This window comes from Pyrgilauda ruficollis, unplaced genomic scaffold (assembly GCF_017590135.1).
Source record: "Pyrgilauda ruficollis isolate IOZ18807 unplaced genomic scaffold, ASM1759013v1 scaffold3, whole genome shotgun sequence".
Lineage (NCBI taxonomy): Eukaryota > Metazoa > Chordata > Aves > Passeriformes > Passeridae > Pyrgilauda > Pyrgilauda ruficollis.
The window spans coordinates 4,243,743-4,502,686 of NW_024524377.1; the positions used below are offsets into that span (position 1 = coordinate 4,243,743).

The 258,944-nt window shown below is 39.9% G+C and overlaps 9 protein-coding genes across 26 annotated transcripts in view; 5 read left to right on the top strand and 4 right to left on the bottom strand.

Moving 5' to 3' along the window:
• Positions 1-5,952: 5,952 nt before the first annotated feature.
• Positions 5,953-43,025, top strand: DARS1 (aspartyl-tRNA synthetase 1). The gene is made up of 16 exons (XM_041473021.1): positions 5,953-6,114; positions 7,103-7,160; positions 12,044-12,136; positions 17,125-17,227; positions 24,990-25,092; positions 26,358-26,438; positions 26,911-26,970; positions 34,754-34,865; positions 36,620-36,754; positions 37,591-37,738; positions 38,659-38,805; positions 39,777-39,819; positions 40,443-40,523; positions 41,015-41,126; positions 41,519-41,590; positions 42,396-43,025. Exons 1-16 carry the CDS (start codon positions 6,043-6,045, stop codon positions 42,485-42,487), a joined length of 1,512 nt encoding a protein of 503 aa, XP_041328955.1. The 5' UTR covers positions 5,953-6,042; the 3' UTR covers positions 42,488-43,025.
• Positions 43,026-47,061: 4,036 nt separating this feature from the next.
• MCM6 (minichromosome maintenance complex component 6) lies at positions 47,062-59,952 on the top strand. The gene is made up of 17 exons (XM_041473020.1): positions 47,062-47,188; positions 47,936-48,082; positions 48,655-48,765; positions 49,248-49,497; positions 50,147-50,312; positions 50,392-50,537; positions 51,441-51,591; positions 51,992-52,133; positions 52,406-52,547; positions 52,676-52,783; positions 53,334-53,489; positions 54,523-54,651; positions 55,496-55,657; positions 56,787-56,922; positions 57,198-57,365; positions 58,236-58,375; positions 59,003-59,952. The coding sequence occupies exons 1-17, from the start codon at positions 47,076-47,078 to the stop codon at positions 59,114-59,116; spliced, it is 2,481 nt and encodes an 826-aa protein (XP_041328954.1). The 5' UTR covers positions 47,062-47,075; the 3' UTR covers positions 59,117-59,952.
• A 1,496-nt stretch (positions 59,953-61,448) lies between these two features.
• Positions 61,449-77,843, top strand: LCT (lactase). Its single transcript, XM_041473253.1, has 17 exons — positions 61,449-62,112; positions 63,007-63,086; positions 64,343-64,426; positions 65,121-65,223; positions 65,572-65,647; positions 66,368-67,055; positions 67,441-68,086; positions 69,364-70,920; positions 71,256-71,524; positions 71,671-71,961; positions 72,776-72,974; positions 73,614-73,816; positions 74,179-74,288; positions 74,805-74,939; positions 75,826-76,049; positions 76,806-77,042; positions 77,632-77,843. Exons 1-17 carry the CDS (start codon positions 61,449-61,451, stop codon positions 77,841-77,843), a joined length of 5,778 nt encoding a protein of 1,925 aa, XP_041329187.1.
• Positions 77,844-78,413: 570 nt separating this feature from the next.
• UBXN4 (UBX domain protein 4) lies at positions 78,414-93,020 on the bottom strand. The gene is made up of 13 exons (XM_041473140.1): positions 92,865-93,020; positions 87,347-87,449; positions 86,468-86,496; positions 85,521-85,639; positions 84,761-84,926; positions 84,212-84,314; positions 82,617-82,671; positions 82,289-82,453; positions 81,377-81,504; positions 80,571-80,673; positions 80,104-80,235; positions 79,575-79,783; positions 78,414-79,030 (listed from the first exon to the last, which is right to left on the bottom strand). The coding sequence occupies exons 1-13, from the start codon at positions 92,941-92,943 to the stop codon at positions 78,892-78,894; spliced, it is 1,530 nt and encodes a 509-aa protein (XP_041329074.1). The 5' UTR covers positions 92,944-93,020; the 3' UTR covers positions 78,414-78,891.
• A 6,905-nt stretch (positions 93,021-99,925) lies between these two features.
• R3HDM1 (R3H domain containing 1) lies at positions 99,926-179,096 on the bottom strand. Of its 14 annotated transcripts, none has more exons than XM_041473072.1 (27): positions 178,967-179,096; positions 150,310-150,518; positions 149,244-149,436; positions 141,518-141,607; positions 136,104-136,218; positions 133,917-133,995; positions 132,346-132,405; positions 132,124-132,264; positions 129,554-129,662; positions 129,362-129,457; positions 127,909-127,946; positions 127,776-127,826; positions 127,386-127,597; positions 124,561-124,818; positions 121,876-122,030; positions 120,389-120,490; positions 116,981-117,235; positions 116,482-116,602; positions 111,667-111,821; positions 110,965-111,113; positions 108,793-108,896; positions 108,014-108,181; positions 104,892-105,061; positions 104,533-104,683; positions 103,176-103,255; positions 102,333-102,417; positions 99,926-101,361 (listed from the first exon to the last, which is right to left on the bottom strand). In XM_041473072.1, exons 3-27 carry the CDS (start codon positions 149,412-149,414, stop codon positions 101,009-101,011), a joined length of 3,468 nt encoding a protein of 1,155 aa, XP_041329006.1. In that variant the 5' UTR covers positions 149,415-149,436; positions 150,310-150,518; positions 178,967-179,096; the 3' UTR covers positions 99,926-101,008. The 14 variants fall into 14 exon arrangements, with proteins under 14 accessions (XP_041329006.1, XP_041329007.1, XP_041329004.1 ...); XM_041473073.1 differs by having other exon boundaries at positions 103,176-103,252; positions 149,244-149,454; XM_041473070.1 differs by having other exon boundaries at positions 149,244-149,454.
• Positions 179,097-179,956: 860 nt separating this feature from the next.
• Positions 179,957-222,609, top strand: ZRANB3 (zinc finger RANBP2-type containing 3). Of its 3 annotated transcripts, none has more exons than XM_041472917.1 (22): positions 179,957-180,155; positions 184,401-184,553; positions 197,168-197,186; positions 199,860-200,038; positions 202,490-202,721; positions 204,473-204,558; positions 206,516-206,687; positions 207,059-207,187; positions 208,021-208,140; positions 208,883-209,002; positions 209,496-209,675; positions 210,470-210,622; positions 211,221-211,686; positions 212,625-212,828; positions 213,302-213,384; positions 214,815-214,916; positions 215,766-215,908; positions 217,855-217,986; positions 218,842-219,229; positions 219,639-219,770; positions 220,093-220,208; positions 222,481-222,609. In XM_041472917.1, the coding sequence occupies exons 2-21, from the start codon at positions 184,402-184,404 to the stop codon at positions 220,189-220,191; spliced, it is 3,291 nt and encodes a 1,096-aa protein (XP_041328851.1). In that variant the 5' UTR covers positions 179,957-180,155; position 184,401; the 3' UTR covers positions 220,192-220,208; positions 222,481-222,609. The 3 variants fall into 3 exon arrangements, with proteins under 3 accessions (XP_041328851.1, XP_041328850.1, XP_041328848.1); XM_041472916.1 differs by lacking the exon at positions 222,481-222,609 and adding an exon at positions 220,296-221,011; XM_041472914.1 differs by lacking the exons at positions 220,093-220,208; positions 222,481-222,609 and having other exon boundaries at positions 219,639-220,074.
• On the bottom strand, positions 221,831-243,491 carry RAB3GAP1 (RAB3 GTPase activating protein catalytic subunit 1). 2 transcript variants are annotated; one of them, XM_041472918.1, is made up of 24 exons: positions 243,456-243,491; positions 243,296-243,351; positions 242,325-242,400; positions 240,913-241,045; positions 240,600-240,678; positions 239,835-239,954; positions 239,093-239,258; positions 238,906-239,005; positions 236,478-236,559; positions 235,941-236,009; positions 235,272-235,345; positions 234,433-234,525; positions 232,838-233,007; positions 232,432-232,530; positions 231,939-232,111; positions 230,984-231,038; positions 230,340-230,693; positions 229,155-229,292; positions 227,690-227,917; positions 227,158-227,254; positions 226,965-227,068; positions 226,740-226,855; positions 225,729-225,831; positions 221,831-222,938 (listed from the first exon to the last, which is right to left on the bottom strand). In XM_041472918.1, exons 1-24 carry the CDS (start codon positions 243,471-243,473, stop codon positions 222,702-222,704), a joined length of 2,940 nt encoding a protein of 979 aa, XP_041328852.1. In that variant the 5' UTR covers positions 243,474-243,491; the 3' UTR covers positions 221,831-222,701. The 2 variants fall into 2 exon arrangements, with proteins under 2 accessions (XP_041328852.1, XP_041328853.1); XM_041472919.1 differs by lacking the exons at positions 221,831-222,938; positions 225,729-225,831; positions 226,740-226,855 and having other exon boundaries at positions 227,171-227,254; positions 243,456-243,487.
• A 2,079-nt stretch (positions 243,492-245,570) lies between these two features.
• MAP3K19 (mitogen-activated protein kinase kinase kinase 19) lies at positions 245,571-255,747 on the top strand. The gene is made up of 8 exons (XM_041473371.1): positions 245,571-245,613; positions 246,122-246,206; positions 246,989-247,227; positions 247,814-247,857; positions 249,980-252,418; positions 253,638-253,787; positions 254,003-254,700; positions 255,681-255,747. The coding sequence occupies exons 1-8, from the start codon at positions 245,574-245,576 to the stop codon at positions 255,745-255,747; spliced, it is 3,762 nt and encodes a 1,253-aa protein (XP_041329305.1). The 5' UTR covers positions 245,571-245,573.
• A 1,409-nt stretch (positions 255,748-257,156) lies between these two features.
• CCNT2 (cyclin T2) overlaps positions 257,157-258,944 on the bottom strand; it is a 25,897-nt gene continuing 24,109 nt past the window's right edge. For both annotated transcript variants that reach the window (XM_041473059.1, XM_041473061.1), the window contains exon 10: positions 257,157-257,451. Coding sequence is in view for 1 of the 2 variants with exons in the window: in XM_041473061.1 (XP_041328995.1) it covers positions 257,429-257,451 (23 nt within the window). In the remaining variant the exon portion in view is untranslated. The remainder of the gene's footprint in view (positions 257,452-258,944) is intronic.

Genomic DNA, 258,944 nt, shown 5'->3' on the forward strand with positions numbered 1-258,944 from the left:
TTAAAATCTGCCCAAATGAAATGTCTGCAATTAAAAGAAATGTAGAAGACAGAGTAGGACCTTTATAATTATTCAGAATTATTCAGTATATAAATTATATAATATATACTAGATACTCAGAATTTGCTGAATATCTTTGTCAAAATCTTTGTCAAAATAAAATTTCATTTTTCTTATGATGGTGAATGCAAAAGCTGAAGTCATACCTAATTCAAATCACAGCACTCTAATCTATGAAATTAGCTCACAGAAGGAGAGGTCTGTCATGTTTGCCTGGTAGGTCTGAGAGAGAAAACTTCCAGTTCAAAAAATTCATTTCTAATGACAGAGTGTGCAGAATGACCCACATTACCTTCTGGCTAAGTACAACTTTTAGAAAGCTTTAGCAGTTTATCATCACTATATGGTAATGATGACTTTTCTCAGACACAAAGAATTATGGTTTTTATCAATGGCTCATGCCAAAACCAAGTCTTGAAAGAAATCAGCTCAAAGCAGGTGCACTGAGCTGTCAGACCTTGAAATTTGTTTTGAAACCAACCACCTGTTAGTGTAATTGTGTAGCTGTTCTTCCTGGCTTATGGGATTTCAGTTCAGCTGTTGTTCTCATGCTAACGCTTATTTCCTCCAGGAATCAGTCTGTCCATTTCCACCAACCTACAAACTTCTGAGTGACTGCCTTCACAGGCTGAGCCAATGGAGAAATGCAGAATGTCTGACGGAGCACCCTTGACCAATAACACACATTGTTTACAAAATACTTCACAATTGCTGTAAGAAAATGGCTCAAAAATAGCCTTTAACATCCTCTGTGACACATTTAATAACTTAGATGACTCGTCTCTGCTTCTTGTTTGTTTCAGACAGCAACAAAGAACACTTGTAATGGGCAATCTCAAAGATCAGACTTAGTGCTGGTGCCTGACTCACATCTACTGATAACAGAGCACTGTTCCTGCTGCTGAAACCAAGTCTGAGTCAGCATTCCCATCACAACTTTCTGTTTCTAAAGGTTTATAACTTCACCAGAAGTTGACTCTGGGTTAGAGGTTAGCAAGGATATGGAACACTTAGCTGACAAAACCCAGAAGAAAAAAAATCTCTACATGTGAGATAAAAGTGTGAAAATTTTCAGAAGGACAATGGCTTCAGATGGTTTCTGTAAATGAGAAATGTCATGTAAGAAAGAACAATGTCCTTGCACTTAAGGGCCAAGCCAGAACTGCAGTCCCTTTATGCTCCACTTTGCTGTTTTCAGCACCCTTTGGACATCAGCCACCCCAGAAAAAGAACTGGACACTTGGGTGAGAACAATAGCTGAGCTGTTCATTAAACATCTCCCGTGCCAGCCAGTCCCACTCCTCTGGCAGCTCCACACTGCCCTCCAGGGAGGGCCATCATCAAACTTACCGTGTTTCCCTCAGTTTCCCACTGGCAGGAGAGAATTCCTTGGGAGTAAACACATAAAATACAGCTGAAAAATGTGTATATTTAATGACATAAAAAGAGTAAAATATAAATTATAAAGATTAAATATTCTGTGTGTTCTTATTCATGCATGGATAACTGGTATCCAAATGCCTTCTTCAAGCACCATATTAAAGGAAACAATGAACAATTTATGGAAAACAGCTCATAAAAATATGCAGCACTGTATGTCCAATGCACACAGATATTTCATCACGGAAGACATCACTACTGGGTTTATGCATGATATGAAAAGTGAGCTTTTTGCAGTTATTTCAAATAATTTTGGTACACAAAAACTGTTGACAAGATATCTCCTATTTAAATGTATTGCCCATCCCTGGCTGCAGAGCATGATGTCTTTGTGTTTATCAGAAGGAACACTTCCAAAATGCTTTGAGAAACTCAATTGTTATCATTGTCTGAACTTAAAAAGACTACACCTTTGTATAGAGTTCTGTCAAAAGAAATCCTGCTGCTTATCATAAGCACGTACTTCCCCGAAGTTCCTGTTTTTTTAGGAGTTTTATTAATTGCAAGTGTTGTTTACTAGAGGAAAACCATGACTGAAGCTCTAAAACAAAGAGAATAGTTGCAACTTTAATCCTTTCAATAAGCCTTTGTTTCCCATTGACTAAAAACTTCCTAAAGGAAGTAGAGCTGCGAAAATCCAGGAAGGAATTGGATTTGCCAAATTTTGTTCCTGCTTGGATCTAGATGCAAAGGCTTTGTTATTCATTGTACAAATGTTTTAGCAAAAAGAGAATGATCAATTACAAAAATACACTTTTGCCAAGGTTGAAATTATTAATAGAAGAGCTTTCCCTATCACAGAAGGCACACTATGAACTTATATAACCTACAAAAGAAATAATATATTAATACTTTAGCTGCTCCTGCATTTTTTTTTTCTACAGCAGCATGTTTTTTTCTTTTTGTTATCTAAGGCAAATTTGGATACTGGCCTGATAATCATACAAGAACCTAGATAAGTAAACAAATATGGAAAGGACAAAATCAAAGGCAACCTCTTAATTAAATTAAGCATGCTTTGCAGCATCCAAAATAGGAGAAATCTTCAAAATCCATTTCCATGACAACAAGTAATTGCACACGAAAAAGTGTGCTATTGTGGCAATAAAGCTGAATTCCCCGAAGACCTTTCAGAGACACTACCAATTTGTTTTGTATTTTTCCCCACATGCTCTTTTTATCTCTGTACCACTTCATGCTCTCTAGGTTTTAACTTGCCAAACAAGTAGAGACTAGGTAAATATGTTCTGATTTATCCCATAGGGCAGAGATTGTTTTAATTTTATCTCCTAAAATAATTTGAAGGTGATTCCTATCTCCTCCCCAACAACACTGTGCATATTGCAACTTCTGATTTCCTGGCCAATAGTATACTGGAAGATTAAAGAATGTTTGAGCCATTTTTACCATTTCACCATTTTTTTTAAGATGCTGTATAAGGACAGGTTATGGAAAGAGCTGACTACTTTAACTTCTTGTGGTTTCAGTTGTTGTTTAGCATGTTTTAGTAAAGTCAGCTAAATATTTTAACAAATGTCAAAGGTTTGGCCAAGCTTAGCTGCACAGCTAAGTTGGAAAGGCTTCAGTTTCAGCAGGCATCAGCTGTAGTTTAACATCACACCCACCTCTGTGTGCTGCTGGCTCCAGCATCCTGACACAGGCTGGGCCTGAGCTTCAGCCTGAGCAGCAGCAATTGCCTCTGGATTCCTAACAAGACTAATTTATGGCTCTGCTATGGAAACGCCCACATACCATTTGTAACTTGAAACACATATAACTAAATCTTGGAATAGCTTTGGTTTATGATATTACAGGTGCTAAAGCCTAAGTTTCAAGGATATATCAAAAATAATTATTCACAACATCTTAAAGCTTCCTCTGTGAATTTCCTTCATATAATAGAGAATATGTGGGATACAACTCCAAAATCACTGAAAAGTGTTTTTATAAGATCAAATTGTAACAGGGGAAAAAAGTGAAGCAAAGAGAAAAGATATTTTCTACATTCCCCTTTTCATCACAACAGTTGACAACCCCCTCCCTGCCTTGAAGATGGGAAAGCCAATTTTAATTTAAACTACAAACTGTTGACCAGGCCTCAGCTTGGCTTTGCAATTCACTATATGCCTGAGGGATAAATTATTTAGCATTAGCACATGGTATGTCATGTCTTGTTACTTAAGTGGAGGATGGCCTGCATCCAGCTGCACCCCCGGGGCCCCCCGATTGGCTGTGGGTGATGTCATTTCCATGTGCTAATCCTGGGCCAGGCCCCTGGGGACAGCTCTGGCCGCTCTCCCCCAGCCCCTCCGCCTCCCAGGCGGGCTCGGCTCGGGCTCTGCGGGCACTTATCGCGCCCAGGTTCAGCGCAGGTGCTGCCCCCTCGCACGGCTGGCAGTGCCCGCGCAGCGGAACAGGAGGTGCCGCCTGCACCTGATGGTTTGCGTTCTTCACAGAGCATTCGTAATCAATTCAGTGAGGTGGAAAACACCTTTTTGCTGCGGATCCAAGCTGAGTGGAGAATGTTGAGGGGTTTGTTTAGCCACATATTGAATTATTCTTAATTTCATTTTTCTGTTTTCAGTGTATTACAGATTTTTGCTAAAAAAAACCAATTTCCACGCTGCAAGACAAAAGGACCCTGGACAAATGACCTGAGAGCATGAACTCTGCAAAATGCTTTTTCTGGAAGTTTGGCAATTGAATAATTAGCCACAGTGCCCTTTAAAAGGCCATATTTTGTTTTCAGTTAACACCCTCATTATATTTAAAGGGGTTTTTCCTTCAGAACCACCTTCAGGTTATTTGCCCCAGAGGAAATACTCATGCTAGTCACCATTGGAAGGCTCCCAGCACAGAAATAAGGGTTACAGGGCTGGTTTCTTTTGACTGAATTTCACAGCAAAGTCGGTGAAATGCCAAGAATTACAGAGCACTGCGTCCTGCAGGTGGTACCGTCTGCTCCGTGCTGAGGCACAAGATTTGCATCTGTCTGTTAGTTCAGGTTCAGGTTGAGCAGTGGTTCTACGTGACAGGTAACAAGAGACACAACTGACACAGAGAAATCCACGTGCTTTGTTACTGTTACACTAGCATTTAAGCACAATACACAATACCCCACCATCAGACCTTCGTTTCATGTGGTGAGGAATGAAAACTGACAGTGATTTGCCTTCTCTGTCATTGAATCTTAATTCTTTTCAACGGTGCATGAGAAGAAAGGATTTTGTGAAAGCTGTGCGGTCTCATGGTGAAGTGATAACTCTCTGAGACAGAGGCATAAGGGGAACTTTGCAAGGGGATTCCCACGAGAAGAGATGTTGAACCAGTACAGTACAAAATGCTGCAAAATAAACAACTGTAGGACAGGAAATGAAGAACTCTAATCGATACCGCAAAAGGGATTAGTTAGTCAAATGTGAAAATTCAAAACTAGAATTTAAATCAGGATGCCTAACTCTTTCTTGCCCTGCACAAAATAAACAATCTATAGATTCGCCAGCTGCATCCAGCTTTGATTTCTGTCATTTCAAAGCTGGCACCTGCAGCCAGCCCTGGCTCAGAACTGTAGCATTGCTTCAAGCAAGCACCCAGCTGGAGGGAAACACCTGCATTTGCACTATTGCTCATCCTCTCAAAACTACCAGACCTACTTGTAGCTCACTAATAAACAGCTATTTATAAACAGGGTCATTGGGCAAGAGCTTGGAACTGCTGCTACCAGGATAAGCACTGGGAAGCCACGTTTGCTGGCCTAGTAAAACAAAAGTGCATTTTGATTTGGTTCCACACTCATTAGCTGGCCACCTCACAGTCCAACATGTGTATTTATATGCATATAAATATCTTCAAGGCGGGTGCCAAGAGAATGGTGCCAGACTCTTTCCGGTGGTGCCCAGCAGCAGGAGGAGGAGCACTGGCCATGAGGTAAAAAAGAAACTTTAACGTTTAATAAAGAACTTTACATTGAGGGTGCCAGAACACTGGAACAGCTACCCAGGGGGGTTGTGGAGTCTCCCTCTCTGGAGACATCCCAAACCCACCTGGACACGCTCCTGGTAACCCAGGGGGGGGGTAGGCTGAGTGATATCCAGAGGTCCCTTTCAACCCAAACAATTCTGTGATTCTCTGATGTTACCTCCGGCCACAATGTGATGGACTGTGCAGCAGGGCGAACGAGGACCAAACCCATCCTGCCTCAGCCCTGCCCAGCCCAGCAGCATTCGCCTCAGCATCATCAGCGCGTTGGAAGCACCGACACCCGCCTGGACGGCGGCCGCTCCCTGAAGGGACGGCTCTGAGGGGAGCAGAACCCCTGCCAGGGCGCCCAGGCGGCCCCGCCCTCAGCCCCGCCCTGAGGGCAGCGCGCGCCGCGGGAGGCGGGCAGCGCGTGCCGGGGGCAGCTCTCGCGATACGCTCGGCCGGCGCCGGGCGGGGCAGGGGCAGGTGCGGTGCTCTCGCGAGAGCCGGGCGCGCGGAAGCGGCGTGGCGTGTGCGGGGCTGTGTCGTGAGGGACCGTGAGGGCCGCGCCGCCGCCGCAGGATGCCGAGCGCCGCCGGCCGCGGGCAGGGCCAGGACCGCCGCCCGGAGAACGAGGACTCGTCGGCGGCTGATGTGGGTCTCCGCAGGGAACGCGGCGGGCGCGCTGTTGAGGCTCCCCGGGGTGGAAGGGCTGGGCCCAGGCGGGGTTTGGCCGAGCCCGGGGTACAGCTGCCTTCGGCTTCACCCTGCCTGTCCCCCCACTCCCCCTTCGCCGTGCCCAGCCTGTGATTCCCTGAAGAGCTCTGCTCACCCCAGAAACACCTGGGCTGCTCCTCCCCAGCAGGAGGTTTCTGCAGAGTCTCCTGCTGGCCTGGCAGGTGCTTCTGCCTTGTCAGTGAACATCACAGAGCAGTGCTGAAAAACTGTAGGCCCGTGCTTCTTCAGGAATAAGAAAGTACTAACAATCAGCATCAGTTCATTTTGTTATGAAGTAATTTTTGCTTATTGTTGCATCAGCAATAAGGAATTCCAAGTATTGGTGGTTCTCCTAAAGTTACAAATACGCCACAGTTAATCAAAAGTGGACAAGCAAAGACCCTCACCAAATAAAGTGTTTAGCAGGAACTTTGGTTCATGTATTGAATAGAATAAAATAAATAAACCAAGGGATTTTATTTGGAAATGAATGGGAAATCAGAATTGAGATATTTTGATGAAAATTGCCTTCCTCTGTGCCTTACCTGGCAGATTTTGTTAATTGTTCAGTTCCTCTGGCCTGTGACAATTCATTGTGCCTGAATATGGGAAGGAAATATTAAATCTATCAACTTATGTAGGACTCAAATATTTTTTGGGGAGTAGGCTCTTTGTAGAGATAATCACACTGGCTTTCTGTGTAACAAGTAATGATCATCATGCATGGTTGCTGTTGCTGGAATTATTTTTTTTCATCCAGGCCACAATTGTCTTCTCTCCCTTGTGTATCTCTTATGAGTCCAAAATGCATTTTTAAAATATTATTGCTAATTATTTTGTGTTCCCTCAGTTAACTCTGTGATGATGTTGTTCAGTTTTTTTTTGTGTGTGCTTCTTTGATATATGTTTCTCAACTCCATTTTAGGACTATGCTAAGGAAAGATATGGAGTGTCATCAATGATACAATCCCAAGACAAACCAGGTCAGTTGAAAAAGAAAAAAAAGTTTTTGCAAGAGAGGGGGAGGGAAAGAAGAAAAAAAAAAAAGTTACCTACCAAATATCTTCAGTCCTTCCTTGAGAAATCATTTACCAAACCTTTTCATTCAAATTGCACTGGCATTTTCCCCCTTTGTTGGGATACATTTGGCACTTGTGAGACACTTGCATTTGCAGTGCCATGTCCAGTTTTGGGCTCTCCAGTGCAAGGAAGGAATTAACATTTTGGAGCCAGTCCAGTGGAGAGCTACCAGGGGGCTGGACTACAGCATCTGAGGGAGCTGGGCTTCTTCAGCCTGGAAGCAGGAAGCTGTGGGATGATCTTACAGTTTAAGTCTACTTAATGGGAGGGTGTAGGAAAGATAAGGCCAGGCTTTGAAGGTGTGTGGTAATTGAACTGGAGGTCATGGACACAAGTTGGAACAGGAAATTGAGATTGGAGGGAAGAAAAAAAAAAAAACATGAGTGTGGTTGAATATTGGAACTCAGTTCTAGATTGAGAGGAATCTCAGTTTTTTCCCTTGCCTGGACTGTGCCTTAAACAGTTTGTCAGTTTTGTGTCTGTTCATCACTGCAGACTATTTAAAAAATTATTAAATTATTGTTAATTGTAATGTTCTGAGTCCTGAGATGTCAGTTTTTTTTCTGTGTTTCAAGTAAGTTCTGCTGTGACTTACTACAGCAGTGCTCTCTGTCTGAGTATGATCTGTCTGCTTATGCAGCCTTCCATTTCTCCTGTATATGGGCACCAAATCCATTAATATTGGATATTAATATTTATGGGTTTTATCAGTCATACCACTCTGAATTCCGAAAATCCTGATTTTCTCCTGATAGGGAATTGGGATTCAGGAAAACTTAGCAGCTGGAGAACAATCTCCCAGGCCAGTATCTCAAGGAATATTAACCTTTGTATTAAATTCAGTGCATGAAACGGTAATGAGGGAAAGTAACAGACTGGCTTCTTGTAGCTTCTTCATAGTAAAATGTAAAACATCATCTGTGATTAGGTGATTTTTTTTTCCCCCTTTGAGTGGTTGTTTTGGTTGGTGCCCCTTTAGGAAGGGAAATGCAGAATGTAGGGAAGAGTAGCAGTCACAAGAACACTCAAAAGTTGAACAAACAACTGAAGGGGAGCTTTATATCGTGAATGTAACGGGACAAGCAAATCAGCAGACTGCAGTGATTGTTGAATAAAATCCATTTTGGCTGCCAGAGAAAGGGAACTGGAGTTGAAATCACATTGGAAGCAGCCCAGCTCTGTGTTTGCTCTCCTGGATTTGCATCCCAGAGCAAATAACCGTGTGGGGGACCTGAGCTGGCAGATTGAGATGGCAAATCAAGTCCTGCTTTCATGGAGAAAGGCCAACTGTCTCATATTCAAAAGAAGCACTCAAAAGTGCTGGAGAAAAAAAAGTATGTTGAGAAGGAAAATGGTGAAAGCTACAGGAAATTATGTGAAAAAGGCTGAGTGTCATATTTAGTTGTGTTGTCCCCTTGACCTTTCATCCTTGTTTAAAAAAACTTCTCAGTGTATGGACAATGTTGAGTGAGTTTTCCATTTGGCTTAAAATGCAATCTATGGCACTCCTGCTGTTCTGTATTTTTTAGAAAGTGATTATCCAGAGCACCAAAATTAGGTAAAAATAAAGAACAAAATGCATATAACAAAAAAGCTAAAGATCAGCCTAGTCCCTTCTTTGAGAGTAAGGCACTTTTATTTACAGATTCAGTAGTTCCTACCAGGGAGAGCTCTTGCCAACGGGTTCACAAGAGGGTGAGGTATGATTTGTCATCAGTAGCTCCCCAAAGTGTTCTACTTGCCTTGGGTGTCTTGGAGGAGCTACTGCCTGGGACAGGGAGTGGTGGAGAAGCACAGATAGGTGTGTTCCCATCTATCTAAAGTGTATTCATTTTGTTCCTGAAGTCTGTGTGAAGTCTTTGAAGCCTGCCTGCCATTTCCAAATCAGAGTAGCCCACGGTGGTATGAGGTGTGCAGCCCACACAGCGTCTGGTGAGCAGAGCCAGCACAGCACAGCCCTGGCTGGCAGCTCAGAGGGGGCAGCAGGAGTGGTGCTGTTCTCTGTTCTGCTTATTCCAGTTGCTGCACTGTCCTGGAATCACTGGCTGGACAGGCTACTCACACAGCTTACAGTGATCAGAACAAGTTATTCTTCCTTTCCGAGGAGTAAGCTTATTGTCCTTTTGCCATGCTGATAGATTCTTGTTCCTCTGCAGGCAAATTGAAACTTTTCTCAGGTTCACAACTTTGTCTCTCCACCTTGCTCTGTTGAGCTTACACACACACACACACACACCTACACCTGTGCCTTCTTTCTTGGCCCACTTGAGTCTTTCCTCTACTTATGTTATCTGATGTTCATGCCTCCTGTCATGTCAGGTCTTTAAGTCCTTCCTGCTAGCTTGAGGCTATGATTGCTAGTAAAACGCCATTTTTGGCCATTCCTTTTTTTTTCCCTTCAGACCCATTATCTCACATCCCTTCCCTGGAAGCTGCTTTCATCTAATATTGCTTTTGATTTTCAGGTTTTTATGTCAAACTTGCCTTCTCTTTTTCAAATTTTTCCAGTACTTTGAAGATGCTGGCACTACACAGAGACAGCACAAATATTGATCATAGTGTTCTAAATTCCATGATGCAAGATAAATTATCTTGGTAAACAGGTTGATGTGACAGGCAGGGAATGGGGTCTGGAGGTGAAAAAGTGTTGTTTCATGTATCCCACACAGGTTTTTTTTACTTTTATTCTCTCCTCCTGTGTTTAGAAGAGGTTGGATTTCTGAGAGAAAAAAGAACAGATTGGGCTATACATTAAGGGAAAAAAGAACTGGATTTGTGAAGTGTCAGAGGAGGGAAGCAAAGTGGCATAGTTGCTACATCCAGCTCATTGCAGTGGAGCTCAGTGACAGGAACAGAGGCAATGGGCACAATGAACATCAGGAATTTTTTTTTTCCCCTGTGAGGGTGACCAAGGATTGGTACAGGTTTCCCAGGAAGAGTTTCCCTTCTTGAGAATACTAAAAAACCACCAGAGCATGATCTCAGAAGCTGGCTCTATGCTACCCTACTTGTGCATGGCATTGGGTGGGATGACTTCCAGAGATTCCTGCCAGCCTCATCTATCCTGTGATTTTGTGATCTGTTGTTGGATGTCACCTTGTGGATATTATTTATTACCCTTTTTATGAAAGGTGAAATAGTTTCTAATAATTAATACCATATAACAATTTTAGTGCTAAATATGTCTTGTTTACCATTGGTGAAACATGAACTGTTAGGTGTCCAAAATACTTTAAAAATATTTATTTGATGCAGAAGGCTCATGAAATACTGAGGATCTATGAAAGCTGTAACACCTCCTTCTGTCTTTATTCTTCCACCTAGAAAATGTTTTGACTTTATACCAATACAGTTTCAAGTTGACTGAGGTAATTTTAACTGTCTGAATATCAACTCTTAGAAATGCTGAAGGTTGTGGATTGTGATGGTTGAATGTTTCCTATAGTACTACACAGAGTTTGTATATCAGAAATTGCTGGCAAAGGATAACATCCTAATTCCCATTTCTCCCTTCCCTAGCAGACCCACACACACACACACTTAATGAATACATTTGAGTCAACTTCCTGTCACATTTCTCTGTGCACTTCCATTCTGTTCTGGATTTGATGTGTATCTGTGAAGAAAGAACTGCATTGCCCTGACATCAGCTAATAAAAGTTTTCAATCCACTAAAATCCCCAGTGCAGAATAATAGGCTTGCAGGGCAAGCTGTGACTGGTATTCAGAGACAGAAGGAAGGAGTCCAGAGCAGCAGATGGTAATCTGGAGCAGGCAAAAGTTGTCATTTTTTTTTTCCTAAAACTTTAGAAAAGTTCTGTCCGGAAAAGACTACAGTGTAAGTGTCTTGGCAAATTTAATGTTTGAAACGAGGGAGAAATTTTTGAGGAAAGAATCACGCAAGGAATACCAGCATGCACCTAGCATGTTATTAGGATGTAATGGTTGTATAAAATTTTTAAAGTCCTGATTTATTTAAAAATATTTTCCTTGATAACTTTTTCTTCCCTTTGCTATCCAGAATCTGTGCTTTCCAAGCCATGCAATTCCTGTTGTTATCTAGCTTTGCAGCTACATTGGATTTGAAGGATTCTTCTGATCAGTCTTGGCTCTGACAGTGGTGGTAGTGCTTGATCAGGTTGTCAAAGAGACTTTGTTAAAATGGATGTTATCCATTCAATACAGTAATACTGTCATTGCTCCAAAATGCTGTTGTTTTAATCAAAATAAATATTTTAAAATTTATAGTGTGCATTTATTTGTAGTTTCTTTCTGTTCTTTATTTTAAATAATAGTTATTTTACAGTTATATTCCTCCTACTTGTGTAAGATAGATACAGAGAGTAGTCATGTCCCCTCTGAGCCTTTGTTTTGCTGGGTTCAGCACGGCAGCTTTGACCCTGCACAGTGCAGCAGGGCACACATCCCTTAGGCAGCAGAAGTTCAGACTAATAAGTGCAGGTAGTGCAGTGAAGTCCTATCAAAGCCAGTTTAGTCATGCTGGGTTCTGCCATCCGTGAGCTACAGTGAGTCTTGCTGTTGGTAAAGTGCAGTTTGACCCTGCTGTATGAGTCAAAAATGAACAATTTAAAGCTACTGCATCAAGTACAAGTCACTAAGAAGGGAAATGGGATTTTGTATGTTTTCAGTAAGTCAGTTATGCCGTTGATACAAAAAACAATGTTTTGGATTTATTATCAATTTTATCAATAGCAATGATAGAAAGTGCATTTGGAGTTTGAAGTGAAAAACTGTTACAAGATGTGTGTTTTTTTCTGTAATTCAGATCGAGTTTTGGTTCGCATAAAAGACTTGACAGTGGAGAAGGCTGATCAAGAGGTTTGGGTTCGTGGCAGAATTCACACCAGCAGAGCTAAAGGTGAGAGGCCTCCAGGGTTTTTGGTTTTATTTCCTCGTTTCATTAGTACAACCTTAATGTTTATTTTGGTTTCATGACCTGTTGCTTATGGCTTGCATTCAAGAAAACTTTGCCACCTGGTTACTCAGGGTTGCCTCAGTGTTACTTTGACTGGTTCTTTTCTCTTTTTCCACCTCTCTTTTTCCCAAAAGGGAAAAGAAGATTTTGGTTTTAGCTGTGTGGAAATCACATATTGTAGTTAAAGTGAATGTTTTTTTACTGTATTGCCAAATAATATATGGACAACTGTAAATAATAGTAATTTTAAAATGTCATCATTCTCTTTAAGGTGTTAATAGTTGTAGATAGATAAATAGATAAACACTTCCAAGCTTCTACAGTAAAACATACTTGTATTATAAATGTATCTGTTGTCAGACAGGTCATATTTCTTTTGCTGCACATGTATATTTTCACCACACCTTTTCTTTGACAGGAAACAAAAATCTGTTAAAATTTCAAAATTTACTTTTGATTACCTGTATCTAATTATATTGATTTGGACTTCAAATAAGAAGCATCATCTTTCTTTAGCAAGACAAAAGGGAAATCCTTTTGTGGATTCTCAGCAGTGTGGGCTGTTACCCTTGGCTGTCTGACAGCCATATTTCTTCCCTGGAATCAGAAGTTCCCTCTGGAGACCAGGTTGCCATATGCAAACTTCAATAGGCTTTGGCCTTTGCAGTTGACATCAGATGCTGACAACTGTTGTGCTGGTTTCAGTTATGTTTGGCAGCTCTGTAGATATAAATAACTTGTATTTCCAAGAATTGGAAAGAGAAAAAAAAAGCATGAAGAAATTATCTTCACAAATGAAACTTAACGGTAGTCTTAAAATTGGGAATGATGCAAATTAGGGGCGAGAATCCAGTACAGACTATCATCAGAGATACCAGATTCATTTCTCTTTTTGAGAATTCATTTCCTTAAAACATGTCCCTCTTAATGAGTGTCTGTGCTGCAGTCTGTTAAAATAAGGAACTGCATTAAAATACATATATATGATGCACATTTTAATTTGTATTAGAATCTTTAAACTTAAGGAGTCCTCTGTGATTTCCCCAGGAATTTTGTAATGGAAATCTCTCAGTTAATTAAAGAAATTGTCAGCTCCAAAAGCTGTGAAAGCCTTGGTCATTACATCATGAAGTTGTTCAGACCGAAGACACTCCATCTGCTTTAAATGTTACTGTTGTTACTATCACTATATAAATGAGAGTATCCTTATGGGTTTGTTTTTTTTTGTTTTTGTTTTTTTTTTTTTTTGCAATTAGGAAGAGTTCAGGCTATTAACAGAATTCAGGATATTAGAAGCAGGTACCTATGCAGAAAGCATATGAAAAGCAATGTAAAGTTCTGTGGTTTTTGATTGTTCTCTGTGATATATTGATATGTGGGATCTTGTATGATATATAACATTGATGTCAAAAACACTAAAACATCTCTGTAACAAGGCAATATGAACTTGAAAGAAGCTGTTGTAATCCTTCAGTTTTGTTTTTGATGGAACAACAGTGCTTATTTTCAAAACTCTTTAACACAACCTGAAGAATGAAAGCAAAAGGAATTGATCATGGCCATGAATGATCTGAATTTATTGATAGTATCTCTTGTTTCCTCTTGTTCTGACAGCACAGAACAATTCTGACATTCAGGGAGTGCTGCTAGGGAATGCCATATGCTTGTTTACTTAAGCTTTGGGGAAAGAATCTTACAAGAAAAGCAAATGTTTAAGAGTAAAAAGTAATATTAGCCTTTCCCACACAAAACATGGCACTATTCCTACCACTGTGGAAAGGAAAGCCTTGCAGGAAACAGGAAAATCATTCACAAAAACAATCTTTAGTTTTTCTCAGAAACTTGAATTTGACTCCTAAATAACCAGTGTTGCCTTTTTTTAACCCTGTCTGGTTCTGACCAATAAACAAAAAAAATCAGTGGGAACAACTGCAGATTCCAGCTGTCTCCTATAGACACTCACTCATAGAGTTTGATGGAAATTAACTGAAGGATGTGTAAAGAATGGGGTGTTGGGAATTTCTGTGGGTTGTACTAAAATTAAAGTGCACAGGGCCCTGTGAATTGTATCATAGATTGAATAAATGTTATTTCTGGCCTTATTTTAAAGTCAGCCTAATCTACTACGTTTATCATTGAAAAGCCCTTGGGATATTGGTCTGGGTTTGGCCAGGCAGCTGGGGCTTGTGCAGAATGTTAGACCTGAAAATAGATTTTGGGTTATTAATCCAAAGGTCTAGGAAACATCTGAAAATAAGAATTCCACCAAGAGCAATGTAAATATTGGGCCAAATTTAATTAATAAACCATGTAAAATGGTCTCTTTGCTGGCAAATGTATGTAACCATCATTTAATTTGTATAACCAACATTTTCTTACTCTATACATGTTACTTCCTTATATCCTTTTCTTTCATAAGGTCTTGTGTGATTTGGTACTTTCATCCAACACAGATGATGGATTACTGGTTGGTTGATGTGCTTATTTTTTATGGAATCCTCTTAATTGTTCAGTGCCTGAACATTCTGTGCATTTTACCATGTCAGATGTTTTTAACCAAATCTTTTTTTTAACTTTTTTGTCTTTTAAGCATTCTTGTGGGACATAGTATGGATTTTTTTAATAGGAACTTAGAGTAGTTTACTGTTGAAACTGAGTAAATTTCGTGCTGTACTTTTTACCTAAACCCTGCATAAGTATTTTGAAACACATAGAGAAGATCCCATTGTCCAAATCTTTACTTACTCACATGCTTCCTTTTCGCATCTCTTGATCTGGAAAGGCTTCTAAGCATGAGCTAGATTTGATTATGGCTGGTCTTTTTGATACTTTATTTTGAATGCCTTCATCTCTCTCAGGAAAAGTTTTCTTCCCTCTTGTAATCTTTGCGGCTGGGGCATTTTAACCAGCCCTGTGAGTGAGGTCCGTTTGATCACTTATCTTCTGTGTGATTAGAAGTGGTTGCGTTCTGCAAAACATCCTCTTCCTTCATGGAAACTGCTACTGTTACTCATGGCAAAGACATTTGAGTCCTTTTATAATGCAGATATTCATCAGACTTCCAGTGTTTGGGATTAAGTACAACCACCACACTTTTGGATGAGGATCTGAGCAAGCCGGTCTTGGTGAAGATGTCCCTGCTTGTTGCAGGGGATTGGACTGGATGGCTCCTAAAGTTCCCTTCCAACCCAAGCTATTCTGTGGTAGCAGGTCGTTTCATTATTTCCCTGTCTTATAGTTGAGTTACATTGTCGCTGTATTCAACTGTGCATTTTTTTCTTGAACAGCTCGAACATCAGTGCTGAATCTTTGATCATATTTTGCTAAATTGTTTGTTACTAAAATCATGGAGACAAATATTATCTCCTAGGAAATACTGTATCCAACCACACTGTGAGAAACACTGAGATGTCAGAGATGTAAGATATGACTCCCTTATCTAAAGAAACTCAGAATATCGAATTGTGCTTTCTTTGTTGACTTGCTGGATCTGAAACACTGCCTGTATTTTTCTAATTTAAATCTGTTATTTAATGTTTGCCTGCAAGAAATGCAGTGCATCTGTATCATATTGGGTCTTGCAGCCTCTGGAATACAGAAATAGTTGTACTCTGTTTTCTGAAAATACGTAATTAATCTTGTTGCATTTTTGTCATAGGACAAGATTAGTTATTTCCAATAAATATAATTCATATTTAATAATATTTTGTACTAGTTTTGTATGTTTGCTTTTATTTCCATGAGATTGTGTTCAAGGGTTCTGCTGTTATTTTTTGATACTCTTAAATTATCTGTAGCTATATGTCAGGAATGGTAATCTTCATAATTACAAATGAAAACTGCAACAGGTTTTTTAGTGTCATCTTTCATGTTAGGTATGTGTTGGTTTATTGGTTTAGAGTTTAAGTCAGCAATAACAGGGAAATAGCTGTCTATAACAAAACTTCTGGCTTCTTCCTATTCTCACCATTTCAATGGAAGTGTTATGACTGAGTCAGAACTTGGGGTTAAAGTGATTGCTGCTTTCCTCAGATACTGGTACAACAGTGAAACATTTGTTGTTAATTTCTCTCTAGGAAGAACCATTTAAAATCATCATATTTCCTTAAAACTAAGTTAAGGAATAAATGATTATTAGAGATGTGAGAAGAAGTATGAAATGATTGTAACTGTCAGCTAAACAGATTAGAAAGGTCTTTGTTGACTTGGAAATACTCATTTTAAAAGTCAACAAAATGCACTATCTTCTTTGTACATTATTATTAATTCCTATTAACTTCTTTTTCCCTAAGCTGTTCATGAATAAATTGCTCTTACAGGAATTTTTAATTGGGTCTTTTAGGTTCTTGTCATTCACTAGAATCAATACTCCTTTTGTTCCCCTTCATTCTGAATGTGTGGTGTATCATAGAATGAACATTGTTGGTTTAGTCCTTGTGGTGCAAACTCAAGCCCAGTTCTCTCAGAGCAGCTTTGTAAACTCTACAGCTTTGATTTGAGAAGATGAGAAAGAACTTCTTTAAAAACAGTTTAGACTTGATGTAGTTGTGAGCAAAGAAACAAGGAAAAGTATGATGTATTTCTTGCAGTTGAAGGAAAAGTTACTTTAAAAGTTAGGATTTGTTGTTTTTCTTTTGTCTCAATATTCTTTATCTTGGAAGGCTTACTGTTATTTTTAGAAAGTGACCATTCAAATGTTTATAGATGTAAGGCACAATTATTTAATTTATCTCAGCGTTTGTGTGTGTGTGTGTGTACATGCACAGCTGAGGAGTTTGAAGCATCTTTTTGGAGAGGGGGCAGTGATGAATGAGACACGCACAGTCTTAAAAGCTCAGTTTATATTTAAGCAGTGAAGAGTTTTTTCTCATTCACAAAGACCCCGAGTAACTTGTCCTTAATACACCTGTGTTGTTTCTCTTTGTATTCAGGGAAGCAGTGTTTCTTAGTCCTGCGTCAGCAGCAGTTTAATATCCAGGCTCTTGTGGCTGTGGGACAGCATGCAAGCAAGCAGATGGTAAAGTTTGCTGCCAAGTAAGTAAGCAATTATATCCTGTTGTCAGAGTAAACAATGGTGGGAACCAGGACTCCCAGGGGTTGGGACCATTTTCACACATTAACATCAATGCTTCGTTTGTTTTAAAATGTAGTTATTTAAATTGTCAGCTCTCTATTGCTTTGAATACATTATACTGACAAAAGATAAAATAGAGAACAGGCTTGAAATTCATTCTGAACTGCTGAAGCAGCATTCTCTTGCCATAGGCAACCTACATTTTCTTCCAAGCTGGCTAACAAAAAGTCTGGCAAGCTGAGCTTAGTGGGACACTTCATTTGGTGTGCGGTGGTGCTGTGTGTCTGCACATGTTCAGTGTTTTTCTTCTACTGGACGTGCAGTGTAGTAATACATTTTACACTTAGAACTGATGTGAAGAAGTCTCATGTTGCAAGTGGCTTACTGAGTTGAAGAAATTAAAAGTAGCTTCTGTGCACTGGGTTCATCTTATCTACACCTTATTTTTGGCACTAAAATATTAATTAAAAAAAATTTGGTGGTGTAATAGTTAGACTTGCCAGTTGAAAAAATGTTTGTTGCAGCAATTTGAATTCAGTTATTTGGTTTGTTTCGTTCCTAAAGATAAAAATTACTACCTTTCCCTTCTGTTTGCCTCAAGATTTTGCTGTCAGGTTGTTCTGTAATAAATATGCTTGTGTGACAAATGTGTTTTGTAGTAGAGCTTTAATCATGTCTGTCTACTTGTTCACAAATAGAAATGTGGATTAATTCTGCAGAATATGTTTAGCATGTGGCACTTGAGTTGCTTCTGTGTAGTTCTTGGCACTACTCTCATGCCTGGGAAGGGAGCCCCCACTAATTAGCTGCAAAAGTGCTACAGCCTTCAACCTTCAATATGTCAGGGAGGGGAAAGATTCATTATAGTGGAGACTTCCAGAAGCCAAGTTAAGAAGGTTGGGATAATGCTTCTGCTGATGGGGTTCAAGGCAACAGGAAAACAGAACCAGCAGTGTTTTTTGTTTGGCGGTGCTCAGTGCTGGCAGTGCCAGTGTGAAACATGCTGTTCACAGGTGTTTAGGAGCCAAAGTGAAGTGTTCTGTTTCTTCATGAAATGATTTGTTCTCTCCAGCGCTTGGAATCTCTGAAAAGAATTAAGTGTATAATGTACTTGTTCCCTAATTCATCTCCCTCAAAACTCCCAACAGTCTGCCTGTACTCCCTCGAGAAACTTGTGCTACAGAACAGTGGAACAACTCTTAAGGGTTGTGATGCACACTCTTCTCTTCTCCAGTTCTCTCCAATATGATTCTTTTTCAGTTTTCTTCATGGTTCTTCCCTTCACAGCTGAATTTCTTACACTTCATGATTAGTAGATCTTTGTGGTTAGGAACTCATGAGAGGAAACTGGTCTTTACTCTATTTTTCCATATGCTGATTGCCACTTACAAACCTTCTATGGTGGTTTTTTGTGATTCACTGATGTTTTTTTACTCAATTAGTTTTCTGCCAGATTAGTGATTTAAATTAGGTGATTGAGGTCAACAGCTAACAAGGAATGATAAGCAGTGGAAGAGGGTATTTGGAAACAGTAGAGGGTAAAGGTCCTTTCTCTTCTGGCAGCAGTGAGCTGTTAAATCAGGCAGAACCTCATTCTTAGGTTCTTCCCAACTCCCTGTCACCTTCCCTCTTGATGAGACAGACTTGAATTCTCAGAGTAGCCAGACTGATGATGTTTGTACTGTGTTTTGACTTCACCTTCTGCTCCTTTTTTGGGATAACATTTGCTAGCCAAATCCTGGTACTTCAGCCTCACTTACTTTGTAGCATTAATGTTTCCCTTTTTATTTGTGCTTCTGAATGATTACATGCTCATCATCATGTTCTCTGAGTGGTATAACTCTGGTACAGCCTTCTGGATTTTCTTCTGGGGGTTTGCTTTAGGTTTTTTTAACACCATTAGTGCAGTCATCTTTTCAGGATTCCTTCCCACCAACAAACCTATTTTATTAATATCCTGCCATGCTCTCACTTTTTCCAGTGTTTCATCTCCTCCAATTCTGCCTGCTGTTGGCACTGCAGCTGCCTCTTGTCCTTCGGAGGCTGCTGCTGTTCCCTGCTGGTGAGTGCACGTGGGGTCACTGTGTCAGCAGCACCTGAAGCAGAGCCCCAGTACGTGCCTGTCCTCAGTCACTTCCCTGCCTCCTTTCACCTGCTCTGGAGGGGTCCCATTATTTCTAGCAGATGAGGCTGGGCTTAGATGTCTAAAAATAACTATCCTGTTTCCCTGCCTTTCTCAGTGTCTTTTTTTATCATCTCATTTCCTACATGTTAAATGAGGAAATACACATTTTTTGAAGAAAACATTTAACTCAAATATCTTCAATGTCAATTACATTTTTTAATATTTTCACTGTATATTTATAGTATATAAACTATATTTCCCATGGGCTATTTTTACATACTTTCATACTGTGTCCACAACTTTGTTTAAAATAGTTTGTAAAATTCTGGATATTGAATTTTTAATTTTAGTTCATTAAATAATGATCTTTTTTTGAAAAAATTTTTATAAATTATAAACAAACCAGTTCCTCTTTCAGATATTGGCACATGGAAACCAAGAACTTTCATAATGTTCTGTGGTCAGCAGCATTCATACAGTAATTACCACAGTTATCATTAGAATGTGAGTTTTTAGTGAAAGATACTTTATAGTGGTTCAGCTCAGGTTTACAAAGAAATTTCTGTGAGTTTAACCATGAAAAGTTTCAAGTTGAACTTCCAAAACAAACATAGCACAGAGCCAGTTGAGATTCTGGATTGGCAGCTGTGGAATTGTTCTTCTGTCTTTTATCAGAAAAAACAATTTAGCCCGGTCCTGTAAGGGATGCTGTACAAGAGAAACAGTTAATTGTCTGTTTTAGACAGCAGAGGTGCCAGTTAGTAATTTATCTTAGTAATTCATCAACCTGCTTTTTTCCATCAAGCATGGGGTGTGGCTGGTTTTGGTTTTCTTTCTCCTTTTCTATCTCAGCATTGAGCCTTTCCCGCCACCCCTCTGCCAGAGCCACGTGAGCTGATAGAGCAGTTGGGAGAGGTGGTTAACAGATTCTAATTTAGCTGCTCAAAAAATTTGCCCTTCTACAAGAAGTAACTTGATGGCTCTTCGTAGTAGACTAGAGAGTAAAAAGGCAGGAAAGAGATTAAAATGAAGGCGGGGGGGAAATTATTAACTTGTATGAAAATAATTCACAATGTAGAAAAATACATGTAAGTTCTTTATCTAGATAAATTGATAATACCAGGAAGACTGCTGCATATTGCAGAATGTTTTCTTTATCCATTTATGTATAATTTTTATATCAGAAGACTGGAGGAAAATGTCAAATTGCAGCTAAATTTGCTGGTGACACAAAAATTGGACTGGTAAATAGGGACTCAGGAGTGTGTAGTAACCAGAGTTCATTTAGAATAATCACTTCAGTGCTCTTCATTGTGAATTTGTACATTTGTGATTGTTTGGTCAGATTTTGTGGGTGTTCAGGATTAATAAATAGAAAAGTGCAGAGAGAAATGTGAGCTTGTGATAGATAACTTGACTTAACAGGGGCCCATGCAGTTTTTTGACTTCTAGAAAATAGCATTAATGTAATATGTGCCTGGTTTTAGGCAATTCTGCAATATTTTGTCCACTTCTGTTGTCTTTGTATCTGAATACATGTTAGATTGAAAAAGGTTGATGGTGAAGTTGCAAGAAGAAATGATACATGGTCAGGCAAATCTGCCTTCTGTGAGACTAAAGAAAACTGTTCTATCCTGGAGAAATTAGTGAGTGATTTAAATCCCAGTCTGGTGGTGCTATGCAAGGTTTTCTGCCAGAGGGGGTTCTTTACATTGCAGATACAAAGGTATGACAGGATGCAATGAAGAGAGGATGAAATTAGGGGAATTTAGAAAGGAAATAAAGTGTAGGTTTTTAGTGAAATATATTAAAAATTCATTATGAATTTTGTTACTTAAAATCTTTAAAAGCAGATTGGCTTCTTTTTTCCCCAGAAGATATCCAGGTTCAACCAAGTGTTAGAATGTTGGTAATAAGAAACCAATCATTACATTTTTAGAATGAACATAATGAGAACAGGTGTTTACCTGGCCTTTTTGTATAAAAGGTCAGATAATTTTCTTTCAGGGAGTGTCATGTGTACTTGCTGTATTTGTGCAGACAGGATTACAGTTGTTCTTGCTGAGTACAAAATCTTTATACTCTTTACTACTTAAAAATGCACTCCTTTTATGAAAATAAATCAGTACCTTCACTTTCACTGGTATTCAGGTAAAGGGTCATTGATTATTACGTATTAAGACAATTATTTAATCTTTTGAATTTAATAATGTATTAATATAAATCATGCAGTCTTCTTACAGAAAGGTGTTGAAGAAAAAACAACAAAATGCCAGAATAAGTGTAGGTAGTATAGAAGAAGTAAACATTTTCTATTTAAAATCTGTAAATAACCAAATTTCTTCCTATTCTTTGGGCTTTTGACCAAGAAAATGTTGATTGTCATTCACTTTGGGAGGCCAGCAGAGGGTTCAGCTTGCAACATGAAGCTGTTGATGAAAGATGTTGTTATAAAGACTGCAAGAATGCAATCCTGTGGTTAAAAGAGAAAGTCTTGGCTAATAGACATGCAGCTAATTAAAAGGGACATAAGGCATCTAGTGGACACTTTAGAAATTATAATCTTGATTTTTTTGAACATTACAAAATACAAAATAATTTCCTATAAAGAGAAATTTTTTATTGTTAGACTTCATGAGTCTGTATACTTAAATATTAAATTAAGACAATGTAAAGATGTCATCTGTCTTTTCTTAATGCCTTGTGCATCCTACTTTAGTTTCCCTGGTAATATTAATTAGAGGTATAAATGTTGTTGTCCTTAATGGAAATGGTGATGCTTTTGCATGTTTTTCTGCTACTTGTTCACTTTTTTTGGTATTAGGGGGTTTTTTGTTACCCAGGGGAATTTTATCAAACATCACCTAGATGACTTATTCCTGCTGCTATAGAGAATTCTTTGCTGTAGTTACTGGCATTTTATTAAAACACCTTGTTCCTTGTTGTAACTTGAACTGAAAATGCTATTTCAGTCACGTCCTTGGAATTAACTGTTGGGATCAAAGCAGGTTTCTGTAGTTTATGTTTGATGCAGTATTATGGACTTCAGACACTTCCAGCTCTAGGTCTTGCTGAGCATGGTTCAAACAGAACTCAAAACACAAGCTTTTATTTTCATGCTGGATTAAATGTGGAATTTAAATGAGGAAAAGCATGTTTTTTAATTATCAAATGAAAGTTTAGAGGAGACGATGGATGTTTATAAATACAAGGATGGTCACATGCGGTAGGACCCTTCCTAGTGCTTTTGTGTGCCCAGGCAATTACTTGAATATTTGGTTACAGGGACCTACACAGTTAGAAACTCAGTTGAAATGCATCTTAAAATTGTGGCAAGTGTAATGACTAAGGAATGCTACAGTTTTAAATATGTTCCAGATCAAGAAACCTGTTGTAATTGCAAGTCCAGTGTAGAAATGGAGAGAAAGCTCAATTTATCCTATGTGCAAAGTTTTAAAGTTATGCAAGTTTGCAAAGCAGCATTGCAGTTACAGTGATGTAAAAGTCAGTTTCTTCCTGTATTTTTAACCTGATACCATTTTGCATGTCTTGAATTCCTTGCATGTTCTGATCAGAGTTCTGTACAGACTTCACTAACAGTTCTCACCCATGGGATCACCAATCTAATTATGAGTCCTTACAGCACATTTATATTTAACTATTGTTTTCCCACGGCATGGAGAATTTCCTTCAATACGTTTAAAACATTATTTGCTGTTATTACTAAGAAGGCTTTTATTCAGCAGATTAGAAACTGCTATTTTCAGTGAAGACAGTGCTATTCATGTCATTCGTAGTGTTTTCTGGACATTTGCCAAAATGTTGACATGGAAAAGGAAGCAGGAAAAATAGAAAACCTTTTAGGGAAAAAAAGTTCACATAAGAGTGAAAATTTAATTCTTTTAAACATTCACGCATTTGAAAAGCAAAGGGAATTTATGGTTGCACTTAATATTGGTTTAGCATCATATATTGTCAGAGATGATCACGCTCTCTTGCATCCAAAGCAAGACTGTATTGGTTCCACAGTCTGTGTGAGGAGTTTCAAACAGAATCATTTGTCATAGAAGGTACTTGGAAGCACTTAGTGTCATTTCAATTATCCTTTCTCATATTTGTTGCCTCTGCTAAACTAATGGAAATGGAGGCTCACCCATAACTAAATGGATTCTTATTCAAAGCCTGCTCTTAGCCTCTGCTTTGTACAAATTTAGTCGTGATTTGAGCAGCTGTAGCTCTTCTAAAGTGTAAATGTGCCAGAAGAACACACTGTTCATTAATTTAATGCAGTACATGGAATTACCTAATGGTTAAGCAAGTCAAGCATATGAAGCACCCTTGTCTGTATTAACTTTAGAGCAGCTAATAAGTTCTATCACCTGAAAGTATTACCATAAAAAAAAGTGTAATCAGCTAAAATACTCAAATTTTGGCTTTTTATTTTTTAGTCAATTAGAATTTACTTATAGTGCCACTGGTAGGTTTTGAGAATTTGATGCTTGAATTTTCCATTGTTACCTTAATATCATCAGATTTTTCAAGATTTTTATTCAAAGTAAAAGAAGTGCCAGCCTTGCAAAGTTGAGGGTTGTTAATGGCTCTTTCCTTTGCTGCTTTTATCAGTGGCCAGCTTGTCTGATGACATCCTCACTGAATCTTACTGTTTGCAGTTAAATTGTGGGGTCTGATGCTTTCCTGCTGTCTAAGGGCTTAGGTGGTCAAGTGATGTACATAAAGTACCTTGCAGCTTTTCAAGAAGGACTCACAAGTGAAAGATTGATTGTAATATTAGTTTTCCTAAAAAGGAAAGTAATATTTTTAGGTATTTGGCCTCTTGTGAGCTAACAGAGAGACAGAGTGAAAATATATTTCCAGTGGGGCTGAGATGATCTGTAGAAAAGTGCTGGTTTGAACTCCAGTACCTTAAATGTGTAAATAAAAACTGCTCATACAAATTCTTTTTTCACTTCTGACTCCTGAGGCTTCTTTTATTGTTTGCTTATAGCACACATTCTTTATATCCTATATTTGGAAGACTTTCAGGATGGTGTGTGGTGTTCAAATGTACTGTTAGTGACTGTTAGTGGGGAGCAGTTAGGATGTCCCCTGTCACAGAGAAATGACTTTGGAGCATCTTGCATCTTTCAGTAACAAGTCATGTAGTTTAAACAAGCTGAACTAGTTTCGATTTTCCCCTTCAGTCCTAGGACTTCCCTTCAGTTTGTTGTTCTGCTGGTGAAGACACATCTTGCAGATAATTGCATCAGCTGACACATGGAAGTGTGTCTGTGGCCTAGAAAAAGAGCTCTGCCACTTGTCAGTTTATGTATAAACAACACACAGAGAAAGGGCGAGCCGTGAACTCAGTCATAATTCTTTCCCTCTCAAGTCTTCCATCCCAGTTTGAATTCATTGTGGCTGGGGAAATTTCAGCAAACTCCTTTATTAATCAGTTATTAGATGTAAAAGTAACTTCAGATCCTTGACTCTATTCTGTTGTTCAACAGTCCATACAGTGCATGAATGGTGCTCAGTGCTGAGGCTGCTGCAGTGTGCTGTGGAACTTACTGAGCCTTCTGTCCTCTCTTTATTGCCAGCATCACCAAAGAGAGCATTGTGGACATCGAAGGCGTTGTGAGGAAGGCATATCAGAAAGTCGGAGGGTGTACTCAGCAAGACGTTGAGCTTCACGTTCAAAGGGTACATTTTTGAGCAAATGGAGCACTGGTTAATTGTTTGATAGATTATCTGTTGAGACTGCCTGCCTACATACATAAACTTTGTCAGTAAGGAATCCCATGTCAGAGAAATAAGCTGCTTCAAACTACAAATTTTAGTGTTTTATATGTAAAAATGAAACACTTCTGGTTTTAAGGTACTTAGAGTTTATATTTCCCTGTTTTTATCTGCCATTTGAATTATAGTATTAAGTAAAATAAAGTATCTCTCTAGAACAATTTGGCTAGAAAAGCTTGTAATTCTAGTTTTTGATTCTTAACTGCAGTAGATTCTGGAATAAAAAGTCTGCTTCTTTTTAAGTACATGTTAGGAGTTTCTTCTTTATCGGAGTTACAATCTTCCCCTCAGTACAATGGACTGCAATACATAATTCTCACAGAAATAAACTCTCAGTGGCTTAACAGTATGGAAACTTTTGAAATCTAAAGTTCCTGGAGCTTGTGCTGTAGGGCTGGAGGAAGTGTAACTTTATAATTTGTTTAAATAGAAAGCATATTTAAACCTTTATGTAATATCCTTTTCTTCTAAAGGTTTTAAACTAAACTGTATGCCTACAATACAGCTGAAACCCAGTCGCCTCAGGACTAGAGCACAATGGCTATTATAGCAGTGAGGTAAATCTTAGCTAACAGCACTGGGAAAAACCTGCAGATTTTTAAGAACATGTTTTAATATATGTGCAGATTATCCTATGCTTGATTTTTCTGAAAGAACATAAAATTCACTGCTCCTCTAGGAGCAATACTAGACCATAAGGCACAGCAAGGTGGTTTTCATTCTCTGATTGTATTTTAGTTATCTCATAAATTTTTGAATCTGAAATAGCTCTTTCAGCTGTATTCTGATAAGTAAATGATACATTAACAAGGAGAACAACAGGATGATCTTGCTGGAATCAGAAACTAAAACTCAGTGAAATCTTGTGTATTCAGAGCTGGCATTCATGCCACAAGGCTTGTCCCTCAGGCTGTATGAACTTGCTCAGTCTGGTGCTTCCCAGAAGAAAAAAAAAGATACTTCAAATCTTTCAAAGGGAAAGCAAGAACTAAGCACTTCAGTATTGTCATGAGAATGCACAATGTATCTCAAGTACTGGAATAAAATCACAGCCTTAGAGCCAGTAGCCTATGCAAACACTGTTTCAATTCTCTGCTAGAAATATCCTTTTGTAAATCACACCTCCTTTTGAGCAGAGCCTCATGCTATTTCTGTTCTCTCAATTTCAGATCTATGTGATCAGTTCAGCTGAACCCCGGCTGCCCTTACAGCTGGATGATGCTGTTCGACCAGAAGTGGAAGGAGAGGAGGTGAAAACTTTGCATCCTCAAATTCTTTTTATTGTCTTTGTAGCTGAACAAAAGCACAAAAGTCAGGCAACTTCCTTGATGTGGTGATTCTGGGGCTTTGTTAGGTTTGCATTTTACTTCCTTTATGCTATCCAGAACTGTGTTCAACATCTCTATAGCTTTGATGTCTGCTGAACTGCAGTCGAAGGTCAAAACCAGAGAGTTTCCAATCGTGTATGTGTGTCTGATGCATCCTCATAGTTGGGTTCTGCCTGTGACCTCTGGGAGAAGTTACACCTTGAACTTTTCTATGCTGCCAGTTTGCTCTGTGTTCTTTCTAGAATGATCTAGATGTTCAGCTTAACATAGAAATAACCCTTTGCTTTTGGCCAGAGCGTGTTTTTCTCCGTTGATTTTGGTTTTTTGAAGTTCTGGTTTTGTTTATTTTTTGGATGTGTGTGTATTCACTATGTGCTTTTGTGCAACTGTTTAGGATGGAAGAGCTACTGTAAACCAAGATACAAGACTGGACAACAGAATCATTGATCTAAGGGTAAGGAACATGCATTGCTTCAGGCTTGCATGCACATGTTTGTTAATCCACAAAGCAATAAAAGTAATGGATTTGATGGAATTGTATTGTTAGCCAGAAGAAAAAAGAACATTGTGTTTTTGTGGTTTTGTGTGGTATTATAAAAGCACAGGATTCTTTTCTTGAATCCTAAATGTTCGCCTTCACTGACATTAATTAAAGAATATATATTGGTAGTTCAAAGGAAAACATTGATGATTTGACATGTGGCTGTGTACATCTGGGCTGTTTAGCTGCAAAAGTCAAAGGTGACTGAATAAGGACAATTTAGAAACAACACTTTTTCTCAGATGCAGTTTTTGTTTTCCAAAACCTGTAAAGAGCTTGATTTTGAAGTATAAGATGGAAGTTCTGAGTTTTAACAGGCTGTTGAGGTGCTGCAATGCATGCCTTGCCAGAGAAATTTTACCAGGCCACAATACCAATCTCATTCTCTTTGTTGTTTCCACAGCATTCAAGTATTTTCCTTTTTTTCCTGAAACTTTATCCAGGTCATAAAGACCCAACCTTCTGTGAATTCATAGACCTCCGAAATATTTACCATTTGTAATCGGCAGCAAGATACTCTTTACTAAATTACTTGCAGAACTTTGATTCTTTTTTTATGAAACAGCAGCTAGCACTTAAGTGTGTAACTAACTAAACATTACTGACTTGAGGCATCTTGACCTTTTCCTAGGCTTTTTAGCCATTTTAGGCTCTGCACAATAAAATTTTAATCAACACTGAATGAAGACTATGCTTAGCTCTTTTTTTTTTTTTGATACCTAGTACTGCCTTCAGAGTTCTTGATAATGGCAGTTTCTCAGTAAATCAGCTTTGCACCTGAGAAATGAAACAAAAAAGTAATTTATTGGAAGATTTGGAAAAGTTCGGGCGCTGAGAGACTTAGAGCTTTTCAACATCTGATCTCCTTATTTCAGCAACTAAAACTACTTGTGTCAATTGTTTTACTTGTACCAAAGTTAATTGCCTTTCACTTCACTGAGTAACTTCAGTCTGTGGTTACTTTTCAGGGTACTCAGTATCTCATCATATTGGTCTCTTAGTGTCTTACATTAAGCCTTTAATGAAAAGAATTCCATACTAATGATTGAAAGTGAAAATCATTTGAAGGATCATCAGCTTATGATAGTGCTAAGACTGTACTGAATTGAAGGGGAGAAATCTGGGATGCTTGAACTGCAGGCTTTACTTGAACATCTGGTGATGAATAAAAATAACGAACAGCACTCCAGAGAAACCTAAAAAAATCCATTATATTGAAGAAACACCTGTATAATAAACTGAAAGGAGCCATGAGGCCCAAAGAGAATAGAGAAATTATACAAAAGGAATGGCATTTAAGAACGCTGGGTGAAAATGGCTTGGAGGTATCCTTGGCTGTAGTGCAGTTGAGAGCGTCTGCAGAGCAAAGCTGATGAAGGTAAATAGTAATGGAAAAAGATGGAAGACTCATGCCAGAATAAAAGATGGAGATGGAATGGAGAGGGCTGGACTAAAGTTCTGCCCCTATACACATGTAGTAGTTCAGCATGACCATCCCAATACTTCTGAAATATCTTTGTCAGTACAGCAGTAGGGCATTAATTGTCAGTATTCTGCCTGGAAGGTGCAACTGCTGACCTAAGTGGATGTTGCTGTAACCTCTTCTGTGTCCCAACCACTGTTGGGACACCCTTTTTTTCAGCAATGTCTGGCACCTTGTTTGGAGCTCTGAACCTCAACTCTGTGTTAAGAAGCTGTTTATCTCCTTAGCTCCAGCAGCTGCTGCAGTGTGGTGCTAAGCAGCTGTTTCATGCTGAACAGCAATGCAGGTTAGCTTTTCACAGAACTGGTGGCATGATGAAATGCCAGATCTCAGTACTGCAGTGTCTGTGTCCCATCCTCTGCATATGCCTGTGGCTGGGTGTGATCTGGCCATAGCTTGCTCATGATTAGGCTTGGGTGTCTGTCTTGCTTTCCTCCTCTGCATAGGAAAATATTCTGTCTCAGACTGTGTCACATTTCTGTGTGTCTTTTCTGTTGCACCTTTCATTATGTGTTTCAGAACAAAAGCAGATTCTAAATATGGTATTTTAATCTGTTTTTTAAAGAGAGTGCTGAATAAGCAGAAAATATATTTAATGAAGAAAGAGGAAATTTCAGTGAGAACACATGCATTTATGTAGATATGTGCATCCTAAGCACTGTATGTAGTGGAATCACAAGAGTAGGAATACGAAGAAACCCAGAAAGTAGTAATTGGTTTTCAGTGATTTGATTCCATAGATTGGAGCTACTGGAGTACAAGTGGGGCTTCTAAGAGCCTTTAGTGTTTCAAATGCAGTGCATAAGTAGGCACGTCCTAAGGAGGATTGCAAACATGATGTGTTATCTGAAACCATTGTTCCCACAGCTGTTCCTTCTAGGAAAACCATATCATGGGCAGCAGGGAAAAATTTTAACAGAATAGTTCTAATGGAGATGCTGTGATGGTCTGTTCCTACAAGTGTGGGAGGAAGTCCAGCCACAGCTAAATGTATCATCTATTTCTGGTTTCCTCAGTGCCCCAGTTTTTTAAGGAAGATGGAAGTCACTGAACATCAAAAATAGGGACGCTGTTATTTTGAGAAAGATTTACCAAACTAAATGCATAGATCTCTGTTAGGCTCAGACTAAAATAAAGTCGTTTGTATGCAGCTAAAATAATTTGTGTCCATTTAAACACAGTATTTAAAGCTGTTAAGTAATTAGCTAATTTTAAATAGTGATTGACAGAGGAGTTAACTGGATAGGGCCAAGTTTGGTGGAGCTGGGAAACTGAGTTATTACATGAATGAAAAAAATAGATTTCTGAAAATAGCATCACTCCATCCAGCTATGATGTATACCAAGGAAGGTTTTATTATGATGCAATACAAGGAGTGTAATTAATAATAAGGAAATTACATTAATGGAGATGAAGGATGCAAAGTATGTTGCAAAGATTGCAAGACTTCCACTCTTGTGTACATGTGGAAGTAGACTGAGTATTGCATTTTGTAGACCAATCTTGCATTTTGTTTGCTGACAAAGATCTCTCAAAAGTGTCTCATAATTCAGTTTTTTTCAAGGTTGGGGACAGGAAATACTTAAATGCTAAAATGCCAAGCTACTGCTGTAGTTGTTATTTTGAGGTATGGAGAGAAAATGGTGATTACTTAGGGCTAAGGGATTTTGAAAATAATTTCAAAAGAATGATTACTGGAGAAGAATGAATCTGTTCCTGGTGGGTTAACTCATAAAATACAGATCACACCCTTGGAGAAAAAAAGTTGGGATTTTAGAGAAAAGAGAGCTGGTAAGAAGAAAGGCAAGTCCTTCTATGGACTAGATTTTCTTTCACATAACATTTCACAGATGACTGTGAGGAAACCACTGTTGACCTAAGTATCTATTTTTCACAATAGCTTAATGAAAGTCAAACCACTTGATCATAGGGATGTTTAATTTACCATTCACTTACAGCAACAGTTAAAAAGGGCAAAGTAGAGAGAGCACTGACTGTTTTTTAAAATCTTTACTTTTCTGCTGCTCTGAAGTTTCACTGAAGTATTTGGTGGTGTGTAGACTTCCCATGTCTGTAAAAAGACCTGCAAAGCTGTATTTAATGAAGTTCTGTGATGCATGAAAAGTAATGAAGAAAAGACCAGTGAAACACTGGGTCTTGTAGTTTGCTTCTTAAAAATACCAATTCAGATTCCTCCAGTTTTGCATTTTTTTTTTAAAAATAAGGAAGAAAATACCAGTGAAAGAAACACTAGTTCTTGGGGTTTACTTCTCAGTTTGTCTGTGAAAAAGTCTGAAGAAACAATTCAGATTCACCCGGGTTTACAATGCACCTGACTGATGTCCTTGCACTGGTTTATTTTTTGTGTTCAGCAGGACTTTTATCTCAACAGGATCTGTCCAAATGTGACTTGAATTATATGCCTTTTTGCAGTCCTGTTGCTACAATTTTATCTGTGATAGCCCAGCTCATTGAGACCAAAGCAAAACCTTTTTAGGGTCAGTATTAGTCTGTTTATATTGCTCAGGGTAGAGCACTAACATTATTAAACTGTGTCTTTAGTAGTTTATGGATATCAGACTGTGATAGTCCAGCTGTACACTGATCTTAATGCACTTTCTTTCCAAATGCTAGATTGCTTCAAGCTTGATTTCATTGTGTTGGATTCAATCTCCTCATTGCAAAAGCTGTGTTTTTCCTGACTGGATCCAAGCTGTAATGAACAAGCAAATGTACAGTTCATTTTCTTGTGGGTAGTGATTTGGCAGTGTGTACATACACAGTCCCAGTCATTTAGACTACAAATTCCATGTTCATATATTCTTGTACTGTAAGTAATACTGAAATTTGAATAAAAGTTGACTTCAGTCACCTTGGGGTTAAAAAAAATGTTATTTAAGATAAATTCTGTTTCCTAGCAAAGCCTTCACTTGTCCTATATATAGTGGTGGAATTGCAAAATTAGTTACATTATTTAAAATAATCTATATTACTTAAAAGAATATAGATTACATTATTTAGCCAATTATGTATTTATGGTTGTTCATAAATGTGGAAGATTGGTAGCTACAGCAGGCAAACAGAAAAGCAAAAATGAGGGGAGAGCAGAGTAAATTCTGCAGCTGATGTGAGAGTAAAAAGAAAGTTCACAACTTTTCATGTCTCTGCGTGGGTCTCACCTCTCTGAGATACGATTGCGTTGGTGTGAACTGCCCTCAATTCCACTGAAAAACGTTTGGCAGCACACGTGGCTGTTCTGACACTGCAGCTTGTGCCAAATAAAAGTGATAATTGTTTTTATAAGCTTAGAGTGCTCAGTTTTATCATTAAAATCTTCCTTCATGGCATCTGAATAATAAACACACAGGTGAAATTAAAGTGAGGTTATGACTGAAACTCATTCTTCAGCATTGTTCCCTAAACTTTTCTTCTGTCTGTAACAAAGGTGATTATTGAAAATAGTGAGTTTTTCTGTAAAATTAACTTTGCAGACCAAGTTAAAACATTAACATTGTTAACTGCCACAGCATTTAGTTGTCATAAATTCGTTTGTTTCTGATTAATTCTTGAAGCAATATTGACTGTCTTTGCCATAGTCTCAGATAAGATAGTTTGTCAGTATGTATGTGAAAGGGTTCCTATCGGAGTAAACACTACACAAGAAGAATGCCACGGCAAAATCTGATTTTAAGGCAACGGTAAAAATTAATTAATTTTGATAGTTGTCTCTGTCTTTAGTTTGTTGTATTGTACCCAAGTGTGGAAGTTCAAATTGTGACTGTGTTACTTATCATTGTACAAACATTGCTATATATACCAGCATCTCAGCTACTGAATTATTTTCTTCAAATGTATTTGTTCTCTTTATGTTCTGAACATCACACCAGTGCAAAGAATGTTATTAAATCTGAAAAGTTTTTTCTTAATTTTTAAAATACTTGGAAATTGTAGTGGCACATAAAACTTCTGGTCATTGATTTGACTCTACTGCAGATTGTCAGATGCAGTTCTTTAGGAGCTTATCTCAGATGTCTTGTGGGTCTGTTTAGTTCTTAAAAAGAGGCTGTAGTATCACAAATTCTCAACAGTCATCCATGTTGGCAGTCTCTGAATGAGTGGTCAGTGAAACTCAGCCACCTTTCGTGAAAGAAGAGTGGTCTTGTCAGATCTAATTTGAGGTATGGAGAATTGCTGCTTGTTCTTGGTCTGCAGTTAAATAAAAGCTTCAGTGTCCAGTTCTGTGAATTTGGCTGCTTTCATAAATGCTGTTTCTAAGCCTTACTTACCATTATAGATGGTTTAGGAAGACAAAATCCTTGTCCTGCATCCTCACAAAGGACAGGAGGAGTTAACCACCTAACCAGCCTTTGTTACTGGAGAGCTGTGTTGGGTATTGGCTGGCTCTGGTTTTGTGCACAGTTTTAGGTCAGACCATGTAACTGCTTTCAGACTGGGTTTAGCAACCAGTTTTCTTTTTTTTCCTGGGGCAGTTTGACTTATGCATTCTCACCTGCACTGGCATGAAACTGCTGTTGGTTCACACCAAGGGTAGAAGAGGCATTGTTTCTATCCTGCTTTATGTTAATGTTAAAAATCTCTCTTAGCAATTTTAGATGTGTCTAATCCTTCAAAAACTTTATTGGGAAACTCAAATGTGACTTCAAGTTTTCAGCTCTTTCACTTTTCAAGTAAGAGATGGTTAAGAAGAAAAAGTCCCTTTGAATCATCCTGGTACTTGGATGTAACACTACCAAATTATGCCCATAACTCAGGAAGAGTCTTACCATATGTCTTGTTCTGGGAGACCAGTGTGAAAAAGGTGAAAAACTTTTAGGGTACTTTTGTAACTGTTGCTCAAAACCTCATTTCCTTAATTCTGAACATTTGAGTAGTGGCTGTGGTCTATCAGACGTGTGGTTTATCAGACAGTGAGAACTGCTATTATTTACTAGTCTCAACCACATACCCGCCTGAACTATTTCATTGGTCAGCTAAAATGACAAATAACTCTAAACAGCTCCAGATCTGCAGTATTGCTGCAGTTTTCTCTTTGGGTTTCGTGGTAAAGGGATGTCTTTATCTTGCAAAGATGATGGCTGTAGCTTTATTTCAGCGTTTCTACTGACTGTCTGTCTAAATTTGGCTGCTTATACAATTTGTTTTGGCTGGGGGTTTTTTGTTTTGTGGTTTGGTAGAGGAGTCATGTGAAAAAGCCCACAAGGCCTTTCTTACCCTGACTGAAGAGCTGGGTGCTGTTCAGAAAGAGAAGTAAACAGTGCTGTGACGCAGGTTGTCCTAAAGAACCGTTCACTTGCTCGTTTGCAGGAACTTGTTGGTCTTTTTGTACCCTTTTAGGTTGCTCACTGTCACGTTTGAGATGCTGAAAGCACAAAATCAGATATGGCTTCAGTGCTTTGCACAGACGCCTTGCAGTCTTTGCAACAGCCACTAAGGTGGTTGTTTTATTCTTCATGCCAAAAGTGTCCCAGGAATGTTCAGTGTAGGTATTTGCTAACCCACATAAGCAGCTCAGTTGTGTCACATGCATAAACAAAAAAAAAATTATCAATTCAGTTAAATCTACTTCTGTTTTCAGCTAGATTTACTTTTAAAGTAAGGTGAAAAAAAGAACTGCCGCTCATATCAACAGGTGTTGTGTGAGCTGCTTAAATGTTGGCAGTGTAGACCCTGGGTTTTGGTTGTTTTTGTGGCAGTGTTGTACATGGTTAACATGTGGCTGGTTTTTGCATGAAAAATATTGTACTTGGTAGCCTTTAACAGACAGACATTTCTACCTTATGTAAGATATTAATGACTTTGCTTTTGTCGTGCACTGTGTTCTGCAGCTGTTCTAGTTCATTGTGCTGAAGCTTTTTAATAGATTTAGTACTTTTATTCAGTTTCTTACTATAAAACCTTTATTTGCAGAAGCACATCTTATAAATCAGGGTTTTTTTTTTTTAATGTAGAATTGACCATAGTGCCTTGTTTATCACTGAATATGCTATAAATTGAAATTAATAATTTCTCTGGTTTTCTTTCCTGTTTCCTTGTGTGTAACAGACAATTATGGATTCGCACTTTTCATTGTTTAGGCAGCTACAATAATCAGGTATTCCTGAGGGAAGGAATTCATCCTTCCAGCTGACCAGAAGAAGTAATAGAGTCAGGAAAAACTAACATAGGATTCATTATTTTATCTTCTTCTTGTAGACCTCCACTAGTCAGGCAATCTTCTGCCTTCAGTCTGGTATTTGTCAGCTTTTCCGAGAAACTCTTATTCGCAAGGGATTTGTGGAAATTCAGACTCCCAAAATCATTTCAGGTATTGTATATGTGATCCAGCAGCTACAGGTGTGCTTCTTTTGTAGTTGCTCAGTGTACCTATCTGACAAATTTTAGTAAGTTTTTATTTAAAAAACATACATTTTCTTTCTAGCTTAGATGCAGCATAGCAAACTTCTGGCAGGTGTCAGAGATGGTCTTTACTTTTCTCCCGACTTAGGCTATTAAAAGAATTGCAAGAAAAATTATATATATATACATGATTTATATAGTTTGCTATGCATATGAATGTTTAATTATGATCATATGCATTATTTTTCAAATCAGTGTTCTCAGTGTTGAGCGCTGTCTGTTCCGTTCTCAGTATTAAAAAAGAACCAGTCTAATTTAGATTAAAAGCGTATTCCATCATAAAGATATTGCAACAAACATATGGTATAAAATACGATGCCATTATATGACACAGTTTGTCACTTCTTTAGCAATGAGAATGTGGCAGAATAGAAGGTGGTAGACCTTTTTGGAAATCTGGAATGACAGCTTCAGCCTTAAAGTGTGAAATGTAGATTTTCCTTCTAGTTCTTTGATTTGCTGTATTGTTTTCAAAAGTCCAATGGCTTGATTTAGGATTTTGATGGAAGTTTTTCTTCCATCTTACTGGTGCTCTTTGAGGTTTTGTTGATGCCACTAAGATACATGGTATGGAAAATCAGAGCAGAACATTTGTGTTACTGTGTTATTGTGTGTGACATGAAGTGTATGTCTTGCTTACAGAATTTTATGCTTCTGTATTAATATTTTGGAAGACATCTCTTTATTGAGATAAAAAGTGAACATTTTAACAAAATACATGTAAGCAGCTGTTCTTTCAACATGAAAAGTGTCATTGAACTAGAAGATTGGATGACTTTTTCCTATAGAGATAGTTATATAGTATGAAGTGCTAAAAGTCTCCCAAGTGGTTTGTTTATGTAGGACCTTTGAGGAAGTGTGCTGTGTCCCATTGGAAGCAAGCAAGCATCCCATTGTTTGGATGAAACCATATTTTGTAAAATTAACTAAGTTAAGTCAATGCAATCCTTACTGAACTTCCAATTTAAACATCATAACTATTTTAAGATTTAAGGTTTTTAAAAGTTAGGCCACTGCACCTCTCATGTCACAGACTGGGAATTGGCAAGGTGAAGTGATGCAGTTTTGGCTGGTGCTTTGCAGTAAGGGAAATGCATGTGATCCTTGTTCCTGTAGCTGTCTATGAAAATTGCCTCAAACTGAGAAAAAGCTTTATAGCTTTGGCTGATGCCCTCTGGTAAATCTGGGATTGGCTGTGAGAGATATTTATGACTTCAGTTAGAGAGGATGGTCCTGGCAAAACAGGATATGCACTTGGATCTCAGGCTCTGCAGTGAACCCCAGGCAGCCTGAGGCACTGGCAGAGAATGGTTTCCACAAAATGTGGGGTGCAGGTAGATGTGTTAGTACAGATATGTATTCTCTGCTGTTCTCACTCTAAGGTGAATGTCAGCTGAAACAGGAACATTTTAAGCTACCCCAGCTAAATTTGCAGAAATTCAAGACAATTGAAGTCCTGAGCTGCAAAAAAATTTACCTTGGCATGAATGGATGGATGCAAATACATCTTTTCCCTCTAGTATGTTTTGAAGAAAAATCTCTTTTTGATCTTTAAAAGACCAATAATCTATCATTCTACCTCTAATTGATATTTTACATTTTTATTTTAATAACTGCTTAATTTTATTTCAATAATTCCTTATAAAAGCACTTGCTTTCCAGCTGCCAGTGAAGGAGGAGCCAATGTGTTTACTGTATCCTACTTCAAAACCAGTGCCTACCTGGCTCAGTCCCCGCAGCTGTACAAGCAGATGTGTATATGTGCTGACTTTGAAAAGGTTTTCTGCATCGGGCCAGGTAAGAAAAGCTTTGCTTTATGCAATGTGTGAAGTGTGCCTTGGTTTTAGCAGCTGTGGTACAAGTAAGATAACACACACACACATGCAAAGTCTTTGAATAGTTTCACTTGGTATAGTTTCACTTGCCAAACCAAATTTCAGTTGAGGCAACTGATGACAGTAAACTTGACAGAGAAGTTGCTGTACATGTACCGAACACATTACTGAGAACAAGCTTACTTTTAACTGTCAGTAAATACTAAAAAATGAATGATTTCCAGTCCCATACTCTCTTTCTTAAATGCTTATAGGACATGGCCTCTTTAAGTGGCAATACAATAGTTTTCTTTGAACACCTCAAATGGTTTAAAGATACCTAATCTCTAAATGCTGAAAACAAGTCAATAACAGTGTATAAAACAAAAAAAAAAATCCAGGTAATTCAGAAGATCTTAAATTTCTTGTTAATCACTAACAGATGAGTCATGGTTTATGGGAAGATGTGTTTATATTAGACTCATGTACCTATCCCAGAAGACGCACACGTGTACAAGTCCATTTCCTCTGAAAAAGGCGGTTTTCAAATCTGAAAGTTCTTGTGTGCTTGAAAGCATGTCTTTCTTTTCCACTTGTGTTTGTTGGTCAAAGCAGAGATCCTGCCTCTCTGTGGGTTGTGTCTGTACCACAGCTGCAGTAATGCTGTCACTGTTACAAATGATGCTCTGAGGCTGCTAGTTATATTTGTGTCTTTCAGTGAGATTTTCCATGTCTGTCTAATCCAAATGATGATTGTTATGTTTCCAACAGGAATGATAATTTCAGGTCAATTAGAATTTCTGTTGTTTAATTTTACAGTTTTTAGAGCTGAGGACTCCAATACACACAGACACCTTACTGAGTTTGTTGGTCTGGATATTGAAATGGCTTTTAATTATCACTATCATGAAGTGGTAGATGAGATTGCAGATACCTTGGTGCAGATATTCAAGGGGCTTCAGGAGAGGTAATAAAAGCATTTCCTTCTTTTAATGAGCAACTTTGTTTGCTTGACATCTCTTACACTGTGGAATGAAGCAGACCAGCCTTTTATCCTCAGTTGGTCAGATAATCACTGGTAATCTGATTTACAACACAACTTTGAAACATATTTTTGCTTTGCTCTTAACTATTTCTTTGTGCCTGACTTCTAAGGTTCACTCAAGCCATAGGCCAGTAAACTACTTTTAGCATCTGCTGGAGTATGCTGGCTTGCACTAAGAAACCTGCTGTCTGCTGTTGAAAGGGCTTCCTAAGATAATTGATCAATCCTTAATTTAAAATCTCATTCTTTTTTTGCCACTACTGGTAGATTGTTCTGTTTCGAAAATTATTTTAATATTTACTATATAAGAAAGTTTTCTTGAATAAAAGTTACTAGACCAGCCTGCATTTTTTCCATGATAACAGCAAGGATTATTTTCCATTATTCACAGTCTAACTCATTTAAAAGCCAGGCTAGAAGTTTAGGAAGTGGTGTCCATTTGCTTACAAATTAGACTGTTTTGCCAGCAGATATGCAAATCTTCATCTGTCCAGAAGAAAATTTCTTGTTTATATTTGAATATTACTCAAATCAAAAAAGAACCCAGGTAAATACTACACATCTAAGGGGTGATTTCAGTGTCTTTACTGTGAAAATTTGACCGAGTCAATTCTTTCTTACAAAAGGGATTAAACAGAAGTAGTAGTAAAATATTAACATCAGTGAAATAGATGCATTCACTTTGTTGAAACAATTCATTACAGAATTTCTCTAGAAGTGGTTTTAATACAGTTTTTATGTTGCAAGAGGGACCTCTTGTGGCAAAATCACAAAATCCTTATTTAGGTGCAAGGTCATGACTATTTTGTATTTGGCTTCTGTTCTTGTTTCTTTGTTTGTAGATTCCAAACTGAAATTCAGACAGTGAGCAAACAGTTCCCGTGTGAGCCATTTAAGTTTTTGGAGCCAACTTTGAGGCTGGAATACCGTGAAGGTGTGGCCATGCTTCGAGAGGCTGGTGTGGAGATGGGTGATGAAGAGGATCTCAGGTACTTGGCAGGATGTAACTGTCTTGGGAAAGTGGTAGTGAAGTGTCAGTTTTGTAGTGAGCACCTGGCAGCCCTCAATAAGGAGCCACAGCTTTTAGAGGAATAAACAGCACTTCTGTGCAGATCTCTTGACAAGTAAATGAATGGATGTGAAAATAATTCTTTCTTTTAACATAGACTATAGCTACAAACTCTGAAATCTGACAGGAAATAACTGACAACATAAAGTGAGAGTAACTTGAACATTCTAAGGAAGAAAAGTGTTTGTTTGTCCAGCAATTGCAGTCCTTCACGTGAATTGTCACGTCTTTGAATAGGGTTAAGCAAAAAGATTCTGCTTCCTTAAGGTCTTTCTTTTAAGGAACACTTTTCCATTTCTTCTTTCCACCTCTCAGGAGAATGATTAAACATTCTTGATGAATTCCCATTGATTTACTGAGAGATACAAACTTTACTAAAGATATTAAATGAATTAAAACATTTTTGTTCTTCTCCATAATATATCCAGGACCATTAGGGTATACTGTGTGATGTTAAATTAAATAATCTGTGCATCAAATAAAGTTTCCATCATAAGAGTTGGATGGAGAAAAATCATTTCCTCATAAGTGTTCATGTGGTTCTCACTTAGTGTGTCATACACAAGATGTATGGCAATGGGAAATAGAGTACACAGTTCTTTAGTAATCAGAATATGGTAGCTAGGAAGAAGTTACATTGAGAGCAAGACTATTTTTAGATACCAGTTAATTTATGGGATTTCTAGGACCAATACGAAGTATTTAGAAACAAATAAATATACTTTATTTTGCAATTTCTGTGTGCACAACCCAAAACAGTCAGAAACAAGTACTAGCTTTTCTGAGAGTCAGGGTGCAGCAGCTCTGTAGCTGTAATCTTTTGGGCTTTGTGAAGTATATCATCAGTACAAGTTCAAATGACTTCATTTTAATGATAATAATCTTTTTCAGCACACCTAATGAAAAGCTCCTGGGACGCCTGGTAAAGGAAAAGGTAACAATTATTTTAGAGTAAATAAATTTGTCACTGAATCTGAAACCTGATACTGTGGAGTCATAGGGTTGGTGTAAATACCTACATGTAAACAGTATCTCAGAACATACAGAAGTTGTGAAGAGTTGGTGATTACCATTTTTTAATTGACTGCATTTCCATTTTGGTGCTGTGTATTTCATCTATTGTCAGTTTTGTCTTTGTCATTAATAAGCAGTTTCAAACCATTTTCAGTCTTTAATATTTATTTCTTTCATATGTTGTACTGAGGATACCAAACAGGCTAGTGTGTCCCAAAGCCACTTCTTAGTTTGCTTCAAAAAAAGCAAACCAGATTCTAAAATCTGTAGGAGAAGATGAGGTCTTTTGAGGGGGAAAAAAAAGTACATGTTACAGCAACACATTTTACTGCTGTAAAGCATTTGTGAGTTTACACTAGAAATAGTATTGAAAAACTGAGAAAGAATGCACCACTTGTATTGATAAGTTAGACTATATTGTGGGAAGCTATTGGGAAATATGTTTTAATTTTATTTCAAAGATTCATTGGTTCTGTCTTTCTCTTGTAATTTGTTTTTTATGGAGTTTTCTTTTCTACTAACTGTTCTAAATTACTTTTTCAGTACGACACAGACTTCTATATTCTTGACAAATATCCTCTTGCTGTGAGGCCTTTTTATACAATGCCAGACCCAGCCAACCCTGTAAGTAAAATTCCTTGTTATTCTCAATTTTTTTTCTTTTTTTTTTTTAGTTTAAATTATTCCATATAGGTATAACTTGACAATACAGATAAAGTGTATGAATATGACCACAGAATCATTGAATGGTTTAGGTTGGAAGGGCCCTGGTTAAAGATCATTTAGTTCCAGCCTTGCTGTAATTGAAATTATGATAACAGGATCAGGTCAGTGTTTCATGACTTGTATGATGTTTTCAGTTACTCTTCACTGGTGAAAACATACCAGAAGGAAATGTGCAAAAACTAGGAGAGCTTTTTGAAGAGATCTCCATGGTCAAACACTGGTACCATCACTGAAAAGTGGCAAAAACATTCTTCCAGGGCAGCAGACACTTTAGGCAAAAATCAGTCTTTTTTACAGCTTCGGATATCAGAAAATTAGGTTATTGAGAGGTAAATATTCGCAAACTATGGAACTGTAGGTAGGAAATAAACTCCTTTTTGTGTTTCCAGAAAACCTCTAACTCATATGACATGTTCATGAGAGGGGAAGAGATCTTGTCTGGAGCTCAGAGAATTCACGACCCCCAGCTGCTGACAGAAAGAGCCAAGCATCATGGCATTGGTAACAAGGCAGTTTAAAAGAGCATAAGTCCTGACTTGATTTGTGTCCTTTAGAGGAAGAATTTGGGCCAGAATTTGTTATATGAGTGTAAAATCAGAGTTCTGTTTCATTCTTACTGTTAATCCATCTAATTCTGTTTAACCATCTAGAGTGAGGTATTAAGAAACTAGTGGGTCTTGCACAAACACCTTGTTGAATAGTTACTAATAAAATTATGTAACAGAATGTTACATAATTACAGTCATAAATTCTAGATAGCTCTGGACAATTTACATGTTCAATGAGTAAAACCTCACTATTAGTCATTTTTTTATATGCTTGTAGTCCTGCAGTCACTTGTCTGTTTGGCTTGGGGTTCATTAAGCTGAGAAACCAATATTTTTCTTTCCTAGATTTGGAGAAAATAAAGGCTTATATTGACTCCTTTCGGTTTGGTGCACCTCCACACGCAGGTGGTGGAATAGGTAAGTATCTGGTTTTTGTTTAGTCTGAGCTTAACTTAAATTGCTCAGTCCCAAGCAGAGTTCAGTATAAAATTCTGAGTAGTGACCTTGTTAGGTCACTATTTGTGGGGCTGTTTATTCTGGAGAATATAAGAAGAGAAGTTCAAATTTAAAGATCATCATAAAATAAACAGGCAGAATACTGATGCCACAGTCTGGTGAGTTTAAAAAGAAAGTGACCACAAGAAAAAGTGATCACTAGCCAGGCACATCACTTTCAAATTTGACCACTGAGGGAAATTTAAGGAAGCAAGAAAAGAGTGTATTATGTGCGGATTTATCAAAGTCATAATCATACCAGCAGCCACTGGTCTCTGTGTATTTGATGAACGTGTTTTGCAGTGAGGAGAAATAAGTGATTGCTTCTTCATCTGTTTGGGAGCATGCAACATTTGCAGGTAATCCAAAATAATTTAGGGCTGTCAGAATGACATCAAGGAAGCTGAAGCTGCATCTTTTCTTCACAGTAGATGGTCCTTGTGGCAAAGTACCAGCCAAACAGGAGATGCCACGAGAATTATCACTGGGTTCATGCTGTTCCAGGTGGAAACCTTAACCTAGGAGCTGTGTGGAAAAACAAGTGTGCATCTGGGTTCCACCCATCATGGCTGGGGTGCTTATAGCCCCAAGGATTAGGAAGTGCCTGCCTTATGGGCTGTGCTCACACTGCTGTGTGAGGCTGGCTCCAGCTGGGAAGGACCTGCAGCTCCTTTGGGGTTTTGAACAAAGACTGTTGGTGCTGATGGGTTGTTTTCATCTGCTGCAGGGCTGGAGAGAGTAACCATGCTGTACCTGGGGCTGCACAACGTCCGTCAGACTTCCATGTTCCCGAGGGATCCCAAACGCCTGACGCCCTGACAGGAGCTGCTCTGAGAGTTGGAATGCTCTGCCCTGCAAATAGGATCTGAGTGCTGGCATAGCCCCTGCTGCTGATGAACGTGTATTGATTGATTTGAGCATTATGATATGAAATTAAAAACAAAATTCTCCTTTATTAAGTGCCACAGTAATTTTTTTTATCCTTAGTTGTTTATTTAAAGGGAAATATTTCAACAGATCAAGACTTTGTATTGGCAACTGCACGTTTTTAATGAAAATGGGATACTTGGAATTAGTATTTTAGTGCCACATTAAATTGTATCATTTTTCTAAACATTTTAATAAATTATGCAATAACCATTTTGCATTTTTCACTTATGTCAGCAAGATTCAATATTCTGAAGTACTGGCTCCAAGACAGAGTGACTGGATGCTTGCAATTTAAAAATCTGGAGAGACCAGCCAGTTGATAATTTACATGAGTGTCAGGTAGGGAAGCAGGTGAGAACGTTCTTAACAAGAAATCTTAGTAAGAAGTTGTTAAAATAGGTTGAAATAAAGCTCTCAAAGTAAATTAGATACAAATCTGGTTTTTTGCTTGATCCTCACAAGATAATGAATCAACAAGGCTTTTTTTAGTTTGTTTTTCTTACTGATATAATAACTGTCTAAAGTTTAAATTTATTTTCTCTCTTCTCCCCATTCTTTTGAAAGTTGTATAAAAGCCATAGACCTGGTCTTTATTTTATGTAACTATTTCAGAATGGCTGTAAGTTTACATTCTCATGGAATGCACAAGGGATATATAATCACAGAAAAGAAATGGATAGTGAGTTTGAGAGTGTTTTCCTTCCTGTGTTTTCCTACCTGACCCAGCCTCTGATAAAACAAACAAAACAAGGATTTCATGCATCTTTTACCAAGGGAAAAAAACCCCGAATTTATGTAAGCCAATCTGTTTCAGGGTGCTTTTTTATTTTTAAATGCTGTGAACAGCCCAACTTTGTACACTTAGAGAAATTGAGTGTTTCTGTAAGTCAGAGTACTTCTGAAATTCTTTCTAGACATACTTTTTCTCAGATTATTCACTTACTTGAACTCCTCAATTTGCAGCAGTGCACAAAGCTACTTCTCATCGTCATCCTCCTCCTCCCAAGCCAGAGAATGTTCCCTGCATTTGAAGAGGCACCAGTGAATCTGAAATCTCCTTTTGTAGACTGCATCTGAGAGCTGGTTTTCAAATTTAAAACATTTTGTAAGTGTTGCTGCCAAAGAGCAAAGAATTAAATTCCTGACTTGGGTACTGCAGTAGTTGCTCTAATATTCGTACATATTTGTAATTCCTGACTTAATTTTTGTTTAACATTTTACATGATCAAGCTTTCAGTAGGAGGTATGGTGTGGATGGTCTGTGTTATTGTTGCTACCTTGATTTTTAAATGTCAGAGAAGTCACATATTGGTTATGCTACAGAAAGGTCAGTGAGGCTGTGTATAAATTGTGTAGAGTTTCACAAAAGGGCAAATCATCTTTGCAGCTGCCATTGAACAAGACTTAATTTTAGTGTCTTATGACAAGAGTTCTCCATTAGAAAACAATCATACTAAAGGTCAGTCAGGTAAAGACTGGAAATGTAGAAATTAAACTTTGTTTAGAAGTCACACAATTCAAGGAATAACACATAGCAGCTTCGCTTATGAGTCTGTTGTAATTAATTTACTGTGGAATCTTCCCCAAATTATTAACTTGAAAATCTCATACTGTAACCAGATGGACTTTGCAAAGATAAGTAGATTATAAACACAGCTTATTGTCACAGACTTACTACTGATGAATCCAAGTTTCAAAACAGTTGTTTATTTAGCTAAGCCAACTGGAATTAATTCCATTTAATTACCTTTGTTCATACAGAACTGCTAATATATTCCACTTTGGATGTGCATTCTTCTAACCAGGAGCAAAATTATAGACTTCAATTTCCTGTATAAAAAAGTATCCCTGTTTCTTGCTCTAGATTTGGCAGCAAGTTTTGTGTATACATGCCTGTAACAACTGTGCTTATACCAATTCTTGTAGGAGTTACTCAAACTCATGCTGTACCTTCATTTATTCACAGTAACTGCACAAGAACAAGAATTCGGATGGAGGCCCTGATTCCTTTGTCTGCTCAATCCATTCATGCAGCCTTTCTTAGCTAACAGAAAATAATTATGATCATAAATCAAAATACAAAATGCATTTGTCCTGAATGTCATCTTAACAGATACTTTAGTGGCAGCTGCACAGTGCTAGAACTTAGTTTGAAACCCTGCAAATAATAAAGGTCTAGAAGACCTTTATGGTGTTTTGATAGGAAGCAAGTCTGTTGTAATAGTTCTGGAAAAGTAAAACCTGTACTATCCTTCATTTCCAGTAACTTGCAGGAAGTTTACCAGTTTACAAGGAGTCCACATTGCTGCTGCCTCTCCACCAGGTAAAATGGGTTTGTTCATTATATATAGATGGTAATTGCAGTAGTGCAGTTTTTTTAAACTAAGGAACTATAAAGCATATTGTTTAGGGTAGCCAGGGAGTCTGCTCAGAGCAAACACAAAGCTTCAGTTTGCTTCTGAAATTTAACTGCCCTGTTTTCCTGTGAAAACCCATCTGTGTTCACTGAGCTGTCTGATTCTGCCCAGTGGGAAAGGGGACTCAGGCTGTTCTTTTGGCAGCCAAGTGCAGGCCTGGCTCCCCACGGCTGCCCACACCTGCTGGGATAACCCTGGTGGGCAGCACCTCACAGCTGCTTGCTCCCTGCCCAGTGGGCCAGGGCAGGAGGAAGGGAAGGAAAAAAGCAGAAAAACTTTGTGCTTTCACGTGGTGCCTGTCAATTCCAGGCATATTGGACAGCACTCCATGTGAAAGTAAGGGGTGGAGGAGAATGCCTTGACAGTATCCATTGTGGAACACCATATGGCTGCCTTGGATTCATACTGGGGTTCCAGAAACTTCCCCAAACAGATTTTAATTATTTACTGTTTCTTCTTTGGGTAATTGTAGATTCTTTTTTTGAGAGAGAGAAATAATCTAGGATGGATTATTTCTTTTAAAACAAACCTCACAACCAACTTGTGTGCATTTTTCTTAGTATTACCTCACAAAAAACGGATTTACTCAGAAGTGTTTTAAAAATTACCAATTTAGTTCTACAGTCTCTTACTTTCTTTACTATTTTGCAGTTAAGTCTCTGTTCACTATATGGCAAGTGCACTGTGATATGAACAAACACTGCTGCAGGAGCCTGCTGCTGCTGGCACTTCTGAAAGGGTTTCAAAACTGAAAAAGAGCCCTTAGCTGCTCTAATTACAGCAAAATTCCCAGTTTAGGCAGAGATTAATGACTTTGCAGGTGGCAGAGCAACTCTAAGCAATTTTTCATAGATGTTGAAGCGGTTCCTGCTGGCAGGTGCTGTGTGCCAGCAGCTGCCATTCGGGAATGGCTGTCAGCCATGGCACCGCTTGGCAAATGTTGCCTTCAGCCATCCTGCAATGGAGCCAATGAGGAATCAAGTGTCCAGACTGTGGCCTGACCCTCACCTGGTGTAGTTTGCACCCTTTCCACCTGGGCTGGTTCTTCAGAAGCTGGAAACGCTCCTTGGCGCGTCTCCTCCGCAAGCAGCTGCCCAAGTGCCTTCTGCTCACATTGTGGGGATTCCCTGGCTTGGGGATTCCTCAGTGGTGCCCTGGTCACACCACATTAATTTTAACTCCAGCTACCATAGCTGATTTCTTCGTGGAGAAAGCAACAAAGCAATGTCGTGTGGAAGCTTCACTGCAGCTGCTGTGCTGAAGCTGCCCACAGCTGACACCTCCATGCCTATTGTTCTGGCATCTCCAGTGTAAGAAGGACATGAAACTGTTGGAGCAAGTCTACAAGAGGGCCGTAAAGTTGATAAAAGGAGTGGAGCTCCTCACCTGAAAAGACAGGCTGGGGATGTTGAGCCTGGAGAGGAGTAGCTTGTGTGGAGAACTCAAAGCAACCTTCCAGTATTTGAAGGGGCTACAGGGAAGACTCTTTGTCAAGAACTGTAGTGACAGGACAAGGGGAATGGAGACACATTGAAAAAGAGGAATTGAAGTGAGATATTAGGAAGAAATTCTTCACCGTGAGCATGGTGAGACAGTAGAACAGGTTGCTCAGGGAGGTTGTGGATTCCCCATCCCTGACAGGGTGCAAGACCAGGTTGGATATAAAGCCCTGAGCTCCACGGTCAAGTGGGAGGTGTTCCTCACATGGCAGGTGGGTTGGGACTAGATGATCTTTAAGGTCCCTTACAACCTCTTAGCATTCTATGCCTCTGTTTCTCAATGGGAAACGTGCTGCTGTGGCACAGCTCTAGGCCGTCCGCAGCACTGAGCAGCTCGCTGCCAAGCCCACGGCGGGCCCCGTTCGTTGTCCCGGCCGCCGCCTCAGAGCCCGCCCTCAGCCCCGCCCGCCCCTCAACTTTGGCGCGAAAACGGCCGCGAGGGGCGGGGCTTTGCGGCACAGCGGCCGCCGATTGGCCGCCGCAGCGGGCGCGCTGCCCACGTGGTACGCGGCGTGGCGCGAACCGCTGTGGGGCCGGTCTGGGGCAGCGGCAGCGATCGGGATGGATCTGGCAGTGGCGGCGGCGGGGGGCGCGGGCGCGGCGCCGCAGCACCAGCAGATCCGCGATGAAGTGGCCGAGAAGTGCCAGAAGTTGTTTTTGGACTTCCTAGAGGAGTGAGTGCCGGGGGCCGGGCCTGGCCGCGGGCGGACAGGGTCGGCAGCGGGTGGCGGGCCGGCAGCGCCTCACGGAGGGGCCGCCATTTGGCGAGATCCTGTCAGGGCCTGGTGCCTCCTGCCCTTGGCGTTCAGCTGGAAAAGTTCTGCTGTGGTCTCAGGCTCTGCCGGGAGGAGCCTGATAAGAGAGAACTTAGGATGTCCTGGAAGTGTCCAAGGCCAGGTTGGATGTGGCTTTGCGCAGCCTTGTCTAGTGGAAGGTGTCCCTGCCGCAGGGGATTGAAACAAGATTCTAAACCAAACCGTTCTATAACAAAGTTTTGTCACAGCTGTGTTGCAAACCCTTTCCAGGGCTTGGGTGTTAGACATTAATACATCTGGCTCGCTGTGTTTTGCCTCCTGAGGGGCCCATCCGCATCAAATAAGGAAACCATTAACATCAGCCAGAGAAAACAAAACGTTTTTTGCTGATGCAGAGTCATTGTTAAACCTTAAATAAAATTTTGTCTGGCACTGGGACAAATTTACTGCTGTATGAAATGTTAATCCCGTGTGTCTGTGCTAGGGTGTGAATAGAGCAGATGTAGCAACAGGGTGGAAAAAGAAATATTGTTGGAATAGGGCTTTGCAAGGGACTGTGGGATGCCTTAATGTGAGTGATCCTTTTCTCTGTCTTTTCTCCTGAACTTGGAAGTATTCAGTTGCTGTCTGTTGTGTGACTGAAACGTTTTCCTGAATCACTTTCAGGTTCCAGAACAGCGATGGGGAGGTCAAGTACCTGCGAGACGCTGAAGAACTGATCCGGCCAGAGCGGAACACGCTGATCGTCAGCTTTGCGGATTTGGAGCAGTTCAATCAGCAGCTCTCTACCACTATTCAGGAGGAATTTTATAGGTAAAATGTAGAGTGGGGTTTTTTCAGGTAAAGCTGAGCCGTGCTGGAGCCTCAGGTGCATAATGTCTTGCTTGTATGTAAAAAAATAACAGACTTATCTTCTTTCTGCATCCTAAAAACACTTATATATATATATAAGATTTTGGTTTTTTATTGGCTAAAAATGTTTCTCAGTGGATGCCTCTCTGGAAACCACGAGTTAACCAGATAATTGCATTTATTGTGGTAAAGAAGTAGGTGGTCGGTATGAGAATACAGAATAAACTCTAAAATTTCATGCTCTGGCAATATTTTATTGAGTTGGTCACTTATTTTGAAGATATACTTCTTAACATAAGGATAAAAGTGTCATAAAATGAGACTTTGAAAAGTTTATTTTTAAACAATAGTACAAGTAACATTATTATGTAGTGATCTCACAGTTAGCATATTTGCAGTGTGTTTTTTGGGTTATACAACATAGGATTAAAAGCCAGAACCTGGAAATCTGTTACAAGCTTTGATGTAATCTAAAGCAGAGAAGGCATTTTGATAGCTTCTCTAAAATTTGAACTTTTTTCCCCATATTTCAGGGTTTATCCATACCTGTGTCGAGCAACAAAGACTTTTGCCAGAGATCACGGAAATGTTCCTGCAAACAAAGATTTTTATGTTGCATTCCAGGACCTGCCTACCAGACACAAGTAAGATGATTAATTCCAGAAACTTGTGCTGTTTTACTACCAGGGAAAAATGTGTCAAAGCATGCTGAAAATATTTTGGTTATGTAGTGAAATGTGCAGTTGGCCAGTACAGTTGTGACAAAGTTTCCTGATCTTGTGCAGGAGATTTTTTGACACAGTTTTTCATTTGTAAATCACACTCAGATACTGAAATTCATTATGTTTCACAAACAAGTGTAACCTCTCTAGTTAAAAAAAAAAATAAAATTGGTGTGTGTTGTTTTTGAAGTACCAGTGATGTAACTTTTGCATTAGTTTGACCTTTAGTATTAGTGTAGAAATTTATGTAAAATCATAAAATGAGCATATATTGCAGTAAGTTTGTTTCTTTTGTTTGTTACAGCAGTTTTTTAGTCAGAGTGACACTACACTGTATCTTAGTATCCTGGGCCTAAAACTGTCAGCTCAATAATTTAATCCTTGTGAATTTCTGTTTTAAACAGAATTCGAGAACTGACTTCAGCAAAAATTGGCTCCCTGCTGCGCATCAGTGGGCAGGTGGTTCGTACCCACCCCGTCCACCCAGAGCTGGTCAGTGGAACCTTCCTGTGCCTCGACTGCCAGACAGTGATCAAAGATGTGGAGCAGCAATTCAAATACACCCAGCCAAACATCTGCAGAAACCCAGTCTGTGCCAACAGAAGGAGATTCCTGCTGGACACAAACAAATCAAGATTTGTTGATTTCCAAAAGGTACAGGGGTGATGTTGGGGAGTGATGACAACCAGTAATGTTCCTGTGGTAGCTGGAAGGTGTTGTTTTTACTTCTGCATGTTGAAGATGGGTAATTTTTGTTCTGTCAATGTCAAGAAAAGACCTCAAGAAAAGGCATTGCAATTTATGCAAAAAGTTTCTTCCTGTCTCTGGAAGACTTACGTTTAAGAATGGGAAATTATTCATTTTGTTGTGTGACATTTATTGTCTAAGTAAGTCACCGAAACCCCAATATTCGAGTCAGAGTTAGTGTCATGTTGCCAGTACATCAGATCTAGCTACTTTATACAAGTATGAGAAGAGGTGCTTATGGGTATCTGCAGTCTTGCTCTTCCAGGTTGATTTACTCTCACAAATCCTCAGCACTTCACATCCCACAACAGTATTTTATGTCAGCCACATTAACTGAAATGTTCAGGTTACCGCTCAGAATTGTCACCGTGGCCCTTGTACATCCTCTAAACTGCTCCAAGACTCCTTAGATGCTGATTGGTGAGGGGATTTTTGTGTGTTGTATTGTGAGAGGGATTGACATGGATAGCAGCAGTCAGATCTGTCAGCAGTGTAGCTTTGGAAGCAGTTTCAGACCTGGTGGCATGCTCAGTGTTGAAGCTTCTCTCCGTGCCAGGTGCGCATCCAGGAGACGCAGGGCGAGCTGCCGCGGGGCAGCATTCCGCGCAGCCTGGAGGTGATCGTGCGCGCAGAGGCCGTGGAATCTGCCCAGGCGGGTGACAAATGTGACTTCACCGGCTCGCTGATTGTCGTGCCTGACGTGTCCCAGCTCTCCACACCAGGTTTGCTGCTGCTCATGATCTCTGTGAGGTGTCCTTCCCGTGCTGGGAGCTGCTGTCCTGACTCCCGTTTCCCTGGCAGGGTTACGTGCAGAAACCGGCTCGCGGGTGACTGGGACAGAGGGCTACGAAACCGAAGGCATCCGAGGGCTGCGTGCCCTCGGGGTCCGGGAGCTCTCCTATAAGCTCGTCTTTCTGGCTTGTTATGTTGCACCAACAAATCCACGGGTGAGTCTGCAGAGAAAGGAGATTTAAAGGTGTTGGTGATTTCTGTTCTGTATGGTTTTCCCTCAAATTAGCGAGCAGGAATGGGTAAAGCTTTAAGTGTGCATGTGTGCCACCTTTCTGTGTTGGTTTGACTGTCTTTATATTCTCATTGAATTTACATAGCAAAGTTATTTTCTTGTCTTTGTTGCTTGTAGCATTTTTCACAGATGTGATTATTTGCCAGTGTTACAGTTTGTTCTAAGCAGCTAACTGGCACATGTATTTCCATTCAGCTTTCATCCATTTCTGCAGCATTTTCTTTTCTTCCAGGAAATCCTTTTGCTGCATTTTGTCACAGGAAAAACAGGGATCCTTTTTGTTCCCTCTGGTTTATCAAGTGACATCTTGGGATGTTACTACAATATGAGTAATACTAACTACATCTGGGTTTTGGCATGGTGTGATACTGTAATCTGTCATTCTGCTAAGTGCATCACCATCACATAGGATAAAAAGAGCATGTTCTGAGAGTAGAAGTTTCTGGCCCCCATTTCAGAGCATCAAAAGACCTTGGAAGTTCCAGTTAATGTAAGAATGCTTACAAAGACAATTTTAGTCAAAGGAAGTCATATTGGTTTTACTCTTTTTTAAATCTCTGTACAAGCAACTCACTTGGGATTTTCTCACTAACTAAAGTTACACCATTGATTTTGCCTGCTAGGAAATTGGGTATTGGTTTTTAAAGATATAAGGCGATGAGGTTACTTAGCCTAAGGGTGGCTTTTCAGAATGTGTTCCTCCCATTTAGATTTCAGAGCAAGTTTTTGTGACCTGTCTGCAGTTTTTGTGAACTGTCTGCTCACATTCATTAGTGATTCTGTTACTACTTTTATTGCTGTTTTATTTCCTGTTTGTTTGTTTTAGTTTGGTGGAAAAGAGCTCCGAGATGAAGAACAGACTGCAGAAAGCATTAAAAACCAAATGTCTGTGAAAGAGTGGGAAAAGGTTTTTGAAATGAGCCAAGATAAGAACCTTTACCATAATCTGTGCACCAGCCTCTTCCCCACTATCCACGGTAAGACTCCATTTGTGGCCTTAGAGAGGGAAGATTTCACTTGTGTAAATATTAATTCATTCCTTTTGCTGTCTCTGTAGTTTTTGGAAAGGTTGAAAGCTCTGTTCCAGCTGCCACAGACTTTCCCCTTCAGCACTGGTTGTGCTAGAAGAGGAAAATCTTACTTTTTGAGTATTTATGGTGTTTAATCATTAAGGCCTGCATCCCAGTCTGAAGAGTTGGGTTTGATGTCAGGTGTTCTGCTACTGAACCCTACAGGTTTTAGTGGATGCTTAGCAAATAGGTGGATTCCAAGCAGAAGTGTCCAAGTGCTCTAAAATTCTAGTGGGATGAAGGTTTTTTAAATAGGAGAATTGTGGTGGTTTTCTGGATGTTTAGTTTAATGTCTTTTCTGGGGCAGGTAATGATGAAGTAAAACGTGGGGTCCTGCTGATGCTCTTTGGAGGAGTTCCCAAAACCACTTCAGAAGGCACTTCATTGCGTGGGGACATCAATGTTTGTGTTGTTGGTGATCCAAGTACAGCCAAGAGTCAGTTTCTAAAGTAAGACCAAGATCTAGCCTTTAAATATTGTCCAATGTGCACTGTGCCTTTTTCTGTGTTAACTGTAGGAAAGGGAGGTAAAATATTTGAAAGTGTTTCCCATACGTTGTGTGGATGTGATTGAAGTATTTGAACAGGGCTAAAGCAAACTCAGCATACAAATTTCCAAACATTTTCAAGGGATGTTGACTACTAAAAATGCAAATTAATTGCACATTTACAAATACCAGAGGTAGGTGCAATACTGGAGGTTTTATTCCTCTTTTCCACAGGCACGTGGATGAGTTCAGTCCCCGTGCTGTGTACACCAGTGGCAAAGCCTCCAGCGCCGCGGGTCTGACGGCGGCTGTGGTGAAAGATGAGGAGTCCCACGAATTTGTCATTGAGGCTGGAGCACTCATGCTGGCAGATAACGTGAGTCTAGGAAGGGGAGAGGTTCCTGCATCCCTAGAATGAGTTTGATTAATGACAGAGAGCCCTAAATTGTCTTAGTGATGATTTTTTTCATAAGTGGTTGAATTATTTTTGTTCTTCTCCTGCAGGGTGTTTGTTGCATTGATGAATTTGACAAGATGGAGGTGCGGGATCAAGTAGCCATTCATGAGGCAATGGAACAGCAGACAATATCCATTACTAAAGCTGGAGTGAAGGTAGCTTGCACTACTCCTCTGTGTAGTCTGTAGCATCACCTGACTGTTTGTTACGTGTGCTGATGTGGCTTCACCTGCCAGATCTTCATGTTACCTCTGCGACTGCCTCACTGTGGAAGGGCAGAGATCACTTGTTGCAAAGTTTTTGTGGGCACATTCCCAAAGAAGGTCAGAAATGGTACTGAGAGTTAAACAGTAGTGAACAAGAAACAGAAAATGGGAAAAGCCTAACCTTGAAGTAACCCCAAGAAAGGTTACAGAATGGTGTGTGTTTGTAGAAAAACAGGATCTTGTGAAAAGCAGTTTTAAGGGCTTGTTCCATATTATTGTCAAGAGTGTGGCAATGTTTCAGTATTGATCATCAAACTGTGTCTCGCGGCAGAGACCTGGTTAGAAAGGGCTTGTTGGTGGAGTTTGGGTGCTTTTGAGGAGTGATTGTTGTAATACCTGCATTGAACTCCACCTAAAAGGTGAATTTGAGTCGCAATGAGTTGGTTTAGGAAGTGGTCACAGATACAGATGTTTTTTATTTATTTTTTCCCTCTGTCAGGCTACTCTGAATGCCAGGACCTCCATTTTGGCTGCAGCAAACCCAGTTGGTGGCCGCTATGACAGATCCAAGTCACTGAAACAAAATATCAACCTGTCAGCTCCCATCATGTCTCGCTTTGATCTCTTCTTCATCCTTGTGGATGAGTGTAATGAGGTAATTTTAAGGAATTATAGAATAGTTTGTGTCAGAAGAGATCCCTGGAGGTCTCTGATCTAACCTTGCATTCAAGCAGATCATTGAGAACACTTTGCCAAGACTTGACCTGGTGAATTTTGAGTATCTCCAAGGATGGAGATTCTGCAACGTCTCCAGGCCCCTGCAATATGTGACAACTCTCATGTGTTCAAAAATAATAACTTTTATATCTAATCAGAATTTCTCATGGTTCAGTTCATGTGGGTTGCCTCTAATCCAAGGACTGTTTGGCTTCATCATGTCTATGCTGGCCAGTAAAGCAGTTGCTTTCCTTTCAAGCTGAACAGACCTTGCTCTTCTAGCTTCTCACGCATCATGTTCTCCTGCCCTCTGACCGTCTTGTTGGCCCTCTGCAATTTTGACTGAAGCAAATCTCATGAGAGGGTCTTGCTCCTGCTTTTCTGCTTTGTCTGTGCAGCTAAAAGCTGGCAGTACAAATGTGAACATACTCTGCTGAATACAAGGATACTGCCTTTTCATCCTGTAGTGGTTTGACCTGCAAACTTAACACCATTAGTCATTTTTACAAATGGCTGGTCACTAAAGCTGAGACTGCTGCCACCTGTCTGTGTAGCATTTGCCTTGGGAATGCATGAGATCCAGAGATTAATGTTGGTTCAGCCACTGTTCTGCTCAGTGATTATCTAATTGAGAAGGGACTGGTGAGAGAGACAGAGCAGGCTGAAAAGGAAGTTCCCACACTGCAAAGTGCTACTTTCTGCCTGTTCTCTGGCTAACTTGTAACCCAGGAGAGTTCCAAGGTTATAAATCCTAAAACTGCCTTTTATCCCTCCTCTGCTGTGTTTCTTTGTATTGAAAACCCCCAGAGCATTCTCCTGGACCTCGTGGCAGAGAGTTTGGCTACTGGAAAGTGTAGCTGTGCCATGAGGATTACAAGTAAACAGGGGGAATGGGAAGGAAGAATAGAAGTGTTGTTTTGCTCTTTGGCTGGTGCTGTGCAAGTGATGCTGACACAGCCCCCATATTGCAGGTGGTAGATTACGCCATTGCCCGGCGCATTGTGGATCTGCATTCCAGAGTGGAGGAGTCTGTTGACCGTGTCTACTCCTTGGATGATATCCGAAGGTATCTGCTGTTTGCAAGACAGTTTAAACCAAAGGTAATTTTACTTTTTAAGTGAACTGTGGAACAGTTGTTTTGTCTGAGGAGGTCCGAAGGAACAGTCGCTCTGCAGTAGGCTTTTCTCCAGCAAACACCAAGACACTTGGGGTAGTGTTTTGTCAAGGAAAGAGCCATAAACTCAGGTTATTACCTAGAAACAGAGTGTATTTTGGAACCTGGTGCTCCTAAACTCCAGAAACCCAGTCAGCCCAGCTGAGACTGTTACAGTCCATGACAGTTCTTAGCCTTTGTCTAGAACAATTGAGGGATCACTTCATGGCCTTCTCATACCTCACAGGCATGGGTTATTCAGCATGGCTGCTGCAGAGGTTCTTGTATTTTATTGATTACTGCTCAATCAGTTTGTGTGTCTTTATTTTAAAAGGGTATTGTGCCTCTATGCTTCTTGGTAAAATACAGAACATGGGAAAGTGGTCTAACTGCAGATTTTTTTGGGGTCTATCCAAGTAGCAGCTTGGAAGGGCTGTGTGTTGGATTTTCCATAAGTCTATAAACAGAACAGTCTAGTAGGGACAGACATGAATTATGTCTGGAAACAAGTCAGTGGAAGAGAAAAATGGAAATTATAAAACAATCTACTGTAAAATAACTAATGCAGCTATGTACTTACTGTAATGTCATTGTCATTGAAAAGTGTAATCATTATTACAACATAATTTCAACATAATGTGATTGCCATTATACTTCCATAGAGTTTGTGTATAACATAGAATATTTCAGATAAAAGCAGCAGCCAGTATAGCAAAGGCTGTACACTGCCAATCTAATGCAAGAAGAAAAAGCTTTAATACTCTGACCACTGGAACTCTGATGCCACACAGATATCCAAGGAGTCCGAGGACTTCATAGTGGAGCAGTACAAGCGGCTGCGGCAGCGCGATGGCTCTGGGGTGACCAAGTCATCCTGGAGGATCACAGTGAGGCAGCTGGAGAGCATGATCCGCCTGTCTGAGGCCATGGCCCGCATGCACTGCTGTGATGAGGTATCAGGGGTGGAATGGAGGTTTGGGTAAATGTTCATGGAAATGTGTGGGAGTTGTGCATTTGCTGTTTGACTCTGACATTGAACATAGTCCAGTGGGTGAAGAGAGCTTGAGTCGTGGTCATACTCAGTCTGAGTCTGTATGCCAGAAACACTGCTTTTAAGGGATGACTTGTAAAACTGATGTCAGCTGGTCCAGAGAGCTTGCATGATTTTGTATCACAGCTGTGTCAGCACGCAGCCTTGATGTCAGCTGGTCCAAACAGAGAGCTTGCATGATTTTGTATCACAGCTGTGTCAGCACGCAGCCTCCTACCTGTCAAATCATGACAGTCACCAACTACTGTCAGCCAGGGCTGTTGGCAGTTTCTTTCCTGATCTTTTCACAGTTTGTAATATCTTGGCTCTCTTCCATTTGCAATCTAAAAGGCCAAAGTTCATCCAAGTACCTGGACCTCCCCAAGAGTATGTGTGATCTGAGCTCCTGCTCCCATCAGCCACTGCTGAAAAGCACATTGTGTTCTGGCTGTTAACTGTAGTGTGATTACTGTCCCTCTAGTCCTTGCTTTCAAACCCAGCAGGCCTTTTGAAATGTTGATTAGAGGCTATGTGACGCATGCAGGGATGGAACCTTGCTCACTGGTTGTATAAGGACACCCTTTGGGTTCCTTTAAATTAAATTGGGCTTATAAAGAAACAGATAGCTTTTAGGTTATGGCTCAGCTACAGATGATTTTTCCAGTTTTTGCTTTTGAGTTCTGGAGGAAAGTATCATTAATTACATCTCTCTCTCTTTCATATTGTCTCTGTTCAGACCCATTTCTTTCATGTTTCTTTCTCTACTGATTTCTCCCAAATGTTCTTGGCTTAGTAAAAATTTTATCAACTCCACATGATTACTAAATCCTGAAAGATTAATGAGGCTGCTTTTCCCTCCATAACTTTACATGACCTTGGAGTACCTCTAGTGGGATATAATTTAACTTGCAGAGTATTTACTGCTTAGGATTAATCAGCTGAGATGTGTAGAAGATCTCTTTGTCAGAGTCAGAGATCAGTTTCTGGAGCTGTTTGAAAACTAGAAGCGCCCCTGTGCCTGTTTAATATATGTTTCTTCAAATCTTCCTCAGGTTCACCCAAAACATGTGAAGGAAGCTTTCAGGCTTTTAAATAAGTCCATCATTAGAGTTGAGACTCCTGATGTCAATTTAGACCAAGATGATGGACAGCAAATGGAGGATCAAGAAGACCAAGATGGAGTCAATGGTAAATTACTTACAGAAATTTTTTTTCAAAGGGAAAAGTCCTTCCACTCTTTACAGCTTACCTTGACTGAGCATGTGCTTCTCTTCAGTTTCTCGCCTGTTTCTCATCTAATGAGCTCTAGAAATCTGGGCTCCTGTTCTTAACTCTCTTGCTTCTTCAGCCTCCTTCAGCACCTCACCTGGATGGTCAGCACAAGGCTTTTCAGCACAAGTGGCTCAGAGTATTAAATAACTAAAAGATGTTGAAGCTTTAAACGTGGGTATGTGTCCACACAGGTGAGGCAGAAGCTCCAGCTGGGGTCAATGGTCTTGTGAATGGGATCAATGGCCATTCTGAGGATGTGAGCAAGGATGCTGCACCCAAGGCTTCTCTCAGGCTGGGCTTCTCTGAGTACCGACGCATTTCCAATCTCCTGGTGCTGCACCTCAGGAAAGCAGAGGAAGGTAAGAATTTCTTTACTGCAAAGAAGGCAGACCCTGAATTCAGTGAATTAGTGTATATCTTGCTGTTGTACATGGGATTTTCACTCCTGTTGAGACAACAAACTTGTCAGGTCAGGTGTAGACCTATGGTCATATGACATAGTAGTAGTACATCTGGTGATGGAAATGGGACTTCCTGGAATTTCTAGCTCTGTTACCTTAGTCATTTATCAAAACCCATTAAGCTGAGCAGCATGCCCTCAGAGTAGAACCAGAAGAGGATTTGTAGCACACAGTGGTGTAACCCAGCTAGAAGAATCTGCAGCAGTGATAACTGGAGCAGGAGCTTTAATGCATTCCAGCAACCACAGCCTGTCTTAAGCAAATGGCTGGATTAGTTCTTCAGAAGCTAAAATATTTCAGTTGCAATGAGACTACTCCTGCAGTGAAATGCAGCAGTTGTCTCATAGCAGTTACTAAAGCTACAAAGCTTTTGGAAGGGTGTGGAGATGACAGTGTCTGTTCAAATGCTGAGTACATGTAGAAGAGTGACTCCTCTGGCTTTGTGGGACTGATTTTTCTTTAGCCCTTACTTAGAGTAAAGGTGCGATTGGTTTTTCTTGAAGCTGAAGAGATTTGGAAGCCACTTGAAAGCACAGAACTGAAAGCTTCCATTCTCAATCTAATTATCTCCAATTAAACCATGACACAGCACTCTCCTGTGCAAAATATGGTGCTTTAAGAAAGAACCCTTAAGTCTGACCTTTCCTAAACATCTTTAAAAGCATGTTTCTCTCTTCACCATTGTGGATGTTAATGTAAATCCTTTTCTCCTATGGTTTGAGTGGTAGTTTACTGCTGCTGTGTTTATGCAAATTATTTTATCTGCAGAAGAGGATGATGCAGCACTGAAGAGGAGTGAACTTATTAATTGGTATCTAAAGGAAATTGAATCTGAAATCGATTCTGAAGAAGAACTAATAAATAAAAAGAAGATCATAGAGAGAGTCATTCACCGACTTACACATTATGTATGTATGGAGATGTGTGGATAGTGAAAAAGGGTTTTTTGACTTGTATACGGTATAACGTATATTAAAATGTTTCATTTTTAATAGAATACATTCCTGTTTGGAGAAATCTGTTTTGTTCTTCCACTGATTGATACAGTATAAATACCTTCTTTATTTAACACCGATTACAGCACAACCCGCTGAAATAAATTAGAGATGTGTATAAGTAAAAGTTTCAAGTGCTATACTCAGTCACTATAGAAGTGTGATATTTTTCTGTATTTCTATAGTATTGTTAGACATTAGGATACAAAAATACAATTAACTCTTGTATTCAATGGATAACCTTAGGTCAGAGGGGTATGAGGGTATTTTGGAGAAAAAAAGTATGACAAAATAAACTACTTTTCACTTTTAAGGCACAAAACCATTACATTGGAAAGCACTAGGCTGGAAAGTTCCCAGAAAGGATACAACATAGAAGTGATTGCCCCTGAATGATGTTTTTAAGAATCTCTTAGAGGGAGTTCACAATTAAAAGGGTTAAGTAATTAAAAAGAGGTCCTACCAATATAAAAATGCTTTTCAAAGAGTACAAACAAACCTCTCTGCCCTTGTTTTAACACAGCTCTTTGTGTGTTGCAGGACCACATTCTGATTGAACTGTCCCAGTCAGGACTGAAAGGATCCAGAGAAGAGGAGACTTTTGATGATGATCCATACCTGGTTGTCAATCCAAACTATCTGCTGGAGGACTGAGGGCTGAGAATGGCATTGTAGAGCTGACTGGTTACAAGTTGGAAAATGCTTTCTTTTCTTGCAGGGGTTGCTATGTGGCTAATTCCTTAAATTCCTATGACTGTGCCAGAGTGTGGTCAGTAATATGTGATTTCTCATTTACACAGAGCATACCTTGAAAGCTTTTAAAGACATGACACACATGTATTAGTTCCACTGTTAGCTCTGAATTTCAGTGCCATCATCTGGATGCAGAGGAGAATCATCCAATAGCTTTTTTCATCATCAAGCTATGTAGATGTTTCTGTTTTAAATAAGATTAATTTTACATTGTTATTCTTTTGCAGACATTTTATGCTATAGGTTTTTACTGGCTTTCTTATTAACATAAATAAAAACTCATTAAATGTTTGAGGGTGGGTTTCTTGTTACTCACATGTGAGATTGCTGTTTTCTATGCCTGTCATTTGAGGCTGAAAAAAATAGTGATCTAAATGTTTAATGTCTTAAGGAAGACCAAATTTCCTGGATGACTGATGCTCTTTTTTAAGAAATTTTTTTATCTTCCTGTAATAGACAATGAGAAATTGATTGCTTCTCTTTCTTTTTAGATGGACTAAAGATGTGCAGGCTCCTGTTGCATATATCAAGTAGAAAATAGCAAATAGCCAAGCCCAAAGCAAGGCTTTAAGTCAGCAGGGCAGAATCCCCTACCTTGATGAATGTCTTGACTTGTAAGTGAATTAAAAACTGCCACCATTTGTGAGGGATTTTTAAGACTATATTTGTAAACCTGTTTGAAGATCTTTCTATAAGAAAACTTTGCTTGAATTTCTGCTCTCAATTTTTTAACTGTAAACTAGAGGGTTATTAAATTATCTATTAAGAATTTAAAATACCTGAATATTTGTCTTGTTTCCTGGATCAGCACTACCCCATCACAGGGCACTAACTCCAACTGCAGTAACTTCTCCACTCATTTATTTCATAAGCCACATTTTGGCAAACTCTACATTTCATTAAAAATAGCCACCCACCTGCAATAATACTTTCATGTTATTCTATATTGTTCCTTTACTTTCAAAATAACAATAGGAAGATGTTTGGCCTTCATTATGTTTCTCCTTCTCCTCCTCTGAATCTTAGTTTGAAAATAAATACTCTTCATGTAGGAGAAAGTATTTTTTTCCTGCTTCTTTCCGCAGTTCTGTAGGCTGAGGGGTTTTCTCTGTGTTAATGCAGCTCTACTGAAAAGTAAGCACCAGGTGGTGCTGTAAAGTTAATTTTTAAACGTGCTATTCAGACATCAGAGTGGAGGGAACTTGTTCAGAACACTCAGGACAAAGTTATAGTGAGCTCTTTAGGGCTTCCTGCGAAAAAATCATCTGGGAGTCAAATAGAGTCAAAGTACATAAATTACACTCCCTGTATAAGGTTTGAGTAACAGCAAATGTTGAGGAATGTCTTCAGCTGTAACCTAAAGAAAATACTGCTTGACAGCAATAACTTGCCCAGATGATTGCAGATCAGCTTTAAACAAAATTTTGGTTGTTATAGGAAATGAACTCTGAGATAGAACCAACATTTCATAGGTGTGTAGAATTTTGTGTTTAGTTGGTTTAAAAATGTTCTCAGCCCTTCAGTTTTGCTGTACTGGAATGCAGAAGAGCTGAGTTAGCTGTGCCCTTCAGCAGTTCAGGTGGGTGACCTGAACGTGTCCACCCTGCTGGGAGAGCAGTGTTTTAGGGCTGAAGGAGGGAGAGCTTCGGAAAGCAAAAAAATTGAGACTCAAATTCCTGGATGTTACTCTTGCTGCTGCCTGAATTCACATCAGGGTCACTTTTCCAGCTGGGTGAGGTGCCACATCTCAGATTTCCTTTATTCACCCAGGATTAGAGCTCACATGTGCCTCCTGCTGCCCTGCACGCCCTGAGCTGTGGTTGACCCAGCCCCAGCCATGCAGATAACAAACACTGCTTTTGTTGGTTTTGCATCCAGAGCTGTGCTGGGATTCTTCTAAAGCTGAAAAAGGCCAAAAAGAGAGGGAAGGTTTATCTACTTATTTCATCTTCCTCTAAATGGGAGGCAATATTAGCAAATGTCAACTGGTATTTAAACATAAAGGGAAACAAACATCTGAGAAAATGTTTTCACATGAGCTTTCTCCAGCTGATTGAACGTGGTTTTTGTGTTCATCTATGTCTTTTTATCTACAGTGAAAGTCCTGGTCTGTTATTCCAGTGTCAGCTAATTCAGAGAACGTTTATCTATGGAAGAGATAATTTCAGTTAAATATTACTTCTACTGCTGTATAAGTAGTGTGGAGTAGTTGTTTCTGAAGCAAGGTTCAGAAATGGACCTGAGTTGTAAGACAGTCATCCTTTTTCTGTTGGTTTCTCTCAGCCTTGGCATAGATGGGGAATTGGCTCAGAATTTTATCACCATTGCTGGGCCCCTACCCAGTGAGCTGGCAAAGAGATTGGGCCTGCAGGACCAGATCCTGCCCCAGGACCAGCAGAGCCCTGCCGTGGCTGAAGCCCCGGGTTACCTGTGCCAGCCAGATCTCATGGCTTCCGAGCTGCCCCGCTACTTCTCGCAGCTCCGTGAGCTGGGGGTGACGCACTACAGCCTGCTCCTGCCGTGGGCCCGCGTCCTTCCCGAGGGGAACGCCATGGAGGCGGATGGAGCCCAGGTGCGGTGCTACCGGCAGCTGCTGGAGGCGCTGGCTGCCGCGGGGCTCAGGGCCGTGCTGCTGCTGCACCGCGGCCCTGTCCCCGGCGCCGTGGCCGCGCAGGCCGGTGGGAGGAGAGCCAGGGCTTTTTCTGAGCTTTTTGTGGAGTATGTAGATTTCAGCTTCCGTGCCTTTGGGGACCTGGTGGATGTGTGGCTCTCCTTCAGTGACCTGCCGGAGGTCCTTCAAAGCCTGCCCTACGCTGAGCCCCAGGAACGGGTCCAGGCTGTGGCTGCTGCTCATGAAGGATTTTACGCAATGCTCCATGAGAAAATCTCAGCAGCAGGTAAGGAGAGCAGGGTTTTTCAGTATGACTCACAAATATTTTGTGATAGGATTAAATGGCAACTGCTACATTCAGTCTCTGTGTAGATATTTTTGTATGCCTCTTCCTGACTCAGAGGAAAGACTAAAACCTCTCTGAAGTGCATCTGAAACTCTGAAAAAAAAGGCACAGGAAATCTCCTACATAGCAATAACTGTGAGGAAGTCTGCCATGCCCTTTGTTTGACTTTCCTTATTGCAGACACCGGGGTTTACAGTAATTAAATCCCAAATCTACCTGTGTTACACAGAATTTCACCTCTTCCGTGATGGGTAGCTGGGATTTTCCAAGCAGATATCTCCTTGGGTCTGCCTTCTTTGGTCTTGGAACTTTTCTGTCCCAGACAGACGACCCACAGAACTGGCTGAGTCACTATTTCTTTTCCCAAATTTTTAATTAGTTAATTAATTTTTAATTCTTGCATTTGTCAGGAATACTTTGTTGTACAGTTCACACTATCTGGTAATAGCCCTTAGAAGTTGCCCAGATTCCCTCCTGCATCTCCTGCCCCTCCAAGTTCCTGCCACTCCAACATCTCAAAAACATTCAGTATAAAATGCATTAAAAAAATTGTAGAACCATCACAAAGGCGTGAAAATTAATAAAGCTATTATTTATGCAGGGAGTGGGAGGGCATTTTATTTACAAAGGCTCCTTGAATGATGCCTTCGAATTATTACCTTCTGCAGTTCTCCATTGAAATCACAAAGGGTATCCTGAGATCAACTGCCTGGAGCAGTGCCTGGTGTTCCACAGATTCAACAATTTAAAACTGGTTTTAAAATTACTGCAGTAAACTGAAATATTTATTTGTCCTTAATATGTGATCAACAGACTGCCTCTTTCTTTCTCAAGGTGGAAAGCTGTCCATTGCTTTGGAAATGGATCATGTCTTGGATAGTGCTTCATCAGAATTGCTTTCAGTTTCTCTTCAGGTAGCTCATAATATTTCCTCATTAAGGAAATATTTCCAAAATTATATAAATTTGCCTTGATTTAGCTTTGGTTTTATGTATGGGATCAAATGACTTGTTGCAAGTTAAATAAGATTTTAGCAGGTTGACCAGTTTACGAGCTTTAATTATTTGATTAGTCTGATTATGTGAAACCACTGATTTAAAAATTATTTCAGCATCTTTTCTTGGCTGGTAGGCACTGATTTAAGCTACATGGAGACAAATTTGCTCTCATAATTGGCAATGTTAGCAATATACTTGATTTAGCTTTGCTAAATGATAAAGGTGTGTCCAGAAAATGTACCTGTTAACATTTTCTCTGCAGGTGTACTTAGTGCACCATCAAAGATATGGATACGTTATCCTGACTAGCTGCTATTTCAAATATCTGCTAACTATGTTAAAACCCAGACTGAGCTGTGCTAAAAGTGATGTAGTTGCACAGGGATGGCACAATACAAGGAGAATGTAATCTCTACAAAGGCAATGAGATTTTTTCTTAAAGATCCAGTTCCCTGTTCATAGCTGTCCTCACCCAGCAGATGTTGATGTAGGTTGTAATGTACACATGACAGTGCAGGGTTTTTTTCTGTATTCATAATCCTTCAAAACTTAGAACCAGGTCAAGCAATATTGTAGGATTTAAGCAAGGTGTGGTTTGTAGGGAGAGCAAAGAAGTTTGAGACAAACTGACTGAATAGAAGAGAACCTTGGACTGACAAACAAACTGAAAAGCTTATCAGTTTTCTTTCAACTTCATCAACTGGTTTGACAAGAGAGTGCAATCTGTTCCCTTGAGGTTGATGACTTCTAGTGGCATAACACTTGTGGTATGGAATGATTAAAGTTTTCTGAAGTGGACTTTCAACCAAGGGTTATATTATGTTATATACCTGAACCAGTAGTTCAGTTCAGTTCAGTTATAAAGGTTTCTCTGATAAATCATAAACAGACATTAAGAAATTACCTGTAAATCATTAATATTAAATTCATAAAATAGAATTTAATTTAGTTAAGTTGTACTTTGTTTGGAAGGAGACATACAAAGCCCATCTTCCCATACAGTATCCAGTTTGTGCTCTCTGTATTGTCCAGTGCTCCATACAGCTGTATGGCTTCTTACTCCAGTAGTATATCTTTATCAAACCTTACACAGTTTTATGTATTTTTAAAGTAATACTTTAAAAAAATCCCATTTTTCTCCAGCATGATTATTTTCCTTTTCTTTTTTTCAGGATTCAGTAGACTTTGTGTCTCTTAACCTTCAGTACCATTGTGGAAATGAAACAGATTTTGACAAGAAGTGGAGTGAATTCCGGGTAAGGTTATGCACAGGGTTAAAATAGTAGCATCAAACAACAGACCATAAATAGGAGCAGAATTTCATGTGCTGTGATGCATGTCTAAAGAGTTCTGATTTTCTGTGAAAGCTCAGGCAGCAGCTACATTAGGAAGCAGCTGCAAAATGCTCATTTCTCTGTTGTTATTCTGACTTAAAAACTTATTGGAAAATGCTGGAAAGGATCATCTTGGTCAATGCTTATGATTGATGCCTTAACAGCTGGAATGGCAAAATTCTTTTGTCTGGGGCTGAAAAACCTTCTCTCTCACATGCTAAGTGTTTGGTAGCTAAGCTGTTAGACCAATACCTAAGTACTGAAAGATATTAAAGTCCAGCATGAGCTCTACAGCAGTGCTACCAAACTTCACATTCCTCATCAGCAGGGGTAGAAATCATCATCAGGTGCTAGAAATGTTACTGAGGGTGAGTTTGTTAAAGGATTAGATCTGGCAGCACCAACATCAGTAATGCTGTAGGCTGGTACCTATTATAACCTATATTAAATCTCTGGTAGTGAACTGCATTTTTAAAATTCTTAAGCAAAGAGTCATCCAGTGTCTGGGGAGCAGGATAAGGAGCTGCCCATGTAAAATGCGAAAAATGCCAAGAGTATGGTTTTAGTATCTGGCTGATGCTTCTTTTCATACTGCTCCCTGATTTCTATTTTGCAGAGTGTGTGGAAGGACAAAGACATCTTGGTTTTTAGTTTAAAGGTCTTTGACTGTGCCTCCATGGAAGAGCATCCTTTCATACCAGTAGCTGCCATTGTCACAGGTGAGTGATGTTCAAAGAAGAGTTTTTTGGTTAAGATCTGCATGATAACTTGTAGAGGAAATTCCAAATCATCCAATCTAGGCTGCTGCTATTAGGGGAAATAACTTCACAGTTTTTTATACTATTCTTGGAAAATTAAGGATGGATGGTGAGTGTTGAGGGAGGGGAAACAGGATATCTTCCCCAGATCTTTTCATACCTTTCGTCAGCCTCAAATTGCAGAAGGGGAAGTTTAGGTTGGATACTAGGAAAAATTTCTTTCAAGATATAATTTTTTGTTACAAGTAGTGTCATGCAGTCCATGGCATCTAAGACTATGTCCATCACTTACCATTTGTTTGTTTGCAGCTATTAATAAAGAAGAAGCACATATGATTGGGTATGACATTAATGAGTTCTTGGACTACTTACCTCATGTTTTAAGGTACTAAAAAAATACTGTAACACCATACAATAGTATAAGATACAGTAATAAAACAGCTTCCTCTAGAAACATATGTGCAGGGAGAGACAAGACATTTTAGTGGTAAAGTCTGCTGTTAGTTGCTGAAAGGGCTGCAAAGGGCTGTTTTTCTGCTGAGCCCAGTCTCTTCCAATTACTTGCAATCCTCTATCCTGCTACTAATCCTATAATGTAATCCTCTTCCAGTCTCTCATCCTTGGTTACCCAAATTGCACCTTCAAGCCAATAGTAACAAGTACATTTTTCAAGCCTTCTGCCTTTTTCAAGAGCAAAATGGTTATAAATAAACAAATCCAATAGAGGTTTTCTTAGGGGAGAAGCCAGTTGAGCTTATGAAAACGTGGGAGATGTCATGGTGAAGGGAGATGCTAAGGATTACAATGGAAGAAACTCATGAAGTAGCATGGGAAATTGCTTCTCACTGCAAAGATTTTGTTTGCACCCCTGACCTAACTAATGGATTATGAGACTCTACATGCAAAGAACTGTTCTGCAGTTACCCACTGCCTTCCATGTCCCAGGTGGGAGACAGCAGGGTTAGACTGATCAGATGTCAGAGGAACTATACATGGCTTATGTGACCTGAATTGGAGGCAAACTTCCTTTATACTCTGTATTTGCAAGTTTTGTGGCACTGGCATTCACCTTGGAGATTTTAACTTCTATTTATTATATTTACAGTGAAACAAATAATCTACAGGAAAACCCAGTTGCTGTTCTTGCCCCTCGGTCCTCCTATCAAACAGTCTGGGAAATGTTTTCTGAATGGTCTGAATCAGAGAGGGATTCTTTCCTGCAAGATGTGTTCCCAAGTGGGTTCCTCTGGGGCATATCCACAGGTGCCTTTAACGTCGAAGGAGCTTGGGCAGAGGATGGGAGAGGAGAGAGCATCTGGGACCAGTTTGGGCATGGGGGCCATGTCCACATGAACCAAACAGCAGACGTGGCATGTGACAGCTACTATAAAACCAGCTATGACATTTACCTGCTTAGAGGTCTTCACCCCCAGCTGTACAAATTCTCTGTATCCTGGTCTAGAATTTTCCCTACTGGCACCAACAAGACCATCAATTCCAAGGGTATTGATTATTACAACCACTTAATTGACCGCTTGTTAGACTCTAAAATTGAGCCCATGGTGACTCTCTTCCACTGGGACCTGCCCCAAGCTCTGCAGGCTCTTGGTGGCTGGCAGAATGAAAGCATCATAGATGCTTTTGTGAACTATGCAGACTTCTGCTTTTCCAAGTTTGGGGATCGGGTCAAGCTCTGGGTTACGTTCCATGAGCCCTGGGTTATCAGCTACGCTGGCTATGGCACCGGAGAGCATCCTCCAGGAATCACTGACCCAGGAGCAGCATCTTACAAGGTAGGGACACAGGAATAATTAGGATCCTGCAGCTACTCTTGTTGGGTTGCTTTCCATGCTGGTTCTGTGCTTCAACTACGTTCAAACCTAATGTGGCCTCTGAGACAACTATTTAGTTGCTGGATTTATGAAACCTGTTAAAAATGAGTTTGTTAATAAAGTCCAGATGTTATTTTATTTTTCTATTCTGAAAGCTGACGTGGATGGGTAGTCAGATGCTTTTGCTTATTCCAAAACCTGCTACACTCCTTGTCCATAATTATTTGTTTTGTCAAGGTGTTTTCTTTTGGATGGAGAGGGCATTTTCACATGGCAATAAACCCAGTGCTTAAGAGTTTTTGTGCAATGCAGTGTGACACATTTTCCTCTGCTTTCTGCTTCCCAGGTTGCTCACACAATTCTCAAGGCTCATGCCAAGGTCTGGCACTTGTATAATGACAAATACCGTTCTCAGCAACTGGGAAAGGTGGGGCTGGTGCTGAACTCGGACTGGGCTGAACCCAAGACTCCAAGCAGCTCCGAGGACGTGAGGGCATCTGAGAGGTACCTGCAGTTCATGCTTGGCTGGTTTGCTCACCCCATATTTGTTAATGGTGATTATCCGGATGTCCTGAAGGCTCAGATCCAGGAAGTCAACCAGCAGTGCTCCACGACAGTTGCACAGCTGCCTGTGTTTACAGAGGAGGAGAAGTCCTTGGTGAGAGGGACTGCAGATTTCTTTGGCCTTTCCCATTACACTTCCCGCCTGGTCAGTGCCGGGGCTGACAGGGTGTGCACACCGGGCTACGAGAGCATTGGGAACTTCTCCTTGCATGTAGATCCTTCCTGGCCACAGGCTGCCTCTTCTTGGGTCCATGTGGTCCCTTGGGGATTAAGAAGGCTGCTGAAGTTTGTATCCCAGGAATACACAGGGTCAAAGATCCCAATATACATAGCAGGGAATGGTGTGCCGACAGGAGACGCCGGGGATCTTCTCAATGACACTATGCGAGTGGATTATTTCCGCCAGTACATCAATGAGGCCCTGAAAGGTATGGAGAAATCAAATTATTTTATTTTCTCTTAATCATGGCAAGTGGTTACTCTTAGCCCTTCCATGGTGGTTAACTTTAAAACATCACCACTTGCACAGTGATGTAAGGTCAGCCTCCTGTGGTGTAGGTATTGAGTATGACTTTATATACTTAAGTCTATCTGGTGTCCAGATATAGAGCTCTCCATTCTCTTTAGATATTGGAATGCATTTTTTTAAAATATGGATTAATGTAGCCTGGACCCTAAGGTCAGTCCCTCTGTGAGAACACTGTTCATACACTCCAGTTCTCCTGGAGATGACTGGCCTGCAGGCTTCTCATAAATTGGGGCTGAACTGCCTTTACCAGTTAATCAGATCTACATGGCAGTAACCACTTCAGACTGGAAATATCTTCCTGAAATTTCTACCTCAGCCATTTTGAGAATGTTTAGGTTATGCCTCTATCTTTGCAAGCTGTGTATCTTTTAACATAAAAATAGCATCTGTGGCAACTTCTGGACAAACACAGAGAGCTGAGATTTCAAATAGAGATTTGACTGATGCTCTCTAGATAGACTAAACAGTACTGTCAGGGAAACATTAAATATGCTGTATTAAATATGTTGGTGATCAGTGTATACAGCATTTGATCTGCTTGACCTAGATCTCAACATACTGCTAGAAGTGTTGAAAGAGCTACAGAAAACACAATTTAGCGTTGCTGTTATGCCTCAGCAGAAGTAAAGAGGATGGACTGCACATGGGAGTGAACTTTTTTTTGAATTAGAGACATTTAGTGCTTTTTTGTAAGCAATGTGAGGAGGGATGCTGGACTTGCCTGTGCTGGTATTGGGTACACAGTTCAGCTAAAAGAAGCTCTCCTGTGCTCAGGGAAAATAGGCAAGCACTAAATTACCGGCAATATTTCAGTTTAATTATAATGTTAAATCTAAAAGTGAACCATACACCTAAGTTGATGAAATCTGCTTGAAAACAAGAACACAGGAGAAGGGATATCAGTGGCACAAGTGTCCTGTACTCAGATACCTCTTGACAAATACTTATTTTCTCACACATTTCTATCACTAAGCATTTCACCAGCTCCTATTACCATGCTGACTGCTTTTCCTACCAGATACTCCTAATTGTTTGGGAAGTTTTTTTAGTCTTTAAAACCATTTGTAAATGCTTGGCTTGTCACACTTATCCTTGGCTGTGTTGCTTCTGTTGTGCAGAGCTGTGTTCAGGAAATGTTCAGGTGGGTGATTAACAAATGTCTCATTTCTGTGACAGCGGTGAAACTGGACGCCGTTGATGTCCGGTCCTACATTGCTCGATCCCTGATAGATGGCTTTGAAGGCCCAGCGGGATACAGCCTAAAATTTGGGCTGCATCATGTGGACTTTGAAGATAGCAACAGACCAAGGACTCCCAAGGCATCTGCTTACTTCTATTCCAGTGTTATTGAAAAAAATGGTTTTCCATCCCAAGCCTTGAGCAGATTTGCACCAGTGGTGTTTGACCGACCTGTGCCATCAAAGCTGCCAAATTTACCAGCATCAGAAGTTCCCTCCAAGGCAAAGGTTGTCTGGCAGAAGTTTTCATCCCAGACTGCCTTTGAAAGAGACATGTATTTTTATGGGACATTCCCAGATGATTTTACATGGGGTGTGTCTTCCTCTGCCTACCAGATAGAGGGAGGTTGGGATGCTGATGGCAAAGGACCCAGCATTTGGGATAACTTCACCCATGTCCCAGGAAATGTAAACAATAACAATACTGGAGATATAGCTTGTGATAGCTACAACAGGGTGGAGGAAGATATTTACATGCTGAGAGCCTTAGGGGTAAAGAACTATCGTTTTTCCCTGTCCTGGCCTCGAATTTTCCCCACTGGAAGGAACAACTCAATCAACAGCCATGGAGTTGCATACTACAACCGTCTCATTGATGGACTGATTGCAAACAACATCACTCCAATTGTCACTCTCTACCACTGGGACCTACCACAAGCTCTCCAGGACATTGGTGGCTGGGAGAGCAATGAACTGATTGACCTGTTTGACAGCTTTGCAGACTTCTGTTTCCAGACCTTTGGGGACAGGGTGAAGTTCTGGATTACTATCAATGAACCCAACATCATTGCTTGGCTGGGCTACGGCAAAGGGTTGTTCCCACCCAATGTCAAGGAGCCTGGCAGCGCTCCCTACAGGGTTGCCCACATCTTACTGAAAGCTCATGCCAGGGTCTACCACACCTACGATGACAAATACAGAGCGAGTCAGGGAGGGGTCATTGCCCTGTGCCCCTTCATTAGCTGGGCTGAGCCAAAGACACCAAGTGACCCCAGGGACATTGAAGCTGCTGACAGGTACCTGCAGTTTTTGGTGGGTTGGTTCACACACCCGATTTTCAAAAACGGGGACTACCCCGAGGTCATGAAGTGGAAAGTTGGGAACAGGAGTGAGCTCCAGAACCTGCCGTCATCGCGCCTGCCGGTTTTCACAGCGGAGGAGCGTGAATACATCCGGGGCACGGCGGATGTCTTCTGCTTCAACACATACTCCTCCAAAATTGTAAGCCATTCAACAACACGTCTGAGGCCCTTCTCTTATGAGTATGACCAGGAAGTTTCAGTAACAGTTGACAGCTCCTGGCCTACCTCAGCTCTCACTGACCATCGGCCTGTGGCCTGGGGTCTGAGGAGGGTACTGAACTGGATCAAAGAGGAATATGGAAACCCCCCAATATATATCATTGAGAACGGCGTGGGGAAAAAGGCCAAATCTGATGTTGATGACAATGCCAGGATATTTTACTACAAAACATACATTGATGAAGCTTTAAAAGGTACCAGAATTTGCTTTTGTTCTGTTTTGTTCTGGTGTTGTGTGTCTCCTCTCTAGATTTCTGGTTACTCAACTCCTCTGCAAAGTACTTTAAAAGTGATTGATATCAGTCTTTAAATAGTTTGAACACAATATAACATAATGTTTGATTTTATGTTCTCCTTTGCATGGCTGTACTTGGTTTCCTAGAGCTATGAAGATTCTCTCAATGTTAGTTGACCAGTGCCACCTGTATGAACCCAGGAGCCTGTATGTGCTTGCATGTGAATTCCTTAGGGTTCATTTAATGTGTGATTATGCCACTGATGCTCCTCCATTTTTTTTCTGGTCTTTCAGCTTACAAGGTAGATGGTGTTAATCTGAAAGGATACAACGCTTGGTCTCTGATGGATAACTTTGAATGGGTGGATGGTTATGATCCAAGATTTGGATTGCACCAGATTGATTTTGACAACCCCAACAGGCCGAGGACGCCAAAACGCTCTGCTGTGTACTATGCTGAAATCATCCACAATAATGGCATCCCACTGCCCAAGGAAGATGAATTCCTATATGGAGAGTTTCCAGAGAACTTCTTGTGGAGTGTAGCAACTGCAGCTTACCAGGTCAGGAAACCGAGGTGGACTCCTGAAGTATCTGTGGACAGTTAATTCATTGTGTGGCACCACAAAGAATAACAGGCTGAATTCTTTGCTAGGCTGAGACCTAAATTTGGGTTTGCTAATAATTTTTCCCCCATTTTCAATTACAGATTGAGGGAGGATGGAGAGCAGATGGGAAAGGACTTAGCATTTGGGACAAATATTCCCACACTCCCTTGAGAATCAGCAACGATGCGACTGGAGATGTAGCTTGTGACAGCTACCACAGGATTGAGGAGGATGTGGAAATGCTGAAAAGCCTCAAGGTGTCTCACTATCGCTTTTCAATCTCCTGGTCCCGCGTTCTCCCAGATGGGACCACCAGATACATCAATGAAAAGGGACTGAACTACTATGAAAGGCTGATTGATGCCCTTCTGGCAGCCAACATCACGCCTCAGGTAACTACACCCAGTAACTTTAAGGTTACTAAAAAATAGCAAACCCCAAATCTGATGCTCAGAGCAATGTGTGTGTTCCAATCCGTACCCTCCTTCACAGAGAAATTGTTTTTCATGGTTTTTCATTTCATTTTGTGAAGAAACATGGGGTATTGCATAAGCAAATGAACTGGGAATGTAGGGATGTGTTGAAATTACTACCTGGAAAGACCACAGTAAACTTACTGTTTGCTGTTTCCAGTTTTGTCCCATTACCTTGGAAATAGATTCCACAGGGACTTGTGCAGGAATCTTTCAGACACTGAGGTGAGACTGGCTAATGTAGTTCCCAGGATCTTTCTTCTTGCCTTTCTTAGAGATGGACATAGCTTTATTCTTTTCCCGGGAGTCAGGAAGCTCCACTGGTCAGTGTTGTTTGTCACATACAATGGACAGTGACCTCACCCCTGCATCAATCAGCTCTTCCAACACTGTTGAGTGCCTTTGAGCTGTCCTCATACCCCTGTACCAGCCCAGACAGGTGTTCTAGTGGATTGTATTTCACCTGAGTCAGTGCAGGTGCAGCAGTTCTTCACTGGTGAGTTCTGGCTGTCACAAGGTGGTTTTTGGTAAAAGCTTCATCTTCACCATTAGGCAGTCCCTAAAGAAACTGGCAAAAATGTATTTTATTGAGTGCATGAGTGATCACTACAACATCAAACTACATTAGGAACAGGTAACTGCAGATCAAAGCACAGTTTATTTGTGATAAATGATTCTGAGTTACTGTGAGAGTGACTGGTTGAGTCCTTTGTCCTCCTGTCTTTCCCTACAGGTAACTCTCTATCACTGGGACCTCCCACAGGCACTGCAGGATGTTGGTGGGTGGGAGAATGATGCTATAGTTCAGAGGTTTAAGGAATATGCTGAGGTCCTTTTCCAGAGGCTGGGGGATAAAGTGAAATTTTGGATAACCCTCAATGAACCCTACAACACCGCCTATCTTGGCTATGGCGTTGGCACAGCTGCTCCAGGTAAGACTGCTGGGCATAGACTCAGAGCCCTCATGGCACTGTCAGCACAATTGTTTTATGCTGCAGCAGAGCAGTTCCTTGTGGCTTGAAAAGGTAGAACAAGAAAACTGGTGTGCTGTGGATATATGGGTTTGGATAGCTGTGGTGTGGTGAACAGGTCCTTCTTTTACTCTGCCTGTCACCTCCAAGTCTGGATTACATTTGCTGCCTGGAGCAGTCCTTATTTCCAGACCAGCTTCAGGGACTGTGGAGAAGATTTAGGGCTGAAGGATGACCCAGCTCAGCAGCAGAGTAGAACCAAAAGAGGGGATGTGAGCTGACCTGAACACACAGCTTTCTGCTTTCCAAACTGGCAGCAGCAGCCTGTAGCCAGGGCTGGCAGTCCATGTCCCACTCCAGAGGGGAGGACGGGGCAATGCAGGGTCCTCCTCGCACAGCCTTCCCATGGAAGCTGCTCCTTCAGCTGCCTCTGCCTAGCACTGATTCCAGCCCACGGCTGGGCTTGGGGCACCAGGTGTTGCACATTCATTCCTTTACCAGGGGCAGTTCTGGGTGCCCTGAGATTGTGTTAACCTGGGAAGCAGCCATGAGAGGGCTGGGGAGTGCTGCTCCCTGCCCATGCTGTCCCTGTCCCTGCAGGCATCTCAGTTCGGCCAGGGCGCGCTCCCTACGTGGTGGGACACAACCTGATCAGAGCACACGCGGAGGTCTGGCACCTCTACAACGAGACCTTCAGGGCCAAGCAGGGAGGGCTCATCTCCATCACCATCAACTCTGACTGGGCAGAGCCATGCAACCCACACAGCCAGGAGGACGTTGAAGCTGCCAGACGATTCATGCAGGTACAGAGACCCCTGGTCACAGCTCTCCCTGCTGCTCCAGGTGACACCCCCTCTTTGGGTGCTGGATGTGCCCAGAACCCAGGTCAGCATCTCACTGAAATAAAATGGTGAGGCAGAGGCATCACTGCAAGGAATTGTATCCCCCTCTTATGGGGACTGACCAAGAATGCAACAGAAATTAGACAAAATATGGTTGCAGTGACAAAAGCTTATTGAATTTACTGCTGTTATATGGGCATCTCTTTGTATCTCCGTGTGCCTGTTGTAAATTCAATTATCACCTACAAAGCAGCACATGACAGAGGAATGGCTAAATTCCAAGTTTTGATATATGATTTATCCTCCCTTATTTCCTGGTTTAGTTTTTTCTAGGTTGGTTTGCTCACCCCATTTTCAAAAATGGTGATTACAGTGAAGTGATGAAAAGAAGGATTCGGGAACGAAGTCTGGCCCAGGGCCTGAGCAAGTCCCGGTAAGAGCCCAGGCACACACCTGCTTTTGTTTCACTGGCTGTGCTGAATCATGCTTTTCTTACAGAAATGATACATTTCACTGATTCTATTCCAGTGTTACTGTAACAAAGCTTACTGTATCCTCACAGAAAAATTCTAGTGTATATTTTCAGAGAATCACAGAATGGTTTGTGTTGGAAGGGACCTTCCTTAAAGATCATTTAGTTCCAATCTAGGCAAGGGGGGCTTTGCCTATTCCCTGTCTTTACCTCTCTTGCAAACTAAATTGACGAATATATCTTTGGGGTAATAAATTCTCAGCTCAGTGACACAGTAACCACAGTACTTTACCTGATGCCTGTGGTAAATTGGTTTAACTTTTCTTAAAACTATGTACTGAACTCACTGGTCCCTCTCAGTTACATTTATTATTTTCCGTTCCCAGTTTCTCTCCTTCTGCTTGTGGTGCTGGTACTAGGGATCCCAGCATTACCCATGGAGTGTGTGCAAAGTGTATTCTCTGTTTTCTCTTGCAGACTTCCAGAATTTACTGAAAGTGAAAAACAAAGAATTAAAGGCACATATGACTACTTTGGTCTAAATCATTATACCACGGTTTTAACATACAACCTAAACTATTCTAAGGGTGTTATGTCATATGACTCTGATAGGTAAGAGATGAATGTAAATTATTGGTCAAGTAAAATCTGCACAGCTGGAGCCTGGGTTAACTGACAAGTGTAAATTTATAGCAAATAAAGCTGTGAGATAGGTGTTTTAAGCTGTTATAAACCAATACTAGGGATAATATAACCAAGCAGTACCTGAGGTGCTGTTATTTTCTCAAAAGTCCAGCAACAGCCTTTTTCTTACAGACATGAGGTGATAAACAGTATTTATCATATTTCCTGCTTCCAGTCTGCAGTTTAAACTGTGAGGTGTTATTCTGGTTTATGGATACTGATCCACTTGCTGTTAAACAGGTTTAGGTCCCTCACTGCATTGGATATATGTAATTTCAAAGCCTAAACAGCCACATCACTTCATGATTAAGTATAGATTAAGTCAGGATTTTTTATTTAGATACTAATTTCATTCCTCAACTTCAAAAAGTAACAATAGGAGCTTACTAGTTTTTCTAATGAGAATTCAGGTAATGGTGGGACCACACATGGGGGTGAAATTGTGTCCTTTCCAAAATGTTTCCACAGGGAATAGATGAAATTGGAAATAACTACCCTTTGATGCTACATCCCAGCCCCTTATAGTTTAACCCTGTAGAACAGGGAGCTCATTTCATTCCTGCATGAAATGTAAAGGGCAATTTTGTGTGCTCAAGTGCTGCATTATGCCTTGAAAAGTAGAAATGGCGTGGTAGTATACAAAGATTTGGAACCAACACCACATTGTCAGCCACAGCTGATTTACAGAGTGTAATTGTAAATTGAAACATGCGAAGGGTTTTTTAGGCTTGTGAGCACACCAGCAGCAGCTCAGCCCTGGGCGTGGAGCTGCCTGGCACGTGGGACTGGCCCTGAGCAGTGTCCTCCTCCACAGGGGCGTAGCCACAGTGACCGACCGCAGCTGGCTGAGCTCTGGCTCCCTCTGGCTGAAGGTGACACCCTTTGGGTTCAGGAAGATCCTCAGGTGGATAAAGGAAGAGTACAACAACCCTCCCATTTATGTGACTGAAAATGGGGTCTCAGAAAGGGGAGCCTTTGAATTCAATGACACTTGGAGAATGCATTACTATCGGACCTACATTAATGAGGCACTGAAAGGTAAGAGTGATTACTGACATCTGGTCATCCAAAGCTCTGGAGAGCAGCACTGGCTTTGCCACAAGACTGATGTGTATAAAGCAAATAGTAAAGAGCTGGAAGACCACTGCCATCCCACTTGCAAGTTACAGTCACATGGGCTTACTGAAACCACTCCAAGGAGCCTTTGGGTTTACCAAAAATGGTTCATGGATAGTCACCAATGTGCCAGGAAAGATGATCTAAAGGAAGAACAAACCCTGGGTTTAGTGGTGTAACCTGCAGATTCCTTGGTTTGGTGCACCTGGTGAGAGAGGTACTACTAACTGAGAAACTCCTTAACTCCTAGTCTTACTACTGCTGTGTCTAAAAACTGCATATTTAAAAAAAAAAAAAAACAGTAAAAACCCAACTCCCAAACTGGTTTCAGTTACAGCAGTGGTCAAACAACTTCAGGAAATGGTTTTTCCAATTTGCTTTTCTGATGTACTGGGAGCAGTCAGACGTTCAGACATTTACTGTCTTTTAAGGGCCCCACAAACTCTTGTTTGGGTTGCATTTTAGTGGGTTTTCTTCTCTATTCCTAAACTTTTGTTTCTTGCACAAAAGCTTTGATTTTTGGAGCAGAGAAAAGCAGCGTCCAGTCCTGGGCACTGAGTGAACCTGCTTGTTGGCAATAATCTCCCTGTGTGCCATGTGTGGATGTTCTGGAGCACCTTCGTGCCCTGGCTGGCCGAGGGGTGACCAGTGACCTGTTCTCTCTGCTCCTCCCTGCAGCTGTTGTGCTCGATGGTGTCGACCTACGGGGCTACACTGCGTGGACACTGATGGACAACCTTGAGTGGGCAGCGGGTTATGAGGAAAAGTTTGGGCTCTACCATGTGAATTTCTCAGACCCTGCCTTGCCACGGCGCCCCAAGGCCTCAGCCAAGTATTACTCACAGATCATAAACTGCAATGGCTTTCCAGACCCAGCCACGGGCCCACATCCCTGTCTGGAACAGGAGCCAGAAGGTAAGTGACACAGCAGAAATGGTGCTTCTGTGTATTTGCATCTAACCCTAATCCCAAAGGAGTTCCATAATCCTAAGGTTTTTAGAGACACCACCATTTCCTGCAATCTTTTTTTTAAACACTCGAGTCAATGTCACTTTCTTACACAAAACCAGACTTAACAACCAAACCTTGTGCAAGAGCACCTCAACATATACCTGTCTTAAGAATGTAGCAAAAGTTATTCCATTAGACTTTTCTCCAACACAACTGCCCAAGATGTTTTCCAAACCACACACATGCAGTATTCCCACAAGATTGTTTAGAAAAAAGTTTGAATACTTTATACAAATCCTTGTTTTGGGTGAGGCTTTGAAAATACCAATTCTTTTGTCATTTGTGTCTTCTCCACTGGAGTAGTACAACGAAAAGCAACCAGTGTGGGTGTTTGGGAATGAACACTCACCTGTACCATCAGGCATTGCACTATCAGCCTCAGCTGTGCCTTTACTCAGAGCTAGAATTCCTGGTGGAGGCAGGGAGCAGCAGTGCCCACACCTGCATGGAACTGGCTCTGCACTAACCCTTTGTCATTGTTTTTTCCATTCAGTGACACCAACAGACCCCACTCCAGGAGCAGCTGACAGCGTGCGCTTTTTGGGATTGGATTTGACGTCCCAAGGTGCAGAAATAGCACTCTATGTGCTTTTTGCTCTTTCTGTAGTTGGAGCACTGGGCTTGGCTCTTTTTGCATTCAAATATGGAAAATTGTCCAAAAGATCCCATAAACAATCACACATGGAACTTAGTAGTAAACTGTAATATTTCCATCTCATACAATATTTGTTTGGTTTGTTTGTTCTTAAAAAAAAAAAACAAAACAGTCTATACCACCAGAAAAAGGAACTACTGCTTGCAGTATTGCAGCTTTCTGTCTTGCCTCAGAGATGGCTCCCCAGCATTTTGTTGTTTGTTTTCCAATTTAAAAAGGGGGAGGAAAATTATTTTTCTATGTTAACTGTCTCTTTTGTCCATGGCCATTACTGATTTGATTTCTCAAAGACCAGAGTAAAATTGGTTGTTCCAATCTGCATATAAAGATTCTGAACATCAGCTGGCATCTGTCCTTGCATCATCATCATCAAGAGTTCTGAAAGGACCCCTGGAAGTTCTGCTTCTTAGAATTTTAAGACAAATTAGTGTCTCTCCTGGTGAAAACTGTTATACTGCAGCTACTGTACACATTGGGTTTTCACCCCCCTTTTCCTTTATTCCATGTACAGTAAGGTCATTTCAACTGGAACAAAATGTTAGTCTGCTGTATTTTAAATTTCAGTGCATGATCCTGCTTCCTTGTGATACCAGCACATCAGAGGAACTTTACAAGACATGTTTTCTGGAAAATAGTTTATTGAGTGCTTAGGGAATTAAAAACTACAAGGTTTTGCTTGCAGTTGCAGAAGCAAGAAAAAAGTTAAACATAAATTAGTTACCTGATTTGCTACTTATAGTGCTTCTGAAACCCTCATTTTAATCAGTCATTGTCTACCATGACCTTTATATGAATATATCTGGCCCTTAAATTTATATAGCAGAATATTTATAGATTAAAAAGTGCCTTTCTATGGCATAGGGCAATATTTATGAAAGCTGATGGAGATTTTCAGTCTTTTTACTAGATTTCACCTACACCCACTTGACTTTTTTGACATAGGTGACTTTATTCCATAATCCACCAGGAATAAGAATTAGGTAATTCAGTCAGTGTAAAATAAGCCCCACTTGTCCAGAAGCTTTAGTTGACTTAGATCAAATAAGAGAAGGAAAAAAAAAAACAAAGCAGCCAGATAGTAACTGCAGTTACTCAAAACTACATTTGTTGTGTAGAATTTCCATTCCAAGTATTGTTTTCATCTTCTCCATCATCTTGAGTCCTCAGTCTATATATTTTGCCTTCTTTTTTGAAGTCTTCTCCCCGCTTTTCCACTACTCGTTTCCTGACTGCTTGCCTAGGGCACAAAGAACAGTGAGGTTTGACAGTTTCCTCAGTAATAATTACACAAGAGAAGCAGCAAATGCAATAAACACAAATCATCCATCCTTCTCTTATCCTCAATAATAGTTTTCTTCAACCCTTTGTTTCCTTGGGAAGCAATACCCAGGTGAAAATTTGTCAGACAGAGTGGCAGACTCTCATTTTCCCTGTCATTGAAGCAATATGTGGCTTTTTCACCAGCAACAGCTGAGCAGCTCTCCTGGTACACGGGAGATCTCATTCTCCAGGCAATACAAAACCTGTCAAAACCAGACTTCATCTGCTTCTGTTTCTTGAACAACCATCCCCGAACAGTTTGATATCTCATTTTTATCTTCCAAACAGTATCAGCTCAAGTGAAGCTCACCTTTGTAGTTACAGCTGAATTCCCTATTCATAAATGACTGCAAGACAATGTTTTTCCTACTGTGTAATTGGAAGTTCAGTTTCCCACTACAAGATTAAAGCAATTGCAGCAAGAGGCTGGAGAAACAGCTGCCTTAAACACTTTGCCTTACCTGCTTTGCTCGATGCTGCCCGACGCTGAGGGAGCTGAGTGGTCTTGCTGATGAGCTGATCTCACAGAGGGCTGCGAGGGGGGTGGGCTGGTAAACAGGAAGTTGCTAATGAATCTCCAAACCGCTAAGAGGGGGTAAAGGATTGTGCCCAAGAACTTCCACAGATCACTGCCCGAAGCCTGAACAACAGACGTCGCAGGTCTTCCCGCCTGTCATGAACACACCAAGCAAACCTGTCAGGTATTAAAGTCCTGCTCTTGTAGAGTATTTCACACATTCTTTTGAAGCAGCTCAGCAGACACAAAGGAACAACCTTGGTTACACCTTAGACAAGGATCTATGTCACCATTTATCTGCTTCAGAGAAATTTCTCCAAATCAGTCCTGACAAAAACTAGAGTAATTTTGCAATCTTTAGACGAAGAAAATCCCCAGATTCAAGTGAAATACTATCATGGTTGACTAACAGGAAATATCCAGCTACTGTATTGCTGTTTCAAAAATCAAACGCACCAAAACCCAACACCTACCGGCAGCAACACTACTGAAGCACTGGGTGCCAACTCGAGTTCCAGTAACTTCTTTCCATAATCTTCTTTGGTAAACTCCCTCCTGGGAAACATTGTTGCCAGTGAAAAATTGCCGTAAGTGTTACCAACCGTCTGTGAAGCACATAAAGACAACATTTTGTTTGTAACTGCTCATTTTCAAACAACTGCACACTTGCCAGCTGAGTATACCTTAGCAAGAGTTTTGTATCAAACTATCAATGATCCTCAGAGTAGGATATGAAATATCGTTCATTTTTCTCTCTATCTTACTAATGACAACTGCAGCAATCCAAAGGCAGTTGGTGGCACTGGAGAAGGCTGCTACCAAAACTCCCTTCAAATACCCAATAAGGAAAGGAGTTGATGACAACTCCACCACCATCAATTACTTGATGCTCACCAAATCATAATCAACACATAGCTGAGAAACAAAATGCCCATATTACCTGTGCAGCAAACTGCCTGGCTTCTTCTAGCCGTGCTTCAGATGGGAACTGGTTGGTGAAGGAAGATCCATCGGGGAGGCGGAACTGAATCCTGGCTATTGCACTGCGGGACAGGAATCGGGGTCAGTCAGGACATGAACACTTACAGACAAAGGCTCCTGGGCCTGTAGCTTGGTAGTACTGAAATGTGGCAGAGAGGGACAGTCATGCTGCCCAGGGTAGTGCAGAAGGCTTGTAAGATTGAATTCACAGTGGAAAACCACCTGCTGATCTCTCACAATGCATCTCTTCCACAACTCCATATAAGGTCCCCATAGGTTTGGATAATTCTTAAATCAGCAGTGCTGGGCAAAGGAGGAGACAGCTCTGAAGTGGGCAACTTATGGCCCCAACCAGCCTTGCTGAATCCAAGCCATCCACACACAGCCCCTGGATCTGCACCAAGCTCCCCAGCAGTGCTGACATTATCCAGTCATTCTGTCCAGGCAAAATCTTTGGCATTCTCACCTTATCTAGTATCCCACCAAGCTCCATTATACTGGTATTTAAATCAAAGCTCAGACACAAAACAGCTCTTATTTAACTAAAATAACACAGGAGTAAAGGTGGTTAGTGTTTCATGATCATCAATGTCAAAAAGATAAAAGCTTTCAAAGAGCATAATGTTCATGTAAACAGCTACCTTTAATGTCACTATTTAAAGCTCAACACGGCAACATGTTATCAGGAGATATATTAACTGTCTTAAAAAAGTTTATTTACTTCTTTCCCCCAAAATACACACTTGTGTCTCTACTGCAACTCACCTTCTCTCCCTCTGAGCTGCCTCTTTTCTGGCCTCTATTTCAGCCTGTTTAGCCTGAAGAGCTGCAGCTTTTGCAGCTTCTGCTTCTTCCTTCGATTTTGCAAAGCGAGCTGCCCTCTCAGCACGATCCTGTGGAAGGATCAAAGGGAGACCTTAACTGTAACATAACTTGTTGCTTAAGTTCATTAAAACAGATAGCTATGATCTGTACTCATGAACCAACTGCACAGATACAAACAGACCATATGGAGAAGACAGTGGAACTGCAAAGAATTATTCAGTGCCAAACTGCACAATCTGTGTCATTAGCCAAGGTGACATTTCTCACTGAGTCACTTCCCACAACCAGTTGTTAATAGATGATCTTCCCATGCAAGCTCAACACTCCAGAGAAGATAAAGGCAAAAACCTTAGGACAAGTTACACGACTGCAACTCTGAGTGTTCTATACCAAAACCTAATAATCAGGAAGAATTCAGTTGTTATCAACTGTTTACATCCATATATGCACACACACACATATACTAACTTGGAAAATAATCCTCCTTACCATTTTAGAGCAGTGTTCTTGTGTCTGTTCTGCAATTAAATACTCCCTGTGCTTCTCTTTTAGCATCATGCCTAAATTGGAATTATTTTTATGTTTATATGATAATTCTCCACTAGGCTCAAGCAATATGACAGAAATGTTTGTTCATATAGAAAAGAATTGTAAAGATGAAAGCAGAAGTTTCATTTATCCACAGGAAATGCTACCAAAACCCCAAACACAAAAATTATTACTATACAAGGCTACAGGATTCCAAATGGAAAAACGAACAATCTTTCAAAGCGTCAGCAAATGAGAAAATTTATCATTTTAGTACACTGTGGGAGAGAGAAGCAGCAAACTCTCTTCCAAAAAAAAATTTACCATTGCAATCTGTTGCCTTATGCGCTCTCTAGCAGCCCTCTCTTCTGCCTTTTCTCTGTTCCTTTCCTCCAACATACGTTTGGTCAATTCTTCTTCCTGACGTCTTTTGTACTCCAACATTTCTTTACCAGTTTTCCTTCTTTCAATTTCTTTCTTGATTTCTTTCTAAATAGAAAGATATAAAAATTGGACCACAAAATTGCCTTGGGCAAGAGAAAAGACTGAAGTATGTTTGGGTAAGAAGGAATTAATGATTTATTATTTATTCAAATAAGGGTTAAAAGAACCCAAACCTGCAACTGCGAGGGGTTTTACATTTTTGTGTTACCTGTTCTTCTTCTTTCCTTTTCTCTTCTCGTCTTTCTTCAAGCTTTTTTGTTAACCTAAATTTAAGAATAGAGTGAAAATTCTTATCACTGCAGTATTTTCAAATATTAATGAAGCATTTGCAAACCCAGGAGAACACATGAAAATGAGCTGTAGCACAGTGCTAATACCTCGTGCACCAGCAGTGATTCATTCCCATGCGGGTGCACCATCCGTGCAAAGGGCAGTGGTGATCTGACCACCTCCTTCCTCACTTCAGAGTTGTTCTAACATAACAAACGTGTTCATAACATGTTCATCTTTTGTCCTTTTTCCACTCATTAAATGAAGAATCCTACATATTCTTACTGTGGAACCAACTTATGAAGAGATACAATAAGCAAATACTATTTATGATCTGTGGTAACAGAAACACTAAATCTCAATCTCTTTTTAGCTATTTAAGCCATCTGGTTTCTCCTGCACATCACCTCCTAAAATGGAACACAAGTAATATATAGCCCTGACATAGATGCATATGCATCTGTCTCAGCTATCCAGAAAAATCCCTCAGAATAAAGACTGACTTAAAAGAACAAAGTAAATTTCTCAATACAGATTAACAATAAAATTCCAACATATTTGAAGTCTGGGGAAAGGGCAGGCATGACCCAATGTGAAAAGTTGTATAATCAGAAAAATGGATGGTAGCTGTTCAAAAGAAAGTGGTAATTACCACAGTGCTTGGCCTCTTTCTCCCCCTTGCAAAAAATGCTGTAGATAAATTATACATTATTTTAAAAGGAACACTGATAATTTTATTAAAATATTGACTGCATTGTCTTATCAGTGGTAAGTAGAAAACACCTCTTGGTCAATAACTAAAATAAGCATGAAAAATATTTAAGGTATGTTTTAGGATTATAAACATTCCTATTTGCTAAACATGTGTTATGGTTTTAGACAGGATATTTCAAGTATCAATTACTTACTAAAAACAAGTTTATAAACAATATCCCATATTTTAAAACAATTTATAATGAATTAGTCATGTTTTGAGCCATGTGTTTCTGATCATCATACTTCAAAAAACTGAACTCAAGTCGTCACTGTTTAATGATCAAAACACAAGTCTCAGAATAGGATTCCACTGACTTTTTCAATATCCCTAAACTACAAACAGTCATCAAACCAACAAGAAGAAATAAGATGACATCTCTATACAAAACCTAGGTTGGCATTTAATTGCACCAGTTTCCAGTGCTTTGAGTTCAATGTTTCAATTAATTCAAGAACCTGCAGTAAACATATCATCTCTATGGAAGCTATATCAAAGGTGCACTTGTAGTTTTCCAGCTTACCTCTTTCTTTCAAAGTACATGAGAAATTATATTACTTAAAAACCTGGTTTTGGTATCAGTCCTATCAGCCCATTGTCAGAGATGTGTAATAGAAAGTAAGACCACATAAATATTTGCCAGATGACAACAAATGAAGGACCAAAATCCTGTAATCAAACATGTTTGTTAAAAAACCCCAAATTAACCCAAAACCCAACAAAACTGCCTCCTGAGAAACAAATACAACACATTAAGAAGTCTACAAAAAAAGACTTGCCTTTCTACTTTGAGTGTAAGATCATTCACAGGCTGAGCATCATTTGCTTGCTCATCTGCAGAATTAGTTGCTTCTTGGCTTGTTTGACCTGAATTTGCTTCATCTTCAAGGGATTTACAAGAAAGCAATGCATAAGAAAAAAAAATAAAAGGTGCATTTCTTATCATAACTATTATTAGGCTCATTGCTAGCCACAATTTGCAGCTACTGGGGTATCTCATACAAGGTTCTGCTACTTCGACTCCCCCCGTCAACACTTTGGTTGCGGGTTACTAGGCCAAAACAACTCTTTAATTGAATCCTTTTTCAGGAAAGCATACACAATTTTATTGATTTATAAACCATAGATTCCTCACTTATTAAAACTAAGCAGGAATGACAAGTTATCCTTCCCTCTAGACTTGCACAAAGCATTCTGGGATATCCCAAGTTTTTCCTCAGTGAGTCTGCTCAATATGTGAGTCTGCCTTTTATACCGTCATGTAACAACTTAAGAAAAACCATTTCCAAAGCAAATGAGGTGGCATTTGAGGTGGCAAGGACACTAACCATTACCAGCAGAAGATGCTATTGTCTCAGGCATAAGAGCCTCAGCAGAGTCACAAAGCCCTGCTCTGGATTCTGCACTTTCTGGAGCACCGTCAGACTGAGAGGAGGGACAGGGCGCAGATGCCTGACTGCCGTTTTCCACAGGCCGCCCTTTCCCTGTGTGCATCTGAGAAGTTGGGAAAAGAGAGAATAGAGCCTATGAAAGTTCAAATATTTTTCACAGGTTAAAAAATGGTCAAGACTGAATTATTATTGAAGAATCAGCCCTATTGAAAATATAAATCTAGAATTATCACATATTGTTCAGTATGGTACGATCATGCATTTCATTTTTTTTTTCTAATTTTAGTCTTGCACTTGAAATCAAAGTGATAAAGCAATCCACACTTGTATATAACTTTATAAATCCACATTACAGAACAATATTACATAACCACATTATAAGCTGAAGAGTAATCCCCTTAAAGGTGAGTTGTCACCTTCTGTCATTCCAGTTTAGAGCTCCTGACACATTTCTTCAGTACTGTGGGTTTGTTTATACAGGTGATCTAAACCAAACAAAAATTAATGCAGCACATGTCCACAGTACTTCCAACCTGTGTACTGAACTCAGGGTTGCAGATTTTATTGTTGGAAGGACAGAAACAGTAATTCACTGGTTTTACTTCCACCATTAATTTCCCAAAGGCACAAGCTAAGGGCCAGGGCCATCACCGAGCATTACCAGCTCCATCTGGAAGGTCCATCCTGTCAGCATTACCTGTTTGACTTTATGGATTCTGGTAACAAGCTCTTCCACAGAAACGCTGCCAGCAATAACTTCCAAAGGGATTCCATTGTCTCCTATGAAAAAACTGGATGGCACACACACTACGGGGTCTGCACAGGACAGTTAAGGGCGGTGAATGGCACAAATTGACACAGAGTAACTTTACAGGGCAAAGTAGAACTCCTTCCTACAGGAGCTTCCAGCCCAATGCTCTCATCTCCAACTGCTCACCAGCAGCCAGGGTCAAGGGAGGAAGAAAGAAAAAGATGCTGGCAGACACTACATGCAGCTGGTAAGCATTTCTTCTTTTCTTTTTACTGGTTTAGGCCAAAGTATTTTTCTCCAACTTTTCAGGCAACTGATTATGCATTGACTTGAGAATACTTTGTTTTAGTGTCAGACAACATCTTAAGTGGACAGTAATGAAATCTCTGGAATGAAGGATATCCAAGTTAAGGTACAGAATTCCCAGCATCACACAGAATCAATGAGCTGTAAGCAGTGACCTCCTTGAGGTGGGCAGGGGCTTACCTGACTTCACACCTGTGTATGTGACAGAACCCAGGCTACTGCTTGTTCCTCCTCCTCTGCACCTCTGAGCCCCAGCTCACAATTTAAAGCATTTTTTGTTTGTTTTCTAATGCTGATTAGTAGGACCAACAGGTTATTTAGATTACATAAAGCTTTAGATAATTTTCTATTTAGAGAATTATATAGGATTAACATAAAAAACCCAATTTGCTCACTTTCTCTAATAACTGACAGCTAGTTGAATACACAGATGGTATCTATTAACACAGTTTATTGCATAGTTTTGTGCCAAAATAAGTATTTTCAATAGCATTGCTTGTAAGTATTTGTCTTAAGAAGGGTATTAACTTGTAAAGAGCAATTATCTGTAATCATAATGTAGCATCTAAATGGATCTCAAAGGATACAAATTTGAGAAAACTGCAGGCATGCTTCACTGTTTAAAAGAAAAGATTCATTTAGGAGGAGCAATCATTTTGCAACAACTTCAGATTAAGTCTTTCATCATAAAAATAACTGTCCTACAAAACTATTTAAATACTTGAGAGAACACTAAAAGCAAATTTGCATTGCATCTTATCATTAACATTCTGCAAAAGTGTTGACATGGTGACAATCCTTGGTTATCACAGTTGACTACGTAAAAATTAGGAAAGCAGTGCTAAAAGGCAAGTCAGGAAAAAGAAATCTAGTCTATTGAGCACAAATAATGTAGTAAATCTAATAAAATGTCTATAGAGCATTTCAAAATAATACCATTTGGGGAAATGTCAGTGCACTTTGTGTACATGGACTGGAACACAAACATAACAAAAACAGCCGAGTAATTTACCCAGGAGTTTAAATGCTTCTCCATTCCATGTGTTACAATGGAGGCAAACACATTTTCTCTGGGGCTTTACAGATTTTTATCTTTCTGAATTCATATAAGGTTTTAAACTCATTATGTAACTTGGCAAACAAAGAACTGCCTCTAGCACTTGCATTTTTATTCCAGCATTTTTAATAGCATTTTTGTGTCTCTTCCAGTTGAAAAAGGGCAACCTCAAGCATCCTATTACTAGTACTGGCATACAGTCTGAAATACTCAATGAGTATGTGCAGAACACAACAATAAATTTTGACATTTTCTCAGGTTTTAGGGACTCCAGGAGTAATGAATTCACTTCTGCTCTGGAACCCTGTATTTACACTATCTCCTGATCAGGGCGAGGACTTCAAAAGCCTCTTACTCTCATCACCATCAATGAAAGATTGTGTAAAAGACAGAATTAGAACAGGCTCACCTTTTGGTGTCAATTTTAATAGCAACAAAACCATCTGATGCAGCTTCTGTCACCTTCTCATCTTCCCACCTTGCAGCCATCTCAGTAGATTGTTCATCTTCACCTGCAAGACACAGCACACACAAGTTAAACCCACCACAAATTGCTGTTTCTGCCCTGACTTTTGCTTTGCTTCAATCCATTGGAATCACCTTTGTAAAATACTCTATGGCTTATTTTCAAGTCAGTTTATAATTATTTTTTTAATAATCTGGAGACAATTCACTCCAGCTGGTTCAATTTAATAACATATCAAACCACGTTCTGCTTGCCCCTCATTATAAATTTAATTATATATTAATACATCAGCTGCTAGTAGGTAAACCTATGTTCTTCACTCCCTGTAAATACATAATTAAGCAGGTAAGGTTTCAGTTTGACAGTGTAAAAAAAAAATCCCCATACCAAGAAACATTTATTTGCAGATTATTTATAACTTAGTTTTGTATTCCACTTCCTGACATTAACAGTAACAGTAGGATGGGAGGAAAAGGTGTGAGGAGCACAGAACAAAAATAACAAATGCAGAGGAGCTACTTGGATAAGAGAAACTGAAAAGGTGTTCAGGGGCCAAAGATTCAGAGGTGTTATTTTAATCAGACGAAACAGATCAACCATACATTTATGTCCTAAAACATGAGTTTAGTGGGGCTGTGGGTTAATAAATAGATTCTGATGAGTATTAACCATCTTTCAACAAGTACACTGGCCTGCAACCATTTCTTTATCTTCAGTCTGTGTTACTTCATAGCAGCTTGGAATGGACTGCAGTCTTGATGAAGAATCCGAGTCACAAGTATACAAGTATAGTAGTCCATTATTCAGTGACAACAACAAACCACTTGTTTGTTTCATCCCAGTTGCCATTCCATGCAATATTTTTGACTTGTTAAAGATCAGGAGTTGCATGTGGAATCTCCCAGTGAAGTGCTGCTATCTGGTCACAAGGCCTCTCACAGGGGCATGTATCAAAAATATAATTTTGGAAAAGTGGCTTTCAACCACTTGTCTCAATTTTTCCCTGGAATTACTGGAGCAAGTAAGAAAGTATCTACCTCTATTATTATTCTTCTGCATAAGCAAGCAAATATTTAGGCTATTTTACGTGGGAACCTTTCCTCTTGCTTTAAGTGCAGTGCTTCCAAGTGTGGTCAATGCAGCTGTTGTGCCCAGAGCGGCTCGGCCTCCTCTCCTGTTTCCAAATGCTCACAGGCAGGCAGCTGCTTCACCACACACTGTTTCAAAAGGACATGTGCTCATCTGATTAGGCTACTAAAAATATCTAAATACTTGCCTAACACTAACTTTTCCACACAGCCAACTGCTGGAGAAAAAAGAATGCTGAAAGACACAAACAGGGCAGAGGCTGCTCACAGTAGAGTCTGAGAGATGTTTGAATGGAAATGCTGATAGCTCACATTTTATAAAGCTCTGTGCCATGATGCACTGATTAATATTGTGACTACCCACTGAACAGTTGCTTATTCTCATACATCTTTTTGTTTTGATAACCCTTTCTCATTTAGGGGTTAGGGTTCATTTATTACAGTTTGTAGCAGTAATTATATCCTGAAATCAAAACTGCCAGGTCACAGGAAAAACATCAGAAAAGTCAAGAGGTCAAGTGCAACAGAACTTGACATAATTCATAATTCTGCTAAACACTGAGCCAGCACAACAGCCTCATAATTCTAGACCCCAAAACTCTCAGATTTCTTGTTTCTCAAACAAAAACATCACTCTATTTCACTTAGTGGAATGATCTGTAAACAACTGACAGTCACACCTCATCCCTTAAATCTGGCCAGGTGGAATACCCTACATAGGGAAAACATCAATCATTTCTCAAATTATTCACATACTGGACAAGACTTTTTTCTGCAATAATTTACTTCCTGTATGGGGAACTTACCCAAAACCATCACAGGTTGTCAGAAGATTTTAATTCCCCTCAGCACACAGTCACCAGGGAAGTGTTTTCCTTTCAGAAGGAGAGAGTTAAGCCCAACTTACTTTTCCATGTCCAACATTTCATAACTGCTCAGTAAGAGAGGATTGCCATTCTGGAAATGCCAGGAAGCCAGGACATTAAACCATTCACCTCCTCCCCTGCATAATTTCACTTATTTAACTTTCAGAGTGCCTTGATACATCTTGGCTACAAATAACTAACAAACAGCTTATGTGTGCAAACCACCATTTTGTAAAAAAATTACTAAAATAGTAAAGTAATGAACAAAGGGAGGAAGGAAGGTTTCTACAAACATCACTAAAAAGAAACAATCATTTTAATTTAAGGCTTTTTATTGTCACACACATACCCTTTTATTTTTTCACTCTGAAAAGCACATTTTATGAGTGGCCTGGTATTTTAATGATGAGAACATGTCTAACCTTTGGAAAGATATAAAATAATCTGCAACACCTCAGTCAGAGAAGAGGAGGTTTTGCATCAAATGAATTATCAACTAGTGACTCAAAGGATCAAAGGCTTTTTAACTCTGTAGGCTACAAAATCATCTGTAGAACAGCTACCAACAAGATACCAGGAATGTTCATAAAACCATCACATATTCTGGGTTGGGAGGGACCCACAAGGATCATCAAGTCCAACTCCTGGCCCTGTACAGGACACCCTAAAAATCCTCCCATGTACCTGAGAGCGTTTTCCAAATTCTCCCTGAACTCTTCCCCGAGGAGCCTGTTCCACTGCCCAACACCCTCTGGGGACAGAAGCTTTTCCTGAGACCCAGCCTGCACCTCCCCTGACACAACTTCTCACCATCCCCTGGGGCACCTGCATTGCCAGACCTGTTTCACTGTCAGGAATCCTCTCCCTGTGCAGCAACACAGGGAAGCTGCTGCTGGCAATTACTTGATGCCACAAAGTAACTCCTGTGTTCCCCAAACACAACCCCCTTACCTGGTGTGTCCAGAGGCCTCTAACATCTCACCTTAATATTTCAAACCAGTTTCCTAAGGCAGACCTGCTTCACCTCATACTCTCTGGGGAGAATGGAGCAATCCCTTTTATTGCAACTTCCCATGAGTTCAATGGCATCTTTAATACCCTTACACCATCCTGCCACCAGAATGTGCCAGGAAGGTTTTAAACACAGCTCAAAAATGCTGGATTATGGCTGCAAGCAAAAACGCTTTAAGAGAAACCTGCTCGAACAATATACACTTACAATCACAAATGCCACCTCATTTTTAAGATAAATAACCACATTATTCCTTGCTTGACTAGAAAATATTCTGGAAGCAGACAGAATAATCAATTTCTTAATTTTCTAGAGAAAATGTAAGTGAAGTGCAGAGGAGAGGGAGAAAGGGACAGGCATATGCTGGCAGAAACCAAAAGCAGATGGACACATCTGTCCAATCAGAAGTTCCTAATTTTTGTCAACTGTACCTAATAGCTATCCTCCACAATGGCTGCCCAAAAATGATAGTTAACTTATATTTTCAATTTATATCTTTTTTTTCCTTTATTTTTTTTTTCCATATATATTATTGGATGAAGTGTACAGAACCAAACACTGCTAAAAGCCTGTTCTCCAGGTGCTTTCAAATGCCTGTCTCCAGCAGGAAGTGTGGGGTGTAAAGGCTCAAAGTTACCATCACTGTGCAGTTTGAAACATGTTTCTACCCAAACAACAAACCCGATCTGTGCTAACACAAAACCAGACTATTCTTCCAGCACTCCACATCCTTCAAACACAGCTGCTTGCACACACAGTGAGAAAGTTCTTGGGCTTCCCAGCTCCCTTTCTCAGCACATGTAACAGAACAGTTTCATGATCAGCTCTGCCACGGGTCAGCTGCCCGATCCCACGGTGCCCAGGGTGTCAGCAGAACTCTCCAACTCTTCCCTTTCAGAGATGTGCCTGGCTGAAGTCATGCTCTGCCTTTTCCAGGGCTCATAAGAACAAACAAAACAAATCCTCACAGCACACACAGTGACAAAACTAGGTTACATCCCTGCAACCATAAATTTATCTCCCCTGTATACCTATATATTCCTACATCCACCTAGTCAACATCACAATCTAACTGGCCCCATTTTGTGCAGAACTTTTGTTTCATACTGGACATAAGTCACAACATGCATTTCCCCCTGATTTATGTATCAAGTCGAAACTACTCAGAGGCCTGCCAAAGTCCCTGCCCTCCTCAGCTGGGCAGGGGAGAGAATGTAATGGAAGGCTCATGGGAAGAGATAAGGGCAGGGGGAGATCACTTACCTGTAATCTTTGCAGGCAAAACAGATTTGACTTGGGGAAAAATTTATTTAACTTATTAATAATCAAAAATCAGAGTGGGATCATGGGAAATAAAAACAAATCTCCTCCCAACCCTTCCTGCAGTCAGTTCCTCACACCTTGTCTCTGCTGCTCCTTCCTCCTCAGGGGCTGGCCTCCTCATACTCTTCCAGCATGGGGTCCCTCCCAAATTGTGCAATGTGACTCCTTCCCAAGGGCTGAGGTTCTTCATGAACTGCTCCACCCCATCCCTTATTCCAACACCAATGCAGCCCAATCTGCAGTCTGACAAGACCTCGATTTCTATCAGTATATTTACTATCCAGCAGAAAATGCTGTTCTCCAAGTACATGGAGAGTTGTGTCAGCAAAGGAATTTAACTGCACTTTTCTATTCACATTCCCTTTGGGAGTGAACTTCTTGAAGCCACGTGAGTCCCACAGTTCAACTGTTCTTAAGGAACACCAAGTCACACATTCAACATTGCTGTTGTTTCATGAAGCACCTGAAAATCTTCAAGCCACGAGCACGTAAGGCAACAGTAAAATCTTAAGAAATAACCCACACAGAGATACGCAAAAGCTCAAAAATAAGTTAAAGATACTCTGTCTAAGCACAGAGTATCACAGCTTCAATCGTGTTGGAAAAGACCTTTGAGACTATCGAGTCCAGCCTATGACCAAACGCCACCTTGTCAAGCAGACCACGGCACTGAGTGCCACGTCCAGTCTTTGCTCAGCACCTCCTGGGCAGCCCGCTCCGATGTCCAACCACCCGTTCTGGGAAGGAATTCCTCCCAATACCCAACCTAAACCTCCCCTGGCGCAGCTCAAGACTGTGTCCCTCTTCCCCATCTTTTTTCATAGAGAAAGGCAGCGTACACAAGGCGATGTGAATTCCCACAGGTTCCAGTTACAGTGTTATGAAACGCGCACCGTCGGTACCAGGAAAGGAAACAAAACACAACGAGCAGCCGGAGAGCTGCACCGGCCGGAATCCAGTGCAGAAGCGCACAACGGAGGGAAGCCGACACACCGGACGGGCGATTCCGCTCCGCAGGGCGGACGGGCGGGGGCCGGACACCGACACCGCGGGCTGGGGCTGACACAGCACAAATCCCGCTCGGCGGGAGGGGCGGCGGGCGGGACACAGCTGGGAAGGCGCTGCTGGGCCCTGCCGGTGAGGGCGGCGGGCGGCCCCGGGACGTACCGTACCTGCCACGAACACGACGAAGACGGAGCTGCGCTCCTTGGCGGCGGCGATGGCGGCGGGGACGGAGCCGCCGAACCACATCGTGGCACCGCCGGGACCCGCCGCCCTCAGCGACACCGGCACCGCGCCTGCGCCGCCGCCGCGCCTACCGACCCCCGCGCGCCTGCGCGCGCGGCCCCGTGCCGCCAACCCCTGATTGGCGGCCGCGCGCGGCACGCGCCCCGCCCGCCCGCCCCCTCCCCGATCGCGCGCGGGGGGCGGTGGCGGGTCCCGCCCCCCTCAGCCGGGCGCCATCTTGGCGCTTTGGCAAGGGCTGGCAGTGTTTCCGCAGGCCGGCGTCGCCCCGTGCGCTGTCCCGCTGCGGAACGGGCTCGGGGCGTCAGGGGAGGCGCTGGGAGCCGCCCGTGTTTAGCCTAGGGAAGGGAAGGCTGAGAGGGGATCTCGTTTATACGCGTCCTGTGAGGAGCGGCCGGGGGTGCGTCTCAGCCTGGCGAAAAAGAGGCTGAGGGGACCTTGCTGCTGTGTACAGCTACAGGAGGGTGGAGCCAGGTGTGGGTCGGGCTCTTGTCCCACGGAACCAGCGACAGAACGATGGGGCATGGCCTTAAGCTGCGCCAGGGCAGATTTAGGTTGGACATCAGGAAAAATCTCTTCTCAGAAGGGATGTCTGGACATTGGGACAGGCGCGGTTCCTCTCAGTTTTTGAAGAAAAACTGGATGTGGCACTCGGTGCCATGGTCTGGTTAATGTGGTGTTTGGTCTGTTTGAACTCTTATGATTTCCAAGGTCTTTTATAAACTGTGTAATTCTGTAATGCAGAATAAATACCTCAAATAGAATATAAGCATCTCAAAGCCAGGTACCAAGAGGACTGTGCCAGACTCTTTGCAGTTGTGCCCCATGACAGGATGAGGAGCAATGGGCATAGACCAAAGTACAAGGAATTTCACTTCAGCGTGAGGAAGAGCTTTACATTGGGGGTAGAACAGGGAGGGTGTGGGGTCACCTGCTCTGAAGACTTTCCAGATGCACCTGGACACATTCCTGTGTCACTGCTCCAGGTGACCCTGCCTTGGCAGGGGGTTGGACAGGTGATGTCCAGAGCTCCTTCCAGCCCTGACAATTCCATGATTCTGTGAGGCAGCTGCCAGAGGAAGGGGCACCTCCTGCACCCGGGGCTGGAGAACCGATGGTCACAGCCATCCCTGCCCCAGCACCCACCCTGGGGGAGGCAAGGGTTTGACTGGGGGGAAAAGTGATGGAGGAAATGACAGAAATCCATGTTAAATAGAACAAAAATAAGGTATGGTGTGCAGAGATCCTGCACGAGAGGCATGAGGTAAAGCCAGGACATCCTCCATGCTCCCAGGCTTTGTGAGGGACTGGCACAGCACAGCCAGCAAGGCAGGAGGACTCCTTGGTAGACATTTCACAGCAACGAGGACAGGACAGTTGATGTCAAGTGCTCTGATGGTAGCATTTTGGACAGAACACTGCACTTGAGCTTTTCTAAAACATCATTAGGACTGTGACTGTGTACTGGGTAACTTGCTGAGGCAGGTACTCAGATATTGAAAAGCCAAAAAACACACAGTCTCTCAGTCTGGAAATCTTTCACTGCCATACCTTGTGTAACTGGATAATAACAACTAAAAAATCCTTCAGACTTAACAGCGAAAAGGAAGCAAATCAGTGTTGACAACAGTGTACAAAATCTGTTTTACCTCTCCCAAGGTGCAGCATGTGGAAATTGTGTCACAATAATCCTCACTGGGTAAGCTTTGCATGTGTGTCATGCCTATGAAGTTTCTTAAAGAAATACCATCAGAACATGGTTCTGAGATGGATTTAAAAAAAAAATCAGATATTTTTGTATTTTCTTTATGATACAAAACAGATTTAAGGGCAATGAGAAATGTTGGATTGTCTCAAACTAAATTTGTTTTTGGAGATGAGCAAAGAGACATCTCTGTTACACAAGTGCTTTTAGAGGAGGAGGTTAGGTTGTAAGATGTATCTTGAATTCTCTAATAAATTTGGATGTGTTGCACTAATTCTCTTGGCATTTCCAGCAACTGTAGTTTGCATTTACTGTATCGGATTTGGAACCCTGAGTTGGAAGCCAAATTTCACGAGAGGGGTGAGTGAAATGTTGAACACTGTATGTTTTGAAGATTGTTTTGCAAATCTGATTTTCAGACTCTTCCATAACACTTGAATCAAGGAAGAAAAAGAAGGGCTTATTATTGACTGGACATGTAATTTTTGCGAAGGTGTACAATCTCTTAGGAATTATTTATGTTACATTATTCTCAAATAACCACAATTTTAGAAGTGGAATTCTCCAACTGTAGGCTCACTGTTGGATATGCCTTTGCTGTTCATCTGAGAGCCTTTAGCACAGGTGTGTCTGGGAACAACAGAGGTCTGCAGTTTGTAGGCCTAGAAAAAGACCAGATTAGTAAGCAGAAAATTTTATTGAGAAAAAATAGTTTGACAGCTGTAGCATTACCTGGGATTCAGTTCTTTGAAGGGGGGTGTCTTGTGTGTTTTCAGTGTTTGGAATGGGAAACAATGCAAGGCAGTAATTTGCATTCTAAGAGAGTATTTTTTTCTCCCCAAAACTAGAACACATCCATCTGGATCAAAATGGAAAATATCTTTATTAGGGAATTCCTATTTTAAATTGCACGGTTGCTTCACCCTAAATCAGCAGTTAATTAACAAATCAAAGGTATCAGTTTAAGCCAAGTAAAAAGTCAGCAAATTTGAGCAACTGTGGACTCCAGGTCTGGTATATTTCCCAGATTGTATAAATCAGTGTGGTAGACTATCAGAAAACACTTAATAATGATGTTTCTTATTAACTACATTGGAAAACCAAAGAAGGGCAGAGCTAATTAACCCTACAACTAGGGCAAAAGTTAGGATATGAGAAAAAAGCAGAATGCCAGCTTCTCCCTCTCAAGTTCAAACTGAGACCACTGTAGTTGAAGTATGATGCGCAATATTGCTTGTAAATATTCTTTTTAAACTGCCAGGTAATTTTGGGAGATGAAGTGTAACAGATCCCTTGGTGTTGGAGCCAGTCCATGCCCAGCCAGTGCCGAGCGTGCCTTCCACCTCTGCTCACCTGGTCTGAAACATTGCACTGCTGTCAGCACCGTGGATTGTCATCAATCCCCAGCTAATTCAGACTCCCAGTTAACTGGGACACGGGAGCTGAATTAAGAATAAACCTCACCGTTAAGCATTATCCACAGCAACACAGTTTATTTTTATAACTTATTCCAGTTTTAAAAGCATACAGCTGCCAGTGACACACAGGTTGTCCTCTACAGCTCTTTGGTTTACAGCACCAGGCTCATCTGACATTCTGGTTTCTCTTCCCAAGTGCAGGCACAGTCCATTACAGGTGCAAGCATCCCATATAATGACTCAGTGCATGAGCTTTACCAGTGAGAATGCAAAATGAAAAAAATAGCAGCAAGAAACACTGAAGTGTTTGTGCCCTGGACCAAATTTTAATGCTTAATCATGTCTTCAGCAGGTTCCACTTTCAACCCGACAGATTTTGACAGACATCACGGAACATCACGTAGTTGCAAGCAGGATAAAAGCTAAACCCTGTAGTGAGGGCTGCTGAACTGAGTCAGGGCCAAACCCCAGCCCTGCGAGTCTGAGGACACAAGGCAGACACTGAAGTAAGAGGAGGCTCATACACGTCATGGTAAGAACATAATTGCACACATTTTCAAGTAATCCAAGAGGCAACTTAATTTACACTGAAGGTTTTGGATGTGGATGGAGACTTTGCTCTTAGGTTCCAGAATAAGATAACTCACAGGGGCTTAATTTTCAGATTGCCCTGGAAATCAGGTCCTTTTAAGGGTTCTGGTCTACACCCAAGAAATGAAGCTTCCAAAATGAAGTCACATTAACATTGTGCACTTTAATTTTATACTTACTGACATAAATAGCCAAAAAACACAAAATGTTTTAAATGTGAATAGGAGTAGGACATTGAGAAGAGGCAGTGCATCAACCTTCATGAAAATCAACCTGTAGAAAGATTGAAGGGATTGAAATAATTCCTTTCATAGTTAGAAATATATAAAAATTCCAGCTACAATAATTTTTCATGACCTGTTACTTAAAAGTGTTTTGGTCAGTTTTCTCCAAAGCTTCATCTAAACATTCTCTGCTTCAGGGCTGAATACAGGAACTCGAAGCCTGCACCAATTTTATGTGGAAAAAATATATCATGGAGCTAAATAGTACTTATAAAAAGTTGTAATTTTGACTCCCTTCCAGGCATCCAAGCTAGCACAAGGTTAACTCAAAACAACAAACAAATCAAGTGTGAAGTTTTAAGGCACAAATGAGTGTCATAGGATGAGAATACAACTATTCATTCCACCTTGAGAGGGAACTGGCTTGCAAGAAGATAGGAAATAGGTAAAAACTTCTCCCTGGGAAAGGCGTGTTGTGTACCCAGGCACCTTTTTGGATTCACTGAGCTACACAGTCCTTCTGGGTCTTTGATAAAACCCCATCTGCAAACAGCTGCCCTGTACCGCCCGGATCTTCAAGCATCACGTCCTACAAAAGGGTCAGGGGTGGTTGCAGGTGGAGACACCCGAGCACTACAGCCTGTGTATGCCACAGCACAGTTTGTCTTCATAGACACCGTGCTCCTTTTCATGCCATTTTTCTAAGTGTATGTGAGTGAAAGAAAAACATTTCATATTAGAACAGGTGTCATTTGCTCAGGGAGGAATGTCAGGGAAGATGCAAGATGCATGTTCCCAACCCTGCCTTACCAAAATGCAGCAGCCACAGCCTGGCAGGCACATGTGAGCTGTGAGGATGTTTTGGGGTGTGCTGGAATGAGCCACGCAATTCCAGCATCAGGCCCATGTGGTTAGGGGAGCCCTCAAAGTATGGGGCTTAAATTTATATTCTTAAGTTTTAATTATCTTTTTTGACCGTAGTATCAGAAATTATATGAAGTATTCACAGGGAAATTCAGGGAGAAATTTTACAATATAAGTGTGTTAATTAAAAATTAAAATCACAAAATAGTAACTTTTAGTGGAGTAGGTTGTGGCTGCATTTGTTCAGCTTTTCTGCTTATTCTTCTAGTGCTTTTCCTTAGTTTTAAAAGTTAAGACATGCTCTCAGTAAAACAAAACATATTATATTGTTGCAATGGAAGTTCCCACTTAATTCTTTTTGCCACTATTTGCTTTAAAAATAGCTTTAATGGTAAATGAGAGGAAGCTCAAATGCACTGGAGTACTAAAAGATTTGTTTAGAACATAAAAATGCCTTTTACACGCATAAAGCGCTTTTATTTGCTTTCTAGACCATGATCCAAATCCATGGAACAAATGCAGTTCCAGGGGTTTTGCACATAGTGCTTATGTGGTTTAAGGAACCAAAAGGGGCAGAAGGGTATAAAGGCCAGGAAGGTATAAAGTGTCTTGGTTAGATGAGTTTGGATCCTGTTTGCTTACTAGAGAAAGTATGAAATAGCACAAACCCAGGAATAAACACAACTGTGAAGTGGAAATAATTTAATTCTTTGCCCACTGTGGACATCCGAAGCCTCTGGCAGTGCTGAAGTCCTGTGAATTGTACCCGTGTGGCTCATAGCAACACTTCCAGGTAAAATAATGTAACCATCCCTGTTTAACACAGAGTGAAACATACTCAGAAAGGAGGGCAGACCTAACTGGAAAGGGTCAGTTTCTGGATTAGAATACAACTGGCTTCTTATATGTTTTCATTTTTTATTCTAGGGCAACTGGCATTCACGTTTATAACTTCTTTGATAAAAATTAAATATTTTCTGTGCCTTATTCCTAACCAGTGTATCCCTCCCTTGCTGTTGTTTGGGCTGCATTCTCCATGCTTACCTCACATTGCCTTTTCTTCTCTGTTTATTGGGAGGACAGTTTGTGAAATGCAGCAAGCCATGCAACATGCTTTGGAAAGGGTTTGATTTGATGCAGATTTAGTGCTGGGGTAATTCAGAATAGATGGAAGCTCTCAGCTACTGCCTGCCCTTCTACATCTTGGAAGAATCTTCTTGTGGAATGAGTTAATGATGGGAGGCAGCTGCCTTGCTGGGCTGAGACACCTGTCCCTACAGCCCTTTAATCTCTTAGCTGCTTCTACAGGATTAAACCATAATCCTAAACTAGCATGGCAATCAGCAGGAGGCAGTGACCCAATGCAGGCAGTAGTCCTGCTGTCTGTGCTGTTCAGAGGAGGGGGTCATTGATAAACTGGGGCTTTGGGTGCAGAGAACTGCAGCAGTCCAGCCCAAGGAGCAGCGAGAAATACATCCTCAGTCAAGCACAACTTCCATTCCCAGTACCGTCCTTTTAGAAAAGCAGGCTGGAATGGTAGATTTGTCTTTTATCTGGGGACTTGAAGGTGAACATCCTCCCCTTTGTTTTAGGGAAGCATCTAAGCTGACATTTAGTAAATACCTGTTACTACAGCATTTCACAGAAACAAGTCCCATAAAACTAATTTATTAGGCTACATTATTCCCAGACAGATCAGTTTTCTAAGTTTTCCTCCAAGAACTTCATCACTGTTTGGGTGTTCAGGGATAGAATAATTTGTATGAACAATGAATGATGATTTAGGCACCTTAATTCTTCACCTTTATCCCCTTGTAAAATGTTTTTAAACACAAAGTTTACCTTGAGTTTCCTCTTTCAGAAGTCACAAATGCACAAAATGATAGCCTTATGAAGTGACCAAGCAGTTGCTTGTCTACACAGCAAATCAGTTCCTGAGCCAAAAATAGAAAATCAGGATCAGTCCCTTACAGCATCTGATTATTTTCTCTTTTTCACTTATACAGAGAAAACATTTAAATATTATGAAGGGCTGGATAGCATAAATGCTAGAGGAGGAACAGCAGGTGGTTTTTATGAGGTTCTAATAAGGTCTTTTCTCACATTTGAAAGGATTCCAGCCATTAATATGAGTTCATCCAGGTTTCAGAAGACTCCTAGAAGCTTAAACAAGTGCACTGAAAAAGTTTGTGTTTGTAAACATTTATTCTTTTGAACTGAAAAAGGCTTGCATCAGCACACATTGTACAGACTTGCAAATTACACAAGTTGAAAAAAGTTTTGTTTCATTTATGTGCAATGAATCTTAATGTCCAGTGAGCATCTGCAAATGATGAAAACTTAAACTATTAAAAAGGTTTCCAGCACTTACCAAACACAATTATCTTAGCGTGAAAAGGAAGAGAAAGAGACCCATACTGGTGGGAACACAATTAAAGTGCAAACATTTTGTCACTTGTATGAAGATACATAAAGTTTCTTCACACTTTTGTTAAAAAGAAATATTAAAATGTGATTCAGTGAACATTCTTTGTAACCTATTCATAATCCCCTTCTAGTAACTATTAAACTTGCTGGATCAAAAGCAAATTCTTCAAGGGTACAAACTTGTAATTTCTTTTGACATTGTTTGAATATATTGCAAAAGACAAGGACCACCTAAGGAGTTAGTTACTAAAATGATATTCTTTTTTTCTTAAAGAAAAACAGAAAAAGAAGAAAGAAAAGAGGAAAAAGGAAAAAAGAAAAAACACACAAGGGGCAAAGAACAGGTTAACTTGAAGATCTTGGGTAGTTTGCTAGAAAATGAATATAATTCCTTGAGAATGGTTCTCTTTTCCCCTCCACCAATCCTCAGGTTCCTGCCTTGGAATGGACTGCTGTGTGCTGGCTGTGAAAAGGGATTATAAAATACAAATCTGCATATGGATTTTTATGAACATCTGCTGTACAATAGAACTTTGGATCTGATACAAGATTTCAAAAATATAAAACAAAACTACTATAAAAGTAGGGGGCATTTCAGCAGCATTCCTTACAGAAAGCTGCCTGTCGCAAAGATGATTCCTTGCTATTGTCTGGGAGTAACTCGGTAAATTTTTTTCTTCATCTTGCTGGATTCACTGGGTTATTTATTCTTCAATGGCAAATGTCATGTGACAAAACATCCCAGGAGTCTCTATGAAGAGAACAGAAACCCCATGACATCAAACCAATCGAGGCGGGAGGACATGGAAGTAGTAAAGGCCGAGTGTCCAGCGGTGTCTCTGCTACTGCGAGCTGGCCCTCTCCAGGACGTGGAAGTCGTAGTGCTTCTTGCTGGTCCTCAGGCGGAACTTGCCGACCGCGGTGCTGCTCTGTCTCTTGAGCGCGCTCTGCGCGGCCGCCATGCTGGGGAAGGTGGCCAGAACCGTGTAGGTGGACGCCAAGTCCCCGGCGCGCTCCGGGCCCCCGCTGCCGTCCCCGCAGAGCCGCCGCTGCTGCTGCTGCGCCTGCAGGCACTGGGAATCCCTCAGCCACCGGATCTTGGCACCCACTTTCAACAGTTCTCCAAAGAGTTTCTCTGCTTCCATACGAGTTATGCCTTCTGGCAGCTCAGTAATTTCTAGAACTTTCCCCACAACTGAAAGAAGAAAAACAATGACTCTAAATTGGTTATTGCACTTAATGATACAGCATCCTAAATGAAAAATTACTTATTTCATCCTTGTATCTGCAGTTGGCTGATACCAAATCCACAGGATTCGCCTTCCTGATATTCTAGAGACCCTTTGGTCTGACATTTAGTGCTGCTTACAAATACAATTTGCTTGCTTGTACAAGTGTGCAAATAAAAGAGGGTCCTCAGAACGAAGAGAGAAAAAAAAATAAAATCATCAACAGCATATTTTGCAGCAGGTTTCAGAACTCACTACAGCATCTCACTGGCCTTGTCTGGTAACGCTTCACACATCACTGTGCCAAAAAACTAGTTGGTCTTACCTCAAAAAAAAACCTTTCCACTAAATTGTTAGAAAAACTGATTATTCTGTAACTTTCTGTGAAGAGTTGCCAGTAGGTAGCAAAAATTCTCAGTAAAGGTATTAAGATAGATGCCATCAGATTTTATTTGGATGACATCTTTACCAATTCCAGTGAGCTAATTTGTAGAACTCCTAGAATTTCTCCCACACCCATGTGCTTAAATATACTAGAACAGGAAACACTAAAAACAACCAAAGAGCACAAATTACTTTGTGGTTTTTGTCTGTTGTCACTTGTTAGTCCAGTAAAAGGAAGCAGGGGTGTGTATAATTAATATTTAATGTAACAATGTCATAGAACCACTAAACTGATATACTTGCTCTTTCTTTTAGTACTCTCCGGTCCTGAACTTCTCTGGTCTTTTCTCCAGCCTTCAAAACTACACTTTTCCCATTTTACTTCCCTTTTCCCCTCTCTCCATGTCTTCTTCTCCATCCTTACATTTCCAATGTTTGCTATGTCCAATTTCTCTTCGCTCTGGCCCTTCTCACCTGTGCTTTTCTTGTACATACCCAGCCCATCACCATAATTCATTTTTCTGGAGGACTGTGTCAGTCAGCAATTCTATACCTGGTTCTCCTGCACCAAGATCTGCTGAAGCAGCCTTCTTTGCTGGTTTCTTTCCCCTGTTTCCATGTCGGTTTCCAGGCTGACACTGGAAATATTGACATAAAGAGAGTACTTAACAACAATCCATCAGTATCTTAAAATTCCTAGTCAGCTCAGTGACTGAGCAGTGCAGAGCAGTGTCTGGAAAATAACCTGCACTACCACGGGTCAGAGAAGATTTTCACATTCAATTTAATTACTGAGTTTGATAATCCTACAGACAGGCACATTCAATCCTTCACTGTAGAAGAAAGGGAGGCAATGATGGGGGGAAAAAAATCACCTTAAATCATCTTGGAAGAACATCCCCCTGACCCATCACATCCTCTAGCTGGCATTGGGTGGAATTGAGCAAGGCAGAGGCAGGGGGTTTGTGTGTCCCAAAAATTAAAGAGAGGGAAAGAATTTTCAACTTTGCTAACACCAATATTTTGGGTTTGTTTTTCTCAAAAGGAACAAACACGCTCTTGGTTTAAAAATTACCGCGTGTATTTTTTTTTAGAAATGGTTACTTGAATAAAAGAAAATAGTTTTCGCAAAGGGTCCCCTTTAGATTTTGGAATTAGCTAGTGAGTTGCTTAAAACCAAAAGCCATAGTTCAGATAAATGTTTCTCACTTTTTAATACAACGAACAAGAACAGCGGGGAGTATTGACATGGAATAAAACTTACTGCAAAGCAAGCACCTTCCACTCAATTACTCTCCAAGTGCAATAACACATTCCCCTATTTTAGGTGGTTGTAATGGTAGTCCTGGATTGGTTTTTTTTTTCATTGTTTCATGAGATTGTTCTCTTTTAATACCTGTTGGCTTGTTACTTGTCCACGTAACAAAGATGGATTGTATTGCAGGGGTTGGCCAAGCAATGGGTATCTGGCATCTCCTTAAAGAGAAAGGTAATTAGAAGGGTTTTTCTGTTACAGGATATCTTCCTCCAAGTCCCTCTCACACTGAAAATGTTACACAGAAGAGCAAGCAGAACTGCTGTGCACAAAGCTGAGTGTCTGGCTGGGCTAACAAACTCAGAGCTGCCCTGGTCCATCACTGTCAGCCACGTCCTGATCCCAAGGTGAAAAGGTACAAACTTGCTATTTATTTATGTATTTAGGGATTACACTCAAGGTTTTCTTCACTGCAGTCTTAGATAAGTCCTTTTGTTTCAAAATGAGCTTAATAAGTCTAAAGCTTCTCTCAGAATGCTAATTTAGTCATTTCATGGTTATAGCCCTGATTAGAGCCAGGTCCATCTTTAGATTCCTATTTGTTGCAAGGATGCACAAAGACAATGCACTAGAAATTTTCAGTAATCACAGCAGATGAAGGGAGCTAAGAGGTGTGCTTCAAACAGCCCACCTGGAATTTTTACAACATCAGAATACAAAGCAATGACAAAGATTATACAACAAATAAGACAAAGACAAGAAAATAAGGTTCTCTTTATCAATAACAGAGACATACAGACTTTTCTGTTAGTTTTGCTTTAAAGTAAATCTTTCTGTAAAATGGACCTGTTTATTTTGAGTTTGAGAATGTCTGAGTTTGAGAACCAGGATACTTTTGCTCACTGACAAAAGGGGTTTATATAATTGTATTATCAACTATCCCAACTCAGTGAAAACTCCCTATTTTCTGTTTTCCCGTTGACATGGCAGCAGAAGATTGAAATTCTTCTACAAGGCATTTTTTGTGTCCTTGGGTGGGTCCTATCTGAAATACTAACTGAGGTACAGTGCTGGCTAGAGGCTCCATCCCATCATGCTTGTTGTTCTACAGAGGAATGAAGAATACATGCTTAGGCAGTGATGCAGTTCAGTGCATTATCAACTAATGATTTATGGTTAAGACTTGAAGCTAAATTCTAGCAAACATTTTATTAATATTTTCAATGCTGAAATGGGAAATGTCAAAATATGAGAAAGGCAGTGTGCTAGAGAAACATATTAATGAAGAGATGAGAAGCCTTTGAAGATGTGGGGGACAGTACACAGTGCTGTGTGAAAGATGAAATTTTAAATGTTTGAGTGAGTAATTTTGGTGATTCTGCTTTAACAGCAACACTACTAAAGTGAGCCATAACTCATGAGAAAATCCTCATATAACTTGTGCTTTAAAATATTCAAATAGAAATCACACACACATTTTAGTTAACTAAAAATATACCTTGTCCAGGGACAAAAGGTCTAGAAAACTGGGAGACGATAGAAAGAGGTGTCAGTGTGGGACGGATGTTCTTCATGTTTGACAGCTGGGCTGGTGCTGGTGATTGGGCCGGTGAGGTGGCAGGGCTGCCCAGTTGAGGACTATGCTGCAGCTGGAATAAACAACACCACAGTGTTTCAGAAAGTACTACTTGAACAAACCAAACAGCACCCACAGCCTTCAAAGATTTTTAAAAGTTAAAATAGCTCTAGTGAGTATAATCAGAGCAAGATTTTTATTCCCCAAAAACAACTTCTGAAAAAAAGACAGAATTTACGCGTATTTCAGCCATGCTGGAGAAGCAAACCAGCACCTCCTACCTGTGCAGCACCGTCTAAAGTGCTGAGTTCCGTGGCCTTGTGCCCGCGGGGGTGATCACAGTAGTACTTGCCGGGTTTCCTCTGCGTTGGTGACGGGTTCCGCGGCGCGGCGCTGCCGGGCACGTTGAGCTGCATCATCAGCACCCCCCCGGCGGGCGGCGGCGCCGCGGCTGCAACACAGGAGCCACAGGCACGGTCAGCACGGCACCGGGAAAAGGGAAATAACATACGGAACACCTTTGGCTAAAGAAGCTGCTGATTCTAGAAAACTGGAGCAGTATCTTCTGTATAATTACGTTTCCACTATCAGCTACACCTGCAATAGCTAACTTAGAGAGGGCTTCCCAGAAAAGGAGATAGGGGAGCCACTGAAAGTCATTGCTGAGAATATTTTTGAAAGAAATCACTCTATTTATTAGTAGTTGACAGTATTCAACATTCACTGCAGTTTCTATCAGAGCACTGTGTTGCAGAATGTGATATTAAGTGAAAATATGCTTCATTGAAAAACAGAAGGTTCCTAGTTTTACATGTACGGCAATGCAGACTCAAAATGTTTTCTCTGATACGATGGCATAGATCAGAAAGACGTGGGATCAACCTTTAGTCTAGGCAGACTTACCCTCACTTACAAGTCCTCCCAGGAATGCTTTTCTGGGCAGATACTGCAAACTGATCCCCACACCCTGTCCCACTTGTGTCCTGTGGTAGCCACAGAAACTCCAGAGTCAGGGGAGAACACCTCAGCATCCAGCACTGCTGCACAAGGTTTCACACCAGGAGCTGTAAGGAGAGGCTGCCCAAGAGACAAACCATCTCCCCCCTCTGCCCCAAGTAATTTAAGTAATGCCCTTTTTATTTGTAAATGGTTGTTTGCAATTTCCTTCTCTGCTCTACCCACTTTTTATAACATTTCTCAGAAACCACGATTAAAACACACAGTTTAAACATCATTTAATCATCCAGAAAGCAGGATTCTGCATCTTCTGAATTTACTGTCACGTCACAGCATCAAGGTACAGATTATAAAATGCATTCATCTGGTGTATTTTATAATGGGCTGTTGTTTTCACTACCCCTGGGCTCCACAAAAATAAAGAGGCTTCTTCAAAAATCAAACCAAACTATGCAGAATAAGAAACACATAAAATTAAAACTACACTAGCTTTTGTAAATTGTATTTGGAAATATTTATTACGTGGCTAACTGAATTAACAATGTTTTTACATCTATACTTTCTTTTTAATGGCAAGAAGTTTTACCCAGGTGTTACAGATGGCAATTGAACCATCAGGTATCTGGCCGGCTTTAGCAGAGGATATAAATTAAGGAGTCCCTGCAAGAGCCACATTGTGAATATTTCTATTTTGTTGCACAGCAGAATAAAATACAACTCCATTTATGACTGCTACACAATCAGAATAATATACAACACAAAAGTTTTCCACTGGTAAAGCCATAAACTTATCTAGTCCCTATACGTAAACCTGAGATATACCAAACACCTATATACACACTATGTCTAACACACAAAAATGGGTTTAATTTTAATATTATATGCATATATTTATATCTTTTATAAATTATAATAATTTACAGCTTACTGGTTTATATACAGTATTTCACTCTGCAACACTAGCATACTCTTTCTGATTTATATCTCTGTTCTCTGAGAATGGAACACCCAACAAAAACATGTTTGTCTTTCAGAAACATCTACAGCACCATCTCTAAAAGAGTGTCAATCTAAAATGCAATTTAAACTGCAAAAGAAAACTTTATACATTCAGAAAATCGTGTTTTTTCTTTTGCTTCTAATTCCCCAGCATTTCAGGAAATGAAAATAAATGGAATTCTTTTCCTAACAAAGTATCCTGACACAATGAAGTGTCATACAGTGCATAAGTCAGTTTGCAGACACTTTATGACCTGTCAAATTCCATGAGAAGGGAAACCCAGGAATCCTTCAAAGCCTCCCCAGATTTACAGTCTGGTCCCCTGTAACACTACTCTGCTGTTTGTCTGTGGACCTGCTCATTGGCCCTGCCTCAGAGGCCTTCATTCAGCATTTCAATGTCTTCACTTGCTGAAAAGCACAAGTTTTGATTTATTCCCCAGAATTTGCTCCCCCATAGAGGGCTCCCTCCTTCCTGAACCTTCCTTAACCCCCAGTTTACAGGTCTGAACTAGGCCATCAAAACTGCACAAAACCAGCACTTCCCGGAGAGATAGGAGGGCAGAAAAACAAACCGGTGCAAGGCCCCCTTTAGACATTCTGAAATGACAGTCTTCCAGAATTAAAGCCAAACAAACTTGAAGCAAAATGGAAACCAAACCAAACCTGCCCATGAACTGCTAATCCAGCTATCTTGCCACTTAACTGCATGTTATCTATTTACTAATAAACAGCTTCAAAAAACACTTCAAAGATAAATGTTTGTGAGAAACACCACATCTGTAGCAGAATCTAGGTCATTGATCTAGGGTTGTTTAATCTAGTGCTTGCTTGCAAAATACTGAGATAGTAGAATTTGAGATTATCCCTTTTTTTACCAAACAAGCCTCTAATGTATCAAATTCCCTAATAGTAAATAAAGCCTGTGCCACGGTGGTCACGGGATTGTTCTGTAATCTCTTGCTTGGTGGTTAACCCCAGTGCTCTTACTTTCCTGACCAGTCCATTATCAATTCTGTGGCTGGAACTTCAGAGTTTTAAGTGTTTGGATATTAATATTTATAAAGGTTTCATGGATTGACAAGGTTGATGTTAACACTGCTTTCAAACACACTGAGGCTTCTGTTTACACACCTTCTAAAAATTACCCAAGTATTTTGTAGATCAAAACCTTCTGAACCTGACTTAAATGTTTCTGCTGAGTAACATTTACCTGCTGAGGGTGGCCTCCAGGCTGCCCCCATGAGCCACTGCTTCACTTAAATTCCAATTTATCATTTTAAAAGATACAATAATAGCAATACAGATGAAGAATTAAAAAAAAGAAAAATAATCAGAGATGGCACTCAAGTTGCAGTTGTTCTAGCAGTTAGCCATGAAACCAATCTGAAAATTTACAGCATGTTCTAGACAGAATGGCTTAGATGAAAATCCCAATAAAATATACCTTTTTTTGTCTGCATGATGGAAAGACCAGTGGGTGAACTTTTACATGATGAGGGTGGAGACACTATGCTGTAGTGCACAATGGAAGCAGCCTGCTGTGGCTTTGACTTGGATGAAGGTGGCAATAATGTAGGAGGTGATGGCTTCTGACTTGAATGGTTGCTATAAGCTATGAAAGTAAAAGCAGTGAATAAGGCTGCCATAAAAACAAAACACCCCACACAGCTTTGAAGTACTTTCAGCTTTCCAGCAGGTCAAAAAGCTACCCCACAATGCTCAGTTTTCAAACTCCTCTCAAGAAAATCACTGCTCCTACTCTGTTAACTGAAATCTAGAATGGTTCTTGAGTAGAAGAGCCAATTATGCTGATTCCAAAATGTACCTCACTCCTTCTGTCAAACAGAAACCCAAATCTCAAAGTCTTCAGACCCACCTGGCTATTCAGACAAGGATGGAAGTGATTCTGCTGCCAATGTATGGTTCCCATATCTGTCTTAAACCACCAGTACATGTGCAAGGTATTATGATGTATGGCATTGGATTTTAAGAAAGTAACTTGAGATATTTCAAAGATAAAAAAAAAAACTGAGATTTCAAATTAATCTGCTTCAGCAGATTATTCCATTAAAAATGGAAAATAAATTCAAAAATGGAACAAAAGAGGAAATAGAATACAGCAGTTAATTCTAAATCAAACCCTTGATAGCAAATATCCAATCACCCAGCATAATAATAGCTAGACATTTTTAAAGCTTATCAATAAAAACTTTGTTCTCCAACCTGCACACTGCTGTCCTTGAAGCTGCTGTGAGTTGCATGGTGATGATGTTCTAGGAAACTGTATCTGCTCTGATCCAGGAGGCTGCAAATATCCCACAGATGAACTGTAATAACAAAAAAAGAGCATGACTAACAGGCATTTATGCTGCACTTATTTAATCACGACTTCTGCATTTGCTGTGTACATGTACTGCAAATCACTGAGCTTTTGTTCATTTTAAATCAGTAATATTCCTACCTACCCTGAATTCATTCATTCTTCAGAAGACTGAAGCTTCCCACCTCTTCCTTAGCAAAAACACGTGCCCTGCCTACACTGAGAAACTGTATTAATTCACCTATTTTGATATTCTATTTTTGTGTCCACAGCTCTATATCAGCATAAAGATATGCAGCACAATAATAATAAAAAGACAGTTTGTTGTCTTGCTCACTGCAGCAGAATTAGGTCTCGGTTACGAGATCCCCAGAGCCCCTGTCATGAGGATTTGGGATGCAATCCCTCAGCTGGGGGCTGGCCCTGGGCAGCTGGGGCAGCGCAGCAAAGACAGCTCTGCCCCAGCCCAGAGAGGAGATGGCTTTTCCAGAGGGGCATGGGAGAGGGAACAGGACTCCAGGGGATAAACAACCATTCAGCTGTTTGCAAAATGTAGGAAAAGGATAACTTGAAATGTTTATTTATGCCAGGTAGCTTCTGAGGGTAATCAGGAAAAAACAAGTTAACAGGCGTAGTTAGATTCTGTTTTACAACTAATGCTCAGCCAGAACATCAGGTTGGTGGACCATAATCAGAACAGTGCCTGTAGAATCCTGTACTAACAGATAACCATTATGGGAGTAAAACAATTCCTTCAGATTGTGGAAAAAAAAAAGTAGGTTTAATCCTCTTGGAACTACTATTTTTACCTATGTTATCGAAAGTTTGTTCCATCCTTTGTCTCACAGGTCACTTATATAATTTTAATTTAGAGATTCCTTCCATTAAAGCAGACAAAATCAAGTGAAAACTAACAAAGATGCTTTCACACAGCTTCTGATCTGTCTACTGACTCTAGTTTTCAGCAGTGACCTGAAGGCTTGACACTCAGCTCCGAACAGCACTCTGCTTTCCTTGTTCAAGTGCTGCAGCATAACTATTCCAATGAAAGCAAATGCTGCCATTGGCTGCTAGTTTGCTCTGAATTCCTAATAAAGGAGAGGGACATTCTAAATTACACAAAAGATCAAGCAACCAAACTTAATTCAAGAAAAGTCTGGAATTATGCCTACCTGTGACTTCACTGAATCTCAAATATAAAATAGATACAAAGAACAGATACAAAGAACAGGAATCCAGATTATGTAGACAAAACCATGCAGCGATGACACAAATACTACTGAGGTCTGCACTCTCAAAAGGATGAACAAGCTTCAAACTGTTGCTGCTTGTTTAAAAGTTCCCAGGTAATTTTAAATGCTGCACATTTGAAAGTTCAAAAAAACTTGAGAAAGAAAAATTTGTAAGAAGCATGAATCCTATTGAATTCTCCTAGGCACTTGCCTATCTGTTCTCAAATAGACTGCTTTGGGGACACAGATTCAGGGAGGGCTGTACATGCAGACCAATTTGCTGCTACCAAGGTAGGTAAAAAAAAAAAAGAAGAAGAAAAAAGGTTATTTATCAAACAAAAGCCAAGTTTCTATACTTGTTTCACACCCAGCTTGGTGCCAGTAGGCCTCATCAACAATACAAAGTAAGCTAAACCTTTTCCATGCAAAGTTCCAAAAAAGAAGTCAGTCTTTTTCTGGGATTCAAATTATTTTTCCTCTACACATTACTAATGTAGTATCTTTGTCAAAACCAGTGAATATGGATAGTCATCTTCAATATTACTGCAGAAAGACTGAACTGCTGAGCACACTGGTGTCTCCTGGGTAAGACATGGAATGCAGAAAATTTAAGAGGTGGAACTGCAGTAAAGTATTGCTGAAAGTGCTATGGAGACAATGTTTTCCAGTCCAACAAGTATGTCACAGTTAAAGCAGTACTGCTTGTGTCACTTAATTGCATAAGAGCAAAAAATAAATAGAATGCCTGTAAAGTAATATTTTTAATATTTGCAGTATTAAAACCAGATCCTGTCAGTTCTAACAAAGCCAGCTGCTAAGAAATCAAGTATCAGTTAAACTTACTTTAGATTGTTCTGTTGACCTGATGGAATGACACTGTAGTAGACTGGCATTCCTGTGGTGGGCAGTCCTTGGCTGGACTGACTGGGAATTATAACAGGCTGCTGATATGTCTGCTGGGGCACTGCTTGGGAACCTTGAGGCACCGAAACCTGCAATGGGCCACACAGTAAGATTTTCTCCTGCAGACTATGCTTCTGCCTCTTGACCATCATCCAGTTGATATTAGAATTTAAAAATAACCCCAGAAACTGAAATATCTTCTGGAATTCTCTAAATCCAGAATAATGGTGGTAACAGTAGCTAAAGTAACAACAGCATATTAAAAAAAAGTAATCTTTAAATCTTCTTCCTTCCAAATGGAAATGTTGGCTCCAATGGACTCCATGAATTAACAAGATATTTTCTCTACAATAGGAAGTGGGGTGGGAAGGAAACCTTCCAAGCTTTTCTTCCCCACCCTCTGAACTGCAACTGATGCAGCACTTGGCTTTTAACAGCACTAGAACTTGTGCACTTCTGACAAGTTCTTGTTTATTCTCACTTCAGTTATGGGTTTGTATCTTTAGCTTCTGTCCCCAAAGTCACATTTGGCACCTGCTTGCAGCTTTCTACCATTTCTACCATAAAGCAAAGGACTTAAAGAAAACCCCAACACTCAAACCCACAGAAGAGTCATTGGAAAGTTATGAATACATCACCCACCTGATAAGATGGCACTGAGGGATATGGAACAATCACACCTTGAATTTGATTCCCAATGTTGTTGTGTTGGCCACTGACTAGATTTTGATTCTGAGACTGCTGAACTCCAACTAAACCCTGGTAGTTTTGCTGCTGGTTGGGCAAAATCTGGTAACCTGAAATTATACATTTAAATCTTACTTTGAAATAATGAACACATTTTAAGCATAGTTGCCTATTCAAAAATACACGTGTAGCATTTTCTAATGGCTTGTTTAATCTGGCAGCTTCACAACAGTTGAACTTATCATGCATATAAAAAGAAGCCAACATTAAAATTAATAGATGTACTCATTTGGATTCAGCATGAAATATTATCCATACTGTTTGCAATGCTGCTCCCACATGCGTGCACTATTCATTTACACTCTGGCTTACATGCATTAACACCTTGATTTGGCAGGTGAAAGCAGGAAGCACTTGAACAAAGCATGCTAGGCAGGATCAAACCCAGTTCATTGTCTGGTATTGTGAACAAGGCCATTCCAGGTACTTCCATTTGAAAATTCTACATATGCAAAATTCAGCTTGGACCTCAGGTGCCCCAGAGGTCAGAGCACCTTAACTGCAATTCAAAACTAAATCAGACTTCAGGAAAATTTGTGTAAGGCCTGTGTGCAAATACTTTCCAAGGAGGCAATTTCTTCTGCAATCTGTAATGCTAAAACCAACTGGGGACTGAGAAAAATCTTCCAAGTTCGAGCCATATTGGTACATAGAGGAAGACATTTTATATTCAAAGTTATCTTAGGGATACAGCACAAAGATTTTAATATTCAACCCTCTATAGTGTCTCTAAAACAATTTATTATTGCTTAAAATGGTATCCTTTCCTATCTTTCAAAAATTGCCTAAAAATTGCCCCACCCAGCCCCAAAACCCAAACCAGAACACCCCAAGCATGAATGCCAAACAGGAAATTTGTGCATTTATAAAGTCCAACCTAAACTCCCCCTTTCCTCTTTTTTTAAAAAGCATTTCACAGGTAACTGCTACCATGATCCAAACACATGCAGAACACAAGTTCTTTTTCTCTCATGTTCCATCATACAGGTGTGCACTACTTACCCCATCAGCAAAACCCCAACACAGTCAGTGTTTCTGAGACAAAGCCAGTTATCCCTCCAGAATAACAAAACTGGGCTTGTCAAGATGCACTGACGGCAAGAAGAGTCTGTGTTTGAGTTGGACACATTCACAGCCCACTGACCTTGACATTCCCCATGCTCCCTACCTTGGCAAGGAACTATAATAGAGCAAATTTAGCTGCAAAAACTCCCTTGGGTTTTCTTTAAACTGTGCTAAAAAAAAGGCTCAGTCTATTCTGAAAGTAATCCAGTTAACATAAAACACCTTTTTGTGAGCAGCACCCTCCGATGTTCATTGATTTCGTCCACACAGTACAATGAACATTGTGCACTAACAGCCTCAGCAGGCTCTCTATAGAAATTGCAACAATGAACACCAAAAGAAGACTGTTCATAATATCATATATTGCTTTGGAAAATTAAAGGGAAGAAGATTCAGTTTGTTAAAACCAAGACAGCTATTCATTAGAAACACACAACACTATAAATATTTTCAGAGGACTAGACAAAACTTCAGAACAATACATGCTTGAAGTAGGATTAGTAGTTAGAATTTTTAATAACTTAAGTTTGAACTGTGCACAAAATGCCCTTCATATCTATAATACACAAAATGCTTTAACTACTTTGTTATAAAGTGGTCTGTGGCCCCTAAAAAGCAGCAGAATGGGATATTGTGCTGTGACAGTGCACCTGCAGCCTGAACCCCTCATGTCCCAGAAATTGCAATGGACCCGTGAGTAGCTCTGCAGCCTTTTCTGGCACTTGCAGAGACAGATACAATCAATTCTGCAAGCAGAGGGAACTGGAACAATACAAATTGGCTGCCACGAAGGTTCCCCAGAGCGTTCCAAAGAATACTCTATTTTTAGCTGCAGTTTCACCTCTGCATAGAGTGGGCTGACAGAAATGCAGCACTCAGCACAAACCCCACACCTGCCACAGCAGATTGCCCCATTACACAGAAAGACTCTGAAACTGGAGGTAAAAATAGGAGCAGATTTCTTAATATTTACATAATTAAAAATAAATCACAGTTAAGAAAAGTTAACTCACAGAATACAGAAATACATTTTTTGAATAATGCATTAGGAGTGAGAAACAGTGTTTATTGAAGAACAGAAAAGCAAGTACAAGCACTTGGTTAATGAGCTGGGAGTTGATGAGCTTGGTTATGACTATTGCAGCTACAGCTACTGTTGCAACTGGAGTAGTTTTATCCCTGGTTTGTGAAGCAGAAGCCAGTTGAACTGCAGCTGATGTTCCTACAGGAACTGTAGTTCAGACTTGATTTTTAAACAACCTGGAGTTAGGTCTCATGGTAACTGGGCTCACATTAACATGGCAATTGGAAGTGCTTTTTTTCTTAAGGAGAGTTTTCTTCTCCCAACATCTTTTGGGCAACGAAAGTATTTGTATTAGAAGTGAACCCCCCAAAATATTTCACCTGAAACCCCTTTAAAAAGGAAGCCAGGAAGCAGCTGAAAAAGAGACCGGTTCACTGTGAGAAATGTAAACCTCTCAGACAGTGTTACGGCCCCGAATCCAACAGCTCATCAATAAAGTCAGGCCACTCCTCAGCATTAGACCAGAAGTGGCTGCAGTTGCCATGCTCTCAGAAGCTGTCATCTTTTATCTGAATTTGTGTTTGCAAAGTTATTTCATAGTTAGTAACCACTTCCTGAGATGAACAACCCCCAGGGCTTTTATGTAATGCAAGATTTGTAACTCTCGTTTTTGCCCAGCCACTTTGCTGTGCGAGCCAAGTAATGTGGTGACTTCGTCTGAAAACCACACATTGCTAATAAGCATCAACCACTTCAGATGTAGCTTTATGTCAAATTAATACAAATATCAATGATTTTAAATAAATTACAAGGGAGAGAATTTTCAAATGCACCATCTTATGAGGTATTTCCAGAACACATAACAAGACATGGAATAATCGGTTTCTAAAATGCTGATTCAAATTTGCCTATAAAGCATTAAATGAGAACCAGCAATGGCTGGAGAGCAATTTGGAGATTTTCAGTCAACACTAATTATGCAGTTTCTGGTAAGATCCTTCATTCTCCCATTGGTGCTGGTAAACACCAAGTAACCCAGCTCTGAATAAAATTATTGGCTGGACCATCCCCATGCTACCTAAACATGATCCCTTGATGTCAGAGTTCAGGTACAGGGCACGTGATCAAAGCAGGAGAGCAGCTGTCTGCACAGCTTGCTTATTTTATTTCTTCCATGACAGAGAGGGAGTTTATCTGCTGACACTTTTCACACACAGGCAGTGAAATTCAGTTAAAATATAAAGAGCTAAAAACATACAAGAAAGGAACTTACCTAATAGCAACCAGTTCATCCCTTTGCACCTTATCACCCCATGCTTTCCAATTCAGACTGGTTTGTTTGGGTACAAATGTACACTGAGCTCTCTGAGTTGGGGAGTTTGTGTGCTACTCACACAGGGTGTCCCCCACAGTGGGACGTAATCCCCCTTGAGTCTCAGACTTTTTGCTATTAAGTAGTCTAGGTATTAAAAATTCTGAGGAAGGAAAGCAGGTTGTGTAATACAGTTGGGTAACACATCTCTAACACCAGTGGATAACACAAGTTGCAAAACCAAGTAATTAATTTTCCTTTGAAAAAAAATCTTTATGAACTGAACCCTGAATAACTCCATCAAGTGTTGCTACTATTGGAGCACTTCCTAGAAGTGCAGAAGAGGAGTTATCCCTTTTACATGCTGCTTCACAGCTGACAAATAAATCCAGTTAATATTTGTAAAAGTCGATCTTCCATCCTCTTTCTGTAGAGCAACACATAGAGGGGGCAGGGGAAGGAATTAAAAAGACCCTCCTGAAGGAAACTCCAAGGATGTTATGTATTCAACTGAGAGCTGGTATAAAAGCCTGGTCTTTAAGGATCTCTGCCTCCAAACATCACTAGTTACTTCTGAAAGTTTTGACCATTAGTTAAGATATTACTGAGAAGTAAATTTGTTTCAGGAATACAAATCTTACTGAAGAAGTCATAACAGTATTTAGAAGTACAGATTGTGAGAATAATGGTAGCCTACAGTTAAAATCTGTAAGGAAAAAAAAAAGACAAGAAGAAAGGAAGGAGATGGAAATGAAGCTTGCTAACATTCATGGAAGGGTAAGTCAGTTGAAAAGTCTTTACTAAACAGGTAATCACATTATATATTCCATCCAAAACCCTGATACCTTTAATCATAGGACAGAAAGACAGAGTCAAACAGTATCACCAATATATTCTGCACAGCACCCTTTTCATGCCACAGCATCTAAGATTAGGATCTTTAGCTCAGAACTTTCAGTTAAGGTACATCTCTTTAATGCTACATCATTTAAAGGTACTAATTTATCTTACTTTGCAAGTTAATCAAGTTATTAGTTATTAAATTACAAATGTTTAAAATTATTAACTTTTACATTTAAAAAACCCTGTAATTAAAGTTACAGCATGAACCACTCAAAGGAATGGCTTGAATCCCAAGTTTCATGCACAAGTGCCAGAAATTTTTCTACCTTAGGTTAGTTACACTTTGTATTCTACATTTGTCCCTCTACTTTATTTGAAATTTTACAGCAAAGTAAGTTTAAAATGAAAAAGTGGGAGAAAAGCCACCCCAAGTGCTCTAAAGAAGTGCTGAAAGAGTTGAACAAACCTGTCTGCTGGCCAGGCTGGGGCAGGGCCTGGCTCTGCTGCGTGCTGTAGTGGACAGAAACAGGGCGGTACTGCTGGCTGGAGTGCGGGTACTGGCTGGGGGTGCAGTAACAGGGTGCCATCTGCAAAGCAACAATCACAGCGTCACCACCTGCATGCAGCTTTAGGGAAGGCAGGCATCTAAATGCAAAATCCATAAAAGAAAGAAGCAGAATTTATTAAAAAGGTGCAACAGATGTTAAATAATTCAGCGATTCAAAAATCCCTTATACTACATAAATTCCGTCTTTAACAGCCAATTTCTCTACTTTCCTTGTTGAACATTTACTTTCCTCAAGTAACCTCAAGTCATTCATTACAAAACACATACCCAGAAAAGACCCCAACCCCAGAACAAAAGCAGAGCTGCAGCTCCGCAGGCAGCCCCAGACAGCGTGAACAGGCCAGGAGCAGAAGAGCAGGGTCAGTTTTCCCCCAGCTTTCGGGAGGCCGTAGGGTACCTGTGGCACGGGCTGCTGCACGTATCCCTGCTGCGGGAGCACGGGCTGGCCCACGGCGTGCCCGGGGCCCGAGTACGCGGGGGCGGGCGGCGCTGCGGGCGGCGCTGCGGGCGCGGCCGTGAGGATGAAGCCCGGCTGCTGCGGGGGCTGCAGCACCACGCCGGGCTGGAACAGCGCCGGGCCGGCGTCGGCGCCTTCGGCCGGGGGCTGCCGCGCCAGGCTCAGGTGGCTGAACTGCGATCCCAGGTTGTCTTGCTGCAGGCGTGGGGAAAACGGGAAAAGCTACGTTTGCAAATGCACGTTCAAGGAAAAAGAAACAAAATAGCCAAACACTTCAGTAAGTTTCGGACAGCACGTCTCACATTACTGGGCAGTAGCAACAACAGCAGCCAGAGAACAACAGCAAAGATGGAACAGTAGCAAATTATCTTCAGGGCTGACAGCAGGAGAGAACATCCATGTTCAGACTTCACTCTTTTCACTGCAAATATTTTGCCTTTTGGATTACATCTGCCTCTACTTATTGTGAGAATTCATTTGTCAAAAAGAAAGTTCAGAATTTGTGTCACTAGCACTGGACTCCAAAACTTGAGTGAAAACATCTAACCCCAGTTAAAATAGCAGGATGCATTAGGATTGCTGAAGTAAATGTTTACTTTTAAGAGTTTAAGATAATGAGGTACTAATCCTGAGTTAAAAGGTACATTCCTCGAATGTAATTATTATCCTACATGCAGAGATTAATTATCTTTTAGTCTGAAATCAAGTAACAACATCGAGAAATGAGTTCCAGCGGCTACCCTCTATCTGTGTTTCATTAACATCTGAAAGGACGCCACTGAAGGCACTCTGCACTGCAGGGGTCCTGTGGAACCTGAAACTTGTTACAGTAACCCCAAGCTCCTTTTCTTAGCAAGCAATTCAGCATCAAATTAGCAACATCCTGAAAATTAGAAGCGATCACTAACTAGTATTGCGTGTTTTTGCTAAACAGGAAGATTTGGTTCATACTTTGGACTCTCCAAACATGCAGGTACATTAAAACTATTTCAAGACCACTTGGTCTTAGGAATTAATCAAGAGAAAGTAAGTGCAACCTCCATCTTTTACTGATTAGCTACATTCACATTTTATGATGTTATGATTTTTTTAGTTTGCAGGCGAAAGATATTATTAATTACTGTCGGAAATATGAATTTGCACCTAAAACTTAATTTAGTATACCTTTCGTATGTATTTAGTACATCTTAAAAAGCCTTATTTTCATTAGGTAGTAATCTGACTTTGGTATTTCATTCCTTAATGGTGCCCATTAAATGCAACTATAATGCTGTTCTACATTGCACTTTACATTCTGCTTTTCCAAATCCTGACTTTGAAGAAGAGATACTGCATATCTAGCTCTAAATAAGTCTGAAGGATAAACCCAAGCCACACCACACTGATTTCTGTTACATTACCAGTGTAAGTAAAATCTGACCTCGTCACTTTGTCCTGCAGTGACAGGTATGGTACAAGCAGGATTCAGCCCTGGAACATGGTATTCCCAATAAAAGGAGAAAGCATTCTCCTGGTGCCAACTACAGAGGTGTTATACTTGGAATACAATCCAAGACCATCAATCCTTTTCATTATGTTACATAAGTTACCATCAGCAGGAATAAATTTTTGAAATTGCCAGGGCACTTAGTATTGAAACCAATTTCCTGAATGTGAAATGCTTTGAAATTACTACAAACAGGAAGGAGTTTCATTTTCTGCTTTAGCACCCGTTCAAACTCACTATTAACTTCAGAAGCAACATCCCTTTTGAATTCAGCTTAAACTGTATTTATTATAAGACATTTCTGATTAATTTTGAAAATTAGCTGCTGTACAACACTGTGATGAGTTAACCTTGGCTGGCTCCTAAGTGCCCCCCAAGTCACTCCATCCTTCGTCTCATCCTGAGCAACATGGGGGGAGAAAATATGATGAAAGGCTTATGGGTCAAGAAAAAGACAGGAAAATCATTCATCAGTGACCACCACAGGAAGATTAATTTATTTATGCTAATTAACAGCAGAGTAGGATAGTAAGAAGTAAAAACAAAACTAAAACCAGCTTCCCTCAACACCACTGCTTCTTCCCAGACTCAGCTTCACTCCCAAATCTTCTACCTCCTCCTCCAAGTATCACAAGGGATGGAGAATGGGGCTTGTGATTGGCTCTCAGTCATCTATCTACTGCTTCTTCCTCCTCACTCTTCTGCTCCAGCATGGGGTCCCACCCACGGGATACCATCCTTCACAGACCTCTTCAATGTGGGTTCTTCCCAAAGCCTGAAGTCCTTCAGGAATGAAGTGCTCTAGTGTAGGTCATACCAGAAAATCTGATCCTGAAGGCTCCAGCTTCCTTCAGAGCACCTGTGGGATGCTCCAAGGGCTGCAGGGTGGATATCTACTCCACCAGAGTCCTTCATGGGCTTCAAGGGGAGAATCTGCTTCACAAGAGTCTCCTCCCCAGGCAGCAGGCTCTGCTCCAGCACCTGGAGCACCTCCTTGCTTTTCTCCCTCTGGCCTCAATATCTGTGGAGTTGTTTTTCCCTCACACCCTTTTCCAAGCACACTCAGAGGTGCCACCAGCGTGAATGACTGACTCAGCTTGGGCTGTGCAGGGTCAGCCCTGGAGCTGCCTGACACGGGCTCTGTCCAACATGGGGCAGCTCCCAGAAGCCATCCCTGCAGCTCCCTGTCCAAAACCTTGCCACATAAACTCAACTCAAACATGCACTCAGTAGAGTATCAGAGCAGACTTGACCTGTTCACATCTCCCTAGTTCAATCTAACCTAGTTCAGATTCTCCCTTGGATAACAACTCTCCTTTACTAAGTTTCAGTTTCACCTTGTGTGGCTTTTCTTCTTTTTTCCTGGTCTTTGATAGACTAAGATATTTTATTTCCAGGTTCTACTTATTAAACAATGGATACTAGAGAAGTGGGAGTGTTGAAAGTTCTACCAAAGAAGTTACAAAAAGGTAACCAGAAAAAAAATCAGAGCAGCTGATCCCTCAGAATGTATTAAGGTTCAGCAGAAGAGTGAGCAGACAAGGAAACAATAAGAAGCAATGGAAAGAGGTTAATCCAGAGACATAAAAAGGTACTGACTGGCTAATGAAACAGCACTGAAAAACTTTCTTTACAAAGGGAAAGAGAAATAATGTATCTCAAAATATAGATATATATAGATATAGCCTTAATTGCAGATATTCCTGCTGAACATGAAATGTTCCCATCTTGGGCTCTCGGGTGCTGTGACACTGAGAGCCAGTCACTACCCCGGTACCACACAGCACTCAAAGAGCCAAGCAAAGGCCAGCAGCCAGCAGAGAGGAGGCTGTGCAAGGAGCAGAGAAGAGAAGGTGAAATACCACAGAGTATTGCTGTGCAGAGGAGGCTGGCAGGAGCGGGGGTGGGTACGACACTGCAGAGTACTGGACAGGCTGGGAGGAAGGCTGCAGAGCCCGCAGAGGCTGCAGAAATAACAGGGTTATGAACAAGGTTAACACCAGAGTAAGAGAAGTGAAAACAAATCTTTTGTAACAGAGAAAAGCAATTGTGCTCCAGAAGAGCAACTCACTCCAATCTCAGAAACAGAATGGATACTTCTTTTTTTCTTAAGCCTAAGACTGCATAGAATGAAAACAAAAGTAACTCTGAATATCTCTGTCTCCCAAAAGACATCCATTGCTTTATTTGTTATACACTATATTAGCTATGTCAGCAAATTGCTTCTATTTAACATTTACTGTTTCCTTCAGAGAGACTAAAAACTCCACATGCATTTTAAACACAAGTTCTTTCAAAGCATCTAAAGGCAGAATGAATTTACTACCAACCATGGATTCAAACATACTACTTTCATTTATTCAACAGTACTAAAATATTTTCTCTAGATAGTTATCATTGCTCATAATATTTCAGGCAGGTTTAATTCCAGCATCCGTTGAGAAGGTAATCAGAGAATTAGTACAGAAGTTGTGAAGAAAATAGCAAATATTACATACACACTTCTGTGAACTAGAAAGAGTACAAATGTGACTGTTTTCAAAACAGACCAGCTCTACTGTGGCATACCCAGCTATCTGAACAGGTTTAAACAGGGAAAACAAACAAACAAAGGTAAAAGGTTTAGAGGAAGTTCTATAAATAACTTTTCGATAAAATTTAAGAACCATCTGAAAATACCACAGGAGACTACAGCCAGTACCTTGGTGCCTGAAATAGCTGCTGTGGAGAGGGAGAACCCTCCCTTCTCCTGCCCATGCATTTTGCTTTTCTTCTTCTAGGACTGGGGCAGTCTTTAATCTGGCCTATTTTACTAAACTCTTGTACAGGACAAGGATAAAATACATTCTGTACTCCTGTGTGTGGTTTTGTGAGCAGAATATGCTGAAGTGTTACTCATGAGATGTTCATGCTGTACCAGTCCTGAGCTACTCCTACTGTGCCACGACTCCTGCTTGTGCTGTACAGCCCAGGAATTTATCTGGCTGAGAAACAACCCTAAGACAAGAAGCCCAAGGTTCCAGTTGGATTAATTCTTCCCAGCTGCCAACTATATTGCTTTTAATGCCTGGGTGACTCCACAGTGCAATTAGGGATGAAGGCAGAATCTCTTGGTCTTGGTTACAGAACACTTTCATACTAAAATTCCTCTGTATTTTTAAGAAGAGGCTGCCTACCATGCTCAGGTGTGAGCAGAGCTGATAGTTGTGAGGACTGGGAGGGAAAAAGCCCAGTTACCCTTACTGGTGTGACTGTTCTTCACATCCAGTGCAGAACAAACAACCCCCGCCCCGTTCCCAGCGCTGCGCCCGAGCCCCGCTGTCCCTGAGCACGTGTTTGACAAGTGCACCTGTGAGAGGACGGGGTTTGCTCCGGGCTGGTGCTGGCTGGGGCTGGGCAGGGCTGGCTGAGGTGCAGCTCCAGGCACTTGGGTCCTAACAGGCTGCTGAGGCAGGGGAGGGTTGTACACAACCGGAGTGCCATCGGGATTGAGGAACGGCTGACCTGCCCAGGGAAAGACAACAAACACAGCCAGCTGCACCATCTCAGCTGGCACAAAACAGACAAGCATACTTACAGCAGGCAAAATGAAAAAATGAATACAACAATAACATCGAAAAATAAGGGAAGGCATACTGGTTTATATGACAGATCCATGCCAAATGCCCACAACTAACAGCAATGACTACATGCAGCTAAAACCCAAAACTTTGAAGCTAAACAAAGATACCCCAGTCTTTATGTAGTGAACACTCATAAAAATTTCTTAAATGCTACTCATCTTGAAACTTGATTTTTAACCAAGTAGATTGAATATGACAGGAGCAATAAAGGAAAACTCTAGTAAAATACTGTTTTAAGGATATTTTAAAAGTTTACTTCCTTTTATCAATTTGAAAACCGGTCAGAACACAGGAGAGCTTAAAGGCAAATATTTTTTGAAAACTATATAAAGCAATAGCTGCCCTGGTATTTCCACGACTGCTAATGAGATTACTGATAAAGGACTCTCTTCCCCTATTCTTAGATTAATTGGCTTTTAGCTTTCAAAATAAATAACACAGGATTATTCTATTTAATCACTTGCAAGCTCAATATTACAGCAATGGGCCAATGAAAAAGAATTGAAAAATAAACTGCATAAAAGTAAATTATAAAAAGCCCCAGTGATTTCTTTTTGTGCCTGGGTTGGACAAAAAACAAATCAAAGGAACAACAGCCTGGCTGGCAAGGACCTGTGCCTACCTGCTTAGTGACACGTGTTCTACACTGGCTTATTCTGATGCTTAAAGGGCCCAACACTGATGTAAATTTTTCTCTCCTCTGATTTAAAGATGTGCTTATCCTTTCTAGAAAGATTTAAACTGAGTCTAAAGCCTTTGCACCCTGTAAAAGCAGATTAATGCTCCTCCAGACTCCTTGGTGCCATCATACTTAAATGTAACTGCCCAACATAAAGAGTGGAACAGTTACTGAGGAAAGGACTGAGGAATTCATGGCAGAGGGAGCATGAACAGACTTGCTAAAATAAGCTACAGCAGCTGGACTGCAGCTCAGCAGGTGATACTCAACTGAGCTTGGGAGATTTCTCTTCAACGCTCAAGAATTGGAAATGTTCACATCAACAGGGACTCAGATTTTCTTATTTCCTCCTACTACTTCCTGCTAATCACCAGAGCTTCACTTATTTCTTGTAGTGGCTGGGTAAGAGCGGTCTCTTCCTAATTACCAAGGCACAGACTCCTCTGCCAGAAACTCAGGAACCAGCCTCTGCTTTGGCTGGCATTGGAACAGTGAAGCCAGAGGAACAATTACAGAATACAATGATTTGAGTACATTGGAAATAGAAGTTTATCTGCACCTAAATGTTCCTTGTTTTCAAAGTGTTCTTTGTCTTCTACTAGAATCTCATTAGACATTAACATAATTACCAAAGACTACTAATGAACTTAGCTCTAAGATGACAGATACATTCTCCTCCAAATCCAATGGCTATCTATGAAAATTAAGTCCTACAGCAACTCATTTGTAACCAAATTTTTAGCAATTGATTCATATTAAGGAAAAAGAGGAATTTATCTATTTCAATGTTATACCTTCTAGTTAAAGAAATTGTTTACAACATGGTCATTTTAACAATCCCAATGAGGAACATTTTGCTTTAAACACCATGTGCAGTTATATTCAAACATAATCAAGTCCATCTACAGAATGATGGTAAATATATTCTGAAGTATTTTCTTTTCTACAACAAAAACAAATTACACTAAAATTAAAATATATAATTTCCTAAAATGATCTTTTACATGAAAGGTAAATTTAAAATTTTAGAATTTCCTAATTTTTAAGTAAAAGTTTGCCCAGAGAATGCTAACTCATTATTTAATCCAGACAAGTTATTACAGATCTCTTTGCATCTACATTATGAAGCAACAATTTTCTACTACTTAAAATACCAGTATTGGCCAATTATACCAACACTGATTTAATCCTGTTTTTAAGTAACAAGGATAAGTTTAGAAATAGTATTTCATCCTGTGCTTCTTTCTTTCACTTGTATTAACTCAGTCTTGAGCATAGAGACATGAATATGTTGCATCAAAAAAAAATTAAGGATAAGTTCTTTCAAGTCAATAAAATCCTTTCTCAGGCTCTCTTTCCTCACTGAAACTGTGTTATAGAAGCACAGGGAAGGACATTTTCCTCTCCTGAAAAAAGCTGAAACAATTAAATTATTCTGTGTTCTGGATAGCAAATCATATGATTTTCATATTTTGTGCAAGTCACTCATTAAAATTTTACATATAAGTTAAAACTCTTCTAGAAAAAATCATAGGAGTTTACTCATTCCTTTGATCCTCCAGTCATGCTTCCTTGTTAAATTAAGTGCATTGAATGAACACAACCACATTAAAAAAATAAAGAGAAAAATAAAGGACAAAGGACAATACTGACATGAAGTCTTATGCAAACACTCGTGCATTTTTTTCCAAGTTCCCCAGTGTAACAGAGACACCCCCAAGCATGTACCAACCTGTCTGAGGGTTGACCAGCACACTGCCAGGCGGGATGCCCGCTGCTTCCAAGGGAAGCAGAAAGAAGCTACTGCTAGCAGCAGGTGCCACTTGCCCACTCATGCCACCATCAAAGGAAAGAGAGTTACTAGAGCTGACAGTTGGATACACGGCAGGCGTGCCAGGGGAGGGCTGGCTTAGAGCTGGCACTGGAAGAGGCTGCTGGCTGTGAGAGAGAGAACCCGTGGAGGACCCTACACTACTAGAAGACTCTGAACCTAGGAAAGGAGTAATGAGAAATTGGTTTTACCTGGAGACAGTAACATCAAGCTCACTTTAAAATATACACTTGTAAGTGCTCACCCTCAAAGCTCAGCATTAAGCACATTATTCAACAGCAGCCTTGTCAATGGACTCCCCCTCCATCTCCCCTGGAACACCTTTACAAGGCTCCTTCTGTGAACCAAGGGTCAATTCAGCACTGCTTTGCACTGCAAAGTAAGGTTTTCATATCCAGCTTGGGTTTCTGGTCAGAAAATGCAGAATTTATGGAAGTGATTGGTCATTACTGCAACATAGTGGAGTGGACGCACTGAGGCAGTGAACTCCCAGCCGCAGCTCCTGCAGCTGTGCAGGGAATGCAGCTGCAGGGCCCCGCTGTCCCTGTGGATTTGCCGGCTAAAGCCTCATGCCCTGCACACTGTCTGCATGCAAGCAAGGACCAGCTCCTTTCCACTGCTGGGGATCAGATCTTCTCTGACTCACCTGCTGGACAATTTGCACTGCACTAAACCCCTCAACACTGTTAGTTTCCTCCTCTGACAATCTGCAGGCTGAAATCAAGAATACAGCTATGAAAAGTGAAATGAGGGTAAGACTGTAGCTTTAGCCTGGCTTTATGCAACAATTCAAATTTCAAAGGAAGATGAAAGAGCCAATTGAAATCACTACTCATTTTACAGATATGAATTACTATAAACATTGCAAGGCAGTGGAGAACCAGACCCTGAGCTTCCTGAAAGCCAAGGCATGCAGCTAAAAGAAATATTCCAGAAGTCCAGTATGGAGAGGTCTGTGGAACTGCTGTTCCCAGATCACCTGACACCTGGAGCTTTAAGTATACAATTTAGCAGACTTTGTAAGAAGTGTATGGTACTTGCAGTACTTGGAAACAGAATACAGTTGTTTGTAAATTAATTACAAACTCCCCATTAACAGCCTCTACACAATCTAGAAGAAAAAGAAAGACTCAAAAAGCACTCAAGAGGGAATGTATGTACTACTTGAAGTTACTTTGCAATCCCTTATAAAAGTTGCTAATTGTAATCCTTGTGTTTACGTGGAGAGCATAGCTCGAAGCATTGGCCTTTTTTATTGCTGAATTAAGTGAAATCAAAGCTATTAATTGTAAACTGGGTGAGACAGCACATCCCAGCTCTGTAAAACCATCATTGCCTGAGCAGAGTTACTTGGATTCATTTCCAAGTGTGTTCACTTCTAGATTATGCAGAGAATGAGGCTGAAGCCGTTATAACCAGAGCCAATCACATTCCTGAACAACGTGAACAAACCCAAGCCCAGCATGTGCCAATCACCACAACCTGGAACTGCATGAAGCAGCAATCATCAAGGTGGGCATTCCCAGCCTGGAATGTCCAAATTCTCAGAATGCCAAAATAAAGACTCCAGCAAAAATTTTAAGAATCCATTTATGTCCTTGAAATTTAGCCAACAAAGATGTCTAAGAATGTATTTTATTGCCAGGTTGCAGTTTCTTTTCAAGCTGTGCCAAATAACATCGCTACACTGCTAAATGGAATAACTTCATATGATAGCACAATTTTACAGCAGAAGTACCTTGGACTGTTTTGGGTCTTTTTTTATACAAGTATACAATGGACAAACAGAATTTGTTACTGTTTCACTGCATTAATATATAGCAGTGTGGCCATATACCTAAAAGGTAGTAGTGGTTTAAGGAAAAGCAAAAAATTGAAATAGAGCCTCTTTAGAAACCAGTTTTATAAATAACATCAAAGCCAATATTAATAAGGTAAGCAATTATATTCTGCTTTTTTATAGTTCTGTTTCAAATTCTGAAGCAGCCACCAATAACACACCCATGTATTACAAGCCTGAAAATTCTCCAGAGATTAGCAACTGGAACAAATTATGTTGGCATTTGAAATACAAATATTTACTAAATTTAATTTTTGACCCACAGAAGATTAATTCCCATATTTTCTGAGATTTTGTTTTCACATTAGAAGTTAACCCCCTTTGAAACCCTGACTCTTATAAGTTTTTTCCCCCAACATTTTTGAATTTTAAAATTAAACAGTAAACTTCATTCCACTGATTTAATTTCTTAGCAGTCTAAAAATTAAGTAAGCATTTGAGCCACATTCATTTTCATTTAACAAAAGAAAGAGAACACAAAAATAACTACCAATTCATAGGCTTTAATGCTGTTTTATCTGAGCTAGTAGGATAGCAGTGCAGAGTTTCCTAAGATGGTGCAATGCAGTTTTGCCCCACTGGAAACGGAGACCTGAACCCCAAATATTTTATACTAAAATATTTCTGGTAAAAAACGTTTTGAAATCCTTTGCACGAGATGAAAGGCATTGAACTTCAAGCCATCTACAACACGCTTGGAAATTCTGCTTCCAAAGCCAGAAGTGTTCACCACATTTGTCACACTGCGGCTCTAGGGCTGGCTCTGTGGATGTCCCGTGTGTGCAGCCCCCGTATCCCGAGGGAAAGGGATGCAGGGAGCCTCCCCTGGTGTTCCAGCCATGCCCACCCGGCTCAGCCCCCAGAGCCTGCCCCGAGGCTGCTGTACCTGTCTTGGACAGCCTGCCCGTGCTCTTGCTGCTGCCAGAGCTGTCCCCGCGGCTCAGCACCGAGATGCCGCTGAAGCTGCTGGCCTTGGTGACCGCGGGCTTCAGGTTGCGCAGGGAGCTGTCGGAGTCGGTGCTGCTCCAGGGCCGCGGCTCCGTCTCCGTGCTGCTCTGGTGGCTGTTGGCCGATCTCCCCGATGCCTCCTTATTGATTCTGCAAGTTACAAACTCAACTGTTAGCACAAGCAGCTAAAGAAGGGAAAAGGGAAAAAAAAAGTTTGCAAAAGAAGGGAAAAGGAAAAAAAAAAGGGAAAACAAAAAAACAAGAAAGAAAAGGAAAACGCATGCAGAATACTTTGGGTTTTGTTTTTTTAAAAGAAAGCATCAAGTACCTAAGTATCTGTCGTCTTTGTTGGGTACTATTAGTTTCTTCCTCCTGGATTCTGTTGACATTTTAATAAGACAGCTTAATATTTATTAAGAAAATAGGAACACAAAACAGAATTAAACAGCAAATTTTCTTACCTTTTATCAGTGAAATAATTCTCTTGGGAACACAGGGACTGGGGGCAAAGAAGTGCAGAAATTAATATGAATGGCATCCAGAATCCCTACTACAAAACACACAGCAAACTGGAGTCTTCTGCGTTACACACAGACTTCTACAGCACCCCCTTCATTTTAAGCTGCCTGAAAAACTTTACCTGTGGTGGATAATTTCCATGAGGGAACAAGACAATATAAAAAGGCCCATGTGCAGGAAATCAAAGTCAGCATGAGGATAGTTACAATGCTGCTCATTTGGTTTCTATCAGACTTTTTCTGAAGTTACAGTTCTTCCCTTGGGCCTTTGGTGCCTTCTGTCACTTGCAGCTGGTGTGTGATTCCCAGGGCTGCCACAGCACCTGAGCTGCCTTGTCTTTTGCTGGGAAGGGTGGAGGGGGAGAGGCCACTGCTGCTGCAGTAACTGCTCAGTGCCCTGGGTACCAGTCTGGGTAAGCTACAGAGCACATGGAACAGAACCTAAAAGGCTGCTCCTGACTCCAATTATTGTGTCCTTGACTGTGACTCCCAACATCTGGCCAAAACTTCTAAGGGTGTAATACATAGTAAATTAAGATGCAAAAGGAAGATGTAATTTTGTTTCCAAAAGTTTATTCTTCTTGTTTGTAACTAAGGTGAACAAAAAAAAAGAGCTCATTACTCTCTTCAGAATCTGGTTTTGGATGTGCAAGAGTTATACGTAAATGTCAGAAGTGGATTATTAAAAGTAACACATTTTTAAAGACAAATTTGTTCTGTTTTACTCAATATAATCACTACTTGCAATTGAGTTGTAGCCTGTAATGTTGTCCTGCAGAGTATCTCCAGTCAGGAGATCAGACTGCGAGATTCCTGACAGGAATTTCAAATATGGGACCTCAAATCATTTTACTGTTACCACTCATGATGTGGTTGCTATAGATACAAGCAAGAAAATATTTTGTTTTGTAATTTGCTTGGGGTTTTTTCTTCTTTTAATTATTGTTCTGAGCAACTGACATGATTGCAGTACCAAAACTCTAACTGAAATTGCAGTGAGGGGTGAAACAATGCAAAGGGGGGAATGCATTGCACCAGGTAACGCTAGAAAACACTCCTCAGTAATTCTTGAGTTGTTTGAGTTTCATACAGCAGCGATCAGAGAAAACAGATTTCTCAGTAACTGCAATATCATTTAAAACTCACTCAGGCCACACTCTTATCTGCTCAGTGTCATTCAGAAACAGTTATAATTCTTGAGTTGTTTGAGTTTCACACAGCAGCGATCAGAGAAAACAGAAGATTTCTCAGTAACTGCAATATCATTTAAAACTCACTCAGGCCACACTCTTATCTGCTCAGTGTCATTCAGAAACAGTTTCCTGGAAAGCCACCCATGCATGTAGGTGTGTGAAGGGTGCACAGAAAACAGTGCCAGACTGGTTTTGATACGTACATCTTGTGCAAATATCCTCTCTCTAGCTCTCTGATATTCTTCTTCACGTTCTTCTATAGATTTACTTCTTCTGTTATCTTTTAATCGTATTCTCATCTAAATTAAGTGGTACAGTATTATTTTACAAAGGAAAACAGTAGGAATGCACAGTCAAACACAGCAAGTGGAAGGAATAAGCCACGTGTGCTTTACCTGGTTGTCATCTTTGTCTAAACTTGAGTTATCTCTCTTAAGGATGTACCGCTTCTGGAAGTCATCGCTCTTCTCATCCTTTATATGTTCACAAAACTTTTGGTCAGGTCTGAGAAAAGTTGTTACAAAGAAAACATTTATGGTTTTGTAAACATACTGTACACACAGTGGAACAAACTGAAATATATTTGGGTGTAATTTAAAATATACTTAATATTCTAACTGAGAGAATAGATTTTGGCTGGGCAATGGAAAAGATACGGTGCACCCCTGACAAGTCCTGTCCTGAGGCATAACAAACCTGCTTTTAAAAACCTCCTCCTTATTTCAAAGCTTTTGCTGCAACTCCCAGTTAAGGTGGGAAGCAAACCACATGCCCTTGGGGAATCAGAAGTGCTTTTGAATCCCAGCTGGTGCCATGCAATGGATATTGGGCATGCATGGAAGGGAAGACAGGTGTTTGCCGCTAAAGCCGCAATACCTCAGAGTTCATTTCAAGGGAAAACAGAAGAAAGAAGGTGGAGGAGAAAGCACTGAAACTTAGAAACTTCTAAAACAAAATTAAGTAGAAATGAGTAAGAGAAGAACAGTATAATGCAGGCAAGCAAGAGCTTCACACAGTCATAGAGAGAGAGTGAGGCAACAGATTATAAATATTGCTTTGGTATGTTGTCTATTTTGTGAAAGAAAAAGTGGTATTTTGCAAATCCTTGTTATTAAAGAGATATATCAAGTACCTGAATAATAAAATGACTGCTATCATAAGAGAAGAGCTCAGACAATCAGGAAATATTTGTCTAATAGAGGACAGAATATATGTATGCTCTTCTCTATTTGTGTTACTTATCATTACCTAGAACTTCTGGATGGAGTGAGGGGAGCTTTTTCTACGAAACAGCCAGCCCTGCCTATTGGGTACTGGCTGCCCAAACATAATTAGCAGGCATTTCAGAGAACCTTTAGACTGTCTTACCTCTTTCTTTTAAAGGTCTCTGAATTTACTGCCCTGCCATCACCAACTCCCACTCCACTGAGACGTGCCAGTGTGCACTGGGTGGTTGATGTCAGTAACATCCCTGCTCGGCGAGGGAGCCGCGAACCTGCCTATGAGGAAAAGGTAAGTTTGGCTTTATTCCACATGGAGCAGATCTCCAAGGTTTTCTTTCTAAATTCTTATTTTGTATCCAAAGTGATTTAAAATAAGAATATTGAAAACATCAAGAATCTTTATGTCTGCAGGTTAGATGAAATGCCTGCTAATTAGTAACTACACCTACAGGGGCTTCCAGAGGCCACAAGCTATTTAAATATGTTCTTTTAAAAACATAAAAATGAAATAATCTTTCTTAGTTCTTATTCCACAGTTGAAGTGGTAGACTGAAGCTTCAGTCTAGTGATGCTGGTAGATGCAAAGGCAACAGATTTGAAATTTTTGGCTTTCTGGGTCAATTTAGATATAGATTGTACAGCCAAAGCAAAAACACATACATAAATAATACAAGTATTCAACATATATTTAGACTCTTTATATATTTCTAAAACTTCTAAAGACAAACTGTTTACTTAAGTGAGATTTCAGTGTGGCATATCATTTCAGTCCTACTGACTCTAAAATAGGGTGGATAATTAGATTTTTTTTCTCCCAAAGCTATAAAGAGTGTACCTAGAGACTGAGATCAGGATATGCAGGCACTGTAAACTCCTGTTTTCATATTCAACACCAACAAAAAACGGTGTCAGGCAAATGCTCTAAGTTAAAACTGGAAACTAGGTGGCATAAACATGTCAACACATTAGACTTTGTCTTTTTGAGAGAGAATGAGGAGACAGAGCAAGTGCAGAGAATGGAGAGAACAGCTGGGTCCCTTGAATGAAAACCTGAATTCCGCACAGATTTCAGAATTGCTGTGGCCCCAATGCTATCTTCTCTGCAATAGGGATTTTCCTGGGGGTTTCTCCAAGAACTCCCCAGCCCTCAGAGTAAAGCAGCACACCATGGCTTGTTAACCTGGTTGACATTTCCACTGATGTCTGTCTTCCCTGCTATGTTTATTTGTAAGGCCATGAGAGATCTGTAAGCAACATTATTTCAACAGAAGAACTTCAACAGCTGAATTTTCCCAGTAGAATTTTACAATACAAAAGCCACAGTTGTGCAAGTCCCCTCCCTTCACCAAATCAGAAATGACCCCGTTCTTAGATAAGAGCTGGCTCTGCTATCCAAAAGAAACAAAGAATGTACTTTGTACACTTTACTGGTGTAAACCTTTAAACAAATAAACAGTTGCTACAAATTCGTATTTCACAGAAACAAAATTAGTAATGCATCTTTGCCAGAAAAGCAACAAAATTTCTTAACTCAGAGATAACATCCTTCTTTTCCCAAAAGAATTCAAACATGAAACACATCACATCATTACACAACAAGAACATGAACAGCTCTCAACTACCTCTCCTTGATGCCTGCTCCCAGTGAGGAGACAGACCTCACCTGCTACAGCATCACTGCCTCACACATCCCAGGCGTTAGAGCTACATCAAAAGGGTTTTTCAAGGTTCTTGACACTTACATTCTTGTATTGCTAGTTTTATTTACTATGACTGACTTCCCACTCTGGTCCACGTTGTGCTCTAATCCAAAGTAAGCAGCTACCCTGTGCAACAGCATTCTATGGTAAGATGTCATTGGGGGAAACTTTTTTCTTGGTACTCTGGAAGAAAGGAATAGTAGCTTTATTAAATAAACAGGAACACTCTTGAATTCTTTTTTCCTATGAGAGTACAGTACTTACTCATTATTACCAATGAAATCTAAAATTTCCTGTTCTAATTTCAGCAGCATCATTCTGTCCCTGAAAATAAAAACACAGCAACTCACATATGAGACACTCCAATAACTGCAGTTGTATTCATCTTAAGAATACACAGATCAGAGCTGTGATCAAGGGATGATGGCAGACTGGAAATAGGACCAGCAGGTGTCAAATGCAGAATTTTTAGGACAAGGTTTTCTTTTTTTGCTATTTTCTATTGAACCATGCTGTTTTGCTCTCAGATTCAGAGTACATAGATCCACCAAAAAGTCCCTGCCCAGGAGGCTCAGTAGGAAGTGCAGTTATGGAGAAGACAGGCTCCAGGAGGAAAAGCAGGGCTGAGGTTGTTCCTTGTTGGTTGGTGTGGGCAGGGAGTGTGCAGAGGCCTCAGCTGGTCCTTGGATTGTGAAGCACATCAGGGGATCAGTGACAAAGTGGTGGGGCATATCACCAACAACCAAGGGCTTAAAGCTGGCATATGTGGCAATGTGCTGACATATTAGAAATACAAAAAAGCTAAAACTCGAGGTGGTAGGAAGGAACACTCTTCCTGAAACTGCTTGGAGCAGTTCTAATAAGGTATTAAGATGCGACGAAATCCAATGATGCACAGTTCATAATCTGTGCACCTCAAGTAACCAAGCTTCCCAGTCATTGTGCATGGAAACACATGGAGCTCTTCACTTACAATTCCTTGTTTCCACTGGGATGCTTCATGGCTTCAAAAAGGAACCACCTACTAAGTCTCACAGAAGTCTGTGCTTTCTAATTTTACTCTACAGGACTATGGCTTTGGCCGTATGATGGCTTATGCCACATTTATTCTGAATAAAATGGAATCCAAATAAATTATCACATTGGAAGTCCTACCTATAATATGAATGAATAGCAAATAGCAGTGAAACAGCTTTTGTGGCAGAGCACTATTGCACCAAGTTAATTTCTTGCCTCGCACTACAGCCACAAAGCCAGCACAAAACTCCAGTGAGGGAAAAAAACAAACAAGACAGGGACAGACTGCAAACCTCAGAGCAACAGAACCAGGTCAGCTCTGTTGCCAGCAAATGATGGACTCGGATTAGGTCAGAGTTGTTTTCTCACGTGCAGAGTGAAATTCTCTAACTACAGTTATATGGTACAGCTTTTAAAAATGCCTTTATCTATAAATTCAGTGCAAGACAGATTAGGGTCAGAGAAGGCAGTTTGGTCTCTAACAAGCAGGTGCCAAGACAGTACAAGGTTTAGAGACAATGTACTGAAGCCCATTCAGGGAGAGAATTGCACATAGACTGAACACTTTATTTGCATATTAAGCATTAAAAGCATTTAAACCACTTCAGTGTCCTGAACCTCTGCTCAAAAAGAAAACCAATTACAGTAATGTTTTAGACAGTCTGTGCAACAGAATCTCCTCCTGAATAACTGACATGGATGATTAGACATTTAAGAGGGGGAAAAATAAAACCACAAACAAAAAAACAGGTAGTGTGTTGCCTCAGGCAACAAGAAGAAAGAAAAACATAAAGAAAGTTGACATTATTGATTCTTACCTGGGATTGTTTTTTAATGTATTTACTAAAAATTCATGAAGATCTATACCAGTGGAATCTGTATACTCCTGGCTGGAATCTAAGGGTGAGGGGGAAGAGAGCAAATTACACTCTGAAGAAGCTGTTTTCCAATTATTGCTAAACATACTATATATGGATCAATACTATATAACCATTAAGTACATTATTGCCAAAATTAAATGCTTCCAGTTTTCAGGAAAAAGGCCTACAAGTCAAAAACAAAACAGAAAATCCACCACCACCCACTATCCCCTAATTCAAGGGTAATGCAGAAGCAGAAGTTTCAATAACACCACTATTATTAACAACTGGCTCTATGTTGTGAAGCAGGTAATCACCTTGAGAGACCTGATTTCCACCAACCTGCCACATTTTCTAACTATCCCACACTGCAGTGTGTGTACACGTCTGTGGAGCAGCAGCAGCCCATCTACTCAACTACTGGATGTTGCCCAAAGAAATTTTGTAATGCAACAGTTTAACCTTCACAAGGTGCTGCTTTGCATTACTAAAAATCCTCGTTCTGTTGGGCTTTGTTTGCACAACATCATGTTTAGATGTTTCCAAAAGTAGTCTCAACCTTCCCCCTCCATTGTGGTTTCAGTGAAGGAAAGTATTCAGTTACATACTATCCCCTAAAATCTGTCCCTGAAAGGAATGATTTAACCCCAAATACTCCCTTACATGAGCACCTTTGGGTCCCAGGTACTAGGATTCAAACCAACAGGTGTTGGAACAGTATGTTTGGAACTAGATGCCTTCCAAGAACTACTTATGTCTTAACCTAGTCTCAACTTAGTTAGGCACAACTCAAACTTATGTCCAGGTCCCAGCTCTTCCAGCTGCCCAGAGAGTTTAAGTGAAACCAACCAAGTCTGAACATTTATGGTTTGTAATTACTTTTGATTCTGAAGAGAAGGCAAAAAAAAAGAGACTATCCCTGGTAAAAACGTCAAAATTCACTAATTATTTACTTCAATTTTTCTAATTTGCAAGTGAGCAATGATTTAGTTGTAATTACTAGAACTGATGCTAAAATTCCATAATTTTCTATTTTGGCATATCCTATATTGGGAAGTAATCAACCTTCAGAGGAGAGAGTGGCTGAATTCAGAACAGGCATTTTGTTACTTTGCTCTCAACTCCCCCATCATTACCAGTTGGGTATTTGGGGGTGGTGTTTAAGGCATCATTTCAAAGACTGAGATTTATAAATGCAGGTTAAGTTCTCCATCCCACTGCTTTTTGTTTCACAAATACCTGGCTGCCAGGTGGGACAAGCTGCATTGAAATTCCAAGAGGAATGCCTTATGGAATTGTGGGACATGAGATGGACAAGTGCCACCTGTCTGAAAAAGAATTCCAGCTCTAAAGGTATTTCCTATACTCTGTCTGATCTAAGATATTTAGGTAAACCTTCTGGATATTTAAAGGAAGAGCTGTAAAATGATTTGCCAACTTAAATGCATAAAGTCTACCTGCAGGAGGCATCAGGTGGCATGGACATAAACTTTATGTTTTATAAAAGATAGTTTATGTCATTGATTTCACAGCTCTTTCAGATTAAAACCCATAGATTTTCAGTACACAGACTGTAACTTAATCCAGAAGGCAGGAATATTTAAGTGAAAACATAATACTTGTCCTTTTTATTTATGTAGTTCTACCCTTACTCCAAAACTTTACTGAAAAAATTCTAGATACTATCAGAATTAAAATAAACAAAGGAGAACTCTGATGCCTGTTGAATGAGGATCTGAAAAAGTACAAAAGGAGCTCTGCCATTCTCACTTGAGTTTCACCAGTCCTGTTATAACAAAGCCCAGGAACAAGACAGGAGCTTCCACTGACTCGTAAAGTCAGCTTAAAGAACACTTGGACACAGCTGAGACAACACAGCTGGTTTTTTATGTTGCTCTGCACAGTCAGACATGACAGAAAGGAAAAGCTTTTGCTGGAGTGTTTGATGAAGTCTCTAAAGCTCTCTTTCCTTGGGGACCAATTCCTCCTCTAGCTCAAAGGTGTCTGATCTATTTGCTTCATTTGCAAATCAAATTTTAAAAAATAATGCAATGTTTATGCAATGAAGACCTGGAAGCAGAACTGTATTTTCATATGTTCTTTATCTATACAGTATATTGAATAACACAAGGAGAAAAAGCAAACCTCTTGATAACATTTTTCTGGACAGTTTATCACTGGATTTTTCCTTTTCTGATTCATCTTTTGCAGGTTTTTCTTCTTTTTCAAAAGACTGTGACAACTGAATCTGAATTTTCTCCTGTCAAAAAGTAAAAATCAGTCACCACACAAATTATTTCAAATAACACCTGCAGGAGAATGTTCTGTACTATATTACCTGCAAAATAATGAAGCAACAACAAAAAAAAATTTTATATATTCTGATTCCACATGTGCTCCATGTTACCACACAATGAAATAATTTATCAGTAAATCAGAGTGTACAGAGAAGGCATAGAAAGGATCACAGATATTTTAGAATTTACACACACTTCCAGGCCCTGAATGCTACTGCAAAGTGAATTCAAAGTATCTTACGCCACACATGTAAGAAAATATTCCGGTTTTTCAGATGTCCAAATTTTACACTGCCTCTATATTTTTAAGTCATGTCTCATCCACAATGCTTTTTTCCTCTCCATTCTTCACTGTAAAAGCTTGTTTCAAGTTTTGATTTGTTTCATACCAAGAAAAAACAAAACAAAAAATTCTAAGACCAGCATTTCCAGATCCACAAAAAGGGGAAATATTTACAGTACAATACATCAAGGCAAAGTTTGCAGACCTGTCATCAAGGCTTAGTTTCATAACTTCCTGTGTATTTTGATAGAGTAGCTTTGTATGCAACCACCTCAAAATCCATGGTTTTATACCAGTAGGTGAACTATTATAAAACCTCTTTCTCAAATACAGCAAAAAGTTTCCCTCTGAAATTAGTGACATAATGGTCCCCTAAATACCCTGAACAGTGCAAGACTGCAGTTTGTTTTTCATACCCCTGTACTGTTTCAGGAGGTTGTCAGTGGAGGACCAACACAGTTCAGACAGCCAGAGCCGAGGAGTTCGGGAGCAATGGACTCACTGTGCCTGAGGGACTCCCACGGGAGCAGTGGCAAAGTCCTGTCAGAACCAGACTCCCCTGTCACCTTTTAACTCCCTCAAATGACAGTTCTGCTCCCCCAGATGCCAGCTGAGTCCATGCTGTCACCTCCACATTCCTGACAGCATCTAACCCTTCCCAATCCTGAGAACGGCCCCTCACGCACTCCTGCCTATCCCCCTTCTGCCCTGCACCTTAATCCTTTCCCACACAAGTCCTCACTCTTCCCTCAAACCCCTTCTTACCCACATCCAGGCTCTTGCTCTAAGCTCTGCTCTTGTGTCATTGCACAGCCTTGATCTCACCCGTGGAATGCAGCCAGAGTTAAATTTAGCCAGGATCCACCAGGCTGGATCCTGTTCACGTGCCCAGCCTGCAGCCACTCCTGCCGGTGCTGGCACAGGGGGAGCCCTGCACCACCCAGGCTTTGCAGTTCCCATCTGCAGCTTTGGGGCCACAACTTTTTCAAGTGAGGGAAAAACAGTCACTGAGAGTTTTACCAGCTCTCCCTTTCATCATGACTTTTCCCCATAATAAATGCTCCAATTAAACTTCCTAATTCATGAACACCCACTAAACAACAACAACTCCGTGTCAATGAAGCCTTCTCAGCTTTGGACAGGACCTATAACCACATCTGATAAACACCATCCCCAGTAACCAGCAAGGAACTCTCTCATCTGATTCTTTCCTAGTCTTGAGAATTCACTTGGCTACAAACCTTAAGGATCCAGAACAAGTCTCTGCATTCCTTGCCTCATAAACCGGTGGGTAATTCAAATGAGCAATTCATTTGTCACTACAAAATGCTCTACACTCACCATTCACCAAGTAGCTGTGTAACCTTTACTTGAGAAAGAAATGTTTCTGTCCTATTAAGAAATTGTTCCTGACTTGGATTCACTAATGTTATCCTCCATGTTACAATAACACTCTACAAAACTATCAGTAAATTAAGGAAATTTTCAGTCTGATTTTCTTCACTAGAAAAGTGACTGCAACTTCTAAACTCATTCCAAGTAATGCACACAGCAATAGTTTAGTCAAAGCAAGTAATCATTTTCATACTTCCTTCCCCAACAAGAGCTAAAAAAAGGAATCACCATCTGAACAGCCAGTTCTGTTACTACCACCAGCTCTGCTTCAAAGTGTGATGCACCAGAACGGGGTACCAAAGGGCACTTTCTTGTGATTTCATGCTATAAAAACTATAGCATCTAATTAAATATGACCTACTTGACTGGAAAGCTGCTGAAAAATCTTTTAACTTCTCTTCCCCTATAAAACTCTCTTAATCCCACCCTGTTTGCAGCAGGCCTCTGCTAGCATTTGGACTGAACAGACTCCTTGCCCTAACTCTGATCACCGATCCCAAGCCCTCATTGTAGAAGAGGAAACTGTCATCAAATTTTGATTAAACAAGAAAAGGCCAAATAAACAGGAAGATGTCCCAAACCATCAAAACCTGATAAATCCTGCCAGCTTAACATATTTGGGAAAAAGGTAAGAATATATCTCAAAGGCCTACATGCTGAGGATGGGCTTTCTAGCAGAAAAAACCAACATAAGTCAATAGAAACTAACATTACATCCCCTTGCCTTCTCCTCCCACTGCCTCTCCATTGGGCTATTTTACTTTGCTTAGAAAGGTCAACCTTTTGAAGATTTATTTACTTGTTACTCATAATAACAACTGTCATTCATATGTAAACAGCTCTTCCTTAAAAAGGGCTGAACTGGATCACCCTTTGCTAGTGCTTGTACTTTGTATTAGAAAATAGAGTCAGAACAACCTGATGTTTACACAAATGATGGCAAGAGAATATAGAGTTAGTGTTACAAAGATAAAAGATCAAACATATCACAGTTATGTTCTTCCTCTCGCAATAAATTTGTAAGCTTATAGTTTCACAGAACCTTTCAGTAAAGGGCTACCAGTGCTTTTTAACAAGTATTAAAAATATGCAAGGCTCTTATCTAGGTTTCTCAGGAAGAAACAGTATCTTCCTTCATGTTGCAATTGAAAATAGAAACATAGATTAGAAAGCAAATTCATCTGCTTGAGACAATTTCTTTGGTCTGTCACCTTCTTCCATCACAGCCTTCTGAGGAGAAGCAGCCAGTGGTGCCTTGCTATGTGCCTCCTGCACCAACCTGTGCCAGGAATTTCACCCTGCTAGAGCTGCTGGTGTGAAGGGGTGACTCATGGACAGTCATAGACAAAACCATGGAGTTATCCCCAAACTCACACCACTCCCTAATTAAGTACATATATTTTTCCTCCTATCAAGCCTAACACTTTCTAATAACTGAAAATTGTGATTCTTCAAACATCACCAGCAACACTATCCTGAATTTAATTTGTCCTGTGTCTTAAAACTAAACTGGAAGCCACTTTTTAGTTGCAATCACAGATACAACAAAGCAGTGACTCTTCCAGGAAGGGGGAGCATAAGAAGTGATTCTCCTGCTGCCAGGGACACCTGTGCAAGGCAGGCTCTTCCTTCTCTGAGCCATCTCCCACACATCCCAAGCACAATTAACGCTTCAGAGTATGGGGCTGGAGGCATATTAGTCCCAATTGCAGCAGCTGATTGGCACATATGAAGAGGTCTCCCATGCTTTCCCAAAGATAGTTTGGGAAAGGAGGCAAAATGGGTGAAGAAATTGCCTGTGTGAGTTGTTACAGAGGGTCATGGGAGACCTCTGCCCCACAGGATTGCACTCCCAGCATCAGAACTTGTAACAGATTCCCACTTCTAATTCTCCAACACATTTCTCCACCCTCCAGGGAAGAACTAAATTTGTTCTAGCAATCATTCTCTGCACAGCTATTGGGATTCATAAGCCATTTCTTCTACATTACTGCTTCCAAAGAAAACTCACAGCTAGCTCTAATTTTGTTCTTAAGGCAAGCTGCTTTCTGGTATTCCTTTAGTACCAACTTACATTATCACACAATCCAATTCATTCTGCAGAACCAGCCTTGACATCCCTCCTGCTGCTGCAAAGACTCCTTTCAAGGGCCACCTGGCAGCACAAAGCTAGGGACAGATTCCCAGAGGACTTGGCCACAAACACCACCTTATAAATGCCTGACTTTAAATCATTCAACACATGGTCTTGTGTAGTGCTGGAGGCTGAAAAATCCTAATGCCTCTTATGTTGGAAATACGCCACAGATGATCAGTCCACCAAATCAGGTGTCTGTCTTGTAATTTGCTACAGTGACTGACAAAGTTAAACCCCACTGCTTCAGACTGAACAACTCAGCCTGACCAGATGTCTCAGTCTATTTTGTTATCTTATGGGAAACATTACAAAAGAACTGTAAATCATTGTAAACATCAATAACTTTTCTGTTGGCTTTTAATCCTTTACTCTGCAACCCATTCCAAACTAGGACTTAGATTTTCATCATGGTAGCAGGCCCAGTTTCTGAATTCCTCTAGTCAACACTTCAAATTCTGGTATATTAGTAAAGGCCTACAAAAATACCATTTTCTTATTTTTCGAAAGGAACAAAACTCTCACAAACCTGGAGGGTTTCAGTCCAAACCTACTGTTTCAGTCTCAAAAAAATTTAATTAGCTTGACAAAAACCTACAAGAGCTCTCAATGTCCATCTTTTCTCAGGACTGAATTACCCCCTCTCCAGCAAAACCCCCTCACATCCTGCTTTCTACTGCTTCCTTCTTAACCAAAGGGAGACTTTTCACAAAAGCACAGTTTAGAAGCTTTTCAAAAACAGCAAAGGCCCATTCCTGTTTTGATAGGCATGAACAAACCCAGCATTTTGATGGCCCTCACTCATGCACAGAACTAAAGCCAGCAGCAGGGTTTTGCTCTGAAAATCCAGACTGGTATGGAGGTAAAGTCAGGAAACATTTATTTTGTTTAAATTCTCTAAAGTAATTTTACATATTTTGTTTAGCATGTAGGAACTTCTGTAAGTGTGTTCTATAATTTTAATAGATTAATTCAGATATACCTCAGGCAGGTATTACATAGCTACCAGCAACTGGGACTAATATGCAGAAATTCAGTTACAACACCAGACATCACAACTGTTTCCATTTTCAAAAATATACAAAGACAATAAATTAGGCTCCATACTAATCACAACGTTTCTGTCTTACTAATTGCAGACAGAACTTAAGCAGTTTTAGAGTCCCTCAAGTGCACTGCTGAACTAATATGTTAAAAGAACTGACAAAGCCTCTCTTTCTGCCCACAGATATCAACTAGTATAGTTCAGAAAAACAAAGCAGCAAATTCTGCACCTGATATTATCACCTCTATTACACCAGTAGTAAAAAAAAAAAAAAAAAAAAAAAAAAAAAAAAAACCAAAAAAAAAACAAATGGTATCCACATATTTAAAGAATACCCAACAGACTTTCTTTTGAACAAGAAGTTACTTGAAATTGTTCCAGAAACTTCAGTAAGGTAATTTTTACCTGGAGGTCCTGGGATATTTCAGCTGTGGGAGGTGGTGGATATTCTTCACATACAGCAAGGCTCCGAACTAACTTTAACTTTGTGTTTGACTAAAGGAAAGTATGTAAAATTAAAATCTATGGCTTATAAAAGATATTATAAATATACCATAAGCCATTATTTTTTTCATTCATTATATGAAAAACAAAATGGCTGAAAATGGAATTTTTCATGTTTTCAATAGAATAAATAATTCCCTTTAGGATGAAAATACCCAAGCAATTGCAGCTTTTGAAGGCACTACCAGCACAATAGAGCACATCTAAAGAAAAGTAAATAAAATGTTGGGAAAGTGTTTCTCTCCATAACAATAAAAAGCCACCAAAAATATAAAGGCAAATCACAAAAGCAAACAACTAGGCAAGACAAAAATCCAACAGAATAAAACAAAGCTACAATGCCAAAAAAGAAAACTAAAGGCACTTTCCACAAAGTAACGAAGCTGCACCAAGCATGAAGGGCTCCCTTCGCATGCCAGCACACCGGGCTACCGTACCTTGGACCTTTTGGCCGTCTGTGCAAAGGACTGCGCTGGCCGCTGGCGACAGGCACAACAGAGAAGGGTTACGTTAGCTCAGGGCACAAGTTTGTTAATGCAAAAGGCTGTACAAGAGAAAGCTTTGACAGTTAGCACTGACACGGGCAGATCTGTGAAAGGAACAGCAGGTGCTTTGGGCTGGGATTCGGAGCTCTGCCGCTTTCATCAGGCTTGTCCTTGATTTCCCTTCTTCATTTATCAACAAAAGGTATCAGAGCACTTTTACAGGAACCGAGTATTATCCCTGTTCAGTGGCATCCAAGCAGTTCACTCTCTCAGCTAGCTCTCAGCTACGCTTTCAATTCTTGTTTCCTAATTTCCTTGGCAACATGACATGGTTTTTATAAATTTTCTTCCTACTCCTGAAACCTACCTAGAAAAATTATATTAAAAAAAGGAAAGCATTGCCTCTACCGAGGGAACAGATAACAGATGATAACCTATCATGAGCAGCTTAAAACATGTGGGTTTTTTTTCTTTCATCTTGGGACCTATACAAGTATATTTTAAAATGGGCTACTGATTTTTTTTCATTTAGTAATTTACTATGAATTAATATGCTTTTTCTCCTCCCAGAGCCATTTTAGTAACTTATTATGCAATAATTCGCTTTTTCCTCCCAAAGCCCTTCTTCTATTACAATAGATTCTTAAAAAAAATTACCAGGCTTTTACTACAATATGCACAGTGGAAAGGTACATTTGAATCAACAAAAGCATTTAATGATTTGTTAACTGCATAGTTAAAACTAACTCAACCCTCAGTGCCAGTAGCACAAGAATAGAAACATTATGTGGCATCACATAATTTAAATACTGGTTTCCCTGGAGAACTAAAACTGATGAATAGACAAGCTTTTAACAGAACAGGTTTTAGTGAACACAGGCCTAATATTTGTAAGGAGAAATTAACATCAGTAATGCAATATCAAGTGTTGTTTAATGGACAATATTTCCTCCTTTAAAAAGGAAACTGAATAGAAACTCCACTGGAAAACTCCATAAATGCAGCTGTCCTTGCCTTAGCTCACAGAAAATGTCTATCAAGTGCCTGAACTTCTTAGGAGGGCATACAGCATCACTAAAAAGGCACCTCACCTACAGCAAAGAGCTCCACCATGTAAAGGCAGAACAGTTTTTTCTCTCGTTTTCCTCATGTCCCACATGTCTATTTTGGATGATGCACCAGCTTAGCTGAGGAGCAGCAGAAGGGGAGCTCATTTCACTCTGTAACAGAATTTTAAATAGCTGCACTGAAAACTAACTGAACTCACCACCAGCTTTTTAAAGGAAGCTTGCTGAGATTTTGAGCAGCAAAGACAGTTCAAATGCTTTCATACCTGGAACCATTCAGACTCTGAGTTTTGCTGTTTCCGTACCTGGAACCACACAGAGACTTTGAGTTTTTCTGTTACGTGCAAAATATGTTTTTCTTTCCATCATCTCCTCTGAAAGCATTCCTTGCATTCTGAAAGCTGGCACTGCATATCCCTGACAAAGTTTCTGTTACACCAAGCTACTAAATTTCAAAAACTAGATGATTTCCCAAGCTCCTATCAATTACTCCAGCCTGAATCAGCTTAGGTGTGTTCAAATAAAGTAGTGCAAATTTAAAGTCACATCAGGACTGCCAGTGGAGTCCTCAGTTCACTGTCAAGAGGCAAACGAATCTATACTCGGGCAATTGTTTATTTATTTTTTGCAAAATTTTGCAAGCTTTGAAGCCAGTACATAAGCCAAAAGAATATATGGAAGCAAACACCCAGATCCAGATTTGATAGGGCACAAGAGGGAATTCAACCCAGTTATACAGGACATCGAGCTACTGCTCACTAATTAGATAAAAATAACTGAAATGCGTGTGACTTAAGTGATTTAAAAAAAAGAAGAAATGGTTGCTGGGACTAAATACCAATAATACTGGGGAGAGCTGGAGGGCCACTGTAAGAGGGAGGTTTTTCCTTCACAGATGAGAAAAGTATAACTCCATCCATCATACTCAAACTTCTCATCTAGAAACAACTGCCCTGTCCAACAGTCCTGTGATAGGTGTGGACTCCTGGCTTCCCTGGGTGACTTTAAGGATGTCAAAACCCAAAATCCCAGTCCCCAAGACCCAGCTGTGACTGTGAGCAGTAACACCACACGTCAGGTGAGAGGCACTGGAACAAAGCTGGTGGGGCCGGGCTGCAGGGACAGCTCAGGAGAGCACAGCCCAATGGTGCAAGGTCTGGCCTGGAAGCACAAACCCCAAATTCCTCTGACACCACCAGGAACTGCCCTCTCAGAGCTTGGAGATGGGTGGGTACAATCCAGTGATTCATTTCTTGGGAAAAATCACACTGCCAGAGGATGACACCACTTCCACTGGAATTCCAGGACAGCAGATAGCCAATGTACATGGTAGCTGTTAATGCACATTTTCTCTCTTTTCAGGCCCATGAGTTTTATCTCTGTCCTAATTTCTCTGCATTTACGAAGTTTTGCTCATACAGAACATCTTTATGTTCCCCATTTGTGAAAAATAATTTGTAGCTCATTTAGAATATGCAATCCTCGGTGAGTGCAAATTAGGCAATTTCTTTATATTTGCAGCTCTCAAAGACTTTCACTGCCTTAAGAAAACACTGTGTTAATGAAAGCCCTATTTATAGCCATTATGAGCAGGGTTTCAAGGCAGTGTTTAAAAGCAAGTATTTCAAATAATTGCATAATGAAAATAATTATTAGGTTCTTGCCTTTGATAAAACCCCATCAACACAACTTTTAAGACCAACTACTATACTGCATTTCCAACTGCAAAATAAAAAGGGAAGTAAGGCAGCTTTTATCAAAAACATATAAATAACCAGGTTTTCAGTAGGAGTATTTGTCTACTTTGTTTTTTCTTAAGTTCTTCACCAGCTCACATATACTAAATGCAAAGTAAAGATCTGGAGCTGTTACATGCCTTGTTCTATCATCACTGTGCTGTCTAAACAAGCTGGATAAAAACAGGTCAGGCACAAGATGGCAAACTCAGACGTGTGAAAGGTTTTGTGAGAAGAGGTTTTATTTCTGAAGTACCATTTGGGCATTTCTGAGGATAGGCATAACATGACAAATCTGAACAAAAAGCATTCTAAGGACATTCAGTTTTTTACCTTTCTGCAAAATTAGGTCTCAATTTTAAATCCAGTCAAGTGCTGCAGTCCCAAGAACCATGGATAGCTTTGTAATGGTGAGGGAAAGAACAGTGTGGTCCATGGTTACTTGCTGTCCTGCATTAGTGAGCAGTGACAGCAATTTTCCATGACACAGTAGAGGATGACTGATGGAAAAATAGTTTCACCCTTGGACATGGAGGCAGCTCAAGAATAAGAGAATCTGCCCAATCATTGATCTATTCAAAATGATTACATCCCATATTTTGGAGACAAAGACAGCTAAATGCTGACAAGACCAAAAGAGCTGGGGAGGAGGCAAAGAAAGACTTCAGAGAACCCTCTCTGTTTCACAGCTGAAGATGATCAAGGCTTGTGCTAGTACAGAAGGAAGACACCCATAGGAAGAGAGATGTCAAGTTGCTAAGTAAAAAAAAATTATCTAATTGCCCCAAAGGACAAGGATATCTGCTTAATTAGCATAAAACAAAACCAGAATTATACTCACTTAACACAACATTTGCATTGACTTTATCACAGAGTAGATGGGTACCACCCTGCACTCATGCCATGAGGCTTTTTTGGGTTTTAAAACAGAAGTATTCCTAATAATAAAAATAAGGGACTAACTTGCATGATAAATCCAGGATCTTGAATTTGTTGTCAGCATTTCCTGCAGCTTTGTCCTTACAGTGGATGACACTGCCTGTCTCACCCCCCAGAGTCAGAGGCAGCAACACAGACCCTGTATTCCAGCTAACTCTGAATTCATTGGTTGTCACCTGGCCTGGGTAAGATGAACAGGTGGGAGACAACAGCGACTGGTGAACCAAAACCCTTTTGATCACAAAACCAACCACAGTGCTGATGTGCACATGACTTCTGTGAAGGTACTTTTCTTAACAGTGCCTCTTGTCTCCAGTGCCATTTAAACGACACTTGAACCTCACTGCAAATATGCCAGTTCAGAAATGTTCTCTGTATCAGTAACACTACTTTTGCACTGCTTAAAGAAATGGGGAGTGCTGGCCATGTACTGTAATTAGGTATTTTCCTCATTCACATCGTACCTCCAGATGCAGCAGCCAATCAGTTATTAATGCACAACTTCCAAATAATCTGGAATTTACAACCACAGTTGCATTTCAAAATAAAACCATCAGTTTCTGAACTGTGCTGTTCCAGAAACATGCCTGAATTCAATGGCCCATGATGGAATGTGTTGCATGAACTTATCTGATAATTCAGAATTCATTCATAAGAGCATACAGCAATGGAAGGAAGGTGTAGCTAAGATCAAAGTTGATGATGGGACATGGTTAGATGACCTACTGGATAAATTGAGCATTAAATTTATCACTGAGCATTCCACTGATGGAATGCCAAGTTCAGACAGAGGAAAAAATCACAGCCTGTTTCTTCCATGGCTTAAAGAAGTCAAAGTGATGAAGTGTTAACTGTACTGAGGAATGTGACTGTAGTTTGTCAGTAGGTACCAAACCTATTCTGCCACCAGGGAGGAGAGCCAAACCCAACCCCCATGACCAACCCATCCTCTGAAGCACTCAGTTAGTAAACAGAAGTACATAACAAATTCCAGTAAGTTTCTGGTAATATTTTCTAGCATTTCTCAGCAAATTCTTTGCTCTTTTCCCCATCACCACAGTAACATTTAACCTGCACTTAATGACAAGTACTATGTCAATTGAAATTTCATCAAATTTTTTGACCAACCATTAGATAAAAACCTGCTGACTGCTACTGTTCCACAAGCGTTTTTTTACTGTGGACAACCCCAAATTTTTGTTTTGTATTTCAGCATAAAATATGCTTTAAATGGGAAACCCTCACATGAGACATTTATTTGCACTGGCAGCCTCCACAGTACAAGTGACATTAACTTCTGCTGATTTCAGTTGTTCAAGGGGTTTGCTCACAGTAGCCAGGTTCCATTTGGTAACTGTCTATCTTTCTGCCACTCTGGAAATCTGCATCCTCAGCCTCAGTTTTGAATTAAACTGCTCATGTAACAGCAATGTTCTGATTCTGATGGAGACTCCAGGACACCACACTGACAGCAGAGCTGTTTCTATCCAACAGCCTTCACCACGCAGTGTCCAGTCCATTTAGTGGATGTGAGACAATCACTTCAGCCACCAGCTCTTGCTCCTGAACAAGCACCCAGCTGGGCAATGAACCCCCTGCCAGCCCACAGCCCCTGGCAGCACTGGCAGGTTCATTCCTCTGCACTCTGACGAGACAGCAGCAGTTGTTTGCAGGAAGGCTTATTTCTTACTTGCCACTTGAGTCTCATAGAAATTTCCACACTAAAACTTGTTAAATGAGAAAATGTGAATGAGATTTTTTCCAAATTACTGAACTGTATGAAAATAACTAAACCGTAGATTAATTTTTAAGGTACTAGAATATTTCATTAATTAAAGAAAATACCAGCTCAGCTATAATATCTCCCAGCTTTTCAGCAGCAGTTATTTCTCATGTTACAGGAGAAATATTTCACTTCAAGGATTTATTTTTTCCATAAAACTATCTATTTACACTGATGCCAGCCTTAATAAAGCCAGCAGATATTAAAGTGTAAAACTATTGTTATTGCAGTGGTCTACAAGATTTATCTGGAAGCAATTTAACATAGCAGATAAACCTTACTTCACCCAGTGGAATATTGAATTGTTAGTCTTGAACAAAACTACTCCCCAAAGAACCTTTTACTCAAATCTCAATAACAAGAATCTAATAAGCTACTGTCCTGTTTTTGCAACCCACAAGAGATCCCTCAGATCCCAATCAGGACTTCTCTAAAAAAATTGTTTAGTATTAACCCACAGACACAAAATTCCTATAGACAACTAAAGCTTTTGCCAAACACAAGTTTATCTGTTTCCTTTTACAAATCTGGCCTGTTTTGTAGGTTGTGTCAGAAATTTTCTGTTGCTTTCCTGAACTCCTCCCCTCATGTGAGCTACTTACAGTGCTCAGTGACCAGGTGGGCAGCCTCAGCCAGGAGTGAGTTCTTGTCCCACACCTAAATCTCAGATTAGACTAAATGTGCTGCCACAAATTCCAACCCTTCCTTATCAGTGTGTTCTCCATCCACACAAGGTATTTTCACACTATTTGCTTTGCCTCCTTCTCACTTGAAATGTGATGCCACGACTTCCTTACAGGTACTTCACTTCTCCCACCTCCAAAAGCCATCCATTTATATGCCTCAGCTTTTCAGCGCGTGCACAAGGAACCGCCTCAGTTTTCCTACCCAAAAGTCACCTCCCAAAGCTGTCAAGCAGAGAAGATCAGAGAAGAGAAGGTGCAGGGAGTATCTGCTGCCCACCAAGGCAGGATGATGCTCCCCAGCTCATTCTGCAGTGGCTGGGGCAGCACTCAGACCTGCTGGCCTCAGGAGCTCTGGATCCCTCTGGCTCCTGGGGATTTGGATTACCTACGGCTGATTACTTCAGCCTTATGCTGAACAGCTCTACTGGAAAATCTACATCTGAGCCACCTGCAAAGTGCAACAGCTCAAAAGCCCTGGGCTGGCCACCCCTGCCCAGGGCAGACAGGCCTAGCTGAGCTGCAGCACCATGTTCAAAGCAGAAACACAACACACACAGCCCAGCTCCAAACTCTGTCAGGATTCAGCAGCAGCAAAAGCCAGCCTGAGTTTGTTCCTTGTTCTGCTACAATGAAGACTTCACATATGCACTCAGGGAAACACAAACATGGGCAAATTGTCTGCTTCCCAGCAAAACCACTCATCTACTTCACAGAATGAAAAATGACTGAGTCATATTTACATGAGTATAACAGAGAAGTGGGGCAAAGGAGGAGAGAGGAAGCAATAATCATCATATTTGCTTCCCTAAAACCAACAAAGTTTTCCTCACTGTACCAAAGAAACATATAAGAGGATCAAGAGAATGGAGAACAACAAGACACAGACTTTAACATGATATACTAATGAAGAATGAAGTGAAAAGCTTCTTACCGGCATACTGTTTTTGTTATCAGGGCAATTTTCATCCTTTTCCACTTGAATCTCTTCCTGACTTCCTGATTTTTTTAGGTTTTCAACTGGGTCTGTATCTTTAAATTCAGCTTCTGAACCCTTCATTGCATCAGTTTCATCTTTTACAGTAAGAATATCAGACATCCTCATTAGACAAGGTTATTTTAAAATTCTACAAGAAATATGGAACCTTTAGGACAAAGAAAAAGTGAATTATTGAGTAATTTAAAATTAATTAAAAAGCCACCCATACCTAAACAGCTACCCAAAATAAACATGACTTTGCTGCAAAAAGGATCCCCCCTCTGCTATGACACTTTTTTCTGTCTTGTATTAGAAGGAGTAATGTCTTTTTAACCACTTTTATCAGTGGTCTGTAACAGCAGACATCTACACAAAAAAGAATTGAGAGCTACACTCTTGGATAATACTCACAGATTTTCTCTTCCACATTTTAAAAATAAACACCTGAACATTCAGATACTCCAAATCAAACTAGGCTCCAACAGAAACAAGGCAAGATTTTCTCAAAGGAGAAGAAAATTACATATAGATTTATCTTAAAAGGGTTGGAAGTAAATACGTGAATCACAACACCCCAAGTGTGCAAACACTCATAAATTTCATGAACTTTTAAAGTTTCCTTGTTGACAGGTAATAACTGGACATGTTCTGAATGCAGGAATTATCTAACCTACAAACTGTAGCAAAACTAGTCTTAATAAAATTAAGCATTCTCTCAAAAACAACAAAGAAGAAAGAAAAACAATTTGGTAATTAGGATAATAACCATGATCAGCAATTACAATTTATTATAATAATTTTAAATGCAATATAAACATAACTAATAATTAAACCCCAAATTTTCCATAGGAAATAAGAAACACAACTCCTTGTCATTACTCAGCTACTGCAAGATGTAAAACCAAGGATTTTCCATTTCCTACAAGAAATAAAGAGTAAGATCTGAATGCCTAAACTCCTTCACAAGGAACAAATAAAAATCCATTAATGTTATGGAAAAGTTCAGTGTTTGATTTAGTACCTGATATGTCCTAGAGTTTGGGGATTGTGGTCTCCCACAAAAATAAAATAGAATAATCCGAAGATCCTTTTCACAGTTGTCAGCCAAGATGTCAGTTGTGATGAACCAGCTGGAATCTGGCAGGAGGAGTCCCATGTCCTTATCCCCAGTGTAGAGTCCTGGACAGAACTGTTTGGTCTTGAATCAGCAAGAACATCCCTTTTGAATGCCTGAAAAATCAACAAAGGAAATGCATTATACTTTTATTTGCTGTGGAAGGGGAGATGGAACCTGATGACACCTAAAAACTTAAATAGTCATTTTAAGAAAAAAAAAAAAAAAAAGAAAGAACGAAGAAAGAAAAAATAAACCATGTCATATCCATCCTGCTCATTCCATCTAGCAGCAGTAACAGTTTCATTGGACGTCCAAGACATTTCTGCATTACAGAGTTAACAAGTAGTCATAATAAACATTTTGTTGGCATTCCTGAAACTCTGCTTCTATAAACAAGCAGGTATCTTCCCAAAGAGTCTGAAATATGCAGCCCAGCAGGTGTGGAGGAGTAACAGGCCATGAAAGCTCACAAATGGCTGTCAGCAGAACAGTTTTTCTCTTTGTTGGAGTTAATCATCTATGAGCACAACCCGTAAGCCCTGTTTTGGGCAACAGCAATCACAGAAGATGGCTTTACTTTATTCAAGAAAATAATTGCCCTGGAATGAGGATTTACACATTTTTGCAAAACTGATGTGTTTCCATCTTCCCTCTTTTTCAGAGTTGAGAAATAAGTAACAGCAGCAGCCCAAGGAAGCATTTGAAGGCCAGGCCAGAGCTCTAAGAGCAGAGCACCTGGTGGTGCCCAGCTCCTCCTGCTCCCTCGCAGGGGAGATTAAAGCCTGGCTACAACCACTGCTCCAGAGCTGAAGAAACACAGTTTGGTAAGAGATGAGCTACTACAGACATCTGCAGTACTGAAATTTGCTGCAAAGCATGGAAAAGAAAGATAAAAGATGGACTATGGTGCAGGCCTGTAAGAGATCCTATTTACTGAATCTAATGGAGGGAAAAGGATTACAAATGAAAGAAACTGGAAATAGAAAAATGCAAAAATGCAACAAAGGATATCCTGGACTGTTGGTTTTTGAGGTGTTTTTTTCCAGACAATCCAGATGCTGATATAAAATTTATTAAGAAGCTCAGGATCTTTACAGTAAACAAAACTTGAACAGAGATGCTGTTTCACTTTGTTGACTGACATGTGACTTGCACAGTATTTAGATAAATGTTAAAAACATTATAGGCTGAAGACAGCAAAACAAAACCCAAAACATTTATGTCCAGTTGCAAATATAATACTGCAAAGTAAGTGTAATTTAATTACTACTCCCTACACAAATCACAAAATACTACTGAAAATCAACATCAAGTGTTTCTTTGATTCTATCAAAAACACTAAGAGCTCCTGTCCATTTGCAACACCATTCTAAAAACATGTAACAGCATACTCAGTTACCAAAACACAGTCTGCAAATATCCTTGCTTGCCTAGGTCAATCCAGGAAACTGATGAACAAGAAAAGTCCTTATATTTCCTATGACAAACTAAGTGCAAATTAGTTTATAACTTGTTCTGAACAGATTTTTCCCTGCAGATAGGTTCAAAGCCTGCAGATTTGGTGTTATGTATCCTTACAGTCAAAGAGACAGAACTGAGGAAAAGCTGTGGAGTTCCAATTCACACAAAAAAATATCTCAACTTTGGGTTCATAGAATGGAGCTATTTTGAGTCAACTGGAATCACCATATGTGCATCTATGAGTAAATGCCAAACTCTGTGCTTCACATTAGCAGCAAAGAACACAGAATAGAAAGAGGAATCTTTTCTTACCTGATTTTTTTTAATAATACCAGCCATAGATTCATTGAGATTGGTAATGAAACCTTGTGTTTGTGATCCATAACTGTGAGTTTACGTACTTGGATAACATTCCATCCCTGAAGTTTCCGCTAATTCAGCCAATTTTCATAGCTGAGATAATCTGGTTCTAGTTTCTAAACTTCCACTGACTGGATTAAAAAAAGATTTAAGGAATTTTATGTGCTGCAGACTGAGTGGGGGAACAAATCACACCCCTTCCTTATGAATCCCACCTTTTTCACCTCCCCATACAGCTGGATGTTAATTTCTTGTGTCCCATGTAGGACAGGTAAAAGGACAAAAAAAATCCAGGAAGGCAGTCTCTGCTGCTCTGTTCTTTGGGGAGAAAATAGGGTCTGGTAAGCAAATTGATTAATTGAAACAAAATCCCAGCACTGGCTTTACACTGGATTGCAATACAGACCAACATATTATTTGCAGATTTTAATAGGAGGGACAGAAATGAGGTTCTGCCCTAAAATTATCTAAACAGTTGAAAGGACTGAATATTAAGGGTAGAGCACTACCTGGGTTTGCAATTAAAAGCTCAAACAGCTCCCAACACATCTCATGAAAGAAAACCTACCAATTCCAGTATCTTTCATAGGTGACAAAAACAGACACCTACTTTAGCAGACAGGAAGTAAAAGGACTTGCATATAAGAGTGGAGGATAAATGTCATACCTATGTTCTTCACCCTCAGGAATGCTGTCCCCATCTAAATACTCAGTACTGAAATGTACATTTTTCTTTGTCATATCAGCAACATTATACCCCAATGTTCATCCTAAAATCTGGTAATCCTCTTTCCAACAAGTGGTCACCACTTTGTCTGTGCAGGTCCTCTCCCCTTTCAGAGGGAAGTGTTATTATCAGCTGTGAGATGATGTCCAATACTCCACAGAGATGAACTTAGCAGTCAGCAGATCAGAAAACCAGTCAGTGCTGTGCTCTTACTGCTTTCTTTTGCACAGTCTAGAGGATAAGTCATAAAAAACCCCAACAGATCAAGCAAAGTCATTCCTGAGTTTCATGATGGCAGCCTCCTGAATCTTGATACATGAAAAACCACTGAATCCCTCGTTTTGGGTCCTGACTTGAAAATTACCATATGTAAACCCACTAAACTGACTTGCAATGAGCAGAGATATTTCTGGGAATAGGATCCACTTAATCCAATTTCCCTAAGAGGCATCAAGAGTTCCAACTCCTTGTTGGCAGTGTAGATGGAGATAGGAAGCTTTGCACTGCCCATGACAGAAGCAATCCATTCTTTTTCTTCTGAAGAGATGGTTATAGACAGAAAGTGAATTTTTTTTCTTGAATTATTGATATAATTGTTGTCAAAAGACCCCAGGAATGACTGTCAAAATAACTTGTATCAGTCAAATTCAGGGTAGAAAATAGGATTAGAAGGGTGGGGGTGAAAAAAAAATCTATGTTCAACATGCAAATTGGACACACTTTGGAAAGGTAATGTGAAAAATGAACCTGGAAAGGTAAAGTGAAAATTTATTTCTTAAACAAGCTTCTGTTGACTGATAAATCAACAGAATTCCTGCAACCAACGAACACTGGCCTCTGCCCACAACTTCCCCAGCAAGAAGGACAAATGGATGAATCCTCCAAACTCTGTGGGAAAAGTTTTGCTTTACCCCTGACATAACAGTAGTATAAACCTTTCTTGGATGTGGAAGTGCTTAGTTTTTTTTTTTTTTTTTTAAAAGTCAGGACCTTTCCTAGGAAAATGTATTTTTGAAGATTTATATGAGAGACCTGCACAACAAGAGTTTTTCCCAGCCATTTTTCACCTCAATTACATAAACAAATCTTTATTAACACCATTACCACAGGGATCCCATGACTAGAACTCTCCTCACCAACTGAAAACACTCAAAGTTACATACGTTGCTTTGTTAGGGTGAAAGAGGAAAATGTTTATACCTTAAGCAGAAAGGTATCAATCAAAATTTTCTTAATAAAACTATGGGTATAACTAAAAAAATTACTGCATCCAGCTACTGCTTAACCCCTGCAGACCACTGCCTACACACAGCTCTTGGTAGCAATTAATTTTGGCAAGATGTCTGAGACACCCAAATCAAGGGAGAACTCATAAAGAGGAGCTCCTGCTTCTTCCTCCTGCTCCCTACATCCTCTGTCCCACGGTCTCCAGGTGTGGTCCCACCTCCACCTTTCCACCAGCTCTGGTGTTTCCTTAACTTTTCCATGGTGTGATTCCCTGTGAGAAGTGACCCAGAACCATGAAGCTCTTGGGCTAGGGCAGGTTCTGTTGGGCTAACAAGCTATGGGGGTCACAGGACCTTTATGGGAGCCCTGGGCAGCAGGAACAAAGCCCCAGGAGAACAGCAGCAGCTGTACAGCTCTTTTCTGCAGGGGTGACTTTCAGCTCTGCCCCAGTAGTTCCACTAAAGGAATTTCAACAGCACCAGCCCAACTCAAATAAAGCAACAAGAAGGTGTAGATTAATGTTATTATCTAGTAGCTGAGAGTCTGGAAATGAATCCTGAAACAAAAGGTGGACAACCTGGCAAACATCTATATTTGGAACAAATTAGTTCCCCCTGGGAAACTTCTGTTAAGGCAGAGGTGGGAAAAGGACTGGAGAAAAGTGCCCAAGGTGATGAAGGAGAGGAAAGGAGAAAAAACAAACAAAAGCAACCCCACACAACCTTGAAAATCCTGACTTGGAGAGCAAGGGAGGATTTCAGAGAGAGCAACAATTCTCCTGCCCACAAACAGACCAGGCTGTGCTCATGGATGATTCAGGAGCCATATGCTAGGGTCTGCAACTTTGCTCTCCCTAGTAACTAGTGCCTCAGTGGCCCAGGCTGTTAAAATATACTACCCAGCACCTGTAAAAATGTAGCAGCTGATACTAAGACTGCCATTCATTTAACAGAAAATTCAAAGCAGCTTTGTACAATTATCAGAAATATAAACTGGAATTATGCAGAGACAGCTGTTCCCTGTTTCCAGAAAAGTCAACACACTCCTGCTTTCTGCATGTCATGGCTAAAGTTTGAGACCTATTAAATGACCAACTAGGGAGTAGAGAGTCCTGGCCTGCCTATTGAACTCTGATATTGTGCAGGTCTGATCTTAATTAAAACAATTATTAGAAACAAACAAATGAGAAATTGGTCCACTTTTGAAGGATGAATCTAAAAGATTCCCTAAGTTTTGTTTAGTGGAAAATGCTATACAACTGAATCCATGCTGCAATTATTCAAATACACTTAAATCAAAGATTTATGCTTTTCTCGATGATGCTATTTCACAGATTTTGAAGTTCTACATTAATCAGTTAACAACTAAATGCTATTTACTCCATTAGTATTAGAAGATACTTCTTATTTGATTCAATTTACCAAGGTACTTAGATTTTCAAAGAAAGAGTATGATAATCAGAATACAAAAGTATATTGTGCAGCTACCTCCTCCAAAATTAATTAGGGACTGAATGCATCTCACTGTCTGCGCATGTTATGTCCTACTACCAAGTGTAGACATCATTAAAAAATTAACTGGACAGAAATAGAACCAAATGCACCAGAAGCCATTTGCAGACCTTCTCAACAAAGTTGCCTCCAATTTGGAAGGAAAACCCCCAAAAAGTGAACCAAATGAAAGGTTGTCCCAGGTCTTGCTCTAATTCATTTTGCTGCAATTTTACAAAGTGATCTGCTCTCCTGTTCACTGTCCTGCCCCTGTCAGAGGTGCTGCTCCCAGCAGCAGAGCACAGGTTTACACCCCCTCCCTCCCTGAGCTCACAGGGACTGGCACTGCCTGTCCCAGGGCATGGCTGGGCACCCCTGGGACCAAGGCACCACCACCCCACCTCCTCTCACTGGCACAGCCTGGAGAGAGGAAGGAAAGGCAGAGACAGCCTTAAAGCACCAGAACACACTTGTCCAACATCCACTCCAGACATACACACACCTCAGCACACAGGGTGTCATGTGGACAACAGTAATGCTGAACATTAGAAACAAAACCTGAAACTTGCCCCCAGTCTTCTTAAATACCTTCTTCTCTTTACTGGGACATTTTGCATGCTACAACCTCTCTTACACAGCAATACAGTGCCCTTCTTTTTCACACTCAGGGCCTCAGATAGGACACTACCACTGCTCATAAGACAGTTGACAGGCTGTTAAAGAGGACACCTTTCACAGGAATAGGCATGTGAGAAGCCAAGGTGTATTATTAGCAACTATCCCTCCCCCTCCTCTTATATTTTAAATTCTGAGCAATACTCTAAGGCTCTTTAATCCTGCCTCACCTTCTCCTGTGAGTTCACTCCTGAATGCAATAGAAACACTGAGCTGACAGTGACAAAGAATAACAAGATAATTCCTTCAGGAATGTAGTTGCATAAATGAGAATAAGATACTTAATGGCAAGCAAGACTTGAGCAGTCTTTTATTCTACGTATTGATAGGAAACTGCAGTACCCAAATACCTGGGAAATCAGGACTTTGTTGACATCTGTTATCCATAAACTCAAAAAATAAAACTTGAAATGTACCCTGAAAAAACTCTGCCACTACCCAGTGCTTCTTCAGAGAGCTCTGGTCCCCAGGAGGCTCAGCTGTCCGATTCTGCACAAAGTCCTGTCATTCTCTCCTCTTAGTTTCCTTCTCGCACTTCACTTCCGATACAAACAGTCAGAGTCAGGTACATCAAAGGAAGTAAACACCTTTGGTTTCCTCCTGGAAAATGAAACAGTTCTCTGGATGTAGCTCCTGCTGCAGTGGAACACAACAAAGAGGTTCTTATAAGGTGCTGCCAGCTCACTATTAAACCTGGCAGGCTACAGCACTGCTCTTTTCACCATTTAGAAAAAGAAGAGGTTGGGCATACTAGATACTACCTAAGGAAAAATAATCCCACTACAGTCCTTGTTTTGACTAGAGGAGCTACCCAACATGAAGAACAATGGAAGTCCAAGTTGCAGGGTTTCTGATGAAATGACAGTTCTAGCACTGAACAATCTGTGGTGAATGAAAACCAGCCTGACAAACATTCACATACTATTATTGTAAAACACAGCTCTGTGGCTAGGCCACCCTCATTAAGGTAACAAAAATAATCTTAAATGGTTTATATACTATTTAAAGTTGTAGCTCTATTAGGATCTATTCTCACTTTTTTTTTTTTTTGGTAGCTTTAGAAAGAGAAGAAGAAAAAAATTTCCCAGACAGACTTCAAAACAGTTCACTGAACACTATTTTTTGTATAATTGCCTCCTGGCAAGCATCTGCACAGGGAAACATACCTTGGCAGACAAAAGCCATTTCAGCTTGAACACTATTAGAGCATTAACCTTTCCAAAATGCCATACCTCAGAGAGAGCAGAGCATTAGGTTAGTGGAAAATCCATCTGTTGAATGGCTAAGCCTCTCATCCCCCAAAGAACACGCCTGTCCAAAGGCATGAGGAAAGAACTATTTAGAAATGCTTATGAAATACAGCATGACATATCTTTAGTTTTTGCTAGCATAGTTCTGTTGGCTTGAGAAGGGAAAAATGAATGCCCTTCTCACATGACATTGCTGTACCAGCAAAAGCTCTGTAGAAACAACTATGCTGACGAAGACTTTGTTGGCTTAGCTTTCATCATTCAGAGAAACCCAACTGACAGCAGAAAAACTCCTCCCAGCTCTTGAGCTGTCTCTAGGGCTGATAGTCAGAAAATTCTGTGTCCATGTGCCCACACCAGCACCCTCCCACAACTTCCAACCATTTTTTCCTTTGAGCAATCCCCAAACCTGCTCTTGCTATCCTCACCTTGTTCATATTGCATGGTCACCCATCACATCCTTTATCAGCTCCCTTTGACATCTTGCACATTTTTTTCACACAAATTTTTCTCTCACTTTTAACTGTACCTTTAGAAAGCTTCCAACAATTCTAGGAAATGCACACATAGCACAAAAGTCTGCATCACCACATAATCAGTCTAATATTTATCTGTATGTATCTATTTAAAATACCTTTAAGTCATCAGGTCAGGTCACAGGCCCAAACCCAAACTATCTACCTGTTTTCAATTATCAAATAGCAACAGTTGTCATATTAAAAAAAATCCTTAAAAACTGAAGAAGAATCATCTGTCATTACATCATTCTCTGAAGCTTAATTTCTAGTATCAAGGCCTTAAAATGGAATAAGAAGAATAACATGCTTTTTTTGTGTCAATTGGAAATCAATAGTTCGGGACAAAAATACTTGGTTTTCTCTTTATGAGGCTGTCAATGCTCACTAAAGGTCAGAGGTTTTATAGCACAATAAAGTACAAGTATAGCCAGAGCTGTTTACAGTTGCTTTAAAAGACTTCCAAATAAAAAAAAAAAAATTGGAAACTTGTTTTATATTACCCAGTTGCAAACTAACCAAAGGTATCTTCAATCTTTTAAGCTCAGCATTGGTTAATTTTGGTATATTAGAAACAATCCAGAAGTAAGAGAACATAAATATTTTAAGTTCAGATGATGTAAAAAAATCATCTTGCTACTCAAAACACTCCATAGAAACACATAAGATCAAACAAAGTCATGCCATCTACAAGTCCCCAGATGATACAGTAGCAAACTGAAACCTTAAAATAGTCAAAGATTGATTTTTTTCCCCCAGTTATTTTAAGTAAATGAACTGAAGCATTGCCTGTGACTATTTCTAGTGGAGATCCTCCAAACAGCATCTTTAAGACAAAAATCTCCTTTTCATTTAGAAAACAGCCATCCACAAGTGCACACAGCAGCTAACAATTTTCTGTACATAAATCAGGTTTCATTCTCAGAATATCTAAGCTAACATTTCTCCATCACATTTCCATCAGTAACATGAAAAAGCGTCTCTAAAACTGACAAAATTTCAACAGTGGATGCTAGGAACAGACTCCTGGAGTTACCAGGCAAGGTTAAAGATTCTGTTTAGGACCCTAAGATACTCAAGATTATGCAAAGGACTTAGTTTTCAAAAAAGTTAAGAAGCAAAAGCTCCAACTCCAGTAGGCCCTTTTTTGCCATCTTATAACAAAATTCACTAACTTGGTAAATTACTGTACCATCTCTGCATAAAATGAAGACAAAAATCATCAAAGCAAACAAGAGAAACATGAAAGAAATTTCCCTGGGGTTCTATCAGTGCTCTCACCTGTGTCCTGTTGCCACAGCTTCACAAATACCACATCACATCACCACCATACACACAAACATCATCTGGCTGCTTCAAAATCTGGTGATTACAAACATCAGGTAAAAACAAATCACAATTTCAAAACTGTCTACCCTACAAACTTTAATCCTCTAGCAGCGTGTTTTTGCTTAATTAGTAACAAAACCACAGCAGGTCTGATGTCAGCAGTTCTGATAGTGCAGAAATTTGATAAAAATTACATGACTGATCTTCATGGAATCAAATATCATCAATTTAACAGCCATCCAAAATTACTTGTTATCTCAACAAAAAGACATTTGGTCCACAACACAAGACAGTCATCAACTGCATAGGAAAAAAGAACCATTTTCACATAGCCTACTATAAATACTGTTTTCAGTTCGAAGCTTATCTTTACAAAAAAAAAAAATAAGCTTGCTTGTACTTCCTCATTGGAATGGAGATAACAGTTACACTTTGAAAAAAGAAACACACACACACAAAAATTTAGGCATCTCCCCCATTTCTGCCACCTTGGGAAATTCTTTTAGCAGAGATATTTTTAATGGTTTTCCAACCACAGCACAAATAAAACACCCAGTAACTAAAAATTAGCAAGAATGCCATTATTAAAAAAGATGTAAGAAACAGTCTTTTTCAAGTCAATGTTTACAGAAGGAAGAGATTTAGGGATGCTAATGATCCCTGCTAACTGATTAGGCCTAGAATGGCTTTTGTGGGAAAAGGGAAACCAAAGGCAAACTGCAATTTGTCTGGAGACATTTTATTCTTCTCCTCTCAGGCAGCGTTTCGACGCCCTGTTCCAGGGCTCACATACCTGCACGCTCTCGGCATTGTGCTCCATTATTCAGCCGCCGGGGCGTGCTCTCCATGCCCCCGGCCGGGCTCAGCGTGTGCCCGCGGAGCGGCCGCCCGGCGCTGCGGCGGCGCTGCCCGGAGCCGCGGAGACAATGGGAAGCCACAGCTGGGAGCCGCGCTGGCACTGTCACCCAGCACCGCCACCCAGGGAGCTCCTCCTCGGCAATTCACAGCCTCCCGAAGCTCTCCGGCTGCTAGAAAATGGCTGGACATATTTTAATCACCTTCTCCATTAACAGTCAGACTACCCTAAAATTAAAGTTTACGCCACGCTGCGAGAATTTTGATGTGACAAAGAAGCAGGGCAAAAACATTCGTACTGTAAAGATATTCATTTCCTCTCTAGACAGCTTTATTTCTTCACTTTGGCATTGTGAACACAACACAAAAAGTCATCAGTAAGTTAGTCCTCAGTGCCAGCAGATAAACACACTTGTCACTGGCAGAATGAATGCTATGATAATTTTCTGGACTGGCACATACCCACTATCAGAACCCAAATATGGAAGAAAAACGTTGTCTAATACAGAGAGGTAAAAAAAAAAAAAAAAAGCCAGTTATATGATAATCATCATACTTCCAAAAGCAGACCAGCAGTCTGCAGTTTTGTTGCTTGTGAGAAACCTCTATCCCTACCAGCTGCAGCATCACCCTGTGCTCAGCAGCACTGCTGCACACTGATAATCATAATCCCCTTCCTGGACTCTCCAGAGACCTCTCCGAGGGATCCTGCACACCAACTTAGGCTGGAAGGAGAATGGGGCAGTATTTTTAATCTGCACACTCCAGAGAGGGGAACTGCAAGCTTGGGAGGCTGCAATCCCTGCCAAACAGGAGATCAGTATCCTGCATATTTATGTGACAAGATTAAAAAGCCATACATATATATATATATAGACAGACTCATTTCTACAATGTAACAAACATAGGAAATAAGAAATCTAAATCAACCATGGAAAGATTTAGACCTGTCACAGACTGCAGCAGTCTCAGTACTAAAATACATTTTTATAAATTAAAATAAAATCATATATAAAAACATCATTTGATATTGAGACTGCTGCAGTTTGCAAAAGATCTTAATCTTTCTATGCTTGCTATTCCCCTCTTCTGCCACCTCTGTGCTCCATCTTTAAAGCCTCCACTCTTTCTGCCCACACATGGCAGTGTCACACGCTCCACACATCTTGGCTGTTGTCCTTGAGCAGCAACATCATGGTGGGGGGCGGGGGGGAGAGTCAATCTTTTTGATTTAGCTGAAGACAGCAGTTGTTGGAATCCCTGCTTTTCTCTTGTGCACTGAGTTCAGTGTAACTGCTGGCTATGCCCGTCCTCTCCACAGCAGTTTCCTCCCCACCTCAGCACACGCCCCCACCATCCCTGAGATCCCATCCCAAACTCGAGGAAAATACACACAAAAGGCACAATTCTGGGAGGCCCTTGCTATTTTTACATAGGTTCCAGCTGGTCTGTAATGGGAGCATTACTTCTCATGAAAAAGGTTTCCTCAGCAGGATGCTAGACAAGAAAATTACTTTTATTTTCCTAATTGTATAATGAATTCCAAATAGGTGATCACCTATGTGCACAAGCCATTTACTGCACGGTCCATACTCTGAATGCTGCCAAAGAGAATAGTTTTCAGTTTTTGAACACATTATACAGATTACATTAATGTCAGAATAATCTTTTAAGCAGTCTCCTCACACGACACTAGGAAAATGTGTCTGCTGTGCATGTCTGGCTAGCGTTATAATCAGATTTGGTATTCACATACACCACGGCAGGACACCTAGGAGAGCTTTTACAATCAGGAAGATCAGCATCAAGATGCAGCTAGCTTCAGACAGGAAATAAAGTAGTACCCAGTGGAGAAAGAACTGAGCAATGTCCTATTGTTATACTCTGCACTGCCACTAGGAACATTTTTGTTAATTTTTCTAAAACTCACACACCCACACATTATGAAGAGCTGAGCTTCTGTAACTCCTATCCTGGAGACTCACGCTAAAGGAGAGGATGGACTGGTCTGGGCTTACTTTCCCATAAGCAAAACCTTTTTATCCCCTACACACATGCATTGGTCTGCTCTAAGTGATGGATTAGAAATTGGAATAGCACTCATTACCTGAAATGTTCCTGTATCAGAAATGTACTGCACAAATACCCACCTGATGTTGTGCACTATGGCTGCCTTTATACAAAGATTGGGCCATGTGCAAATGAACACAGACATAACATGCTAACATATGTGAAATGGGAAAATAATTGGAATGAAATATCATAAAAAGAATGCTGTAATTTCCCCCTTAAATTAGTCAAGATACATAATTAATATGCTTAAGAGCAGTAAAAACTTATAGCCTTCTTCATAGGAAAGAGGAGTTGGAGCACTCAGGATTAATTTACAATTGCAACCCTGACTTGGCTGACTAAGTTAACTCAAAACATGTAAATTGTATCTCCATTACCAAACACACACAATTACATTTGCTGAAATACCATCTAACAGAATAGGCATCATAAGCTCAAAAACAGAAGAGCAAATAAAAAGTTTAAATTCCATTTAAATTTCAAAGCCATACCACAGATCAAATATACAAGCCAGGTATTCAAGAGATAAAAGAAAAACAGTCTAGAAAGCAATCAGATGCTTGCCAAAGGAGGAAGAATTCTAGACCTAAGAAAAAAAGTGAAGATATGCAATGTGAAGCATGTTTAAATGGCTTTTCAAAGCCATTTTCCTGACAAAACAATACCTTCTGTCACAGTTGTACTTAAAACTGCAGAATGTAAGTGATAAAAAAGAATCTTTTTTTTCTTTTTAATCTCACAACAAACTTACACAACTCAGTAAGAGGCAAAAGTGCACCATTAAGTGTCTGCAAACCAGTGTCTGACTCAAAGTGGGAAAGACTGGACTGTCCTGAATGAAATTTTCTTTAAAACTTGAAAAGGAGTACTGACACTGAGACAGAAATCCCAACTGATAAAAAGGCTCTGCTACATAGGATACACTCAGGAGGGAAGTATTCCTGGCTCTGCAATATCCAAGCACTTGAGGTACAAAGGCCTCATCACTCCAAAACAAATCCCAGCAAGACTTACAGGACTGAAAAGGCAGGACACAAACTCCTGGAGAAGGACACATACACTGAAATATTCTAACTAAAGTAAAGAAAAAGATATGAGAAAGAAAATTAGTTCTTTGAAGATTTTTAAAGAACAAGATAAAAAAAGCAAGCCCTTGGACCAACCAGAAGATAGATAAGAAAAAGTTTGAGACAGAAAAAGCTTGAAAAATACTAGAATGGGATATTTCAACTACTTATCCCAATTCCAAAATGAAATTTATCCATGAATCTAAAGGAAACAGAGCAGCTTTTCTCATTACGTGAGAAAGGGAGACATTTACAGAGTTTGTCCCACCACATGAGCTTAACAGAAGCATCATGTGAAGCCATATTCTGACAACTCCAAGTTCCATCCACTTGACTGATTTGTCTCTTCTGAACTGCTAGCAACTCTTTAACATTTGATTGAACAGAAATATATTTATGTCTACCCTAAGAGAAATTGTCTAAGTCCAGATTGGTCATGAAGGTCCATTCTGTATTTAGTTCATATAATCTCCCTATAAAAACCTTTCACTTCCAAGAAAGCAGAAACAAGCACTGCAATTTCCTTCCTTTGCACCATAAACACAGTTTAGACAGCACAGTGATGAAGCCGAAATAAGCATCTTTCTCTGGTGGTTTCATTTTTCTTCCAAGACATAAAATATACCCTCACTCTTATGAGCATAAATGAACACCTGTTTAGATACCAGTCACCACCTAGCCATGGCTACTACATGATGACAAGGTGTTGTCCAAGTCTAAAAACAGGAGACTTCAAGCTAAAGCCTGGAATATAAACAATCCCCAAACACTGACCGTACAAAGCTAGTCAAAAAGACTAAATGAAATTACTTTTCAAATGCCTTCTGGACAATGGATGCCAAATGAGCAAGTGTCTGTCTGGTGGGTCTGTTTGTAGGACTGATTGCTGGTCAAAGATTAACTTACTGTTAATTAAAAATTCTAGTGGGACAGTACAAAAGCAAGCTGAAAAAAATATTTCAAGGCTTCACAGAATTCAATATGAAAGATCTCTCTACCAGTACACATTATAGCAACCTATTGAAAAATATTGATGTATCTTGGAGTGTAAGTAAACTTTTGGTGTTAGCTGGAGTAGAAATTTGTAAGTTATTAAATAGGAGTAACATTCACATGACCAGACTTTGAAAAGGAAAAAAACCACCAACCAAACCTGGCATCTCTCAAAGGTCACAAAAAATGTGGGAGAGATGTTTCTGGGACCAGTTACAGAAGCCAAAAGGTATATTCTGTCCAATTCTTCGCCTCTTGAACAAGGCAACTCTTACTCAAGGCTTACTCAAGGAGTGAGAACAACTTAGGAAAAAGCAAATTCTAGTAGAAGACGATCCTACAGTACTGAGGTAGCCATTGATTCCATTAATGATGGTCCTTAAAGTAATGCTTAGTGAAGCAAAAAACAACACCCAAGACACCAAATATCTTATTTCCCTCTAGAAATCACATTAAAACACATTTTAAAAACCTGTATTTCTAATTTTCTGTGTGATAGATAATTGTGCTACGCAAGAAAGGGGAAAAAAATGTTACCAGTGGAAGCTCTGGCCTATCTCCATTATTTGAAATAAGAACCACTGAGATTATATTCAACCACAGACTGATTTTTGACATCTACAGAAAACATTGCTGCTTAAGAAATGAAAATCAAAGTATTGCTTCTGCAGTTAAAGCAAACAAGTGAGTAATGGCTCATGCTAAACCAAGGAGTGAATATATTACAAAGCAAGACTAAAGATCACTTACTTGGTTTTGTCAGATGTTTTATCACTGTAATTTCTGTCCTTCCACCTCCAGTTGTTCCTACTAAGTATTTTCATTCACTCTTACACCTAAAAACTGGGTGTACAACCCTTAAAAAACCTTCCCATTTTCACCACATTCTTACTTTGTTGTGAACAAAAATAAAAGAAAATTAAGTGATTGTAAATTTAGTCTCGAGATGAAAAATTTATGCACACCTAATGAACACACCATATCTAGTTTTGCAGTTAATCTTGATATTAACTTTTCCCTGAACTGCAGTTTAAATTCAGACTGTTCTAGACCTTCTGTTTTATACAGTCTCATCTAAATGCCAGGCATTAGATAAGCAGAAAGTTAAGCTACTCAGAGGCTGGAGTTTAAGGTCATCCTCACTGTCTGAAAGGAAAAGCTGTAATATTCTCTCACCCAAGAGGTTCATTATGCTTTGGTTTTTTAATGAAAAAGCAACTGTTTGAACACAAAAAAATATCCATTAAAAACTTCTGAGCTTCTCCATAAGTGACTCCCTAAGTGGACTGACACCATGGGCCAGGCATATGTAGGTCCCACATGCTGAACAGGAATTCTTTAAAACCACAGATCTGCCTTAGAACCAACAGTCAGAACAAACTTGTGTTGTTTCACTGAATTTATTTTTTCTGGGTTTCTCCCAATATTTTTTCCCCCATAAGAAAATCTGTCACACATAGCAGGGGATGGGAATGTTGAGGGGGTGTGAAATCAATTCCTTTTTCAGTACAGACACTATCAAGCAACCAAAAAATCAAAGGGTTTGTCTATTCCAGCAAAAAATGACCAGTAGTTTTGTGAACACAAAAATGAGAACAGAGAACTGTATGAACCTGTTTATACAAAACCAGGGTTATTTTCTGCAAAGGGACAGCAGAAATACAAGTTCCCAAATAATAAAGTCTACCCCCAGAATAACAAAAACCCAAACAATAAGACTTCACTCATGTTTACAAAATTCCATGTTTGGGTAGCACAACTTGTGTTATCATCCCAAAAATTCTAAACAATTGGAGCATGGGAACAGGGCTTCAGTGCCAGGTGCCTAAAAGCAAGACAAGAAGAGAAGAGACTTCAGCTGAAATCACAATGAGCAATTCAGTTGTAATCCCACATTTCAATTCCAATCCTTAAGTACCTCAGGGGCAAAAGACTAAAGAACACTGGTTTAAACCAAGGGAGATGTGAGAGTCTCAACAAATTTTATTTTTCAAGTGATATTTTTTTCAAGTGAAAAATTGTATTTTTCAAGTGAAGCTGGACTACAGCTCATCAATTTACAAGAAGTCTTTATTGCCCTCTGGAATTCTGAATCTGAAAATCAACAAGTCAAGTAAGACAAGAGATAAGGCAGATTTTCTCAGAGCAGGTATGGCTTACCTTCCACCCACAGGAGGGAATGACAGTAACTGCAGGCTTGACTGCCAAGCAGGATCTGAAGACACAACAGAGGGGAGCTTTTCCCTTGCTTCATGACAAGAGAGGGGATTTGGAAGGAACAGTATTTTTAATGTTGTTTTTCAACTAATTTTTGCCTGTGGGAAAAATAAGATCCAGCTTATCAGTCTTCCTCCTCAATTTTGTTCCAAAAGTAAATCTTCTGAGATAAACATGTTCAACCTAAAGCAGTGAGTGCTGCAGTTGAAACTTGTGTTAGCTATGGCATTGGCACTTTCAAGGACTTTGTTAACACCACCCTTACTCCTGCCCCAAACTTGGTTAATGTCAACTTCATAAGCACAATCTTTTTAAATCCCAAAGTGCTTAAGGTTAAACAAGATCTGACTTTTAATGTAGAATTCAACAGGGGGTAGGAGAAGGGAGGGCAAGGAGAGAGAGAGAGAGGAGCTCCTAAGAACACTAGGAGTCAACATGTGATTTTCTACTTTCTTGCATATCTGTACAGTCAAGCATCTCCACTCAGATGATATAATGGCATCATCAGACCCTAAAGGGACTTTAAACAAAATCAGCATCATGTTTAATTATCTATGACTAGGTAGGGAAAAAATTAAAATAATAATTTTCAATTACTGTTATATTAAAGGAAATCATTATTTTTTAAACAGTTAGGGCTGGGGCCTGGAGTCATCACTTGAGATGCAGCATGCAATAATACAGATTGGCTAGTGGGCTTTGCTAGATAAACAAAAGCTTTTTCATAGATGCAACACTAATTTTCAGAATGTTGCTAGGGCAACAGCAGACTGTAACAAGAATTTCTGAATAATGAGCAGGTGGCAATATACAAAGATCTTAGATTCCCGACTGAATTATTTATATGTAATCCAGAATAGTGAGATTTTGAAAAGTAGTAGCCTTATTCCAGCATTCAAATGGAAACACTATAAACGTTGTCTAGAATATTTATTAAAGTTCTAGACATGCATCTCTTTTTTGTTTTAACATGCTATGCGAGGCAAGATCACTAGTCTCAGACCTCTAGCATAAAGCAAAAGCAGTTATTTTTGCATAAAATACACAATGTAAAAAAGTCGTTTTTATAATTCAAAACTAAATCTAACTTTCTACCCAAGATTCTCCTTGTACAGATTCAATAACTCCAGAGGGACAGGAACAAATCTTGGCAATTATGAAGTAAGGACTACACAAACAGAAGAGAACTGGACACGATTTATCCATCATGCCCATCCACAGCAGGAGTTATGCCAGATATAAAATGTTATGGGAGGAAGCCTAATGGGCAGTCTAGGATCTATCACTTGAAAAGCAATGGCAGCAAGATGTGGCAAAATTTTTGTTAATATAAAACTTTCAACTCAGCTAAGTCATTGTATTACTAACCACTACTAACAAATTCCATCACCTGGATTTGCAAGTTTCTGATTAGCGGGTCAGCAAAGGTTTGTGTATCTGGATAAGGCCAGCTGAACATCATTCTTTTGCTGAATATGACAGAAAATGACTATTTTAACTTACTCTAAGACTGAACTGCTTCTCCCTGTGAGTTTCCTGAGACATTGTAATATATGCAAAAGTCCCAAACCTGATCTACCTTTGGGGCTTTTTGTCACAGATCTCTGCTTTAAATATAAATAAAACAGTAAGATTTTTAGTTATTTTCAGTAAAGTTCCCAGTTTTTAGAGATTAACAGAGTCTATGTATTGAGATATAAATTCACATACCACAAGACAATAATGTTCATAATAAACTACAGAGGTCTTATACAAGTAGCTGACACTATCAGAAAAACTTTCATAACACAGTAAAATATGGATAATCTAATAATTTGATATAATTTTGATAAATACTCTTAATTTTCCATGAAGCCCCTCATGAGAAAGACATCAAGGTATAGGTGTGTGTCCAGAGAAGGAGCAGAGCTGGGAAGGGTCTGGAGCACAAGTCCTGAGAGCAGTGGCTGAGGGAGCTGGGGGTGTTCAGGCTGGAGAAGAGGAGGCTCAGGAGAGGCCTTATCACCCTCTAATTCCCTAACAGAAAGCTGTGGTACAGTGAGGGTCAGTCTCTTCTCCCAAGTAACAAGCAACAGGACAAGAGGAAATGGCCTCAAGCTGGTGGGCAGGTTTAGGAGGGATATTAGGTAAAATTTTTTTCATGCAAAGTGTCAAGCATTGGAACAGGCTGCCTGGGGAAGTGGTAGAGTCACCATCTCTGGAGGGATTTAAAAGACATGCAGATGTGGCACTTGAGGCCATGGTTTAGTGGTGTACTTGGCAGTGCTGAGGGAAGGGGTCTTTTCCAACCTAAATGATTCCATGATTCTGTTATTTACTGTATGAGATTGTCTCAGTTTATCTGATTTTCAACTAATGTACGTGAAACTGAGGACAAGGCCTGGAACAAGTTACATGTTAAATTGTGCTGCCATCATGTGTGCCAGCTGTACAGACCTGAACACCCCACAGACACCTAGAACCAGGTTTTAAACTAAGTTCATCCAGTGAAATCTCACTGTTTGACACCTGGTCAAGCTTTACCAGCAAAGGCTTCCATGCCAGCTTCTTGAATGAGACTACAGCAAAAGCAATTCCAGCAGAATGTCCAGTAGAGACAGCTGAACTCACAGAACATTAAAGTACTGGATTCTTACAGCTGGTCTTCCTGCATTGTTTATAAATGAGCTTCAGTCCTCCCCAGCACCTTCATTCTAAACAGGTTTAACAACCAGTGCTGAGCAGTTCCCTGCATTGCAGTTGAATCCTGTAAATTCCTTTGTTCCACTTTCTGGTCAGAAGGAGGTAAGAACACAATTGCCTCACTAATATGATGCCTCATGGAACAGCTGCTTAAGCATCATCTTAGATCTCAAAACTGAGGATCCTGGCAACAAGGCAAAGTAGAATAAAATGAGCATCTTGTTACTTCCTTATGAACACTTCTGAAAATACATCATCATCATCATCAGATCAGCAGTCCTTAACTGCCTGGACCCAGGCAAAAGGGAGACAGAGAACTGATTCCTCCTTTCCCCAGCTGAAAAAACCAGGCATCACATTCTGCCACCATGGAACTCATGCCTTGCAAAGATATTTCATCCTCTTAAGCAGCCAGCAGAGTGGGCAGTCAAGCAAGCTACACTAGTGTTTACACTGAGTACCAGTTTTTGTTAGGACACAGGCTCCTTTCTCATGGCATGATCACTGAAACAAGAAACTTGCCTGAACTAAACACTGTATCTCTCCTTTGAGGGGACAGGGGCAGGAAAACATAACTTAATGAAAATTTGTTTTACATTATGATGGGGTTTTTTAATTAAAAAAAACAAAAGTGTAAACATAGGACTAATACTGCCACCACTAAATTTATATTCTGAAGGATTTTTGTAACTCAGAATTTAGATAAGAAACTAATACAGTGCATTAGAACTCAGTGAATTTCTTTGAGAAATTTTCTTGAAAGCTGGTTTTTGGACAAGTATAAAGGCATGAGGAAATTAAAAAATCAGCACCATTGTTTTTTCCAAGAATACTTCAAAGGTTACATGTCCAAGAAGGAGACATGAGAAAAATACTCACCCTCAAAATACAAATTCCAAATACACTGTTCCCAAGCTGAACAGAGGCACTAACACCCAATTCTGGGAGAAGAGAGGTTTTGAAAGCTTAAAAAAACAGGAAAGAAAATCTTTCTGGAGATCAGATTTTTTACATTTGAAGGGTGTTCATTTACAACCTGTATTATGCTTTGCCTAACATATTCTGGAAGTGTGAGCAGACCAGAAGGTCAGGACTACAGCCATTCTCTGTGGGACCAAAGATGGGGCAATGAAGGGAGACAGTTTAAAGAGATAGCAATTTTAACACTGCTCTACTACTGAACAAGTCAATCCCAAAGAATCTTATTCATGTAGTCAGAATATTTAAGCAAAGGATTATTAATAATTAATAGAGTATCTATTAATAATTATTAGAATCCTGCATTTCTCTGACCAAAAGGCTTTGCTTTACAGGCAATTCAGGACAGGGACTTTGACATAGTCTTAGGCTACAACAATCCAGGGATTGAGGATAATCAGGCTGTCCTTGACATATCATTTCCTTATAAAGATATACAACACACAGTTACATTAGAATTATTGACATGTTTTAATGCATATTGTGTAGCATTTAACAACGTTATGTGTGTAAAGAATTATCTGTAAAATACCTATGGAACTTGCTCTCCCTAAGGCATGGGGGAAAGAAGCTGGGAAGAAAGCCCTTTAATATGAATAACCACAAATTTAGCTGGAAGAATAAATGCAGAGGAAGGAAAAAAAAACCAAACAAAACTCAGAAAAACAGACAAAACCAAAAATAAAATCCACTCCAAAATATACTGACCAACTAAAAGGCAAGCCTTGGAAGTCAGAAACAAGTTCTGAGTTAGAACTTTCTAACAAAAGATTAATTATCCATACAAACAGAAAAAACCCACTACGGCACATCTGAAACTGGATTTGAAAGAGTACATTCAAAGGAAAAATAAAATTCACAAAGTAAGTGCTGAAGACACTGTACCCACTAACTACAGAAAATTAGAAGTCTCTCATCAGATCACAAGTCCCAAAGAAGAGATTTTTTCAACAGTATAAAATACATGATGGTATCATTTGGCATTGGAAAAAAAAAAAGCACAGAACTAAATATACGGAAAAAATAACTATGCCTGACTTCTAAACAAATTTTAAAGGAAAGAACGAATTAAAGGCACCAAAGTCAACGGAAAATGGAAAACATTGTAGCAGATACTGTGCCAAACAGTTCTATTTAATAAAGTAATATCTCCTAGGAAAAATAAATGGAGGAGGCCTAATCTATTTAAATTACATGTAGTATTATAGAGGAAGCTGATAAAGCAGAGACAATGAAGATTAAGAAAATTCAAATTTTAAAGATGTAACTACCATTCAATTTATTCGCAGAAAAGCTACAGAAATGCCATGCTAATAAAGCCCTGGTAAGGCCTTATATGGAAAATGGTATTTGCACTGATAAAAACTTGTATGGAAAACTTAATTTCATGTGGCTGCAGTAGATAACAGACAGATAGAAGAGCTACTTAATCTAGAGGAAAACTTTACCACAAATGCATGTGTCTGTAAGTTTTCCACAGTCAGCAAAGCTGGAGGCCAATAGATACCAGAACCAGATTTTACAACTGCTGTTCAGCATGCAAGAAGATAACTAGCAATTTAATTAACATTAAATAAAGTTTGACACAGTTATGAAAGCATTATTTCCTGTAAGAAGCAGGGACTGGACTAAATGACCCAGAGTCTGTCCTTTCAGTCTTCAGGCACATTCAAGCAGTGCACAGTGCAATGAGTTGCATCCTTTCCACAAACTTCCATTACTTTACTGATAATTACTGTCATTTAATACCAAGGTACCCGAGTGGCCTAGATTCAGTGGGAAACATCTGGAATTTTTTTTCATCAGACTTTGCTTTCAAAAGCCTGTTAAGAAGCCTTCTCAAGATCAAGAACTTTTCCTTAAAATTGAAATGAACTGGAAAAAGTCCCCTTACTAGTACTTTATTTCTGAAGATTTCAAAGAATAATTTACAATCATTTTTATGTCCTCCCATGTTCTATATGGGAGTCTGTCTCATAACATGAAACATATGTGAGAATCCATGTTCCTTATAGAAGCCATGCCTGCATCTAACCTATGTATGTCAAACATATTTCAGAAGTTTTAGAGTCACTGCCACTATAAGGAGGTAACTGCAGACATGAATAAAATAAGGACACAGAAACCAACTCCTGACACTGCAAACAGCAGAGTCCCAAGGTTAATAAGTTATGAGCAGGATTAGAGCTGAGCCTGTTCACGTCATGCACCAGGACTTTCTTACTGTTCATATCAAGAGCACTCAGTTCATCATACACACACCCCCAGGCTGGGCAGGTGTGACACAGAGCTGCAGGACACTCTGCTGCCTTTCTGCAGCATGCAGACACGAAATATTTAGATGGACAACAAAGAACCCCATCAGACCCCTGTGATGTCAAGCTTGTCAGTCAAGCCACACACTTTAGAATCATCACCACTGATCTAAACCATGCCTCAATTCACACATTGTGTGACCAGAGCTGAAAAATCTTCTCAAGGTCTCCCATCCCCAATTATTCCACATGTTAAAAATGGGCTAAACTGTCTCTTGCTTAAAAGTAAACTATATTTCATTGCATATTGGAAAACAGGACAAGAAAAAGAGTTACTGAAAGAATATTTACACATCTATAATTCTTGAACTTTATGCAATATTACAGTTTTAAGCTTTCACACTGCTGTGGACCAAGGAAGACAGACACAAACCCAGTTTTAAACATTGTCTAATATTTCAACAGAAAAGGACAGATAAAAAGCTGATTGTGTTCTGAGTTGGGACAGCTTCCACTACTATTTTGATATGCAGGTCTTATTAAGGACTACTGCTCTTTGTGCTTTTCAAATCAAACTTTGCAGTGTCAGGAAGTAACAAGATTATGTAGCAACTAATAGCATGTCATCATGGTCAATGATGAACAGCCAACTGCTGGAATATCATACACTGCATTAACTGAGTTAGCCCAGTAACACCATTTATTCTTTTCACATTACTGCTTTAAGAATTGTCTAATGGTACCATTTGAAGCTCAGAAATCTTCCTCATAACATGGTATTATTTATTCTTCTGTATTTAATTCATTACTAGATAAGCTCAGTCTGGACTCAGTTCCTTCTCCCATAACAGGAATGTTCACATAAAAACAAGCGTTCCTTTCCAGAAGCCAATAACTGAAACTAGAGAGAAACAAAACATCCCCACATGAAGTATTAGGATGAACATCATAACATTTTTATAAGTTAACACAACAGTTTGTGTGAAAGATTCATATCCTTTTGTTAGACCACAAGTCTAACCAGACTGCAGTAGCATTCCTACAGCAGCTTCCATAAAGTCACTCAACAGCTTTACAAGTACTGGGAGTCCTTTTCTTCCTCCAATCCACACCACAGGGATGACATCTCAGAGCAATACTGCCACTGCTTTGTGGTACAGCTTTAAACCCTTGAAAAAGCAGTTTATTTTTCCATGACAATAATGCAATGTGCAAGCAAACTAGCAGCTAGAAACCTTTTTAGAGATTAAGTGCAACGAAAATGCATAAAAGATCACTTTGATGTGCTTGAAACAAAGAAACCACAGCACCTAAACTAAGAGACTAATAACGTGCCATCTTCATTACAAGTAAAAATAAAGGACTCATTACAGTCAATTCTAACAGTAAAAACAATATCAGTAGATACTTTGAGTATCTAATTGTCATTTTACCAGTTTCTGCCACTAAAACATATGCCACAACACAAGAAAATTATTCAGTTTCCCTTGGTTTTCCTTTAGAAAACTATTAGGCAAAAGTTCTTGTTCAGAAATAGTCTGACTTCCCAAGTGGAAGAAGGATAAGGACCCATCAACTGAAAAAGGCAAACCAGGTTTTATTTTGAGTCTAAGTACTGCCAATGTGTGCAACTTTGCTAACCAATCCAGCTATATCTGAGGGGAGACACAAACTGGTGAGGGTTCAGCTCTTGCTTTAAGTTATGGAAGAGATTTAGTGGATTGCAAAAGAAAGGGAGAAAAGGATTCTAATCCTAACAGCAAATTGTACTCCTTTTAAACACCTACAGAGCACACTGAACCTGAAATGGAGCTCTTCATCCAAAAGACTGAGGGATTAACAATGCTTTAAAGGAAAAAGGCTTTTTTCTATACCTTCTGTTGAAATGCTTCAAATCATGCTGTGATAACATGGACAAGAATTCCCCACAAGCTGATTTACTCATTTTGCTACTGCCTCATTAGGGTACAAAAACTCAACATTTGATCTAAGCCAGCAATTTTCCAATGCCTCTCAAAACTCCTGCTTTATCTCGACAAGAACATAGCAAATTCTTCCCAGTTCACTTAGAACATGAAAACACATGGAAATCTGCCTGTGGATCCAGCATTGGTCAATGATGCAACTGCTCCCAGCTTCTCAGCACCAGCAGGAGGTTTTGATGCCCAAAGCTCTGACAGGAGAAAGGACTGTGAGAACACTCCTCAATCTGCTGTTGGCAGAAGCACTCGAATTAGTTCGAACTTCACTCACCAGCTGCACACCAACAGCCTTTTCCAGACTCAGCTGCACTAAAGAAGTCACTGATCTCACTTCCAGTCACCATTTCCTCCATCTGCCAGTTAAACTGCTCCTCCAAGCCTCCCAATAGATGCTTCAATTTGATAGAATAAGAGACCTACATCTTACACGGTTAAAAGTTCAGGAAGTGCTCCCTGTAACAGCTCATTCAACAGAGCAGAGGAGGTGGCAGAGGGCAGGAACAAAAAGCCAAGGATATGGCACCAGGATGGCCTCTTTCACAGCAGCAGGTATTGCAAGGACTGCATCCATTTATGTCTTGCTTCACTTAACATAAATTAAAATGCTTTAGTTGGATACCTACAGCAAAGTATCACACCTCACTTGGCTGGGAACAATTCTTTCAACGACTGTGGCAGGTTAAGTGCTAACCAATTACACAGAACGTTTTCTAGAAAAGTACAAAACTCAGGACTGGATTTTTGCTAAACCAAATCCAGCTATGTTATTTTCTATCTGTATGCATTTTAGATGTTATTTTTTGACTCAGAGATGCAAGCTATCCAAAACTATACATTCAAAAAGAAGGAGCAACTCTGCTATGCTCTACAGTCACAGCTTTAAAGATATTTATGGCATTTGTTCTGACAAGCTTTAGCCTTCAGACCATTTTATACACGACTAGACAAAGATCTTTCATACACGACAGTACACACTTGCTAACAAACCTGAGGAGGGGACAGAAAAGTTAAGAATGTTATTAAATAAGGGACAAAATTCCATTTCATACACAAATTCAAGTTACAGATTAAAGAATAATAAGAACTGATCTTGGGAAGGAGAGTAAAGAACAAAAATTCAGCAGCACATGAAAAAAGACAGGTGAACAATGTAGTATATAATTGTTTATGCAGAAACCAATGGCTGCTTAGAGGTAATGCCCCATTTCCTTACAGAGATCCAAGATAAGGAGTTGAAAAGAAACCCTGGAATAAGCATCCCACAGCCATCTCAAATCTACACTTTGCTTCAGCAGACTGGATCTGAACATGCAATAACCAATTATTTTTGGAAACATAATTCTATAGATTGGAGAAAAGTGCATGTCAAAAAATGACACATTGACAGGATTCTCATAATGCATACATTAAACTGCAGGAGACTAACTTATGCACAAGAGTAGCAGTGCAGGCTGTTCTGTAATTAAGGCTGCTGCCCTTCATAAATCTGTTTCCAGGCATTATTTCCTCTAAAATACTCCTTCAACAAGTAATGAAATCAAAATAAGATTATAGACAGGCCCAAAGTGCCATTTTCCCAACAATACTTAATCATCATCTGTTGCTGACTTACCATCTCCCAGAAAGAGCTTTCCAACACCGCTTCCCAAAATCTCCCGACACTGTCATACAGCACATTCGTCCACCACCTCCAAGAAAAGTCAAGGAGGATTCACAGAGAACCACAGAACCCCAGCTTTAATGGGCTCCCACAGATGCTACCTATCAGCCAGAGTAAGCACCACGCTGAGGCACTCACATTGATTCTTCTCGCCTAAAGAATACGGTGTGAATGACCTCATTATTCAGGTCTTGCACTGCCAAACGACTCCTCTTTCCATCACTAAAAGGCTCCACGTGGAATGCAGCGTTTAACAAAACCCCCCGGGGTCATTTCTAACTGGCCGTTCCTAGGTGGGATGGACACGGGAAATCTGCCACTAAAAGCCTGACTGGGCTCAACACCTCTGCAGTCCTTGAGCCCAGTGGTGGCAGGATTACAGGATATTCTCGCACTCCTATCGAAAGCTCCTTAGCTGTCACACCCATGAATTACAGCACTTCGTATTTACTGGCTACTGCCTAACTCTCTTCGTATCTTTGAAATGAGAATTCGAGCACGCTGAAAATTTCAGATGCAAATCACTTCAACTAATCAGGACACCCCAGGTGGTTCATGTTTTTATCCAGGTAGTAAAAGTTGAAGCATAGTCGTCTAGCTCACCGAATCCGAACCATGCTGTCAACACATTTTAAAAGAATTTTATAAAATGGACGGTATGCCACATTTTAGCCATTTCGAAGTTTATGTTGCTCCATTACCTGATAATTCACTCAGAGAACATGGTGTCACCAAAGGCCAATTTTCCCTAAAGTGTCAAAAAAATGCAACTGTATCAGTTACTTTTAAAAGCCTGGAATACAGCACCTTGAAACTTTAAACACATAAAGGTATTTAAAAAGATGTGGTTGCTACATCTCTTAGTCAAATGAACTCTGGGGAGAAGTAGATTCGTGAAGTGGCGATACAAAGACATCAAGTTTAATTAACAGAGGCCACTGTAGCGAACTGACTTTTAACAGAATAAACCCCAAACCCAGGACATTTGCGTTGTGCCCAGAGCTGAGCCTAGTGCACTCGACCTAAACCATTCGGCTGGTTTGAGGCCGTTTCACGGACAGACTTTAACCAGGCAATACAAAATAAAGACTATGGTGTAAGGCAAACATACTGAAACATGAGAAGAAATGAAAGCCAAAAACTTAACCTAAGATAAAAGAAGAAAAAAGGCAGAGGCAGAATTGTGTTTAAGATGAGAATGGTGCTACTACTTTGTTCTGTCTCCTCCACTTTTCCTTTATTCCTCTTAACAGACACACGAAATCAAAATACAGACAATCACTGCAGCAGATTTAGTGGCTGACCCTTCCCAAATCTTTAATAAATAGTTTCTGGAGCACTGCTGACAAACCTAACCCAGTACACTGCACACCCCTCAAAATTACTGATATTTAGCCAAATCTGTTTTTACTCATGAGAAAAGTACTAGTTGATCTTGACAGCAATTTACAGTTTTCTAAAATAAAGAGTGGCCAAGAAGTGCAGTTACAAGTACCACATTTTGGATCTTCCAAGATTTAAATGGACGCACGTCTTAACATTATTTTTGCCATTGAGACTTCGGTAAATTGAGAAGCAAGAAGTTACTTAATTTCTACAAAATACTCAAACACTTGACATCACAGTGCTTACTGCAAAACAAAGGCTTAATATCAGGTGCATGCCAAGCCAATGGAAGACTGTCAAAGAAAATGTGTTTCCATTGCTATTTCCTTCTCCTGAATAGCAAATTTTTTGAAAAATAACCAGAACTTCATTTTACCTTTCACTTCAACAATTAATAAATATTCCTAATCTAACATTCACAAGACATACTGCCCTGTAAAACTGCTGTTTAATATTCAGCCAAAGAGCATGTCTCAAATACATTACTCCTCCTAGAAGACAAGACATGAGAAAGAAAGCAACCCCATTAAAAATTGCAGGTTAATACTTCAGTGGAAAAAGGCCAGTGTCAGACACTGCAAGAGAAAAAACCCAACACATTCCCTATTCTGCTTTGGGAACACAAGATCTCTTTGGTTTCAGGTCAGTGAGAAGGGGGCATCAAAATTTAAAATTAAAGACTATTAGCAAAACCACTCCAAGATAACAAACACTAAGGCAGACTGTACTATGTGCCAATGCACCCTAAGCAAAGCGTGCACCACTCTTTTTGTTGGTTTTTTTTTTCCATCACCTCCTAATCCAGCTTTCTATGGACATCACACAAATCCATCAACATGTAGGATGTGCAAATCTCTTCACGTGAATAATCTGAGTAATTCTTAGACCCCATATAACAAACAGCTATTCCTCACTTCTTTTTCTATCTCGTTCCATCTTCCTCATAAAGTGAAACCTTTCTTCGGTGCTGAAAACTCATTTTAAAACGTTTTTTAAAAGAGACGGTAAAAACCAGGCCGTGACGTAGTTTGCTCGCAAGTCTACTTACACTTTATACTACAATGTGGTAGATAGACCCACATGCAAAATTATCCAACATGCGGCAGAAATTTCAAGAAAATGAAAACATAATAGATGAAGCGCCCTGTGTCCCACTCCAGCCAGCCCTGGCTATATTAGGGAAGGGGAAGGGCCGGGCTGGCCCCGCGGGACCGTGACCCCCGGCCGGGCTGCACCCCCGGCCCCGCGGCCGCGCCCCCCCTCCCTCAGCGCTGCCCCCGCTCTGCGCACTGCGGGCGCGGCCCCCCCTCTCCTCCCTCAGCGCACTGCGACCCCCGCCCGCCGGAGCGCCTTCCCCGGCGGCATCCCGGGCTCCTCACCGGGGCGGAGCGCTCCTTCCCGGGCTCCTTCCCGGGACGCCGCGCCCGGCGGGTGGCGGCTCCTCACACACGAGGGGCGCCGAACCCAGCGCCGAGCGCCGCCCGGGTTCCTCCTGCTGCTGCCGCGGCGGGGAGAGAGACCCCGCCCCCAGACTGCCACCTCCAATGGCTGTGCGGGACGCTAAGGATGGACAGCCCCGCGGACCAATAAACGTCGCAGCGCCCTCCCCCCGGAGCTGCCGCGGAGTGGTGCCGCTCGGCCCTTACGCGAAGCCGAGCCCGCCCGGAAGGCGGCGACCAATCGGAGGGCACGGCCACCTTGACAGACAACCGTGAGCACCAGTAAGAGCGGCGCACCGGCACCGCAAAGCCCGCCCCTTGCGTGCAGCCCATGGCCGCGGGTAGACGGAGCGATCCCGCGGCTGTGGTAGTGCGGGATCTTAGTGGCCTCCGCTCTGTGTCCCGGCCGCTTTCCCTTCACCCGCGCCTGAGCTGCATCCCTGATCCCGTCCTGTGGTGTATCTCGAGCAGCAGCTCCCCGGTTCCGCTGGGTCCCCGCGCCAGCGCTCCCGCAGCCGCACGCCGCCCGCACCATGGTGGGGCAGGCTGGGATCTGTAGTCGGGGCTTGTCCCCGCAACCTCTCGCTCTCCCGGCTCCTCGCCCCGGCCTTCACCGTTCTTCCCAACCCCGAGAGCCGGCGGCACTGCCCCATCCAGCCCGGCCCTTAGAGCGCCATCCTCGCCTCCCCCCGTCCCCATCCCCGCTTCCCCCTTCCCGCCCCTCCGGCTCCCTCAGCCCGCCCGCTCCAGCGCATCAGGGGCTGGCACAACGCACGGCCGGGCGCGAAGATTATTTATTCCCCTGGGGAAACGGGGCCAGGGGCGAGAAGGACGGGGACGACAAAAAATAAGGGAAAAGCGGCGGCCGGGCCCAAAAGCGCTTCCCGTCCGTGACCTCCGGCCATGCGTCACTTCCCGGCGGCCGTTCGAGCGCGGAGCCCGCGCCCGTGAGGGGCTGCCCGGGGTGGGACGCGCTCGGGGTCGGTCGCCAGCCCGGGACCAGCTGCCAGGTGACTGCTGTTTGTCACCAGCCCGTGTTTGTGACAGGTTTCACTTCTTGCGGTTGCTGCTGCTCGGTCGTCGCATGGTGTGCTCAGGTACTTCTGAGATTGCAGCTGCAGGGACTTGCGTAAGTAAAATAAAAAACTTGCCCCCAGGCAGGTGTTGAGGTGTGCGCTTCCCTCCAGCTCGGTACAGCGGCCTGTGGAAAAACTGTTCTATGCTGAAGAACTGTGTGGTGTCCTTTGCTCCATTTGATTGCTTTCTCTTGTTCTGATGGGTAGATTTTCTATTCTTTGTTATCCCACTGGTGGTTTCTCAGAGCAAGAGGGACAAGGAGCTACTGGAGAGGGGCCAGCGGAGGCCACAAGGTGATGAGGGGTCTGGAGCATCTCTCTTATGAGGAGAGACTGTGAGAGCTGGGCCTGTTCAGTCTGGAGAAGACAGGACTGAGAGGGGACTCATTAATGCACATTAATATCTCAAAGGTGGGTGCCAGCAGGATGGTGCCAGACTGTTTTCAGTGGTGCCCATCAGGATGAGGATGAGGAGCAACGGCCTTAAAATGAAACAAAGGTTCCACCTCAGCATGAGGGAGAACTTCTTTACAAAGATGGGAGAGCACTGGGACAGCTGCCCAAGGAGCTCGTGGATTTTCCTTCTCTGGAGACATTCCAACGCCACCTGGATGTGTTCCTGTGTTACCTGCTCCAGGTGACCCTCCCTTGGCAGGGCAGTTGGATGGGGTGATCTCCAGAGGTCCCTTCCAACACAAACAATTCTGTCATTCTGCAAAATAGTTGATTAATCAATCAACCAAGATGTTCTTAGAGCCTTGAATTCCCTATTAAGTTTTACTGAACATGCAGTCATGGAGCAGTTAAGTCCATCAAGAGGAAATTTATGAAGCAAAACCCTTGGTGGAAAGACTCATTTGTCTTAGTCACGTGTTGCTGAGCTGCATTAAAGGGCTATACTTAGTGGCCTGTAAAAATAAGTGGGTTTATATTACGTAATCAGCTTGTGTTGACAAACAGCTATTGGAAAACTTAAAGTAGTCCTTGAACTTGTCATCAGTCTTGCACCCAACTTTCCAATAAAGAAACAGCCCCAGGGGTAATATCCACAACAAGCTGGGTCTCAGCTGCTGCTTCTGGAAGGATAAGGGCCTATAGTGAAATGCATTATAGCAGCAGCAGTGATTAGAAAGAAATTCAACATTGGGTTTTTTCAAATTTTATTTTATTGTTTGCACTGCCCTTATCCCTTAGTAGCTGCTTACTATTCCAGATCATTTATGATTGATTGAATATGATAGAAGTTGGAGCAGATTACTTGGAAGTACTGCTGCTGTTGTTTCTCTCATGTATGAGCTGTCTACTTGCTTGAATTTAAAAAAAAGTTTCAGGACGATTTTTTAATATGGCATCTGTTTTCTTGGAAGTTTGAGAGAGTTTTTCAAAAGTTTTCCTGGAAATTATAGTTAGTGTACAAATATGTTTATAAAATTTATTGTGTTTAAATTCAGTTTTGAAAAGCAGTGGGAATTGGACTGCATCAAATAGTTTATAAGTACATTGTTGTAGAGCCCTTTCAAAAAAATTTCATCAGACTGGAAAAATGGGAATCACTTTTACAAAACACTGTTATTTGGGGACTCCCACCAAATAAAAGCATTTATCCTGGTGTGCATGGGTTCTTCACTTCACATAATTTTTTGCTGATTTTTTATGCCCTATGAATGAATCATACTGTAGGTCCAATCTTCCTCATCCCTGCTTTTAAAAGCTGGGATCATTTACCACTATCTAGTCCTGAGATACTTAAACAACTTTAGATTAATAGTTACTGAGTTTAGTAATTCAACTTTTTCATCCCTGATTTCCTTTAAAACACTTGAGTAAATACTCTAGAGTTTGAGTTTTTTAACTTATGAGACTTGTGCAGCTGAATCAAGTCTCTGAATGAAAGGCTAGGTCTCTACACAAAACCTTTTAGGTCTATTTTGTCTGAAAGAAAATGAATCTCCAGAACTGGTGATCTGGAGATGTGGGAAGGTCGATGTGATCTGTGTTACAGCACATTAAGGACACAGAAAAAAAAACCATGAAAAGTAGTAGTTAGAGAATACAAGCACTGGTCTTTCTCCCTTTATATCTTCTAAATCTGCAATGACTAGAACAACAGATACAGTCTGGTCTTCTGCTACATCGACCAAATTCTTTTTTAAAACAGACTATTTTTATTTCTTGACATTGCTACAGTGTGTACATAAGTACTCCGTCTCAAAACGTACATGACCACCATTGCCACAGTCATTGCATATGTTGTTTTAATAACCATTGTTCCCCACATGTGGAGTTCTTTAATTATCACCTAGTCTGTAATTATTCACCATTCATTTATATAATCATTCACCTGGAGAAAAAAACTAAACAAAAACTTGTACACATCTGGAAGTTAGTGCTTTCTGTTTTGCTGCTTTCTAAGATCTGCAAAGTCAGTTTTAACCTTGTTAATGAGTGATGCAGAAGCATTTTTCATTGTAGTATTGCTGTGTACTGATGACTCATGTGCCTCCTCTAATTCAGATCTGTGCTTCTGAAACTGCATGGTTCCTATTCAGTGTTTCAGTGAAAGGATCTTGTCATGATCTTGTTCAACAGAAACTTAATTATGTTAACATTTCATTCTCATATTGTCACTCACAACAAGCTATGTAGGGAGCTGATCACAAGTACATCATTATCTCTGCATTTATAGAATAGAAAATTATCAAAGAAAATGAGTCACAAATTTTCTTTAGAGGTGAATCTCAGAACTGAGTGTTGAACAGCTTTGTTGGGCCCACCAATCCTGCAGCATTGTTGACTTGTGTGCCTCTACAGAAATGTTTTAGTTTTTGTCTTTAGTTTGTGTTTGCCAGCAATCACCATACCCTAATCAACTTTTAAAGGAAAAAAAATGCACAGTGGAAAATATTGTGATAGAACTGAAGTGATTATGGTTATTTTCCCAACAGTTAGAATAGAAACATCCATATTTGCTCAATTGAGAGCAGAAGCAGGTATTTATTTACTGGAGCTTTATGATTTTTTTTCCTGGGAAATGTTTGTCTTGGGTACACAGGGGCTTTCCGTCTTCTGTTAAGCAAAGCTCTGTGGTGGACATGCACGAAAGAGCCTGGTACTCATCACAGTATTGTATCTGCTGCTGAGTGTTCCAGAGGCCCAAGGTATAGGAATACTGTTTCTGTAAAGCTATACCAAAGATTCCACTTAGGAAAATGGGGAACAAAATTGCCACAGTCAATACAATGCTCGTGTCCCAACTTGTGTGTGTTGTTCAGTATTACAAATTTAAGTTCACTATTCTTCCCTCATTGCCCAGCAGAATGGTGTGTCAGAATGGTTGTGGTCGAACACCTCTTCTTTGTAGAAGTGGCAGTGGAGGCCCAAGAAGGAGTGCCTGGAAGTTCCACTGTTACTCTGTTCAATCCTTCCACAGTGAGAATGTCATGGAACTTCCCTGGAGGCTCATCCACAGCATTTTCTTTACATTCCCCTGAATGCCTGATATGTATCCTGGTAGACGTGTCTGTAATTCATCCTGTAACCAAAAAAGGCACTTGCTCATTTTCTGTCTGCCTGAATGTCACTAGCCTTACTGGCAATGCCACTGAGAGATCCACCAAAACTCTTGAACAAAAATGAATCAGGAATCCACATTTTTCATCTTTAAGCACACTATGAGAATTTTTATTGATTAGTTCTGTGGTTTAAGATTGTTTCTTTCTTAGGGAAATAAAGTTCTTCACTGTTTTTTCTTTTTTTCTTTTTTTTTTTTTTTTCCACTTCCCCAAAGTGGGCATATTTTTTCCTTTTTTTGTGATTTAATTTTTAGGATTAAAAATTTAAAGGACTGTTAGTTCCATCGTCAGAAGGTTAAATAACCTTCTGTTATTTAATTTCTGTTATTTAAAATCTGTTTTTTCCTGAAACTCTTCTGAAAATGTTCACTAAAAGAATTATATTTCAATGTCCATGAGTAAGCTCGATTTGAATGGCAAATAACTTCCTTTCATGAATAGGGTATTTGCTAAAATAATTATTTCATAGTGTAAAGCAAGAGACACATGCTGACCTCTTCATCCTGGAATATTTAGAATATTTTATGGATACTGAGATGAGGGACTCTTCCTCCAGCATCTGCACAACTTTATGCTTTCCAGAGAGAATTCTCAAAACTCGAAGAAAGTTGTGTAGATATTGATTATTTCAGGATAAAGTGATGAGTATTGTTCCATCAAGCTTTATTCTCTATTCTGCCATGTAGGTAAGATATCATATTTCTCTTTTGTTTCCCTCTGGTTCAGCATGGCCACTGCTCTCCAGGAAACACCTTCACTCAAAGCCTCTCAGAAAGAGGATGTTGATTCTAAGTTGTCCTTCCTACCTGAAAGACTGAGAAAGAAGCTGCTTCCTTTTCAGGAAAAGGGCATCATATTTGCACTTCAGAGAAGTGGCAGGTAAGATTATTGTATTCAGCTACTGTGTCACATGCTAAAAATTGATGTGAAAATAAAGTATGCAGACATTAAGTAGAAAAATAATAAACTTACGTTTCTATAGTTGTAAGTAAGAATATGATGCTAAAAATAATTATTTCAGGTAAACATTCTTTTTTACAAAGGTTATTCAATACCAGCAGACTTAGGTGAGTTATGTTGCAGAAATCTTTCATGAACTGTAAGGTAACATGATTTAAAATGAGTTGTGGAGGTTTTTTCCACAGAGGATGAAGAGGTTTAATAATGCATTATGCAAAAGAGAGTTGTAGTATCAAAGTTCTCATGTGAAAGGAGATTGATATCAGTAGGACCATCATTTTTGTTATGTTAATGGAGAATTCCTAAAATAAGTTAATTCACATTTGATTCTTTAGTTTTTAATGGCATGGTAGAGCTGTTAAGGGAATGACTAACAGATCCTGATGCATCTGTGTGGTTTTCTATTTTAAATTTTGTACAATTCTGGAGTGTAATCAGGGTGTTCTGGAGCTCTGAGCTGCAGCAGCAGAGCAGGAGAAGCCTTGCAGGGTGCTCAGTTAGCCAGTGCAGCAGCTGATGGAGTAGGCATTCAACAATTAAGTACCTGGTAAATCAAAAATCACAGTTTATATTGCAGAGGCTGGAAATATTTTGCTGAGTAAGAGCCTGTTAGTGAGTTACAGGATCAAAAAGGAGAGGGGGAAATGCCATTTCCACATATATAAATTTTAGGAAATGTGGGCAATTGCAGCCTAAAGCTGTGAAACCACTGTATGCTGTTGTTTTGGAAAGGAATGATGTTGGGGAGGTCTGGCACAAATAGAATTACTGTAGCCTGTGTGGGAAAGATGGATGAAATTAGTTCCTGATTATTTCATCATCTTGCTGAGAAGGAAAGGCTTAGGGCCTAAGAGGGTTGCTTGCTGATGTTTGTGATTGTTTTCAGGGGAAAAGAATTGTGCATCTTTTCCTCTAAAGGTGAAAAATTAGAAAGGAAATTTTTATCAGCAGTTCTTGGAATTACACAGAACTTTTAATCAGTTAAAATCTCTGCATTTTTTCCTTTGATTCTTTTCCTTTGGCCAAACCCCTTTAAGCACTGCTGTCTCAGGGAATGAACAAACCATCTGTTTTATGCTGCCGGTTTCAGTGGCAGAACAGAAAGATGAGTCCAGCCCTTCACATGAGAGCCTGAGATTTGATATGCTTTATGCTGAATTGGCATTAACTGCTCGTGACCACCAGCCATATCATTTCTTGCTGCACAGACTGAGAATGGGTGGATATAATTTTAATAGATAGTTAAGACTTGGGTAGAATAGACAGCAAAGCCTGTGTCAGAGTTGAATTTAATAAATCCAAAGCCCTTGTCTGCCATAGAATATGCAATTGAGGTGTATATTTGTGTATACAAATAGTGAAATAACAAAAGCCATTAAAATTAAAGAAACTACACATTTAATTAGTGTAGGCTAATGGGTGTATCTGAAAGTGGCATCATCTTCTTCAGGCTATTGGATAATATAGAGGTTCCTTGGGAAGCAGCTTAATTGTAGGACTGGATAAATTTTTATCAGATGTTTCTTTTTTCTTTTTGTTGAAGTAGTAACAATTGCCTGCAGTAAGTATTCAGAAAGGTTTGGAATACCTATTCTAATGACTGTCATGGAAGGAATTCTATTTTTTTCATTAGGGTTATGGGTTTATGTTCAGTTTTTTTCCTTTAAGTCTTTCACTAACAAGAGTTTTGCATAACCCAGCAGTGATGGTTTTCATGTGACATGCATATGAAATAATGTTCATCATGATTGTAAGAAATCTTGCTGCTTGGCACAGCAAATTCTATGTGTAAGCTGGGTCACATTGAGGAATTGTGTGCACACTCTCAGCCAGCTTCTATATAAAGTAAAGTGTGTTAAGTCAAACTTTCCCAAGGAGTATTTTTTAAATCTGTCCCTTGCTCATGCAGATCTATTTCTCTTCCTGTCCCAAAACAGAGAACAAGAGCCTCTGGTGCTTGTAGCTGAGTTTTCTTATTAGTTTGTCAGCCCTTGCCTCACAGAAGTCTTTCCCTTTTGTGTACTCCATAATGATTTAAACCTTCTTCCAGTATTCCCAGTGGTATATTTTCTGTAGAAGTGTCTTTTCTAATTTTAAAAAAATATATAAGCATAGGACTTGAAGTGAGCAATATGTGCATCTCTGCCCATCATTCTTCTTCCCCCAGGCTATGCACTCCCTTCACAGGCATCACTTTATCCATGCTTTGCTGGAGTGGTAGGAAACTGGTGTAGAGCAAGTGTTGGCTGAAGAGATTTAATTAATATCATCTTAGATTAGACAAGAACCCAGCAGGAAAAGGGACTTATTATTAGAACAAATTCTTTTTATTTGCATGGAAGGGACTGGGAGTGAGCTATTAATTCCCTTGTCTCTTCCCAAAGCATAAAATAAATATGCTGTTGTGGTTTGTATTTTTGTTTCATTGGTAAATGAATCAAAGGCTTTTCCAGTAGATGCTCCAAAGGCATTACCTCATCTAACAGAGATTGCTTAACACTTTTCTAGGAAATGACAACTCCAGAGCCAACAAGACAGTGTGTGCTTCAACATAAGCTAACACACCTTTTATCTCACAAACATGCCTTAAAGGTGAATAACTGACTGGCTGCTTATTCCTTCCTAGAGATTATTCTTCAGACATGCACTTTGGAATGGCTGCCTAGGGATGGATACAATTTATAGTCATTATTTGTAGCCTCAAACATTAATAAAAAAAAAAGCTGGGTGTATGCAACTTACATCCATGAAGACTATTTCATTTTTGTGATTTTCTTTCAGTGAAAGTGTAAGTTGCTTTTAAAAACAGCAATAATGTGTATTTGTTTATTTATTTGTGTATGCTTTAAACTGTCTCTTAAATAAAAACCAACCAACCAAAAACCTTCCAGGAATGTGACCTGTTAGCAATAGGCTTAGGAAATCCTGAGGAGGCAGATGTGTGTGTGCTGTTGGGAAGTGGAAGTGAGCAATTCTCTGCTCTCTGCTGCTTCTTAGTCATATTTGGGCAGATGTGGACAAATCCCCATTTCCTAAGAACTCAGGATAAAACTGGGGGGTCACCCACTTGTAAGTGAAGAGGTGGCAGTGTTGAAGCACAATGCTCTGGAAGAAGTGGTGGAAGCTGGGGTAAAATATCCAAGATACAGAGATACATGGGCAAGTGACTCGATAGTGTTGATAAGGATGGTATTCAATCTCATTTGAGCTCTCTCTTTGAATATTAGTATTTTTTACTGCTGCTGTTCAGTAATATCATACTTGGAAAGTCACAATTCTTTTTACCATGCATTCTTGTTTTATATCCTCTCTTTACAGAAGTGTATGATGTCTGTCTAGTAATACAAACAATTGTTCACCTGAATACTGTTAAAGAGGCATGCTGTTGTTTGAAATTTAGCTCTCATGCTACTGGATATCACTAAATGCTTTATCAGATTTTGTAATAAAAACAGTCAGCATGGGATTTGCAAGCATCATTATTTAGCATTGCTTGTCTTGTAGATGGTGTCTGGAAAAGATGCCTTCAGACACACAGATATATTTCTTTCTAGGCATGTTGGCAGAACAATTTGTTTCAGCTGGATGCAAAAGAGGACTTGGAGATATTTACCACCAATGAAGCAAACAGTTCCATTATAATTGTATGCTGAAACTGTTTTACTGGGGTGATTTTATTTCCTCTATAAGTTTGAGAGGTAATACATTAACTTACATATTCAGGAGCATGTGATTTTTAATTTCCCACACATGCTGACCTAATGCTGTTAAACACAGTAAAAAAAGAAAATGACCGTGGATGGCAATATCAGGATGTGCAGAGTTCACATCTGCCATTAAGAGCAGATGTTTTAATACATCAGTTTTAATGCAAAGGCGATTGTTTTCTTAGGCAGTCCCTATCTGGAGTAAGAAAAAGTTTTATAGTGTTTAATATTTCAAAGGTTCAAATCATAATTTCCTCAAAGTTTATGAACACAGCTGGAAGATTCTTCAGTGGACAGGCACAGCATATACAGTCTGCTGAGGCTTTAGCAGCTGGACCACAGAAATGGCAGCTCTTGGGCAGGAAGCAAATAGAAATGTTTGGAATTCCCAGGCACAGCCCTTTGTAGGGTGGGCAATTTCTGATATAAGTCCTATTTAAATACTTATGCAAATTTCTACACAAATGTCTTTAACTTTCTAGGATGTATTATCCATTGAGTGGTATGAAAGGTATAATTTCCATTTGAGTTGGGTGTCTAAGGAAGCTATAGTTTTGCATTTTGGAAGCTGATGGAATAAGAGAAAATATGTGCAATCTATGCACTCCCATGCACATTTTAGTTTGTGCTAGAGCAGTAGGCCCTTTTGTCTTGCACTTTTCTATAACTATTTTTCACTTTCACTCTTATTTTTGTCATCATTACTGAGTTTGCTTCTGGGTTTTACGTTGTCTATTAATCTTTCTTTCTCCTTCTGTACAATGCAATTGTTGCTTTCTGTCTTGTATTGCCTTTTTAAGTTAGCAGAGCTTTTGTTTTACTTTGCTTTTATCTTTGCAATTTTTGATCCATGATTACTGATTGATTTGCTCTTTCAGTGTATTTCTGTTCTTCAGTTTCTTATCTTTGATAGTAGCTATGAATAAGAGAATAGATTTGTCTCTCAATTCCATTTGGAAGCACTAAGCCTAGTTGCATGTCTATATATCTCTTACTGTCTACATCTAATTTTTCTGTCCTTTGTTTGAAAGGTCATAGGTTTCTGCAAGTTGATGTTGTGATTGAATGCAAGACCAATCTGCTTTTTACCATTGTCTAATTTTTTTTTTCAGAATCAGCTGCATGGTTTAAATTAGCACTTACAAAAATATTTTACAGGCTACTGTTGATTTTTTCCAGTCACACTGATTTCAATAAAAGCCAAATTACTTACATTTGCATGTTAGAAAAAGAAATTATCTTCACTTTTTTTTTTTCTAACATGTCTATGAGTATTTCTTCAAATATTACATTTTAATTTGTACTTGGTGGCTTGCATCATCAAGTGCCACCAACAAGTCTCCATTATTTGTAGAACTTGACATCAGAGATCGGACTGGAAGAAAAATAATTGTAACTTTTTTTTATTTCTGTCTCTAGTCTCAGTGGTTTGTAGTTAGATAGCCTGAAAGAGCCGTTTGAAACAAGGCATAAGTCTCCTGCTAGAATCAGAAAGAAATCATCTTTTATTCCAATATATTCAGCAACTCAGATGTATAAAATTATTACCATTTTTTGATAAATGCGAGTCCTTAAACCTGCATTATAACAGGTGAGCAGTTATCTCCAGTCTTAGAGAACAAAGCACGGAAGTAATCTCTGGGGAACAAGAATGGGATTGCTATTTAGTGAATATGGAGAGGATCAAACAGTTAATACATTTCAGCTCTGAGGGCTGAAGAAAGATTGCAGTTTTTTTTAAGATGTTGGTTTGTAATGATTCAGAGTACATCTCACATTTGAGAAGTGCCAAGGAAGAGAGGGATGAATAAATGAAGATGCTAGCTCACAGAATGAGGTTCAGATGCAGGAAGTATGAATGAGAGACTGAGCCAAATTCTGCACAGCTTTCATAGCCAGGGAAGCTTGTTTGGAAGTGATGCTGGAGGAACTGGGAAGCAATTCAAATAGAACAAAAAATGCATTGTCAGTGAGTGAATCTACGATATAATTCAGGGGAGGAATTATGTGGGGTGAAAAAGAAAAAAAGAGGACTTAAGAACAGAAAAAAGCCAGTGGTAGAAATATGAGAATTTACCTGGGTTTAAACCTGTGGACTTGTAGCAGCAGGAATAGAGAAGATTTTAGAAGTGCAGATTTTAGAAGTGCAGGGCACAATTTGTTAGAATAGAAGAGGAAAACCAAGAGAGATAAAGATTACAAGTGTGGGTAGTAGGTTGTCAGCAGCAATAGAGGGAGGGGAAAGTGGAAATGAATTGGTGTTAGCTGTGTGCAGGGAAAGTTTGCAGTGTGGGAATCCATGATGGGAAGTTGGTGTTTAACCACAGCACCCAGGAGAGGTCAAAGGGGAGGGAACAGTTCTGAGTGTGAAATAAGTCACTTTAATGATAGTGAATAGAAATAAGGTCTTAAATGAGTCACATTCTGACTGGCTTGATGCAGGTTGGAAGGAGAAGAAGAACATAGGCACAAGGGAAAAGTGCCCCAGATCACCAGGGAATGCAGAGTTTATTGGGAAAGTAGTGATAAGCATCTCCATTTCATTGAAAGCCTGCACACTAAAGAAGGCTTCTACTGCTGCTCACAGGTATTTCAGTCATGCCATTTAACAGCAAGATTAACATTTGCAGCCTCAATTATCAGTAGCTGAAAATAGTTGCAATTATTCTGTTTTCTTGCATTGAGTCAGCTGCTGAACCCATTTGTCTCTGAAGCCAGTGACTGAACAGATGAGGAGTTTTCACTGTCACTGTTTGGTGTCTTCTTGGCTGGAAGTTTTTCTAACCTAACAGTTCCATTAATATATTCTAAAAACCTATTGACGTGTCTGAGCTTCACCTTCAACTTGACCACTTTGTTATGTGTTATTCCACGCATCTTTGCCAAAGCTAAAATCCCAGAACACGTGGTCTGAGAGCTTTCAAATACTAATAAAACATTTTAGGTGGGTTTTTCAGTCACACGTAGAGGAGTGTTGGAGACAAGCATAAGACAGCACAACAGTTCTCCTCTGCGTTCCTTTTCAGAATCATAACAATGCAGATGTGGCAATTTAGTGCATCTTATGTTAAATCAAAGGTTGGGGTTTTATTACTTAGGGTTTTTTTAAATACCTAGTGTAGTTCAGGAGCAAGGGTAAGATTTATCTTAAATCTTCTGGAGCATTATTTTTGATGCAACACCCTTGATTATTGCTGCAAGGGAGTCAGCTCTCTTTGTTCTAGTTTTAGGACTGCGTGCTGTGATTACTGACACACAAATGTAATGGTTGCTTGCGCAGTTTTATATAAAAATGTTCTAAGTTCAGATTCCTTAAATAACCCTTGGTTGAGATGTTAGTGCTGAAGTGTTGGCTTGTGAGTAGGAGGTAAATTATATGTTGTAGTGTTATATAAAACTGACTCACATGAGTAGGTGAGAATCCCAAGAATATCAGGACACCCACACCAGTGAAAGAAAGACTCAAGCTTCCTCTGTACAACATGTTCCAAAGCCTGCATTAACAAAAAACAGCTTTAATTTGCTTGAGTAGTAACAAAATTTTTCAGTGTTTTAAAAAATGAAGTGCTACAGCTTTGACTGTTTGCCTTGGAAAATGCATTTAAAAGGGAAGGAGTTTGTTCTGAAAAAGCTACCTGCAGTTCTTAGTGGCTTTTCCTGGATAAACAGTTGCTGAAAATCAATGAAGAAGTTAAATTATCCTTACAAGCAAGCAACAGATGTATTGGATTGTTGTACCCCTTTAGTTTTTAGTCTACCATGTAAGGAAGCACAACTCTCTAGAGAAGATAATATGTAAATATTTCTATAGTTACAAGAAACCTCTAACACCAGCTGTTTGCCTTGGTAGGATCCTTGGTTGTAGGGACCTTAATTCCAGTGTGTTGTTAATCAATATTCCTCCAAGAGCAAGGTTCAAAATGAGATTCTTTCTCATTACAAAAATACCTTATTGCAGTAGCCATAATTAATGGAAGAAAATTTAGCTGTATTGTTTGCATGGTTAATAGTGCTGACATTTTGAAAGGGCTGACCCAAATGGAACCTGGACGTGCAGAAATAGAAATGATTTTCATTTAAATGTTTGTTCTTCCCTGAAACTCATTTTATAAAACTGTGTTAGCATTAACCTTCTAATGCAGACTATTTTTGTATGGCTCTGTGGCATATGCCACATGAGCTTAGCCTCAGTTTCCTTCTGTTTCTCCAATGAACTCATCTGCGTAAAATTTTAAAGATCTGCTTGTCCTTCTGCTTTGCGAAGCTGATTCCAGTCTTCTTGACATCAACACAACCAGGAACTCTTTCTGTGCTTTTTGAGGTTTGAAAAATTATTCTTTCTGTCCTTTTAGAGACAGAGCTTTCCTGATAGAGCTTTCAGAGGGCACTGTCAGGAGTTTTGGGTTTCTTTCTTCGCTCCTTCACCTGTTTTTTTGCTTGGTTTCTCTCCAAGGTTTGCTGTAGTAAGAATGGATAAATGCACCTTTTTTGCCTGGTGCTTGGTACCTTTACAAGGTATCAAGTACCAAGCCTGTTCTGTTAGTGCTGAAAGTCTGGTTCTGGGGTTCTGACTCATCCAGCTTTGGGTGCTCCCTTCAACTCTACATCTAGATGGCATTCTCTACATCCAGAAGAAAGCTGGGGTTTGTGTACAGCCTCAGGTGCTTGCATTTGTCCTCTTCAGTGAACAGTAGTAAAGTTTTGGACCTGCGTGCACCTGTGGTGCACCAGCACAGCAGACCTTGCTCTCTGCAGGCATGTTCACTCACCAGAGTACATCCTCACTCAAAGCGCTTTGTGTTTGCTTGATAAAAAAAAAAAAAAAAAAAAAAAAAAAAAAAAAAGTAGTTGTATTTTCAGGCTAATACACCTCAAAATGCTGGGGCTGTTACAGTCTAGTGGAGGCCTAAAGATGGTTCCCTTCTATTTGTGAAAGGTCCTACTGTGTCTGGAGGCCATTGCTAACCCTACACTGCAAAAGGGTTATGAATAGTAGCAAGGTTGTAGCAGCATCTGCAGTGCATCCCAATGAGATTCTACTGCTTTCTGCTAGGAAAAAAATAGATTTCCTTGATGAATGGACAGAGATTCAAACACAAGCCACAGGATTCGCTCTGAAGAAGGAGAACATTTAAAGATTAAATGCAAAAGAATCTGAAATGATTTGCCATTGACTGGTGCTTTTTGCATGGTTGGACTTTGCTGCTGAGAGCAAGTGCAACTGAGACATCTCAAATGATTTTTTTCCATGCTTTTCTGAAACTTTTGACCATGTGGGCTGAGCTTCTAACAGGATATGAATCTGCGTATCATAGCTCTGATTTATATTCTTGGATAGAGCTATTATTAAGGTGTCATATGAACAGATGGGACATGAATGATGAAGCTCAGATTGGGTAACTACCAGTTGAGAGGAAATGACTAATTGAACTTCAGAGAACAAGAAGTCTGTCTTCTTGCAGTCAAAATATGTGAAACAAAAATACATATTTGTCCCTTCAATGTAGCTGAAGATCTGTTTCTTCTGCTTTTGACAGCATGGAACCTTTATGTCCATGTTGGCAGCTTGTCTGACTGCAATAATGTAGAACATACTGAAGTTTGTTTTAAATAGAGGCTGCATATTTTTAAGATTATGTAAAGTATTGCTTTTTAGCAGCTTAATGCAACTAACTATTAGGTATCTTGTAAGTTCTGTGTGATGTGGGCTATAAAGATGGGGAAGTTCTTCACACTTCAATTCTAATTGTTGTGATTATAAACTGGAGACATTTCATGATTTTCCTCTCCCCTATTAGGTGTTTTTCATTGCCCCAGAATGCTATGAAAATAATTTGGACTTCTTATGTTTTGTAACTACATTAGGCAGACATGTTTAGAATTCGTATGTTAAAACTGTGAAAGCTACACAGATGAATGCTTTAAAATGCATTATGTCATAAAATAAATTGAATAACCTCCATTTCCACTTCCATTAACTCCTACCTGTATCATAAACTCAGTCTTGTGTGCCATGTTAAAATTTTGTCAAGTGTGAGTGTCAATAATGTTAATTAGTTGGCATAAATTAGCAATTTAAAAACTGTAGCACTTCAGGAATTTGTGTCTGAGCAGTGTGGATCCAAGCAGTGATTCATGTCACTAACTGTATAATCACAGAGGACTTTACACATTCAGATAACTCTAACTGGAGCTTTAAAACCAATTTAGTGCACTTGATTGATCTCAATCTATGATGTGTCTGGTCGAATTTTAAATGCTGAAAAGTGGATGGATTGCAAGTACAGGAAGAAAACCCCAACTACTTATGACAAAGCAATTTCATAATTGGGTAGAGAAGAGAGGGAATACTTACTAGCAAAATATCACCAGAGATATCCAGCTTTAAGCATAGGGGTGTTTCTGTGGCTCTGTTTCTATTGGTACTGCAGAAATGAGGAAGATAAAACTGTGTTGATCACTTAATGTAACCTCTGTTGGCAGAGTTATTATGGGTAAATTATTATTGTTATTATTATGATGGCAGCTACTTTGTACTTTCCTTCATTTACCATCAACAAAATTATGAGTTTCTATAAATATTTTAAAGTCATCAACTTTGTTGCTGCTACATAAGGAGTTTAACTTAAGGAGATAATCAGTGGAAGTTAATAGACATGAAAACAGGAGATACTCTATAGCAGCAAAGATTTTATGAGTACAGGCTGAAAATGAGTGCAAAAAGAAAAGCAGAACAATTTCTTATTTGTCATCAGATAAAGTCATCAATGTTTCAGTGGCTACATTTCACTCTAATGAAGAAATCTAGCTTTATGGAAAACATGTTTCTGTGGTTGACATACTTTTAAAGTTGGTAGTTTTTTATTTGCTATTCAGTTTCTAATTGTCAGAGTCATTTGTAAATCAGTCTGCATTTCTTCATTTTTGCTTGTTATCCTGAAGGGAAGAAGGAGCATTCACGTAGTTCAGCTGTGCCAAAGAGTAGTGCAATAGGATCTTACCTATTCTCACTTCTTCTCTTTGTTTGACCTGGCATAATTAACATTTCACTATTTATGCAATTCTACTGAAATTTAAGTTGATTTGCTGACGAATACTCTATTTGCAGCAGAAGCTGGCAAGGAATACTTTCATTCCTGTCCTCTTTACCACATTTTCTTGCTACCAAATGCAACTTGGTTATTGCTATATTTGTACTTCAGCTCTGATATTCCTACAATAAATAATCTTTATTGCTGAAGAAGGTCTGTGGTTTATTCTTGAGCTGTCTCTGCTCTGTTAGTTGTAGTCTTACTCATTTGCTGCATTTGTGTAAGGAGTACTACTGCAACAGTAGGTTATTGTGCATTCCAATTGATTTCAGGCCTCAAACTGTTTTTTAAAAACATGATTAATGTACTGAAAGCAGTTGGCCTCAAAGAATCTGCAAAAAAGAAAGGCTTGTTTTGTAAACTTCAGTTCAAGCAATTAACAATGAGTATTGAATGGAAAAAAACCCCAGTCTTTGAGCAAAAACTGACATTATTTTTAAATTAGAATTGTGTGTTAGTTGTCTGCAAATAAATGTCTTTGCCCAGCTGCAAATCACAGACATTAAGGCCCCACAATCATGAGTTGCCACTAAAAATAATTCTCTTCCTGCCTTTTTATTCCCTTGTAAATCTGTGCAGACCTGAGGGCTTTGTTTTCTTCCTTTGTTTTCTTTGCTCCATCCCTAACAGCTGGGAGGGGGGAAGTTGCAAAGCAATTGCAAATAAATAGTTTGTTGCTTATAAAAATGGAGTTGTATAAGAATTAATGTTGAATCAATTTTTTACCTTAGTTGAACGAAACTTTACTTAGTTGAACGAAACGAAGAAGTTAGTAGGCACTGGAATTTATACTGGCAGGCAGAGTGAGCAAACAGCAGTATACTGTGGTTCTGAAAATATCAAACATTTTATCTTTTTTTGGCCAGCTACACTAACTTCAGAGTAGCTACCACTAAAAAAGCAGTTCTGTATTGAAAAGATTTTTCTGGATCAAAATACAGAATGTTTATATCTTGTTGTATTAAATTTTGTTACAGACACCTAAGTCCTGGAAGATCTTTCCTATCTTTTCCTGGAAGGAGCATCATATTTGAGTTACACAGTGCACATATAGAATCACAGAATGGTTAAAATACCTTTAAGAAATTAATGTCAAAGATGGAATTTAATGTTTACAAAATGTAAATATGTTGAACAGAATTTACTGTTTATGACTGGGGACTTGGAATTGTCATTGTCTTTACACAGAGTGGCATTGCCAAGTGACTCCAAAATGGGCAAAAAATCAAATTCATTTTCTAATACTTTAGCTGGTACAATTGGTGGGGGAGAGGGAGTGTCTGCTTCTATTTCAAAACAAATGTAACAGCTCTGGAAAGCACATCTTAAAAATCCATCTGAATTATAAATAATCCTAGTCATGAAGCAGCAAAAACATTGCAGTTTCTGAAAGACAAAAGAAAATGGAAAATACACTTCTTGTCTTGGTAGTGTCTCTTACGATTACAATTAATCTATCCCTGGACCTAAGCAGAAATTCAGTTTTGCAATTGCAAGTTCTGCAGTAATGTCAGCAAACTGAATAAACATTTTTAGAATATTTGTTGTACTTATTTTCAGTTCATACCAAATTCACTTTTTGTAGGTGATATCTGGAGGAGTGAAGTCACCTTTTTTCCCTTTCATTGGTTCTGTAAATCCAGAATTTAAATTTATCGTAAACAATTTTTAAATACTGGTTTATATGTTTTGTATTAATTTCTGCTTTTCCCATCTTCCTTTGTTTCTTATTTAGGTGTATGATTGCTGATGAGGTAAGTGATGTTCCTATTCCTCTAACACTGTCTTTTCTGGTCTTAATGCACTTTGTGCAGATGTGACTTTTTTTGTTTGAGAGGTGTGGGCAGAAAGGCTGGTAATAAAAGAATCCTAATTTGTGTGATAGTCAGCAGATACCCTGAAAATACCTAAGTGAGGGAAAAATTGAAACCTGACATAAGTTTAGAAGAATCCTTGAGAAAACTTAAAAGGTTACTTTTAATTGTAGGTTAAATCTCCTGTACCGTTACATTTTAAAAACACTGACTCAGTTGATTTTTTTTAAAGTGCTTTATAATTGCATAGTGAGCTATTTTTAGTGCATTATTAGACATTCCTGGCCCAAAGAGATTTTTAACAGATATGGTTTCCAAAGATGAATTTTTAAAGTGCTCTCATCAAGTAGTAATAGTAAAATTCATTGTGTCCATACATTTAAAAATACATGTTGTATTCCATATCAAGGAAATCTGAGTCCAGCATTTCTTCCCCCAGATAAAACATTTTTGTAATAATGTTCTTGAAGTATTGTCAGTATAAAACCTTTCTGAAAAAGAGAATTGCTGTAGTCCCACAATTCTAATTTGGGTTTTCGTGACACACTAGGAGGGAGAGGGAGATGGATTATTGGGATTTAAGCATCTCCTCATACTACAAAAATCTCATTACATCTGGAGATAAACTATCCTGGCATAGAATGCAAAATATCTGGGAGCTGTGGAGAATACAGAAGTATTCAGGGGAAGAGAAAAGGGAAGCTTGGGAAAAATCAAAATATCAGCAGTAGCTATTTTTTTATTAAAACAGTTTATTTCCCTCCTTGAGCTAGGAAATGAGCTGTGCATAATTATGTTAACAATAAAAAGTCCTGGAAGATATATTTATTCCAAAAGAAAGATTGTATATTTTGTAATGACAATAGGTGTGGCACTGGAGGAAGTATTGTGCACTGGTGTGTATCCTGTGCTTCTTCTATCTCTAAATAAGAAAATGTTGGTAAAATTAAATATCAGTATAATGAGCTTTTATGTAAAAAGAAATTATGGAGGAAAACTGAAGATCAGAGAATTACTGTACATATCCCTGGATTGTGTAACTATGTAAGGATTAAAATAAGATAAAACCAGTAGTTTTTGAAAGGTAATCTGCAAACATGTTTCTATTTCTTCTCAGAGTGGGGACAGACAAAATTTTTCCTCCAAAATTTCAGTGTCATCCATTTCCCTGCTGGATAAAGATGGGTTTATATCAAAACCCAAGACCATAATATTTTCTCCAGTTTTTCTAGTCTCTCACATTGTTATCTACCTGCTGATCAGCTCTCTGGGATCTGCATTCAGCCCTGAATGTGCTGATGATAAGAGCCTTGCTTTTATTCCACATTCATTTCAACCCAGTGCCTGGATTGTCACCAGGGCCTGCACAGCCCGGGTTAGGGACACAGCCATGGTAGCAAACTAAAAATCAATCTTATTTCATTGTTTTTTGTTTGGTTTTTTTTTCACTTGGAGTTATTTTCAGATGACCTAAGAATTACTGGTGATACAAGGGGAACTTGGAGGAAAATTATCATGGAAACTTGGCAATTTTGAATGAAAACTCAGTATCACAGTAGCTTTCCTATTATTTTCTTTCTAGTAATAGTAGAAAAATTAATTGTTTTCTTTTGTACTTGGGAAATCTCTTCATTACATCATTAAGTCAGTCCATTTAGATTCAATACTGGAGATGTAAGTTGTTGTTTTATGTCTCACTGCTGTGAGTAGTTAGCAGCAAATCCACTCAAATGTCCACTGGACTCCATGGAAAACCTGCCCAGAGCCTTTTAAGGCCCATCTCTGCTTTGATGTTTCACAGGAGTCGGGAACTATCTCTTGCCATGTGAACAAGCAGAGAAAATAGCTGCATTCTATGATAACATTTTGATGAGGGGGGGAAAGTGGGTGATATTTTTTAAACAAAACCCTAAATTCTGACTCTCATAATCATCTGTTGCCATGATTATTCACAGATGGAAATGTTCCCACCTTGACAATATGAAGCATGTAGTTTCCTGTTAAATGTAGATATTTTAACTCTTCCCCATGTCTGTACAGCTGAATTCTCACTATCTGAGCTTTCTCATGTGTGGTGCAGACCCAGGAGAAACCATCAGCCCTGGTGAATCAGAGCAGTCGTTTCTTTTTGTTGACCCGCTGGGTCAAACCCAGAGCTCTTCCCACAGGTCTTTGTTCTTCACTTACCTATGCAATTGAGGACAAAGTTGTTGTTATTGTAAGAAGGCATCCTGTATTTTTCTTTCCTTTGCTTAGTCTTTTAAAAATGTTTTAGTAGCTTAACAAGTTGAAGAGTTTGATCTTTTTAGTCTTTCCTGTTAAGACCCTGAGCTGAAAATCTTCTGAGATGAATGGAAATGCTGCTTCTACTTTGATGAGCTAACCAGATAAAATACATGTATTAATGCATTTAACTAGGAAAATCTTGTTTCATAAAAGATCATCTGTGGTAACAAAGTGATAAGTAAATACATGCTATGTAAGTAGCTCTGTGACTGGGTTTCCTTTATTTGGTTCTGTCTTCGCAAAATCTTTTGGGCTCTTGTGAATGGAATATGCTTTCTGAGCAGAGACTTCTGGTTTTAATGTTGTTATTTTCTTTTGTTTTTCCAGATGGGGCTAGGAAAAACGATTCAAGCAATTGCCATTTCCTATTACTATAAAAATGAATGGCCTCTCTTAATTGTAGTGCCTTCCTCTCTGAGATACCCTTGGGTTGATGAGATGGAGAAGTGGATTCCAGAACTCTCTCCAGATGACATTAGCATCATTCAGAACAAAACTGATATTGGGTGAGTAGTTTGTTGTTCTTCTCTAGAAAGGCTTGCTCACCACCCCTGCTCAAGCAGGGCTACCCTCTGGGCTATGAGAAACATCCCCTGGGCTATCAGCCACTCCTCCCAGTTTTCTGTTCTTGTATTATAATAGTTACTCATTTTCTTTGAAGTCGAAGGATCTGCTTTTTGCAAAGTAGCAAATGCTTGTCTGCTGAAAATTAGATTACTTCAGTGTGTCTCAAATTGAACATACACAGTTATTTCTCAACTCTGATGAATTCATTAGCTTCTGTAAAACATTTTTGGAGAACTTCTGGTGTACATTACAAAATAAGGAAGTAATTACTGTTAGAATTCCATTTAGCATGCTGAGAAAATTTGTAAGTTCGAATAAGTAATCCCTAAATAACTGAAAAGGTCATCATGACCTACGCTTTCTATCTTTAGATTTAATAGCATGAATTCATCACAGAGGCTATGTCTTGGGTGTTATTAGAATAACTCTCCTATTACCCTGGGCTGCAAGGGTGGTTTTTGTCTGCTTTGCTGTAAATGACTTGGTTGATTTTATGCTACTGTTAAGATCTTGTTCTAAAACTTTGGTGTGAGGGAGACTGATCTTCATGTTTTCTGGGAATATCAGAGAGTGACTTGACTGCCAAGATGTGCTGCTTGGAACCTTCCTGGTAACCACAGAAATCCAACTGAAAAATGCATTTTGAAAGCTTCATCAAAGGGTAATTCCTACTGATAGTCAAAATTTGAATTCATCACAGGAATATCTGAAAGGCATCACAGGTGTTTATCTGAAAGGCACTCAGTGCTTATAGTGCTGGATGCATAAAGGGGAAATGTGGACTAGGCAAAATGATGGGAAAATTAAATGGCAGATTAAATTCTGTTCCTTTTAAGATTTTTTTAAAGGAGTAGTTTAACTACTTACCTTAACTATTATTACCTATTTTTATTCAAAAACAAGGAAAGATGAAAACTTGGGTTTCTGCTCATTTAACTCCCAGGAGGCTTCCTAGCTGTAAGTGAGGTTACTGTTGAACTAATTAATATTTTAACATTAGAAAGTGTTTCATGCATTTGTAAGAAAATGCAAAAATACAGCTGCCAAATTTGGTTTAGCATTTTGTTAAATTCTGCTTCCATATGTTAAGCTTTGATTTCTCTCAGTTTAATACTTTGCTTTTCTTCAAAACTTCCAAGTTTACTGCTTGAGTGTTAACTTCTTGATTAAAACAGGTTAAAATAAACTTAGGCATCAGTTTAGGTTTGTAATTTCTGGCCAAATTTGAAAATGGAAGTTTCGTGAACAAATTGGTTCCACCAAAATAAATAAGTTTATTTGTAATTTTTTTTTAATGTACCCTTCAGAAAGGGTAAGGGAAATTTGTGCTTTCCTGGTTGCATTTATCTGTACAGTGACAGCCAGAGTCTGCAGAGCCCACAGTGCCAGTGCTCAAACCACTGCACCTTCCATATCCAGGAGCATGAATGTGTAGCTGCATTTCCTTTCTTCCTCTTAAATCCTCAAGGAAACTTCAGCTTGTTTGGTTTCTGGATCTCTTGCTACTGCAGAGCAAACAGAAATGATGCCAGCAGGGCAGTGGTGTCTGACAGATGGGCAGACCAGCTGTGACCCCATCCTGGTGACTTGTGTGTCTAACAGCTTTGAGTTCCTGTGCTGCTCCGGAAGGGCCACAGTGCTCTCTAGTGATTTTAAAATCAGTTCATGCCTTGGACCTGTATACATCTTGAAACTTGTCATAAAAGGTTCATTTTCAATTAAATACTATTTTTTCATCTTGTGCCACATTGACTCCTTGCTTCCAGTTTGTTTTGGTTTTTTTTTTTTTTTTTTTTTTTTTTTTTTTTTTTTTTTTTTTTTTTTTTTTTTTTGTTTGTTTGTTTGTTTTCTTCTTGTTCTATTTGAGCAAAAAAGCTGGATAACAGCTCTGACAGGAATGGTTTTTCCAGGTGCTGAGGTTCAGCCCAGTCTGTATTTTCACAGTGCCCAAATACTCACGGACAGTGCTCAATCCTCTCAGGCTGCTGGTGACAGACTCTGTACCCAGAGCAGTAGAAAGTTTGCACAGAGACATTATTACTTGAGGTGTTGGAGTTCTAATTAAGGTAGTGGCTTTTGTGTAACTTTTTGTCCACAAAGTGGATTTCTCCAATGGGATGTCCCCGGAAAAGAGCACAGGCTGAAGCAAGGCATCCAAATAAATGAAATTCCTTTGGAATGCAATGTGTGTCTTCTGAAAATGGTTATGAAATGTGTGTGGTTGAGAAGTGTGAGATGTTTTAAACACCAAAAGCTGTTTTGTTACCCTGACAGCCCACGTGTCAATCAATCCACATAACTTCTGAGATAAGTTTTTTATAATCTCTCTGCTATATTAATTGTCCTACAATAAAAATTTGCTAAGAAAACTTGTGGATTTTCTCTTTCAGGGGAATATCAACAAGCAAAGTAACAATCCTGGGGTATGGGCTGTTAACATCTGATGCACAGACCTTGGTAGACACTTTGTACAGGCAGAAATTTAAGGTGGTTGTGATTGATGAGTCACACTATATGAAATCCAGAAATGCCACCCGTAGCAAGATTTTACTGCCAATTGTTCAGAAAGCTCTCAGAGCTGTTCTCCTTACTGGAACTCCTGCTCTAGGAAGACCTGAAGAGGTATTTGACATATTGTGTTTGTTTTGTGTTTGGTTTTATTTTGGTTTTTTTTTTTAAGAATAGTATCAATAATAAATGTTCAGTTTTGTACTTTCATTGAATATATTCGATGACATGCATTATGACATCAAAAGGTGCACTGGCTGCATCAGGAAGGACAAGTATAAGAAACTAAACCAATTTTGTTTGAGTTGATTTACAAGCTTGTTTCAAGCTTGTGCACAGGTGACTTGAGACAGTGTTTCTTGTAAGAAATTAATTTTGCATGTAACAGACTGATTGTTGGGTGAAATAAAAAATAAAGAGCCTAAGCAAAGAAGTGCTTGTTTCTCCTGGGTAGGGGAGTCTTTGGTAGACAAGATCTTGTAATAAATCTTCTACTTCTTCATCTGATAAAAAAAGCCCTTAGTTTCACTGGTCTTTTAGATATTCCTAATTCATTTCAGTGTTCTTGTTACACATCCAGAATGACAAATTTTCTCTTGAAGGAAGTTCAGCTTATGGAATTAGGGAGGAGCAGAGAGGTAATGAAAACCCTTTTGGGTTTTATACTGAACCTAAGACAGCTGCCTTTATTTATCAAATGTAGGGGAAAAATGTCTATATAAGTATATAAATGAACATAAGACCTGATTTGAATTCAGGGAACTTAAAAGAGTTATATAAATAATATTTTATGCTTCAGCATTCCTTACTGTGTAAATAGAACTTATGCCAAGATCCTTTATGAATTTAATTTGTTCAAAGAGTTCATAGCTTGGGGAAGATATCTGTGGTATGGAAAAGGGCTTGGTATATAATAAGTACTTACCTAAAAATTTGTTAAGAATATTTATGTTTATGGGTGTGGATAATTACTAAAACTTCCTGTACAAAGACACTGCAACCAGCCCTGGATGAAGAACTTAAGTTAGAAAGTGTTCTACCTTTATACAGTACATGGATACTGAGACCAGTGTCATTGTTAAAGGTCTTCAAAGGAAATTCCATACAACCTGTCTTTGACCACTGCAATGGGATCAAAATTCATGACCAAATGGAAAATAATTTGAGATATTTTTTTAGTGATACTGATGTTTTTCAGTGGCTTACAAGGCAGAGTATAAAAAGCATTAAATGTCTTTAACCAGTTTTGTGTCATAAGCAGAATCTTTGTATAAAGTCTTTAATTGTATGGAAAATGATCTCAGAAGCCAGGATGCTTTGACAGTATAACAGCTTGTAAAGCAGGATTCCTTCTGGTTAAGGTAATCTAAACTGGTATTTATCTCCTGCTACTCAGCAGGGAAGAAGGCTGTGAAATTTCTGGTCTGCATTGATATTGTCCATTTTTTGAAGTAAAACTTAAGAATTGAGTAAGTTTTTCATGTATTTTAGGAAGCAGACCACTCATGTAATACCTGCACTGAAGCTTTGCAGAAGCCCATGTACCTGGAAAATGATAAAAACTGTATTTTTAGGAATAACTTCATCTCATCCATACTTTCTTGTTGAATGTGAATCTTTTCCAAGCTGTCAGTGCTGTTACAGTGGTCTGAGTGCTCTGTTCTTTGAGGGCTTCCCACAGCTGTCCTTTCTGAAGACTCCTGTATCCTGTGGAATTTCTTTTGCATGCAGGCCAAAGTCTGTGGGTTTTGTGCAAATATCAAATGTAAACTTAGCACAGGAACCATGTATTGATTATTTCCAATCAGTCTTCCATTCACAGGCAATTTAATTTTTTTCACTCTTGCTGTTTTATTTTTATACAGCTCTTCATGCAGATTGAGGCACTGTTTCCAAGAAGGTTTGGAACTTGGAATGAATATGCTAAAAAATACTGTGATGCTCGTGTCAGGTATTACTGCCCTTGCTTATTTACATTCTTATTTACATTTACATGAGCATCTTTGATTTTTCTTGTCATGCCAAGTGAGAAAATCAGTAGGTGTACCTCTACTGCTTTATCACACCCTCTTGCTTTGAAACCCAGGGTCATCTACCATCTCCTTCATCAAAGAGCATTGGGAAAAGGATGACACTGATTAAATTAATTAATTAATGCTGTTAAAGTTTGAAATAAAGTTGAAGCATTCTGTTAAGTAAAATTATTTTTACATTTACTGTTGTTAGTATGAGCTGTGCAGGTTTTACCTTCAAAACTGGAGTTTTGACTCTCAGTCTTAAGCTCATGGTCATGTAATAATTTATAGCTCTCTTTGTTATGGGATCCAGGTTTTTTTCAACCTCACCACATTTGGGTGGGAAAAAAAGTCCAGTACTTGTCTCTGTTTTTCACAGGCTGACTGTCTTAGCTAAAAATTTCATATCTACAACTTTGCATGTGTTCAGAATAACAGATTTTTGTCAGCTAAATTGGCTAGCATTTAGATTTAATTTTTACAATAATAATTACATGGTTTCATTTTCATAAAACTTGTTTTTCTCCCTCCATCATATGCATTTTATCAGTATTTAACTTCAAATAACATGGAAGATCACTGTCTAATTTTCAGACAGGGAAATGCTATTTTTTCCATGGTGTTTTGACTGAATGCATCTGTAATTTTCACACCACAAGTGTGCGTGGGTACAGCATGGTTAGCTACTCAATCATAGATGATTATCTTATTTTTGGAATACCATAAATGTAATAAAAATCAAGTTCAGGGTTTGGCAAGCTTTCAGTGAATAACTTTTTCTTCATGACTTGGCTGGAACAAACCATCCTGTGGTAATAAACTTGATAGGATTATTTTATGCAGCACTTCCTGTGAAAATTTGGGTGGTTTTTTCTTAGGTGTCCATAGACACCTGTTTTAAAGATGAACTCCAAACTATTTCTGTGAGGTTTAGCCTGCCATTTCTGTCTTATCCCTGATGCTGAGGGTGGAGGAAGGAAGCCTTTATAAGGACAGCTATATAAACAGACCAAGGAAGGGATATGAGCAGAAGATGTTGCTGTCTTCCATCTGTGCCATTCCCACTTCACCGGTGCAGAAGTGACTCCCTCAGCCCCTTTCCCAAATGATTATATTCAGCTAATTCAGCTAATTAGAACACTGTTGATAAAGTGTTCTAATAAGGCTTAAAAATCTCTAAATTATTGTGGGGGTTTTGTGGCTGTTTGTTTGCCTTTTAATAAAAATTACATGCTTTTAACACACTCTTCTGGCCCTGAAAAATGCTACCTGGGCTTTTCTCCAAATCTGTCATGTTCATTATTTTCTTGTCTCTTGGTGATGCTGACAGAGAAAAGCTGTTGTTCCTGCTTCAACACTTCCTCAAAAACAACAAAGCAAAGAAAGAATAAGGAAGATTTAGTTAATAAATTTGTTCTCTTTTCAGCCTTTAGCTTCCTAATGTTAGACCTTCTTCCTCTATTTAACTTTTAAAGATGATAGCTTAAGCTTTAAATTCTGTCTGTGGCAGTAACTAAGAAGGAATTCTTAGGGAGGAAAAAAAAAGGAATATTGATGGTGATATTTGCAGTTTTCATGGTGGCTTTCCTGTCTGTAGTATAACAAAGATTATTCTCATGGTGGTGTATTCTTCTCATTAGTCCATTGAAACAGGAGTTCCAAAATTAAACCTGAAACTTCTGTTTCCTGTGGACAGTGAAGTATGGGAAGCTGGGAATAGACAGGGGATTGTGTGCAGGTGATGGGCAGTGACTCCTGCAGGCAGTGGTGGCTGCTGAGAAGTTGAACACTTTCATATCCAACAGTGTGCTTTAAAATGGATTATGTACTGAAGATTTCTATTGAATTTGGAAGAGCTCCTGTTTACACTCTGTACTGATTTATCATTTTCAGGTTTTTTGGTAAAAGAAGGCAATGGGATTGTAGAGGAGCTTCAAACTTAGAGGAACTACATCAACTTTTAAGTGAAATAATGATCAGAAGACTGAAGAATGATGTCCTAACTCAGCTGCCTCCCAAAGTCAGGCAACGTATTCCATTTGACCTCCCACAAGCTGCAGCAAAGGTAAATTCTTCAATTTTGCTAAAAATACATTTGTTAATAAATGGAAATACCTATGTATGGATATGTATTTTTATGTATGCATGTGTATTATATGTAGTTACAAAGATTGTGTGAGTATAAAGCAGAGTATCTCTGTTACTGTTTTTTAAAATATAGCACAAAGAACACTAATACTGCAATTCCTTTCTTCATCAATGATAAAATTTATTCTAATTCTAGTACAAACTTCTTTTCTGTCTTCTTTTCGCATAGATTTTGAATCCTACAGTTAGTTTTAGCCAATTTTGATAGGGTTCTCCAAAGTTCCTAAACATTTCACACTTAAAACATACCTTTACTTTGTCTAACCACTGGTCTCTTCTGCCAATTAGAATCTGAATGCCACTTTTGCAGAGTGGGAGAAATTAATGAGAAGTCTGAGATCAGATTCCACTGAAAGCCACTTTTCTCAAGTCATGAATCTGATCACACGCATGTATAAGGAAACAGCCATTGCCAAGGTGAGCCTGCAAGTCTTTCCTCAGTATCCCTAAATTATCCAGCATGTGTTTTTAACCTCATAGAATTGGTTTTATTGGCCAGAATACAAGATGAGGTTATTTGGTTTGTTTTGTAATCATGACATGGAGAAATACTCTCTCTTTTCCTGTATGTTTATGGAATAGGCAGAACCCCATTACAATGAAAAAAGAAATCTGAAGACCACTGCAATGTGTATTGCATTAACTGTTGATCACTGATAAATTTTGTTATTAACTGTGATCATTTCTTTAATGGCTTTTTCAAAAGATACTGAAAATTACATTTGACACAAAAGAATTCTATGAATTCATAAAGAGAGCAATATTTTATGATTATGCTATCGTGACCATATCAAATTTATTCTTTCAGTTTTGATATATGGCTTTGTGCATGTGGATACAGAAGTTCTGATTAAATATTACTTTGTCTGTTTGAAATATGTTTGTTTTTCTCAAATATGGATTAAAACATCAGATAATGATGTCTGAATTAAAAGGAGGAGTTTATCTACATCTTGATCTGGAAGAAGTACCATGTAATTATATGATCTTTTGAGGATAAATGTGGTTTTTTTCTCTCTCTGAAGGAGTAAGTTAGGTTTCTCAAAGACATCAAGTTGTGATTTTTTTTAAAACAAAATTAATCTGAATTATTTGATTCTTAGCAATGTCAGTATTTGATAAAATGTTACATGGATAACAAAAGATATGGAAATTTACCTTTTCATGTTACAAGGAATTGAAAGACATGAAAATAAAAACTGTCTTTTTGAACATTTTGTGTGTCTCACTAATGAAAACACTCACTGCAGGCAGGAGCAGTCAAGGACTACATCAAAATGATGCTTGACAATGACAAACTGAAGTTCCTCGTCTTTGCCCATCACCTGAGCATGCTGCAAGCCTGCACAGAGGCAGTGATAGAGAGCAAGGTAAAGCCTTAACAAATGTGCACCCAAATTTACCTCACTTACACAAAGGGCTGCCAGCTGTGTTTGAATTCAGCAGAACTGCACACGAGTACAGAGGTGGAAGGATTTTATGTGTGTACGGATCAGTGCCACTGGATTAGAAGGGATCATGTGGTTCTTAAGAACTGCTTTGTGTTTAAGGATGATGTAAACACACTTGTATCTGGTATGACTTTATTAGTAGTAGTATTAAATCAATGCTGTAGGCAATTGTTTTCCAGATTTTTCAATCAGTATGCTTCTGTCTATTTTTGAGGGGTTTTAACAACACACTATCATCACACCTGATGTTTAATTCAAAGCAGTAAAAATGTTTGCAAACAGCTTTCACCCTATTTTGATCATGGACTCTTAACTATTGCTTGGGAGTGGTGGCTAACTTTGCTATTTTGTATTTTTATTCTTTTTAACTGTTTGAAATTTTAAAAAATGGTGTCAGAATAATTCCAAATTCTTCTGTGAAATATTCCATTTTAAGATCCCATGTTCATTTATCTTCTACTTTTGCAAACAGGGAATATAAAGTCCACTTCTCTAGAGAGAAACTTAATTTTAAATCAAAGGGAAAAAGAGTGCTGATGTATCCTGATCCCCATGGCAGGAATAGAACAGTCCTTTTCCTATTTTTATTGGGGGACAGAGAAGGATTGGGTCTGAAAACAGGCACTGATGATGTCATTTAGTCTCTGTTCTGATGTCACAGGCTCGCTACATCCGAATAGATGGGAGTGTTCCCTCTGCAGAGAGGATTCACCTCGTCAATCAGTTCCAGAAGGACCCCGAAACCCGCGTTGCTATTTTGAGTATTCAAGCAGCTGGTCAGGTAGGGCAGAACAGAAAATATGAGAACTAATACAATTGAAGAATATAGCTACTGAAATCATTGATGAATGAAGTGGTTTACTGAAGGCAATTTATCTTCGTGCAGTTTGTCCTTTGCAGGCCCTGTGTTCATTTCTTTGCACTAATCATGTTAACTGTTCTAAGCCTCTATTGAATTTATTTGAGCTAAATGATGATAAGCAGCAGTATTTAATTCTTGAATAATTATAAAAACTCCATTTCTCTAAAAGCACTAGATTAATAAGCAATAGATGTTATTCCATAATGAAAAGCAGTGTGCAGTCATTGCACAATATTGAAGTATTTTTTTTAATCTGAGGCCCAAGGAAGAATCACTAAAATAAACCCATCTGCTGTTGAGGACCACCTTGATCTTATTTCCATATTAAGATGTCCTGTACAACCTTTAGCTTGTTAAAATTTTTGTGTGTGGTATCTTGTTTTTAAAAAATGCATCTACTTATTCTGCTTAGGGTTTAACATTCACTGCTGCCACTCACGTCGTGTTTGCTGAATTATATTGGGATCCAGGCCACATTAAACAAGCAGAAGACAGAGCACACCGCATTGGGCAGTGCAGCTCAGTGAACATTCACTTCCTGATAGCCAAAGGAACCATGGACACCCTGATGTGGGCAATGCTCAACCGCAAGGTGGGTGGGCGTGGGGCCGAGGGGCCGGGCTCGCTGGGCTTGGGCTGCACTCCAGTGCCACTGTCTTGTTTATCTGCAACACTCTGAGACAAAGTGGTACACCAACAATTGCTGATCACCAAAATGTCCATGTTTGTTCTGATTTAGTCTTCTCTAACTTTTTGCTCTTCATTCAGAATGTAAAGATAATGAGTTTTGCCAAGGGGAACGAGATGGTTCATATCCACAGGAGATGGTTGTTTTATCTTCTAGCTCTTTATTGCTGTTGTTTCTCAGCCTGAAATTTTAAGGAATTCAGGCATTCTGCTCATTCATAACAGCTAGAATTTGTTGTGGGTGGTGTTTTTTTAATTGAATGAATGTTGTGCCTAAACTAAGCTTCCTTTCTGAGAGGCAGAGGCATTCTCTTTTTCAGTAGATCCAAGATTACACTGATCTTTTCTTCTGTTGCCATTTTCCACAAGTATCACTTAATTGTTGTTAGCAGTTGGAGAATCATAGAATGGTTTAGGTTGGAAAGGTCCTTAAAGCTCATCCTGCCTGGTGCATTATGACTCTCCTTACACATGGCAGAGATGGGGCTCAGAAATTCAACAGCAATTTACTTTACAAGCTCTGTAACAAAATAATTCTTTATTTGTCTCCACTTGCCAAGCAAAACATGTTAAGGCTGTTAGAGGGTGTACACAGTGTATATATTCTCTTTTATCTTCAGTAAATACTGACATTTTGTGTACAGCTTCCATGGTTGCAATGTGCTAAATACAGCAGTTACAATTATTTTGTTCCTGCAGGCCAAAGTCACAGGCAGCACCTTGAATGGCAAGAAAGAGAAAATGCAGGCTGAAGAAGGGGATAAGGACAAATGGGATTTTTTGAGTTTTGCTGAAACCTGGACCCCAAATGAAAGTCTAGAAGATCCCCAAAATGAACTTTTATTTACGCATGTAAGACTTGAAACTTTTTCTGTTTCCTTTCATTTTAAAAAAAATGTAGCAGCCATTTGTTTCAGCTTTCTGTACCCTTCAGACATTACTAATGGAGAAAAATCAAAAAAGTAGGAAAAAGTAATACAAATTACATTTTAAAACTAAGGTGAATTTGGGAAAAGTGCTCTGTGGGGAATAAATGTCATCTACATCTTCTGATGGGTCCTTATGTTATGTTTAGGTGACAGAGCCACCCTCAGAATCAGATAAGACCAAGTAATTTCTGTTCAAATGACATCTTTGCTAACTGTGCTGAATTAATTGGACTAATGTTTAATTTGGACTAATATTTCTTGTAATGAACATCTTCAAAAAAGGCACACAGCTTATCAGTTCTGTGTATCTGTTTTCTGGTAGAAAACAGATTTCAGAATTTCCAGCAGAATATTGAAAATACTTTTCTGGAATCAGGAGAGAAATGTTGAATTGCATTTTCTGGTCACTGTTCTTGAAGTTATCTTTTGTTTAACAGTTTCTGATGCAGTCACAAGGGGGGTTTAGAGGTCTTTTCCAACCTAAATGATTCTGTGGTTCCTATTCCTTTCCTTTTCCCTAGTTTGAAAAGGACAGACAGCATGACATCCGTTCCTTCTTTTCCCCCAAATCCTCCACGGAGAAGAAACGCAAAAGATTTTCTGGTGATGAATTGTTATATAATGATTCAGAATCTTCTGCAGTCACAAAAGAAGAGGGTGCAGAGAAGAGCAATGAAAACCTGGATTCCACAAGGATAAGTGAGGTGGAGGCAATTTGTGATGAAGATACTTGCAAGCATGAAGCCAAAAGAGCAAAGAGCATAAGTGGATTGACCCCAGTGAGCTCCAGTAATAAAAAGAAAACATCTCTGACTGGAAAAAAGCCTTTGTTTTCAGAAAAAAACTGTGAACTCCGTACTTGTGGCTTAAATACTTCAAGTGAAAGTACAGATTTCAATGAAGTTTGGCACTGCAGTGCTTGCACTTACACTAACAATGCTCTGCTGCCTTACTGTGAGATGTGCCATTGCCCCCAGAGCAGGGATGGTGAGTAAGGGGTGCTGCAGAGGGAAAGATGCATTTTTCATTTCAGTTGTGATCAGGCTCAATAAATACAATTTTTTTTAACCTATGACTGCACAGAAGTCCAGGAAAATATTATACTCCTTAGTCTTGCTTTCCCCAAGGATCTTTTACATGAGTTTAACTTGAAACAAGTGAAAAATACCCTTAAAATGTTAACAGGATATAAATTCCATAAGGAAGAATATATCCTTTGTTTTGTTTGCAGCAAATGTCCCTCTCATCTTCCTTGAGGTTTATGGTTATTCTGAATACAATTAAACAGCAATACTTTTGTTCACCTTTCAAAACTAAGCAGTGGGGTGTTGGAGTTTTATTAACTTGAGCATTGTGTATTTGTCATGAGAGACATTATCTGGAAAATATGGCTTTTCTTTCTCCACTAGCTCACAGTAGATTTCTTTTACTAAATTTATTTAAGCAACCTGGAAAATTAATGAAATATTTTTATAAATATATGCCAATGTTTGTCATTTCAGTTGCAAAGCCACGGGTAAGGTTCTTTTTGCTTCCTTTTTTAGTTGTTTAAATCTCTGGGCTTGTTCAAATAAGGACAACTTCTGAGTTTCACAGCTATAAATCAATGCCTTGGAAAACTACTTTGTATGTTTATGGTATACAAACTGTATATAATATAGAATTGCTAACTGCATTGTTTATTACATATATATTTTTACATTAACCTGGGTGCACAGGATTACATAAATTAAAAGTTTTGTTCCATGTGTTTGTTATCCTACCATTAAAGTTAGCTCTAACTTCCTAAGTGGTTGCACCATAATAATATTAGAGAATGCAGTGCCATTTCTTTGTATTTCAGTGAAGTGTTCCTGTCTCGGGTGTGTTATTAGGTATCTGCCAGGGAACACAAATCATTGCTTTGCTTCTTTCTTTGTCTTTAGGTGAGAGAAATGGTGAAGCTCCCAGGAGCCAGACTGAGAAAAGAGTGTCAGAGGAGCCCAGGAGACATGGAGAGAGAGCAGAGGGCAGTGCTGAAGGCAGAAGAGGAAATTTGGGGGAACTGGAGGCCCAGAAATCTCTTGAAATCAGAGAACAGGAAACTGTTGGCACTGAAAAGGAAGAAAGAGAAAAAGAACGTGGAGAAGGTAAAGTGGGACTCTGAAAGAACAATTCTATCCCATTGTGAAACTGCATTTAATGCCTCTGGCATGAAAAATGGCTTTTAAATAAAAACCTACACCTCCAAAACACAGAAGTACAAACACCAGCATGGGACTTTCTCTTTTTGGCCTGGGCCATCTGCTGAATTTGGATGTTGGATAAGCCCAGCCTTTCCACACAGCTCCTGGAGCAAACCAGAGCTGACTGACTTCAGGACTGTGTCAAACCAGCAGCTGGGAATGTGGATGGTTTTACTGGAACTCAGGACAGACACAGGCAAACAGATGATGGGTCATCCAGGAGAAACAGAAATAAAATACACAAATACCTTCAGAGTTTGCTGCTTGAGCTCTGCACCTTATGTTGTTTTGATAGATACATATTAAATAATTTTTTTAATGTCAGAGTAGAATGACTGAATAAAAATCTTTAATGCCAACATTTTTTTCTGTTGTAGGTAAATCAGACACATTCCAAATATATGATGGGCTTATGTTCTGTGCAAGCAGGAATACTGATAGAATCCACCTCTATACAAAGGTAAATCTGAAATATGCATGGTCATTGTTATTTTAAAATTGCAAAGGGGAATGTTGCCCTATGAAATGTTTTTGTATGCTCTCCTTTGTTGTGTTTGATGTAAAAGCATTAATATTTTTGTATTAACTGAAATGTACAAAAATTAGGTAGTTTATCATTCTAGTTCTTTTTCTCAATAGAAGTAAGTAATAATTCCATAGATAAATAACTTCCAACACTTGGCTTACAGAACTGGGCTAATACTTTAAATAATCTGTTAGAAATTCCAGTGACAGTTGTTTAAAATTCCCTTTTTATTATTAGTGTCTTATCACAAAATAACTTGAATAGAATAACATTCAAAATTCAAATAAAAAATGACAGTAAATCCTGACACACTAAGTAAATAAAATATTGCCACATTTTCAGAAAGCTCAACATTAGTGCTATGTGTAAGTTAGTAATTTCTTGAATAAAGCCCATTATCATTAATTTCCAGTGGTGATTGGGTACAGAAAGCAGCAGCTGGGAATTTTCCAGGTCATTATTCAAGGGGAGATCAGGACTTGCCAATTTCTTCTTTCAAGTGATAGGAAAGTTCAGTGGGAAGATTTCTTCCAATTCACTGAGTGAATCAGTGTGTTCAGGTGCCACTGAAGCAACACAGATAACTGAGGGCAAGACTTTGAGATACGACATTTCTATGAGGCTGATGCAGCTGGGAGAAGTCAAAAAGAGTCCAAAAGTCCTCTTGTATCTGAAAATTTGCTGTATGTACTTACAGTGTATGCTCCTGCCTAGCTTCACATGTTGTATTCAGACAGAGATGCATTTTGGGTGGGTTTTGGGCAATTGTCTGATTTGGGTTTTGCTGGGATTAGAGATTCATTGTGCCAGATACTGCACAAAATCTGCTGAATGGTGAGACCCCAGAGAATTCTGCTTTGACTCCTTCTCTTGAATGCTTGTGAATCATCAGTAAGTTCCTTGGCTAGATGTACCCACTGGGACAACTTACTCCTTTAAAAATTAAATGGAGAACTTTTTCAGACATTAAAAAGAAGTATGATAAACAACGTTAAAGAATTCCTTTTTTTAATTGCAATGAAGTGACATTCTCCTATCTCCAATCATTCATTTCCCTTAGAATTCAGTCAAGAGGATTGTAATTTCAGTTTAATATAAGGCAGTTTGTGTTTCTGAACTGTCTGCAAGGAAAAAATCAGATCTATTAAAAGTTAAAATGTTATGCCTTGTTACTTCTAGGTAGATTAATATGAATAATCTTCCTTGCACTTTTGCTGTTATCTCTGTGCCTTATTGTTAAGTCTGGAAAAATTTGACCTTGAGGAACTAAATTTAGTAGGAAGGGAGGAGAATTCACTTGAAACAGATTACTTTTCTACATTGTGCTACACTGCATCTGTAAACAAAACTGTTTGCTTTTCTAGGATGGTGAACCACTGAATCATAATTTCATTCCACTGGACATACAGCTGGATAACTGGGAAGATTTACCAGAGACTTTCCACAACAAAAAAAATCGTGCATTGGTAAGAACAGTTCTACAGGCACAGCAATATAATATTTAATGCAGAAGAAGACTACTTACTTTTACAAAAATAAATGCAGAATACTGCCAGGCCTAGGGATATAGGCACAGTTTCATCAAAGCAGTCTTACAGATGTTGATGTGAATATTAATTATGGAATCTGTTACTCTGGCAAATTATTGTGCCTCCTGTTCACAGTGCAGTAGAAGGAATTAACCAGGCATCATTTAATTTCTCATTTACAGGATTAGTTGCTAACTTTCGTAAGTCAAGAAAATAACTTCTTAAAGGTTCTGAATGAAATGGTACCACACTCTAAATAAGAATGTTGTAGATTGTATCAGAGCTGCAGGCCTGAGCAGGCCTTCATTCTCACTCTCCCTTTGGTCTACTAACAGTTTTCAAAGCACTGTCAGGCACAGCTCCAGAGACATTCAGCTAATTGAGGAATAAAAAGATCCCATTCATAATGGGGTTTGAGAAAAACACTGCAAACACAAGTACTCAAGTAAGGAAATCCACATTTAAACTGGATGGGAAATATTTTCTGCTTTTTTTTCCAAAAAGAAAACCATCATGTAGGAATAAAACTGATTCTTTCTGTAGGTTCTCCAGCAAGGTTGGAATTTGAATTTGTAATGGGAATACCTGACTGAACCAGCTGTTGTGTGAAGCAGCTACTGAGTGGGTTCCACAGATGGGGTGTGTGAAGAGTTACTTGAAAGCACCATGTCTGGTTGTAGGAGCTGCTTCCAGCCAGGGTAGAATGCACTAATCCATGGCACTGTTTTGCTGTAATTAACTCTGTGCAAAGCCTGTCCTGCTGCTGACTGTCATGTTCTCTGCCAGATCCTGAGGTTTGTGAAAGAATGGACTCATCTAACAGCAATGAAACAGAAGATTGTCAGAAAAAGTGGTCAGCTATTCTGCAGTCCCATTCATGCTGCAGAGGAGCTGTCTAAAAAGCAGTCAGTGGGCAGCAGCACAAAGAGGTATGTGGGGTTTGGTTTTAATTCCTCCTACTGATTATTGCAGAAAGTTTTGATTTATTTAATATGGCCTTCAGTGGAATGATGCTTAGTCTGAACTGGCCATGCAGTGATTGCTTGTCACAGTGACAGACAGAGGCAGCCAGGCATGTTGGTGAATCTGCTGGAAGTGTCTCCTTCCCTGCCCAGCTCTGTGCCCCGTTCAGCAGCTGCTCTGGCTCTGCTGCACTGCATGTTTCAACATCTGGAACTTGCCAGGTGTTTTTAAAGGAAAAACCCTGACCTCAGGGCCACAACAGAAAAGTAAGGTCAAGGAGTGTTTTCCCCACCTAGAAGCAGAAATAAATCATTAGTTGCCATCACTGAGATAACATTTTATTCATAATTCACAGCCAACTCAAACCCTTTCCAGTTCTGGTTTTTTCTTTAAGCAGTTCTGTTCTCTGTGGATGACCTTTCTCAAAACTGCATTTCTCTTTGCTGAGTGCCACTGAAAAGAGCTGGTGTTTTTTGATCCTTGTTAAAACCTAAATGTACCTTTGATTCCCTTTCTTTTTCTGATGTTGTCTTCCTTGACAGACGTTTGTAGCCTCAGTGTTGTCATTGCTCTGCACAGAACATGTCATGCAAACCATCTAAAACCTTCTTATTCCCCTCAATCCCTACTGTTAGATTCCTCAGGGTGTGACTCTATTTTGGCTATAGGTAAGAATGAAGTAAATAAATAGTTTGTAATTCCAGTAGTATAATAAGCAGAGGGTAGTAAGTGTTTGTTAACCTCTTGCCTGATTGTGTCCTTCCATGAAGTATAGGAAAAATCAGTGAATGGTGTTAGAAAACCTACCAGGACCTACAGCAGCCTTGGAGGGTGGGGTGTAGGGTTTGACAGATGTCCACAAAAGAAGTTGTCTAATAGTGGTTTCTGTGAAACAATTTTAAGTTTTTAACTCAGAGCAGTTGTGTTTTACAGGGTTTCACATGAAAATAAAGTGGGGAGATCAAACACAAGTAACGGAGCAAGGAGTCCTCCAGAGCTTGTAAAGCTTTCTGGATTATCCAGTATCACTGAGACATCACCTAACTGAAACAAAATGCCTTTCAGGTTTCACTGGCAGGCAGCATCAAATTGCAGTCATTACAAACCAAGTTACCTGTCCACTGATTAGAATTCACTTTTAGAAAAGGGTATTTAATATGGAAGTATATAAAGCATGTTTTCCCAAACTTTCTTATTCCCCTCAATCCCTACTGTTAGATTCCTCAGGGTGTGACTCTATTTTGGCTATAGGTAAGAATGAAGTAAATAAATAGTTTGTAATTCCAGTAGTATAATAAGCAGAGGGTAGTAAGTGTTTGTTAACCTCTTGCCTGATTGTGTCCTTCCATGAAGTATAGGAAAAATCAGTGAATGGTGTTAGAAAACCTACCAGGACCTACAGCAGCCTTGGAGGGTGGGGTGTAGGGTTTGACAGATGTTCAGATCAGAGATGTCCACAAAAGTTGTCTAATAGTGGTTTCTGTGAAACAATTTTAAGTTTTTAACTCAGAGCAGTTGTGTTTTACAGGGTTTCACATGAAAATAAAGTGGGGAGATCAAACACAAGTAACGGAGCAAGGAGTCCTCCAGAGCTTGTAAAGCTTTCTGGATTATCCAGTATCACTGAGACATCACCTAACTGAAACAAAATGCCTTTCAGGTTTCACTGGCAGGCAGCATCAAATTGCAGTCATTACAAACCAAGTTACCTGTCCACTGATTAGAATTCACTTTTAGAAAAGGGTATTTAATATGGAAGTATATAAAGCATGTTTTCCCAAACTTTCTTCGTTTCTCATCCAGAAAATGAGGAATGTGTGAAGAGAATGTGCTGTACCAATCTTGCTGCAGCCCAGAGTGCTGTTCCTCTAGGGAGACTGCTCCCTTTGCTGACAGGGTTTGTGCCTCTCAGGTATGTGAGCAGGGAGGATGTGGCAGCAGCCTCTCTCTTCAAGGCCAGCAGCAGCGGGGGCAGCGTTCGCCTCATCTCCAAAGAAATGGGGGCTTCTCTGGACAAAGGTGCTTCTCCTAAACCATCCACAAAGTAGGTTTATTAATGCAATAGGATGATTAAGTTCTTTTGCCACATTTTTAATGGTAGTAAAACTATTTGCTATGAGTGTCTGCTTTGCTGAAGTACAGTAGTTAGATAAGAAACTTGCTGTAGTGCTAATGAGCTCTGTTTCATGCTTTTAACAATTCAGATTTCATCTGTTGTCTGCTGACAGAGCTGCTAATTAACTGAGTCTGACTAACATAAAACAAGAGAATAGTTATGTGATTCAGTTAGAGAAAAGCATGTTAGCTCTGCCCTCCTGTGAGGTCAACATCAAATTGAGGACACCAAATTTGCCTAAGAATTTAAAAAAAAAAATGGGAACAAAGAAGTAAAAATTCCAAACAGAAATTGGCCATGTAAAAAATTTTCTTAAACGAGCACTGTGTATCCTACTTTGTTTTGAGTAGGAAATTCATAGGCAGCCATGGAGATTGTAAAGAGAAACTAGGATATTTCCTTTGACTTTATTACTTCTGTTAAAGACGGGGCTGAAACAATTTTGCTTTTATATGTGTACCTGCCTGATAGAAATCACCATGTCTTTACAAATACAGCATTATTTCAGCTTATAATTGAGTGTAGGAAGATGTGCAGAAGAAAAATCTGCCTTGTTATATTGCCAAATTTTGTTTAAATGGAAATGTAAAGCAAGTAAAGGATTTGCACTGTGCAGGTATCAATCTGAGCAAGGTATTATTTCAGCTGAATTTTTTCAGAACATAAAGATTTTTCAGAACATAAAAGATACCTAATTGAAATACACAGTGCATAAAACCCTCCATGAACTGGGCTGCTGAACACATCATTTATCCAGAGCTGTACTTTGTTCTCTGCCATCAGATTGCTTCCAGAAACTGAAAATGATCCCTCAGCCCTTCCTCTAGGGCAGACTGATGCTGGAGGCTCATCCCTGTCCAAAGGGTATCTGCAGGCCCTGGACAACCAGGGGACCCCGCTGTGTCTGAGCTGCCAGCAGCCAACAGCTGAGCCCCCGCCGGGCTGCCCGGCCTGGGACACGCGCTTCTGCTGCCACGCCTGCCAGGAGGACTTCTCCATCCGCTCCAGCCAGAGCTACCTCCGCTCCAAGGTGTTCCAGATCGAGCACGGCGTGTGCCAGTGCTGCCAGCACAACGCCCAGGAGCTTTACCTCAGCGTCAGGGATGCGCCCAGGAGCCAGAGGAAGCAGCTTCTGGAGAGCTCTTGGATGTCTCACCTTCCCCTTGGGCAGGTGATGGTTCTGGGGTTTCAGCAGTTACAGCTGGTCTGTGTATAGAGAGTTCAGAGACAGCCAAAAATGTTCTTAAAGATTTAAGATAGAAAGGGAACCTAGCACCAACAGCAGAACAAGAAAAAACAAGTCCTTAAAAACAAATTAACTAAATCCCATTGTCTTATAACACCTCTAAATGGCACAGGCGTCAGAGCTCTGATTCTGTAGGGAGGTACACGTTCAGCCAGGGCTGGCTGAAAACATGCCAACTACTTAAGAGCTGTTGACTAAAAAATGTCAAGGCTGGCTTTCTTTATCTTGATGAGAACTATAGCTAGCTACTTCCCAGAATTTCTTTGTTCCTACAGTAGGATGTCCATGTAGTTGAGGAGTGTCTCACCCCTGCCATGTCCTTTGTGTGCTGCAGCTGAATGAGATGATCAGGAGCCCAGCGGAGGGGCAGTTCTGGCAGGTGGACCACATCCAGCCCGTGTACAGCGGAGGAGGACAGTGCTCCCTGGAGAACCTTCAGACTCTGTGCACAGCCTGCCACAGGGAGGTCAGTGTGTGGAGCCAGGAATCCTGGTCCTCTCACAGGCAACAGCAGGGGGAAACTGCACTTAGGCTCCTCCTCAGCCCTGTCCAGAACCCCAGTGCTCACAGCCTCTCCCTCCCACACAGCCAAGGTGGAAAGGCAGCATTAAACTATTACAATATGACAATTCCCTCTGGATTTGGGGAAATGTTACCTTAATAAACATTTGCATTTCATCATGCTGTCTACTGCAAAGACAGACTGGAGTTTAACTGTGGGCTAATGCTTTCTGCAGAACATGTTTCCAAGTATCAATACTGAACCAACCTGTCTCTCTCTTTTGCAGAGAACTGCAAAACAGGCCAAGGAAAGAAGCCAGCTGAAGAGAAGGTCTTTAGCTACAAAGTATGCCTGTGACATCACCAAATTTTTTGTGAAGAAGTAAAATGCACGTACATTCAGGTACATTGTGACTATGAAACCAGTATAGTTAGTTTTCCTCCTGCACTGATTTTATAGAAATTGCTATTATCATGCTGATACATTCAGGTACATTGTGACTAAGAAACCAATATAGTTAGTGTTTTCCTCCTGCACTGATTTTATAGAAATTGCTATTATCATGCTGTTGGTAGAGAGAAGAAAATAAGGAATTAAACCAAAGAAATTATCTGTAACATCCAAAGTACTTGATCATCATGTTTTTTAATGGCCCTGTTTTAAAGCTAAATTCCTGTGTATAACTTTAATGCCATTTTGAAGCATTATGGTTTCTTCTTGCAGGGTAGTTAGGGCTGCAAGAATTTAAGGAAGTTCTGTTGAACCTGCTGGTGGTATTACTGGGTTCAATTGTATTGGGAACTTCATGGACCTAGAAGGTGTCTTAGTTTCAATTCTTTTTGTTGCTCACATACCAAAACCACAGAGTAAAATACAGTGATTATGACAAAAACTAGCACAAATTATTTGTTTCCTCTAGTGCTGCTCACCCACAGAAGGCTAACTCCTGGCATGGGCCTGACTTACAGGATTTTGGCATTTAGAATTGATGTCAGTTGAATTCTGGTTTTATTTAAACCAGCTTGTATTGAAATGTTACTCAGGATAGGAAATATTAAATATTAGCAATTATCTCATCAAAGGTCGTTTCTGGGAAATGCTACAGTCAAATTCTCCTTAATGAGATTGCAGAGATACTGGTAATTTTGGACTGCTTACCTGGCTTGCTTTACAGTTACTTTAAATAAATACAGTTCTTTCTCCTGATGATTTTTTTTAATGCTCTGTCTCTCCTACCCCCAAATGCTGAGCTGTAAGCTCATACAGCAGAGCTGTGCACAACACATCATCTCACAGTGCAAGCCTGAAATTCCAACTACAGCTACTTAAAATAAGCTCAGTTATCCTTCTGAGAAAAATCTTTAAAGTTATAACTCTTGAACAGAGAAAAAGACTGTTTAAGACAAGGTAGTTGCATGAGTGCACCATTTTCTACAGTCAAACTAACAGGCCTTTAGCTGTGTTGATGATTGTGGTGTCTGAGTATGACAAAGGAATCACCTCTCCAGCACTTCAAATGACCAAGTAGGAATAACCTGTGACCAAATGTGAGAGTCCTTCAAGTTTCTGCAGCCTTTACAAGAGGCCACACTGCAGTGTAATATTTCATTAGAGAGGAGGAAACCAAAAGTATTGGGGAAGAAGCTTAACCTAAATTTTACTTACCAGTAAATCAGGAATTGTTCGGCCTAAGTAATTATAAAGAAGCCACACAGTTAAAGAACAGCTACAGGTCTTTATCCTACTTACCCCAATGTCTGAGGGAACACACAAACAGCCTGGAAAACAAGGTCTGTGACAAGATTTTACCTTCTTAACTCTTCTTCATCCTGAAAAATGTATTTCTGCTTCATAGAACTTTACGTGAGGAAAAAATACTCTGATCCCTGCCCCCTCAAAGAAGTTTTAGGGTAACGCCTGGGATCCTGCTATTAAAAGCAGAACTCAGCTCTCTGTACTCATTGTAGTTACAATGTCCTTGCATGCATCAGAGCATGCAAGAAGGGCATGGAAAAGCATGGGAATACTGAGAGCCAACAGTACGTTCATATTTATTGAGCAATGTCCACAATACTGCAGCTGTTTGTACATTTTTAAAGTAATGCTGATCTGCTGATTCTCATTCAAACAGATGAAGGTCACTGAAAAGCAACATTGGCACGGGTGGGCTGAGGGGCCAGAGGTGACAGAGCTGTCCCCTCCTCTCCCATCGATGACAGGGAGTGCAGACAAATAGCCTGGGTAAATACCAGTGAGTTGCTCACAGTGAAACACCTCAGGGGTGTCATTTCCATCCAGCTTTGGCCCTTGCACCAAGGGAAGGACACAAAGTATCCCAACCCCTCAGTGATCCACTGCAGGCTGTCAGTCAGACTCACTGTCCACTTAGTTCTGTCTGGGAGAAGTGAAGAGATCTGGACAACCAGGAGAGTTTAGCACAAACTAGAGTATGAACTGTACACTTTAAATAAAAATAAGGATATTTCAGAAGCACTTGAAACAGTGATTAACCAAAAAATACTGGGCTCTGTGATTATGATTAGTAATAAATATAAATTACTTAATGTTTATATATATATCAATTTAAGTAGACTAACGTCACTTGATAAAGTCTGATCTTGAAGTGTGAAGCAGCACATACTGCATTAATTTCAACATGAATATTTGCACACAGCCCATTCAGGTCCGTAATTAAGCTAATGCAGGGAAAGGAAAATACGCTCCCTTTGGACAGAGAGTTTGAAACCACTCCTGAAGCCATTCCAAACCTCGCAGATGAGTTGCTCCAGCCACCTCTCGCGGCGGCCCATCCGAGTTGCTGAAGCCGCGCTCGGCTGCAGCGCACGCCAGTCCCTGTGCAGCGCCGCCCGCCCGCAGCAGTGCGTCCCGGCCGGCTCAGAAGAAGGTGGTGTCCGCCGAGAAGGCCCCCGCCAGCCGGAAATCCTCGCGGGTCAGCACGCTGTACATGCGCTGCGGCAGCGCCTTGGAGTATGGGGCGGGCCGGGGCACCGAGGTGCGCAGGATCACCTCCCGGCCCGTGGGCGGGGGGAACTCCGACTGCAGCCCCTGCCTGCGCTCCTCCTGCGAGCCAGAGCGCCGCAGCTCCTCCTCCAGCGGCGGCACGGCGGGGACCTGCGACAGAGCACAGTGACAGGGCAGGCTGCTGCCTAACACCGGGACTCAGAAAGCTGCTCTCAGAGGAAGATTAGAAATGGGGAACACAGCTAGAGGCTTTATGTGTACACAGAGCAAAGGACTAATGGGATGCTAGGAAATAAAGCGAACGTAACCAGATGGAAGAACCCTCGTGTGGATGGTGAAGCTCTGCCCAGCTGAAGTTCTGATGTGGCAGTGTGAAGCAAGGGTTGTGACTGGAGGAAATGGCCCTTTCTCAGACAGGGTGCTCTCCTCAACTCCCTGCAGCTACAGGCTGCCAAGGCAGCCTCCACTTCAAAATCATCAGTGCCCTTACTGCAGTCCTGACAGTCACCTGCCTTTCAGACTCCAACACTACTGCAGGATGGGCTTTTCATGGCCAGAGAGCCTTGCTGAAATCCCCCTGCTGCACAATCCCAATGGCTGCTCATTGTCTCAGAGCCAGGCAGCAGTAACCCTGACACCTGGATACTGGAAGAAGGGCTGGCATGCCCCATAAACATTCCCTGATTACATATACCTATGGATACACACACACCCAACAACACCCTAATAGGGTCCTTCCTAATTCAAGCGTGTACAACTCCACACGGGCACCATCACCGAGGTGTGGCAGAAGCCACAGGCTGCTCCTTGTGGTCCCTTGCTGCTGCCCCTACTCCCAGCCCTCTCCCAGGAGCAGGGGGACCCAGCCCTGCTTGGCTCTGCAGGCTGTGCCACAGAACCTACCAGGGACAAGTACCATGTGTTCCCACAAGAACAGCTTGAGGAAACCAACAGAGAGGATCTTCCCTGTGCTACACTTTACACAGCTACTCTGCTTCTTTCCCAAATATCTATGTCCAGAAAGTTGCATATCCTCAGGAAGCACTAGTGTTGGGAATGCAGCATCCAGCTCATTGTTCATCACCACCTCCCTCCAAAACATCAACAAACAGTGGTGGCAACAAAGAATGTAAAAGCATGGCCATATATTTCAGCATCAGAAAACATCAATACTCACTTGAATAAAGTTTTTTTTGTTTGGTTTGGTTTTTTTGAGAGGTTTTTTTTAAAACATTTCTCTCTCTTTTCACTATGCATTATTAGGCTCTGAAAATAAAGTGTGAATGCAGAAAAACCATTCTGGAAACAAAAAGTTACTTTTATGCTCGACATGTGAACACCAGTACAAACTAAATCTGGCTGCTGCACTATATCCACCAGAAGGTTCAGCTCTATGCAGAGAAGATGAGAGGGAAAGGAGGGACAAAGTCGGTTACCTCATCAGAAGATTCAGTCAGCTTGGAAAGGGATGAGAAAAGAACCAGTGATGAAAGACAGAAACAAAAGCAAGTCAGAGGTGACTTACAAGAGGTTAGGAGGAGACTGTAGGTTTAAGAGACATCATGCACTCCAAGAACATGCACTGGCTATCAGAATTTTCCTGAGAAAACTCAAGAACAGAACACATTATACACAGCTCAGGGAAGAGTCCAGGTTCAAAAGGTAACGAACAAGGAACTCATTTCACTTCTATTTACCAAACGGCTCTCTACTGAAATAACTCATGGCAGGTTAAACACAATGTGGGGTTTGTACCAAGTTGGTTCCTGTCCCACTAAGAAACCTTAATTAACACTGACCAGCTAAGAGTGAGAAATACCTGTAACCCTGCTTTAGTTAGTGGTGTTTCAAAACACAACCATAGAAATTTGCACACATCCTAAGGGTAGAAGCTTAGATTTGAAAACCCACTGCCTCTCTTAAAGAGGAAAGTGCATATGTGTGCATCACTTACAGGGCACAGATCTTGGCCTTTTAAAAGGTAAGGGTGGCTGCTCAGCAGCTTCAGGTTTGGAAACACAATTTCCTTAGAGACTGGAAGAATAAAAGAAGTGTCCTGATTTTCATTCCTCAGAATAACCATGGTCTGTTTTCAGAATGGTCCTTTTTATGCTGAGTTGCAAAACACAGATTATTACAAAAGCATTGATCCCTTTAAAGTGTTTAACACCCAATCACAACATTTTTCCAGCAATTATTTCCAAATGGGATTTCAGGCTGCTACCTTGTTATTACCACTGTAGTTAAATTTGAGTTAGAAAATCTGATGCTATGAAGAGGTGTAATTCTGATAGAAACTGAAGCCTGACTGCAGTCCATGAGGTTTGGAAATCATTACTTTCAGATTGATTATTCCAAAGACTGCTTAAGAGAAAAAGGCAACATTTGTATCAATATCAGCAAGGGAAGGGTCTCCAGAAAACAAATGCAACACTGGCAATAGGTAAACTGAATGCAGGGACTGAAAAAGAACTGAAACTTCCTAAGCATGCTGGTTTCCACAGAAAAAATCTCAAGTATTCCAAGCATAAGCCTCAGTTTAAGAAGTTACTGCTTCTGAAATATCTAATATTATGACCTGTTTCTCTACATTCCTCTGTGAAACAATCAACACTTAACCTTGTTGTGATAAGGCAGAAATTTGTCTTGCCTTAATAGCATTACTGATGTTACTACTGGCAGTAGTATTTAACGCATTACTGACACCTCTGTCTACCCAGCTGGCTTCAACTGTTTAACATCCCAGCTCACTCAGTCTTCTTTGGTCTTGCAAGGTTCTGTTACAGCCAAAATCATGTTGAACATCACAGAAAACACCTCAAGCACACACATGGCAATACATGCAGATATGCAGACAAATACACTGGCACCATGTGGTAACTCATTGGCTCATTCTGGTTAAATCAGAAGTGTCTGCAGCACAACCCAGAGCTCTCTTACCCTCTGAGCATTCACAAACAGCTTGTGAATGATGCTGCCAGCAGGTCCTCTTCCTGCACCAACAACTGACACTTCTGGCTGCTCCAGGAGACTGTTTACAAATCTGATGGAACAAATGATTGAAAAGGAAAAAGGAATGGTTAATCCTTGGCCAGATCCAGTGTGCTGATGTAAACGAGCTGTTTCCTGTCCAAGGCCTTCACCAAGCATCATTTGCTCAGGGGGAGAACTGGCAGATTCTCTTGCTTCTCTATTCTAAAAGTTTAAGGAAAAAAATCTCCTCTCATATACCTAAGAATGAAACCCAGGCTCCTAAAGCAGATGTATAAAATCAACAGGAAAGCCTCCATGGTGTTGGCCATGCAGAAGTATTCACAATGTGCCAATTTTCTTTAGCACACAGACATTGCTTTGGTCAGACACCACATCTCTGAACTCCCAACATGTACTGCACAAATGTCATCTCTCCCTCCCAGCACAGCAGCAAGAAGTTAACGTGGGTTTTATAACATATTAGTCATCTTGAGCAGCAAGTAAATAACCTGACAGCAGGTAGTGATGCAAGGGAACATTCCTTGTCACTTTCCATTCAGAGCTGCTCAGTGATGTTTCACATCAGCAAGGAGACAAGAATAAGGAAACAACTGTGGAAGGGCTATTTCATTCCATAATATTTATAAAAAATACTAAATTTCTAGTCCTAATTTTAGGTATGGTAACAGAGTTCATCAAAAATACCTTTCATATACACAAAAAAAAGTTAGTCCCCAGTACTGTCAAGACAAAACAAATTCTATTAAAAAAATCTGGATCAAATGTCTCCAAAGAGAGGCTTAATTGGAGGAGCACTGAGGGTACCCACACACATCATTTCCAGACAGTCTAGTGACAGGAATACCCAAATATGATTCCTAAATATTTCTTTATTGTCATCATTGTCCTAAGTTTTGAAAGTAGGGCATCACAGGAAAAGCAAAACAACACAGTGAAAAATAAGAATTCAAAAGTCACCTCTGTAGATCTTCTTTCTCCTCTTCATTTTCACATTTCTCTACCCCAAATTTTGCTTTGAGAGACCTTGCCCTGGCAATGATGGCTTCCACACTCATAATCTGAGCGATGATTTCCTACAGGAGTTTAATAAAAGGGAAAATTAAAAAGATGTTCTTTTAACATTGCCATGAACAGTGCAAAAGTCAATCAGGTTTTCAGCTCCAGCCACTACAAAAGCCTTACTTCCAACTTCTTGTCCTCTGGACTGGGAAACCGTAGCACTTTGCTGGAATGGGATATTATCTGCTTAATAATCTTCTTAACTGAAGATATATCTTCTACTGCTTCTATTATATGGAAAGAAACAAAGTTGTAATTACTGACTGCATCAGTGTTCCCCCTCAAATATCTTAATAATTTATTAAACATTATTTACCTTCCTCCTTTACCTTGAGTACAGCTGCATGGATGATGCAAGGCAGGAGATGCCTTGCAAGGTCAGCTGGCTTCTGAACTGCAAGGTAATGAAGCACCTGCAACATTAGAAAATTTAATACTTCAGTGATCAAAACTACTTCCCAAAGATGAGATTACCTTGGAAAGATGAATTCCAAGAATGGAACACCACTGTAAGACTTGAGAGGCAGTTTTATGTTAATGCTCCCAATAGGTTAAAATAAAACTAAACTGTATTAGGAAACTAAAATGTTCCTAACACATATACAGGTAAAAATCTGATTTATGTACTAATAATTTAAAGAAATACCTAAGTAACATTGCATACTTTTAGGTACTTCAAACACCCTCCTGTACAGCAGCAGGAATTTCCAACCAACCCTAAGCCACGCACTAAACAGTCCAGTAACTCCAGGGACACAGTGCAAGGGCCTGTCAGTGTTTAAATGCTGCATGGGGAGGAAGGAAGGGCTGCAGGGAGCCCAGACTGGCACCAGCCCCAGAGCTTTCACCTTCTCAGCCTCCCTGGTGTCATCAAAAAGCCTCTTCTGCCTCCGTGCTGGGACTGGCTTTGCTGTCTCCCAGGCCTCCACCCACATGTTGCTGGGAATCTTCATCCGGGCACTCAGCTCGCCCCTAATGACTTTATTCCCCTTCTCATCAATCACTTCCTCCTCGATGTAGTCCCGAGGTGAGTACCACCTCACAAAATCCTCCAGACAACAGCCAGGATTAGCTGCCTGCAGGGAAGACAGGACAGAAAATTTGTTCCTGAAAAATCCTACAAAAACATGACAGCCTGGGTAGGAGGGCAGTGTGGTTTAGTGGTTAGAGCACAGAGTAAGAGACAAAACTCAGGAAATTCTTTTGTCCACAGCCAACAAACTGTACACCAGGACAGAGGGAATAAAGCATAAACCAAGACAATGGCAAGGGGTAAAACCCACATCAGCAGCAGAAAAAATCACCTTCTCACCACCCACATGTACATTCATTACATTCATCAATTATTTCAGGCAAGCTCAAAATTATGCTGTTAAGATCCCACCTGGCACCTGCCACATGCAATAAATAGGAATTTTCACTACGCTTATCCCATTAAAGACTAAAAGAATCAGTGGGCTGCCTAAGTATGCTTTCAGCACTGACTTTCCATCTTTTAACACTCCAGTGACAAAAGTCACTATTTCTTCCTCTTTCCAAAAGGAACTTAAAAAAAATATCTTCCCCAAACAAAAATAACTTCATTTATCATAGATGAAATATCACCACAATTAACTACATCTATAGATCCAGAACATAAAAGGAATCTCAGTTTTAGATTTGATGTACCTATGAAGAGTCTATTTGTGCTTCCAATTATAGTTCTCTGTTTATTATTTTGAGATTTTAGATTACTTGCGTCATATAAATAAAACTTCTACATATATCTAATATGCCATGAGTCACAGTTAATAAACTGATTACTGGTATATTATAAATACTCTAACTGTATAGCACATTATATCCTTTTACCACAAAGACTGCAATAATTAAAAAGATATATATGGCTATTTCATTACAGAATTTCCAATCTTTTTAGTGTTGAGCTCCTATGATGACAGCAGTGGATGTGCTCTTAGCTCCCTCTGCAGAGCTCAGACAGGAAATGAAACCCAAAACCACAGTTAGTCCAGTCCCAACCTGATGAATGTCTGTTTTAATTCACAACTGATCAACTGTATGTTTGATGTGTTTTTCCCCTTCCCACACACACTGTGTAAATTTACTGGGATGTTACAGTGTAACAGATCACATCCTCTTAGATTTTGAAATGTGCCAAGAATTTTCCCAATAGGTTTTTATTTTCAACTTGAAACTAACTGGAAACTGTTTTGTGGAGAAAAAAAAAACTTAGAAACCTTCAGAACTGTCCAACACAAGCAAGAGGATCAGTTTAATTAAGAAGAAAGCACTGTAATTTGACAGCAGTGCTACCTTGAAGGACTCCATGTCGGAGAGCAGGCAGGCGCTCTGCATGCGCGCCCGCAGGTGAGCGCCCTCCGCAGACGTCCCCAGCTTCGCCAGCACCTCCGACTGCTCCTCCAGCAGGTCTTCAGTCATGGGGGCTGGCTCCTGGGACAGGGAAACACACAGGGTTACTCACAGCCCCTCCTGGAGTCAGCCCGGGGCATGGGAGGAGAAGCAAGAAGCTCCTTCTCACCCCTTCTCACTCTGCTTCCTTTGTACTCAAAGGGAATTATCACAGCTTTCTACTGCTTAAACAGTTCAGACTCAAGTTGTGCATCTAACAAAGAAACTAAACAGAAAATAACCCGGGAATGATGTACCAATACAAGGATAAATTACTAAAATGCCAAAATCCTAATGAAATCCTGGAAATGTTTGACTGGTACAATTTTGCTGAGATGGATGAAAATCTACTCAAAGCAATGCAGAATTTTTGCTGTTGATACTGTCAGCACATAATGAATTGAGAACATTTTGCCTGACTACTTTCTGCTCATATGTTTTACCCAAGCAAAGCAACAATTTCTCTCAGGGGAATAAAAACCACTGTATTCTTCATGCATGGCTGATTTCAAACTACTTTCTGTGACAGCACCACTTCCTATTCCATCCCTGGTCACTCTGCAGGAAAGCCTCTTGTCAGGTAACATTTCTAGTTGTTTGATGATAAACCTGCTGTAAAGGATGGCACCAAACCTAATGACTATGGCCTTTATGAGCTGAGAAATTATGAAAAAACCAAATACAGCAGCAAATCTGACGTGCGAAGTCAGGCAGAAATCTCCGTGGTGCAAGGACCACAGCAGCTCCTGTTTCATAGGAAAGAAAGCAAGGAGGGGATGGAAGATGCCTCAAGAACTGGAAATAAAAAAACCCCAAATTTAAGGTAGGCAAGGAAGTTTAATTCTCGTTTAAATGTATTATTTGGAGTGAATTTTGCTACAGACACTCACTCTCAAATAAAACAAAGAACAAGTGAGATTAGCAGATTTAGTTTTAAAGATTAAAAACAAGGTATTAGGTCAAAAAACTCAGCAATTTTAACAAGAGACAAGGCTGTAACCTGCAAACTGTTTGCAGTTTCACAATCCCAGGTATGAGGCACATTCTGTGTGTTCCACTGCACATGTGGCTCAGCTCCTGCTCCCTCACCTGTGTTATGGGAACATAGAGAGGCTCTCCAGGATGCAGCAGCATCAGTTTTCCATGTGGGTGCAAACGACCTTCTGGTTTTAAGTTTACAGACTCTTTTGCTCCTTTCTTGCCATTTTCCTGTCCATTTCCTTTAAGATCTTCTGTGTCACTGAGACATTCAAAAAATTCCTCTTCACTGTCACTCCAAGATTCCCAAGACTTGCCAAATTCCTTTTCCTTGTCAGGGTTCTCTCCAGAGTGGTCTCCTCCTTTGGCAGCATCACCAGAAGCACCACCAGGTGAACGATCAGACATGCTCCCCCTTTTCCCCTCATCTCTTGCTTTCTTCCTTTCAATGCAACAATTTAGCATCTAATTCAACAAGTTAAAGGAACAAAACAAAAATTGTTCAGCAATTATTTCCCTTATGGAGACAATCATACAGAAAAACTTGTAGAGCCACTGAAAAGGTCTTACAGTTCTAAAAAATAACAATTCCACTGAACTTGTTGCTGTAACCAAATTTTTCTCAAGAAATGAATTCCACACCCAAAAAACACAAGCACAACTAAATCTACAAAAACTACATATTTAGCTAATCATTGCTATAATTTTGACAGTTTCCTTAGGAGAAAAATCATTCTTAAATTTGGGTTATTTACCTGAAGTTTCTGGTGCAGTAAACAACATCTCAGATCTGGAGAGCCATTAGCTAATCTAACAGAAGGCAGAAATGTAACCATTATCAATTTCATACACATGTGGTCTTAAATCACATGAAATCTAGAACAGCCACAAACACCCACACTGAACCCACCCCCACCATTTAAATTACACAGCTCTTCTATTGTCTCAGTAGACAAGCCCGGAATTTAAATTACATGTATTTCCCAGAGATCATTTCAGGAGCTCAGAGATCACTCACACTAGTGTGAAACACTCTGCATTCCTGGAGGTCAGTTTTCCAGTTGGAAGTTGAAAAGATAACTGCTTTCAAACAGGAATTAAGCATCTTTGACTGTACTTTTAGAAGTGCAATGATACAGTGGAGTCATTGCTATACATTTCAGCTTCTATTTTATCAGCTAGTGTAACCATTTCAAAGTACGAACTAGTGACTAAATAGCCAGTCTGTCACATCAACAAAAAACCCCAAACTCCAACCAAAACACCACGACCCTAAAAGCAGGGTATGTTATTGCTCTACCTCATCTTGAGAGAGCCCCTGGTTTGGTCTGCCCCAAGCTCTGCTGCAGCAGACAGAACCTGGAAGGGTTGGAATACCTGAAAAGGCCATTGCACCAGCAATGGAACAGCTCCCTTAGAAGAGAGGTGAAACTACACCACAGTAAGTTTTTTTCCTCACCCTCATTCACACAGTGAAGTGAATGTCTAAGTTGAGCTTCCCCAGCCATCTTGAAGTTTTCAAGGTAGGGCACAGATGCTTGTCCTTACTCCCTGCCCTTTCTTGCATTAAGGAAGTAGGGTAATAAAAACAGAGATAGCATTTGCAACTAAAAAAACCCCAAAACTATATGTTTCAAAGTCACAGTGACGCCACTCAGCTACTGGAACAAAGAACATTTTCTATGGCCAAGGAGCAACAAGAAGTCTCACCCTGGAATAAGGTAGTTGTTCTCCCATCTGTAACGCATTTCCAGCACAAACTCTTGCCAAAGGTGTGCCACTCCTTTAACTCCTCCATGGTAGAAGTTTATCATACAAAGACATAAAGCTAATTTGTATGTCAGACTGTCAGATGGAGCAGATTTAAACTGGCTGAAGAGATTCTAGGAAAGAAATAAAAGAAAGCAAGAAATACAGAAACAATGGCGTTGTTTTCCAAAACCACGTGATCTCTTTCCTGTCTGTAAGTGTAAATGGCTAAGCAACATCTTCAACTTAGAAGATACCAATAACTACAGTCTTTGGAAGAAAAAAGGAATGAAAAGGAAACAGACATCATCACTATTTCTACCCAGATATTTCACAAAGGTAAATTCATCTTTCCAAAAGCTAAGTGTTACAAGATATAGGGCAAGCACAGCAAAGTCTATATAAACACACACTCAAAATTGCTTTCTCTCTTGTGTCACTCAACAAAACTTACATAATCTTCATTCTCTGGAGGAGGATTGTTTCCTGCTGAAGTGCTGGCTCTGCTTTCAAATACATCTGCAAGTTTGTCAGCAGCATCAGGAAATAAGAACTTGAAGAAAAAAAATTAACCCTAGCATCAGTATGGTTTTCCTGCCTTTCCCACTTTCTCCATAAAGCTACTGCTGGCTTCATACCAGCAATCCCTGTAATTAAAATTGTTAGCAGACTTCAGAGATCAGGTTTAGCCCACTTATAATACACAGACTTGTATCAACTTGGGCTGTTCCCAGAAGCTGATAAATGCAATTCAAACTGACATCAGATATCTTTAAATCTGCCATAGGCTCTAAAGCAAATGCAACAGTGTATGAAGTCCATGTTCTCTCTGAATCCATGTGCAGGGACAGCTCACTCACCAGGAGAATGGTGTTGAGCACATCATTGTTCAGAGGAGACTCATCCACACCTCTGTGCTTGCGGATCTTCTTCTTGGCACTGTGAACCATATTTGTGACTGATAATTTGGGGATGGGGACTGGTGCTGGCTCCGTGAGCTTCGACAGCGCGTGGGTGATATCAGCAACCTCTGGCAAGTAAAATAAAAACAATTAGAACAAAATAAAAAAAAAACCCCAAACACTACAACATGTCTCTTCAAGAGTTCACCTGTCTTAATCAGCCTATTTATCTTGTATTGATATTTAGCCCCTTGTGAACCAGAGCTACACCTCTGCTGCCAGGTTCCATGCCTGACATTCACTGTTCTTAACAAATAGAGGCAGCAGAAGGAGGTCACAGATGAGTCACAGACTGTCCTTGATTTAATTCACCAAATAAAGCCTAGACTGAGCTGGCTGCAGGTAGTGCCTGCTGTAGCAGCACTGCTACTGCAGAGTTACCAACAGAGTATGCCAAAAGCCTGCTCAAGACTCAGTATTTAAACCTTGTTTATACATACCAATAAACACACTGCAGGTAACAAAGACTGCTCCAGCATATGCTAAAGCTCTAGATAAATATTAAATAAATCCTGTATTAATCACTGGCCTCACAGAGTGTAAGCACATTTCTGTTTTAGAGTCCTCAGGTAAACTTCTCAAACCAAAAGACTGGGTTTTTTTCAGAGCTGCTGCTGGTAAACTCTAGAATGTCTCTTACAATAAACTGAATTAATATTGTTATAAGGAGAGCTGACAAATTTAAGTGAATAATTAGCAGCAGACTGAAAAAGTCCATCTTGGCAAGCCCAGAGCTAAGAAGGGCTAAAGGAACTGTATGTCAAGCACTAGGAGTAATACACACCCTCCTCAGTCCAACACCTTTCTAAGCTCTGTAGCAAGCTCCTTCAAAACTAAGATCAAGTATAACCAATGAAAGTTATATTGATATTTGAAGGGAAGAACAGGTGACAAGCAGCAGGAGGGAAGGGAATTTTCACTATATACAGCAAAAAAAAACCCAAAGAGAGGGACAGAGACATCAAAAAGATGGCAGTATTTATACAGTTGGGATAAATCCTGACTTGCTGGTCAGATAATTTGGGAAGTTTTAATTTCCTTTTTTCCTTAAAAGTCCTTGAAATGGAGAGGATGAGAGCAGAGCCTTTCAAACAGATTAAAGACTCTTTAAACTGGCTGTTGACATCTACTAGAATACAACAAAAAGGAGAAAGAAGTGGTAAAAGCAAAAATACATAAAACTATACAGAAAAATCTGATGTGTCCTATAACCAACTCTTGTACATTCTAGTCAAATTTTAAGCTTTTATATTCCTGTAAAAAGAAACAGCCACAACCATAACAGAGGCAATTGTCCCTCTGAGACTCTGGGAGCTAAACTAGTCTAGAATTTATGAGAAATTTCACCATGAAGCCCTGGCCAGAAAATTCCCAGGAGTATTACAGAGAATGTAAGAGTTATAAATACCAGTCAAGATAAGGGTACAGGGAAGATAAACTAACACAAAACTATTAAATACAAGTAACACAAATCACCTGGATTTTAGTTTTACCTTTTCCTTCCTCATCAAATGCAGACCTTCCAAGTATCTCATCTGTTGACTCCTTCCGCCGGCAAAGCTTGAAGAATTCAGTAAGGAAGTCCCCTGGTAGAGGAACAGAACTCCTGGACTCAGCCAAAAATCTCACTGAGCAATGAGCCAACACTCAAAAATTATGCCCCAAGGACAGTAATTTTTATCTTTTCTTCTGAAAGAACATCTGATAATTTGTTCTGAAGCACAAATATCTTGTGCACAAAATCCACATAATTAAATTATCTGAAGCACAAAAACCACATAATTAAAGCTTAGGTAAATGCACACCCAGGCAGCTGTTGGCCACCTCTCCAGAGCACAGCTCTTCCTACATGCCTGCAGTTTAATTCACCCAAAACAAGAAAAAACTTGGAAAATTTTGAAGCCCTTTTCCTCACAAGCTTAAAGGCAAGGACAGATAAGAGGAGTACAGCTCTACAGAAGTATTAATCCTTCCTGTCAGAAAGGTTGGTTGAACTAAGGAGATGAATACATACAAAACACACTTAATAAAGTGTGTTTAGAAAATCTAAATTTTCACAGAACACAGAGGAAATTCTTATTCCCTGGAACCTGGTGAAATAAGAATAGCAATGAATTTCACCATACACAGACAGCGAATAAACTACAACAGGAACTTATGTATTTGCAAAGCTTGTGTTCTTGAAAAAGAAACCCAAAATACTGTTCACTCAAAAAAATAAGGGGAGTGAGCAAACAGGCCATCAGGTAATCAACAACTCAACCCTAACTTCATAACTTAGTAGTTTTAGTTTAAAAGCTGCAAGAGAAGACAGGAAATTCTGATGTCTTACCCAACAGACACTGAGGGTTATCTGCTTTTCTAACTCTCACAGACCACTGGGGTGCTTGAAGTGGATCCAGGTCACTTGGGGGAAAAATAATTTAAAAAAGAAAAAGAAAAAAGAAGAAAAAGAAAAGAAAAAAAAAAGAAAAAAGAAAACCAAATGCCACTATAAGTATTGGAAAGATGAGTATCAAATTCTCAATAAATGTCATGTCATAACCAGTGAGTACCACATTCACAGGAGAACATGGCAAGCCAGAGTCCCTATTCTCATGTGTGTGCATGACATGAACAAGAATAAATACTTCTTCTGTAGCAGGAAACCTGGATGACAGTTTTTGGGAGAGGGATATCAAGCAATGAATACTTTTACCTTCCATGCTCCACTATCATCTTTTCCAGGAAATACATGATACAAAATTTTCAAGTCTAACATGAGGATATGCTCAAAACCAGGGGTTTGTGTTCTGTTGAGATTACAACACAATAACAGTTTCTCACAGAAATGCATTTCAAAAGGTGTTTTCCCAAATTAGATGTTCTATTAGCTGACGTTAGCATTCCTCAAAATGGGTTCTTTTTCACATGAGAAGCCACACAGTGTTTGAGATGACACTAAAATGCAGCAGTGAGCAAAAACAGGCACACTCATTTGCAACTGAGACAAGATACTTACGAATAAACATCGTTGTCAACAATTATCCCTTCTGCGAGGTGAGGCCACGTTGTGGCTAAATGCAGCTCGCTGAAACAAACCAAGATTTGTCTTTCAGTGATAGCAGAAAGTGTTCCCTCCATCACAGTTCATGTTTTGAAAGGTATTTGTGATAGTTGATATTTGATTCTTTGTTCTCCAGTAAGTTTTCTCACTGCATACGTGAGAGCAAGTCCAACCCTTGCACAAAGCACATAATTTTTAAGGTTTATCTTGAGATATATTTCAAGATAATAATTTCAGAGATAAATGGAGTACTGCAGAAGTTTATAGTAAAAGCCATAGAAGCTTGAACTCTGAATATCATCAGACAATTCTACAAATGACCTTATTTGCTATTAAACCATTACCCACCACAGATGTTTCTGATGCACTTGAATAATTAAGTATCTGTCGGACATGCTAAGTGGTAGGTAGGCAAAGCTAAGATTTGAAATAACACAACTTTAACTCCTCCATTAAGGAAGTTATAAAACAGTTTTCTGAATCTTCTCTTACCTAATAGGATCTTCACAGGCCCCAAATGGTAACTTCCCAAATTCCAGGCCTCCAACTTCTCCCCCAACTAGAGCATCTATATCTGGAGAGAAACCAAACACATTTTCCATAAAGAATTTGTGGAACATTTGAAGCAGCATATCACCTTCATTTCACTGCAAAGACTGTAACTTGCTGGATGACCAGAGAAGAGCTGAGCAGCTAAGGTGACTGAGCTAGGAGAACACAATCCTAACACACAGTCACAGTAATTGCTTCCAACAGAAACTGAAACAGGACATTCAAAGGGACACATAAAATTCCTGAAATTTGTGTTGAAGGAAGGTTATTCCCTTCATACAGGCAATGATGATAGCTATAAAGACAGCCCTAAAGCTTCAATGCTGGCACAAGAACAGACACAAAAGTGCCATAAAAATGCTTGGGCAGGAAATCAATTCCAAGCAGAAAAGGAAGACTCTGGAAGAGCAACTCTGCAGAGTGAAAAAACAGTTATTTTTAAAAGTTGACAATTTTATCAAAAGAGGACTTAATCAAATAATCTGCGGGATTCCCTGTAGTCCCAGGTACTTAGAGATGCCTCCCAGCACCCTCAGGCATTCCCATGTTATAGCCTTCAAATACATGAATCAAAACCAGACAGCCTCCACTTAACAAAAATTAAAGTGGGCAATAATAATGATGTATTGTAATGCCATTATAATAATGCTGTTACAGCATCTGAGCTGCAATTTTAACTGCATCTGGCAAACTGTTTACAAACAAAACAAGTGAGGTATTAGCACAGATGAAGTATCTGGATAACTTAATTACATTTTCTTTTGCAGAGAAGATAAAAGACATTTAAATTCTTTGGTTTTATTTATTTATTTATTTATCTTCAGAGAAGAGCTAATTGAGTGATGGTTATAAGTTACAGGTCTAGTTCTTCCCAGTGAACATAAAACCACAACTGCATGTAGCAACAGCAGAACTGATGCTGTCCATCTCCAGTTTCTGCAACTCACTTTGACACTGGCTCCCTTAACCACAACACTGCTACTAAAGGAGTGAAAGTTACTCAAACTGCTCCAATCAAGAAATATGATCAGAGTGGTGCAATTCATCCATGACAAACCTGAGATCCTGACTTAGTGAATAACTATGCAAGGCAGAGAGACTACAGAAAATAGATTTTGTGTCTGCAGAAACAATAAAAAGATAAAATCTGTCTAATTCATTTCCCAAGTTCTTTAAGCTTGGTTAACCAAAGAGGAACTATCATTTAAAACAGCACTGATTTTCTCTCTCTAATAAGCAGGATTCTCTTTAAACATGTTCAACATACATTCCTTAGCTACAGAGCACAGAATCAATCTCACTGCACACTTCTTCAAAACACAGGATTTTGATTACTGTATTTTTTTAAGCAAAGGAAAGCCAAACAATTAGATAACCAAGGTCAAATGAGTTATGTCTCTCCAAATGTACCCTAAATACCTCAAGCTTGTTATGTAAAACTGCTACCAAGTCAAGAAAAGAACTTGGGCATTTTAACTATTCCACCACCTTGTACCTAAAACATCACATCACTAATAAAATTGATGTTAAAGAGAAACTAATATCTACCTTTTTCCTATGGGTTTGTTTGCCTTTGAGAAGTTTATAATTTATTTTCTGCTACTACCTATTTAAAAACAGGTCTGTTAAAACCAAATCCTTGATACTCAAGGAAGACAACACCACCATCAAGAATAAAAGAGATCATTTTGAGACTACCAAACAAGTAACTACCTCTGTTTTTCCTAAACAGCATCACTTTACATCAAAAACTTGTCAAGTCTGCTCTATATACTTTAAATTTCAGTCTATATATTATTTCTCCCCTTCATGCAAGGCTACCATAACAAAAGACTTGTTCAGAAATTCCTCCTGCACTAAATTTAGTATTGAGTCAACAATAATCAAAATCCAAACCTTTACCTCAAGTGAGGTCCATGTAATATTTTCTGCTTTTCCCACTATTAATACACTTAGATAGTGAAGCATCAGAATACTTTATGGAAACAATTGACAAAAACTCCCACAAAGTACTAGCATCTTCAAGAATATTAATCTAAACATTTCCCTAAGAAACCCAGGGCAGAATTCTTCACAGATTCAGTCACCCTTTTCATTCCACATAGATACCACCATTTTAGAAACATCATTGTATTTCTAAATGCTGACTAACCTGTTTCCAGGCACAGCCCTACCCAAAACACCTGTCCCAGCCATGAGCTACAACCTGAGAGCAGCTTTAAGATGGCTTGCCCATCATACAGAGTGGGATTGGACTGAAGCCTTTCCTACAAAAGCAGAAAATGTTAGAATTCTTCTGGCAAGATACACAAATATTTTCCTTAGCATTGACTGAAAATGAGTTATTCAGAGGACAAAAGTCTCCTACCTGGTGGCTGCTGTGGCCAGAAGTACTGCTGCCAGTCCTGGAGCACAAAGGTAAGGCGAATAGCCATGCTAACTGGAGGCAGAGGCGTCAAAGGGCAGCCCTTCAAAATACCAGAGAACAAATGCAATGTAAAGAGTAAATAAATATAAATATTACATTAAATACCTAACATCAGTTTTGTACTCACAATCTTGGTTTTGAAGATGTCCAGCAGCCCTGACAGATGGGTGTACTGGCTGGGCACCTTGCGCAGATGAACCATCTCGAAGTCGGTGCGAACGCCCGGGCCCTGGCACTCCCCCACGTACATCCGGCGCCACTTGTGATGGATCTGCACAAACAGCGGCACCTGACTGCAGAACGGGAATGCTTCAGATCATTTAAGTGTCCTGCTGCCTCGTAGTCTCTACAACTAGCTGAATATGCTAGCATAATTTCAGCCTTTAAAATATATTTCCTCTTAGACACTTTGAAAGACTTCCCAGGAATCACAGAAAATCCCTGTTAATGCCATCATTAAACAGAATGCCCAACAAATTGCCATGCCACAATCACAGCCTGCTCCATGACTTCGCTTACCTCATTTTCAATCTATACAATTTTTGAGGAAGATTAGGGAGTTACTGTTACTACACACAGGGAAGAAATCCTCTTGCAAAAGTGATGTTTTATAAATTACATATTATTCCTACAACTTCTAGTAGCTTTTAACAGCCCCAAAGGTTTTCAAACAATAATTAAAATAAAGAAAACATTGATTCAATGTTTACACATGGGGATTTCTTCAATCCTTCTCTAACAATATTACAGTGCAAATAAACAAAAACCTCTGAATATATTTTGCTAACAATTTAATACTTTTTCCTCACCAATGCAGTATGCTGGAGTTTTACCTGTAAAAATGTAAAAATGTTTATGCTTTCACCTACCAGCCAGTGTTGCCCAGTGCAATGGAAATGGAACTCAGCAAGAGGTTGCACTTGGATTCACTAATAACAGCATCGTTATTTGCAGCTGGAGCAATAACCACAAACTCACGTAAGCCGTACCTTGAGAGACAAAGAGAAAAAAGTACATTTCTAGTCCCTGGCAAGCCAGCTGAAACACAACTCTTCAAAAATATTGCGACCTGGAGAACCTAATTATCACCAACAGATTGTGAATCTGTTAATTTGATGCAAGTACCTCTTTATTTTTAGAGAGGTCAAGAACTGAGTGGGTATGGAGTGCTGCAAATCCATTCCAACACTTTAATGTGTTTGACTGGGAGGACTTCCAGGTCTAGCAGTCCTGAGGTTTTCCAGTTTAAGTTCATAATGACTGAAACTGTTTATACATAAAACCAAGCTCTCTAGAACCAATCCTATTATGTGCTCAACATTTGCATTACTAAGAATATAACTGTTAAGGTGGTGCAGCTTTCCTTTTTAAGAATGTACCTAAATATTACATATATAAAAGCCTGGTTAATCTATGACATTGAGACAAATATTTGGGGAAAAAAAAAACCAAACCAAATTAAAAATAGGCCCACTATACCAGGCTTTTTTTGCATTCCTTTCTTGTGTCTAATACAAAGAAACAATTTACTTAAGCTTTAACTTTTAAATGAAAAAACAAACACACAACTGATTGTGGCAGATTTTCCAGCTGCTATGCTCATTTTCAGTAGAGATGAGAGGCAGCACACATACCATCTCACCAGACAGTGGGCTCGAGGAGGAAAGTCATTGTTCATGCACAGCAAGTCCTGCATTGGCAGAGGAAGGGCATCTGTGACAAAAATTGACACACAATCAATGCATCATCACATCCATCCAGCTCACTTACAATTGCCTGGTAATTCACTGTGTGAATGCGAAGCAAACTAAAAGCAGACATGTCAGATCACACTCATCAGACCTGAGAAAATCCCACACAGACACAAATCAGCACACTGTGGACTCCACGTTGTGACACTGTCTTCTCTCATTATCCTTACAACTACGGAAGGGAAATATCAGGTACCTTCTCCCAGCTCTTCTTTCCCTTCTTTGTCACTGGGTTCTTGTACAAGATAATGATGGGTAACTGAGAATTTGAAGTCTGCAAATGAAATTTCATCTGATTTCTCTTCCCATGTTCCTGTGGTAAATATACCCTGCATATAAAAAAAGAAGGTATTACCTCATAAATATAGGTTAAGATTCACTAGTCTTTAAAAGTCTTTAAAACTAAGTCTTTTAAATATTGCCCATATGATCAATAATGTTGATTCACATTTTTCTGCTGCCTAATGGCTCAGCATGACTTAATTTCAATAAGCAATTCTCAAAGCTCTTCATTATAAAGGTAGCTGGCTGCTAAAATCCATGTTGCCAATGATCATGTTCATTCCAAAAATCAAATACCATCTTGCATTCTTCAGAACTATATGGCAATAAAGATTGCATCCTCCCATATGCAACTGTACATCTGAAGATATGCACCCTCAATTTTGCCCAGAGACAGAAGCTTCCCACCTGGGATTTTATCTGTATCTAAACTATTCTGTGCAAATATTACCTTGATATTTACTTTCACCAACAAATGATTACTTTTATCTACAACTTACAAAACTCATAAGAATAATTAATTCTTACAATAAAAAAAAACCAAACCATATAAGAATAACTAATTTTTAAACAAAAATTCAACATGGGAATGTTTAAAAAAATCAGCACCACTGCTCCTACTAAAAGCAACTTGGACAATCCTTTGATCTCACAGGGTGTTAAGAAGAGAGCTCTGGTCTAGAAAAGAAGACGTGCAGGAATACAGGGACAGCTAATATGCAGTTCATTAGATAACACAAGTTTTATTCCAAATACTCTGTGCCTGACTAGAATGAAAAGCAATGAGATTCCCCTGGAAACACAGCAGCCATTCCATACAAACCAGCTGAGTTTATCTGCATTGCTGTGCAGAAGAGCTCAGCAATTTCCTCTGCATTTCACAGGACTGAGAAAGCATCACAAAGGCTCTAATTAGACTCTGAAAAAATCTCTCCCATCTATGAAGCACACTGAGTCACAACTAGCACTGTGCAAACCTCAGCCATAAGTACATGAAGTGTGACAAAGGCACAAAGCAGGACAAAAAGAGTATTTAGAGCAGCTTAGAGCATGTTTCCAGATTCAAACTTAGAATTTAAAAAAAAATCTCTAAGCCCTACAGAAAGATCCATCTTTGTCAGGGAAACAGCCTGTTTGGTAGATGATCCACCAATGAATTTACAGCAATTGTTTGTCAAATTGACACATCTACAAGTGAAATTCCCCAATAAAGTCATTATCTGCCACACCTAAGAAAACAGCAATAGATGAAATACATGTGTGCATTAACAAATACAGCAACAATTAGCAATTCAAATTCTACAGGAAAGTTCAGAAGTAACTGACCTTCTCTAGAGGTTTGCCAGAAGAAATCCCAATAAGTTTCCAGTCATTCAATACTTCTTCTATTTTTGAAATAAATCTATTAGGAGGGGAAAAAGGCATTAAAATTTGCTGAACACTAAACCTGTATTATAATTCAGCCACCTCAAAGCATGCAGTATGTTGTTCAGATATAGAATTCCTCAGAAAAGCCCAAAGAACAAAAAAACAAAACACCACAAGTATCACAGTAAAGCCAGAAAAACTGCTTCCTTGTACACAAAAGAGTCTTTCTATGCTTAAATTTTACATGACAGTTACTTTCAGCTATGAGCATCTTTTACATGACAGTTACTTTTAGCTATGAGCATCTTTTGACTGTTTTAAGAATCTCACCTTTTTCTGGTACTGCAGCACGTAACATCTGCAGCACATAACTCCTGTTTCATTGTTAACAGATGAACAAGCATTTAAGACAAAATTATCACTAAATTCAGATTTAAAGCACAGCACTTGAAATCTCTGGTCTCCTGTCTTAAACGTTATCACTATTGGAAAAAGCATTTAAAAAATAATACATTCACAGTGCAAGAAAATTCTTCGCCTTAAATTTCTTCGTACATTGTTCTACTAACTCTTAAAGGCTTCAGCTATGAGATGACTGTCTTAACAATCAGACAGCTACTTAGAAAACACATAAGCCTTGTGAATGCATATTCTAATCCCTTGCAAACAGGTATTAAACCGGACCTTTCGCTAAGTTCAGAAACAGCTCGACTAGAGCCTCTTAAGCCGCTCCTCGGCTGCGGCCTGAGCCTAACGCGGAACAGCCGGGAAAAGGCTCCGGGAAGGGCTCCGGGAAGGGCTCCCGGTGCTCCCGGCTCGGGGAGCGGCCGATCCGCGGGGTCCGGCTGTCCCCGGCAGGAGCAGCCGGGCCGGGCTCGGCGGAGCCCCCGCGGCACCGCGCGCCGAGTGAGGGGCGCGGCAGCACCTACCTCTCCCACTCGGAGGCGGTGGTGAAGTCCGTGATCTCGAACACCTCCGACTCGGGCTGCGGGGAGAGAGCGGGAGAGGCGGTGAGCGGAGAGAGCAGGGGGAGACAGAGGGAGAGTCGGGGAACGGGGAGCGAGCGGGAGGAGCGGGGCAGACACTCACGTCGCTGTCCGCCGCCATCTTGCGCCGCTGCCGGCCCCCCCCCCAGCGGCGGAGGCTGCCGGGAACGTGGCGGAGGGCGGCGCCTCCTCAAAGCCCAGACCTCCCTCACAGCCCGCTGTTCCTGGGCTCTTTCGCAGCTCAGTTTCCCCTCGCAATATGTTTCTCTTAGGCTCTTTCGGTCGTTCTGGTGGGGTTCACGCACAGCCTGGCTCCCGTCTCCCCAGGCTCCTCACGCCGGGTCTTTGTTTCCCGGCCGGCCGCAGCCCCTCACGGGGACGCCCGCGGGCGCAGTCGCTTCACACCGGCGCGAAGCTGAAGTAGGGGCTGCTCCCTCAGATTCTCCGGCTCCGTCAGCGAGAGTCGAGAAGGGCTCCCTCAGATGTCAGAGTTACACAGCCCTTGTCAGCCAGCCGGGGGCTGAGGTGTCCCCCAGGACTGGTGTCCCTGTGCCCGCCGAATCCAAAGCCTTCCCCGTCGCTTGTGTCACCCGGGGAACGGCGAAATCCTTCTGCCATCCAGCAAAGCAGCTCCTTTAAACACCCTTTTAACTGAGCTTGAGCCCACTATACCTCTTTTATCCTGTCTTGTCCCTTAGCATAGTCTGTTACTTAAAAAAAAAAAAAAAAAAAAAAAAAAAAAAAAAAAAAAAGTGGAAATACTCTTAAAATCTGCGGCTGAAAGGATATTACAAATACTCGTGAGGGGACTGAGTGCGAAGTAAAAATTACGTGGAAACATACCAGGTACTAAAAGCATAAAGGGAGGCAAACATAAGATAGAAATAGGGTTTGGTTTGTGTGCTGAGAGAAGCTGCGATCAGAGCCCGAAGTGCTGCGGTTCAGCTCGGCTGTGTTTGTTCTCACAGGTCACTGCTGCTCTTTGAACTCAAGCGCTGCCAGCCAGGTTCCGCGGGGTGAGGCGTTACCCGGGCGACACGCCGTAAACTCACCGGCCCCGGGCTGCCTGCGCGGGAGCTGCCTCGGGAATGGCTCCTGCCTGCCCCGCGCTCGGGGAAACAGCCGAAAACAAAACCAAAGTGTGTGTCATTGCTGTCGAACTCCTCGCTGGCCAGCAAAGGAAGGCAGCTGCGAGCTGAAAATGCTCTCTAATTTCCCTTTGGATTGCTGTGCCTCTTTCAATTTTCGCTGCTGAGGAACCAGGTAAGATTTGTAAGATTCTGCCTTTTTACAGGTAAGATTTGTAAGATTCTGCCTTTTTACAGAACATTCTGTTATTATTTTGAAGGGGTTTTTTGTATATTAAAAAAAAAAGTTTTTAGGAAGTTCACCATCTGACTCTTAACAGGCGAACATAATGGGATGAACATTGTAATGGATTGTATGGCCTTTAGCATGAGACATCAAGAGTGCTGGCTTCTATAGCTACCTCTACACCTAATTTCAGTGTCTTTGATTTGTATTCTTGCCACTTGAAAAACTGAAGTTCACTATGTTTTTCAGGAAGACTCCCAAATCCATTAAAACTATTAACTGGGGTTAATTTTCTTTTAAGAATTAGCTTTCTAGAATTTCAAAACTCCCAATCCTTTGACTTAACCCTCTCGTGTTTCTTCTTTACCAGTCTGCACTTTGGGTTTGTTCTGTGTTGTTTAGGCCACTGTCATCTTATGGTATTGTTAGAGTTAGAGTTTAATCTTGGAGAAGAGGGTTGGTGTTTTTAGAATTCTGAAGCAGCTCCCAGCACACTGACCACAGCCCAGAGCAGTGGTGACTGTGTCAGGGTCAGTATTACCCACACACAGCTGTGCTGACCAGGAGGTGACAGCCAGCTCCTTTCCCACAGTTACTGCTGATTAGACATAGGAAAAGAACATTAAAATCTTCTAATTAAGAGTAAAGCCCTTTCAAGTCAAATTCAACATAGCATATGTTGTGGTTTTACCTCTAAAAACTTTCTGAGCTCTTTGGTTCTGTGCATTCACAGGAAAGGGATTAGATGCTAAATTATGGTGCTTTGAATAATTTCAAGTACTTTTAAAATGTTTTTGTCTTACTTTTGTCTCAAAAAAATGAAATATAATGTAACACTTTGTGTACATGAATTGGAAATCAATCAACAGTTTTCAGGTTTCTGGGTGCTAATACATTTAAGGACAGTATGTCTGACAACAAACAAAATAAGAGGAGAAGCAAAAAAGGTAGTCTAACCCAAAGCTTACATGTTTAAAGTGTAAAATGTAGATCTGAGGCTAGAAAAGTACAGTAACAACTTGAAATTTGGCTATTTGTCAAAATTTAGCAACCATAAAAAATACACAATCAAACTCAGAGTACGTTTCTACCTTTGTAAAGGCCTAAGATTTTGTTTGTTTTTCATATTTTTTAAATGCTCTACTTCTGTAGAGTTTCTGTCAATATTTGTATTCTGTTTCTGTTCTCCTGAGATAGGAGCTGTAACTGGCTTTTTTTAAGATGTTCTTTGTTTTTGTAGCCCATTGAACTAATAAACTTACCAAAGAAATAAAAAGAATTCAAACTTATACATTGACATATCAATAAATTTAAAAAATTTGTGAAATGTAACTTGCTTTTGTTTCTTTTCCTGATACTTCTTTATAATAATGTTTTAATGCCCCAAAATAACTACATTTGCGTGTGTTACGGGAATTAATTTGCTTTTATGCAAATATTGATGTATTACTGCAGGTTGTGGGAGTGTTGTTGCTTTTCAGAATGCAGACAATATAATGCAAGAAATGTATCAGTCAGACAAAGCTCTAGGAAAAACCAGGTAAGAAGCATCAGTATTTAATTTGCACTTGGGTCTACACAAATGAGAACGAAGAAGGTTCGTAGCCTGAATAAGAAAAATGTTTCCTAGACATTCTTTACAGCTCTGTGTGTTGTGTAGTGTTTATCTCTTCCAAATATCAATTATTGGCCACTTCTGGAGGCAGGATATTGCATTAGGTGAACAAATGATTTGGTACAATAAAGAAATATGGTATATGGTTATTTGACTTACTAAACCCAGACAATTATCTTGTACACAGCTTTAAGAATAACTTAGACTGCACTTTTATACTTCTTTTCAGTCACAGTATTTATCTTTTTCTACATTTTTTATTCTTCAGAAAACAGGTGGCACAAAACTGAGGCTTGTCCACACAGCCTCTGTTTTTTCAGGCAGGCTGTAGCATATTTTGTTAGCAACAAAGGCACATCTGGTCTTCAAAATTCTTCTGACACACTCTCCTGATGATTCATAAAAACTACACCCTGGAAGCAATCAATTCTTGTCAATAAGGGGAAGGTGAACAGTATATTTTTATGTTTCTCTTGTTGCTTGGCTAACACTGTTTGTCATTCAATCTCACTTGTAGTCAACCTCTGCATTGCAATCTGCTATTTCCAGGGAGAGTCACAACCCCACAGATAAAGAAAAGACACTTTGGCATTCTGGGATCTTACAAACCTCTTGGTCACATTATTCACCAGCCATATGATTGTTTGAACTGGTTCCTTCCACTTATTTTTGCTCTGTATTTTGGTTATTTTTGTTTTGCCTTTTAGCCAAATTGCACCAACATCCAGAGCATGGCCAGACCAACAAGTGGCATGTTTTCCAAGTAAAAATCAGATAGCATTACCCAGGAGACATCACATTTCTTTACCTTTCTTAAATAAAGAGGACATGGGATGTGGCTTTGACTTCAGCTTTCTGCTACAGACCTCATGCCCAGAATCTAACATTTCAACATCATTTATGGATTTAGATACTTTCCAGATAATAAAAGCACAAATACAACAAAGTAAGTTCAATTTTAAAAGTCACAGATTTTATATAAAGTTATATCTTGGTTATCATATTGCCTTTATGTCTTTTGCTGTCTTCAGAGAGACTTCAGCTGTGTCAACCCTCTTCTTTAATTATAAGTTTGTGTGTGTTTGCAGCATGAAGGAGATAAAGAGAAGAAATGACAAACTTCACCATTCCTGCTGCTCTGTGTAGTGAAACTGAGCCACAAATGTGCAGTGTAATTCTCTGTGCCTGGAGTGATGACATCTTTCTCCCTCATACTGGCAATATTAATTAGCTACATACTGTGGTTAGCAAACGTCTACAACTGAGAAGCATTTCTTTGAATTATTAGTGTCAAAATATTTTAAAATTATAGTATTTTATTGTTTTCTGTGGAAAATGGAATTGTGAAGTTCAGTATCCCGATTAAATTTCAACCTACAACTTTTTTCTGCACTGCAGATTTATAGCACAGTCTTTCAACCAGAGATAGATCCTTGATCCCCAGAACACTACAATTTGAAATTAATTTATAAATGTGAATTGTAGTCTGTTTAAGAACATCAAATTTATATTTCACTTGTTTTGATTTTAAGGGTTATCTATAACAACACTAAAAACCAGGAACAAGAAATCTAAGGTAAGAGGACATTATGTATAAAATGATCACTGGAAAAAGTATAATATCCTTTCCAAATCTTAAAAATAGAAAAAACAAAGTAGGGTAGGTAGTTTGCTTAGTTTCAGGTGCTGGGTTTTTTTTTTGTTTGTTTGTTTTTTTTTTGTTTTGGTTTTTTTTTTTTTTTAGAATGTGAAATATATGTGTGTCAGCAAATCTTGAGGTGTATATCAACAAATTATCAGTAAGATGTTACATCAGGGACTTCTGGAGATAAAAGGTTGAAAGTTCAAAAAGATACAAAACCTTTAGAGAGATGTATAATTATAATTTGCATCCTATTTGTTAAATTAGATGTCTAGTTTTGCCAAAAACCCCAAAACTTCTTTTAAATGGTAATTTAAGATTGAATTCTAAAATAGTCTTGACATTAGATGCTTGATGAAATTTACTGTGTTAGCAAATAAAAAGTCTTTTAGAATTAAACATACTTTACATCTCAATACTTCACACCACTTTAAATATACTGTATTTAGAAAAAAAGAGAATTTGGCCTTCATGTATATTAATTAATAGCCTTTTGTAGAAAGGACTCAACTCATTGAAGTCAGATGTAAACTTCAGTGAACCATCACAGAATACAACAGATCACAGGAAAAAAGTGAAGAGAATTATAGAAGTAGGAGCAAGAGTTCTGACACAGGGTTATAAAAAGGGTTATGGAAAAAAAACACATTTCAAATGGAGGGAAATATTTAAGAAAAATAATTTAGCTGGCCTTGGTGTGATTTAATGCAGCTTTATTTCATGTCTTGGGCTCTGGTGGTTTCTAGAGGTGTATCCTTTGGGATAAATGGAGCATTCATATTAATGCCATGCAGGCTGAACAAAGCCTTCAGAACTGTGAATTTCAAACCAACACATTGCTTTTCCTGGCATGTTCAAACCTCAGTTTGCCCTTGGAATGTCAATAAAAATTTCCTGCAGATTGCAAACTGATGTTGAATATACACATGCAAATGAGCACTCAGAGCAGATGACTGTGTGATTATTTCTATTGCATTCATTTGCATAAAAATATTCATTTCCTATAAAATAAAGAACAGAAATACTATTTTCAGAAAGTCATTCTCGCTGTTCATCTGAATATCCAAACAAAGTACTCAGTTCATTTGATCTGTACTCCTTCAAATGTGCATGGTACCGTTCAACAAATGTGATGGGGAGAAGGGGGAATAGTAAAACAAATCCCTGACCCAACAGACTTCTGTGTCAGCTGCCTTTGGTTTTATCCATTTCTTTCAACAAATGTGATGGGAAGAAGGGAGGAATGGTAAAACACATCCCTGACCCAACAGACTTCTGTGTCAGCTGCCTTTGGTTTTATCCATTTCACTTCACTGCAAATCAAGTGCAGACTGTGCTGTCTTCCAGTGCACCTAAAACTCTGAGCTAAATCTGTGGCCATTTAACATGGATCTAAATGTTTAGATTTAATATAATGTACCTTAAAGTCTATAAATAACTTGTTAGAATTGTTTTCTCCAGAGATGCAACAGCATTCTGTTATAATGGTCTGGTTTTTCTTTTGAAAAATCGCTTACATGAGCTCTGGTTCCATTGGGAATATAATTAATGGTGTCAGCACATGTTGGAGGGTTACATAAAAAGATTTTAAATATCAGCATTAGAGTGGTGCTCTCATTCAGGGAGAGTGCACAGTGAGAGAGGAGCTCTGGCACATGAAGCCACTGCCCAGCCTTTGAATTCCTGTAGCAAACATGAAGTGCCACAAGACAGAGTTAATAACTGACAAGAGGATTTGTACATGTGGACAAAACTTACTGGTTCTAAATCATGGAGAATGATTTGTGCCTTAAAGCAAAAGATCCCACTTTCTGAACTAAGAAATACTTAGAAATAGTTCTGGATCTGAGAAAATTAATGCAATTAATGTGAGGAAAAAGAATGTATTTTCTCAGGAGTCTGATATTATACTTCATAATAGGTTTAATATAGGAATATATAAAGGAATAATAATTTTCTAATTTTTTTCCCTAAGTTTACTTGTTTCTTAGTGATTAGTTTTTACCTGTATCTGTGGTGTAGCACATTATTAATGTTTTTTTTATGGAAATTACAGTTTCATTTGCCACCAGTGACATGTCAGCCTGTAAGAAAAATTCATCTTGCTCCTCTAAGGGATGATATTGTCAATGAAAGCAGAAACATCAAAACTATTTTAAATATTATGAACTCTATTCCTCAGCCTATAAAACCAGTTACGAAATTTTGTCAGTATCAGTTAGACAACTTATTAAACAGGGACAGTGAAAAGTCATCAGAATTGATCATAGCCACAATTTCTGATAAGTTCACTCCAGTGAAGGATCTGTACTACTTCAGCATTAATAACTGTGATAAGTACCTTAACAACAAGAAGGAAGAAATCCAAAGCCATTTCAAGTGGAGGGAAGCTGATGTAGCAATCCACACTGGGAAGAAGAAATTCCAGTGTTCAGTGGTTTGTGAGAATATCAATCTTCTGACCCAGGCCGGGTTCTGGGATCAGAGTCATCCCCACTTGAGCTCAAGCAGTGTTCTGGTGAACTGTGGCATGTTTGCAGCCCAGACAGCATTTACAGTGTCCAGCAACAGCAATGCCTCAAGAGCTGGCAATAAGCAAAACGGAGCAGAGAATTGCTGTAGCACTGGTCTGGCAGAAGAAAATGCTGCAGAGATGATGCTGGATTATAAACCACAGGAAGATGCTGAGAGTGCCAACCTTGTGCTTTACAACCAGGATTTAGATTCCTCCTGTAAAAATGAAGTGATAGAGGCCTACCAAGCCTTGGAAGATAACTCTGTAGTTGCAGTAATTCCTGGAGCAGAAGCTCAGGATCCCTCTGGAAAACAGCCAGAAAATCAAGTCTGTCTCTCTGAATCTGAAACAGAAAAAGAAGCCATTTCAGAAGCAACTTTAGAGGACCAAAGTGAGCTTGTAGCTGTTGCTCATGTTATGCTCTCTGAACAAGAGCCAGCCAGGGAACCACACATTGCTGAACAGCCTACCAGAAAAAATGGTGGTGTCTGTACTCTCCTTCCTCATGCTCCTCAGAGCCTCAATGTTCTTGCTTACAAAGAAAATGACAAAAATAAAATAAAGATGAATAGAAATAAATATTCACCAAAATCTAAAATTAATAATAAGATAAAAGTATTTGAAGACTTAATTGCTTCTGAAGAGGTTACCACAAAATCAAATGCCAAGAGTCAGATTTTTCCATCTTTGGAACTGACAAAAGTGAAATCTGAGGCTTCCATGAAGTGTCAGAAAAAATCCACTCAAGGACACAAAGGCCATGTTGTTCAGAGTGCCCAGAAAATTAAAAAGCAAAGTTGCTCCTGCAGTTGCAAAAACTCAGCTGTCTTAAAGAAACACGTTACTCCACTTTGTCTGCCACGTACACCCTCTGCTTCAGATTTTGTAGATCTGAAATACACTGACATGTTCAAAATAATAAATTCAGATGACCAAGGCCCAGGTATTTATGAAATGTTTGGAACTCCTGTCTATTCCCGCGTGAGAGACCTTGATCAGCATGAGGGCAGGTTTTACAAAGGTGTTTATTCTGTTCCACCAGGAAGATGCACCTGCAGATCTGCCTGCAGTAAAGGGGGAGAAAGCAGCAGAGTCAGAAACATTCAAAAGAAAACTCATTCCAAGCCAAAGAAGACCACACCTGGTGCTAAACAAAAGCAGAAAAGTTTAATCACAAAGGACAGAAGGACCAAGTTGAGTGTCAGCAACACAGAGCAAGGCAATGCAACAACATCTGACTTGGCTTTTCAAACACACGCCTTGAGTAGCACAACATTGTTCCATGGAGACACAGATCATCAGCTCACATTTTCAGAAGAGCTTTCACAGTCAGCTAAGCAAAATGAAATGTTTACAAATTCAAACCTCTCAACTATTAAAGAAGTTTCTTTGGAGGAATTAGACAGCCAGGATAAATCCAGCTGTCAGAGAGCTGCTGCCTGCAGGCAGGATCTCCTTCAGCTCAGTGATCAAGACTGCAGAGAATGTGTTGCTCCAAGTGGCAGTCTGGTAACAGCAGAGCAGAACATCTGTGTGCCCCAGTGCAGGGGGGATATAGATGGTGGCAAAGGCTGGGAATCACACCAGGACTCCAAGTCTGTCAATAAATGTGAGTTGCCTTTTTCAGATAGACTGGAATGTCAGTCCCCTTCAAAAATATTAGATCACATTAGTTGTGCAAACACACCTCAAAACAGTGGTTTGGCAAATGAATTGACTCAGACTTCAGTGATTTGGACAAAAAAGGCCAAAAGCCCCAGTTCCCAGACAAGTCAAAACATATCTTCCTGGTCAGATACTAAGGATGTGACTGACAAGTTGCTTTGTTGTCTGGCCAAAGAATTGCTAATGCTTGAAGAAAAAGACACCAACTCTTCAAGAACAAAAAATACATGTTCTAAAATACAAAACACACAGAGTGAAGAAGAGGAAAATATGATGAATGGAGATGGAGCAATAATAAATAGTGCTCTAGAGAAGGTAAAAGAAATTTCTTCTTGTAACTTGCTGAATAATTTGAGTGATGCTTCACACAAGTTTGGATGAAAAATGGGAAATATGTGCTTATTAAAGAGATTTATCAAGTCTTTTTCCTTGGGCCAGCTGCCCACTGATTCTTCCAATGCTCTGTTGAATATATCTGTGTTAGAGGCATGTCAGGACACAAGCCAGAAGGTACTAGGGCATGGCAGGAATAGCTCCTAAAGCTTATATAAATTGGGAAATTGTAATGAATAAAGAGAATAGGCTATTTTAATTGAAGAGCTTGTATAATAAGGTTTTGGGCAAGGCAAGAACTGGAGATGTGAACAGGAATATGAAAAGACACTACAAATAGTCTTGCATATCCAGGAGGGCAATTACTTTGTTTTTTCTGAGTGCAGCCAGATACTTTTATAGATATTGGTTTATAGATATTGGATAAGTATTGGTTTATCAGACAGACTGATCCTGTTTAATTAATGCTTAATCAAAACTTCAAGCTCAGAAGGCTCAGATTTTGGCCCCCAAGTCAGCTGCATGCCTTCACTTACTAAGGTGTTTCTCTACCAGTACTGTTTCTCCTTGGTCCTTTTATCTCTTTGTCCATATAAGTTACAAATTTGCAAGGAAATGTCTTTCACTACATATTGATACTCTCCCTTGTGCTTCTGCAGACACAGGTGCCAATTATAGCTCCGTTCTCACTTCTCCAGGGCTAGATGGGATAATTATTGCCATCTTTCTGAAGCAGCCTCTTCTTCCTGGGAAGTCATTTTCGTCATTCATTTTCATTTTCATCATTCATTTTCATTTTCATCATTCATTTTCATTTTCTTCCTGGGCCTGTTATTTTCATCAGAATTGTGTTACATGTGTTACTTAGAGCATAGCCATATTCACCCTTCAGCCTAGCAAACTGTACCTTTGAGACCAAAAAAGAGAGTGTATCCTGCTCTTTTAAGTGCTCTTCTGTCTTGGTCCCAATGGAGGAAGGAGTCATGCTGTAACCTGGTTATGCACTGTTGTGATTTATACCTGAAAATATTTATACAGTTTTACCTAGTATAGCAGTTCTATCAATGACCTGGGCTATATCTAAATCTATAAGGCAAAGTCATGCCAGGAAAAATTACTCCTTATGAAAAAGGGGGAATCAAATGAAGCCTGTCTTTTCCTCTCTGCTTTCTCCCTACACTGACCATCATCTTTCAAGCAGAGTTACAGTAAAGCCTTTTTGGCTTCAAATGAAGAAAAGGGCCTTCTAAACTTTGATGAATCTACTAAATTATCAGGAAGCAGTTTAACTACCAAAGATCCTGTCATGTGGACAAGAGGAGAAGTCCTTGGAAAGGGAGCCTATGGCACGGTAAGTTAATGTCTGAATACGCTGAGATGTGTTGGTCATCATTGAGATACACCTTATCTCAAAAATAGCTGTTGTCCTATTCAACAAATGGGTTAAATATTTTGGATTATACAGGGAGATATGAAACATGACAAGCACAAAGATTCTATTTAAAATAAGTAAATACACAAGTTTTGTCCTGTGTCTTGTTTTGATAAGTGCTGGTTTCCCTGTAGGTGTACTGTGGTCTGACAAGCCAGGGACAGTTAATAGCTGTAAAACAGGTGATTTTGGATACATCAGATCAACTCACTACAGAAAAGGAGTATCAGAAGTTCCATGAGGAAGTTGATCTTTTGAAGACATTGAAGCATGTAAATATTGTAACTTATTTAGGAACTTGCCTGGAAGACAATATTTTGAGCATATTCATGGAGTTTGTTCCTGGTGGCTCCATTTCCAGTATTCTGAATCGCTTCGGCCCCTTGCCAGAAGTTGTCCTGTGTAAATACACCAAGCAAATTCTACAAGGGGTTGCATATTTACACGACAACTGTGTGGTCCACAGAGACATCAAAGGCAACAACGTGATGCTCATGCCCACCGGGGTAATCAAGCTGATTGACTTTGGCTGTGCCAGGCGCCTGGCCTGGGCCAGCCTCAGCGGCACCCGCAGCGAGCTGCTCCGCTCTGTGCACGGCACTCCCTACTGGATGGCTCCAGAGGTGATCAGTGACTCTGGCTATGGCAGGAAATCAGACATCTGGAGTGTTGGCTGCACCGTGTTCGAGATGGCAACAGGCAAACCCCCTCTGGCTTCCATGGACAGGGTGGCAGCCATGTTCTACATCGGGGCCCACAGGGGGCTGATGCCGGCCCTGCCCGATCGCTTCTCCAGCGCTGCCGTGGAGTTTGTGCACGCCTGCTTAACCAGGTATGGAGGCTCTGGACTGCAGAAGGAAAGGGAAAATGCAGGTAGTTCGTATTCTGGAGATAGCTCATGGGAACTTAGGTTGTACTACATATGATTTTATTGTAAATAGATAGGCTTTTCAGCATTTCAGGAAAGCCTTTAGATAAAAGTATATATAAAAGAGCTTTACTCAGTGGTATAAAAAAGCCCTCACAGATTCTCTTTTTGTAGGCCTTATAATTTACTTTCACTGTGATTTTCATGCAGAAACATGGCACCGTTGAGTTTTGGACAAAACATTTGATAAATTTCTTTGCTGTGTTTTGCTGTTCCAGTATTGTTTCAGTTTGGTCTATGTCATACAAGTTGTTTTAAGGACAGTATTCTAAATGGAAGAGCTTTCACTTAATTCTTGTTTTCTGCAGTGGAAAAATCTGTTATTATCACTGCCAGTCCAGGAAACACATACTTACTTGAAACATAATACTTATTAGAAACATAAAGTTCTCTCTGAAAACCCCAAACCAGTAGCATTCACACATTATAAGAATTATTTCTGTGGTGTTTGTTTTGTTTTAAACAAAGCCATGGGCCTCTTAAAATACATGACATTGATTGGAGATGACAGGACAACCTGATTGCCAGAGGCTCAAACAGATAATTATCACCTTTCTTAAATACATTGTTGGTGCACCTGAAATAGCCAAATCAGCAGAATTATTCAAAGATTTTCAGGAATTTAGGGGAATAAGTAATGATTTCTTTAATAATAAAATATTTTAGTTTTATAATTCGTAAATTCCAACTGTCTTTTCCCTCCAAGCCTCCCTTCGTTTCTATCAACTTTCCCAAAAAACCCTAAAAATGAATAGTGAATGGATAAATAATAATAATACTAAAGGCTAATTTTGCAATTAGGTGTTTACAGGTTTTTTAATTAGGTTTTGCATCACAGGCATACATATTAATTTTATGTACTGATTTGTGAACCTTCAATGCAGAGATCAGCACGAACGGCCTTCTGCTCGGCAGTTGCTGGACCATCCCTTTGTGAAAGGAGGACAGTGAATTTTTCAAAACTCTTGCCAAATGAGCATGCATTTTCCATTGAAAAGATTTTCATTTGTGGAAAAAAGACCAGAAGGAACTGGGCTTGAATGTGACAGCAGAAATATTGAAGAGCAGTTGTGTTCAAGGAGTCTGTTATTAGGCAGCAGTGATTAAAGAGTACCTGTTCTGCAATGCCTGTCCTTCACTGTGAACACAAGGCCACGTTGTGTTGTATTTGGAGAGACTTAAAAGGAAAATAAAGTCACCATCAGTAGCATGCAACAGGCCAGGTAAGCTGGAATGTCTGTGAAATCCTATGGAACAAGCTATGAGCAGAGAGCTCTGCAACGTGGAGATGAGTAATGAGTGTGAGGATCCCACAGGAACCTCAACCATCTACTGGCATAAAATGTACTGAGGCTTTTATTCAGTCAGGTGGGCCCCTTTGTTTAACTGGGTGGGCACTTTAATTTTTAGCTGGTGAATAAGATTTTTATGGACATAGATCAGCCCTGTATCTCCACAAGATACTGTGGTGATAATCGCAGGAGATAATGATCTAAGCCATGGGACTGCCTGTTTTAAATGAAATAGTGCATTTTATGGGCACTTTCAGGTTCCAGAAGGTTGAGGTTGGAAGGGGCTCTGGAGATGTTCTGGTCCAGCCCCACTGCTCAGAGCAGGGCTGACTGCAGCAGGTTGCTCAGGCCCTTGTCCCGTTGAGTCTGACTATGGATGGAGACTCCACAGCCGCTCCAGTCTTTAACCCTCTCATGGTAAAAGTGCTTTTATGTTTGAAGACTGTCTTATAGGTCAAGCTGTCCCACTGTCCCTTGTCCTGTCACTGCTAGCACTGCAGAGTCTGGCTCTGTCTTCCTTACTGTCCCCATGGGGTGCTGACACTCCCTGAAAACCTGAAGTGTTTCTCTGACCACTGGGGTGAGCACTGTCTGTGACTGGATGACAGAACAGAGCCCCTCTGCACTCCAATGGTCTTCACACTTAGTAAAACTAGCTACTACTGACTGGAAAAAATTAAATAAAATCTAAAAAGCATTGTTAAGTATTAATAAAGCAAAACAAGCAGGTGTTAGTATTTAGAATGTCCTTTTGTTGGTAAGGCTTCTTCCTATCAAAATGGGGTAAATCTTTAGCCTTTGTGAGCACTGAGGCTCCAAGAAAGAGAGGCAGTAAAACTCCACACTACAACAGTTCAGAGCTGAGCTCTCAAGAATCTAAGACACTGACTTCAGTGATGTAATGTGAACATTAGATAAGCAACTTTCCTCAGAGTGCTAAATATCTTAGTTACTTAAATAGCTCTCAAACTTTATTTTATTCCAGTAGTCAGTCTCCCGACTTCAGGGAGTTAAATCTAAACTTTATAAAAGCAAAGAGAAATCAGTACTTCTAGCAAAATTCTTTATTAATACTTTCTGTAGGTATAATGTCACATAACAATGACAGAACATTATGCCAGTATAAGAGAAATCCTAACATCACAGTAATCTTCAAAGTTCAAGCAGTTAACAGTCCTTTTTTGAGGAATATCGATTGGCGCTCATGCCAGACATCCATGGCAACATCATGTTAAAGTATCTTCACGTTAAGGTACCTTGGAGAATAAAGGCAGGAGCCTGGGCATGTGAGCTCTACTGGGATGTACATAATTCCATGATGGGTACTAATTCTTCTCAGATTAAGGTAGAGTCTTCAACAAAGCTGCAAAGTAAATATGAGGGTTTATTTAGCATGGAGTGAAACTGAGATGAGAGTCATAAGCAAGGAAAGAATGGGAATGCTCTAGAATATATTTTTAATTAAAAAAGGTCAGCATTACAAACTCTCTTATGCACATCTTACAAGGAAAACTAACATCTCTTATTAGACTTCTCCAATATTAAGGTTACCAGTTATTGGCAATTTGTCATGTTAAATCCAGTTAATTACACTGAAAATAGTCATTAGAGGTTTGTAAAACTTGAACCTGAGTTTTTAATCAAAATGTGACAGCACATTTTTGGTTTTGTTTAACCAGACTTCGAGAACAAGGTGTCAGTTTAAGGCCAGCACTTGCAACAAAGGTATTTCAGTTTAATCAGAGCTGTGCTTGCAGCAGAGCTCAGGGCCCAGCACAGCTAAGCCAAGCCCTGTGTTAATGTGGGGACCCTTGGGTTGCTTGGCTGAGCCGGTCTGGTGGAGCAGCCTAGAAACAAGTCTAATTTTGCATATTTCTTACTTGATGAGATCAGGGATTTCCACACCAAAATCCAGGTGCCTAATTCCAGGTATCCAATGCAAGGGGAAAGGGTGTGAAATCCTGAAAACCGGATTTTTTTCATGAGCCTGAGCTACTCAGTGAGCACGATCACACTTTGCTTCATTATTTACAGTGTTGGAGCAGGGCAAGCTTTGCTGTTTAAAGGCTACAGCCTTCCTTTCTGAAACCAGTAAGGACCCGTTACAGTGCATGCAGCCTGCCAAGCACTTGCTGTGACTGCAGGTTTCCTCAAGATCTGGAGCCTAAATCTCAGCAGTTGAAGACGCAGCCCTGTCACTGCAGGGGTAGCCGGTGTTTCTCTCACACCGTAACGGGAGCCGTGGCTCCCGTCTCAGCAGGGCGGGGCCACAGGCAGGCCGAGCCAGCTGTTACACTGCACTTGAACTGCTACCAGCAGTGGCATGTAAAAATTTGCATCTAAAAATGCACACATCTACCTGGCTTTCCAAGGAAGCAGAGCATGGTCCCCGGAAACACAAGGGTCTCTTGAGATTATTTGGGTTCACTGGGAATTTTTATACCACTCCTGTCAAACCTCTGGTTCTTGCACACAGGCAAAGAACCAGAGTTCTCCCAAGGAAGGGCCCCCAGGACATGCTCCAGTGCCTTCCCTCTCCTATTTCTCCCTTCCCACAAGGACCTGCACCACGGGACAGCTAAGGAATTTTAGAGGTGTTGTCAAAGAACACAGTGTCTGAACTGTGGCAATACCAATGTTGCTGTTACAAGTGCACGAATACAGGGGCATCAAACCCAAGCACTGAGTATCAAGATTATAAATTTACTTTGGATTTGTTATATCCATTTCAGGAGCCAGAAAACAGTCACTGCCAGTAGCAATGGGAGAGAAGACTCCTGGCACTAATTATCTCTTTAAGGTGTAAGGAGTTAAGCCTTTCAGAGAAAGTAGGAATTAATTAGCTAGTTCAGTCTG

Coding starts and splice junctions, on each gene's coding strand:
- MCM6 (XM_041473020.1), top strand. CDS start 47,076: ATGGATCTGGCAGTGGCGGCGGCGGGGGGCGCGGGCGCGGCGCCGCAG. Junction 52,548..52,675: donor CACTCATGCTGGCAGATAAC/GTGAGTCTAGGA, acceptor CTTCTCCTGCAG/GGTGTTTGTTGCATTGATGA. Junction 57,366..58,235: donor CCTCAGGAAAGCAGAGGAAG/GTAAGAATTTCT, acceptor TTTTATCTGCAG/AAGAGGATGATGCAGCACTG.
- ZRANB3 (XM_041472914.1), top strand. CDS start 184,402: ATGGCCACTGCTCTCCAGGAAACACCTTCACTCAAAGCCTCTCAGAAA. Junction 204,559..206,515: donor TACTGTGATGCTCGTGTCAG/GTATTACTGCCC, acceptor TATCATTTTCAG/GTTTTTTGGTAAAAGAAGGC. Junction 206,688..207,058: donor TCCCACAAGCTGCAGCAAAG/GTAAATTCTTCA, acceptor TCTGCCAATTAG/AATCTGAATGCCACTTTTGC.
- LCT (XM_041473253.1), top strand. CDS start 61,449: ATGGACCTGAGTTGTAAGACAGTCATCCTTTTTCTGTTGGTTTCTCTC. Junction 62,113..63,006: donor TGAGAAAATCTCAGCAGCAG/GTAAGGAGAGCA, acceptor TTCTTTCTCAAG/GTGGAAAGCTGTCCATTGCT. Junction 73,817..74,178: donor CTGCCAGACGATTCATGCAG/GTACAGAGACCC, acceptor TTCCTGGTTTAG/TTTTTTCTAGGTTGGTTTGC.
- RAB3GAP1 (XM_041472918.1), bottom strand. Junction 236,560..238,905: donor CTGGCCACAGCAGCCACCAG/GTAGGAGACTTT, acceptor GTTTCTCTCCAG/ATATAGATGCTCTAGTTGGG. Junction 222,939..225,728: donor TGTTTGTGAATGCTCAGAGG/GTAAGAGAGCTC, acceptor GCTCTGTCGCAG/GTCCCCGCCGTGCCGCCGCT.
- MAP3K19 (XM_041473371.1), top strand. CDS start 245,574: ATGTCTGACAACAAACAAAATAAGAGGAGAAGCAAAAAAG. Junction 245,614..246,121: donor TAAGAGGAGAAGCAAAAAAG/GTAGTCTAACCC, acceptor GTATTACTGCAG/GTTGTGGGAGTGTTGTTGCT. Junction 254,701..255,680: donor GTGCACGCCTGCTTAACCAG/GTATGGAGGCTC, acceptor CCTTCAATGCAG/AGATCAGCACGAACGGCCTT.
- DARS1 (XM_041473021.1), top strand. CDS start 6,043: ATGCCGAGCGCCGCCGGCCGCGGGCAGGGCCAGGACCGCCGCCCGGAG. Junction 12,137..17,124: donor TCACACCAGCAGAGCTAAAG/GTGAGAGGCCTC, acceptor CTTTGTATTCAG/GGAAGCAGTGTTTCTTAGTC. Junction 26,971..34,753: donor ACAGAATCATTGATCTAAGG/GTAAGGAACATG, acceptor TTCTTCTTGTAG/ACCTCCACTAGTCAGGCAAT.
- R3HDM1 (XM_041473072.1), bottom strand. CDS start 149,414: ATGAGGATGTCTGATATTCTTACTGTAAAAGATGAAACTGATGCAATG. Junction 111,114..111,666: donor CCTCAGTGCCATCTTATCAG/GTGGGTGATGTA, acceptor GGCCCATTGCAG/GTTTCGGTGCCTCAAGGTTC. Junction 108,182..108,792: donor TCAAGGACAGCAGTGTGCAG/GTTGGAGAACAA, acceptor TTACTTTCATAG/CTTATAGCAACCATTCAAGT.
- UBXN4 (XM_041473140.1), bottom strand. CDS start 92,943: ATGTGGTTCGGCGGCTCCGTCCCCGCCGCCATCGCCGCCGCCAAGGAG. Junction 84,927..85,520: donor GAATCCATAAAGTCAAACAG/GTAATGCTGACA, acceptor CCAACTTCTCAG/ATGCACACAGGGAAAGGGCG. Junction 80,236..80,570: donor CCAGGCAGTTTGCTGCACAG/GTAATATGGGCA, acceptor TGTGCTTCACAG/ACGGTTGGTAACACTTACGG.